This window comes from Pholcus phalangioides, unplaced genomic scaffold (assembly GCF_987345545.1).
Source record: "Pholcus phalangioides strain wild (caught in Gottingen) unplaced genomic scaffold, Ppha-v1.0 ptg000008l_1, whole genome shotgun sequence".
Taxonomy (NCBI): domain Eukaryota; kingdom Metazoa; phylum Arthropoda; class Arachnida; order Araneae; family Pholcidae; genus Pholcus; species Pholcus phalangioides.
Genome location: NW_028301601.1, coordinates 45,169,799 through 45,397,967, shown reverse-complemented (window position 1 = coordinate 45,397,967; position 228,169 = coordinate 45,169,799). Strand labels below are relative to the sequence as shown.

The following is a 228,169-nucleotide window of genomic DNA, read 5'->3' as shown; positions in this document are numbered from 1 at the left end:
GCAGTCGATTGGCGGTGTACTAAAAGTTCATGGTTCATCCTATCTATCCCAATGAAAATTTTGAACACTTCGATCATATCTCCTCGACACCCGCGTTCATCCAATGTAAATATATTCAAAAAATGAAGTCTCTCTTCATAACTCAAGCCCCGTGTAGCTAAGGACACGTGTAGCTCTTCTCTGCACCCCTTCAACCAAATCTATGTCCCTCTGTAGGTATGGTCTCCAAAACCTTATAGCATACTCCAGTCCAGGACGAACTAAGCCTCAAAAAAGTGGAAGAATGACTTTAGGAGAACGCGAAGAGACCTTTTTTTAAGAGTGAAACTGAGCATTCTATCCGATTTTTTGACCACCGCTGAACAGTGTTAAGAAAGCCTAAGCCGCTTGGCAACGAGAATTTCCAAATGATAATAATACCATTTAACTCATAAGTGAATCGTGGGTTATTCGAACCAAAATGGGTGATCATGCACTCCCTTATTTTGTCGGTCCGCAAATTATTTTTTCCAGTTTATTCAGTTTTCACCGGTCTGGAGTTGTAGAAAGATTGAATAGCATTGGTCTGTGGGAGTCGAATGAAGACTCTTCCCTGACTGCAAAACGAGGACTAACTGTTGAGTGTCCAAATGGTCAAAAATACATCAATATGACCACAAAACTCCATCTTTGTTTAGGGTAACTGAATGCATTCATTAAAAGACCACCATGATGACTGTCGCATTCCTTACACACTCGTGTTATTTTGTACAGGCTGATTTCAGCAGATACCGATAGAGATAATCGAGACGAACATTTTAATGCGTAGCAGGAGGGGAGGGTGAACACAGCTTCAAATTATCCTCCCCCTTTCCATGTATTATATCAAAATGCTCATTTCACAATGATCTCTTGTAGAATCCGCAGAACTCTGATGTGGGACACCCTGCGTATTCGGCCACTCGAGGCACGTGTAGGATTTCAAAATTGAAACCACATGCTAAAGAACAGGTTTCCCCCTACCTACTTGCATTTTGAATTTCCCTTAAAAGGCAATTGACTACGTTCAAATGACGATTTTTTCCGAAAATTGTCGAAAATGATTTTATAAATCCATTTGTAGGGGGGGGGGGAATGTTTCACGCAGAATTCAAAACTATTTTATTTTTGTACATGCAATAAGTAACAACGAAGTTATGGCTGATTTAAATCATCCGCAACAATGGTTTCGAATGCAACAAACAATTTACAAACGCGGTTTTTTGAAGATTCATTTTTTCGTTACTTTATTTCGCGCGAAACCAAATTTCTTGAAAACTATGAAAGATATTTTCATGAAATTTTGCGACATCGTTCCAGATAACATTAGTTGTGCGATAAACTAGAATCTTGGCTATATGTTTAGAATTTGATATTTTACAGCTGTTTGAATAAAAAAAAATTTAATTTTTTGTGCAAATTCACGTATTGTTTCCCGAAAACTGCCATATCTCAGAGAATGTTTTATGTATCACAAAACTTTCAGTTGATTTGCACAGATAAAAGTCATAGAAACACACAGTATCAAAAATATTCAAATAAATTGTGTGGTTTTTCCTTGTACAAGTACTGAAAATGAGCCAATTTTGAGGATGTAATTTAGAATGTTTCAAAAAATTTTAGAGTTATTTCAGAAATTTCATTGGATTTATTTATTTCATGCAGTATTTTGATTCAAACCGTACTTGTTTTGTGAAAATCACAGTTTTTTCAATAAAAGTGCCCCGTACGTAGTCAGTTGCCTTAATATTACGGTGTCGGTTTTTCTTTTCTTTATGAGGTAGTGTATTTTAATACATTAAAAATTTTGTGGTAATTTTAAATAAAATTTTGGTGCTGAAGGGTGGGAAGAGAAGCGAGCAAGAATAGAATGTCAAGCAATCCAATTTCGAGTGTATGAACGATGTCCTCTAACCTAAAAACTTGAATAAATACCGACTGGGAAACGTACACAATTATCATTTCGATCGGATGGGTCTCGTCGACGAACTGCGACCCCCTTAAGCACTGAGGAAATCAAATCACGGGATTGATGCGATTTCACAATAAGGCGGTAGTGTTTACTCCCACAGTCGTTATAGATCACTGCGAGACGTTTGGCGGCAAACAATCACAGATCGTTAGGCAATAAGGCCGTCCGTCAGCCAGTGGCCATCAGTGAACATACCCTCCCGATTCATCGACGTCGCGTGATACATTTATATTAGCTCGGTATCTCGAAGCTGTCAAAGCAACGGCCCATTTCAATGGCGGTCAAAATTAGTTCTGTCTCTACTGGGTGTGTAGGAAGGAATCTCCATGGCCGCGTATTATCTCAGATGCTTCCCTACGATGCTACCCTCATACTTCAAACTGAACATTTGTGCCAAAACGACCACACGAAAAATTACACACGCACCTCATAAGCACACAAAGGTTGTCGACACACTCTTTCATAGGCTTTTTGATATATTCTACCAATGCCTCCCTCCCTGACAGGGCTCAAGCCCTAGAACAAGGGATGACCTTCTGTTGCCGGGAATTCCCTCACGATAGGCACCTTCAAGAGGAAATATGAAAAGCTGGGTATTAGTATCGTATAAAATCGTGTTTTTTAGCCGAACCTCCAACTTGAGGACCACCAAAACTACAGAAAATTGGTAACCCGTGCATAAACCGCTCCTAAAACATTAGAAGCATTTTGGAGGAAAAAATGTATATTGCTAATATAAAAAAGCGTAAAAACCGCATTTAACGCTGTTACAGGATACCCTATATACAGTATATATCAGGGGTGGGCAACAGCTGGCCCGCGGACCGCATGTGGCCCGTGAAGTGATTTTGTGTGGCTAGCGACAAAATAAAAGTACCGCGAAAAATATGATTTGTGGTCATTATTTGAACTACCGGTTACAACAGCAGATTTCTTGATTAAAAAACTGCTTACAAACTTGTTATTTCTAGTGACGAAATTAATTTAAAATAACTAACTAACTAACTAACTAATTAAAATTAAATTAATAATGGAGAGGCTTATACACCACTGATGCGGCCCGCGACACTATACCTGACCCAGGGCAGCCTTAAGAGCATCATGGGCCCCCGGGCCAAGTGATTTTTCTGAGGCCCTACAAGGCAAATTCTCCAAAATTTCAACTAGATCTCATTTTTGTGAGGGTCCCTCTTATCTTGAGGTCCCCGGGCCGTGCCCGGGTGGGCACATGCCTTAAGACGCCACTGAGCTGACCATTATCTTGGCCCACGAACAGAAAGAAGTTGGCCATCCTTGGTATACATAATCGAGAAGCTCTATCCACGCTAACCTTATTTTCACACATGGGCAGTTTATTTTAGTTTTTTCCCCCTGATTTATTTGCTGTTGGGTTGCTGTATTTAGGCTATGACTATATACCATATTTTTATGGACTTTTTCCTCAATTATTTCTTTTCACCTATGATGATTATTTTTTTAAAATCTTTTATTACAGCCACCTTGTTGGGCGATTCACCTGTTGTGGCTTCTGATTTCGTATTTGAACTAACCCTTTAAATCTTATAAGTTTTCAATCCAGTTCTCTCTGTGTTTTCTTTCCTCTCTCCTCACCATCACGAAGCTTTATTGTATATACCCTATGAACCGAAATAGTTTCTCCCCCTCCCTATATGTTCTATATTCCTGTTTGTGAATTTTCCCCACATATAGTGCATCTCTCCATGTAAGAGCGAAAGAGGGCGTAGGCAGCACCTCCTAGAGAGAGAAGGCCTCTGCAGTCTGCTTGTGACGTCAGTAAGTAGTCTATTTTCCCTCAGAATATTTAGGGGAAAAAAATTCCCTGCTCGTGCCAGTATCATCATTGTGAGGAAAAGAAATGACCAGCCTCAGAATTGGCGATTTCTATGCCCCACATCCAATCACTATGCGGTATTTGTGAGCCAATCAGGAAGATTCTACGCCAAAATAAGAAGAAACGAAATAGGATGCTGTGTTTGAAAATGTGGCAAACTTGCTAGGTAGTCTGAATGATGTTTATGGCAAACACAGTGCAGAGGACTTCTATCTCTAGGTGGTGCTGGCGTAGGGCGAGGGTGAAAAGGGAAATCGACTGTATACTCTCTTATAAGTTTCTTTCCCTGTCATTTATTTATCTTTTCCACTTTTCTTCCTTCCCCTTCTTCCTTTTTTCTATCGTGTGGTTAGGTTAGGACCAGATTAGGTTACCAGATTTATCGCTGAATTCGTCAAATAAAGAACATTCAAATTGTTGACAAAAGCTTATACATGAAGGGGTTAATAATGTCGGAAATGCTTGGGTGAAAACATCAAGTCACCTTTCGCTTTTCCGGGGGATTAGTTCTTCTGGCACAGCAGAGAGCACTAAACGCCCTTTAAAATCTTTTTGATGAAGTAGAATTATTTTCCGATTTTCAGTAGGTGCAAAGGGGGGGGGGGAAGTGTTCCATATCGAGAAATCAACTCTACAAAATATCTGAGCTTACCAATGCTAAAATAAGAGGTTTTTGTAGAGTGGTTAGGGAGCTAGCTTCTTACTGTACAGGTCTGGGTTCGAATCTCGGTTCGAGCATGGATGTCTACTAACCCTAACAAATTCCCTGGGCAGATCGATCAAGAGAAAGATCTCTTGATGATCACATTTAAGGAGGTGAGATATTCCGTCAATGCCACTCGAAGGGTTACAATCTGAATCTATTATCGTGACATGATTGAGATCAAGATACTCACCAAGGCACACTGGATGCAATCATAACGTACGGTAACAATAGTAGTTATCATTATTAGCACCATCAGAAATGGGTTTATTCAGCAAAGTTGTGTTTTTCCCCCCCGTAGAATCTTACGAGACTACCCGCAAATGTTGAAATACTTTCACGTGCACAACTCATGTGATTCTTTCATGTAGTTGCTCAAGTATTTTTTCAGGGTTACACCATAACGGTATAGTATGTCCCGCAATCTACAGTAGTATACCATCACTAATGAAGAAAAAAAAATATTGATGCGTTCGTCACATTGCCATATAGGAAGTTATATTATTTGGTATAGTTTTATATAATAGACTCCTGGTTGTTATCGTCCGGGCTGGGGATGCTGGATGAAGTTGTCGTGGCGCCACCGGTGGCAAGCTGGAGCTCTATCTCGGCCAGCCTGCTTTCGACGTCCCACTGCTGTTGGCTCAGCTTGAGGTTCATGGTCGCGTTCTCGGCCTCGAGCCCCACGAGCCGCTCGCGTAACCTCTTCACTTCCGCGAGGAGCACCTCCCTGCCGGGATAGTTCTGCGACAATATGCCGCTTCCGGAATGCGCGGAGGCGGCCGCGACCAGAGCCTGGTGGTACCTGGATGGTTCGCCACCGCCGCCGTACTCGTGCAGGAGGGGCGATCTCGACCGGTACGGTGACGACGGCATAGGCGACAACATGTTCGAGTGACACGTCGAGGTCCCTCCCGGATCGGCGTTCGTCGAGTCCGAGTTGCAGGACTGGACGCTGCACACCGAGTGACCGGCGTAACTCACCGGCGGGGAAAGGTAGTTCGGGTGGCTGTCCCTCCTGAGAGGTTTGCCGCTGCCCATGCTGTCCGGATCGTAGCATATGCTGTGCCGGTGGCATTCGTCGCGGCCGTTCCTGATGCTTGAACGTCTGTCTTCGGTTATTTGCATGTCTTCCAAGGGTATTTTACCCCTCGACTCGACCAGACCAGGCGTGCTCCTGCTCCTGCCTATGGACGTCGACGGTGGAACTAGAGAGTTGTTACCGGCGGAAGCTGGAAAAAAAAAGCAACAACATAATTATGTAATTAATCCATATTTTAAATGTACATGAAGTCAAACTCGGTTATGAACGACGCTGAAGATTCGGTGAAATTTTGTCGTTATAACCGAAGTGTTGTTACAACCAAGGTTGACATTTTCAAGATTATTAAATATAAACAATATGATCAGATGCAATGGTACATAAAATTGAAGTTTTATTGTGATAAGGTTGAACATATCTAATGGAGAAAAATGAAGGCATAAAATTATACAGGGTGTCCCGAAAGTCCTAATGTAGCCTTTATCTCATCGACCATTCGTCGAAGCGGTACCATTCCAATTTAAAAAATGCTCAAAATGTATTCGAATGACCTTGTACCAGTGTTTAGAGTGAAAATAGTGTGTCACAAAATGAGGGAAAGAAGCGTTGTATCCGTTAGTTTATGCAGTTCTTCCCCAACTTTTCTCATTTTTGTCGAATTAATATATCTCAGTATATATTGCAGATGGAAATGCGGATTTTTTTTGCTGTTGATAACCTCAGGAGAGGCAGGGCAACATCTTTCTAACTGGAAGTTAGAGGACAGAGGCACGGTATAAAAATTTATTTGTTTTTGACACACTGTATTTTAAATATAAAACTGGCACAGGGTAATTTTTGAATACAATTTCAGCATTTTTTTAAAAAAAATGGAACCGTACTTCTTCGACGAATTGTTGATGAGATGAAGGCTTCATTAGGACTTACCGGACACCCTGTATAGAAAGACACGCAGAAGATCGAAACTATTAACACAGGACATCGCCAGTGCTCGTCAAAAATATCGCCAGTGGCAGGCGAAATTGCTAATTATTGATTGCAAACAGCCCTTAGTGGGGAGAAAAAGTGCCTGCCTTAAGTCCCCCTACTACTGCAGCGACACCGAAATTTCAGTAGTTGAGGACCACCATTCATTCCTTAAGGAAAGAATGGTAGTGTCTCCTGTGATGTACATGAATAGCGCGCTTGTCCGGTTTGCAAGACGATTGGGTTCCATTCCCGGCGGAGATTAGTAGAGTTTTCTTTCCGAGTTCATCTCGCGCGTGGCATAATATTGTTATGGATAACGTCTAAGTGTTATTATAACAATATAACGATATTGTTATAATAACACTAGCATTCGAAATGCCAAAGCACGAAGCAGTTTTAAGGACAACACAGATTTATTTTACAGAACAGCTATTTACACGTATAGAGAGCAGATTCCTCTCAGTACAAGAGATCTCGTATTGTAAAAACTCAACAAAACTGTTCATAGTTCTGTTTTGGCGGCGCTGTTATATAGGCAGATGAAAGCATCGAGAGAGTTCTACCATAATCTCGCGAGATCGCACTTTTTTCTTTAGAGTCATGACGTCGCCAATTTATCAGAGCTTTCACCAAAACGTTTGTAACGTTAAACGCCTAATTTGCCGTCAATTTGGCGAGATTTACAGAGAAACGCGTTAATGGCTATTTACAGGTGAAAGGTGACAAAATAAATAAATAATAACTATTTATGTAATTTTTGCAACAACATCTAGAAAAAAAGTCTTTCATTGGGTTTTTTCAAGTCATGCATTGGGCTGAGGAAAAAAAATAATTCAGAGACGTGAATTCAACGTGTTGTTGCGAGTGATGCCACCTGTGTTTCACATTTTAAGTGAAGACGGCGTTTCCCTGAATTTGCATGTTATGTAAATATCGTGTTGAAGGTCTACTTGTTTTTCAAAACAATACTTACACGAAATTAAGCTTCCGATTGGATTACCTTCTCTCAGATTTTCAATTATAAATTACATTTTCTTTTAAGATAAGTAAATATTGAGGGAAGAGAGATGACAGCACCACACACACAGCAAGAAAATCTGACAAGCACAACTCTGACAACCAGTGCTGTCTTAACGCATGGACCCACCCGGGCCTCAAGAGAAGGGCCTCACAAAAGTTATAACTGGTTGAAATTCTCGAGAGTTTACCAGATAGGGCCCCCGATGCTTTTAATACGGCCCTGCTGACAACATCGATATGTATACACGGCATGTATCGATTAGGTAGAAATTCCGTAGAGGAATGTCTACAAATTGCATGTACGGTCAAGTAGTAGTACACAATCGACCAAACGTCTTACCCTTCTTGCCATCCTCTTCCTTCTTATACTTCTCGAGTCTCTTGACGGCGATGGCTTCGAGCCTCACCCTGGCGGCCGGATAATCCTTGAGCACGTCCCACATGTCTTGCTTGTACAGGCAGAACAGGTCCGAGTAACCGACCGACCTCACGGACGCCGTCCTCCGGTTGCCCGCCGTTCCCATGTTCAGGACGCTGATCTCACCGAAGTAGCTTCCGGCCCGTAGCGTCGCGAGCACCGTCTTACCGTTGTCGGTGACGACCTGTAGGCGACCGCGGTTCACTATGTACATCTCCTTGCCGACTTCTCCTGGCGGGGAAAAAAACAAAAGGGAAATGAAGAAGTTTTAATCAATTTCGTCGCAAAAATGAATTGTACAATATCTTTTACTTCATCTATCAGAATAAGGAGGAGTGTCGTGCAATGACGTACTCTCGAGACTTTGCGAACCATGCACATACACAGCTTTGGTGTACCACCACAGAGAAAATTCACTACCATTTTTTCTCCGAAAAGGTGACTGTCTCCGGTCACCCGAAACCGACCATGACCCCCGCTCTGTCCCCCCATAGGGGATATAAGCTGTCTCCGGTCACCAACTTATATCGCCATTTACAGCCGATCCGTTTGTGGGAAATTCTCACTGACCTTACAATTCACGGCTTGGAAAATTCACCGAAAAACAATTCATCAACTAATGTGACATGGTGAGTGAGTAGGTTAGCTAGTGAGTGATTAATCAAGTGAATCGGGAAGTTAGTGAGCAGGTGAGTAAGTGAATGAGCAGGGTAGTACATGAGCAAGTGAGTGAGTGGGTAAATGAGTCACTCATACGGTTACTCACCAAGTGGCTCGCTCACTCGGTTACTCAATCACTCGTTCACTCGGTTACTCAATCACTTACTCACTCACTTTGTTACTCACCCACTCACTTGTTCAGTTATACAGTCATTGTTTCACTTTATCACCCACTCACTCAGCCACTTACTTGATCATTCATACAGTCACTCACTCGGTCATTCATACAGTCACTCACTCGGTCATTCATATGATTATATACTCAACCACTCATTTGGTTACTCACTCTCTCAGTCACTCACTCAATCGCTCACTCATTCGGTCATTCATACGGTCAATGATACAGTTGATCACAATCACTCAATCACAAGATTGACCAAGTGAGCCAATCACTACGGGCACTCACTTACCCATCAGCTTATTAACTAGCTCACTGGGTCACCCAATCGCTCACACATTAACTCATTTACTCAATCACTGACTCACTGGTGTCGGTGATTTTTCTCAGCGGTGGATTGCTTGGAGGGGAATTTTTGTCGGTGAATTTTCCTTAAATCAGTGTTGTGTGCGTAAGTTTTTAGTGCTGCCATCTTTTTTTCAAACTATGAGTGTACAAGGGTAATTATTGAATATTTGTACCGTGGTAACAGATCTGTCGCTTGCTGCTGCGCGACTTTGGAATGGGAAACTTTTTACGGGTTCGATTTTGAACTCACATCATCGCTCTTATATAGGGTGCATAGGTAACAGAGCGTATGGCATTTTACTGGAAAATCGTTGATCCTAGAGGCATACTTCAGCCTGAAAAAGTTTCCAAACAACGTGTAGTACTCAAATATGCCATTCATGTTGCAAGGGGTTGTATAGTTATTGAAATAAAAAAAAAGTAACTTTTTTTTAAATTTCTGTTTATACGAACACCCTGTTGGCTGTACCTGATCTTGTGTTGTTTGAATGACGTCGCTCTAGGGTTGTAGGATTTTCAAATTCATTCTTGGCCTCTATTGGCGTTCAAAATATTGATATATTTAAATATTTCTTTTTCGAAAGACTCATAACAATTCCACCTGATTTTTTTTTGTATTTCTGTGCATATTTAAATGAGTGGAATTAGCGGTAACGTTTTTGCGAAACTTTTCGAAGGGTTCACCTTGGGGGCCCTTTCCTGGTAAGAAACGTGGAATTTTTCTAGTTGGCATCAGGAGAGAGACAGGGCAGCAACTCTCTAACTGGGTTTTCGGGCACACGGGGACTGTATAGTTAATTTTTTCATTTCCATTACTATACCACCCATTACAACATGGATGACATATCTGAGTGCTACATGTTATTTGGAAACTTTTCTAATTGGAAGTATGCCTCTAGGACCAATGGTTCACCAGTAAAATGCCATGCGCCCTATTACCCATAAGCGCCGGAACCTAGGGGCTGAGGCCATTTGAAGGCCCCCCCCCCAATTAATTTTGTAAGAGGGCTGAGCCACCCCAATAATTGAAAAACAATGCATTGCACCCTCCCTCTCGTACGCACTTGAGTCCCATATATACGGTATGACCAGCAACTTTCAACACCCCCTTTTAAATGTTGTCTTCATGTCAGCGTCTCCGCTGTTACCTACGCACCCTGTATATTCTGAAATCATCGTGTAGGTACACAGGAACACTTTCTGAGAAAAATTTGACAGCTCAAAACAATCCGAAGGCAGAATCCGTAGCAGAACTCCAAGGGAATCGTTGAATATTTATATGATTGGCTCTCCCGAAACGAATCGATTTAAAATTCGCCGAATCTTCAAATTCCACCAAATTCCGTAAAAGCCTCTTGATGTGCAACCCATTAACATATTTGTTTTAGTTCGTATGAGGTGGTCTCGTTGCTTTTTCGGAAATATTTGGAATCGCTTCTTTTTTTTTTGTGTGGAATTTCCTCTACTCTACAAAAATGAGCTGCGGTTTCATTATTTCGTTCGCGTGAATTCTGGCTTTTTTTGCACAGAAGAGATCAGAATCAAATTTTTTGCCCTCCGCCCGCCCCCCCGTCCAGCCCTGTGCAGATGCGTATTTACAAGGGAAGGAGGGGGGAGAATGTTGCTTAGCTGGCTATAGCCCAGGGAGGCAAGTTCGGAGGGCGCGGAATGTGGGAAGGGTGGCAAAAAATTTCATAGCTTGCAAGCGGTAAAACCATAAACCTGCCTCTGCCTAGAAAGTGAGGGGACTAGGTAAGTGAGTGAACAAACGAGTGACCTACAGGGTTTGCTAACATGTGAAAGTAAACGTGTGTGCAAGCACATGAGAGATCAAAAGAGCGACCCAGATAGCAAAGAACCGGTCATGGAAGGAGAGTCCGAGTGGCGTTGTGATAAGATGTTCGCCTTTTGCTATGAAGATTACGGTCAAGGTCCACGGGTTCGAATACGGGCATGAACATTAGAAACAAGTTTTTTAGCTACCCAGCCCGACGTGATCCTCGATAGATGGCGCCTTCATTTTCCATCCAACTCCATTGGTTGGAAATCGCCCCCCATGGCGATGGGATTTGGTGTGCGGTAAAAGTCATTGAGTGACCAAAACAGTGTGTAATTATGTGAATGACCGAAAGAATGACCTAGAGAGAGCAAGGCCGGAAATAGTGAGCGGCAAAGGGGGCAAATTCCTCAAAGCACACTAAATTTGTGGGGGTGGGGGTGTGAAAAATTTCGGGAGGGAAGAGAAATACCATTATAAAAATAATAATTGAGTATCCAAGTATGTGACCATGTGAATGACCAAATGAATGAGTGTTGCATGAGTGACTAAGCGAATGCATGAATGACCATATGAGTGAAAAAGTGAATGATTGACCATATGATTTACCAAGTGAGTGACTGAAAAAGTGATGATGTTAGTGATTGTATGAGTTACCAAGTGAGTGAAAAATCGAAGGGTATGGGTGACCGTATGAGTGAACAAGTGAATGAGTGACCATATAACTTACTAAGTCAGCGACCGAAAGAAAGTGATGAAGTTAGTGATCCTATGAGTGACCAAGTGAATGGTCATATGAGTGATCAAGTGAGTGGTCATATGAGTGATCAAGTTAGTGACCATATCAGTGACAAAGTGCGTGACTGTGTGAGGGAACAAGTGAGTGGCCATATGAGGACTAAGTGAGTGGGACATTTCCTCCGTGCATTTCCAAAAAAGCCTCATCGACCAAAGAAAGTAGTCAAGTTGGTCCAAAGGGTAAGAAGACTTCATCTACTTGGCACAAATGTTCCATTGATTTCATCTAATTGGCACAAATGTTCCATTGATTTCATCTAATTGGCACAAATGTTCCATTGATTTCATCTAATTGGCACAAATGTTCCATTGATTTCATCTAATTGGCACAAATGTTCCATTGATTTCATCTAATTGGCACAAATGTTCCATTGATTTCATCTAATTGGCACAAATGTTCCATTGATTTCATCTAATTGGCACAAATGTTCCATTGATTTCATCTAATTGGCACAAATGTTCCATTGATTTCATCTACTTGGCACAAATGTTCCATTGATTTCATCTAATTGGCTTAAGGGGTTTATTTAATTGACGTAAAGGATAAACGTTTATGGACTTAATCACATTCGCGCAAAGGATCAGCAAATTTCATCTAGTTGGCCCAAAGGATTCATTGATTTCATCACATTGGCACACAGGGACGGCTCTTGAGCCGTATGACACGTGTGTGGGAACACGGGGAACAACTCTAAGAAGGACGCAAAATCCAAGTTGAAAGAACAAAAAAACAAAAAAAAAAAAAAAAAAAAACTTCGACGACCAAAAACAAAAAAAAAGGACCAGAGCTACCAAAAATAAGTACCGCACGGGTAAGGGATTTTGTCCTGGAGCTGCTTCTGCGGGTAAATAAATATTGGATACCAATATTTTGAAACCATAAGTATATATACTGTTCATTTTGTTTTGCTAAACGCCAGTCCGTGTTTACCATGATAAGAAAATATCTCGCTCTGCGGGATATAAATAAACCACACGGTAAAACTCCTCGGAGGAAAAACATGAATATTAAAACGAACACAGCGTATCTCTTTTTTTTTTTACATTTAAAAGGGCAAAAAAATGTATTCGTTGCGAAATCCATGAACATATAATTCAAAAAAAGGAATGTGTGGGGCCATTTTTTTCTCCTTTTTTTTCCACACAAATGATGTACGCGGTAGAAAAATGGAGCTTCCTCTCTACACGTTGCTTGAAATAATCCGAGAAAAATGCAGTTGCCATGCCTCGTGGCTGTAGATTTATTGTCCTGTTATACGTCCTTCTATGTATGTATGAGTCTGTCCGGAGGCGCAATGAATTTTTACTCTCCTTGCGGTTTTTCTCCGAGGCGTTTCCTCCGAATTTCTTTCTTACCCCCTCCCCCACCCCAAAAAAATCCTAATTTTTCATTTCAATTTACATAAATTAAGATGATTTTTCTTTGCGGCCACGGAAATGTTGATATTGATAATATTTGTTGAGAGGAAGCAATGGTATAAATAGGAATAAGATCAGAAGGCAACATTGAGAGAAAAAAGAAATTGGCGTATTTGTGGACTATGAGTGCTTTTCAGAATAATACTGAATTCGATATGATGAATTGATATTCTTCGGTGTTGATCAAACCTAACTAGGAAGATGTGTGTCTCTCTAAGGCCCTCTTCACATGGGGATAACCAAATCGATCTCGAGTAGCCCGGGGACAAAGAGAATGATCAACTGAACGACTCAAATCACCCGGATACCTAGAAACTGGTCACCTGAACGACTCTAATCCGGATACTAAGAAAATGCTCAATTGACCGACTCGAGTTGACCGGAAATTAAGAAACTACAACCCGAATCATCCAGAGACCAAGGAACCGGTCAACTGACACACGCAAGAGTTGCCTGGAGACCAAGTGACTGGTCAACTAAACGACTCGAGTTGCTGAGAGACCAAGAAACGGATCAAAAAACTCTTAAGTTGCCCGAAGACCAAGAAATGGGTCAACTGAACTACTTAAGTTTCCCAGAGATCAAGAGAATGGCTGAACGAATGATTCACGTAACCGAGAGGGCAAGAGACTAGTCAAAACCGTTCGAATTTCCTAGAAACCAAGAAACAGTTCAACGAAACGACTCGAACTTCACAGAAAACATTCGTCTGAATGACGTAATGATAGTATACTTCGGCTTCCACCCAAATGACGTGGGCCTGCTGTAAAAATAATATTTTATACAATGTACTTGAAATCACCGTTTAGAGCCCCCCCCCCCCAAAGAACTCCACTCATTGCTCCCTTTGGCACATAGAGCACATAGAGCCAATAAGCCATTGTCTCACACACAATGATGAGGTATAGAGAGGTCCTACCTTTCCTGCAGATGTAGTCTCCGGGACTGAAGAGTACGGGCCTCAACCTGAGCACAAGTTCGCAGAGGAATCCGGCCTCCGTGTTCTGGAAGATCTCGACCCGCTTTAGGGTGTCCAGGTGGACGTGGATGGCTATTTCGGCCTTGAGCTTGTCCGGGAGGCAACCGACGGACCTCTCCTCGTCGGAGGACTTCTGCGTCATCCACAGGTAATCGAACCACTTGATGACTTTGTTCGTCAAATGTTCAGGCACTCTGCGCATTCTCATGTACGTCTTCACCGCGTCCAGCTTCGCTGTATATGAAAGAATAAAAATTAATAGAAATTACTTCAACATACATACAAGTACTTCTATTCAAAATAGACAACTACACTGAAATCAAAATCAAACCAAAAAAAAAAAACAAAAAACCTAGGACAAACAGTCTAAACGGGACGTATGGTCATCAAGGATGATGTCACAAGCTGATCATATGTCATCCTGCCGATTTGATTGTGGAGCGGCTAAAGCATCAAGTTAGTGGTTTTCAAGGAGGCCATTTTGTCTTTTTCTTGCCGAAATGAACGACAAGTCTTTGCGCATGCTACGTCATTTAGATGTGGGGGGGGGGGGGGGAGATCATTAACCTTTTCCACCTACGACCCAAAATCAACAACAAGATCAACTTCACGGTCCACGGGACTGTTTTTTTTCTTTTTCGAAACTAGTAATGCAATAAGTACAAATATAACCGGAGTGTAAGTGGATTTGTATGGTCTGCAGCCACTGGATAAATCCAGGCCGACTTATCATCCGCAATTCATGAGTAGTGTGACACATGTATTATCACTACAGCTATTGGTTGTATACAATGCTGTTTTTTTCAACGTCTTTAACGGTTAGACGTCTCTTTGACGTCACTGAACGGAAAACTGGTTTATCCACCATCGATGAGCCCGATAGGTACTTTCCAAGGCGTCTTAGTACGACCAACACCTCCTAGAGATAGAAGGATTCTGCTGTCTGCTTGTGACATCAGTAAGTAGTTCATTTTTCCTCAGAATATTCACGGAAAACAAATTCCCTCTGACCGTGCTAGTATCATCGTTGTGAGGAAAAGAAATGATCGGGCTCAGAATAGGCGATTTCTATGCCCCACATCCAATCACTATGCCGTATTTGTGAGTCAATCAGGAAGATTCTACGCCAAAATAAGAAGAGACGAAATAGGATGCTGTGTTTCAAAATGTGGTAAACTTGCTAGGTAGTGTGAGTGACATTTATGGCAAACAGTGCAGAGGCCTTCTATCTCTAGGAGGTGCTGGTACGACCCCTCTCGGAAGTCTCTGCGAATCGAGTTTCAAACGGCACCCATAGCTCGAAAACCCTTGGCTGTGAACGGATTCGTATGACCCTTCCTGGAATCCCCTGCGAATTAAATTTGGATCGGGTCCCATAGCTGAGGAGTCCCTGGCTGTTAGTGGGTTTGAACGACGAGTCTCTTTCTCTCTCCCCCCCCCCCTCGTGATCCAAGCTTGGGTGCTTGGACCCCTTGAATGCCGCAATCTAACTTCTGAATAGGCAATGCTTGCGTATTTTGTGAGTGAATTCTGTAATCTCCCGTAACTTTGGCGAGACTTTATCAAATGGTGTGTTCACATGGATAACGCGATGGCTTTGGTATTCTGAAGCCTCGGATTCGATTCCGTAGCAGTACAGTGATGAAGAAGAAGTGGTTGGGGGGGGGGGGGTGTTTTCAACTAAAGTCCCGTATTTCGAGGGAGTTTCGCCTGAGTGTGACAGCATATCCAGAACATAAATACTTATTAATTATGTATTCCATCGATGACAATTGATCATTTTGAGCTCGTGAGGCAGCACCGTGCTTACTTATTTACCGCCCTAACAGTCTGAGTGCGTGTCCAGTGTTGTGCGTGAAATTCAGGGTGCTGCCATCTATTTCTCAAACTGTGAGTGAAGAGTAATGATTGAATATTTGTACCGTTGTATTGGTCCCTTGCTCTCTGCGGCGAGACTTTTTAACGGTCCTGAAAGTGAAAACAAACCCCCACTGTCCCTCCTGTTGGAATCAAAACCGGGTCCACGCAATGCGAGCCCGCCACCATGAAGCGGCCTGCGCGGTAGACCGAGGTTGAAGACAATGGAAATGAGTGAGTGTAATGTGGAAATGGAAGAACACTTTTGGAGAGTTTAGGACAGGGGTGCTCAACATTTTGGAAAATGCGGGCCACTTCATTGATATCAAAACGTGCCACGGGCCACTTAAAGGATCTGGAACAGCACCGTCGCAGGTCACTTAAAAGGTCTGGAAAGTGCCACGGGCCACTTAAAGGATCTGGAACAGCACCGTCGCAGGTCACTTAAAAGGTCTGGAAAGTGCCACGGGCCTCTTGAATGATTTGGAATTGTGCCGTGAATTAGTCAAGTGATATGAAAATATGCTACGGGTTACGTTATCTAGGAATATGTCGCGGGCAGCTTGAGTGCTCTAAAAACTGAGCATCAGGTCACTTAAGTAATCCGAAAATGTGCCGAGGACCACTGAAATGATGTTTGACTGCACCTCGAGTCACTTCAATAATCTGGAAATATGCCGCGAGCAGTGAGCAGATCACCGCAATTCACTTAAGTGACCTGTGAATGTGCAGTGGTTCACTTAAGTGATCTGGGTATATATCGTGCCCCCCCCTCCCCCAATTGATGGGGGAACTGCACCGCGGATCACTTAAGTGATCTGAAAATGCGCCACTGGTTGGTTAAGTGATCTGTAACCGCACTCAAGAGATACGGCAATGTAACACTTCATTAACTTTTAAAAAAATTAGGCTTGAGGTCACGGGCCACATCAGATGACTCCGAGGGCCCCATTTGGCCTGCGGACTGTTTTGGCCATGCTTGAGCATGCGTGGTTTAGGACTTTGGCGAGCATTTTTTCAACAAGGTGAAACGATTTCTTGTGATTTGCAACTTGAGATGGGAACGATCTTCTTTCTCTCAATTGGAAGGTTCCCAATAAGGAAGGGGGAAAGGACCCTTAATTTCACGTACTGCGGAATTCCGCCCAGGAAGGAAGCAGCAGTAAAAGGCGAATGAATCTCAATTGCGCCCTTTTCTGGTAGCAGATGAATTCGTTATTCGCCGCCTCCAGCCCAAAACCTTTTTCCCCAACTGTCAGCCGCATCTGGCCGTCATCTCGCCCCCTTCCCCTAAATAATGTTATTTCTCCTCTCGCAAGAGAATATTTCGCCATTCATTTCGAAAAATCCGACCGGAAAAATCATTATTAGCATGACGCAGAATGGCTCTCTGATGGCTGAACGTTTTAGCGCTCTACGAGAACATTCCGTTTAATTAAACGAATACGAACTCATTTCGGAGGAACCGGAATTTCGTATTTTCATCGTCACTGGGCTTATATTGTGAATACAACGGGAGGGGGGGGGGGGTTCTTAACCTGAGGGGCATCTTGGAGAGGTTTCAGGGGGATTGATGACTTGGATGAGGCAACAATTATCTCTCATTGATTTCAAATTGTTGTTATGTACTCAGATGCGTATTTACAGAGGAAAGGGGAGGGGGGTGGGGCGGGCTTAGTAAACTATAGCCAGGACGGCAAGATCGGAAGGCGGTAAATTTGACGGATGAGTGATAAAGAAAATTTTTTAGAATGTTGGGAAAGGGCGGAAAATTTTTTTTATTCTCCCAAGCGGTAAAACCGTGAACCTGCCTCTGTCTAGAAAGCGAGATTCGAGTGTCCAAACGAGTGACCTACAAGGTTTGCTATAATGTAAGTGAACATGTGTGTGTGTGTGTAAGCACATTAGGGATCAAAAGAGTGACCAAGAGAGCAAAGAACCAGTCATTGTGTGACCAAAACAAAACAGCGTGCATGTATGTGAATAATTGTGAATAATAGAAAGAGTGACCTAAAGATCCAGGAAGACAGGTCAGCGAGCGACCAAAACAACGTGTAAGCATGTGAATGACCTAGAGCAGAGCCGGAACTAGTGGGAGGGAAAGGGAGCAATTGCCCCCAAACCTCGTCAAACTTTTTTGGGGAGGAGTGAAAAATATTTCAGGAGGGAACAGAAATACCACTGCCAAAACATAGTATTTTACAGTGAAAGGGGATGGGGGTTTCATATCATGTTCTTCCCCCCCCCATAAAAGTCTTTGTTACTGCCCTGCCTAGAGAATGTCTGAGCGTGGGAGGGACCTAGAGATCAAGCGATCAAGTCAGTGCGCGACGAAAAGAGGGTGAACGCATGTGAGTGACCAAAAGAGTGACCTAGAGAGCGAGGACCAGGTCAGTGAACGACCAAAAGGAAACCTCTAGTGGACCTAGAGCTATAATGGTGACCAAAACAGTAAGCATTTAAGCGACCAAAAGAGTTACAGACCGAGGCTTATTTATAGAAGCGGTGGCCAAGCGGGTAATGGCGCAGGGCGCAAATTTAAGGAATGAGTGGTCAAGAAAATTAGACTAGATTGGGAGATGGGCGTCAAAATCTGTATAGCCCAGAAGAGGCAAAACCATAAATCCGCCTCTGTATGTGCTGGATATTAATTTTTAAAATGGGTCCACTTCATAGCTTTCATTTTATCGGCACAGGGATCATCATTTATATAATTGGCACAAATGGTATGTGGATTAAATCTAGTTAGTACAAAGGGTCAGGGGCAAAGACTGATATTGCCATTATGTGATGTAGCGTGGAGTTTTCTCGGTTGGTATGACACAAAGAGTTCGTGGACTTGACTAATTGGCAGTGAGGGTTTGTAGACTTCATCTACTTGGCAAAAAGTGCCCGTGAATTTCATCTAGTTGACACAGATGGTCCGTTAATTTCATCTGTCACAAAACGTTCGCGGACCTTATCTAATTGTCGCAAAGGGTCAGCAGAAGCCATCTAATCTTCATAAAGAGTCCGTGGACTTCATCTAATTGGCACAAATGGTCAGTAGATTTAATCTAAGTGGCAAAAATAGGCCTTGGATTTCATCTAATTTTCATGAAGGGTCCGTGGACTTCAAATTGGCATGAAAGGTGCGCGAACTTCATAAAATTGTCACAAAGGTTACGCGGAGTTCATAAAATTGTCTTCAAGTGTCCGGGGACTTCCCCAAATTGGCACAAAGTGTTTGTGGTCTTCGTTTGATAGGCAAAAAAAGGTCGACAAATTTACTCGACAAAAATGTCGGACGACAAAAAATTAACGGACGGAACCGAGAGAAATCCAGGCTCTGTCGCACTCGGTGATATAAGTACATTGTTCCTGTGGACTCGGGCGCCTCCGGGGGACCTAACTATTTATTCAGCTTGAAACATATAAAACATATACTGGGTGTTTCAAAAAGAATGACCGATTTGAAATGCGTATATTACGAAAAATATTGAACACATAGACACTTAAGATTCATTTTATATTACATGGCTAATCATCAAGTTTTTTTGGAAACTAAATTAAAGGTGCTCAATATGTCTACCTTGTGTTGCACGGCATATGTCTATATACGGTAGTCAAATTCGTCCCAAACTTTTGCGAGCATGTTTGTATCCACTGCCGCTGTTATATCTTCAGTTCGGCTAATGTAGCTGGAAGGGGAGACACGTAAACGTAACCTTTTATAAATCCCCACAAGAAGAAATCGCACACTGTGAGGTCCGACGATCTTGGATGCCAGTGATGTTTAACTGAATCGTCAGTACGGCCTATCCATCGTTTAGGAATGCGATTGATTGTTCAAAAATTCTCGAACGTACAAGCTCCAGTGTGGTTGTGCCCCGTCCTGTTAGAAAATGGTCGTTCGAATCGGTTTCCTAACTGTGGGGAAAAGCCGATCTTGCCAAGCACTGAAGTGGCGGCCGAAAGAAGAGCGTTAGCGCTACCTGTCAGCAACTGCGTGAAACTCGCGAGTATTCCCCTTTTTCTACCTATACATTATTCGATCAAAACGCTTTAAAAGCTGAATAGTTACGATTTTTTTTAAATCGGATGATTCTTTTCAGAATACCCTGTATATACATGGGCTGGTGCCATTATGCACATCGCCAGTAAATAATTATAAAATTTATGATCGAAATATGGTGATTGAGGTAAATAAGTAACAAAACTGTCATAATCTAAAATAGTTCTTGATAAAATTTGATCTGCTTCTCTTCGGGATTTAATCACCGGTGAAAAAGTGGCGCTTTTTTTTTTTTTAGAATTTTCCCTTTTCCCATGGTTCATATAGCGTATATGCCAAGTTTCAAGGGCATACGTCCTCCAGAACGGGCGCTGTATAGGTCGGAATAGTGTCAGTATACTGATACTACTCGGAAATATAAGGATATATAGCGCCCGTTCTGGTAGACGCATTCCATTGAAACTTGGTATAGACGTATATGGACCATGGGAAAATGTAAAATGAAATAAAGATGTGCCACTTTTTCAACTTGGCGATAGAAAATTGTACTGTTTTTTATTTCATAAATCTCTCCGCCATGGTGTCATTAAGATATCCTAAAAATTTGTCTCTATTCGGATAATATCTCTAATGTAATATAAAATCCATGTAATATAAAATTAATCTTAAGTGTCTATGTGTTCAATATTTTTCGCAATATACGCATTTCAAATCGGGGGGGGGGGGGCATTCTTCATAATATCTCTATTCGGACTACTCAGAGTACGGAAACTTTAATTATAATCGCTTTGTACGTATATGTAAGCGCGAAGGAGAACACGTACAGTGGCGGTAAAAAGAGAAATCTACTCTATATACTCTCTTATCTACTGAAATGTTTTTCTATTTATTTATTTCCCCCCCCCCCCTTCTTTCCTTCTATTTTCTTCTTTTCCCTTTTTCTCCCTTTCCCTGACGTGCGGTCAGGTTAGAATAAGGTTACCAGGTTCGTCACCGATTTGTCAAATAGAGATCATCCAAATTTGTTTGCTAAAAGCTGGTACGTGAAAGGGTTAAATACAGACGGAATAGTGCTTTTCTTAGTGAATTTGGCGCAGATCGGTGACAGTCGCCAAGTCGTTCCCGTTTCATCACTGTTTAAAAGTTCTGCCATTCCAAAATATGGATGTTTGGAAACTGATTTTCCAAACATCCTGTACGCACACCATAGAGTAAAGATTCGAAATAGAGATCGATCCCCGGTGGCTACCACACAAGCAAAACTTCCTTAAAATTCTAAACACAAATCTCTTAAGAAACAACTGGTAATGATAAACGATCCCATAAATCAACCGATCAATTATTTTAATGAAAAATATATTAATTATTCAGACCATCCAAACGCGAAAACATCTCTAAGGAGATAAATACGAGACGATTTATTTATTGACCCCGCACTTTTTAATGTCATTTCATTCATTTTACGTGACTCATTACAAAAAATTATGAATTTTTCAAGAAAAATAATTAAAAAAAAATTATTGTTTTTTTTTTGGTCTCAGTAGAAATCGATTTCCATTTTCTTTGAAATGATAAGTGGCTTTAATGAAAATAAAAAATATCTGTGATAAGAAAAACACACGCGGGGGATTAAAAGTTATCATCTCTGTTATCATTGCATTTTTTGCACTTTAAAATTTCTAGGAAAGGAAAAGCAATATCGGAATTTTTCTTTAAAAAAAAATTACAAAAAAAACAACAATATTTCAAAAGATTTTAGAATTTTTAGTCGCGGAGATAGTAATTACCGATTTTTGAGGTAGAGTAAATTACTCGGCCCGTTTTTTTCTCCTTTAACTAATTTTTTACAATTTTAACAATTATTAAAAAAAATAGATTTTTTTAAAAATATTAAATGGAAAAAAGATAATTAACAATTTATAAAAAGCTAACGTCAGAGAAATAAGGGGTCACTTTGAAAATGCCTCCGGTTCTATGTTTCAAAAAGTCGTTTCCATTGAAAGTTTAATTAATCAGTGGGGGGGGGGGGGATGATGACATCGATGTCGATTTCATTCAGGTGAAATACTAAGATTTCAAGTAGCCTGTATCGGGCCGTTGCCGTAGGTTTTATTTTGAATGGAACTTGAAGATTTTTGAAAAGTAAATATGAATTATAAAAAGTGTTTCTAATCAAAAATGTTTGATAATATTCTCTCAAGTCCTATTACAATTTTGCGCATTCAGCAGGGTTCTCAGCAAAGATTGCTGTATCATTTTCTTGATATTCCCTGATCAAAACTCAAAAAATTTCCCTAATTATTTCCAACAAAAAGTTGAAAATTTCCCTGATTTTTCCCAAACAAAACTCACGAATGTCCCTGGCTTCAACCCGGCTAAAAACTCAAAAATTTTACCTACTTCCCCCGACTAAAACTCAAAAATTGCCGTGACCGGAAATAAAAAATTTCCCTGATTTTTCCCGATCAAAAGTAAAAAATTCTCCTGATTTCTCCCCCACTTTCTAAAACTCAAAAATTTCCCCGATCAAAGCTTAAAAATTTCCCACACATTCCCTTTTTAAAACTCAAAAATTCCCTTTTCAAAACTCAAAAATTTCCCCGGTAAGGTTAAAAAATTTCCTGCCTTTCCCTTTTCAAAACTCAAAAATTTCCCCGACCAAGGTTAAAAAATTTCCCTCACTTTCCCTTTTCAAAACTCAAAAATTTCCCCGACCAAGGTTAAAAAATTTCCCTCACTTTCCCTTTTAAAAACTCAAAAATTTCCCCGACCAAGGTTAAAAAATTTCCCTCACTTTCCCTTTTAAAAACTCAAAAATTTCCCCGACCAAGGTTAAAAAATTTCCCCTCACTTTCCCTTTTCAAAACTCAAAAATATCCCCGACCAAGATTAAAAAATTTCCTGACTTTCCCTTTTCAAAACTCAAAAATTTCCCCGGTAAGGTTAAAAAATTTCCTGCCTTTCCCTTTTCAAAACTCAAAAATTTCCCCGACCAAGGTTATAAAATTTCCCCTCACTTTCCCTTTCCAAAACTCAAAAATTTCCCCGACCAAGGTTAAAAAATTTCCCTCACTTTCCCTTTTAAAAACTCAAAAATTTCCCCGACCAAGGTTAAAAAATTTCCCTCACTTTCCCTTTTAAAAACTCAAAAATTTCCCCGACCAAGGTTAAAAAATTTCCCTCACTTTCCCTTTTAAAAACTCAAAAATTTCCCCGACCAAGGTTAAAAAATTTCCCTCACTTTCCCTTTTCAAAACTCAAAAATTTCCCCGACCAAGGTTAAAAAATTTCCCTCACTTTCCCTTTTAAAAACTCAAAAATTTCCCCGACCAAGGTTAAAAAATTTCCCTCACTTTCCCTTTTAAAAACTCAAAAATTTCCCCGACCAAGGTTAAAAAATTTCCCCTCACTTTCCCTTTTCAAAACTCAAAAATATCCCCGACCAAGATTAAAAAATTTCCTGACTTTCCCTTTTCAAAACTCAAAAATTTCCCCGGTAAGGTTAAAAAATTTCCTGCCTTTCCCTTTTCAAAACTCAAAAATTTCCCCGACCAAGGTTATAAAATTTCCCCTCACTTTCCCTTTCCAAAACTCAAAAATTTCCCCGACCAAGGTTAAAAAATTTCCCTCACTTTCCCTTTTAAAAACTCAAAAATTTCCCCGACCAAGGTTAAAAAATTTCCCTCACTTTCCCTTTTAAAAACTCAAAAATTTCCCCGACCAAGGTTAAAAAATTTCCCCTCACTTTCCCTTTTCAAAACTCAAAAATATCCCCGACCAAGATTAAAAAATTTCCTGACTTTCCCTTTTCAAAACTCAAAAATTTCCCCGGTAAGGTTAAAAAATTTCCTGACTAAAACTCAAAAATTTCCCAGTGAAGAAGGTCCTTGAGGGTGAATGAACCCATCCCAGTCAACCAATTCCTTAAATGACACAAACGACGAAACAACCGAAAAAATTCACTGGTTAATTGTCGGGAGTGAGCTCATATGTCATCGCTCCTAGATGGCTCCACTAGCAAAAAAAGCAATTTCAATCACCGTTTCTCTCTTTCTCTATGATAGGTTGCACCAAAAATCATATCGTAGTAGCAATCTAGATGAACCGTGTTAAACCTTTTTCCGATGCCATACTCTTAATGAAATTGATGTCTCGAAATTTTAAGGATAATAGTGAATGCTAAAAAAAAAAAAATTAGGAGCGAGAGATTTTTGAAAAATGGAAGTTTTATTTGCCTCCATTGTCTCGTCGTCCATCATTACCAACACCCACTCCATCTCTTTTTGGGAAATAGTCACATCAAAGTTCCATTAGGTCTAAGTTCGTGCTCGTAGTATGTGTTCATACGTATCCCTCTCTCTCTCTCTCTCTACGGATGATTGATGACACCCGACTACAGACAGAATTCTGAACGCTCTCCTCCGTCTCTGAACTGCACAGCATGCACAAACCCGAACCGACTGTTCCCAATTCGTCCATTCTGGCTGGAATCGAACTGCTATTAGTTGAATGGATGTCTTCAACAGCACCTGAATGGCGCCCTGCGCTCTCACATACACACACACACACGCTCTCACAAACAAATAAGACTCACAGAGCTAAGCCAAACGGGAATCCTTAGGGATGCCCCCCCCCCCCAATCCTGTAGAATGGGTTACAATTTGCTAGTGCTTCTTTGGTGTGTGTTGAAACAAATCGCAGCAGGGAGCTTGTAGTTCGTTCAAGTGTTTTTCGATCAATTTGTTGTTTTTATTGGAACCTGGAATCGATTCGGTCAACGGAATACATGCGATCCTTGATATCTTCGGGGGAGCGACCGTTTTCTTCGGCATTCTGACGAAAATCTTAAACTGCTAGATTTGATAAGGTTCAATTCATATTCTTTTAATTGATGCTGATGCCAACCAATCATTGAAATATATCGACGCATATAAATATTCATACTAATAATATTTAGTTATACTCAACTTATGGCCGCGGGAAAAATGTGGCCCTCGGAGCCATCTGATATGGCACGCGATCTCAATCCCAATTTCGTAAAAATGAACTGCAGATCACTTAAGAGACCCGCGGAACTTTTCCAAATCACTTAACACATTCGCTGCAATCTCGCACCAGCGCGTGATGTGGGTGTCTCAGGCGCCAGTGTCAGCATCTGCGATTATGCATAATACCCTATTGTAATTGGTGAGTTTGATAAATATGAAAAAAATTCTAAATGGGTCAAGTATGTGTGACGAATATAGACGGACTCCGATATTATAATGATAACAAATTTTACGATCGTACCCCGACATAATGATACAATACATGCATAAATTATCATTTACAGCATATAGAACGATTCATCCATGTTTGCCAGCGAAGCGCGAAGATTGGGTATTATTATGCATAATTGCCGTTAAAAGTGATAAATAAGTAAAGAGAGTAAATATAAATGTAGGTCACGCACAGCGCACACGTGCGTGTGGGAGTATCCCGTACGCCCTCCAAGATAATCACAGTTATACTTTCTTCTCTTGGTATGGTGGCCAGCTCTCTCAAAAAGAAAATAAGGTTTTTTTTCTTGATACAGAACTACAACTCCCTCCAAATATTGGATATTTACAACGTGATTTTCCCTTATCTTGATTAAGGAATATTAGCAGTCACTCTCTCATCAGGGCTGACAGTTAATCAGTGGATTTATTAATTCCAGAGGTAAGTCTCTTTTCTAATTCCGTATAATGCAAGGAATCCGATTCCCCTTGGCCGTAACGAATAGAGTCCGATGAATGTTATTTCAAATTATTGGATATACCCATAACTTTCGTCTCTATTTATCCTTTTTTTTTGCGGAAATAATAATGCAGGATGATAATTATTTATAATTCTAATAAAATATCAATTTCACATCACTGCTAGAATCACTAAAAATGTGATTTATTCTCCTATCCCGGGTTAATAATGTACAGGGAAATAAGGAGGGAGGACAAACAGGACAGGATATAACAAACACTGCGTCGTTTTTACTCATTTTCGGGGTCTTTGAGATTTTTTTCAGTAAAGCGCCGTGTGAGAGAGAACGTGAAACTGGACTCGTTCACGTCAACTCAACTCTCAAGTTGAGGCTACTCGAGTTCGATTGGAGCATGGGTTCCCAATCTTTTTTTGGAATTAGTAACCCCCCCTTTGTCAGTGCATGTTTCCATGCCCCCCCCACCCTCCCGGTAAACTATGTTATACATAATATATATTGAAAACAAGGAGAAATTTTTAAATTCAAATTGGCCCTTGCGCCAATAAATCCAAAGTCCAATCCAAATTTTTAAATTAATTTATTGATTTGATTGGTATTTATAAAATACCGACCTCTAACACAACATGCATAGATAGACTTGGTACACTGCACAGTTGCACGCGCCCAGGAAATGCGTGCGCATCTGCTGCATCTTGTCCTCAACGCCAACTCAATAGCCCCGTTTGTATGAAAGATGGAAAAATAAAGCCAGGTTTTCCTAGGATCAGGTTTCTACAGCGCGCGCAGCGTGAAAACGCTGATTGGTCAAATAAACCTGCATTTTAGGTTTTTAACCAATCAGCGTTTTCACGCTACACGTGGCACAGAAATTCTACTTCTAGAAAAACCCGGCTTAAGAGAGAGAACCTCCATCCGCTAAAGCCAAAAAATTTTCGCCGAACCTTTTTGAAACAAATCGAATTTGGCGAGAAAACTGGCAACTCTGTTTGCGAAAAATCGCAAAGGATTATGGTTAAGAGGCATAAACCGCGAAAATCCGCAAGACGATGTATAAATATAGTATTTCTTCCTCTTTCTTTGATCTTCTCCCTACGAGGGGAAAAAATCCTCAAGCCGATGCCGGAACTTCCAATGCTTCCGCGATATTGCACAAACCGGGCAAATATGACTTGAACACAAAACGCCTCTCTCATACTTCTGAACGCCCCCCTCAATATGACTTGAACACAAAAATCTCCCCCACCCCCAGACTTCTCAGCGCCCATGTTGGGAACCACTGGATTAGAGTATTTCCGTGTGAAGAGGCCCTAAAGAATCGCCAAAAGGATTTTCACTTCGGAAGTGTATTTCGTACGGGTTTATCGCCACACGTCTCTCCCAGAATGGTCTCACAAGGATATGGATTATTGAAGAGAAAGGGACTTGGTTTATTCGAATAGAAAACGGAAGAGGAACCATATTTAACTCGTTCCACCAATTTACCAGGAACCAGAGAATGAGAGAACGCAGTAATTACTTACAACGCGTGCAGACCCGGAGATCGAAATGAAGAGCAAAAATATGATTTAATATCACTTTTACGAGAGAGAGCGAGAATTTTGTGGGGGAATCTTCAAAAAGCCCAACACGGAAGCGGACTGTAATTGCTCCGCACCATAAGCTCTTCCAGTATGTACGTATGTTTCTCTCTCTCTTGACTTACGCGACACATGGAAATCCGAGACCTGTAGCGCTGTCTCGCTCTCTCTCTCTCCTGTAGAGAAGAGAGCTAGAGCTGAAGCTCTACTCACGACGTTATCCAATGCTCAACGATGTGCGGCCAACCAGCCGTAAACAGTTATAACGAGCAGCATTTAATAGTCCGAGGTTGGTTCACTTACAAACACAGACGGTGAGAGAGAGAGCAATGCTCAATTTCTCGTAGGAAAGGTTTTGCGCCATTTAATACTTGGAATTCCGAGTCGAAATGGCAACAGGCAGTCCTTTTTTTAATGCTACTGGTAAAATTGCTGCCGTTATTGCCCTTTCTAGAGCCCATTAAATATAATTTACAACTGAAACTCACTGGTTCCAGGCGGGCCCTATATTCTATCGATAAATATTATTTTACAAAACATTATTTGTCGTAAAACGTTAAGGCAGGGGTCTTCAACGAAAAAAGCCCTCGGAGCTTTTCGTAGTGGCCCGCACTCCTGCGATTTTTAGAAAAGGGTTGAAAGCATTGAAGAAACGGTTAATTCTAGTAATAAATTAAAAAAAAGAATTTAGAATTTCAGAATTGGTGAAATAAATAATTCCAGAATAAATGAAACAAACAATTTCGGAGTTGATAAAAGAAATAATTTTAGAACTGATGAACTCAGAATTCATGAAACAAATAATTTCATCAATTAATTGTTTATTAGTTTTTTCACGAATTCTGAAATTATGTGTCGTGAATTCATAATTTCAGAATTCATGGAACACATAATTTCAAAATGCATGCAACAAATAATTTCAGAATTCATGAAACAATAAATCTCAGAATAAATGAAACAATAAATCTCAGAATAAATAAAATAATAAATCTCAGAATAAACGAAACAAATAATTTCAGAATTTATGAAACAATTGATTTCAGAATTATGAAACAATTAATTAAAGAATTAAGAAAGAAATAATTTTGGAATAAATGAAACAAAAAAATTCGGAGTTGATGAAAGAAAAAGTTCTAGATTAAATGAAAAAAAATAATTCCGGAACAAATTGATGAAAATTCAAAATTACCGAAAGAAGTAATTTTACAATTTTTGAAACAAAAAACTTCAGAATAAGTGAAAAAAAACAACTTACAAATCAGTTTGAGAGAAACAATTTCGTAATTTCTGATAGAAATTATTTCGCAATCAATAAAAGAACAAATGCATAATTATTCAAAGAAATGATTTTAAAGATATATTGAGCAGGAAAATGATGTCAGAATTACGGAAAGAATCAAACAATCGTTTAACTTGATTTCAGATTAAAATTAATCCCAGAATTAAATAATTTAATTTCTTCTTTCAGAATTAGTAAAAAAAAATGATTTAAGGACTGATGGAAATGCATAAGTAATACAAGAAAGCAATCCAGAATAAATGAAAGTCTTCAATTATTTTTGTCCCTGTTTAACTCGGGGTTCCATCGGTCCCTTCTATTAAAGATCTCACTAAGTTACATGAGTTAGTGGCCCGCGGGATTTGCGGGGAGTTTAAATTTGGCCCGCCGTGTTTGAAAGGTTGGAGACCCCTGCGTTAAGGCAACGAGTGTTGAATAAAAATGCGCAGCACATTTTGCAGAAACCGAATGTTCACAGTAACATGTGGGTGTTGCCATGTGTGGATTACATTTCAATATGACTTAACTAAATCCCGGTCAAAAAAACTAACACATCAACCAAGAAGAAACTTTGAAAAAAAGAAAACTTCAGTCATGTCTACGGTAATTTTTGCCGGTCCGTAAATTCTTTCTATCGTCTAGGGCAGTGGTTCTCAACCTTTGGAAGCCCACGGCCCGGTTGATTTCTTCTATGTGAGTGGGAGGCCCAGTCATACGCCTACCTAATGGGGCATAAATGGGTAAAAATGAATCGGTGAGCTATTCACGGCCCGGCGGTTGAGAAACACTGGTCTAGGGTACTTTTCTACCGGTCCGCAAATTATTTCTATCATCTGCGATATTTATTGCCGGTCCGCAAATGATTTTTATCGTCTACGATAGTTTTTTGCTGACCCGAAAATTATTTCCATCCTATGCGACACCTTTTTGCCGGTCCACAAATTAGTTATATCATCTACGATACATTTTTTGCCGGTCCGCAAATTTGTTATATCATCAACGATACATTTTTGCCGGTCCGCAAATTATTTACATCATTTACGATACGTCATTGCCGGTCTATTAAATAAATAATGGTGTAGTGTGAAGGAGGGGGGGGGGGGTAATCCTATAATCCAGGGTGCACAAACGTCGGCCCGCGGGTCAAATACGTGAAATATGATCTGGAAGAAAAAGTATCAATAAACACAACACGACAAATGTCTAGGTTGACCATATTTCCTTTATAAAAATACGGAAAGTCGCAATCCATAAGGTTTTTTTTATTACCGATTACCACCAAAAAACTGTCAAATGCAAGTAAAGTTGCTAATTGCAGCCAAAAACTTTTCAAATAGCAATAATTTGTGAATCATGAAAATGATCTTAATTCCTTATCTAATAATCTAAATAAAAAATTCAAGTAAGCCTCGTTCAAAATAAGCGGAAAAAATAGGACATTTTATGAAAAAGTTGGGATGACCAAAATGACGGGAATGTCACCCTACACAAGTTTCTGGCCCACGAGTGGCGGAATTACCTCATATCTGGTCCGCGAACTGAAAATGCTGTGCGCTCCCTTCTATAACCTAAAAACGGAGGAAACGTAATATCCGAGCAGATTTTAATCTATAGGATAAATCCAATGACCCCGAAATACTTGTCCAATGAACTCGCATTAGAACAGATACGGATAGTGCGGATGAAATACGAGAAGTCAACTAATGGCAAACGAACAGAGCGTATGCGATAATTGGCTTTGATCGTTTCCGTAAAAGCCACAGAGACAATCGAAAAATTGAAGCAATTAACTCTGCCGCAGACAGACAGAGAGCGGTAATGGCAAGCATCGGATTTCTTTGGATTATAACCACATTTCGCAATAGACTTGAATTCATGCACATCGCAACGTGATAAGACTGAAATAATTTTAAAAGCTGAATTCATTTTCAAATACGTAATATACAGGCTGTCTCCCAGCTTGTTTGCACAGTGTAATACAACGCTATCTGATCATCTAGAACAGGGAAGCACAATCTCCACATAGCGAAAGGTGTTCCGGTAGAAAAGTATTAATACACACATAGGCTGACCATTTTTCTGTCATTAAATACGGGAAATCGCTAATTATCGCAGAAAAAAAGCAAATGCGAGTGAAGTTACCAAATACAGCCAACAAAACTGTCTAAGCCAAATAATAATAATAAAACAACTGCCTAAGCCAGTTGTCAGAAATAGACAAAAAAAATTACAAGCCAAATAAAGTTGCCAGTGTCAGCCAAAACATCGTCTAAGGCAAGTGAGGTTACCAATTACAGCCAAAAAATGGTCAAATGCAAATAAGGTTGATAATTTCAGACAAAAAAAATAGTGAAGTTGTCAATAACAGCCAAAAAATTGTCTAAGGCAAGTATGGTTGCTAATTAAAGCCGAAAAATTGAATTGTCAATGGCAAGTAGGGTTTCCCATTACAGCCAAAAAAATTCTCAAATGCAAGTAAGGTTTCCAATTACAGTCAAAACAGTGTGTAAGGTAAATAAGGTTTTCAATCAAAGTTGCTGATAGCAGCCAGAGAAAAAAGTATTAATATATGTCATGACAATAATCTCAAAATTCTTGATTTCAAAAATTCAAATAATCATCGTAGAAAATTAGGGAAAAAATGGGATATTTTACAACAAAGTTGGGACGATGGAAAATTACGGGGATGTCCTGTAAAATATGGGTCATACGGTCACCCTATATGTACAAGTTTCTGGCCCGCGAGCGGCAGAATTGCCGCATATCTGGTCCGCGGACCGAAAAGCTTGCGAATCCCTGTTGTAGAATGTTTTGAATTGCATCTATTAAATTAGGCAAGTCCACCAAATTGGTCGAGGCGGGATTTTTCTTTCCCATCCCCCGTTTCCTCTTCCTTAATTTATAGAAAGTTCTTCATCGAGAAAAACTTTCCTTTTTCGAAAACAAAAACAATTCACACATACAACAACAACAACAACAACAACTAGTTTTTAGGTGGCTTAACGCAATTACGTAACGAGCGTATACATTAAACAGACGCTTCTCTGAGGATATTCTTGCAACGTATCATTTCCTCTCTTTGTTTCCGAAATTAACGACTGGCTCCCTTTCTTGTCCCTCTTTTTTTCTCTCGTTCTTTTATTTACGGCATTGGCTCGATTCTGGCGGCCCAGAAAATTTGCATATGTGTTACGTTTACTCCCCTCCCACACATACGTTATTAACTCTCCAACGTCTATTGCTTTTGATTCCCGTAAACGGCCGAATCGATTTTGGATGCCACCTTATCTTCTTAGGAATCTTCTAGAAGTGTTTGTAGCTGTATCAGCGAATTCTTGTTTTGAAAATGTTTCAGTGCTCGGATACTTACGGTTTTGTTTCCTCTCTGCTTTTTGTCGACGCTAATAAAACTGATTAGTCTAACTTCTAACACAATGAACGGTATCCATAACAGAATAATTATTCTGAAACTATATCAACATCAATGGATGTTTTCCTTTTTGTTTCTTTTGAAACATGAAAGAGTGCAAAATAAAGTACTTGTAGAAGCACGTTTTGAATCAGAAAAGGAATTCAAATATATAATGTGTAGATATCATTTTCAAGGGACTGTATATGTACTAAAACAGGGAGTCTGCACAACCTGTGGCCCTCGGTCCAAATGCGGCTCACTAACATGTTCCATCCGGCCTGCAAAATGTGTTCAGGTAAAAAAAGTATCAATACACACACCACGATAAATGCCTACGCGCTGACTATATTTCCTTCATAAATATACGGGAAATCGATATCCATATGTGATATCACCAACTAACACAAAAAAATTGTCTAAGGCAAGTACAGTTGTCAATAAATTGTCGAAGACAAATAAAGTTGCCAGTTACAGGAAAATTAATTTAATTTATTCCGCCTAGATTCTAAGATAACACCGAAAAGTTCCTGAATTAGTCCTGAGATGGCGTTTTACCTGATATAGTCACGTATCATATTGCTATACCATTATATAAGTTTCATGAATGTGACAAGGTGATTTTCATTTATGTTGCTTAGATAGCCCAGAAAAGTTCAGGAATTAATCCCCAGGTGGCGTTTTAACTAGTATAGTAAGTATACAACAGTACGTTCCCATATCACTGTACGTCGTATCATTGCGTCGCTTTTATGACTGTGACAAGATAATTTTCATTTATCTTCCTTAGATTCTAAGAAAACATAAAAATTCAGGAATTGGTCCCCAGGTGGCGTTTTAACTAAGAGAATAATGTTGCACGTTCCCATATTACTATATAATTTTTCGCTTTTGTGTGTGTGACTGTAACAACATAATTTTAATTTATCTCGCTTAGATTCGAAGATAACAGAAAAGTTCAGGAATTAGTCACCAGGTGGCGTTTTAACCAGTACAATCACGTTCCACGTACCCATATTACTATACCATTACATCACTTCCATGATTGTGCGAGCATTACTTCAAGAGTTACGAAAGAGTTTTTGGAATTTCCCGTGTTCTACATTCCTCTTGAATATCGATCATTTTTTGCTCCCGGGCATCCCAAAATGATTCCAAGAAGTAGAAAATGATTGTAAGAGGAATGCATATGTCCTAAATGTTCACGTGCTCATAACTCGTGAACGGATAAAGATAGAACTACGGAATAAAGTTCCAGGTATACTAAATGGGATATGCGCTGCAAGATGGTAGCAACAGGAACGCCTCCTGGTGAGAAATTGATGAATTGTTTTGTGATATATCTCAACAAAGTGAGCGAACTTCAAACAAAATAAAACAGCTTACTAAGAAGATACACAGAATCTCTACAAGATGTAAGAACAGAAACAACCCTGTGAAAAATTAATGAACTTTTTTTTTGCATTATCAATAAGTAAGCATACTTTCAACAAAATAACAGCTTAATAAGAGGATACACCGAATCCGCCAGGCGCAACAGGAACTCCCCCTGGTAGGAAATTGATGGACTTTTCTGTGATATATCTCAAGAAGTAAGCAAACTTCAAACAAAACCATGGCTTAGTAAGAGGATGCATTGAATCTTCCAAGCGCTGTAAGTCGATCGATAGCAACGCTCCCTGGTGAGAATAACCGTATTAAATGCTCCTCAACCTCTTCTCTTAAAAGAGCGAGATATCCCGGCCTGGATTAAATGGAAGAAATACATTCGAGCTCTCTTTCTCTCTCCCCCTCTTTTATTTTTTCTTATATAGACTTTTCAGCGGTAATCCCATGAAGGGTGGCTCAGGGGGAAGGGATGGGAAACAGCATGCTACGGTAATTTTACTCTGTTTACGTCGTAAATGTTAACAAACATACAAGTTTCTGAGATATATTGCTGGTACTTCAAGTATATATCGTTCAAACTTGTTGCCTAAAACGTGTACGTACGGGGCCGTTCAAGTATTACGTAAGAGAATTTTTAGCTATTTTGGACCCCCCCTCCCCCCCTTGTCAGCAAAAATAAGCAAAACGCTGACACCCCCACCCCCCCGTCAGCAAAATTTCTTCATAAGCTCTGCCTCCCTGAAACCTAACGCATATTGGTGGGATCAGAGACGTACACGGGGGGGGGCATAGGGGAGTTCTCTCGTGCCCCCTTTCCACAATCAAAAATTTATTTTTTTAATGCAAAAAAAGTATTTTTTTTAATTGAAATTTCGGAAGAAAATACCTTTATATGTTATTATAACCAATTTCTGTGAATTTCAATGTTATTTGAAGGCTATGTGAACGCAAAATTTATCTTTAATAAATTCATTGCGACCCACCCACTAAGCCATATAATGATAAATCACATAAAGTTCCTTGACCCGCGGACCAAATATGGCCCTGGGGGCTACTTGATGTCTCCCGCCCTCTTCAAACCTAATTTTGAGAAATGAACTAAACGGCACATTTACAGATCGCTTAAGTGTCCCGTGGTACAATTCCAGAACATTTAAGCGGCCCGTGGCATATTTTCAGATCACTTAAATGACCCGAGACACAGTTCCAGAACACTTAAGCGATCCGCGACACATTTAGAGATCCCTTGAGTGAAATGTGACGTAGTTTTAGAGCACTTAAGTGGCCCCCAGTGCGGTTCTACATCACTAAAATTACCCGCGGCACATTCTCAGATTATTTAAGTGATGCGCGGCACAATTCCAGAGCATTTTAGCGGCCCCGAACACATTTCCAGATCACTTGGATCCGCGAAACATCTGGATATCACTAAAGTGGCTCTGTAGGGCACTTATCAATAGGAGGGATGTTATTTAAATTGCCCACAAACTATCGAAAAGTTTTTCTCGTTTTTGGCGAACCGAGTAAGATGCCATTAAAAATATTTCATATTTTCATAAAAGGTGGTTGATGACGTACGCATTACCTAACCCCCCCCCCATCGATGATGACGTAATACTTGAACGGCCCCTACAGGATTTAACCCATTATTTTCCAAAAACTCCATTATTTAACTTTTTCAAAAAAAAAAAAGTTACATAAAACAACATGAATGAAATATGAAAGAGCTATCTGAAAAAAGAAGTGTTATTAAATTAAAGTTATTAATTAATTAATTAATCGTTTTTTATTGTAAATTTTAGAATATTTTCATTGTTTTTGCAACGTTTCTTGCAGTGAGTTCAAAATTTGGGTACAACAATTTAAAACTAAAAATTCTACTGATTAATTGGAAATGCAAAACCATCGGTCCCGAAATGGCACGATGGTAAACAACGGGTTAAACGGCCGAATTCGTTATGTCGATATTTTGCATTAAATACAACTTGCCATGATCTAAAATCTAATACTATTAGTAGCGTTCGAAATCATTGGTGGCACACGACCACGGATTAAACAATCATGCTACCAAATTGTGGTGGTCCGTGGGACCAATAGAAAACTTTGCACCTCACTCCCTGCGGTGATACATTGATCGCGGAAGAATCCTCCTACGGTAGAATCACTGATCCGCAGTGAATTTTTTATGGCTCTTTGCACCACCCCTTCCCGGTGCTATCTCTTCTATATGCTTCAAACGGGGGGGGGGGAATATTCAACCGGAAATAGCGAGGCATGGATGAATTTCATAGCTTCGATGCCTGATATGTGTGTTTTTTCCCTTACCCGGAAAACTGAAATAGGATAAAATTCTGTGAAATATTCTATAGTTGGCACCCAGCATGTGATAGGTGCTAAGAATTCTCAACCCATATAAAAGAAACATATGCCTCTCAAGTCCCCGCTCTGTCCCTTTTAGGATATAAGCAGGCTACCTTGCGGCTGGGCCATGCTGGAAAAAAGAAAAAGCCCCGCTAGCCACCAAGACCACGGGTCGACCTCCGATCCACGCAAAGGACTACAGGCACTAACACCAAACATGGCCTAGCTCTGAATCAGATTACCTAGTGGCTGGGCCATGCTGGAAAAACTCTCTTGATGTCCGGGCCCGGCAGGCATCCCCGGCCAGTAAGCCACTGGACCCAACCCCACCGGGGCTCCCATCGCCTCCGACTCACGGCAATCACACCCCCAAAGTCCCCGGAAACCCATCATATTATATATGAATACTATCATATCCGGAAAATAACTGTTTCCTTGATATCTTGGGCTGAGAAAAAGCTATATATCTCTCCCTAAACCGTTCCACCCGAGGGCCAATTCCTGAAGTTAAGAGAGGCTACTAATGTCTCTACTTCAGCGCCTCACGCCACAGTGCATGAAATAAGGAAGGCAGGGTCATGTCTCCAGTGGTGTAGATGGTAACATGCTCGCCCGGTATGCAAGAGGGCATGCGTTCGTGTCCCGGCGGAGACGTGATAACTTTTCATTCCGAGTTCACCTCAGCATAATATCCGGAAAATAACTGTTTCCTTGAAAATTAATTATTATTATTATTTAGAACAGATTTCTCTCGTTTCGGACCAGTAGATTCTCTCGTATTCACTGGTTCGTGGGACCAGTGACTTCTATTCTCCAATTCTGACAGTGCTATTAGGCTGTTATAAATGTCTTCAATCGAAAACAACAGAGAGCAAACGGGACAGAGGAAATATTAAACAGAAATCGCTTACAGAAGTTTTCCGAAGAAGAAAACTAAAATTGTGAAATTGATATTTGTTTCTTTCAAGGTCCATGTGTTTCGTCTGCAACAGAATAAACGGTCAATTAAATCGAGTTCGTTCCTCCAGTCGAAGACAGATAACGCCAGAGGATTTAGAATCGGATTTTCCAACCGGAACTGACTCGAGACGGTCTCTCTTTTTTTTCAGTTTTATGACAGCCGCGAGAATTTACACGTCCCGCTTGTGGGCTCTGCAACCGAGAGATAACACGGCGACGCTCTTAACGTTTCGATATCTCTTTCACACCTTCTACTTAAGGTTTAACCAATAAACGTACGCCGTATGTGGGATTGTTGCGGAATAGAACTTCATCAAAGTACCGCGAATTCAACGTGAGATCAAATTGGTGGGTTATACGGAGCGTTTCGCGAAGAGTGTCCGGAAGGAATAAAAATTTCACGGCTGATTCTGAAACATGCAAAATGACCCGCAAGAAAGATAAGAGTATTTAGGTTATATAGGTGGCATCACACCGTTGAATCATAATCATGGGGATTATAAAAATTTTTAATACTTCTCCAATCGAAAAAAAATGTCCATAAGCCGAATGTGCGGCTTCTTTTAAAGAAATTCACTGCGTGATATTTTTGAATTAAAATTTTTTCTGAAATATCGAGGATTGAAATTCTTGGTTTTTTGCGACTTTTCGAGACTTCGTTACTTTAGCAGGCGAAAAAGTGGCAAAAATCAAAATTTTCAATCTCCCCAATAATTTCAGCAAATTCTCACCCAATCGATTCAGGGTTTCATTCGGTGAAATAAAGCGCGATGCGCAAATTTTTACTAACCTCCATTTGAGAGCCATATTTTTCTTTTATATGGGTTGAGAATTATTAAGCACTCATAACATGCTGAGTGCGATCTATAGAATTATTTACAGAATTTTATCCCATTTCAGTTTTCGGGTAAAGGGGAAAACACTAATATCAGACATTGGAGGCGCGAAATTCGTCAAGCCTTATTATTTCCGGTTGAATATTCATCCCCCCCTCCCTCCCTCCCTCCCTTGATGATTCAAACCCAGCCATCTTTTCACCGAAAAAACTAGTAAATTTCCCCAGGTGATGACCAGGGTTGTAAAAAACGAAAAAAATCCCACATATATTAACCCCTTGTTGCTAAAAAATAGTTGCCGATTTCCTTAATTTTGCTGAAGCTTGAAGCTTCTAGGAGGAAATAGGGCTAGGTCAACCGATATCGGAGTACACACAGGGAATTATAGCTTTGCCATATGATGTTTTGCTTTTCAACTCTTAACCACTTTACGATCAACTACGTAATATTGCGTCCAGATGCCAGTGGAATAAATTCAAACAAGTTCTCTCCAGTGTTTTCCCCTCTCCTCATCACCGCGAAGCTTTGTTGCAACCCCATAATTTTTTTTCCTCTTGGTTTTTTGTATACCCTGATAGTGATTCCCTATCTTCACATATGACGTATCTTTATTATAAGGGTGAAAGAGAAAACAGGTAGAGTGAGGGGTTGCAGAAGACATATTTACTTTATATCTACACACGCTTATCAACTTATCTATTATACTGTTTTACTCTTTCATTTGTGTTTTCTTCTTTTTCTCTTCTACTTTTCCCCCTTTTCCAACGTGTGGTTAGGTTAGCACAAGCTTACCTTATTTATCACCGATTCGTCAAATAGAGAGCATCCAAATTGCTTGCGAATCGCTTGTGAGCAAAGGGGTTAAACAACTTTCGTGGCTGATAGACGCGATGGGCCCATTTCAACCTCCTTACTCATCAATTCTCCGTTCAAATTAACATCGATGCTTAAGTTCTTTAAGTTCTTATAATGTCGTATAGATGACGTTAGTACATGGACGGTTTAGAAAAACCGGTTTGTTTTCAGATTAAAGTCTCAGCAACCACTTGTTTTTTGTTGTTGTAATCCTTATTGATCTTCTTTAAAAAAATACAGTCGACCCTCGTTATAACGACCCCACGTTACAGCGACTATTCCATTAAAAAGACCATTAGGCCAAGTCCTAAATGTTTTTATATAGTGACTACATATATGTTTTCCTTTCGCTTTTACAACGGGGCAACGGGTGTCGTTACGAAGAGCGTCGACTATAGAAACACCGGCTTCTAACCATTTAAAAGGTTTTTTTCCTGGTGGGGTAAACTTTCGCAGTTAAAGGGTTAAAACCCGAATTTATTTCCACGAAATTCAATTTGTCTGCTCCGTATAGTGCATTGACTCGGACTCATTTCCGCGACTCTTAAGCCACCACAAACACAGTGTCTTACCGTAGCAAAGTGTGTAGAAAAACAAAAAAAGAAAACCCATCAAAAAACACTATCCACAGGAGTATTCATCGGGGCATTTATGTCTGGGTATTTAATTAAGGATCCCTAATTAGAAAATTAAGGAATTCGGCTTCGAAGGATTTATTCTCTTCCATGGATCATGTATATAGTGATGGACGGAAAAGGAAGGACCATAAGAAGTGTGTGGGGGTGGGACAATGAAGATCCCAGCCACATACACATCAGAAGAGACAGACGGTCTGGCGTCTGGCTCTCGATCCTTAAAGATTGCTGCTGCTGTTCGTTTCTATGTATTTCGACGACATTCAATGCTCTCTTTTGCCAAAGTTGATCATCACCAGCATGTTATGACACTTGTAGACTTGTGCGCGGAAAGGATTTTTACCCTAAAGAGGAGGACAAAATACAGGAAAAGGGGGGGGGGAAAGTGTGATTAATGACTTTAACTTTCCCTACATTCAAAGATTCCGGAGTTTCTAACGGAGAAAAAAACTTTTCGCTGTTAACAACCCCGTGACACAAGATTCTTTTTCCATAATTTTTCCCCCCCTCCCCCTCCTGTGCCACCCATCATATGCATAAATTTTTCTGCGCGATCTTTCCCCAAACATATGCCTCAGTAAACATTTCAAAATGTTGCTCAAAGAAAGATTGATCACTATTCATATTGCTCGCTTGCTGCGTGACTTGGCGATGGAAATGAATTATCACGAGAATCCCCTTTCCCCTCCATCCGTCCCTACCAGAAATATAACCATGAAGAATTCCAGTAATGGTGAAAGGAATGTAAGCGGAAGATGAAAACGGCATTAGTGGCCCAACGTATTTGATATCTTTGAATACATTTGTGTTGAATTATTTTGTCTAAGTATTTAAATAAGGAACTTTGTGTTCAGCATTCGATACATCGCCGACATCATTTGTCGATTTCTGTGGGTGATGATTCTTGCCAAGAGGTCCATTTCGGAGGCAACGGGTGGGACTCCGAAGCTCTTCCAGAGAAAATGAAGTAGGCTTCCTCCAAATTGCCCACCTGGAGCGCAGTCGAGCAGCACCTCCTATAACCTTCAAATGGCGTTTCGGTCGCGTTGGGTGTTGCAGAGAGGACTGAAATGATTTTTCAGCGACGTTACTTGGAAACAGTGATAGAATAGATGGAAAGATACAACCAAATACATGTAGTTCGTTTAATTTCAGACGAGCCAGTTAGAGGAATTAGTTACGAATTTCGCTAATAGATGGCGCCACAGACATTTAAACAATTTGTGATACTGACTTTCGCAAATATGGGTCAAATCAAATTGCGATGGATTAGTAATGGTCACCTACATGACAAAAATGAAGAATGGAGTTCAAAGCCACTTTTCTGAAATGTCACTACTGCTACTACTTGACCGTACAAGTACCACGTGCACATTCCTCTGCATAATTTCTATCGAATCGGTACATGATGGAGTGTGTGTTCTGAGTGTGTGCGGCCCTAACGTATTTATGTTGTCAGAGTTGTGCTTGTTTCGTGTTATTCCTGGTGCCGCCATCTGCCCTCTATATTTTGAAGGTAAGATGGCAGATGCTTGAATTTTCATGTTATGTAAGTATCATGTTCTAGGTCTGGCTGCTCTCTGCGGAGAGATTTTTTTTTTAATGCGAGACCCCGGCTCGCATTCGTGACTTTAAATAGGAAAGTCGTGGAAAACCAACTCATGTGACTGAACAGTGGCTAATGTTTCTATTGAAATTTATGAATTTATGCGTGTGCCTCACAGTTGAACTGTTCAAGCCGTTGCACCGTTTGAGGCACCATTGTTGCGAACAATGTCCTTAAAATTGCCCGCCACAAAAAAGAAGCCGGAGACAAAAACAGCAGTGGCACCATCTGTTTATTGAAAGTGAAATTCATTTTCCATACCGGGTCATTTAAAATTTCCGGCGTGCCCATCAAACATACAACTTATTAAATTTTTTATCTATCACTGTTTCCAAGTTATGTCATTTCAAAGTTGGAGAGCACTTTCTGAAACACGCCGCGGGGGAAATATTTAATCTAACATCACAAAACACATTGTGCTGAACTCACGAAATCAATTTACATTAATGTTTCTTGACTTGCATAACCATTGTTACAAGATAATAAGTTGTTTTTGTTTTTTATAATTCACTAGCTATAATACCCGCGTTTTCTTCAATTATTGGGAGGATTGAAAAATAGACAAAAACCATCATACGTGAATAAACTTTAATACTGGCAGCATTGAAGAGGTAACAAACCATTCTAAAGGCATATGCATGTCTGAAACGCATTGCTTAGGAACCACAGTAATCAAAGTAAACATTACGAAAGAGATTGTTCAGGCTTAGAAAGCATTGTTGCCCGACAGTTTTTTGCCCATTCAGGCATTTGCCCTGGTCTGACGCACTTATAAAGTAGCCTATCATTCAAGACGGGTTCTGTTTGATATACAGTCAAACCTCTCTATCTCCAAACTAACGGGACCGAGAAAAATTTCGAGACAGAGTTTTCGAGAAATAGATTTTTTTCCAGTAAGAAAGGAAAAATCCGCCCAAAAAGGTGAAAAATTCGATTGGTAAAGGCTAAAAATGACCGTACTACATTTTACTACATACTAATGAAATTATTCGTTAAGTTACACAATCAAAAATGTTTAATAATAGGCCTACTGTATGCAAATACACTAAAATGATTTTTTTTGTTCAATTCAATTTTATTTACATACCCTCCAGAAAGTAACACAGCGTTTTTATACAGCATTTTTCACTGTTACTTTTTTCTAATTTATCTGGAGCATTTTCTGCTGTATTTTCGTCATCCGAGTCGGCCATACATTGAACAACAATTTCGGAATCAGCCAAGGTGCTGCAAGTTTGTAGTGAACTGTCCATTTCCATAAAATCGGAAAATGAAATTTCTACCCTTAAGTGTTTTTAGTAATGCCGTAAGGTTCTGAAATTTCATCTTCAACACTGTTCTGAGATTCACTGAAATTCGAGTGAACCACTAGATCTTATCTGATTCATCACTGAGATGACTGGTTCCAAACCCGCAGCTTTCTTAAAGCAATTTCGAATTGTCTGCCATGCTCAACATGGCATCCACCCCCATCCCGTCAATCATAGTATCCGTCCACGATTGACGAGACCTATCACAATCCTTTCTTATGTTTCTTTTTCACCTCCGTAGAAAAACCAGATTTGCGCAAAAGAGAAAAGGAAATCTAGTATTTTCCTTTCGCTATCACTTGGGCTAGGCCTTCGAGATAAAGAGTTTTTTCGAAAATCACTTCGAGACAGAGAGGTGAAAATGCATTGATTCAGTACAGTAATAGCAAGGATTTTATTAGTTTTCGAGAAAGAGAGGTTTGAATGTATATGCTAAATTTGACGACGATCGATCTAAAATTGTAGATTTGTATAGACAACATACACAGACAGACAGGCAGAAAATCAATTTTATATATATAGATAATTATTTCGTCGATATTTTCACAATTCTAAAAATAAAAATTGGATAGCCCCAAGTGTGAATAATTTAGAAATTGAAAGATTTTCGATCCTACAGAGGCAACCCCGTGTAGCCGGCTGGTATGGTATCAAGTTAATATCTAGATGTTTTACTCAACAATCACTTTCCTCACGTTGTGTTATTCAAAGTAGTGTATGGCCAGGTAACTCTATAGCAGAAGAAGGGAGTGGTCACGAAATTTCTCATTTAAAACCAGTCGAAATTCACCGTCGGCAACATTGCAGACGATTGCGACTGTAGTATGTCCACTAGGGTTTGAATAAGTTATCGTTAAATCCTTAAATCCCTCGAGAATGACTCTCCCAGAGGTTATCCCAGCCTCTTTCACGTAAGCTTATAGCAACTATGGTTTTTAGAACGAGGTTTCATACGTCGTTGTTTTTGAAAGAGAGAGAGAGACTACACTTACTGATTTCCACTTCACGTTGCTTTGTAATGAAGATCGGAAGACCAGTCACGACAATCATACAGAAACACTGTAACACTCATCTGTAACACTCTATACAACCACACTTTTGACCGGTTTTTAGGAGATACTGCCACACTTGACCTCAGTATTTTCGCTACTCTGAGAAAACCATTATAAACTACCATAAGAACATTAATAACCACCTTGAAATGCATCTTCGATCCTGTGCTACAATTTAGTGGAGCGAAGAGCGTACGAGCTACAAGAGTTGCGACTAAGAAGAAAAAACGCATAGGGGAGGGAGGAAGAGATTTCCGCACATAGTAAAGGAGGAGAACGATAGAGAAAATGACCGGGGAGATTTTGAAATGTAAGGGTGTGGGGATGACAATCTTTCCACAGAAGAGGGGAAGAAAAAAAAAGAGAGAAACAGACCAATCAGAAGATGGCAAAAATCAGCAGATCGAGGTGAAAACAGGTTTGTTCAAATCTCGCACCTCTCGTTCAATGGCCTCTTTCTGCACAAAACTATACAATTGCTAGTCTTAGATTGCTAGTCTCTATTATACACTCCCGTACCTCTCGGTCACCGCACTACTCTTGCGCGACGTAAGAAAAAATATTTTTCCGTTCGAGTAAAGATAGGGAAAAGGTTCCTCCACAAGATAAAAGCTTTTTCTCCACCCACGTTTAGCTCAGAAAAAAGTCCTCTCAGGCAAATGCTTTTTCTCTCTCTCGGTCGATATTTTTCAGAAGTTCTTTAAACATAGCTGGAGATTTACATGAGCGACTGGCGGCGAGGGGGGGGGGGAAGAGGGTATGATGATGACGATGATGTAATTTTTTTTATAAAACTTGATAATGCAACCAATAAACTTATCTGTTACATTTGAGTAAATGTAACCCATTTACTCAATGAAACCATAAGTTTATTGGTTGCATTTGTAAAATTTTAGAAAATAATTTTTATGAAACTTTTAATATCGGCTTTAGAAAAAAATCTTTGTCAAGGTTAAGCAACGCAAAAAAGTCCTCTGAGGCCGGAATTACACTATAAAAGTTTGACAAAAGACAATACTTGAAAAAAAAAACCACAAACAACCAATACGCCTGTTGGTTACATTCGTTCGAATGTAAGTGATGCATTTATTTGTATTTTTGAAGTTTTATAAAAGAACTTTTCTAAAACTTTTACAGTGTAATCCTTTTCTTAGACAAAAAACTTTTCGATCAACGTTAAGCTGAGAGGAAGTCCTCCAAGACAAAACATTTGTCTGTTCCATGTTAGTTCAGAAATGTCCTCTATAAGACGAAATCTTTTCCCGTTCGCGTTTAGATAAGGAAAAGACCTCTCATAGACGAAAGCTTTGTCTACTCAAGTTTAGCTAAGGAAAAAGCCTTTCAAGTCAAAAACCATCGTACGAATGACAGAGAAATTTAAACAACTCTCTCCCCCCCCCCCCCCCCTGATGCCAAAGAATCAGTCACAGATTCCAGCGACATCACCAAAATACAGCGTGTCTCAAAAAGAATCACTCGATTTGAAATGAGTATATTACGGAAAATATTGAACACATAGACACTCAAGATTAATTTTATATTACATGGCTAATCATAAAGTTTTTTGCAAACCAAATTAAAGGTGCTCAATATGTCCACATTGGGCAACAATTTGTTGCCCAAGGTGGCAACTTCAAATTTGTCCCAAACTTTTGCGAGCATGTTTGAATCCACTGCGAGTGGATTTCTGTGGACTACACACGTGCGAAACTCTGTCGGATGCACCCCACATTTTCGTCTGACATGCGGGGGATGGCCAGGGGATTTCCCTTCACACAGACAAGCCGTGTCTCGCAATTGTTTGTACCATCGCGTAATGCTTTGAGCGGTAGGAAGTTCAACACCAGGGTACTGTAGACGAAAAACACGATGAACAGTTGTTACGAACTCACACTTCGCGAAGCTTAGAACACAAAACGATTTCTGTTGTGCAGTCGCCATCTTGACAAACACTGAAGTGGATGCCGAAGGAAGAGCGTTAGCGCTACCTGTCGGCAACTGCGTGAAACTCGAGATTTCCCTCTTTCTACCTATACATTATTCGATCAAAAACGGATTAAAAGCTGAATAGTTATGGTTTTTTTTTTAAAAATCGGATGGTTCTTTTTGAAACACTCTGCACATTATTTTGTCGCCAGATGGGAGAAATTCGTCGATGTGACATAAAAATATGTCGGAAAAATAAATAATAGTAAAGATAATTTCAATTCATCCCTCATAATTATCTTGGAATCAAACCATATTGGGATTGACTGCACACCCCTTGTAATACTATTGTGTCCGAGATTCTTAAATCATATATACGCATTTCGTTCGGTCGACAATGAAGAAGAAGAGGAAGAGCAAGATGGAAACAAATTCAAAAGAGAGAGGAGAGAGACTTGTTGCAGAGGCCTCAAGTCGGGAATTCTCGAAGCCCGGAAGAGATCAATCAGTCTGGGCTTACAAAATGGAGGAAGAGCTTGATGGTTCTACTCTCCGTGGACAGCGGAAAAGACATTTTGATAACTTTTATTTCTTGGGCATGATGGCTCGTGTCCAAATAAAACTGAGTGACACTTTAACCTTTTTTATTTTCGGAGACCGATTTTCCATCCCCTCACGTGGCTTCCAGGCACTTTTGGTGGAAAATAAAACTCTTGGGCTTATCACATAAGCCAAATTTTTTCGATAGACTACCTTCTACGAAATCCGATGTGGTATCGAATAATTGCATACAGTTGACGCGGATTAATATGGTTCTGAGATGATGGAGCTGATTTTAGGTTCACGTGCCAACTGAGGTTGGTTTTCTGTGGCTTCACTCCTTATTTAACCGGGAGCAATTCAAGGGGCTAAAGTACCCCTAAAAATGATAATAAATAGGCACGAAGGTTTTTTTTATGAACCTGGATCTACGTGTGAGATGATCGTAATACTTCAACAATTGCAGCCTGTGGAAGAAGTTGGATTTTAAGGTGGTGAATGGTTGATTAGTAGGTGTTTTTTTTTCTTTAGAGCATCTATCCATTGTTATCAAAAAATTTCATACCTTTGTACCGCCGAAATGAGGTTGAGTGGGACAACTTTCATGAATAAACCAAACTGCACTCATGAGTAAGTGTCTGGAGCTGTGTGTGTAATAAACGTTCAGCAGGTGCTACCATTGAACCCACCCCTCCGTTGCCACAGTGACGGTCGGCTGAAGTTGGTTTTCTGTTTTCCCAACTTCGAGGCGCAAATGGGAGCCGATCTTCCCGTCAAAATGCCCCGCCACCGAAAGCAGCAACAAGCCTACAACGCTGCAATTAATCAATCATCGCACTTCACTTAATATAAAAATTGACGTTATAAAAATTGACGGCAGATGGCAGCACTACACACAACAAACATTACACAGAAACAAACTTCACGTCAGGTACCACCTGATACCATGGTACCAGGTACCACACACCTATTCTGGCATTTACCAATTCTTCAGAAATTCCGTAGAGGAATGTGTACGAGGAGGCATGTACGTGCTAGTAGTAATAGGTGCTTCCACCTACTTTTTGATTGGACATTAAGTGACTGCGCTATTAATGTAACAACCTCGCTATAATGATACTCGATACAATTATAAATCCCTCTACAACAATATTTTTCCAAGTTTTCTTTGGAAATGTCTATACTCTAATGTAAAACCTGCCTCTCGATATAACAATAATCCCTCCACAACAGTATATTTCCTTGGTCCACAGAGTATCGTTACACTTTTTTTCAGATTCTGTTAAATGTCCAAAAAATGAGCTTAAATACTGTACAGACAAAGCTCTTGTCTTAGAGGATTTTTCTTGGCTAAACGCGGACAAACAAAGGGAATTTGCCTCAGAGGACTTTTTCAGACCTAAACATGGTCTGGCAAGTTCTCGTCATAAGGAACTTATTCTGAGCTTATCATATACGGAAGAAACTTTGGTTTTAGAGGATTTCTTAACTAAACATGGACAGACAAAGTTTGTCTTAGAGGTCTTTTTCTTGGCTAAACACTAAGAGGCAAAGCTCTTATCTGAGAGAACGTTTTTCACACTAAACTTGAACAGAGATGAAGCTTTTTGTGTTGAAGGATTTTTTCTTATGCAAACTCCAAACAGACAAAGCTTTTGTTTTAGAAAACATTTTCTTAGCTAAACATATACAGATAAAGTTTCTGTCTTAGAGAACGTCAGCTATAAATTAAGACAAAGCTGTTGTCTTGGACATTTTCTGAGCTAAACTTTGGTAGGTAACCGCCTGGTAGTCCAGTGGTTAGGAAGCTAGCCTCTGACTGCGCAGGTCTGGGTTTGAATTCCGGTTCGGATATGGATGTCTACTAACACGAACTGATTCCCTGGACAGATCGTAAAGATCTCTTGGGAATACGTGCTGAACACATTCAAAAATTGTTAAAATTAAGATAATGCTTTTTTACCTTAAAAGGCTTTTTCGCAGCTAAATTCGGACAGACAAAGCTTTTGTTTTGAAGGACTTTTTCTAAGCTGAACATGGGCAGGCAAAGTTTTTTTAGAAGATTTTTTCTCAGCTAAACAAGTAAAGACAATTTTTTTGTCTTTTCGGACTTTTCCTAAGTAAAACGGGAACAAACTTTTGTCTTGGGAGAATTTTTCTCAGCTGGACATTATAGACAATGCTTTTGCCTTGAAGGACCCTTTTTTTTTTTGCTAAACTTCAACAGACGCGGGTTTTTTTTTGTTAGAGAATTTTCCATTAGTTAAACCTGGATACAGGATGCGGCTGTGTCAGCCTCTTCCATGTTGAACGACAACGTACAACGCTATTCAGTCAAATTCGGTTGTCCTTCGTTTTACGCGATTAATTGGTTCCAGAAAATGATCGCGTACGACCAAATCGCATAAAGTGAGTAGAATTTTACATGTGCAAGATAGGGATAGGAGTTTTCCTAAGAGGACGAAAAATGTCACACAAATTTCTAGCAGCAAAATAATTTTTTTTGAATAAACGAATTCAAACTTATAAATAAAAAATCTCGTTAATTTAAAAAGTGCACGAATAAATATCATGCATACTTTTTCGTCTCAACTACTTCTGATTGATTCCAGTGAATGTAGATGTTTTCTTTTCTGAAGAGAGTAGTATGATAAGCTGATAACTTTTTTAATGAAAGCAGTTGATGTTCAGCTGACAATCAGCATTCTTTGTCTCTTTCTAAAACCTTTAATAGCAAAGCTAGAGAATTCTCAATATTCTTTGCAAATATGAAAATTCTAGATTAATTAGGATCGTTTTCTTTGAGAAAAATTCTGATGGCATTGTCGATAATGTTACCACAAGATGCTCATTAGTGAGATGTGGAGAAATGGATTTGAGCCTTTCTTCCATATATGCTTTCACGTGCATCAACAAATCCAACGGATTTTGCCATTTTAATTAAGACATACCTCTAATTTGCAAGCCCATTTTCAAGACTAAAATCAAACTACAGACCAAATTTTGTGGGTCGCAATTTCTAAAATCAACTTTCCAATGTCGCGTTATAGCGACATCGCATAAAGCGAGGGATACCTGTATTCATTCAACAAAAACGACAAAAGAAAAGTTCAGTTGCTTTTCTGAACGTCCATAACAATCACGTATCACCTATACAGGGTGACTCAGAAAAGATGGGGAAAACTTTATGAGGTGATAGTGCACACCGATACAAACAATAACCATCAAAGAATGCATGGTCTAACATGAAACGCTAACGCGCTAGAGTGTTTCGAAACGGCCTCTCCGCAAACGTTAGAACGGCAGTCTTGTTGAAGTTTATCTGGAGAAAACGTGCACTATGCATGCAAATGTAACCTGGGGAAGAAGAAGGAAACGTATGGAAATCTGTGTGACAGTGAATAAAAGGAGCGGACTCAGTATTACTAAAATACGCCATTATCCCATACGTTACAACTGTTAGAACGGTTGCACGCTGGGATAACTTCACAAGGCTGGCGTCCGCACCTTTTATTCACTGTGACCGCAGATTTGATTTGCATACGGTTTCTTCTTCTTCCCCAGGTTACATTTGCATGCATAGTGTTCTTTTTCTCCTGATAAATTTGAACAAGAATGCCATTTTAACGTTTGAGGAGCGGTCGTTTCGAAACGCGTTAGTGCGTTTGCGTTTCATGTTAGACCATGTATTCTTTGATGGCAATTGTTTGTATTGGTGTGTACGTCTTAAAGTTTTTCCCATTCTGAATCATCCTGTATACAAGAATGCATAGCAAACACCGGGCATGGAATTTTACTGGTGAACCGTTGATCCTAGAGGTATACTTTCAATTAGAAAAAAATTTCAAATAACGTGCAGTACTCAGATATGTCATTCATGTTTCAAAGGGTTGTGTAATTACCGAAATAAAGAAATTCATTTTTCATACAGTCCCCGTGTATCCCGAAACCCAATTAGAAAGTTGTTGCCCTGTCTGTCCTGATGCTAACAAAAAAAATTACGCTTTTCTAAGCGCAATATTCACTGAGTAGGTAAATCGGGTTTTCCACATTTTTAGAGCTGTTTTTTCTCAACTTTCCTACGTTTTTCGAGAATTCAAATATCTCAGTGAATATTGCACGTAGAAACATGGAATTTTTTTTGTTGGCATCAAGAGAGACAGGGCAGTAACTTTTTTAATTGGGTGTTTGAGGACAGGGGAACCATATAAAATACTTTTTTTTTTGTATTTTAATAACTATACAGCCCCTTGAAACATGAATGACATATTTGAGTGTTACACGTTATTTGGAAACTTTTTTTAATTGGAAGTATACCTCTAGGATCAATGGTTCACCAGTAAAATGAAATACACTCTGTTTGTTATGCAGTCTTTATATACAGGGTGGGCAAAAAGTCCGTAGAAACTTTAAAAATGAATAAAAACCGGAAAAATAACCGAAACAAAAAACGGTTTGCAGGGTTAGCATCGCCAGGTCACGGGAATTTTTTTGATACGAAAAAAAGTAACTAAAAACAACCGATAGGTGGCGCTGGTATGAGCGACTTCGGTGGAAATAAGCAAATGAGACGGTTATAAGAACTTGCGCTCCTAATTTACAATCAGTTCACCGTTGTAAACCGTGTATGTGGACCTGCTGCATTCTGCCCTTACTGGATTTGTGACTCTCCTGCAATGTGTTACTCCCTGTGGTGGTGGTGGTCATGAGGAACACATGCTGCTGTAATAAACGATTTGGAGGCATTCTGTTCGTTACTTGCGTATCTTTTCTTTGATGTATGTACGCGAGTGCCACCTATCGGCTGTTTTTTGAGTTATTTTCTTTTCCTGTCTTAAAAACAATTCCCGTGACCTAGCGATGCTAACCCTGCAAACCGTTTTTAATTTCGGTTATTTTTCCCGTTTTTATGAATTTTAAAAGTTTCTACACGGACTTTTGCCCACCCTGTACAGCAAAACCTCTTTTTTTTTTGCAGACACCAGTGAAACAGAAGAAAAAAATTCTTCCGTAAAACAGGGGTGAGACCGTTAATCAGGTGTTTGAAATGCATACTTTTCTTATACAAGGCGAAATTATTATTTGACCGGAAAAGAGGGGTAACCGTATCTCAAGAGTATCCGTTCTCAGGGAGGGGTTTCACTGCAATTCTTATAAACTATACCACGATCTTTACCTCTTTCTTATTCTGTAATTGCGTACAAAAACAGAAAAAAAATCATGTCACCCAATGATTTCATTAAAGTGGGCGAAGAAAATCTTATTCCACCTTATACTTTTTGTTTTACGACATCACGAACTCCGTTGACCGAAACCAACCATAAAAACATCTCGAAGGGGGAAAAATAATAGAAGAAAAAAAATGCCACCGAGAGAGAGAGAGAGAGAGATGGGTAAAGAAAAAGACAAGAGAAGGCAAAGGATTGACTAAAGGGACGGACGTATCTATTATTTTCTTCTTTCCCGGAACAGGATCTCTCTCTGTTCGGGTCCCGGATGAAAACATTCGGAAATCTTCATCAATAACCTCGGAATGTTTCTGCTGACAGTTCTTGTCCGATATCCTCATATATATATATATTTCGTTTCCAGTCAACGGACTCGTTTCTAGTCAGTTATAGGAAAAGGAAAATAAAAATGGCGGGGGGTGGGGGAAGAGAACGATATCTGAGCACATCTCTGACGGACAGCAAGCAGCGGTGTCGGCATTCTTTCACTTTCGTCTTCATTCGACGGACAGTAAAACTATTACGATTTTTTTTTTCTTTCCCATTTTGTCAGTTGATACAAATCTCGAACGTAAAGAAATGCTCAATAAGAAATATTGGCCTTATATAATCTGTCAAGAATGTGACGCGCCATATGTGACTCGTCAGTAATGGCTACGAAACTCCGAATAATATGAAATGATATCTTCATAAAAGATGCAACGCGTTCTGCAATGCGTATGTTACGATAAATGTGATTAAAAAAAGATTCCGTTATTATACACATACTTATCAAGCATTTTGGTAAGTTTGATAAATTTCCCTGAATTTAGCACTTTTGTCATTTACCTGCGATTCTGTATAGTATCCTAGCGTCATTGATGAATTTAATAAATACTAAAAGATTATCACTTTTACCGGTGATTATGCATAATACCCAAGCATCGCTTCGTTGGTAAACATGATAAATCGTACTATATACGATAATTTATACATTTGTTATACCATTATATCGGGGTACGACAGTAAATTGGGGTACGATTATATTCATCACATATACATGTACTAGACTCATTTGGATTTTTTTTTTCATATTTATCAGATTCACGAATTAGGTTAGAGCATTATGTATAATCACAGATAAAGGCAATTTCAAATATTTATCCAAATTTACCAACGACACTTTGTTATCATGCATAATCGCCATAATAAAAGTGCTAATGTTTTAGTATTTAAATACTAAATATCAAATTCGTCATAGGTAAATATCAGATTTACCAACTCAGGTTATGAATGCATCCTGTGGATTTCTAGGTTTATGAATGCATCCTGTGGATTTCTAGGGTTATGAATGCATCCTATGCATTTCTAGGGTTATGAACACATCCTGTGCATTTCTAAGGGTAAGCAAACCTCCTACGCATTTTTATGAATAGGCGAACCTCTCACGTGTTTCTATAGGTGCATACAACCCTCAAATATTTCTAGGGATACGAAAATCTCGTCCACAAAAATTTTATGTTACGCACGCATTATTCGCATGTATTTCATGTACTGAAGTTGAGTTTTTAAACCATAAGCGTCGCACTTGTCTTATTTCTCGATTAACATTGTTATATAAAATTTTCCATGGCCAGTTCAACATAAATACTTCTGGCATCTTAGCCAAACCATCCTAAATCTCTAGAAGACTCTTCCCTTAAAATAAAACATATTTTTCCTTCCACTCGACTGCTTTAAATACAGCTTCTTTCCCCATACCATTGCTGAATGGAACAAACTACCAAGCTCTATTGTCGAATTATCACTAGTTTTTGTCCAATATCAAACAATATCTTTGTCATTTTCAATCGCATCCTCTTGTATAGGCCCTAGGGCCAACAATATTGTATAAATAAATAAATTTCGAGATATTCATAGATGTTAAAAATTTCATTTAACAATTTAAATTCTTAGAGATGGCTTTTTCTCAGCTCGAGATATCAAGGAAACAGTTAATTTCCGAATATTACGCTGATGTTAACTCGGAAAGAAAAGTCATCACCTCTCCGCCGGGACTCGAATCCAGGCCCTCTTCCATACCACGCTGCCATCTACATCACTGGAGACATGACCCTGCCTTCCTTATTTCACGCACTGTGGCTGTGACGTCAGCATTATATCCGGAAAATAACTGTTTCCTTGATTTCTCGGGCTGAGAAAAAGCCATCTATCTCTCTCTCTAAACCGTCCCACCCGGGGGAAATTTCCTGAAGTTAGGTTACTGATGCCTCTACTTTAGCGCCTCACGCCACAGTGCGTGAAATAAGGAAGGCAGGGTCATGTCTCCAGTGGTGTAGATGTTAGCATGCTTGCCCGGTATGCAAGAGGGTCTAGGTTCGAGTCCCGGCGGAGACGCGATGACTTTTCTCTCCGAGTTCACCTCAGCATAATATCCGGAAAATAACTGTTTCCTTGAATTTCAATTTTTGTTGAAAATACCGAATATTTTATGAATGTTGATTTTTGAAAACCATAATTTTCATTAAAGAAACCCGGAAATAACTAGTCCGAAATTCTCAAAGCTATAACCCTCACCCCCCAAAACAAGAAACAAAATCCCTTTATTTCACAGATATTTCCTGTATTAAAAATTCATCATATCAATTTATTTTTTAACATTCCATCGAATAGAGGATTTCAATGTATCACAGGAAGTCGTACAAAAAGTACCGAGCCCGGGACTTAAAAATTACCCCCTATATTCCGTACAAGAATATTCCCCCCTTGAGAGCATTTAATATTAAATTTTACTTTTATGTCACGTGCTTGCATGATTGATGACCACTGACTTTTCTATCAAATGATGAACATAATATTAAATCTAAGCTCTCTCTCCTCTGGAAGATACTTCTCTAGGCACCATCTTGAACTTGAAAATAAAATAAAAAAATAGGTATTTCATTGAACTCGTCACTTTCTCCGAGGAAAAATTTCCCTTGGAAATTTTTTTTGTTATCTTCTATCCCTCATAAATCTCTATTCTTGTCATTCCAAAGAAATTTTGAAAAATGAGGAATAAAAATCTAGTTTTTTTCCCCCCCCCGAATATGTAATTTCTAGTATGCCGTATATATATTTGGAATATTCCCTGTTCTTTATTCCTCTCCACGGGAAGTATCTTTGTGCACTATTCAAGATGATTTCCACGTTCAGGATTCCATTATTCGATTCCACCGGATACGAATCCGAGGACAGGAAATTGGCAATAGAATCATATCCACAAAACCGGCCAAGTTGCGTTTCTAGATGATATATGTACAAATATCAGATGGATTTCTATCTTTTATTTATATAGATATCGACTTTGGAAAAGAATGCATCTCCCTGGGAAATTGCGCATATCTTTTACAGTACTAAATACAAGAATATTTGTGGATTCTTATTGTTATCTTTCGGGAATTGAATACGTGCTGAATGAAAAATCGGATTTGTTTTTTGTTTTTCTTGGCAAATTTTCTAATATTTTGTGTATTTTTGTGCAAGATGTGACGTCTGTAATGCAAGTTATACTTCAAAGTACAATGATGCATCGGCTGACGGGGATAATTCGTTCCGGAATCACGTTCGTTACCGAAACGCGATTTCCCATAGGTTTCTATGGGTAATAAAAAGTTTAATTCTTCAAAGGTACTGCCAAAAATTCAGACATAAGTTTTTCTTTAAAACACCAATGAGAACTCTAAAAAAGAACAAAACTAACCGAAAATGAACAGCTCAAAATTGGATACATGAGAATTTACAGGAAGATGGGATACCGGAGATATTTTTTTTGTTTACACCAGCGTTTCTCAATGTATGGTCCGTGGACCAGTGTTGGTCAAAAGTGACCGAGTCAGTGAGGAAATGACCAAGTAAATGGGTGAGTGAATTAGTGAGCATGACGCTTAATTGCTCATTAACTTTTTCGCTCGTTCAATTGCTTACTCACTGCTCACTCACTTGCTGACTGAATAACGGCGAGATGAGTTATCCGTACAGTAGACGGATGTGTTATCGACTTAAGGTACCAGCGCTCATAAAGAACCGGAAATGTTATACGGGAAGATTCTAAATTCATGGAACAAACTTGAAGATGTGACAAAAGACAGCTGAACAAGCATTTTTTGGTCATAAAATGTGTGATCGAATCGCAATAGTAAAGATGGTGTTTTTAGAGAGCGTGTAACAGAATTTCACCAAAAAATGAAATATATTTTTCCGACGTATTTGCTGCGATATGTGCTATTAACCATTCGAGGGTGTGCAGGGGGGCTTGTAACGTGGTAGACGTGCTCATGGTGCAACTGGTAACACAAAATCTACCACCAGTCATTCTACTGCTTGTCACAGCAAGGATCCAGAGAGAAGGGCGATGATGGCGATCACTACTCTCCAAAAATGTGTCCCGTATTTCACAGAGGAATCAAATGAACCTGCACAACAAATCGCAAAATAAAAACCAAACTATGATTTAAAAAAAGTTTGGTTTTTATACAGGTGTACTAGCTATAATACCCGGCGCTGCCCGGGGTTTCTTTAATGAGGCTTTTTGGATCACGTGATATCTCCGTTTCTTTGAGGGACATGCAAACCGTGTCTAAGTTAATAAGCGATGCTGCTGATGATGATTATGACGTCTATTCAAAACGCCTCATTAGGGGTAATTCAAGTATTACATAAGAAGATTTTCAGCCATTTTTGACCCCCTCCCACCTTGTCAGCAAAAGTCATCAAAACACTGTTCCCTCGCCTCCCCTGTCAGAAATAATTACAGAAGGGGCCCGTGAAAAGTATGACCGGGGGACCCGCAAAAGATCCCAGCCTAGAGTCCCGCTCCAGGATGTGGGGGCCATGCATCCGCCAGTGGTTGATAGCACACATCGCTCCAAATACGTTGGAAAACACGATATTTTCTTTTGATGAATAGCTGTTGTGGAAGGCCAACACATGAAGAAATCCTAGGAGAGATTCAAAATTTGCTACAGAACTATGCAATCAGTTCGTCGCCACTATCGACAGCTTTGCAAAAACAAATAATAGCATTAAGGGCTGGCATAATTCGTTCTGTAGCACAATTGAATCATCGGCGCTAAACTTTCTCGCGCTAGACTGTCGTGACCCCCCTAAAAACAAACACCCTCTACCGTGTTAGCTATTGCGATTCCATTACGTATTCTATGACCGAAAATACTTGTTTAGGTGTCTTGTTCCATTAATTAAGCTTGTTCCATTAATTTAGAATCACCCTGTACAACCATTATTTTGGATTCTTTCCAAAATATATCGGTAAAAAAAATCACGCATGGTTGAAATTATACATTAAATACATATACAGGGTGATTCAGAAAAGGTGGGAAAAACTCGCGCGCGATTAGGTTTTACACACCAATACAAAACAATTAAGTATGCAAGGTCTAACATGAAACGCAAACACGCTAGCGCGTCTCGAAGCAGCCGCTCCGCAAACGTTAAAACGGCATTCCTGTTGAAACTCATCGGGAGAAAAAGTACACCATACATGCAAATGTAACCTGGGGAAGAAGAAGAAGAAACCGTACGCAAATCTGCGTCACAGTGAAAAAAAGACGCGGACTCAGTATTACTAAAGTGCGCCATTATCCCGTACGTTACAACTGTTAGAACGGTTGCACGCTGGATTAACTTCACAGGGCTTGCGTCGCCACCTTTTATTCACTGTGATCGCAGTACATACGGTTTGTATATTTGAATACGGTTTCTTCTTCTTCCCCAGGTTGCATTTGCATGCATAGTGCTCTGTTTCTCCCGATAAATTTCGAAAGGAATGCCGTTTTAACGTTTGCCGAGCGGCCGCTTCGAAACGCGCTTGCGCGTTGGCATTTCATGTTAAATCATGCATTTTTTAACGACAATTGTTTGTATCGGTGTGTAATATCACCTCTTATAAAGCTTTTCCCCCATCTTTTCTGAATCACCCTGTATGTCACGGTTCAGAAAGAGAGAGAAACACATTCGAGAGAAAAAGAAGTGTTGCTATAGATCATTTAGCTTGAACCACATCTGTTTGAAGTCGATAAACGGCTCACAATGGGGAGCTCTTTCATATCACTCTCAATGAAAGAAACTCGATGTTCGGAGATGCTATTCATACATATGTATTTATGACAAGACGAAACAAAAGATTCCACTCGTAAAAAACACCTGCGTTTGTTCCTACGGAGACAAGTGTTCTTAAAACACTTAATGTATTCCCGAATCATAGTTGAATACACATCGCAAGAACTCTAGCTTTTCAATGAATGGTGTCCTTAGATCTTTACACCTGCAACCATAAAGAAGACAGGCTTTCGGTTGCTGAATGCATCTCTGCACGGTTTCTATTCATCATGATTAAACGTTGCATTCACAAAATAAAGAAGAGAGATTCGTTTTCTACATTATTTAAGGAGTATCCGACTACGCGCACGTTCAAAACGTCATTTTGGAAGGAAATATACAGGGCGATTACTTATCGTATTTTAACGTGTGTAAGAAACTCCTTTTTGCCAAAAATTGGGTCTCAAATATGGGGGGGGGGGGGCGGAGAGAGGTTTCTTATACACGGATAGTGTCATAGACGTATATTTTTCAACATTCTTTCAAAATTTCAAGCCCTAAATAATCAGAGGATTCCTCATACATGAAGGTTCTTTACACACGTTAAAATATAGCAATTGCCCTTGCCGAATTTTACTCTTTACTTATGTATTAATTTGAGAGATATGTAGAACCACACTGGGGGCCGCTTAAGTGCTCTAAAACTGTGCCAAATGTCACTCAAGGGATTTCTAAATGCACCACGGATCGTTTAAGTGTTCTGTAACTGTGTCGCGAATTACATAAGTGATCTTTGAATGTGAAAGTGATCTTTGAATGTGAAAGTGATCTTTGAATGTGAAAGAGATCTTTGAGTCCTACCTCAGTGATCTGAAAATGTGCCACGAGCCACGTAAATGCTCTGGAATTGTGCCACTGGTGATTTAAGCGATTTGTAAATGTGCCGCTTAGTTCGTTTTTACAAAATTAGGTTTGAGGGGAGCAAGCCAGATCAGATAGCTTTCAGGACCACATTTGGTCTGCGGTCAAGGGCTTACCATATATGGCTCGAAGGGTGGGTTGCAATAAATTTCTTAAAGAAAAATTTTGAGTTGTTACCCTTCAAATAGCATTGAAATTAACAGAAATCGATTATAATTTCATATAGAAGGTATTTTCTTTCGAAATTTTAATTTTTAAAAAAATATTTTTTGCATTAAAAAAATAAATTTTTTCGTCTGGGGGAGGCACACGAACCCCCTATGTCCCCCTTCCTCCCGCGTCGTACGTTTCTGATCCCACCAATATACGTTAGGAGGTAGGTGGCAGTGCTGACGGAGGGGGGGGTGAAAAATAGCTAAAAATTTGCTGACGTAATACTTGAACGGCCCCCCTCATCGCCCCTTCCTCCAATTCACCCAGATCTCTTCAGCGCCGACCCCCCCCCTTTCCCGACGGGTGAAATCACTCACTTAAGAGGAAATAAATACTACATTGACGATAACGACAGCCAGTGCCGGATTTCACAGATAAATTAGCGTTTATAACGACGCAAACAGATAAATCAATAAAAAGATAAAAGTTTTGAAATCAAGGGGGGAAAGCGATAAACACAATCATATGCACTCAATTATCACGGGATCGAATAACGAGTTGAAATTAATGCGACCGCCAATAGAAATTCGACGGAAATCATATCGACGGATTGTTCAGGAAATTAAATCTCGATGTGAAAACACACACACCATGTATAAATGTACGGTATAGAACGGAATGAATAACACATACACACACGTGGTTATGAAGCTGAATTTATCTAAAAGTTATTCGGTGGGTTTTAGGGGGAAAATAATTCCGCGTCGACAAATTTATCCCCACGGAAACTGACTGTTTTAGATGAATGTACATATTAGATTTCGCGAATTGACTTGCTAATATATACGTCGAAATTAGAATATTTGGGGAATAGCGCGAGATGTTTATTTCTAGGAATAAGTTATGGCGTTTATAAAGGGGAAAAACGGCGATATATAGGATATATTGCGCTATTAACACACACAGCTTGACTTACAAAAAAGCCTTTAAACTACCCTCGAAATTTTTAGAGAGACAACTTCAAGCTCTCTTTTGTATGGTTGAAAGTACAAATGTATTTTATCCTTTCTCTGAGAAATGAATTGCCCTATTACGTATTGTTTATATATATATAATTGGGTTGCTGTATTTTTGAAATATCTGACATAGGCATCTTTTTCTCAGCCACCGAGTTGGCTGTTGTGGCGTTGTATTTGTATGTGTGTATGTTACGGGCAAAGCCCAAAATCGGCTGGGCTGACCAGTGTCCAGATTCTCAATCTATTTGAAGTTCACTACCGCACTTTAAAGTTTGTACCTTCATTTACGGGACACCCTGTATAAGGAGTCATTCAAGTATTATGCAGCATCGGGGGGGGGGGGTTCGGATTTGCTGACTTTTGATGACAAGGGGGGGGGTTTGAAGGTTGCTTACGTCATCAACCACCCCTTTTTGAAGATATGAAATATTCTAAGCTGCTGACGAAATTTTGCTGACAGTGGAGGAGAGGGATCATTGTTCTGCTGACTTTTGCTGACAAGGGGGGGGGGGAGGGGTCAAAAATGTCTGAAAATCTGCTTACGCAATACTTGAATGGCCCCTAACAATAAGTATGGTGGAGTTTGTGGAAACAATTATCCGTGAGAAAACGATAGATTTGTTTGTTTTAATGGTTGTGGCGATTCCAGCAAAGGTAGTTGACCGTATGGGCACGTTGTTCTCTGGACGACGAAATGGGTCAAATCGATACCAGTGGGGAAAAGTTCACTCGTGGCATGAGATTTTGAAACCCCACCTCGTGTATAACATGACATAGAGAGAGAGAGAGAGAAATAATAATAATTTCGGTTACTAAGTGAATCGAATGGAAAACAAAGGTTACTGCGGACATGCATTGCATGCGTTGGCGGGTAACTGTCAGCGTCCTTTCGCCCGTACAATAGAGTTTTTCCGAGAACTGGACGCTATACGTAAATCGATCTGTTTTTGTTATTAACGAGCTTATTTACGCACCAAAAATTAATAGCGTTATGAAATATCCTTACAAAAACCTTCAATTTTTCATGCGATATTCCTAGAGAACTTGGAGGGTGTGCACTATCTTTCTCACACGTATCCCCTAGACTTACAATGAATGATATGATATTGCGGTCTATTCGTAATGCAGTGCACGCCGAATAATGTGATCACACAGGGACTAGAGGTTTCCGATAACAATAACCGATTAATAATTATATCCGAAAGAGTCTCAGTAGTGAGTGCGATGACCATATATCCAGTTTGTTGAAACTGGATACCTCCGTTTTTCTTTCCAACATAACTCGTTACAAAATGGTCAACCATGCTCATATCGCAGAAAGTACGCAAAGCAAATCAAAATCAATCATATCGTCAGAGGAGCATTGGAAATTCCAATCTGATGACAACCCCCCACCGGTCTTAATACCATTTCCCGACGAGGCAGCGCGTAATTGTAATCCATATATTCTTAGTAACACAAGAGGGGCATTAGCCAACACCTTCTATAGCAGAAAGCCTACGTGACGTCACTGAAGTCGTCCATTTAACCCAGTGTTTCCCAAAGTGGGCAATATCGCCCCCCGGTGGGCGATGGAATGGTCCAGGGGGCGATAAAAGCCACAGGTTTAACATAGGATACTATGGGTTCGCTTGAGTACGGGGGGCGATGGGAGAGAAAAAAATTCTGAAGAAGGGGGCGATGGAACAAAAAGTTTGGAAAGTCATTGGATGTACTGCAAAAAAAAAGGTAAAAATTTCGCATAGGTCATTCTGCTATATCCAATGGCTACAAGTGAAATAGACGACTTCACTGACGTCATAGCTTCTTTCTGCTATAGAAGGTGTGGTGTAGTTACTACGAGCAAGAAAGATAGCAAAACGTCACGAAAGGGGGAGCTTTTGGTGAACCCGAATTTCGCCACACTATATATATATATATATATATATAGGCGAATACTTTTTATATTACAGTTTCCTACAACACGAAACTTACAAAAAAGGAAAATTCAAGCATTTTTTTCCATCTTTACTTCAGAAAATGGAAGTCAGATGGCAGCATGGACACAAACAAGCGCAACTCGCCAACATAAATACGTTAGAGCCACATATACACTCAGAACATACATTAAGGCATGCGCCGATTCGTTAGAAATTCCGTAGAGGAATGTGTACGAGGTGCATGTATACGTTCCTCCGTATTCGCGGGGGTTACGTTTCAGGAGTGACCGTGAATACGGAAAATCTGCGAATAATAAAATTCCTAAAATTTTGTTCTTTCGCCATCTCATTTTAACAGTATCTGCTTTGTGTGAAAAAAGTAAAAGAGAGGGAGGATCCAGTAAGAGTGATTCAGTCGCTGATCTGTTAACCTGAGAACACACATTCTCATTCTTATCAGTAGCCCAGAGACGATACTGGTCGACTGAACTACTCTCGAGTTGTCCGTCTGCTACTAAAGCTCATCGAAACCCAAGAGACTGAGGTAAAATGCCGCAATTTTTAGTTCTTTACGTTCAGAGGTTCGCGTAAATATTTGAGGAATATTTGCCAATGTCACGTAATGAGAAGATAGACGAGTATATATACTGTATATAGGAGAAGACGACTAAGCAATCATTTATTAGGGTGAGTATTGTCACTACAATTATTAGTGTAATTACAATCATTTATTAGTATAATCAAATAAAGGCGCGAGAAAGCACAAGGACAGTGTACGATCAACTGAAAATCGGCAGTGGCGTACATTAAAATAAGCACTAGAGAGGGTGGAGAGGGTGAGGGAAGGGGGGTGTTGCTTATAGGTGAAAGAACGCACTGCAAATAGTGTCCCATAAATTCGTAAATAGTTTAAAAATTCATAAAAATTGAAGTTCTATAATTGAATACGGTTTGTAAAAATGTTATTTTCACGAAGGGGTGTTTTTTGGGTATAGAGAAAAAGAATAGTTCAAATTTTTTAATAGATGGCGCTGCTAGAAATGAACCTGAACCTTCCTTCAATCTTTTCTGTGTCCAAAATGTAGGAGAATATGTTAACGAACTGTACAAAACGTAGGAGGATATGTTAACGAACTGTACAAAACGTAGGAGGATATGTTAACGAACTGTACAAAACGTAGGAGGATATGTTAACGAACTGTACAAAACGTAGGAGGATATGTTAACGAACTGTACAAAACGTAGGAGGATATGTTAACGAACTGTCCAAAACGTAGGAGGATATGTTAACGAACTGTACAAAACGTAGGAGGATATGTTAACGAACTGTACAAAACGTAGGAGGATATGTTAACGAACTGTCCAAAACGTTCGTAAAGCTTCAGCCGGCGAGTTGGGGGCTGAGGTAGAACAACCTCACCAACAGCGCTGTATCCACCAATGAAGACCTTATGCAAGCGCTAGTGCCAGGAAAATTCAGAAAACCCCGCATTTTACAGGACTCTGACTTGCATATATCCAGTGATTTGCTTTCGTGGTGCTTTCGTCGATCACCCTCCATCGACAAAACAATTGAACGAAATATATTTTTTCTGAACCAAAAATTTTCTTTCGCGAAAATAACTTTTTTGAAAACCGCATTGAAATATACTAATTTCTTCAATTTTTTTAATGATTTTTAAACTATTTACGAATTTTTAATATGGGACAACCTATATAAAGAACGATTTCGAAGGGGGGGGGGAAATCACCATTGAAGGACCAGACACACCCTGCTTCCTACCTTAAGGATATATCGAAATGAAGGGGGGGGGGGAGGGAATCACCGTACTAGAATAACGTAGAGACAACTTTGCCAAATTATCAGTCAACCAGTCGCGTAGGTATTCTAGTCCCCAATACCTTCCTCTGACTACTTCACCGGACACCAATTTCGGTCATTTCGACGTACACTAATTTGCTAACGATCAAGTAATGTCGCAAACAAAGGTGCCTTCAACTGGTCGGGAAACAACTTGTTGTCTATGTTCTTTCCTGGGATCGAATCCGCGGACCTGACTGTAGCTTTCGTGATGGTAAACGCGCTTCGTACCAATCGCACCACTCGGACGCTTCCTCCTCTGACTGATGCCATAGGCATGCAAAAGTTTGGGTCGCCTGGATACTGAGTCTTCTAGTATCGAGGCAACAAACCCCGTTGACAGCGCAATGGTCGTCGTCGGCTGAATTTGTTTTCTGCGAATCGGGGTGCGAATATTCGAGCTAATTTCCCATTTGAAAAAGTCTCTCCTCAGAGATCATGCAGCATCCCCATGTTGAGTCACGTGCATGAGGCATCGCCGTGTTAGAAATTCCACAGAGCGATGCGTATTTGAGGTGCATGTTCGGATTAGTGGTAGTAGTATCCCCGTGTGAGGTGGGACTAAGTGAACAAATAGATCGAGGTTGTGGATTGTCATGAAACATTTCACGTATATTACGTATTTATATTGCGTATGGGTTTTTATATGGAATTTCGTAATGAAAAAACGGCCGTAAAAAAAAGGCTGCATTATTTTATTTCCCAGATTTTTCCCACAGCATGGTCACTTTTTAATCCTAGGAAGGCCAATTACGACGGGAACCATGAGAAATCGGTCCAAGCGGGTTACTCGAGCTTAAAACTCACGTCAACCCTCAAAATCCGCTTAGTCCTCAATGCATCGATGCAGTACAAGCAACATAATTTAGAATAATAAGAATCACTCGGGAATTCCAATCAGCAATTGCCCACGTGTATAGAGACTTATGGACTGCTCATAATCGAGTAGGCAATCGGAGCAATTCGGAAGTCGAACCCTAATAGCCTTTCACGTCCCGTCCTTAAAACACGAACTGATTGCGCAGAACCGTGTGTTGTCGTCTCATTAAACCTAATTAACATCAGTTTGTTCAACTTCAGCTGCTCCTTTAAAGGTAGGGGAAGTCGGTCCTCCCCTTAATGGATATCCCTCAGCAAATTGAAGGTTCGTTATCGAGAATTTATGTATTATTGAGCACACAATTCTCTTTAGTGGATGTCGCTCATGTTTATAATCTTCTGGGAATGCACACATGCCATCCTATTCTCTGTCTTTCTCTCTCTCTGTGTATACACAGTACGTACTACGCTAACGGGCAGTTCCTTTTCCTCTTGCGCAAACACTCCGCACTTGCACGTAAATATCTGCTTTCAATAACAACGTATGTCAAATACCTAGTGATTATTCATTCGGTCACCACCCAATAATTCTCTGTGGCCGGGGTTCCCAAACTGTGCTCCAGCTCCGCGGAAAGATTGGAGGATAAATAGAAATAAACCATTTTTCAAAAACACTCAGAAATTCACAAATTCAAAAAAAAAAAAAAAAAAACAAATTCAGAAATTTATTCCAAGTTAAAGCTTAATAATATATTATGAATATATATGTATCGACACAAACAAAATAATGCTATTTTTAATAAATAAAATGTATCGGATCCAATGTCGGAGGTTTCGTTTTTGCACTAAACTGCATTTATCCAACCAGCGGATGAAAAATTCCGAGGGCATTTTTCTTTCCACTCGCAGGCCTAACGTGGCCCTCCGACCAATTTTTCGAAAATGACTACTTTACATAGAAAAACTATTAAATTCCAAAAAAAAAAAAATATCGTTGAAGAGAAGAACAGTACAAAGCCTGCAACCTGTACTATTGGGGGGTATTTACAACTATAAGATATTTTCCACATTCAATAGTACAGGGCCGTTCAAGTCAGCAGATTTTTAGCCATTTTTGAACCCCGCCCCCTTTTGTCCACAAAAGTTACCAAAACTCTGATCCCTCTCCTTCTCAGCAAAATTTCGTCAGCTCTGCCCCCTACCTCTTAACGCATATTGGGATGAGGGGTGGGCATGAGGGTCAGTGCCCCCTCAGACGATCAAAAATTTATTTTCTGATGCAAAAAATATTTAAAAAAATTTCGAAAGAAAATACCATTATATGTTATTATAATCAATTTCTGTTAACTTCAATGCTATTTAAAGAACCCAAAATTTCTTTTTTAACAGCGATAGCTCTCGCAGGGCGGATGAACCTCACTGGCAGGCCGCATTTAGCCCGCGGGCAGAAGATTATGCACCACTGGGCTAAACGATTGAACTGAATGGGTCCAGACGGAACCACGGAAATAAAACTGGATTATGGTGTTCGTTATCTCATCTTAATAGCTTCGCTCACAAGTGATTTGCAAGAAATTCGGATGCTCTCTATTTGACGAATCGAAGATAAATATGGTAACCTTATCCTAACCTAACCGCGCGAAAGGAGAAGGGGAAAAAAGTAGCAGAGAAAGGAAGGAAAAAAAAAAAACAACGCAAAACAAATGAAAGACTAAAACAACATGTACAAGTTGATAACAATGGGGTAGGTACAAAGTAGATTTCTCTTTTGACCCTCACCCTACTTGTTCTCTTTCACTCTTATAAGAAAGATACTTCATATTATATAAATGGAAAAAAGTCACTATATCAGAGTATACAAAAAATCAAGAGGGAGAAAAAAATATAGGGTTTCAACAAAGCTTCGCGATGATGAGGAGAGAGGAAACAAAACAGAGAGAACTTTTTTTGAATTTATTCCACCGACGTTTGGACGCAATATTACGTCCTTGATTGTAAAGTCGTTACCGGGACATTTACACCATTTCAATAACCACAAAAGATCCATGATTCCCATGTTGTGTTACATTGGATTTGTTGAGCAAATTTTTAATCTCAACAGTGTTCTTCTTTGTTTTCTAAAGGCCTCTCTCATCAGTGTGTTCCTTTGCGTCTCACTGTCGGAACTTGACTCGAGACATTGCTGCCTTTTATAAGACGTGTGACTTTTTCATTACTACCGCTCTTGGCAATCGGAAAGAACGACGACGTACCTCTATAATGACTGGTATGCTGGATAAGACCATTTAAAATAGGTATCTGAGCACTGGCTTATACATAGGAATGAAGACTTTTAGAGCACTGAAGAGAAGTGTAGTAGCAGACGGTGCTAATCAGCTGCGCATCTTACAATCTTCAATGATGTCGTTAGTAGGGGACAATAGGGGTACTGCAGATCAGACAGAGCAGATGGATATAGGAGCTTTGACACTGTCCAAGACAGATTACGAAGGCGTCTTCTCTAATGAGCATGTGCGAAGAATATGGGAATGGCTAACTGCTCCCCGCAAAAACTCGGTAGGAAAGCACAAGCAATTTGTGCCTTTACACGCCCAGGAAGAATTGCGTATACAATTTCACCAATTGGAACAATCACTCAGCTGCCAGGAGCAGCATATGAATATCGTCTTACCGAGGGAAGAGCATACTGTGGTATCACCTGTGGCTTCTAAGAAGACCCCGGAAGGACTTGCAACGATGGATCTTGGAATAGTTGATGAGGAGATAAACCAGGTTGATCACAAATTAGAAACGGAAGAGGCATCTGCAACATCGATTCAGGAAAATGGTGTGGCAATCACTGGTGCTGATTCTCTGAAGAATACACATGTGTTCCTTTCGTTGGAGAACCCAAAGCCGCCCTTAGGATCACAAAGTGGTACTTCTGGGATACAAATGTTAGAGGTGGTCGAAACAGCAGAGTTTTCTTCTGAGGATTCAGCGCTGGCTCAGAAAAACACCAATCAACCCTCCGCCACAACTGACGAAGTAAAGGCAGTGCATGACAGGAACAAGAAAAGATCATCGACGAAAATAACACCAAGAAATTGTCATTCGATTGAAAATTATGGGCCTCCAGCTGATATCTTTTCTACAGGGAACTCTGGAAAGAATGCCCCACCATCCTGTGACGCATTTAACTGTGCCTCAAAAAGCGTCAAAAGTGAAGACAACAGTCCAAAATGTAATGATATCAGGAAAATTGCACGAAAAAAGCTAAGGTTCTCAGAAAAGATAAATCCGGTTGTCCTGATGGGAGCAAAGGTGTCTTTACAGCTTCCAGAAACTGGAGGGAAATTTGAGGAGGAGCTGAATGAGGAAACCCAGCCAGATCAGCAACGCCAAAAGAAGCTCGCATCTCCAGGCCCATCCTTTCTAATAATTGACACGTGCACAAGGAAGAGCAACACGAACTCTACCAAAGACCAACATAGTGATCAGCTCTTGAATAGTCCATATGGTAAGTTCGACCATGTAACAGAAGTATCGAAGCACAGTACACCCATATCGGACTGGTATGAAAGATCTACCAAAGAGGAGGACCTAGAGGTACGTACCTTGGACTCGTGGCCACCCCAGATAACACAAAAGCAGATTAGAGCCCAGAAAAGTGGAAATAAAATTCCACGGCAATGTAATTCTGAATGGCCGGTTCATCTTCAGGACATTGGAAGGGACAACAACGGTGAGCCAAGTGCAAACTCAACATATAAGAGCTGCCCCCGAAATACTAAAAAAGTGCAGTGGAGAACGCCTTTGGAAGAACGCCAGTGGCAAGCTAATCCTGAACCGCTGAAGGGTATCGAAGAGATACCTAACGAAAACACTATCTCGAGATACACAGTCCTTGACACTTGGTCACCTTCGAATGATACGTGTGAGTCGAGGGGAAACTCGCACCAAAAGCTCATTGACTCTCCGAGGCCTCAACGATTGCGAAAGATAAAAAGTGAATCCCGATGCTCGAAATTTATTTCGGCCAACCCGCTTCACCCAACATTTCTATTGACAAATCACAAATCCGGTAGCACCGGCGGCTTATTTATGAAGCAGCAAGATTGTGGTAGATGGCGACATCACTTTGACTCAGATCGTCAGCGACGCACGGGAAATATGAAGCATCTTAATGGAAATAGCTATAGTAGTGGCAAAAACTATAGACGGCAGGCAAATTATGATAATGGCAGATCTTGCCAAGAAGCTGATCGTTTCCGATTCGGTGCTCAACTCTATCAATATAACTTCCCGTCGATCCCCGATTTCAGGAGAGAAGGAAAGGACCGATGTGTGGAGTGCTGTTTCCAAAACCTAGCACATGGCACAAATCTCGATGTCTATCACCGTGCCAATGATCGTATGTGCACTAGTTTTCTTCTTATCAAGGGTAGACGAAATATCATGAAATAGATTTTGTAATGGCCAATAATAATTTACTGAGTAAAGAGCAGGGAATTAGATTACTTCAGATTAACTTAGATCACTCTAAAGCAGCTACTTACCAATTAGAAAAAACTGCCAACGAAATGAACGTGGACATAGTACTGGCCCAAGAGCCCTGGGTCTGGTCCACAGCGCAAGGTCCGGAACTCAAGGGTCTCCCCTTGACTTGGTCACGCTGGACATCAAATAATGGGAAGGCTGCGATCTTGATCCGCAACAGAGCACTTCATGGAGCTGTGCTGTCGGTTATGAATAACTCGGTGGCGGTGCAACTGCACGTGGACGGAAGGGAGCTGATCGTGGCTAGCTCATATTCCTCTCCATACAAGGACATAAAAGAAGCCATCCAGGAGATTGAGGAGATCGTGGTAAAGAATGGAAGGCACTGGATCATTATTGCCGTAGACTGGAATGGACACAACTCTCCATGGGGTTATTCCGATAATAATAAAAGAGGTGAAGACATCCTAGACTTCCTTATGTCCAAAGACCTCTTCCTTTTGAATGGCGACAACAGCACACCGACCTATGGACACACTGGATCCTTCGGCTGGCCGGATCTATCTATATGCAATCACGTGTCTCTAGCAAACGCCATACAATGGTCTGTGGGAGAGGAATATTCGGCAAGTAGTCACTCCTATATTCACATGGTGATATGTGACTCATCTCCATCAACTAAAACCCCTTGTTTCAAAACAACGCAGCGTAAGCTCTTCAATTTTATTCGTATCCTCAGAAGTACGACACCAGTCCTGATAAGGCAGATTCGTGAGTGCCGAACGTGTGATCAACTTCAGCATATTACAAACACTGTGCATCAAGTAATAGAAGAGGCAGGCAATAGGTCGTTAGTCCCTGGGAGCAACGGATCGCAGATGCCAGTTAAATCCAAAAGCACATGGTGGACAACTGAAGTGGAAGAGTCACGCAAGAAGCTCAGGGCTCTGAAAAGACGATATATACGAGCAAAAGATCAGGGGGACAAAATTCGCCTGCGCATCGTATTTAATAAATATCAGGCTCAGTACCGTAAAGAGATTTGTAAAACAAAATTATCTGCCTGGCGTGCACTGTGTGAACAAACGGCCTCTGAATTTGGTACCGTATATCGTGCTTCTATGTCCCGCAAAACGAAACCGCAGCTGACTATGAGCCAATTTGGTGACGAAAAAATTTTGCAGGCGGGGGAAAGACACCTTAATGACATTTACCCCGATGTTGATTCCGATGATTATGGTCCTCCTTGTATGAGCTCTAGTATGTACTTCGACCCGGATTTGAATATGAGAGCAATATCTAAGCAAGAGATAAAAAGAATCGTTGACCAGCTTAATATGCGGAAAGCCCCGGGTCTAGATCGGGTGAACAACAGGATGGTCAAGGCGATAAATAAAGCATTTCCAGATCTTTTACACTCCCTATACAATAAGTGCCTGCAACTGGGATGTTTTCCAAATCATTTCAAAGAAGGTAAGTTACTCCTTTTATTGAAGAAAGGAAGACGTCCAGGAGACCCAAAAGCTTACCGCCCTATCTCTTTACTCTCTGGCTTCGGGAAGGTACTGGAAAAAATTTTGGTACAACGAGTCATGTTTTACACGGAGAGGCAAGGATTCTGGCATGCCAACCAGTATGGATTCCGATAAGGTCGTTCAGCGGAAATGGCGCTTGCAGACATGATGGAAGAGGTTAAGACGCAAAGAAATCGAGGTAATGAGGTAGCCATCATATCCCTGGATATAGAAGGGGCGTTCGATAACCTCAGACACTCGTCTATACGCCACCGTCTGGCAATAGCGCCCACACCACAACAGCTCAAGGTAATCTTATCGGACCTTCTGAACCACCGCCGAGCGGTGTTGGTCACGGATGCGGGAAAAGCTGTGAAAGAGCTTCAAAAGGGTGCACCTCAGGGCTCATGTTCCGGCCCCTTGTTATGGAATCTTGTTCTGGATGAGTTGTTGAAAATTAATTGGCCCTCAAACGTCAAAGTTCAGGCTTATGCTGATGACCTTTTGATAATTGCATCTGCCCCTACTGTCAAGGGATCAGGTGATATAGCAGTAGAAGCCCTTAGAACAGTGTCAAATTGGCTGCACATGCATAAGCTCACTCTCTCTATGGCTAAGACAAAATTCTTGTGGATATCAAAGAAAAGACCTCCCACCATCTGGTTCCAAGGGAAAACCATCAAGAAAACGGACGTGCTATGTTATTTAGGCGTGTTTATCGATAAGCAACTTAGCTGGGAACATCACATCAAAGAACAGAAGAGAAAGGCGTCACGTGTTCTTCAGAAGATGCGTCTGATGGCTGGACCACAGTGGGGACTGACACGGGCTCTGAGGAGATCCCCTCTACTTGACAGTGGTTGAGCCTATGATAGCTTATGGAGCTTCAATATGGCATTCTCCCAAGGTCCAGATGTTCAGACGGCTCGATTCTATACAAAGACCCTTCCTTCTATATATCTCTGGTGCGTATAGAACTACACCTACGAATGCTCTTCAGGTGATCTTGGGGCTCCCGCCATTATCCCTCAAGATAGAATTCCTGGCAAGAGTCACACGTCTTCTAAAGCTTCACAAGCCATGTCCATTGTTAGAGGAAACATTAGTCCCGGACGCCTTCGAGCAAAAAACTATAGGCTGGACCTCGCATCCTGCAGAATCTCTGCAGGTCAATCAAGTATTAATAGAATCTTCGGAGGATGATACACCTGAGGAGAAATCCGTCGTATATTACACGGATGGCTCTAAACTGGAATCAGGTACAGGAGCTGCCTGTATAAAAACCGTGGGAACGGAGATCGTGCATAAATGGGCTGCTAAACGAAAAGAAAATAATTCAGTATATCAAGCTGAGATGCTCGCTATATTTACAGCAGCTCTGGATGCAGCTACAAACAGGAAGCAGACTGTAATAAGATCCGATAGCCGTTCGAGTATCCAGGCCATTCTAAACCCGCTCTCTGAAAACGCAATGGCGAGAAAGATAAGGAGCATACTTGTATCTCACCCATCAATACGCATCTCCTGGGTAAAAGCCCACAACGGCCAGTGGGGAAACGAGCTTGCGGATGCGGCGGCCAAAGAAGCGACCAATACCGGAGTCTTTTACGACGAACTCTTATATCCAGCTTCTCACGCAAAATCACTCCTCTGGAGGGACATGATAGCAAATTGGCAATTGCATTGGGATATGCCGGAGGCGTCAGGAAGATCAACTCATGAAGTTATGAAGAAAGTAGATACTAGGAGCAGGGGCTGGTCACGAGAGCTCATCTTATTTGTCACCGGTCATGGGCCTTTCCCGGCAACCTTACATCGCTTTAAAGTGATTGCCAGCGATAAATGCTCTTGTCTTGAGCCTGGCACGCCCCTGCACTACGCCACATGCTGTCCAGAAATGACACCCTATCACTTCCGTTCGCCGACTGCCCATCTACACAGACCATGGATGCTTGGCATACTACGTCGAGAGGAATCAAAGGAAAAGATAAGAAAAATGGTGAAATTCCTTGAGGAACATCCCGAGAAGATAAGGGACCCGTCTCCTCCAGCTCCTGCAACTCCGGTACCAGCGCAGTTAAGGAGATCGCCGCGTCTTCACCCTGACAGTGCGCTGGTGGCACTGTTTGCGAGCGAGGAGCAGGATGAATCCCAAACCTAATTAATGACGTCTCGGAGAAATTAGACTGACTGTATTGAACTGCCGGAGTGCAATGAGGAGCTCTGCCCTTCTTGTCATTTAATACAATCTTTGATCAGTCAAATTTCTGATTGCGCCTTTTGCGATACGATTTTTATACAACTTTCCATGATTATTTATTATCCGTGCCCGTTGCACTTTACTTTAACTTGATTAATTTGATTCTTCGATTTACATAATTTTTGATTTCTTTGCACTATATGTAATCTTTGACGTATCAATAAATTTTGGTTTTACCGGAGATGCCCTGTTTCCCCTTCCCCCCCGGGGGGGGGGGCGAAGTGCTTACGTTGCTTCTTGCGACAGAGCCTGGGTGTCTCGCGGTTTCTCCAGTGGATAGAGAGGACTGCCGGATGGTAACCTGCGTGAAACTCTAAATCCAGGCTTAAAGGCAATCTAAATATATTAATAATTATGGTAACCGAGTATGTACTCCGAACTTCGGATTTGCTTCCCGGTGGACTGATCCGAACACGACGCCATTAGAAGGCCGAGGGTTGACGAAGGTGCTCGGATAACACGATTTCGCTGTCCTTTTGTGCAGATCTCGAACTTCGAATGAATCTGAGTAGCTCCATGGATGGTGTACCACGGAGTATTACCGTGTTCAATACCGCTCGGTACCGTGTTCAATAGTAAATAATTTCACAATTTAGAGGCAAACTATTGAAGCTTGACTTGGTTCATTTTTTATTTCAAAAGTTTAGCACTTCTAGATTGAATTTCTGCACTTGGAATTGTTGAAAATGTGACTTACACCACTGCAAATTCAATCCGTCCACACGATGTATTTGAATGATACGGATTTGTTTGGCCGAAGACGGCTTTGCAGTGAAGTCGAAACTTTACTGTCGGATGCGATTACATTCTAAGGTTCGATCTCTCTCTCTGTCTGTCTTACATGTAAAACTAGGGTCATATTGGGTCCACCCTGGCCCAATACTTTCTGAGGCTAGTCATGGCAGAGTAGTGTGGCTGCTCCACCATTGGCAATGACCCTCAGAAGCTAGAGGTTGTAAAGTATTGTAAGGCTAACTACTACTACTAGTAGTGCAGACATCAACCCAGGTCTATCACTTTTGCGACTTACTGCCTGTTACCCCCCTTACCCCCCTAAAGTTTCCACTTCAACACCACTGGGGGGGGGGGGTTGAAGTGGAAATTTTGTCAACATCCGCTTTCCGGCTGCCACAAGAGCGACCCGATACTAAGCCTCCCGACCCATCATATCCCAGTGACTCATCCAAGGCCGCCCTGGTGGTCGAGTTGTCATAGTGAAGGACTCGCATCGCGAGAACCTGAAATTGACCATGACCTCCTTCAGTCTTCATAGGGGATATTAGCTGTTCACCCAGAGGGTTTGGGTCATCGTGGAAGAGCGATGCGACGCCCGGAGCACTAAGCACCGAAAGACCTACCAGCGGGCAAGAAGACACAAAATCGAGCTTACATCAGGCAAGTGCTTACAAAGATGCCGGGTTCGAACCCCCACCTTCACCACAGTGGTGGTCGGCTGAAGTTTGTTTTCTGGTGTTTCCAACAATCGAGGCGCGAATGAGAGCCGATCTCTCCGTTGAAAAGTCTCGCCACAAAGAGCAACAGGCACACGCAACAATACAATTATGGAATCATTACACTTCAGTCATAGTTGATGGCAGATGGCAGCACACTACACACAACAAGCATTACACAGGACTTCGCGTTAGGTTCACACGTGTAAAAATGTGTAATGTGTTCCAATGTGTAAAAATCTGTTAGAAGTTCCGCAGAGGAATATGGATGAGGTGCATGTACGGTTTAGTAGTAGTGACTCAGCCACTTACTTGCTCACTCATACAGTCACTCACGCACTCCCTTGGTCACTGATATAGTCACTGACCCACTCAATTGTTTGCTCACCCACTCATTTGGTCACTCACACTGTCACTTATTTTGTTTCTCATTCTGGTCACTCAAGGCCGTCATTTCAACTTTTTGTAGGGGGACAAAGAACATGTACTCAACGTATGTATGTATGTATGTATGTATGTATGTATGTATGTATGTATGTATGTATGTATATATATATAGATATATATATATACTATTTTAGTGTATTTTCAAAAGCCGGGGGACCCCCCCCCAAGTGACGGGCATATGGTCACTCATACGATAACTCACTCATTCACCCAATCCCCCACTCACTCGGTCGGGGCGAAATGTCCAGGGGGTGGGAGAATTGTCAGGACTGAAACGTCCAGGGGCAAAAAGGGCTAAGGATCTTGGAACGCAATGTCGGAGTCGAAATTTCCTGATCCCCTATTAGATCAGCGGGCTCCGTTATTGACACTGGCGTATGTCCGTCCACACATGTGCAGACGTTTAGCGTATTCTCCATGCGAATATGGCTCATTCTGATTTTTTGTCCACGTCAAAAATAAATAATTAAATGTTTTGCTATAAATTTATGGCAACGCATCGCCGAGAAAGAGCCATTGAAGAAATCAAAGAAAAAAATAGGAAAAAAAAAATATATATTTGCATATTCATCTCTGCATATGAATAAGGTAATTATTCATCCAAAATTTGCATTGAGGAAACTTTATTGTCAAGGCCGCGACACAAATTTAAATTGTTTCGTACGTAATACCGATAATTTAGGAAAACGTCAAATTCCTTTTTCTTACGCCAAGAAGATTTTGGCGTAACAAAATATGTAAAACGGCGTAAAAATGATTACCGGGTTTCTGCGAACGAAACATTTTCGGTTTTTTCTTTGGGAGGAAAATAATATGAATGTATCATTCCGCCATGTTGTGCCGTTGACAGCTCAGAGACACCCATTTTGACATTTAATCCCACGACTAGTGTCTTCCCCCCCCCACCGCCATCTTTTTCTTATTTTTCAGCAAGAAGGGAAAAAAAGGAAATTAATTTAAATATTTTTCATTATTATTCAAAAAGTGGCGTTTCATCGGGATTATGCTAATCAGAGAGGAAATAAATTCAAAAGGAAATGCAAATACTCAAATAAATGAATGTTTTCTTAACACGTAATGGTAATATATATGGAAATGTCTCTCCGGAGCCATAATAAACATCTTAATTTTATTGGATTGAATAATTTGCTTTCTTTGAAATGGAAAATAGTATATTTATACAATATTGTTTTTTGAAATATACTAATCAGAATAATTTCAAATTTTTTTTTATCAAGCTGTCGAAAGTGAATGTTGAAAAATATCATTAAGAGATTGAATTGGTGATAACTTGAATCTTGTTAGGTGCAATTTATTGAAAAATAGCGGAAATTAGTATTTCAAATTGTATATAAGAGAGAGAGTCAACATTTCTCTTGGTTATTTTCTTTTTCCTTATATAATTTTTACTTTGGTGTTTTTAAATGAATTTGTTTATTCTTGTTTACATCATTCGGATACGAAGATGATAATAGTGTGGGGGCGGGGTTAAGGTTGTCAGACGTCCCGTGCATACGGGATTCAAGGACGTTTCCTAGATAACCATCGAGCTTATATTACTGGAGGGAGGAGCACCCAGCCGCCGCGATGGCAGCGACATCGAATGCGAGGAAGTCACGTGACTCGGTGAAAACAAAGTTCGTGCCTGGCAATTTCCCCCCCGTTGAAATGTGTGCAGAGTTCGGTCTCTAAATGTTTCTAAATATTGCGTTTTTAAAGATAGGGGAAAAAGTATAAATTATTTATTTCATTAATACACTGGAATAATTTCTATCGTTAATGCTGAAAAATTTTTTTTTCCTTCATTAACTTTGGAATTTTCTTTCATTAATATTGAATTATCACTTATTTTATCAATGCTGCAATTATCACTTATTTTATCAATGCTGCAATTATCTCTTTCATTAATTCTGGAATTATCTTTCACTAATGCTGAAATTATCTTTCACTAATGCTGAAATTATCTTTCATTAATTCTGGAATTATCTTTCATTAATTCTGGAATTATCTTTCACTAATGCTGAAATTATCTTTCACTAATGCTGAAATTATCTTTCATTATTTCTGGAATTATCTCTTTATTAATTCTGGAATTATCTGTTTATTAATTCTGGAATTATCTTTCATTAACTCCGTAATTCTCTTTCATTATCACTTTTCACGCTGGAATTATCACTTCCATTAACTTTGAATTATCACTTTCATCAATGCTGAAATTATCTCTCTCATTAATTTTGCAATTATCTTTCATTAATTCTGGAATTATTTTTAATTAATTCTGGAATTACCTTTCATTAATTCTGGAATTATCTTCTATTAATTCTGGAATAATCTTTCATTAATGCTGAAATTATCTCTTTATTATTTCTGGAATTATCTTTCATTAATGCTGGAATTATCTGTTTATTAATTGTGGAATTATCTTTCATTAATTCCGTAATTCTCTTTCATTATCACTTTTCACGCTGGAATTATCACTTCCATAAACTTTGAATTATCACTTCCATAAACTTTGAATTATCACTTCCATAAACTTTGAATTATCACTTCCATAAACTTTGAATTATCACTTCCATAAACTTTGAATTATCACTTCCATTAACTTTGAATTATCACTTTCATCAATGTTGAAATTATCTCTTTCATCAATGTTGAAATTATCTCTTTCATTAATTTTGCAATTATCTTTCATTAATTATGGAATTATCTTTTATTAATTCTGGAATTATCCTTCATTAATGCTGAAATTATCTCTTTCATTAATTTTATGCGGGCAAGGGGAGCCACCGCTTTAAATCTTTGCTAACTTTTTCCGACAGAACCCTGCCTCTTTTAAGGTAACGGAAGTAAGTTGCTTTGCATCAGTCCGGGGTTGCGAGGGGTTCTATATAGATAGAATGCAATATTCTAATATGATGTTTTTTAAATCAAAATCACTTTTTAACTAGAAATCCCCGACTGCACAAAAGGATTAAAACTACAATAATATTTTAACGTGTAATGCATTTAATACTCTAACTATAATACCCGGCGCTGCCCGGGTTTTCTTAAATGAAGCTTTTCGGATCACGTGATATCTCCCTCTTTCTTTGAGGGACATAGAAACCGTGTCCAAGTTAACCAATATGGCGACTTCCTGCGCGATTCATGAAATAAACAAATCTAGATTTAAAGAAACGTAGAAATGAATATATATTTTTTCCTTGTTGTAAGGGGCGCTAGGTATTCCCCCTCCTTGAACTTCAAGTTATCCATCTACCTATTTCTGCTTCCAAAAATGCGTAGTTAAAGCTGTGGAATTTCTTCGATTAACTTTATGGGCCCATAATTAATTTTAAAACGTTCTAAAGTATATGTGTGTGAATTTATGCAGTTGAATATTAAAAGACAATACGGAGACATTAAAATAAAAAGTTGAAATCAATGTTATTGCATGAATATCCAACTCAAGAGTAGGTTCGGCTAATTACTTCATATTTGATTTTCTGGGCTTCGTATCTCTAAGAGAACTCAATATTTCAAAAATCGAGAATTCAATATAATTTTTAAAGTTATCGATGTGGCGGAAAACCCCACTAAATTTCCGTATTTATACAGTAAAATCGGCAATTTTAACACTGATTTCTATAGGGATTATTCTTAGCCTCACCCATTTGGGGCATTTGCTCTACTCTGACGAAAAAAAAGATTAGATCGGATAGTGGAATTAAAACCTGCCCCAAAATGACCAAGCCACTCAAAAAATCTATTCAGTTTATGTTTTCAAATTGCAATAAATTTTCTATTGCTCTTTATATTTGTCAAACACTTGTCTAGCCATCGATTCAACAAGTTTTTGGAAATGCTGCATAGAATTATTTTGCCACCCTTCGAAGATCGCCTGTTAAAGTTCTGAAACACGGTTGTAGTAGCAGAAGACAAGGCCTCCGCGCGAAGCTCGTGACGTCACTGAAGAAGGTCATCTCACCTGTAGTTATTGAATATAGCAGGCCGATCTGCTTTGCGCCATCTTTACCCTTTCTTGTAGTATACCCAAGAATAAGCGTGCACCACTGACTCGCAGATGCCATATACGCGTCTTACTGAATCACGGGGTGTCGCTTACGCATTACTGAATCGCAGATGTTGCTGATGCATCACTGTTTTTTTGGGTATTAAGCGTGGATAACTGTATCGCAGATGTTGCGCATGCATCACTGTATCACGGAATGTTAAATACAAATACAACGCCACAACAGGCAAATTGCCTAACGAGGTGGCTGACTTAAGAACATCATGGATCCCCGAGCCATTTTTTGGAGGCCCTACCTACTACTGCTACACCACACATGCACCCCCCCCGTCACTATAACCACTCGACCACCACACCGGCATGCATCACTGTATCGCGGAATGTTAAGCATGCATTACTGTATCACGGAATGTTAAGCATGCGTACTGTATCACGAAATGTTAAGCATGCATCACTACCTCATAGATAACGTGCACACGTCATTGAATCGCAGTAGACACGCACACATCACTGCGGCATATTAAACATGCGCTACTGTATCATGGGGATGGTTAAGCATGCACGACTGAGTCACAGATGTCACCACATGAATCACTGAATCGCAGATGTCACCACATGAATCACTGAATCGCAGATGTCACTCATAGTATCGCGGGATATGTTACGCATGGATCACTGCGTCGTGGATGTTACTGACGCATCACAGTATCATAGGATGTCACGCGTGGTAAAACTGCATAGCGGTATGAAGGAAGAAGCTTAAATTTCCCGCCGGACCCAGTGTTAATGAAATTTATGTTATTTGGAAAGAAAATTCTTAAAAAAAACCCCTAAATTGTTTCGAAGGCCTCCTCCCACTTTTTTTTTCTTTTTGCACGTCAATTCAGGTTAAACTGCCACGATGTCAACTTACGAACAATTCGACATACAGACGATGCTCGGAAAGGAGCCTGTTCATAAGTCGGAGATTGCTGTATTAGAGTTTTATTTTCCTTAATATTTTACTTTACGGAAAATTTAATTACATTCCTTTTTTTTTCATCATTTTTAACAGTCCTTCTAAACATTTCCTATAGGGAAAAAAATGCGAATACATTACCATTTCAATAGATTCGTACAAGCATAATTACAAATTTCAATATACTTTAATTTTTCTCGTTATTGTGATTACGCTTATTACAAGAAGAAACATTAAAACATTCATGAAACGTCTCGATTGCATCGTTACAACAACAATAAGATATTCCAGCAAAATTATTTGTTGTTAGAGAAACGCCATCATGTGTGGGTCACGGCATTAACTTTCGTAATGTTCAGACATTAGTGGAAATTTAATTAACTCTATTTCATAATATATATCTGCGTATCCGAGTAACATTTAAAAACAGCTGCTTAATGCCAGAAATTATCCAGTCTCGCATACTAAGCATTCTAGTGGTACTCACAGTACTCTGTAATTGAATAAAATTTGATTTATTCACGACTGTTTCGCGGCATTTGTGATGCAGTGATTATGCGGCACTGGTGTGTGACACTTACGCTGCAGTCAAGCATGCGTAACACCTTTCAATGCAATGATGCATTCTTGTGACAACCCTCTACAATACACACTCTTGATACCGGTGTCTCAGTGGTGCATGTTTGACACCTGTAATGAGGTGACATATGCTATGGTGAGATACATGTACGGCATCTGCGATGTAATTAAGCATGCGTGACACCTGGTGGTGATGCATGCATGTCACCAGCACCACCGTAATGCATGCGTGGCACCAGCAGCACTATGATGCGTGCTTGACATCGGTGACGCTTTAATGCGTGCTTGACACATAGGCGGAGATAGACTTGAAAGTGTGGGTGGCATGATGATGAAGATGATGTCAATTCATATATACGCAAATATATCACTAGGCTTTACCTTTGACGCTGAGGGGGCATTGCTCCCATGATTCCCCCCGCCCAGTATGGCTTGAGACCAGCGACGCTTCAGTGCGTGCTTGATACCAGCGTCACTATGATAGATGCTTGATATCTCGGATGCAGTGCTGCGTGCATGATACATGTGCGATATAGTGCAGATAAGAATAGACTGTGGTAAAGTGATTCATGCTCAACACCCCACGATAATGAGCGCACGACATATGCAATGCAATTGTGCATGCGTGATGCCAATGCTGCAGTGAAGCATGCGCGACACCTAAGATGCAATAATGTGTGCTCGACATGTCGCGATAATGCATACGTGACACCAGTGACCCTGTGATTCATGCTTGGCACTTCATGATACAGTGATGTGTGATTGACACTGGCGACGCTGTGATGTGTGCTTGATACCAGAGACGCTGTGATGCGTGCTTGATACCAGAGACGCTGTGATGCGTGCTTGATATCAGCGATGCTGTGATACGTGCTTGACACCAGTAACCCGTAGATACGTGCTTGACATGAGTGACCCCTAGATACGTGCTTGATAAATAGCGATCATACCTCTCGATGATGCGTGCGTAATACCAACTACGTACATTTTAGGAAATTTCCGGTTTCATGGATATCAGCAGAGGTAATGATTGTCACCACAAGAACCATTCAAGAGGCAGGTGTACCAGACCTGACAGACCCCGTTTGTACCGTTACAGTGAACATTTGATATACAGGGTTTTGCACAAATGAATGACATGATTTTGAAAATTTATATTTCAAAACTACGTATTACACATGATATAATCTGTGATACATAAAAAAAAATTCACGGTTTTTTCCAACATCTCTCAATAGATGGCAACACTTCCGTAGAACGCAGTGTCTGAAATTAAAAATGTGTACAATGAGGGAAAAAAGTTTTTTTGTATTAGAATATAAATATGAAAGGGGGTTTCCGTTAGTTCTGTGCTGCGCGCATTTAGAAACATGCAACTGAAAGGAAAAAAAAGAATGGTTCATTCAATTTCAATAACTGTGTTCTACGGAAGTGTTGCCACCTATTGAGCGATGTTGAAAGAAAAAACTCTGAATGTTTTTCTTTATTTTTATGTATCACAGATTACATCATGTGTAATAGTATTAAAAATATAAATGTTCAAAATCTTCTCATTTGTGCAAAACCCTGTATCACACCTACACCCCCGCGCACTTTTATATCAAGTTTTGACAAGGACCGTCTTAAGAGCATCTTGGAACCAAGTGATCTTTTTGAGGCCTTTACCCGGCAAATTCTCGGAAATTTCAACCCATTCAGCTCTCATTTTTGTGAGGCCTCTTTTCTCTTGAGGTCCCTTCCCGGACCGTGTCTTAAGATACCACTGGTTTTGACCCACCATGTATAACTTCTTTTTTGGGAATATTTTCACTGAAGTAATTGCACTATAAATAAAAATTACAATCAAGCCCATATGGGGCTTATATACTTTTTAATACACTAAGTTGAATTATAAATGCAATTGAATCTTCGAAAATTTTTTCGATATGCTAAGGGAAATTGAACGGATACTTACTAAATAAAGGGGCGTTCAAGTATTACGTCTGCAGTTTTTGGCAATTTTTGACTCCCTCTACCCCCCCTCCCCCTCCGTATCAGCAAAAGTCAACAAACCTCTCTCTCTGATCCCCCCCCCCCACTCCTACTCAGCAAAATTTCATCAGCTCTGCCCCTACCTCCTAAAGCATATTGAGATCATTGACGTACGTGGAGAGGCAGTAGGAGCCCACCTATGCCTTTCTCCCAGACAATGGAAGATTAATTTTTTTAGATTCAGAAAATATTTAAAAAACATTGAGATATCGGAACAAAATACCTTTTGTAATTATGTGATTACAATAGATTTCTGTTAATTTCAGTGCTATTTGAAGGCCAGGAACTCAAAATTTCTCTTTAAGAAATTCATTGCCACCCACCGTCGATGCCATATATATGTTAAACTCGTGGCCCTCGGGGATATCTGATGTGGCCCGCCACCTCAAACCTAATTTTGTAAAAATTAACTAAGCAGTACATTTACTGACCGTTTAAGTGACACGTGGCACAATTCCAGAGCATTTAAGCGGCCCGTGGCACATTTTGAGGCCACTCAAGCAAGCCCGTGGTACATTCACAAATCTTTTGAGTGGCCCGCATCACATCCACAGATCATTTGACTGACCCTCGGCACAGTCCCAGAACACTTAAGCAGTTCGTGGCACATTTAGAAATTCTTTAAGTGACATGTGTCACATTTTTATAGCATTCAAGCTTCCCAAAGTGCACAGTTACTTAATTACTCGTCAAGTTATACCCGCGGCATATTTCCAGATTACTTAAGTGATCCGCGGCACATTTACGGATCACTTGAGTGACGTGCGGCACAGTTCCAGAGCACTTAAGTGGCCCGCGACTCATTTCTAGAGCATTTGAAGGATCCGCGGAACATTTAGAGATCATTACAGTGGCTCTATATAGCGGACTTATAAATAGAAAGAATGTTAGTTCAGGTGCCCCCACGAACTAGGGAAAGGTTTTTCCTCTCGTTTTTGGCACACCCAGTAAAATGCCAATAAGAATATTTCATATTTTTATAAAGGGTGGTTGATGACGTAAGCATCACTCAAACCCCTTCCTCCTCCCCCACTTGTCATCAAAAGTAAGCAAAACCCGAAACTCCCTCCCCACCTCATCGATGCTGACGTAATACTTGAATGATCCCTAATCAATGAAATAAATTTGGTTTCTTTGAAAAACTCCGGGATAATCCTATCCCGGATCAACTAGGATTATATCGATTCTCCCGGAAAAAGTATTCGATACTTTCATCAGTGAAAAAAAAACGCCATTATTTTAAAATTTTTCTACATTTTTTTCGTCGAGACACAATATTGATTTTTTTTTCCATTCAATTTCACATTTTCCATTAATTATAAGGAGATTGTTTTACGATTAATTAAGAAATTAATTAAGAAACTCATTACCAATGAGTGTATTTAATCCGTTCCTTAGGAGCTTCGAGTCGAAAATAGCCTTCTAATAACTGCTTTATACATAATTATTAAAATTTTCCCGTAATTAATAATTTAGTTATTATCTATGATTATGGAATGTAATTAAAAAAATAATTGCATAATTTAGTATATTAATTAATATTTTTTCGGTTACTAATAGAGTTATATTCGGTTACATAAATAGAGTTCAGATTTATGCTAATTGAAAAATTCTGATTCTCTTGAATATTTGTGAGTATTTTCTCATTAATAATGATTAGTAATTTATTTGATATTTTTGGCATTGAAATGTACACTGTGTGGTCTGAAGTATCTGAGCACCTGCGAGTTTCGGTCTCGGTGTAAATGAGTGAAAATACAGTAGAACCTCTTACAAATACAAATACAACGCCACAACAGACAAAATTCTCAACGAGGTGGCTGAGAAAAAGATGCCCATAAAAATATGGATGTCATTTTTTTTCAAAAATATAGCAACCCAATTAAAAATGCAATTAACAAAAATTATAAACAATATATACACATGATAAAATATTATACAATGCCCATAAAGAATACTTATGGTTGTCTTATTTTAAGTATGGATAGCTTCTCGATTTACCCCTACATGTTTATCGTATTTCTTTTTAAACGTGTCAATTGTGTTACAATTTACTACCTCCGGGGGTAAGCTGTTCCTTTTATTAACAACCCTATTAGAGAAAAATTCCCTGCGACACCATAACCTTGCATTGTCCCTCACCAATCGATACGGGTGTCCCCTTGTAAAAGCAGTCGATTGGTTGTACTGGACCATGATGTTCATGGTCCATCCTATCCTCTTTGAGAGTTCAACTCGGCAAAAAGAGCCACATTCCTTCTGGAGCTTATTGTTGTTTACTTGTCGAAATACAGTGGTTCATCTCCATTGTTGTGAAGGGGTTTACCTCTCAAAAGGGACAGTTTTTCTATAAATAGGAGAAAAAAAAAATTATTTTCATCGTCGGGTAAAACGGTTTTTCCGCATTTAACGCGGTTATTTTTTCCTCTTTTTTCTCGAATATCTCTGTTAATTATTCGAATATCTCCACTTAATGGATTTTTTTTTGTTGGCATCAAGAGAGACAGGGCAACAACTTTCTAACTAGATCTCGGGGCACACGGGGACTGTATAAAAAATTAATTATTTCACTTTATTCGCTATACAACCCCTTGAAACATGAATGACATAGTACACGTGATTTGGAAACTTTTTCCAACTGGAAGTATACCTCTAGGATCAACGGTTGGTCAATAAAATGTCATAACCCCCTGTTCGCTATGCACCCTGTATATAGAACTGCAGTTTCTTTATTGAATCTAAAATTACGTAGCGGCTACATAAATTGGGAGAAATTTTTCGGCCGGTCCGCGGACCAGCTGTTAAAGAACACTTGGGATAGGCATAGTTTAAAAAAAAAAACTTCACGTAGACAATTCGAGAACTTTCTATAAAATGGCAAAGCTAAACAACATTCTTAGAATAGAGCAAAACTACAATAAGGCGATAAAACAAGTATGTGTAAACTCTAGAACAAAACTTCTCTGCGCCTCTCGTGTTATACACGCACTCATCATGATACTTTCCTATGTGTAACACGAATCTTCAGTTTAGGTTTATTACAGCACGTGCGAGACGTGACTTCCGTTCATCCGGGAAAATTTCGCTTTTTTCCTTCTCTCTCTAAACCTCATCGCTCTAGGGAATACTTTGTCCCGGAAAAAATTCTTTATTTATGTGTGTCTCATTTCTTTTTTTCTTTCGCGTATAACCAATAGAAATGATAAATTTGAGACTTTTTCTTCTCTTTTCCTCTTCAGAGGAGAAAAACCAACATATAAATACGCGTCATCATCTCTTCCACAACACTCTGAGTTTCGTGATTTTATTTCCCGGAGAAGTAAACAACTCTTCGCAAGGAAGTCGAGTCGTGCCCGGATGGAAGTGTTTATATGTTATTCATATACGTACATATAAGTGAAATTCACTCCATGTCTCTTTAGTCACGTACGTGTGTCGCACAACACAGGGATGCAATTTAGAGTCCCCCCAATACACTCACCAATAACTTTGGAACCATTTATCATGCAGAGATGCTTGTAATTAAAAAAATTTATTCAAATAACGTGCGGATCTGCCACTTATTTCCGAGGGGCTGTAGCTGTGTTATCTGAAAAAGTAAGGGGTAATTTCACTTCTCTCTTTAACAGTATAGTATAGTATAGAACCGAGCAAGCCCAGGCTCTGTCGCTTTTGCGATATAAGCTCATTGATCGTGAGATCGTGCCGGAAAAAAAGTCAAACCGGCAAGCCGGCCAGGACAGCACCGCGGTCGCGACAAGGTCCCTTCCGGCGCGGTCCACAGCGCTCCAACACGCCTCGCGAAGAGAGACCCCCCCGACCATCCTCACGGACCTCCACCGCGGACACGAGAGAGAACCCGCCACAGGACGGGGGACACCACCCCCATCAAGAAAAACACGGAACGCCTCGCGACAAGGGCCCCAACCGACCACGCACGAAGCCACTCGACCCGCCGACACCCATTCCCGCCCTCCCTGCCACCCCCCGCACCCCCGAACGGTCCGGCCCGCCCCTTTAATATTTCAAGTTTTTTTTTTGCAATCGGTTAAGTTAACTTCAAATTACCATGCGTTTTATGATCCCTATACAGTTGAATCCCGTTATAACGAACGTCAAGAGACCGGAGAAATCACTTTGTTATAACAAAATTTCGTTATAAAGGAATTCGAGGTATTTGCATTTCTCCTACGCTAACTTATTTTAGGGGATTAGGAAAGTGTTCGTTAAAACGAGATTTTCGTTAACGGTATTCGTTAAAACGGAATTCGACTGTGTATACAAGGTGTCCTGTAAGTATTAATGAAGCCTTTATCTCATCAACCGTGCCATCGTAGACGTATAATTCCAATTTAAGAAATGCTCAAAAGGCGTTCAAAAATTACCCTGTATCAGTTTTTGAAAGTACAGTGTCTCAAAATAACAAATCTAAATTTTTAATACGGTCCCCATGCCCTTTAATTGTGAAAGTTGTCGCCCTGTCTCTCCTGAGTTCAACAGGAAAAACTTCACGTTTCTAAGTGCAATATTCACTGAGATATTTTTGAATTCAAAAATTGGAGAAAAGTTATGAAAGAACAATAAAAACTGACGGGTAACGCTCCTTTTCCCCTCATTTATGCTGTCCTTTCACAAGTCTTCTCCGATTTTTAAATTTGAACATCACAGTGACTATTCCACTAAGAAACATAACATTTTCCCCTGTTGGTCTCAGGAGAGACAGGGCGAAAACATTCGCGGTTAGAGCACAGGCGAATCATATAAAATGCATTTTCATTCTCAAAACTGGTACAGGGTAAGTTTTGAACGCCTTTTGGGCACTGCAGGTGCAACAGGTGTACCCGCACAGCGCCCAGTTGGAAGGAGGAGGGGGCCCAGAATGGGCCTAAATGGGCCAGAAGTGTGGGGGGGGGGGCTAAATTCAAATTCTTGCACAGGGCACAGGAATGTCTAGCTACGACCCTGCCTCTAGAGTAGACGGACTGTTGATGAAATAAAGGCGGAACTAGGACTTACAGGACACTCTGTATATTTGAATCACCATTTGCTTTTTTGAAGTATCATCATTGTCTTATATTTTCTTAGGGCCATCTCTCTCTTTGACATCACACCCAAAGTTTTGAACACAATCACCCTTTCGTTCAGTATTGAAATACAATTTCTTGGTGGGAAACACTGTATACTGGGTGCTGCATAGTCCCTTTACTCGGGAACCGTTAACTCAAGAACAGTTGATCATAGAAGCGTACTTCCAGTTGGAAAATGCATCCAAATAACGCGTAGACCTCGGATATACATAAGCATATTGCAAGAGGTTGTATAATTACTCTAAAAGAAGGTAATTTTTAATATAACAACACTTTAATAAATAAACCAATATAATAACTTTTCATCGGGTCACCCTGAACTAAAAGCCGCAATTAGAAAGTTGTTGCCCTGTCTCTCTCTCTCAAAAAAAAAAAAAATAATAATCCATGTTTTTAAATGTAATATTGACTGAGGTATTGTAATTCGAAAATAGCTAAAACTGAGTTAATGAACAGCGTATGAAGCGTAGAATGAGCTTGTCCGTTATTTCCTTTGGGGTCAGTGGTTCCCGATTTCAAATATGTCAGCAAATATTGCATTGAAAACATGTTCTTTTTTTATTGGAGAGACAGGGCACAACTTTCTCTAATTCGGCGACCAAATAAAATAATATTTAATTACATATATATATATATATTAGCTATAATACCCGGCGTTGCCCGGGTTTTCTTCAATGAGGCTTTTTTGGATCACGTGATATCTCCCTCTTTCTTTAAGGGATTCACATACAAGCCGTGTCTAAGTTCACCAATATGGCGACTCATGAAATAAACAAATTTAGATTTAAGGGAACGTAAAAAAATAAATAAATAAATAAATAAATAAATAAATATATATATATATATATTTTAAAAGGTGCTAGGTATTTCGATTTTCCCCTTTGAACTTCAAGTTATCCATCTCTGCTTGTTTCTGCTTCAAAAAATCCTTGATAAAAGCTGTGGAATTTTTTCTTTTTACTTTTTACGGGCCCATAATTAATTTTAAAACCACCTAAACTATATGTGAATTTATGCAGTTGAATATGAAAAGACAATACGGAGACATTAATTTTCATGCTTGAGAAGATATAAATAAAAAGTTGAAATCAATGTTATTGCATGGATATCCATGCTGATCCATAGATCCTACTAATTACTTCATATTTAATATCTCCTGGGCTTCGTATATCTCTCAAAGCGAACTCAATATTTCAAAAATCGAGTATTTAATACAATTTTTTAAATTATTGATGTGACAGAAAACCCCACCCAATTTCCGCATTTATACATTAAAATCGGCAATTTTAACACTGACTTCTATGAGGATCACCCTTTTCCTGATCTTCAAAGCAATACTGTAATGATTATGACATCATTAAAAAAACCTCATTACTGGGAGTATTGAAAATATGGCAAACCATTATGAAGGCATAAATATTATACATACATTGGCAGCGTTGAAGAAATGACAAACCATTCTAAAGGCATATACACGTCTGAAGCACATTGCTAGGGAACCACGGTAACCAAAGTAATCGTTCGGAAAGTTATTGTTGAGGTCCAAAAATCATTGTTGCCCGACAGTTTTTTTGCCCATTTGGGGCGTTTGCCCGGCTCTGACGTAGTAGCCTATCGTTCAAGTCGGGCCCCATTTGGTATATAGGATTTGTATAGAGAACACACACACACACACACACACACACACACACACACACACACACACACACACACACACACACACACACACACACACACACACACACACACACAGAAAATAAATTTTATATATATATAGATTAATAAACCCTTTGCAATATGAATGACGTATCCGAGACCTACGCGTTATTTGGGTAGTTTTCCAATTGGAAGTATGCATCTAGAGTCAACGGTTCGCGAGTTATTCCAGTATAAAAGGACTTCTCTATGCACCCTGTATGCTATGAAGCCCTCGATTTCCGTGAAGAATAAAAACTCAAGAGGAAGTTTCATTGAAAATACGGGGTATTTTTCGTTTGAAAAAATCGTAATAAGCAAAAATTACTTGAATGTGCGGGTCATATGGTCTTTAGGGGGATGTTTAGAGGTGTCGCGAGTTCGATACCCGGTTCGTCCTTGTCAGAAAACTTTCTTGACACAGGGGTACAACAAAAAACGGCAGTAAAAAATTGCTACCGCAGGGAGTGATACCGCAGTGAGGATTCCCCATCGAGGGGTTAGCGCACCAACCTCTCGATGAGTATAAAAAACAAGCCTGCCGTTCGGAATATGCAATAAATTGTAGGTCCCGGTCTAATTAGCCCTCGTGTGCAGAAAATGACCGTGGTGCGACAAAAATGAGATCAAATGGTCATATGGTCTCCATAGCCCCCAATATTTCAGGATAAGGAACATAAAATAAAGATCAAGGACCGATTTTTTGTACTCTCTCTCTCTCTCAGGGATCATGTCACGTATTCAGATTTTTTAAGGAGAAAAGTAAATAACCGGAATATAAAAAACCGTTTGCAGGTCACGGGAATTTTTTTTGACAGGGAAAAAAAATAGCCGATAGGCGGCGCTGGTACGAGTGACTTCGGTGGAAATATGCAAATGAGACGGTTATAAGAACTTGCGCTCCTAATCCACAACCGGTTCACCGTTGTAAACCGTGTATGTGGACCTGCTGCACTGGATTTGTGACTCGCCCTGCAATGTGTTATCCCCTGTGGTGGTGGTCATCATGTGGAACACATACTGCTGTAATAAACGATTTGGAGGCATTCTGTTCGATATTTGCGTATTTTTCCCTTTGACTTGTGTATGGCAGTGTCACCTATCGGCTGCTTTTCGAGTTATTTTTTCCTGCCTTTAAAACCTTTCCATGACCTAGCGATGTTCAATCCTGCAAAACCTTTTTTTTTATTTCGGTTATTTTTCTGATTTTTATGAATTTTTAAAGTTTCTACTTACTTTTTGCCGGCTCTGCATATTTCTTATGTTATTTTTATTTATTATTTTTATTTTATATATTTTTGTTATTGATCCGCTGTACATACGGCTCTGGAAAGTTGTCAACTAGAGACTAATATTGAACTTTATCGCGTCTGGAAGTTTCAGTTGCTGCCATTTGATTCCATGTGATGTCCAACGTCGAATTCAACCTCGTTTACGAAATCATATCGGTGTATTTTCATGAATCTGGACGCTTTAACTCAAAGGTGCTCAATCTTTAAGAGTTAGGGCCAGTGTCCGGAAAATTCACCGCCCGAAAAGTTACCGCTAGGAAAATTCACCGACCAACAATTTACCGCCATGCAATTCACCGCTAGGAAAATTCATCGCCGGAAAATTCACCGCTAGGAAAATTCATCGACGGAAAATTCCCCGACAACAATTCACCGCGAGGAAAATTCACCGCTAGGAAAATTCACCGACAACATTTCGATGCGAGTCAGAAAGCGAGGAAGTGAGCGATTGAGTTACTGAGTCAGTGAGTGAGGGATTCAGCGAGGGAGTGAATGAGTGAGTGAGCTACAGAGTCCATGAGCGAGTAAGTGAGAAAGTGAATCAATCATTTGTGACACTCACTCACATACTCACTAGGTCCTCATTCACATACTCACTAGGTCCTCACTCACATACTCACTAGGTCACTCACTCACATACTCACTAGGTCCTCACTCATATACTTACTAGGTCACTCACTCACATACTCACTAGGTCACTTACTCACTCACATACTCACTAGGTCACTCACTCACATACTAGGTCACTTACTCACTCACATACTCATTAGGTCACTCACTCACTCCTCTCTCACTGACTCAGTAACTAAATTGCTTACTCCCGTGCTAACTGACTCGCATCGAATTGTTGTCGGTGAATTTTCCTAGCGGTGAATTGTTGTCGGTGAATTTTCCGGACACGCTCTGACACATGACAACGCTCGAAACATTTTTTCGGTTTAGAGATTAGCTATTTGATACATTGTTGTTCATATCTGAAAATACTTATATGTATATATCGAGCTCCAGAGTGTGTTTCTAAATATATTTGGACAACAGAGTCGTCGTATTACAAGGATGGTTTCGGTATCACTTCCGCTATTTTAGGGAGAGGGTGTGGGAAAAGGTTCCATCGGATTATTGGGAGATTTGTGTGATGCATTATGACTCTGTGAAGCAGAAAAGGCGGTACCGAATTATTGGGTTTTTCTTTCCCCCCTCCCCCCATGTTACTCCCCTTTCCGGTTTTTCCTGTTTCTGGACAAGACACACGGGGTAAAAAAGAAAACCGATGATGGAACCAGAAACTGGAAGATAGAAGAAGAAAAAAATGTTCCAGAGAACACATTCCATAAAATAAAGAAAAACTTTTTGTGATTAACCGAAAAACTGTTCAGTTCAGTTGATACAAACCGGAAGATATACCATACTGTAATATAATTGAGTTTTGTCCTTATCTATTTCGTTCGCGATATGGTATGGACGGTTATTTTTTTGTTCTTTCGGAATTAAATATGATCAGAGATTAAAAAGTATTCACGGCTTTTTCGAGTCATTTTCCGATCCGAGAAGGCCTGATAAAAGAAAAACCTGTTTGCTGAGATAAATGCTGTGAATGCGCCAAATCAATGTTAATTTAAAATAGACTTGTCATTAGGGCTGGAACGAAACTCTGTTTTCATTTCCGATGGGATGCACGTGTCATGTGCTATCTATATACCTGAACAAAATACTATATTTTCATTTTGGAAACTAGATTCGATCACCAATGATTGAGTGATAATGTCTTCATGCACATATTTCGTCGAAAAGTAAATACATTAACGTGGAGCTCCTGGTCTCATGTCTTCATGCCTCATGTCATGTCTTCATGTACATATTTCGTCGAAAAGTAAAGACATTAACGTGGAGCTCCTAGAAACCCCAGGCTGGCTCATCTGCCATATTCCTGTGGTATCGCTACATCCAGTGTCCCTTCAACGATTAGACTTCACTTTGAACAAAAAACTGGGTTTGCCACTCCAACAAGGAAAGGGTCCCATAGTGTCGCCACAAAAGTTAATAAAAATGGCAGGAGTTGGCTGCTCATCGCATCTTGTGCTCCCTTCGGCGAGATCTATAAAAAAATTATTTTCACACTTTTTCACACTCTAACTCTAATTTTTCTGTTTCTCCTCTAGCTTTTTTCTTCAAGAAACTGTTTTTTCCCCCTCTTCCTTTCTAGGCGCCGTACATGATCATATGCTGTTTGAATGACGTCACTCACGACTGTAGGGGGTTGCGGGATTTTTAAATTCATTCTTGGCCTGTATTGGCGTTCAAAATATTATTATTAAAAAGACGTTTTGAAAGACCCGTAATAATTCCGTCGGACTTTTTTATATTTTTGGGCATATTCAAATAAGTTCAACAAAGCTATTCTGAGGAAAGAAGTAGAAGACTTTTATGAAGAATTAAACGAGATGAATAGTATAGTATCATCACATCAAAATAGTAAGGGGTGACTTCAATGCTAGAATTGAAGAGAGAGGAAATAGTGAAAGTTCAGTTGGAAGTCATGGGTACGGTGTACGGAACGACAGAGGAAACAGACTCGTAGAATTTGCAGAAAGCGAACGGTTATTCATCATGAAATCGTTTTTTAAGAAGAAACCCCAAAGAAAGAGGATTTGGAGAAGCCCAACTGAAACAACAAGCGAGAACGACTACATCCTATCTAATAAGAAGCATATGATCCAAGACTGCAATGTTCTCAATAAATTTAATACAGGAAGTGATTATTGGCTCGTGAGATGTAGAATAATGCTTAACACTAGAGCGGAAAGAGCAAAAGTTATCACAAATACAAAAACTGTCATCGATATGTTCTTCAAGAACATCGATATAAATTCCAGTTTGAGCTGAAGAACCGATTTGATTTGTTATAATACCACTGAAGATGGACAAGATGTCACCGCGATGAACAGAAACTTAAACACTACCTTAAAAGAAGTAGCAAAAGAAGTCGTTGGAGAAAAAGGAATCGAACAGATGAAGAAAATAACAGAAGAAACAAAGAAACTGATGGAAGACCGGAGAGAATTTCAGATTTAGAAGAATGACTATAAATCAAAAGTGGAATAATATGCAGAACTTTGTAAGACAGTACGAAAGCGGATTACAGAAGATGTCAGGAAGTTTAATTGCGATATTGTAAAGAAAGCGCTGGAAGATAATAGGAGCTTAAAATTAGGAGAACGAAAACAGTGTGTAGGGAGGAAGGAAATTTTTGCGCTAAAAAGGAAAGATGGGACCATCACAAAAGATGGAAATGAAGTTATTAGTATTGTTGAGGAATTTTATAATACCCTATACAAACATTAAGAAAGGGATCGGAACAGAGGAAAGGGAGCAGAAAAAAAATGGATCAGAATTTGTACAAGACGCTCCTGTGCTGAAGAAGTCTAGAAGGTTATAAGATGGATGCAAAAAGGGAAATGTGCAGGTGAAGATGAGATTTCAAAAGACATTGTTGAAAAAGGAAGAGAAGAATTTGCCAGTATGCTGGCTGCTTTGTTCACAAATTATCTCACAAAATCAGATGTGCCTGAAGACTGGAATAACGCAATGATGGTTCTTCTTTATAAAAAGGGCGAGAAAGAGGATATCAATAATTATCGACCGATCAGCCACTTATCAGTAATTTATAAAATCTTCACCACAATGCGGACACATAGGCTTGAATCCACATTGTACGAAGCCCAACCAAAAGAACAAGCAAGCTTTCGAAGTGGATTTAGTACAATGGATTACATCCAAGCAATCAGGGAACTTATAGAGAGACACAAGGAAAACGAATAACCATTGTGTATGGCCTTCATTGATTTTGAGAAAGCGTTTGACTGTCTTCACATCTGCTGTTGTTAAGGCTCTAGGTGTAATTGGGGTAAAGGAGACATACATCACATTATCATTAAGAAAATATATGACAAAGAAACTGCAACCATTCATTTGGATAAAGGAAAAGCAAAGATTAAACTTGGGAAAGGTGCTCGACAGGGTGATATATTATCTTACCAAAACTCTTTACTTCTGTTTAAAAGAAGTATGCAGGAAATTGGATTGGGGTGAGAAAGGGATTAAAATAAATGGAGAATTTCTCACCCATTTGCCTTTTGCCGACGACATTGCTATTATCAGCAGTAATCCATACAAAATAGAAGAAATGGTACAAGAACTGCTGGCGAAAGCAAGTATCCAGGTAAGTTTGAAAATGAATCTGCAAAAGACTAAAAGTATGTTCAACTTCTTTGCTCTGAAGAAGAAGATCATACTTAACAAGACCGAAATAGGAGTAGAAAGCTATGTATATCTGGGACAAGAAGTTACGATGAAGAACGGAATCATTGAAGATTCCGTTATCCATGGTTCCTTAATGAACACCAACTCTGGCCATATCCCTATATTGCAATTTGCTGCCATTAGTGAGATGGGTTGGAAGTGAAGGCGCTGTCTATCGGTGGTCGCCTCGAGTTCGTTAGGGACAATATCTCATCTATATCCTCCCTTGGGTTCGAACCCGGGACCCTGACAACAACCTTCACGATGGTAGACGAACATCTTACCACCATGCCACTCGGGCACCGGTGTGTGCTACCAGCACTGACTTATGGAGCTGAAACATGAACACTCACAGGCAAGACGATACAAAGGCTACGGACAACACAAAGGAGCATGGAAAGATGTATGTTAAGCATCATAAGAAAAGACAAAAAAAACGAATCACTTGGATAAGAAGCCACACAAAGATATATGATATCAAGGAAAGAATTGAACGTTTAAAATGGAAATGGGCTGGACATAATTAGTTTCACATACATCGCATGTCAGTGCGATCTATCCGAAAATTTCTAGAACTTTTTCTTATCAAAAATATCGATCTCTCTTTGATCCCGTTTTCATGCAAACCACTTTTTTTTGTCTATCATAGTTTGTTGCAAAGGCTTTTGGCCTTTTTTAGCATTAATGCATATAAATGCATAAAATCAAATAATTTTCAGTATAAGTGCATATTTTTGAAGGTTTATTTAAGCTCACTCAATTTTTTTTTTATAATTTTCCAAATAAATATTGTTCGTAATATTTTCATAACATCGGTTTTTTCCTCCGCAGGTGAAATTTAGTGAATTAATACATATTTATAAAGTATTTTACGAATATTAACCATTTTATTGTACGGCTATTTCTAGAGATGTCTGAGTGTTGAATGTTTTTTTTAAAAATAGTGTCGAAATTGTTTTGTTATTAGTATTTCCGTTATTGAGCAGCTACAACAAACTGAAAAGTAAAAAGTACTTGAATAAAAAATATGTAGAAGTTATTTGCATAAGCGCTATATATTTTTTGTAAATGAATACATATGCACGAAGAAATAGAAAAGATTCATTTAAAAAAAAACGCATCTGCTTTTCTTTTTGCATGGAGATTTTTTTTTAATGCATATTTTCTCATTTTTTATACAAATTTCGGTATTTTTGACATTTTCAAGATTTCTGATGCATATTCTGGGGTGTTTAATGCATATTTTGGAATTTTCAGTGTGCATTTTGACCTTTTAATAGTACATTTTGTCCTTTTAATTGTACATTTTGGTATTTCAAGTGCACATTTTGTATTTTAAGTGTTTATTTTTGCATTTGTAAGTGCATATTTTTGCATTTGTAAGTGTATATTTTTGCATTTGTATGTGCATATTTTTGCATTTGTAAGTGCATATTTTTGCATTTGTAAGTGCATATTTTTGCATTTGTAAGTGCATATTTTTGCATTTGTAAGTGCATATTTTTGCATTTGTAAGTGCATATTTTTGCATTTTAAAGTGCACATTTGCATATTCTTAGAGCATATTTTGCCACTTTTTTAGTGCATATAATCCGGGCTCTAATAATAATTATTGAGAGCGTTTTGGGAATGGGTTCCTAGAAAACGAATATCATCAATCACCTTGAACTTTGTTAATATACTATAGAATGCCTCACTTGATGGACTGAAACTTTTAACTTTTTTGAAGAGCAATGCAACTTTTAGCTAGTGTTTCACAATATTTTGTTCCCCCTCGGCTTCCTTGTTCAATTCATGATTCATTTGCGGCTCCCCAAAATGATTTAGTAGCTATTATCACTTACAAAAAAAAAAGAAAGAAAAAACCTTTAAGCCATAAATAGGCACAAAAATCAATATCTCGAGCTCACCGCGACGTCCCTAGGAGCCGTGGTGACGCACATTCTGAGATATACTGGGTTAGCCTATACTATTTCACCATACTACTTCGAGATGCGAATGTTGATTGAGAGGCGCATTTGAAAAAAATCTCTCAGCAGTGTAACACTTTCAGCACATGGAACTTCAGACATGGAAGACAGACAGCAGCACCAGTATAAGGCTGCGTTCAGCGAAGAGTTACGAGTGGCAAGAATTGCAACCATGAAGAAAAAAAATGCATAGGATGGAGGAAGAGATAACTGCACATAGTAAAAGAGAAGGAGGATGGAGAAAATATATAATATGTGTGGCCGGAGGGGTTCTGCAATGTGATGACGACGATAATCCGTCCGCAGAAGAGTGGAAAGAAAAAAAATGGAAGAAACGGACCAATATCAGCAGATCGAGGTGAAAAGAAACCGGTTTGTCCAAATCACGCACCTCGTTGAGTGGCCTATTTATCTCTTTTGTCTCGTTTCTCTAGTGCGCATATAACATCGATAAGCTAAAAAGTGGATTAAATCCATGAAATAGTTGGTAAAGATAAAACAATAATGACTTTTGGTATTTAACGTCCAAAATGCTAATAATAATAATTTTAAATATTTAATACTCTAAGATTTTTTACATATGCTTCCAATGTTTTTATGTTGTAGTTGGATTAGCAATAACGAAATCCAAGCCTCTTAAAAGCTACACCTAATTCAAATAAAAACAAAAAGATTATCAAAACTTATCAGAAAGTTCAAAAGATTATCGGAATTATTAGGCTCGAGTTGGCTTTTAATCAACTAATAAAAAATATACTAACATACGTGATTCAGCTGAAATGGGGTTATCCGAGAAAAATATTCTCAGTGGAAGTTACCGCATAAGCAAATGCAAAGTTTCTTAATCTAAAACCAGTGAATAGGCAGATACTAATGACAATAATAGAAAAGATAATTTTGGAAATAATTCAGTGGAATGAGCAGTACAGTGATTGGAAACTATCATAATTGACAATGTAGCAAAGCGGGCACACTCTGTTCTGTTTGAGCAGTGACGTCACGAATGACGTCAACTGGTACTTACTCCGGCGCGTCATTAAACAGCCCTTATTATATAGCCCTGGGTTTAAACGGGCTATAAAACTAGTTTTGAAGTGAAACTTCTTTAGTATAGTTAAAGAGAGCGACATAAGAAGGAATTTTTGTGAGCTAAAGGAAATTCATCACAAAATGTGTAAAACGCTTTCTTTTTCCTCTAACTGATTGTGCGATGAAGGTCCAAGAGCAGATAGGTTGTGGTGGTGGGGGGATTTCAATAACGATTCGGCAGTGCAAGAAAATAAAGTTGGTTGTGGGCAGAGGGGGGGGGGGGGGGGGAGGTTGGTTTGGACGTTTTGTGTCGGACAAAGACAGTTTATTACATTTCCCTACCCTCCGTGACTATGAGAGTATATTTCGCACGCGAACGCAGATTTTGTGACGGCACGGTGACAGCTCCTAATTGTCATAACGCAATTCCTTTTATTTTGAATAATTTTAAATTCAATTACATTGATTTATTTTATCATACGTGCAAGCTATTTTTAATGCATTTTTGAACTTTATTTGACATGATTTATATTATATTGTATATTTCTGTGCTCAGATGGCAAAATGTTACAAGTCACTTTTTCAAAATTTCACGATGGCAAATTTGTGAACAATACTTTGCCGAAATGTGAAACTGTGGCTTTTCAAGTTATTGCAATTTGCCTCCGTTGATTTCTCATAAACTGAAAGAGATGGACGAAGTTTTGTCACCTTCCAAAATTTTAGTGAACGAGACACTCCAGAATGCGAACAACTCAATTTTTTTGGTAAAAGTGACTTGTGGCATTTTGCCATGTGACCTCAGATTTACAAATACAAATACAAATACAAATACAACGCCACAACAGGCAAAATGCCCAACGAGGTGGCTGATAAAAAGATGCCCATAAAAATATGGTTGTCATATGTTTCAAAAATACAGCAACCCAATTAAAAATGCAATTAACACAAATTACAAACAATATATACACATGATAAAATATTATACAATGCCCATAAAGAATACTTATGGTTGTCTTATTCTAAGAATGGATAGAGCTTCTCGATTTACCCCAACATGTTTATCGTATTTCTTTTTAAACGTGTCAATTGTGTTACAATTTACTACCTCCGGGGGTAAGCTATTCCATTTATTAACAACCCTATTGGAGAAAAATTCCCTGCGACACCATAACCTTGCATTGTCCCTCACCAATCGATACTGGTGTCCCCTTGTAAAAGCAGTCGATTGGCGGTGTACTAAAAGTTCATGATCCATCCTATTCATCCCATTGAAAATTTTGAACACTTCGATCGTATCTCCTCGACACCTGCGTTCATCCAATGTAAACATATTCAAAAAATGAAGTCTTTCTTCATAACTCAAGCCCTGTGTGCCAATAAGGACACGCGTAGCTCTTCTCTGCACCCCTTCAACCAAGTCTATGTCCCTCTGTAGGTATGGTCTCCAAAACCTTACAGCATACTCCAGTCCAGGACGAACTAAGCCTCGAAAAAGCGGAAGAATGACTTTAGGAGAACGCGAAGAGACCTTTTTGAAAATGAGACCAAGCATTCTATTCGCTTTTTTGACAACCGCTGAACAATGTTCAGAAAACTTAAGTCGCTCGTCAATGAGAATTCCCAAATCGGTGACTCTAGTTGCATCCGGGATAGTGACACCATTCAACTCGTAAGAGAACCGTGGGTTGTTCGAACCAAAATGAGCGACCATGCACTTATCTACGCTAAACGTCATGCTCCATTCATTTGCCCATGCTGCAATCTTGTTTAAGTTGGTCTGGAGCAACTCCCTATCGCTTTCATTTACTACTAAACATATTTATACTGTAATACAGTATATATATATGAATATTCGAAAATTCGTGAAATCTAGTCTAGTCTAAGCAACAAACCTACAAGTTTCACTTCTGTCGCGCGAGACACTCACGTAGAATTTTTATTTTGCGAACCTGCAAACTCACTGAAGGCAATAAAAAGCAAGGATGATCAAACCATATGCACCATATCAAGATCTTTAAACTGTCAATATTAGTAAAATTTCATACATGATTAAGCAACTTTTTTTTTACAAGAGTTGAATATAAGAAATTTTTAGGTATCTCATAAAATACTAAATATTTCAAATATTATCTTTCGCCTTTCCTTGAAAAAATTCCAGGAGAAATTCACACGGTTTTTTTTCCACCTTTCTTAAAGGCCATGAAATGTTATAGACAACATGAGCTTTAGTTTTTGTTCACTTGAGAAAACTCCAAGTGTCATGAAATGTTTTTGAAAACACATTTTTTTCCTCTCACGAACAATACTTACACACATTTTTATTCGATGTCATCTTGTTTTCTCTTCCCTTTTCACTTGTATATTATCAAAGAAAAGCTCTTATCCTCTCAGGAAAAGAAATTTATAAAAGGAAAATGTTCTTCAACAATGAAATCCAACACGTGAAAAAGAAATGCATTTTTTTTTTATGGTTATCATTGTTATTACGGATTCGAATTCGGAGCTTGTTTCAAAGATTTGGTTTTCTCCTTTTGTGGAGCAGTTTGTTTTTCACTGGCGCCAAAAATGACCAAAACGTTTCAAGAGTAAACAATTGTAAAATTTCAGTGCACTTTTGGCTAGCAAAAAGACGTTATCTTTTCTTTTATGGATGGAAATATTTTATATGAAAGACTCTTTTATCCTCAACGGATTCCTGAACATACGGAGTTCAAAGCTCTTTGTGAAAACACTGAAGGCCAATAGAGAGTATTGAAATAAATCATTCAATTTAGGGAGAATGACTGTTCCGAATGCAAATGCAAATACAAATGCCACAACAGGCTAATTGCCCAACGAGGTGGATGAAAAAGCAAATGCGTGAATGTGACCTTTTTTTAGCCGGAGACGTTCCAAACCATTATCGCTGCTAATATCTGCAAAATCCCATATATTTTTGAAAATGTACGCAATCGGTGCACAGTGTAAGTGTCACGTATGCACCACCGCATCACCAGTGTGTCACTACTCCCGACTTCGTGGCAACAAACACGCATCTTGAACGTTGCATATGCGTCGTTGCACGCATCACCGGTATCATGAATGCATAACTGGTGTCACGTATGCATATCTGTATCGTCGATGTTAATCTTGCATGATAGGTATCAAGCATGCTTCACTGCATCACCGCTGTCAAGCACGCTTCACTGCATCACCGCTGTCAAGCACGATTCACTGCATCACCGATGTCAAGCACGCTTCACTGCATCGCAGGTGTTAATCACTGCAGCGCTGGCGTCAATAGTACATCACTGCATCGCCGATTTCATTCATTCGCCGCAGCAGGTGTTGTGCATCGCTGCATCATGGAAATCAATTATGCATCACTGCCCCGTCGGTTTCAATCATGCATCACTGCCCCGTCGGTTTCAATCATGCATCACTGCCCCGTCGGTTTCAATCATGCATCACTGCATCGCAGTTGTTAATTATGCAACACTGGTATTAAGCACGCTTCACTGTACCATCGGTGTCAATCATGCATAACCTCTCATCGCCAGTTTCAATCATATATCATTGCATCCATCGTTGATATCAATCATGCATCACTGCATCGCAGCAGGTGTTCATCATTGCATCACTGGTTTCAATCATGCATCACACTGGTTTCAATCATGCATCACACTGGTTTCAATCATGCATCACTGCCCCGTCGGTTTCAATCATGCATCACTGCATCGCAGTTGTTAATTATGCAACACTGGTATTAAGCACGCTTCACTGTACCATCGGTGTCAATCATGCATAACCTCTCATCGCCAGTTTCAATCATATATCATTGCATCCATCGTTGATATCAATCATGCATCACTGCATCGCAGCAGGTGTTCATCATTGCATCACTGGTTTCAATCATGCATCACACTGGTTTCAATCATGCATCACACTGGTTTCAATCATGCATTACACTGGTTTCAATCATGCATCACTGCATCGCAGCAGGTGTTCATCATTGCATCGCAGCAGGTGTTCATCATTGCATCACTGGTTTCAATCATGCATCACACTGGTTTCAATCATGCATCACTGCATCGCAGCAGGTGTTCATCATTGCATCACTGGTTTCAATCATGCATCACTGCATCGCAGCAGGTGTTCATCATTGCATCACTGGTTTCAATCATGCATCACACTGGTTTCAATCATGCATCACTACATCACCGGTTTCAATCATGTATCACTGCATCACAGGATTCAATCATGCATCATAGCATCACAGGATTCAATCATGCATCATAGCATCACAGGATTCAATCATGTATCATTGCATCACAGGATTCAATCATGTATCACTGCATCACAGGATTCAATCATGTATCACTGCATCACAGGATTCAATCATGCATCACTGTATCATCGGTGTCAATCATGCATAACTTCATCACCAGTTTCAATCATCCATAACTTCATCGCCAGTTTCAATCATGCATCACAGGATTCAATCATGTATCACAGGATTCAATCATGCATTACAGGATTCAATCATGCATCACAGGATTCAATCATGCATCACTGTATCATGGGTGTCAATAATGCATAACTTCATTGCCAGTTTCAATCATGTATCATTGCATCCATCGCTGGTATCAATCATGTATCATTGCATCCATCGCTGATATCAATCATGTATCATTTCATAAATCGCTGATATCAATCATTATCACTTCATCGCAACATGTGTTCATCATGCATCACTGCATCGCAATAGGTATGCATCACTGCATCACTTTTGTTTCAATCATGCATCACAGCAGGTGTTCATCATGCATCACTTCATCACCGGTTTCAAATCATGCATCATTACAACGTCGTTTTCAATCGTGCATCACTGTATCGCAGCAGGTGTTGTTAATGTATCGCTGCATCACAGAAATCAATCGTACATCACTGCATTGCCGGCACCAAATATACACACTGTACCGCATGCTTCATTCACTCAAGCCTCAATGGCGACAATGGCAGTTCATGACACGATGTCATCTCTGGTGTCACGGATGCAACGGCGCATAGAACTTTTCTCACGTCATATCACTCTCAATGACGCGGCAAGATGAATTAGTCAAAATTGCTCGATAGTGTGAACAGAACCGAAAAAAAGTACAGATAAACCTTCTTTTTAACAGTAAAAAAAAATCTACCTCTTATAATAGTATTGTTTTGAATCTTATCAAGGAAAAATAGTTAAAAAAGTAACTTATATATATGTCGATGCTTACAGTATTACGCCAATCATGGCCCCCACATCCTGAAGCAGGGCCCCTAGGCTGGGATCTTTTACGGGGTCCCCGACCAGACTTTCACGGGGCCCCCTTTATGATGAATTTATAGTGTGAAAAAACAAAAAATGATTAAAATCCTTCCGGGCCCCAGGGCTGGAACCTTGTCAGCCCACCCTTTGGGGGGGCCATGACGCCAATCACTTATACAGAGTGTCCCGTAAGTCTCATCAACCGCTCTTCGTAGAGGTATGATTCCAATGTATAAAATGCTCAACAGGCGTTCAAAAATTACCTTGTATGCAGTGTGTAACAAAGTAAAAAAAATTTAATTTTTAGACCGTCGATCCCTTCGGGAAAGAACGCAAACCATTCCAAAATGGTCTTTCTCTGGGCAGCCAGCGGTCGTGTCTGTCTTTCCTGATGCCATCAAAAAAAACATTCCATGTTTCTAAGTGCAATATTCACCGAGATATTCGGAAAACGGAGGAAATTTGGGAAAGAACAGCGTTAAATGCGGTTAAAACGGTTTTACCCGCATTTAACGCTGTTCTTTCCCAAATTTCCTTCGTTTTCCGAATTCGAATACCTTAGCGAATATTGCACTTAGAAACATTGATTTTTCTTGTTGGCATCGCGAGAGACAGAGCAACAACTTTTTAATTGGAAATTAGAGCACGGAGAGAGGGAGAACCTTATAAAAATTTGAATCTTTCACCTTGTTATACATTGTATTTTCACTCTCAAAACTAGTACAGGGTCATTTTTGAACGCCTGTTGAACATTTTTTAAATTGGAATCATACCTCTACGACTAACGGTTGATGACTTACAGGACGCCCTGTATGTAAATGATAACAAAAGTTAATTCGTGAAAATCTCCATCCACGTTTATTTTAAAATAAATCTTCTCAACACGATTAGATTCTACGTAGGACATCACATGGAATCTAATGACAGCAACAAAAACTTCCAGACGCGATGGAAGTTCAATATTAATCCCCGATTGAGAACTGTCCAAAGCCGAAATCGAATCCGGCATCGAGGCGTCACGTTCGGCGCCTTCATTTAAAGTCGATCAATCAGTTTTAGAAACAAAAAAAAAAACCCCCAAACCCCCCTTTTTTTTCCTTAAAAGGTCTTTGAATACGTGACATGATCCCTGAGAAGAAAAAAAAAAGAGAAATCAGTTCTTGATCCTTATTTCATATTCCTTATCCTAAATGCTTCTGGAAAAAATAAAAAAAAAACTGGACGGGAGGGTACTTTTACGATTTTTCTGGGAAGTCCGGAGGCTTCAAGGAAATCGAATTCTTTTCTATTTTTCGCAGTTTGTTTTTCCTTTGGTTATTATTTGTTTGCTATCGATAACAAAGCAAATGTTAAAGATTTTCTGGAGAGGAAATTCCCCGAAAGCATAAAAAATGGTGAGTCAACATTTGTGTTAAAACAAAGCAAAAGAATATATTTATCCTAAAATAAATATCCTTCATGAATTTTTTCCGTAAATCCTAGTCTTTTTTTCTGCAAAAAATCTATAATTTTTTTTTTTTGATTTTTGTAATTTTTAGGGCATTTATTTTTCGGATAATTTTTCTTAAGAAAATGACTTCTTTTGTGAATAAATGTTAAATTTAACAGCGATTGAGAAAAAGTCGAATAAGAAAAAGTTATTGAGATTGATGGTTTTGATAATTACAAAATTTTTTTTTAAATTTATCAAATCTTATAAAATTGAAAATTTATCACATTTCATAGTATTGAAAATTTATCACATTTCATAGTATTGAAAATTTATCACATTTCATAGTATTGAAAATTTATCACATTTCATAGTATTGAAAATTTATCACATTTCATAGTATTGAAAATTTATCACATTTCATAGTATTGAAAATTTATCATATTTTATAGCAGTTTCCCAAAGTGGGTAATGTCATCCCCCGGTGGGCGATGGAATGGCCTAAAGGGGGGTAGAAGCTGCGGTTTTAACACAGGATTCCATGGGTTCACTTGAGTTAGGGGAAAAAATTTCTGCAGAAGGGGGGCGATGGAATGAAAAGTTTGGGAAACTATGTTTTATAGTATTGAAACTTCATTATATTTTATAGTATTGAAACTTCATTATATTTTATAGTATTGAAACTTCATTATATTTTATAGTATTGAAACTTCATTATATTTTATAGTATTGAAACTTCATTATATTTTATAGTATTGAAACTTCATTATATTTTATAGTATTGAAACTTCATTATATTTTATAGTATTGAAACTTCATTATATTTTATAGTATTGAAACTTCATTATATTTTATAGTATTGAAACTTCATTATATTTTATAGTATTGAAACTTCATTATATTTTATAGTATTGAAACTTCATTATATTTTATAGTATTGAAACTTCATTATATTTTATTGAAACTTCATTATATTTTATTGAAACTTCATCATATTTTATTGAAACTTCATCATATTTTATTGAAACTTCATCATATTTTATAGTATTGAAACTTCATCATATTTTATTGAAACTTCATCATATTTTATTGAAACTTCATCATATTTTATTGAAACTTCATCATATTTTATAGTATTGAAACTTCATCATATTTTATTTGATTGAAACTTCATCATATTTTATTTGATAGAAAATTTATCATATTTTATTTGATAGGAAATTTATCATATTTTATTTGATAGAAAATTTATCACATTTTATAGTATCAAAAAAATTTCTATTAATTATTTTTTTAATTATTTAATAATTAAAATTTTGTAAATTTAAAAGAATCGACAGTTTTGAAAATTTATGAAGAAATTAAAATTTGACTTGAAATTAAAATTTTATGAAATTTTAGAATTAGAATTTTGAATTTTTAAATTTACAAAAAAACTAGTTTGAAAAAGTTAAAATTTATCAAATTTTACGGAATTAAAAATTCGGAAATTTATAAAAAGTTGAGATTTATTACATTTTATAAGAAAGAAAATTTTAAATTTCACGAAAAATCGGATGCTTTTCGAATTCTATGGAATAAAATTTTGAAATTGCCTAATATTTAAGAATTTGAAATTGACAAATATGAAACACAAAAATTCGAAATTTTGAATTTGGCAGAAATTCGGGATTTTGAATTTGGCAGAAATTATAAATTTGAAATTGACGAGAATTCGGAATTTTGAATTTGACAGGAATTTTAAAATTTAAAATTGACAAAAAATTTAAAAATTTGAAATTTACATGAATTTAAAATCATATGAAATGTGATTTTAATATTTTATCAAAATTTATGGAAATTAATTACACTATTCTATAATCAATAGGAAAACTCAAACTCATAATTACAAACACTGTCAAGTCAAATTATTGCACCCAACTCCTGATTTGGACAAGAGCGACTGTAGCTCATAAAATAAGGCGTGAATATTTAAGCCATTTTGAGTCGTCTCCAAACCCTTTGGCAATACCATCTCGACCTCCCAGCCATTAAAAAGCTCCACCCCATCTTTCACATCCATTAATTCAATATTTAATCATAAAACCAATAAAAAAGACTCCAATCTAGATGGTCTTTTAGTTGGAATTACAAAAGATAAATAATTATTAAAATATGCAAATTAATGCTCTTTTCCCGTATTCAAATATTCACGGAAGTTTCACGATGCAGATGCGCCTGAAATCTAGGATTAATTGACAAAATGATCTTTAGTATCTTCAAGAAAACATTACGAAAAGAGAAGAATGAAGGAGGATGAAAAATATGAAATAAAAATGGCTTTCGAAACATAAATCGTCAGACAGAACAGAACAGAAACGCAATTATTTGATTTCCAACACCTGCCAGAAACAGCACACAGCTTCCCTCCTTTTCTTCCTCATCGAATACATTTAATAGATGCCATTTTTTTCTCCTGTATACAGCGGTAAGGAGCAAGATCCGGGAATTCTGTGTTCGACAGAAATGGGTCAGGATTATCGAAAATCAAAGGAAAAAAAAAAGAATAAGAACTTATGGGAATTCTTTCCGACTGCTGCGAATGTCATTCATTTTTCTCCCAATCTTCTTTCTTTTTATCTGATTACCATTTCGTGTGTGAAGGCAGATATCCTTAGCGCAGGGGTTGCACAATCTCAGACCCACGCACACACGTGGAACAAATGTATCTCACCAAGTGGTTCCATCGGGTCCGCGAAAGGTGTTCCGGTAGAAAAGTATGAATTCACACACATCACGATAAAAGCCCAGACTGATCATATTTCCTTTATAAAAAATACAGGAAATCGGGATATTGCCAATTATCAAAAAAAATTGTCAAAGGCAAATAAAGTTACAGCCAAAAAATATTGTCAAAGGCAAGCAAGTTTACAGGCAAAAAATATTCTCGAATGCAAGTAAAGTTACAGCCAAAAAATATTGTCAAAGGCAAGCAAGTTTACAGGCAAAAAATATTCTCGAATGCAAGTAAAGTTACAGCCAAAAAATATTGTCAAAAGCAAATAAAGTTACAGCCAAAAAATATTGTCAAAAGCAAATAAAGTTACAGCCGAAAAATATTGTCAAAGGCAAGTAAGGTTACAGACAAAAACATATTGTCAAAGGTAAGTAGTTTCCATTTGAGGCCGAAAAAAATTGTCCACGGCAAGAAAAATTGCCAATTAGAGCCAAAAAATTGTTGAAAGCCAAAGTAACAGCCTGAAGTAACAGCCAAAAAATGTTTTCAGAGACAAGTAAAATTGCCAATTAGGGGTCATTCAAGTATTACGTTAGCATCGAGGGGGGGGGGGGAGTTTCCGGAATTGCTGACTTTTGATGATCAGGGGAGGGGGGGGGGTTTGAAGGTTGCTTACGTCCTCAGCCACCCCTTTTTGAAGATATGAAATATTCTAAACTGCTGACAAAATTTTGCTGACAAGTGGAGGGGGGGGGGGTCAAAAATGGCTGAAAATCTGCTTACGTAATACTTGAATGGCCCCTTACATCCAAAAAAGTTGTCAAAGGTAAAAAAAAGTGACATCCAAAAAATATTGTCAGAGGCAAGTAAAGTTGCCGAATACTGCCAAAAAATTGTCAAAGGCAAGTAAAATTACTAATTACAACCAAAAATGTTGTCAAAGGCATTTAATTCATAAGTTATGAGAATAATCTTGATTCTTTATTTCAAAAATTCAAGTGTGCCACGTTGAAAATACGAGAAAAAACGGGAAACTTTATGAAAAAAATTGGGACGGCAAAAATAACGGGAATGTCCAGTAAAATAAGGCTCATATGGCCATTTTATATATACAAATTTCTGGCAGAATTACCGCATATCTGGTCATTGGACTGCAAAGGTTATGCACCTCTGAATTAGCGTAAATGTGGACTGACAGCAACCGCAACCCAGGATTTGTCGAAGGAGAGTTTCTGGGACCAAAAAAAAAAAAAAAAAACACAACACAATCGTCGGTTTCCGTTTCTCCAACGCTAGTGGTTGCCATCACCAAGATGTGTTCATTTTGGGGGGGGGGGGGGCTGCTGAATGTAGTGTCAAGTTGTTTCACAAGAGAACGACGTTTTAATTTCCGTTTCTAATGGGACTAGTGGTTTGTAGTCGGAAAACCCACTAACATTTCCTGCGTTGGCTATCATCCGAGGAGACATTTACAGCCCGTTATGTTGTTTATATGTGAAATATCACATGTAGTCAAATCTCGATAAGTCGAATGTGTAGCGGCCGACAAAAAACTTCGAGTTATCGTTAGTTCGACTCATCGAAAAATACGTTTTCGAAGTGGGGGAAAAAAAGAAAGGTGTTCTCTAAAATGTGTATGAAGTGCATGCAAGATTATATTTGCTGTCAAAAAATGCAGTGATTTTTGACGGACTCTTTCCCTTTTATGACTTTCTTACGTGAGAAAGCCATTAACTTTCTGCAAGGAGACAAATGAATCCGCTGAATGAATCTGCTATTGCTAAATGCTGAATTCTATCTCTAAATGCTCTATTCTGTTGCTAAATGTTCGATTCTGTTGCTAAATGTTCGATTCTGTTGCTCAATGTTCGATTCTGTTGCTAAATGTTCGATTCTGTTGCTCAATGTTCGATTCTGTTGCTCAATGTTCGATTCTGTTGCTAAATTCTAAATTCTGTTGCTAAATTCTAAATTCTGTTGCTAAATTCTAAATTCTGTTGCTAAATTCTAAATTCTGTTGCTAAATTCTAAATTCTGTTGCTAAATTCTAAATTCTGTTGCTAAATGTTCGATTCTGTTGCTAAATGTTCGATTCTGTTGCTAAATGTTCGATTCTGTTGCTAAATGTTCGATTCTGTTGCTAAATGTTCGATTCTGTTGCTAAATTCTGTTGCTAAATTCTGTTGCTAAATTCTGTTGCTAAATTCTATTGCTAAATACGAAATTTTATTGCTAAATGCTATTTTTTTTAAAGTCATTCTTTCATTCTCGAAAACATCGACTTAAGAAAACTTCGAGAAACTTCTTTAAGAAACATCAAGGAAGAAAACTTCTAGTTAAGGGTTTGTGTTTATTTTACCACTAAAATGTAGAAAAACTTCTGGAACCGATTGAAACTTCGACTTAAACATATATTCGAGTTATCGGAGTTTGACTTATTGCGAATTGACTGTATCTGGCCAGCGGACAGAAAAAGGTTGAGCACCTCTGGTATAAAAAGAGCGGAATCCCAATAAATAATTGATATATTGAATAATATATTTATAGCAAAAAAAATATTGCAAGAGTATTAATTGATCAATATTTGCATGCATTAAATATAAAACAATCCAATTTAAGGTTTCGATTTACCGATCAAAACAAGCGCATCAGTTTTATTCAAAGTATTTCTTTTGTTCCCTAAACAAATAGGATTAGCATCTTACGAATCATTAGTCAAAAGCTAATTAATTCCGTTTGAATAATTCAACTTCCATCAGGCTTTCTAAAAGATTTCGTAAATTTAAACCAAACTTAACGTAAATAAGACTGTTTTCGTACATTCATGACTAATGGAGATATATACGAGGTTTTTTTTTTGTAAATTTGTAACAAACTCACTTCGTTAAATTTATTTTCGGAAACCTTTACGATAAATTTTAAGTAGATAACAACATTTTTATATATATTTTTAGAGATTAATTAAAAATTTGATTGGGATTAGTTATTAATTAATTTCATAATATTGTTTTGTACATTCACGGGAAACTAATAATAACAAAACACTATTTTTGAAATTTTTGAGAAATATTACTGTACGATTATTTTCGTATAATTATGATTAATCAAAATTTGAAAACTGAAAAAGTTTTACGTTTTAAGATTATTTCCATGCGTTCACATGATGAGATTTTTTTTATCGTAAGCCTACATTTCGCTAAATTTTAACAAGATAATTTTGTTTTCGCATATTTTTGTGAATAAAAATTTTACGTAAAGAGGATTATTTTTGTTGTGAAACAATAAATCAAAAATGTAAAATGAAATAATATAATAATTAATGAGAAATGTGGAATATGTAATAATATGATCAAAAATATAAAATAAAATGATGAAATAATAAATATGTAAAATTATTATTTATAAAATACTAAATATGTAAGATTGTATTTGTAAATGTACGGTAAATACCAAATTTGTAAGATCATTTCCGCAAACGTAGCAGAAATACCAAGTACTTAACCTCATTTCCGTAAATGTAGAAAAATATAAATTATGCGAGATTATATTTTGGTAAATATAGGAAAAATACCAAATGTGTAAGATTGTTTCTGTGAATTTAATAAAAATATCAAATACATAAGATTATTTCCATAAATGTAGGATAAATATCAAAATTTGTGAGATTATTTTTGTAAATATAAGAGAAATACGAAATAAGATTTTTTTCGGAAATGTGGGAGAAATGCTAAATATATAAATATATATACAAGATTATTTTTTCGTAAATGTGTGAGTATAATCAAATATGTAAGATTATTTCCTTAACAGTAAGATAAATATCAAATATATGAGATTATTTTCGTAAATGTGGTAAAATATCAAATATATGAGATTATTTTCGTAAATGTGGGAGAATATCAAATATGTAAGATTATTTCCATGTATGTAAAAAAAATACGAAATAAAGATTATATTCGTAAATGTAGGAGAAATACTAAATGTAAGATAATTACCGTAAATGTAGGAGAAATACTAAATGTAAGATAATTACAGTAAATGTAGGAGAAATACTAAATGTAAGATAATTACAGTAAATGTAGGAGAAATACTAAATGTAAGATAATTACCGTAAATGTAAGGGAAATACTAAATGTAAGATAATTACCGTAAATGTAGGAGAAATATTAAATGTATAAGATCATTTTCGTGAATGTAGGAAAAATACCAAAGGTATATGGAATTGTGAATATTCTTTTACCCCACAGTGACCTTACCTTACGAATAAAGTTTTCAATTTAATTGAATCGGATATGCGATTTTTTTTATAGTTTAACGAACAATAACACGGATATATAATTTTTTTCGCAACTGAACAATATATTCGTAATGTAAAATTCTCTACTGAATGAAAGTATAAGTTTTTGATGAAAATTTTTTTTTCCCCAGCAATTTATTGAAGATTTGATTGGATTTGATGTCGACGTTTTTATACTTCATATCAAGTTAATCAATTTTTTTTACCGGTAGAATATTTTCAATTGTTTTTTTCCAAGTTTTTATCAATAAATAATGGATTCATTGAAGGTTTTTTTCACTGCATTATGGAATTCTTCATCGTAATAAATAAATAACTCTTATCATGTTTCACTTTCCAATAAGTTTCCTTTTTTTGTGAACTATTTGGTATGGATTCATGTTGAAATATTTATGAACACAGCTATATATATACGAGTAGGAAAAAAACCAAAAAAAAATCCGGGTATAATAAAAAATGACAGCTTACGGAATTGAATGCAATTTTCAGAGATGAATTTCTAAACATGGACGCGAATCAATGTATAAGTTATTTGATTATTTGGGAGCGATCCCGGGATTTCTGAGGAAGTGGATTTTAATGTAAGAGGCGAAATTGCGAAGTAATTTTTGCGCGGAATTATTTAGGAGGACTTCGAGGAAGATCCGTAACTCAATATACACGGGATTTGAGTGCTCTTTAAATCTTGATGACTTTTCTCCGAAAATGTCTCTGCTGTCCCAGCTGGTAAGTGTGAAGTGCTCTTCATTTCCCTCCAGCTTTACTGATGCGGATTGATTCTCCAATCCTGTATTGGATCCTCTGATACGCGTTTTCCGCGATTTTCTAATTTTCCGAGATCGAAAATTCGTGTCGATTTCCCCTTCGAAAAGTTATCTTCTGGAGACTTGCAACTTAAATTTGCTTTCATTCCCAATTTTTCACCTCTAATTCGGAAGATAGATGGTGGTAGCAGCTAGACGAACATGCTAATTTTTTTTTTTTTGGTCTCAGCAATGCTATAACCTTCTCATAATTAGGCTGATCATGTTTCCTCTAGAAAGAAACGGAAAATTGGGATCCTAAATAGGAAAGAATACGGTGCATTGCCAGTTTTGAGCTAAAAAGTGCCAAAGATGGGCAAAATTGCCAGTTATCTACAAGAAAGATGCCAATTATCAGCAAAAAAAAGGAGTTTTAAAGTGAGCAAAGTTGCCAGTTATCACTAAATTATTGCGATTTATTTTATTATTTTTATTGCCAAAGGTGAGCAAAGTCACAATTTCCTAGATTTTATAGGAGGTCATGGAAAGTTATCGCCAAAAATGTTTCCAAAAAGCTGAGCGAACTAAGTTTAAAATTATCAGCCAAAAAAATTTCCAAAAGTGACCAAAGTTGTCAATTATCAGAAATACTAAAAATTGAGCCATGTTGTCAAATTATTGCCAAAAATCTTAAAATTGCCGCCAAAAACATCGTCAAAGATGAGCAAAGGTGCCAGTTATTCAAAGAAAGAGACTTTCTGGATATTTTTGAAATATATGACATCCATATTTTTATGGGCATCTTTTTCTGAGCCACCTTTGGGCATTTTGCTTGTTGTGGCGTTGTATTTGTATAATGCTGAGATGAACTTTGGAAAGAAAAGTTTGTTGCGCACATTGCAAGAGGACCAGGGTTCGATTCTAGGTGGAGACAACAAACTTCACTTTTCGAAATTCGTCTCAGCATTAATATCGAGAAAGTGTCATTTATGTGTTGTGGGATACAAATTATCACCAAACATTTTCCAAATATGATCGCAAAAAGTTGCTAAATATGAGCAAAGATGCTAGCTATTGCTAAATATGAGCAAAGATGCTAGTTATTGCTAAATATGAGCAAAGATGCTAGTTATTGCTAAAAAAGAGCCAAATATAGGCAAAGATGCTAGTTATTGCTAAAAAAGAGCCAAATATAGGCAAAGATGCTAGTTCTTGCTAAAAAAGAGCCAAATATAGGCAAAGATGCTAGTTATTGCTAAAAAAGAGCCAAATATAGGCAAAGATGCTAGTTCTTGCTAAAAAAGAGCCAAATATAGGCAAAGATGCTAGTCATTGACAAAAAAGTTAGAAAAGTCAAGCGTGGGTCATCACTTTCATAACGTGCTTCCATCTATCACAAAAATCAGGAGCTCGGAGAAAGCAACAGCGTGAAGATTTTACTGACTGCAATTTCAATGTGAGCTTGCTAGGAGGATCTTTTCGAAGCCCCTTATCAGCCCATGTTTATGCTCCGTGCAGATTATTCTCGAAGCCGAAGTATATTTGTTATTTCAAGACCAAATCCAGTTTTTTCCCAGGAATTCTCTCTCTCTCTCTCCCACGATATCCGAAAACCCCTTATTGCGGTCGTGACTTGAAAAAAAAAAACATTACGCGTGTGCTGAAAGTCTTTATTGATCGCCGACCGATAAACAAAATTATCGGAATTCCATCAATATATCATACACATCATATCTTCCGCTTTTCCTCTTCTGTTTATCCCTCCCAAAAAAAAAAGGTGAATTCTTCCAAATATCTCCCAAAAAATTATAATAAAACGCAAATTTCCAGATCAATATTTACTGAAGAATGAGGAAATTTTCTTATCTTTCGTGTAGAAAAGACTTTTTTCCCTTCTTTTTGAACTGCAAACACAGATGAATAAATTAGATAAATAAAAATAAATAACAGTGACAAGTCGATAAAGTCAAAGTATTTTTTGCAGTATCCCCGAACAGAGAAGCTAATTAAGTTTGAGTTAGACTTTAAGCCCGTTAACAGTACCCATGGGTCTAGGCATGTCCCCGGGGGAAATCCCGTGCGGCCTCATGCAAATAAGATAGGATTTTCTGAAACAAGTATGTAATTTGGTAGGCAGGCGCTGCAAAACAGGGCCCCCCCGGAACATTTGTCCGAAGCCCAGTCCAGGTCCTGCGTACTGATCGCCCATCTGCATTTGTACTCCCTCCAATTGAGATTGACTTGTTAAAATGGTGCCAGGTGGTGCCGCCTGTGGCACCCGAGTGTCGTGGTGGTAAGATGCTCGTCTACTACCACCGTGAAGGTTGCTGTTACGGTCCTGGATTCGAATCCGAGGGAGGATATAGATCAGATGTTTTCCTTAACGAACTTGAGGCGACCACCGATAGACAGCGCCTTCCTTTCTAACCCATCTCATTAATGGCAGTAAATTGCAATATAACGATATGGCCGAGTCTTATTGTGAAGACGATACAGTACCCACTGACAGTTGCTATGAGTGGCAATCGTCAGGGGCAGAATATTTTATGAGAAACAAAAAATACCGTTATATAACCAACGACTTCTATAGAGGAGGAGACGCCACAATTACGTTGACTGTTCTCCTGGTAAAAATGACCTTGGCTTCTAGTTACGGTCCTGGTCATACCGAGAGCATTTCATCATGATTGGCTTGGTGTGATCACGACTCCTAGTTACGACCCTGGTCATACCGAGACTATATTATCTTGAGTGGCTTTTGGTGTGATAATGATTTCTAGTTACAGTCCGGTCATACCGAAACTACATTATAGTGTTAGGTTTAGTGTGATCACGACTCCCAGAAATAACACTGGTCCTACCGCGAATATACATCGTGATTGGCGTGTTGTGATCACCACCCATAGTTACGGCGCTCATCGTAACGAGACCATTACCTTAATTGAATCGATATGTGACCACAATTCCCAGTTACAGCCCTGGGTGTTTAAGCATTATACTTCACTCATAGTTCGAAAAATGGATGATAGATGGCAGCACTATATCAAGCATTACATAGGAACAAAACTTCACATTAGGTTCACAACACGTACTCTCCCATTCCAACATGTACAAATTCGTTAGAAGTTTCACAGAGGACTATCGACGAGGTGCATGTATGGTTTTAGTAGTAGTAGTAGTTACAGCCCTGGTCATACCGAGACTGTATTATCTTGACTTGCTTGGTATGATCATGACTCTTACTTACGGCACTGGCTCTGAAACAAAATTACCGCGATTCGCTTGGTGTGATCACGACTATTATATTCGATACTGGTCATATAAAGTTCTGGTTAGCAATAAAGTTTATTTACTTGCGGTAAAGTTACACAGAGAAATGTAGACAAGGTGCACACACACACATGTGTGATTAAGTACTAGTTACAGCCTTGGTCATACCAAGACTATATCATCTTGATTGGCTTTATGTGATCACGACTACTAGTTACGGCCCTTGTCATGTGGAAACTATTATCGTGACTGAGTTGGTGCGATCACGACTCCCAGTTATGGCCCTGGTCATGCCGAAACTATATTATCTTGATCGGCTTGGTGTGATAGCGACTCCTGTTACAGCCTTGGTGATATCGAAACTATATTATCTTGATCGGCTTGGTGTGATCACGACTCCTAGTTACGGCCCTCGTCAAACCGAAACCATGTGTGAGCGGGAATTCTTATTTGATCGTCGGCCGACAGTTACTCATATAAAAAAAAAATCTATCAAAACAAAATTATTGAAATCCTATCACCCCACAATATGTCATATACATAATATCTCCCCCGCGACTTCTGTTTATTTCCCCCAAAAGACGGCGAATTCTTCCAAATATCTACCTAAAAATGGTAATAAAACGAAACGGAAACTTGAAGATCAATATTTAGGAAAGAATAAGAGAATTTCTTTAGCTTTCAAACAAAAAAAAAAAAAACACTTTTCTCTTCTCCAAACAGCAGACATGGATAAATAGGTAAATAAATAAATAACAGTGACAAGTCGATAAAGTCGAAGTCTTTTGCAGTATCCGAGAAGAAGGTAATAAAATTCGAGTGAGCGAGACTTAGAGCCCGTTAACGACCCGAAATCCCAAGTCGCCATCTATTTTTTTTGTGTCGCAGACACACGCACGCACACCAGAGAGAGAACTGGATACACAATATACCACGTCTTCAATTTCCCAAACGTTTTCTAAAATACAAAAGGACTTATTCCATGTGTAATGCGACTCGAGGACTGGAATCACTTCATGGCTTTGAGAGAAAGAGACGCTATTACGCGATTTATTTATCTCCTCGGTTATCTCGTGAGAATTTGTTCGATAGTGAGACTATCCGAAACATCTCTTTTAAGAGTTTTAATGGTCGGTGATACGAACGAGATTTATTCTGTAAAATAATCTCCTATTTCGTGACAAATTTATTGAAAGTTACAGCAATATATCCACATTCATTCAACAATATTTCAAGCACTTTCGAAGGGAGTCCTCGTCAGTATGGACTGTGCCGAAACCCCAGACGTCATGGAAAAGACCTTACTGAGTTGTGAAGAAACTGAACGACGTCTTGGTGCCTATTCAAAGGACACCGTCGTCGAAGTGTAAGGTGGTCCATTTCAGTAGCCTAGATCATTGTCATAGTGATCAAGTATCGCTTACCGATTTGAGGATTGCATTTCGCTGGACGTGCAATTCTAAAGGGGGAGGGCAATGTTACGAAATTTGTGTAAATAGTCATTACTTATCATTAATTATGCTAATTTTTCGCAATAAAATATTTCAAATAGCGTTTGTATATGCGATGTGAAATAAATAATTTGGGACAAAATACGCATTTCCCTGTAAATCGTACCAAGGACTTAGAAATCTTGGAGACAACGCCGATGTTTTGATGACGTCATGACGTAAGAGGAAGATTATTGGTGATTATTATCTTCTGGGAATCGATGCGTTAAAAGTCGAGGCCACACTCGTGTCCGTTGGCTCGCTCACTCATCTATTCACCGGTTCACTTATACGTTCACTAAATCACTAACTCACCAAATCACTTGGTCACTCACTCGGTTACTCATGCAGTCACTCTTTCATCTACTCATTCGATCACTCACTCACTGGTGACGAACTGTTGTCGATGAATTGTTCGTCGGCGAATTTTCTCAGTGGAGATTTCTCCTTCGGTTAATTGTTTGTCGATCTAATCTCCTGTTTCGTAAATCCCTTGGGTCCGCGCCTGTGAAAGGAAAAGCATCGAGCCCTGCATCCGCGGCATGGAGACCCTGTGTGTGTGAAAAATCACCCTTTATCTTTGCCTGTAGAAAAAAAGGCATCCAACTCTGCATTTACGGCATGAAAAGCCTGCGGAAAATCATCCTGGATCCGCACCCGTGAAAGAAAATGCATCGAACGCTGCATCCGCGGCATGAAAAACCTGTGACAAATCACCCTATATCTGTGCCTGTGCAAAAAAGGCATTAAATTCTGCATCGGTGGCATGGAAAGCCTTCGACAAATCCTCCCGGATACGTGTCTGTGAAAGAAAATGCATCGAACGCTGCATCCACGGTATGGAAAGCTTGCGACAAATCACCATGGATCCGTACCCGTGAAGAAAGACATGTAACCATGGTTCCCACATGGGGGGGGGGGGAGCTGACAGCTGACAGGGCTCTAGCGCTGGGGCCCGGGACGGTTATCATAATTTTTTTTGCTTTTTAACGTTATAAATTAACTGCAGAAGGGGCCCGTTAAAAGTCTGACCGAGCAGCCCGCAGAAGATCCCAGCCTAGGGGCCCCGCTACAGGATGTGGGGGCCATGCATGTAACCCTGCATCAATGGTGTGCAAAGCCTTCGCAATAGCCTTTGCCGGCCATTTTGTCACAATTGCCTTTCCATTAATCATCAAAAAGTATTCAGTCAACCTATTGACTTCAATTCTGATGAGTCGTGAAAAAAAATGAATTGTCAAAAGTTTTGTTTCAAAGAAATGGGGAGCAGTTCCACAATGGCGCAATCGCGTCACGCAGTTTTCTCGATCGCCATTATCATTATAGTAATTATTTTAGTTTCGAGTAGCCTAGTGTGTGGAACAGAAAGCCATGGGCTTTTGAAGAAACGCGTCCTACGGATGTCTCCGTTTGATTTTGATTACAGAGTCTGGATCAATTATTATTACTGCCAACCATTATAATTAGGGAAAAATCCTTCCAGTTCTGGTTATAATTACCATGCATTATAGGGAGCATTTTATTTTTTTCGGCGTCGGATAACAATAATCAAAACGTCTCGATCCTAACTATAATGAGGAAGTCGAGAATTTCTTCTCTGTCGTATAATTAATACATTGCGCTTGGTTGAGAATTTGGTCTCGACAGACGCTCGAAACTGACAAGCGCCATTAATCAAAAAGATGTCACCGAAAAATGTCTCGATGGACATCACGAGTCCAAAAGTTTACGATACTCCGTGTGTGTGATAATAAATTATGGCTAATAACTCATTCTTCCGATATACCGATGTTGCCGTTGTGTAGTTGCGTGAGTATTGTAATGGTCACACCTACAGAAACCAGCAGAAGGTTCGGGTTCGATCCAGCTGACGCCTATTTCCCATGATTTTCAAGCCTCCCAAGCATTTCTAGAGAATCACAAACCTCCTACACATTTCTAGAATCACGCAAATTCCTTCGCGTTTTTAGAGCCATGCAAACTTTCAACGTATTTCTAGAGGCATACAAACCTCCTACTCTTTTCTGGAACCTCCAAAATCTCTTACGTATTTCAATGGGCACGCAAACCTCTTACACTCTTTTAGAGGTACGGAAAGATTCTACGCATTTGTAGTGAAAAAATAGCCACGAACGCATTACTGGAGATATACAAGTGTCGTATTCATGTTTAGTGAGCCTCCTACGCATTTATAGGACGTACGCAATCCTCTTAGCATTTACCTGGCGTACGCAATCCTAGCATTTATCCGGCGTATGCAAGCCTCCTACGCAATTCTGGTGTTATGTTAGTTCAACGCATTTGTAGGGATATATACGAGAAGTCTTCCTACGCATTTCTAGGGATACACAATCTTCCTACGCATTTTTAAAGATACGCAATCTTCTCCTACGAATTTTTAAAGATACGCAATATTCCTACGCATTTCTAGGGATACATAATCTTCCTGCGCATTTTTAAAGATACGCAATCTTCCTACGCATTTGTAGGAATACGAATCTTCCTTCGCCTTTATTACTGTACGCAAGCCTTATACGCACTTCTAGAGGTTTCGATCGCATGACCATACGTGATAAAAAAAACCCACGGTTCCCATTCGTGTCTCTGGTCCGATATAGTTTCCTCGAAAATTTGCATCAAGTGACATCACAGTTCAAAAAATAGTGTAACTCTCCTTGAAATTTCGTGCTGGATCCTCGTTAGCCGAGAGGAATTGAACTCTGACGTTCGATCGTAATGTAGCAGTTGTTTTCTTCCGTTTTCTCTCCTTTAATGATAAAGTTCCGTGTGCTCCCCCCTTTATTTTATTTTTCTATAGAATCTTCCAGTGTGTAGGAAACTCATTACGTGTTACGAAGGGGCTTCATTTTCCTCTCGACTCAATCTACTTTTCAAACACACGCACGCACATACAACAAACTGTGACATTCCTGTGACTGTCCTGGATCAAGAAAGAAAGAAAGAATGAATGAAGAGAGTATATAGTAAATTTTTCTCTCTCTCGAGGCTCTTTTTTCCTCTTAAGATGTCGAGATTAGAATAAGAATGGTTATTCTCATCCTCTTTGGCGGATCGAAGATTTCGAGACAAACTCTAGCCTCTTTCCACCCGGAAAATTTTCCAATAATGAAACATTATGATGCTCGAGAGCAAATGTGACCCCAGAAAAAACAACCCCCCCCTCCGACGTCCGGATCATCTGGATTTCTCACTCACTAATTGAGTTTGACTTGACAAAATGACACCAGATGGTGTCGCTTCTGAGTCTTGTTGTGAGGATAATACAGTCACACACATTCCAGGGCCGAAACTCGAGGGGGGGGGGGGGAGAAGCAAGTGAGGCATTTTTACCCCATGTGGGAATCTCAAGGAACCGGGAAACTTAAGGAGGAAGAAAAAAAAAACAGAATGAACAACTTTTACAGAGTGGTTGAGGGATTATATTTTCCCTGACAAAAAACACTTGAACATGAAATTGCGTCCGGCATGAGAATATACAATACCAAATGGTTTGATTTGTTCGTGTAGCCATCTATATTTTAAATCATGAGTGAAGTGCAATGATAGAATATTTGTGTCTCTGTGACTTATTAAAACGGGGCGATCCACAGAAAACTTCAGCTGAGAGAGAGAGACCCGACAAACCAGTCACGGCCCAGGCTCTGTCCCTCCAGGGATATAAGCCTTTTACCCTTGCGGGTTGGGTCGCGCTGGGGAGAAGAGAGAGAGACCCCGCACTGTGTGCCGACCAACGGGGGAGGAAGTTCGAACCCGGGTCACTATGGTTGCACGACCGCCTTACTACAGAAGTCGTGCTCCACCTTCTAACTACTGCGCGGTCTTGTGGGCAAATTAGCTGGACTCGTATTATAAGCCCAGTTCACATGTGCAATAAAACATCCCGGGAAGTTCCCGGTAAACGGGGAGATTTTCGCTACAAACCATTCACATGGCGTTTAGTTTATGTCGATAATCCCACCTCTTCTTTTCCGGAGTCGTCACTTGTTACGTGGGTTGAACGGAAGTGCTTGATTCAAGATGGCTGACGAAGGAGCTTACAATAGTTTTCGCGGCGCAAAGGATTATGGGAGAGATGGTCGGTGTCGACCACCAATCCACCCCAAGAAAAGATGGGCTTTTTTTGATGAGCGTCTCTCCCACCTTTTTATTCCCTACGACGGGGAAAACAAGTTGACATGCCAGTAATTATCACCAAAGCGACCCCCAATCTTGCACATGTGAACGGGGCTTACGAGTATTCAGGTTGAAACCCCGAATGGCGGAAGAGTGGTTTGGCTGAAATTGGTTCACTCGATTTTTCCGACTTCAAGGTTTTCCAACGAATGCGGACTTGTGAATACTTTGGTCGTGAATACTTTAAGAGCGCACACATTCTAGCACGCACCGATTCGATAGAAATTCCCCGGAGGGATGTGTACGAGGTCCATGTGTTACTGCCAAAGTCCGAAGTGCGGAAAATTCATGACGGGGCGATCATTTCACGATGTGGCCGGAGATCCCTGGCAAAAGAACGATGCACTTATGTAGTACGGCCCGGTAGGAGATAAATCTATTTTTTCAATCTCAAACGTGTGATGCATGTCTATATACAGTCGAATCCCGTTATAACGAACTCCAAGAGACCGGAGAAATTACTTCGCTGTAAAGAAATTTTGTTATAAAGGAATTCGAGGTATTTGCATTTCTCCTACGTAAACTTATTTGGGGATTAGAAAAGTGTTCGTTAAAACGAGATTTTCGCTATAACGGTATTCGTTAAAACAGGATTCAACTGTATATATAGCAAATGTATTGGATTAGCTTCATATGACGAGAGGGGGGGAAGTGAAATTTGAGAGAAGAAACTATAAAAATAATTATTTAAACATATAGTTTTTGTCAAATATTTTGGGGGTGGAATAATTACAGCATCGTGATTGTGGTTTGCCATGACTAACTGGATATGATTATCATGAAAAAAATACGCCAACTCAACGATGATCCGGAATCGTGTCTTTTGTTATATCGGACTTTGGCCAGGTGGGATCACCGGCCACTTCGCGAACTGCTCGGGGTCAATATTTAACGAAACTGATCAATTTCTGGCTTTGGCAGTAACACGTGTACAGTCAAGTCGTAGTAGCAGAGTCTCGCCGCTGTGGTGGTCGAGTGGTCTTAGTGACGAGCGGGGGGTGACCCGGGACCTCGGCACTGAAGTTGGTTTTCTGTGGTTCTCAACTTCAAGAAGCGAATGGGAGCCGGTCTCCCCCTTTAAAAAGTCTCGCCACAGGGAGCAACAGACCTACAAACAGCACAAATGTGATTCAATCATAACGCATCACTCACTTCACTTCTGAAATATAGATGGCAGCAGGGACGTGGGGACCGCTTTCATTTCGAGGTGGGGGGGGAACCGAAGTGATAGAACAATAGATTTGGCCATCTTTTTCCTTTTTTTCGGTCATTTTCTCACATTGGGGACCAGACCCCCCCCCCACGCCCTTGGAAGGCAGCACTGAAAAACCAAACGCAACACTACATACGCGCTCAGACTGTTAGGTACACGCACAGTTACACTCCCGGTGCAAACTCACTAGGTAGTAAATCGCCCGTAGATGGTGTTTACTGAGTACTGAGTTGTACTCGGTTTGAAAGAAAGAAAGAAGTAGTTTCCCAGGAGTGCGCGACTCTCTTCCAGCATGACAGCAGCTTGGAAGTATTTGTCTAATGAACTAGCCGCCATCATTCACGCAATTTTCACTTCTCTTTCAATTAAAATCTTCAGAACCCGTTTAAATACGTTCTCGATCGTGTTGAAGCTTCCGCTTCGGGCTCCTCCATGTATTAAAAAAAGAAAGAAAAGGCCGCACATTTCGATACGAAAACTTGGAATCGTTTTCTTTCCAGGGTTCATAGGAAAACGTTTTACAGAGTAAAAAAAATCGAGCCAAAATACTTTATTTACTCCCATCGGTTCCTTTATACTATATATACCAATTTCTTTCTTTCTTTCTTCTCCAGAATTTCATAAATAATCCTATATTTGAATCCGATGGTGGAACCTCCCTCTCTTCCTCCTTCGCACACACATTCACGTTTCAAAATATTTATTGATTCCTCTTCAAACGCAGGAATAAAAGGAGATTCCAGCTTTATTCTCACGAACATCTAACGGGATATATTATAGGATGCAGTTTTTTTTATACAGTATTTATATATTTTTCATTTATGTGAATACACAAAATGTAAACCGGATCAAAATTATGGAACTTGAAATACTCCGATCTATAGACTGGGATGATTTTGCTTCGAAGGTATGGGATATTTATCATGCGTTGATATGATTCAAGTAGTACGTCAGCATCGGGGGGGGGGGGTTTCGAATTTGCTGACTTTTGATGACAAGGGGGGAGGGGGGTTTGAAGGTTGCTTACGTCATCAAACACCCCTTTTGAAGATATGAAATATTCTTAGCTGCTGATAGGGGGGGGGGGAGGAGGAGAGAAAGGGGGGTCAGTGTTTTGCTGACTTTTAATGACAAGGGGGGTGGTCAAAAATGGCTAAAAATCTGCTTACGTAATACTTGAATTGCCCCTATGATGAGTGTGTGTGCTATAGTAGGCGTTCTTATCTACTTTGCAATCGAACGTACAGAAAGCATTTGGTGACGAACGGCATTGAAAAGGCAAAGTAATGAATATCTTACGCAATTATTTAATGTAACCTTCGAAATATACTGTAAAAACATTAAAAAGGCCGCTACACGCATTCAGATATACGCGACGAGTATTATAATTGTTGGGCCATACATTTCAGGTACACCGGAATTATAAATAGCATATACAGCATACTATATATCAATAGCATATACAGCATACTATATATCAATAGCATATACAGCATACTATATATCAATAGCATATACAGCATACTATATATCAATAGCATATACAGCATACTATATATCAATAGCATATACAGCATACTATATATCAATAGCATATACAGCATACTATATATCAATAGCATATACAGCATACTATATATCAATAGCATATACAGCATACTATATATCAATAGCATATATGCCGGTGCATAATGTAAGCGCTGCAATAGTAGTAGTAATTGTTTGTTCTATTATAATTGTAGTACAATGTAAATTGTTAACCTCGGCAGACAATAATGCTCCCGGGGGTAGAATGTATATGTATTTATATAAGGTGTGTTTTTTTTAATTGATAAAATAAAGGCTCCCTCCGGGGAACCCCCGGGTCGGGGTGAGTAATTTAAGATATTTGGGCATTATGCATAATCTCAAGCGAAAACGATAAATGTGGTAACATTTCAAATCAAACTTTCTTTATCGAGACAATTGGTAATTATGCATAACCACCGCACCATATATATATAATTTGTTGCATGCATTTGATATGGAATACTTTGTGGGGGTTTAGTATACAAAAGTATGATGCGGTAAATGCGAGGAAAGTATGGAAACTCCTGGAAATAACCATCTCAAGTGAATGCCGCTTCAAAATCATAACCTTCTTCTCAACCTATTGTTCGAATACCCATTCCACGAAGAATATTCTGGATGATCTCTCCAAAAATTAATTTCTAGATGCTCACCGTTTATATGATGAAATCCCACGAACGACGTGTTTCAAACCTCTTTCCCCACAAGACGAAGAAGAAGAAGAAGAACATTTCAACGCGCCATTCATCATCCGAAGATACGATTTTATCAGATTTTCGGAAGAAGGAGTTCATCAAACTCCTTTGAGAGCTGTTCGATGGGAAATAGCCTCTCGAAAGTGCCATCGTCGAATCCTTCCAAAGAGATACATTATAAACTCACAGAGGTAAATTCCGGGAATATGTGGTGCTCAGTTAATGATCATTCGAAAGACAGAAGCGATGGCTCCTTACATTTCCCCACACCCCATCCTACCCACAAAAGTAAATTCAATGTCTCGCGTGAATCAGCACCAACATCTCCTAAAAGCCTCTTCTCCACCAAATTTGGTGAATCTCTCTCTCCTTATACAATTGAAGCAAATATTTCGTAGTATAATACTACACGCAGGTGCTTTGGATATAAAGGACATCAAAGTTTGTTGATAGCTTAGGCTCTCGAAAGGTAAAATCAATGCTCCCCCTAAAAGGTTTTTCAATACATCATACCATCGACGACACGGAATGGTAATAATAATATGACATTATTACTTCTTACTCACAATGCACATCAAATCAGGATCCGGCGTCACATCAGTGGAAGGATTTGTTTTGGTTCCAGGGTTTCTTTCTTCAACAACAGCTATCGATTGGATAGGACAGGGCCACCCTTATCAGATGCAGCAGCCGGTATATAATAATAGCATGGGTCAAAGGCGTCCTTATAGTATCGGAGCCCCCCTCTCACCAACGTAATATAGAGGGTGTTTCAAAAAAGAATCATCCGATTTAAAAAAAATCATAACTATTCAGCTTTTAATCCGTTTTGATCGAATGATGTATAGGTAGAAAGAGGGAAATCTCGAGTTTCACGCAGTCGCCGACAGGTAGTGCTAACGTTCTTCTTTCGGCCACCACTTCAGTGTTTATCAAGATGACGACTGCACAACATTTCAACGTTTTGTGTTGATCGTTTTCTTGTGTGAAATCGTTTTGTGCTGTAAGGTTCGCGAAGTGTGAGTCCGTAACGACTGTTTATCGTGCTTTTCGTCGACAATACCCTGGTGTTGAACTTCCTACCGCTCATTAGGCGATGGTATAAACACTTCCGAGACACTTCCGGGTTGTCTGTGTAAAGAGAAATCCCCTGGCCGTCCCCGTATGTCAGACGAAAATATGGAGCGCATCCACAGAAATTCATCCGCAGTGGATGCAAACATGCTCGCAAAAGTTTGGGATGAATTTGACTACCGTATAGACATATGCCGTGGAGTTTTTCTGAGCAGAGGAAGCTTTTATAACGGGGTTTGTAATTCCCTGGAAAGAATTGCGTGAATTACGTGGGATAATGGATTGCTAAGGCTATTTTTCAAGTAAAGACGGTTTTGCAAGAACTTTTTGGAACCCGCGCTTTGGTAGTAATATTTTCGAGGGGGGGGGGGGACAACATCTTCGCCGATACGGTCTCCCATGTGAACAAGGTCTCGCCGCAGAGAGCAGCAGACTTGCAGCACGGTACTTACATAACACGAAAACTCAGGCATTCAGCATTTTTTTTTTTAATAATCTGGGAGGCGATTGGCATCACCGAGACTACAAGAAACACACCCCTTTCTCACCATTTTGGAGAGTGCGGCCCACTCCGTTGGTTTTGAAACGTGGCGCGTGCCACTTGAGTTATCTGAAAATTTGTCACGAGTCACTCAGGTGATTTTAAAGTGTCCCGCGGGATGCCTGAGTGATCCGGAAATGTTCCTCGAGCCACTCAAAGATCTGGAAATGTGTCTCGAGTAATGTGAGTGATCTGGAAATGTATTAAGAGTGACTTAAATGATCCATAAAAATGCCGCGGCCAGCTCAAGCGAAGTGTATATGAGTGGCGGACCGCTTTTGCGATGTGTAAGTGCGCTGCAAAGTACTCGAATGTCGTCGAAGTGTGCTGCTGGGCTGGCCACTCGAGTGAACTGCAAATGTGCCAGCCAGCCACTTAAGTACTTACTCTGCAAATGTACCACGTGTAACCACCCCTTTTGTGAACTGGAGATGTGCCGCGAGCCACCGAATAGATTTTATAATCTATCGTGGACCATCCGAGTGGCTTGTTTATTTGTTGCGGACCACATCAGATGATTCTAAGGGCCACATTTAAGCCGCGGGCCCATAGGTTGAGCACATGTGACGTAACATAAGTACCAACGTATTTTCTTTCCTTAGAGCAAATGCTAGCTATACGCTGAACGGGCCTGAGCAAAAAATGGACAGCCTATGTCAGCTGATAGCTCATGACGACAATAGCCTTCAGATGGCGACGTATCTACTGTTCTGTACTTTGTATTAAGGCACCTATAGAGGAAAGCGGACTCGTTGCTCTCCATCACTGAATAAAAAACTGGTTTGCCCCACTCCATGTAACGTCTAATCAATGCAAACCAAAGCAGGCTGGGGAATAGCAATTGGCTAATACCGACTGTGATAATACCGACGTCGCACTTGTGGTCAAAGTTTGTGGATGAGTCAGCCTAGGGTTCCAAGGAGTTCTACTTTGTATCAATAATGGAGAGAGAGTGACATTATCTCTTTCTCTCCTCTGAACACGGTTCTCCTACCTTCTAATTTCAAAATAAATAGTTCTGATTTGCTTCTACTGGGCCCAACTTCATTTTTTCTAAGTGCAATATACGCCGAGATATTGCTGATTAAAAGTTAAGGGGCATCTGAGAATTTAGAAGCTTTAAGAAATTCCATCTTTAAAGGAGTTTCCTACCTTTTAACACGGTAAAAAACTTTCTTATGTAGACATTATTATAAAAATAATCCATTGATATTTATCCATTTATCCTCTCAGCCACCTCGTTGGGCTTTTTGCCTATAGTGGAATTATATTTATATTTATTTCAAATTTTCCTCATATATCTTTGATTGTGTATGCTATCATATGATAGTAAAAAAAAATTTAAATATCCCAAATACTTGGATTTTTTTACGAATTTTATTAAAAAAATGTCTTGAAAACAGCTCGAGTGCTTGATAAAATTGCATGAAATCAGTGTAATTGAATAAAAAATGATTCAAAATAAAGAAAACTAAATGTTTTCTTGAAATGATGGAAAAGATTGAGAGAGATTTTATATATTGATTCAATCTTATTAAAAATTAAATTTGAAATTAAAAAAATTAAATTTGTGTTCTTATAACCCAAGTATTTATATAAATGAATCTCAAACATTTTTCGTCATTTTAATAAATTGAACACTTTCCTTCATTTCAAATTAGTTTTTATTCAATTTCATTGATGTCATGTTATTTTATCATGAGCGCAAGATGTTTCTAATGTGTTTTTTTGAAAATTTATAAAACATTAACTATCAGACATATGTAAACTTTTGTACTGGCTTAGGATAGCATATACAATCAAATATATGTGGTGAAAATTTGAAATAAATCAATGGATAAAATAATTTTATATTTACAATAATATTCCTTCATAAGAAATCGTGTTAAAGGAAAGAGACCCCCCTTAAAGGATCTTTAGAATTTTCGAGCTGTTCTTTCTCAAGTTTTTCCTTTAACACATGCTGTTCTTCACCTCACTGCGTGTGTGTTTTCGTGTTTTTTAATTCAAATATCTCAATAAATACTGAACTTAAAAATGTGGATTTTTTTTTCTCAGTGGAGACAGAGCATCAGTTTTTAATTGAAAGGGCAAGTTGAATGGCGGGAGGAACGTCTAAAAAATTTAAATTTTGTATTTCGGTAAATATACGACTCAGTAAAATAAGTGACGTCTTTAATGACGTCTTAAGTTGTTTGAATGCTTTTTCTGATTTAATGTATGATTATATATCCGTTACTGCCAAAGCTCGAAATTGGCCAATTGGGTTGAATATTGACCCGGACAATGCCCGAATTTCGGGTTTTGGCCAGCCTTTTCATGAAGTGGCTGTGAATCTCCTGACCAAAATCCGATAACAAAAGACATGATTTGGGGAAATCGACAAGTTGGCGTATTTTTTTCGTGTTAATTACTTTCAAGTTAGCTATGGTAACCCATCAAATCCCACTCACGATGCGATATTTTTTACTTCTTCAAAATTTGACAGATAAAACTATGTCTATATTATTTTTAAATAGTTTTTCTTTCAATTTTTTTTCTCTCGTCACAGGGAGCTAATCAACTACAGCACCGAATCATTTCTGCAAATAGGAGTTTGGACAAAACGTTTGGCCATTTCGCGAATTAGCCGCACTTCGGGCTTTGGCAGTAGCATATCCAACTATTCGAAAGATAAATGATGTATAAACACTTAGCTTTACACTTCTTATAACGACAGTTATTGCACACTCCAATTGCATTTGTGCATTGTAAATTTGCTTATTTTTAGACTATATATAAACAACTCAAGATAATTTTCTATCGACCACAAGGCATTGTTTTAGACACTTTAGCTGTTTGAAAGCAACCCTTCCTTTAAATACGCAATCTTATTTCGAAATGCTTCGAGCACGAACTCGACAAAAGCGAGAGGAACAAAGAACAAAACAATTCACCGCGTAAGGAATAAAGTAATATACATTCGACGAGAGGGAACTTCGTGAGAAGAGATTAATTCGATAACCGAAATTAGCTATTGTGAAATTTAACATTTCTCGCTTTCCGTGTTCGAAAACGTGAGAAGGAAAATCGCGAAAAAAATAAAAATACAAATTTTTCTCCATTGGTTCCTGCACGTGCGTGTGAGGAAATACTTAATTCTAGATACTTAATGAAATTTAATTAACCACGTATACATATGCGTGTACTCTGGTATCGCCACGAGCAATTAATTTCCCCCAGTGATAATAATGATGGTTATTGTCTTCTTTACACGCTGATGGTTTGAACACACGGATATGAACACTCGAACCATTATCGCTTTACAAAGACGTGATTCAAATTCTCCCGAAAAATAATTAACGAATATTTTGTAACTATGAATTGGCGCAAGTGCTATCAGTGAAATGAATGTTTAGATATTGATACTTCACGAATTCTGATATTTCATAATAGTCCTTATCATATGTATACAGCCTGTAACAACTGGGTATATTTTGAAATATTCATTCAGACACATTATGTGTTTATTGTCTTTGTGTGAGGTTGTGTCAATAAGAATGACTGAATCTGATTTCCTTCGAAGATAAGGAATTGAAATAACACACACATTAATATGGATGAAGAAACGTTTTAGGTCTCTGTTTAGTTTAAGAGATGTCTACCGATGTTCTTGAAAAACCAGAACCAAATGAAGGGGATACTTTTTTGAAGTTGTCTGCGAATCTTGTGGAACAATGACAAAAAGGTGAAGTGGCAAAGTTACCAGTTGTCTTTCCCATCAAAAAATTTTAATACGAGTAAAGTATTTGTGATTTGTTGAGAAACTATTTTTGAACAAACTATCTTCCTTAGCGTTAAAGTCTTTCGCACGGAATCAATAGAAATTAAATAAAAATAGAAATGCGAAAAAAACGAGATACAAGAAACACTACAAAATAAAGATGAAAAAGACAGAAAGACAGTACATGCAAATAAAACAAGGGGGAACAGAAATGTGAATTAAATTGGAATAGAAAAATAGAGTGAAACTAAAAAAAGTAAAAAATAAAAAATATTAAAAGTAAAAAATATCAATGAAAAAGTAAACATATAAAGTAAAAACAGGTGACAAAAGAGAAAAGGGAAACAAAAAGAAGCAATATGGGGGGGGGGGAAAAGAAAATGAAAAATAAACGTAAAAACGAAGGAAACAAAGAGGAGGATAAACAAGATTGAAAGAGTAGGAAGGAAAAAATACGGGATAGTGGGAAAAAAGAAGAGGAAAAGGTCAACGAAAACAAGGAAAACAGAAAGAATATACCTGTATAACAACCAACAACAAAAGGAGAGAGAGAAAGAATCTAGATGTAAAAAACGAAATAAATAGAAAGAAAATATAAGACGAAAGTTGATAAACAGTGAAATGAAAAAAGAAGAAAAGAAAAAGGGGATGAAACAGGAGAAAAAATCAAGAAAGCAAAAACAGTAAAAAAGGGAAGGAAACAAAAGTAATTGAAGAGAAAGAAAGAAAACAAAAACAATAAAAGAAAAAATATCTACAGCTAATACAACGCAAAAAAATGAATAAATAAACGAATGAAAACAAAAATGAGAAAAAAAAAGTATAAATCAGAAAAAAAAAATAGCAAACTGGAAAAGAAATGGAAACAAGAAAGAAAATTAAACAGAGAAAGAATTGAAACAAAACAAACGAAAAAGAAAGAAAAACAAGAAATTAAAAAATAACGAAAGTAATAGAATAGCCCAAAAAATTTCATCATTAAAACGAGGAATAAATGAATTGAATAAGCAAAAACGAGAAATAATATTCAAATCCAAAAATATATAATGTTTAATTATGAAAAAGTAGATGACTTTTGCTTTCTCTTTCCATCACCTCCAAGGAACTGTGTGCGTGTCCCTTGTATGTGCATATAATAAAATTATCGTAGAGTATAAAATTGCATCAAATATTTCATTTTCAAAATTTCAAAGAGAACCATGAAAATACAGTATAACTCTTTTCTATTAATGCCATTACGAGTATTGTACTGAATTGATAATGAATTTTCTCAACGTTTCCCGACAAAGTTCATGGTCCATCGATAATTTTTATTAATATTATTATATCGACTGTGCCAAGGTGATCCAGTTGGATACGGCTCTAATCTCGTAAAGCTGGATTAAAACCAGGAAATCGCATTACTTTGTATATTGACAATGAAGAAGGCATACGTGCCAAATATCTTATTTCCAACTGTTCTTTCGGCACTAAATAAATCAATTTTTCGAAATGCTGTTGCTTCTAAAAGAATAAGCGCACAAAGAGAAATCCTTTTAAGGATGGATTATTGAACTAGCAGCTTAAAATAATCAGTTAATTTAATAACCTTTTTAATAACCAGAATAATTAGTTGCTGCCGAATAAATTCGGAATGTTGCTGCCTGGCAGTCGAGGGGCTAGCGTGCTAGTCTTCTGTGTCCGAATCCCGACTCGGGCATAGATGTCCCCATAACACTAACGAACTCTTTGGACAGATCATACGGATCTCTTGCGCAAACGTGAAAAGCATGTCATAATTAAAAAAAAAGAAAAAAAAAAGTGATTTAAAGACACAGATGTTCTGGCAAGAGTCACATTTTTAAGATGATAGTGAATGGTTTTACATGGGTACAGAACAGTGATTCTTTATGTACATCCACTAGTGTTCGAAATCAGGGAAACTGATTGCAAGGAAACTAAATTGCTCAAGAAATATCGAATAGGTTGTTAAATTCGATATGGATGCAGAGTATTGTGGGGCAAACAGCAATGAAATTATCCAGCTTTCTTTTATTTTGTTTCATAACTTTTAATTTCTTATTTTTGTTTACGTTCTGGATTATTATCTATGTATATAAAATTGATTTTCTGTCTGTCTGTCTGTCTCTCTCTTTCTCTGTGTGTGTATGTTCTCTATACAAATCTACAATTTTAGATCGATCATCACCAAATTTTGCATATATACCAAATGGGACCCGACTTAAACGATAGGCTACTTTAAAATTTCGTCAGAGCAGGGCAAATGCCCCAAATGGGCAAAAAACGGTCGGGCAACAATGGTTTTTGGGCCTCAACAATCACTTTCCGAACGTTTACTTTGGTTACCGTGGTTCCCTAGCAATGCGTTTCGGATGTGTTTTATGCCTTTACAATGGTTTGTCACTTCTCTAATCCTGTTAGCATATGTATATGTATAACAGTTTATGCCTTTTCGTATAATGGTTGGCTACATTTTCAATACTCCCAGTAATAAGGTTTTTTGAATAGACGTCATAATCATCATCAGCATCAGTTTGAGGGTCAGGCAAATTATGATTCCCATAGAAATCAGCGTTAAAATTGCCGATTTTACTGTAGAAATGCGGAAATTTGATGGGGTTTTCCGCTCCATCAATAATTCTAAAAATTGTATTGAATTCTCGATTTTTGAAATATTCAGTTCGCTTAGAGATATACAAAGCCCAGGAGATTAAATATGATCCATGCAATAACATTGATTTCAACTTTTTATTTATATCTTCAACCATGAAAATTAATGTCTCCGTATTGTCTTTTGATATTTATTTGCATAAATTCATGTGGGTTAGGATATTTTAAAATTAGTTATGAACCCGTAAAAAGTGCATCGAAAAAATTCCACAGCTTTAACTAAGCATTTTTGGAAGCTGGGACAGGCAGATGGATAACTTGAAGTTCAGGGGGGGGGGGGGTTATCGAAATACCTAGCGTTCCTGAAAAAAACAAAAAATACTACGTTTCTGTAAATCTAAATTTGTTTATTTCATGAATCGCGCAGGAAGTCGCCATATTGGTTAACTTGGACACGGTTTGTATGTCCCTCAAGAAAAAGAGAGAGAGAGAGATATATATATATATATATCACGTGATCCAAAAAAGCCTCATTGAAGGAAACCCGAGCAGCGCCGGGTATTATAGCTAGTATTATATAATATTTATGGGCATCTTTTTCTTTCTCAGCCAATTTTATTTTGGGCATTTTGCCTGTTGGGGCCTTGTATTTGCATTTATTTGTTTTGTTTTTCCTTCCCATTAGCTTTACATACAGTATTTTGTTTCTACTATTGCTTTGAGTTTCATGCTTTTCGTTTTTATCCCTGCTTTATCCAACTTTCCCTTGTACCTCCCTCTTTTTTATGTTTCCTCTCTCTTTTTCTTTTATCGTTTGTCTACCTTTCTTTTTTTCCTTTTACTCTTTTCGTTTTCTTTCTCTCTTTTTTTCATTATTTTTGTTTTCTTACCTCTTGAGTTCTTGTTTTCTTTACTTTCTCTTCTTTTCTTCCTCTTTTTCTTTCATTATTTTTGTTTTTCTCTTTTATTGTTTTTGCTGGTTTTCTTTCATTTATTTTTGCACTTTTTCTTTCATTTATTTTTGCACTTTTTCTTTCATTTATTTTTGCACTTTTTCTTTTATCGTCTTTCTTTGCTTTCTTTTTAATTTATTGTCTTTCCCGTTCCTTTTTCCTTTTATTGTTTTTGTATTTTGCACGGCCTGCTTGTTTTGTAGAATTAAACGATAATGTCCTCCCATCGAATAATTTGCGATAATATAAAATTGCTTCATAGGAATTTATAGATATCTATATATATATCTATATCTATCTATCTATATATATATATATATAGCTTAAAATCTTTAAAGTAAAGTTAATATGCTCGATTGGCCGTGTGAAACTAATCCCATAAAACTAACCAAATCCCAAGACATAAAGTACAACGATCTCCAGTCCGAAACAAATGACCAATATAGGAATCTTCATTATAGGCGATAGTAAATTTTTGATCAGCAATTAGTGGGGCATACTAATCAGGGAACATGCCAATTCAATTTTGTTCCAAGTTGCAAACGGTCCGGCGTGCAGATTGCTCTATTGGTCGATGATATTCCGCAAACGCGATTTCTGATGTCCGGCTTGTGGGCTCCACGGTAGAATGGCCGTAATAAGAACATAACATTAAAGGGTACGGGACAATATCGACAATATCCTTACGAATAGTGTTACGCTAAGGAAATCCATAACGAAACTTTGAATATAATACAAATATACAAATACAAATACAACGCCACAACAGGCAAAATGCCCAACGAGGTGGCTGATAAAAAGATGCCCATAAAAATATGGTTGTCATATGTTTCAAAAATACAGCAACCCAATTAAAAATGCAATTAACACAAATTACAAACAATATATACACATGATAAAATATTATACGATGCCCATAAAGATTACTTATGGTTGTCTTATTCTAAGAATGGATAGCTTCTCGATTTACCCCAACATGTTTATCGTATTTCTTTTTAAACGTGTCAATTGTGTTACAATTTACTACCTCCGGGGGTAAGCTATTCCATTTATTAACAACCCTATTGGAGAAAAATTCCCTGCGACACCATAACCTTGCATTGTCCCTCACCAATCGATACTGGTGTCCCCTTGTAAAAGCAGTCGATTGGCGGTGTACTAAAAGTTCATGGTCCATCCTATCCATCCCATTGAAAATTTTGAACACTTCGATCATATCTCCTCGACACCTGCGTTCATCCAATGTAAACATATTCAAAAAATGAAGTCTTTCTTCATAACTCAAGCCCTGTGTGCCAATAAGGACACGCGTAGCTCTTCTCTGCACCCCTTCAACCAAGTCTATGTCCCTCTGTAGGTATGGTCTCCAAAACCTTACAGCATACTCCAGTCCAGGACGAACTAAGCCTCGAAAAAGAGGAAGAATGACTTTAGGAGAACGCGAAGAGACCTTTTTGAAAATGAGACCAAGCATTCTATTCGATTTTTTGACAACCGCTGAACAATGTTCAGAAAACTTAAGTCGCTCGTCAATGAGAATTCCCAAATCGGTGACTCTAGTTGCATCCGGGATAGTGACACCATTCAACTCGTAAGAGAACCGTGGGTTGTTCGAACCAAAATGAGCGACCATGCACTTATCTACGCTAAACGTCATGCTCCATTCATTTGCCCATGCTGCAATCTTGTTTAAGTTGGTCTGGAGCAACTCCCTATCGCTTTCATTCCCGATTACCCCCATTAGCTTCACATCATCTGCGAATTTGCTAGTAATTCCATCGATACCCTGATCGAGTTTATCGATAAAAAGTGAAAAAAGTATGGGGCCAAGGACACTTCCCTGAGGAACTCCACTTGAACTAACCTAAACTATATCTAGATGCATTCAGAGATACCGTTTTCTTATTATTACAGTGCAGTGATTTCGAAACCCTTTCGTGGTTTAGAAGGTGATGTGAGATCGGTTAAATGTGCTGTGTGACATCTTGAGGATGCGATTACGTATATAGATAAAACATCCAATCAGTGATTTATAACCGTTATGTCAACATCGTTTGAGGTGCTCCGTAAATGATTCGAAATAAATGTTTGGCAAACCCTACATTAGTGAGTTATCAGTAAAATCACAAGCCATCGTGCGGTCATGTGGACATCGAGAGGAACCAGGTTCGAACTCTGCTGGGGTACAGTGGGGACCGCCTGAAGTTGGTGTTTCAACTTCAAGGCACAGAAACGATCTGGTCTCATTTTTGAAGGAAAAGTCTCTCCACAGAGAGCAGGCAGACCATGAACACTCATCGTGAGGATCAAACGCCGTTGGTGGTACGGTGGTGGACCGCTGAAGTTTGTTTTCTACGGTTTACCAGCTGTGAGGCACGAATGTGCTGTAGTCTCCCAAAGTGGGCAGACCTCCAACACGGTACTTATATGACATGAAAATGGGGCCACGCATTCATACACACAAAAAGGGACGCAACACGTTCCTGCATGTGCTGATTCCTTAGAAATTTCCCAGATGGATGCTTACGAGGTGTGCGTACGGGCTGTGGTGCTTGAGTGGTCATAGTGACGTACTCGAATAGCAAGGACCTGGGGTCGAACTCCCACCGGCGGGCGTCACTGTGATGGTCGGCTGAAGCTGGTTTTTCCGTGATTCCGAATTTTGAGGCGCGAATGCAAGCCGATCTCCCAGTCAAAAAAAGTCTCGCCACAGAGTGCAACAGGACTACAATAACAAATCTCGAATCATTACACTTCACTCATTCTTCGAAACATAGATTGCAGATGGTAGCACTATAGCAAGCCTTACACAGAAACAAACTTCACCTTAGGTTCAAAACACGCACAACCACATACCAACATATACCAATTCATTAGAGGTTCCGTAGAGGAATGTGTACGTACGAGGGGCATGTGTGGCTTAGTAGCAGTAGGTGTATGCGCGGAGGCATACATTAATCCCTGCTTACAAAAACGCAAAAAACACTAGAACTCAGGCATTTGCTTTCACTTTCAATAAGTCAGATAGAGATGGCACACAGTACTTCTGAATACAAAACATGCGTAAGATCCACGTAACAACTAAGATCAACGTACGTACACGGAACGTACATTCCAGCATGCACTAATTTACCAAAGAAATATTTACGAATTGCATGTACGGTGTATTAGTAGAACGATAATCAGTGATCGGTCCCAGATTGACTTCATTAAGATTCCATTTATGAATTTTTCCCTCATTAAAAATGGACCAAAAAGACGTAAAAAAAAACCAAGTTTGAATTCATAGAAAGTCAGCCAGTCTCATGAAATATTAATTTCCAGCAGAAATTGGATCAATTTTTTTTGGTAATGAATGACACGAAAATGCAATATCATTTTTTTTAACGTCGATATAATCCTGACTTTCAGTGAATTAACGAGTTCATTAGATAGAAGTTCATAAAATAATAGTTATGGATATAAAGAATGTTGTTTTTGTTTTCGTATCGACGTCACCGACCATAATTGGCGGATACAGCTCATTAATATTCGACCCAGTTTGCAAATGACCGTCTCGGAGAGTTCACTGAATAATGAAAAAAAAAAGTGTCAATTAATTTCCATTGACTCTGAGAATCGAGCCGGGAAATACTGCATGTCTGCTGACACTATGGTGAGACTTCATAGCAGGGGGTCCTGATCCGTCTGTGGACCCTTTGCCACAATTAGACGAGGGCCACGAACCTCCGCTGTGTCAGTAAGATAAAGGCCATGAATCCCCTTTATAGAATAATATTAAGCACATAATAATATAAAAACAATAAGTGAAAATTCCTATCTCATCCAAGCTCACCAACCACCTATCCGAGGAGCCCTGGACAAGGACCACGACTTTTGAATGACTATAGGTGGCGATACTTTGCCTCAGTCCAAGAATCAATTCTATATAATTCTCAGCTTTTCGAAAAAAGGGTACATAGGTGCCAACTCCCAAACTTCGAAAAATATGTAGTTTGTTTATCACGTGATGAAATATAATTCCACACAGGAGAAAACATGCCATGCAACAAAGAGGAAAAATTGGAATTTTATAGGATTGTATCGGGTGACCATATGACCCCGTTTTTCCGGAAAATTCCGGTATTTTTAGCCCTCCCGATTTTTTTCCATAAAAAATGGCCCGTTTTTTCAACAAAGCTGACTTGAAATTTTCATACTCCATTGAAATCAAGGATTAAAATTATTTTGTCTACTTATAAAAGGAAATTAGGACGATAAATACGAATATTTTACCCCACATACTTGTCATATACAGGGTGGATACTATCGATCACCCAATAATTATACACGCGATTTCTTGTGAAAAACATGGAAAAGTGTCTTCAGTTTTTTTTGATTTGACCAATAATTATGGAGTTATAACGCATTGAAAATTGATGACGTCACTTTCGAATCCTGCCAAATTCACCGAACGTACACCAAGCATCTAACTCGGCGTTTTTTTTAACTGATAGCAATGTGCTACAACCTGATAGTAATCAAGAAAGCTAAATCTGTGTAAACTAGTTTTGTTTCTTGCCCTTTCTCTCAAAAAATTTCACTTAACAGTGAAGAAAAAGAAATTACCATATGCCCGCCCCCCCGGAAAAAGTTGAAATGACGGCCCTGAGAGAAAAAAGTGTTGATTTCGAGAAAACAATTTTTCCAATGCATCTCGTTTGGTTAACGCTTTACAAATCCGGTGATAAATTTGCTAATATAGTGGGGAGAATTCAACAAGTAATAACAAGGTTAACATCATTCTATACGAAGAGGGAAAAAGTGCCAATCGCGTGAAAGAAAGTAACAGAACTTGGCTTCTAAAGGGGTTGAATATTTCAGTTCATTTTCAGTTAGCGGCAACCCACTGCATGGGGAAAATTTTTTTTCGTTGGGTGTTTGGCGCGTAATTGACAGTTAGAAAACTGACACGTCAAAAAATTTCAAAATGTTTTATACAAGTTCCTTAATATTCGTCTGATCCTAAAACGCGGAAATCACTTTTTCATATTAGATCAGACGCTGATTATATGGCGGTCGATAGTATCCACCTTGTATAATAATTAACATTTTTCTTTCATAGATATTATTTTAATCCACTGTGATTTACGGTAGCACTTCATTTCCCGTTTTCGTTGATTTGAGCAGTAATTGGCAACCTTGGCATCATCTTTGGTGTCAATTGCCAATTTTCCGTACCCGTACTCGAAAAACCCTAATTTCCCACACTTTTCCTGAGGAAACAAACTAGGATTTCAAAGACTGTTCAAGATTCTTTTCTCTCTTCAAGGATTTTATATTCAAGAAAAGCACAAGTTTTGAGGTCATTTTATGAATTTTTCTTTAAGGTATCCGACTACGTTGAAAATGTCATTTTGGAAGAAAATATGGATTTTCATTTTTTTATTTTTTATAAAAGCCCTATTTGTTGTGATTCCAAAACGGGCCTTGTTTTGTTTATATAATACTTAGAATCAAAGTTACGTTCACTTTAGTGTTGCGTTTTTACATAGAAGTAATACGCAAAGACTTTAAACGTGTTTTACGAAGAATGCTATTTTTGACATTTTACTTGACTTTGTGATATGGTTTTTAAAAATTGGTGCATTGCATCCTTACGAAATTTTAATGTGATATTTTTCTATATATTGTTGAGGTTATGAACCAAAATCTAAGGTCTATCACATATATTTTTTGAATTACAGTGTTTTAAAGACAAAATGTAGGATGAAATTTCAAAAAATTCACACGTACTCAAACATATTTTGGTGTAACTTATGAACATATCATGCAATCCTTTAAATTTTGGTTCATAACCTGCAACATTACTAGCTAAATGCACTGTGAAAATCACAAAGCGTTTCATTAATAAAATTTTTTGCAATCGTGTTTCGAATATCACATGCATTTTGCCTAAAATCTGACATAAAAACGATTTTTTCATAGAAAATATAACAGATAGACCAAAATTTGTCCCCGTTTTCACCATTTCGAGACACTTTTTATCAGAAAATGTATTTGAAGTTCACTCCAGAACGATTTTAAAGAAAAGTGACAAGAAAGATAGTCGGATACCTTAAATAGAAAAAAAAAAAAAAAACATCTGAAGAATTTGGTTTTTAGGATCGGAAGATTTGAATAAGGCTAAAAAATCGAAAACATTTTCGGGTAAAATCGGAAGCATTGGCACCTATGAGGGCAAAATGCTTTCCATAAAAGCCAGGAATTTATTCATCTGAAAGGAAGACAGTGAAATCGAATGACGTCCAAAAAACAAGAAGATAATTTTCTTCCGAGGAACCATCATCTCGATCATTCTCGAAAGTAATTCGATAATACAACAAGCACTGAAAAATAAGAAATCGAATGAATAGCGCGGGTGAAACATCTTAAAGAGAGGTGTTCGGATTGATTTACTTCACGTCGAGGTCATTACTTTCGAGAAGACGGGGGCCAATAAATGATTCAAACGGCGCGCATCACGGGAAGAGCAAAAAAAAAAAAAAAAAAAACCTACAGCGTCGAGTAAACAATACAATTTTTCACGTTTCGTCTCCAATAAAAGAAGAGAGAGAGAATTCCCGGGGTGTGTTTCTAAACGGATGTCCATAGTTTGTGCGGACGTTTACTGGGATTTACTTCAAGTGTCTTTGGAATCGATCCAAAGATTGGCGAAATACGTTACTTTTCTTTTCGAATCGGGACCATAGAAAGATTTTCCAGCGTGGCCCAGGTCTTTGACCACCTGCTACGTTGAGACAGAGCGGCGGGCCACGTTTTGGTTACAAGGAGTTGGAAGACCGCACAAAGCTCGGGGGGAAAAAAGTGAATCTACCCACTTTCACTGTTGTTATAAATACAGTCAAACTCGGTTATAAGGGGTCATTCAAGTATTACGTCAGCATCGAGGTTGGGGGGAAAAAAGTAATGAAACGATCAAAAATGCACACCAGATTTCATATTTGATAGGAAATGATTAAAAAAAAAAAACTCCCACCTTCGTTCTCTCATATGTTTAATCAATATTTTACATTGGGACTAATGCGTTCCCTTGGTCCTCAAAGGGTTAAATACCAGAAATATATGTCGCCAAAACAACGCTAAAATCCCTGAAAAATCGTCAATGGCGTAGATTGAAGTGCTACTGCAAATTAAAATACAATTCACTGTATTTTAATTTGCAGTAGCTTAAAATACAGTGTATTTCTCACGAAGTAAACGTTGAGTAAGACAAATATTTGAGATGAGTATTCAGACTTGTGATAATAATTATCATAAAATAATTCTCAAGTTGAGAAAACAATCTTTGATTTCAGTAAAGAATAGAAATTCAAGTGGCTTCGTTGAAAATACGGGAAAAGGACCATTTCTATGGAAAGAATCAGGATGGTCTGAATTTTGGGAAAAAATGGGGATTTCGCGGAAAATATGAGTTTTATAGTCCCCTCAAATCAACATTGCGGTGACCAAATTTTAACAAGGAAAATGCAGGAAATCGTGATCAGTAATCACAAATACCGATTCTCGCAAAACATGCTACAAATCGTCGGAGAAATAGCCAATTATTGAGAATAAATGTCACGATAAAGTGATAGATTGGTTATTACGCATACTTAACAATCGTCTTGGCAAGTTTGGTAAATTTATCACTTTTACCCGTGAATACGCATAATGCCTACAAGCGTCGTTGGCAAATTTGATAAATACTGAAAACATTATCACTTTTACCGGAGATTATACATAATAACCACACAAGTGTCGTTCGTAAATTTGATAAATACCTGAAATTTATCACCTTTGTGATTATGCATATTAACCTAGTGTAATTGGTGAATTTGATAAATATGAAAAAAATTCCAAATTAATGTAGTATGTGTGATGAATACATACATAGTCGTACTCCGATATAATGATACAATACATGCATGAATTATCATGTACAGAAACCTCATATAGTACAATATAGGCTATCATGTTTAACAACGACGCGACGCTTGGGTATTATGTATAATCGCCTTTAAAAGTGATTGATTTAGGGAAATTTATAAAATTTACCAACAACGTTTGAGTACTGTGCATAATCACCGGTGAAAGTGATAATTTTTTTTAGTACTCATTAAATTTACCAACGATGCTCTCTTGCTTACTACGCGTAATCACCGGTAAAAATTATTAATTCAGGGAAATTTATAAAATTTACTATCGACGCTTGAGTACTGCGCATAATCGCCGGTAAAAGTGATAAGTTTAGGGAAATTTATCAAACTTACCAAAATGCTCGGTGATTATGCATAATATCCGGATATTTATCACATTTACCGTAACATAAATAACGATTGGTGGAGAATGAAGCGCCACAGTTTTTCTGCAGTAAATTGAAATGTATTTCACGGGGAAAACAAAATTGACATGACGAATATATACTATTAACCAAGGGTGCCGTAATAATATGATTGACCATAAATCATTTATATTTACGGTCATTTTCAGCAACGCCATCTATTACCTACGAACGCAATAAAATTTTCGATGAATAAATTTTTTATAGTCTACACATGGTTATTTATGCTAGAATCCCTCGTCCTAGTAACCGTCAAGTCTAGGGTGGAACATGTATGTATAAGTCACACATGCTCAACCCATAGTCCGCGGACAAAGCGCGGCCCTCGAAGTAATCTGATGTGGTCCGTGATCTCAACTTTAATTTTATAAAAAAAAAATTAACTGAGTGGCACATTACCAAATCCATTATTTACCCGCGGTGCAGTTCCACATCACCGAAGTGGTCCACGGCACATTTCTAGATGACGTAAGTGACCTGAGGCGCACTCTCACTTCATCTCAGCGGTCTGTGGCACATTTTCACGTCACTTTAGTGGCCCGCGGTACATTTCTAGATGACTTAAGTGACCTGAGGCGCACTCTCACTTCATCTCAGTGGTCTGTGGCACATTTCACGTCACTTTAGTGGCCCGCTACACATTTAGAGATTACTTATTGCCCACGACACATTTTAAAACGAATGAAGTGGCCCGCGGCACATTCTTATTTCAATTAAGTCGTCTGCGGCATGTTTCCATATTACTTCAATGACCCGCGACACATTTCTAGATCACTTGAATGGCACAGCGGCGCATTTACATATCACTTGAGTTTCCCGCGACACGTTTTCAAATTCAGTGAAGTAGCGCGGTGCATTTACAGATGATTTAATTGTTTCCCACTATCCAAAAGGTTGAGCACTCTTGGTAGGAGTTAAAGAGAAAACCAGCCATCTAACTTCCAAAATTAGAATTAAAAAAATTAACAAATGATTGGATTTTCATTTTCGCGCCAAAATTGAGGGCAATACATATTGCCCTCAATGTGGTATTGTGGATTTGGTGTCTGATTCATGATGATGATGATCCTGTGGCTATCTTCCATGATGCGATGTATGGAAACGGCGTTGTGGAAGAACATCATGAAGGCGTTTCTGAACGTATCGTAAGAAATATAGAGTAAAATCTCTGTTCCGAATAGACTCGAGAAAAATTTAAGAGAAAAAAAAATGGCCATTGGATGCTCGTTAAGGCGTTTTTGTGCTCGTCATCGTGAAAAATGTATTCTGGGAGAGGGAAAAATAAGCCTATGACAAATCACGTGATCATCAGCAGCAGCAGCAGAAAGTGAAGGAAAGAGATATCCATTCCGATCGAGTAAGAGAAAGAGCCTTAATGAACGCCGAATTCTTCGCTTTCTGGTCAAAAATGACGAGGAAAAAGAAAAGATTTTTTTCATTTCAAGAAATTTCTTCCATTTCTGAACTTTGAGTCTCAAGAATGATACGAATATATATTTTTATGGTTTTATTTAGTATTCGATTAGATATGACATTATATAAATCAACTTGCGAAGATTTTTTAATCATCAATAGTTGGAATGGCCGAACAACTTATTCACATTTTAGTGCTATAACACTGTTAAATCCCTTAACCCATTTTTGACCACTTCTCGAATTCATGACCAAATTGCACAATTTTTATCTATATATCTATATATATAAAATTGATTTTCTGTGTGTCTGTGTGTGTGTATGTTCTCTATACAAATCTACAATTTTAGATCGATCGTCACCAAATTTTGCATATATACCAAATGGGACCCGACTTGAACGATAGGCTACTTTAAAATTTCGTCAGACCAGGGCAAATGCCCCAAATGGGCAAAAAACTGTCCGGCAACAATGGTTTTTGGGCCTCAACAATCACTTTCCGAACGTTTACTTTGGTTACCGTGGTTCCCTAGCGATGAGTTTCAGACGTGTATATGCCTTTACAACGGTTTGTCACTTCTTTAATACTGCCAGTTATGTATAATAGTTTATGCCTTTATAATGGTTTGCCACATTTTCAATACTCTTAGTAATGAGGCTTTTTGAATAGACGCCATAATCATCACCATCATCGCTTCGAGGGTCAGGAAAAGGGTGATCCTCGTAGAAATCAGTATTAAAATTGCCGATTTAACTGCATAAATACGGAAATTTAGTGTGGGGGGGGGGGGTTTCCTGCCACATCAATAATTTTAAAAATTAAATTGAATTCACGATTTTTGAAATATTGAATTCACTTGGAGATACGAAGCCCAGAAAATTAAAAATATGAGTAATTTGCCGGATCTACTTTTGAGTTGGATATCCATGTAATAACATTGATTTCAACTTTTTATTTACATCTTCTCAATCATGAAAATTAATGTCTCCGTATTGTCTTTTGATTTTTATTTGCGTAAATTCATATAGTTTAGGATGTTTTTAAAATTAGTTATGGGCCCCGTAAAGTGCATCGAAAAAATTCCACAGCTTTAATTAAGCATTTTTGGAAGCTGAAACAGGCAGAGACGGGCTAACTTGAAGTTCAGGGGTAGGGAATCGAAATACCTAGCACCCATCAAAAAAAAAAAGGGGAGGGGACTATTCATTTCTATGTTTCTTTAAATTTAGATTTGTTTATTTCATGAATCGCGCAGGTCGCCATATTGGTTATCTTTAGACACGGTTTGCATGTCCCTCAAAGAAAGAGGGAGATATCGCATGATCCAAAAAGCCTCATTGAAGAAAACCCGGGCAGCGCCGGGTATTGTAGCTAGTACAGTATATAAATGTGAAAGTATGTCTGTCTGTATGTATGTATGTATGTCTGTTCTTTATACAAATCTACAGTTTTAGACCGATCGTCGCCAGATTTTGCATATATACCAAACAGGACCGGGATTGAACCGTAGGCTACTTTAAAAGTTCGTCAGACCTGGGCAAATGCCCGAAATGGGCGAAAAACTGTGTGGCAACAATGGTTTTGGGGCCTCAACAATTACTTTCGGAGCGTTTACTTTGATTACCGTGGTTTCCAACAATGCGTTTCAAACGTGTTTTATGCCTTTACAATGGTTTGCCATTTCTTTAACGCTGCCAGTGTATGTATAATAGTTTATGCCTTTGAGAGTTTGCCACTTTTTCAATCTTCACAGTAATGAGAGCTTTTTGAATAGACGTCATAATCATCACCAGCATCACTTTGAGGGTCAGGCAAAGGATGATACCCATAGAAATCAGTGTTAAAATAGCCGATTTTACTGTAGAAATGCAAAATTTAGTGGGGTTTTCTGACAAATCAGTAATTTTAAAAATTGTATTGAATTCTCGATTTTTGAAATATATATTGAGTTCGCTTAGGGATATACGAAGCCCAGGAGATTAAATGTGAAGTAATTAGCCAGACCTACTTTTGAGTTTGATATCCATGCAATAACATTGATTGCAACTTTTTATTTGTATCTTCTCAAGCATGAAAATTAATATCTCCGTATTGTCTTTTGATATTGAACTGCACAATTTCATGTAGTTTAGGATGTTTTAAAATTAATTATGGTTCCATAAAGTGCATCGAAGAAATTCCGGAGCTTTAACTAAGCATTTTTGGAGGCTGAAACAGGCAGATGTGGATAACTTGAAGTTCAAGGGGGGAATCGAAATACCTAGCGCCCCTTAAAAAAAGGGGAAAAAATATTTTAATTTTTACGTTTCTTTTAAAACTAGATTCGTTTCTTTCATGAGTCCCGCAGGAAGTCGCCATATTGGTTCAACTTGGATACGGTTTGTATGTCCCTCAAAGAAAGAGGGAGATATCACGTGATCCAAAAAGCCTCATTAAAGAAAACGCGGGATGCGCCGGGTATTATAGCTAGTATATATATAATAACTGGTTAGTTCAATAACGTATTTGAAAAGTTTCATAAAATTGGACATTAATTTAGCATGTTTTTCTTTGTGATTAATGTAAATTTTCAGTTAATAAACTTTTTAATTAATATGAATAAATTAACTTAATTTAATTTTAAAAATAGTGATTATGATGTTGGAAAACTTCATGCATCATGTGTCAAAAAAAAATTAAAGAAAAAATATTTTTTTTTCTCTTTTTTTGAAAAATTTATTTCCGTTCATGGTCATGGGAAAAAAAAATTCCAGTTCGAAAATCAGGATAAAATTTAAAAAAAATTTCATTTTTGTAAAGTCACAAAAAATTAACTTTCTTTGTAAACAAATATTGAAAAAATACTATGGCCCTAATTGGACCTTTTAGTTTCCAAAAATGTTGATTTCATACAAAATTTTGAATAGAAATTATTATTATTTTTTTTTAATTTTAAACAAAGCGTCGAGCAAATGCAACATCAGTCAAAAAAATGCTCTCAGGGTGAAAAATTATTTTCAAATAATTCAAGTTCGTGTTAATGAGTTGGAAAAATATCTTTTCGCATCAATACTTTAATGAAAGAGATAACTTTTCAGCAATGACTGATTCGCGAAAATATCCTCTGAACAGTTTCTGAATAAAATATAACTTCTTAACAATGTGTGAAGAGGCAAGATAACTTCTTAAATGTGTGGAGAGGTAAGATAACTTCTTAACAATATGTGGAGAAGTAAGATAACTTTTAACAATGCTTGATCTCAACAATTTCTGAATGAAAGATAACTTCTCAGCTATGATTGAATGTGGGGGGAACATTTTAACAACGATTGTCTGAAAATAACTTCTCAACAATTTCTGAATGCAAGATTACGTCCTAACGACATCTGAATATAAGATAACTTCTTGGTATCTGAATGAAAGATAACTTCTCTTGGTATCTGAATGAAAGATAACTTCTTGGTATCTGAATGAAAGATAACTTCTTGGTATCTGAATGAAAGATAACTTCTTGGTATCTGAATGAAAGATAACTTCTCTTGGTATCTGAATGAAAGATAACTTCTTGGTATCTGAATGAAAGATAACTTCTTGGTATCTGAATGAAAGATAACTTCTTGACAATTTCTGAATAACTTCTGGAAACTAGAAAAATTCAGATAACTTCTCAAAAAATTCTGAATAAAAGATAACTTCTCAAAAAATTCTGAATAAAAGATAACTTCTCAAAAAATTCTGAATAAAAGATAACTTCTCAACAATTTCAAGACAGAAAGGCAACTTGTTAGCCACTTTAATTTTTAAACGAACAATCTAGTTTTTTTCATTTAAGAAATCCAAGGAAAACTGATTTTGTATTCAAAATAAGTGTGAAAGTGAAAATTTCTAAATTGAAAAAAAGAAATTTTTAGCATTTCATCAATACTAGGATCAAAAACTAGTTTCTAAATAATAATTTGAGATTTAAAAAAAATTACTTCTTATAACAATATTTCAAAAACAATTTCTTCTTAATAACACTTGAGTTTAAAATATATTATTTGAGTTAGTGAATATATTATATAATTCATTGAATATGTCATATATTCACTAAAATGGTTATCAAAACAATTTTCGCTAAAAACCATTTTGCACTCGGTGTCAGTCGAGAAAACGACCGCCAAACAACGGGTTTAGAAAAACATTTTACGGAGCGATTATTAAATCACCAAAGAAAATATAATTATTAATTATTATATACATTTTAGGGGAGAAAAAGATTTTTTTTAAGGAAAAAAGTATTTAAAAAAGTGGATAATTTGCAAACTAGACGACGTACTCGGGTATGAATATGGGAGAGACATTTGACGGCCTTAATACGAGGCCGTCACGACGCAGGCACAGAGAGTAAATTATACGCAGGGAATCTGTTAACGTAGATTAGGCAGGCAGGAGTAATTTCACGCTGGAGATGATAACTGATGCCACATCCCGAAGACAGGAGGCTTTTCGCCGAGGATGTTAATTACGGATGTGACGTTAAAGGCAAGTGACAACCTGTTTCAGCAGCGGTTACGCAGTTAATACCTCCCTTTTCTACTGATTAATACCGAGTCAGTGGCGTAAACTAACGATACACCCAGCCGTTGTGGGTGTTTGCGAGAAATGTCACCGGGAAATGAACCGCTTCTCATATAAAAGGCCGGCTGAACCTCGAACTAAGATACATTCAATTTCGTCTTTGGATAATCTGTGTTTTGGGAGTACAGACAGCATCCCGCTAATGATTATACATAGATATTGACGTACAAACAGGATTCGGACTTCAACGATTGCTATATATACCAGTGTTTCTCAACCTCTCTCTGAATCTGGGGACCAGTAAAATGTCTGAGACAATTCGACGGACCACAAACTTAGAGCATGATGGTGTCCCGTATTTTACGGGACTGTCAGAATGGCTAGATATTTGGCTGTTCCGAATATTTTATACACTTGTCCCGTTTTATTTTCAACGAAGCTTATTTCGATTTGTAATGCGCATTAAACTCGTGAATGATAATTTAATGATATTATATTATATGATAATTTCATATCTTATAAATCATATTATAATAGTTATGGCTACATTTAAATTAACAGCGATTTGCAGTAGTCTTTTATTTCCTAAGCATTTGTAAGAACCTAGGTTTGAACCCACAATGATCGACAAAATATTGGCTGTGGGAGAAGGCAGACACTTCACCATTACTCAACAATGTACACCAGTCTTCTATGGTACAAGTAAACGTGTTAGAGAACAGATGAAAATAATATTAAAAAACCTAGAAAATATCTATGCGTACGCCATCTATACGTTATTTCGAGGACTTCTTGTTAAAAAAAAAATTCAGTTCATCACAGGATGATTGAACAGGGGCTACTACGCTCACCATCTGTTGATGATGGGAGCACACTCTAAGGATTAAAATATGTAAGGGTTAAACATAAGAGTGACCAAAGAGCAAGCATTTCAATTACCTAGAAAGTGTGTGAACATATGAGGTGATCGAAAGACTACGGAAGCATGTGAGTGGCCAAAAGGGAATGCAGGCATGTGAGTGACCAAAAGAGAACGCTTGCGCATGTTAATGACCAAAAGAATGCCTTAGCAAGGGTTCTCAACCTTAGCGGTACGGAAGTGAGTGATCTAGGGATGTACCGCGTTCTGTAATATTGCTGCGGGTCACTCAAGTGGTCTGTAAATGTGCCGCGGAGTGCTTTAGTCATCTGGAACTGTGACGCAGATCACTTAAATGATCTGGTAACGTACGGCGGGCCGCTTGAGTGATCTGGAACTGCGCCGTGGGTCACTTGATTGATCTGGAACTGCGCCGTGGGTCACTTGATTGATGTGGACCAGCACAGCGGACCGCTTAAGTGCTGTGGAGCTGTGTCGTAGGTCACTTAAATGATAAATATGTAATATGTCACGCCTCAATTGAGTGGCATGTAAATGTGCCACGGGCCGCTTCAGTTATATGGAACTGGGTCGCAGATTGCTCAATCAATCTGTAAATATGTCGCGGGTCACTTAAGTGATCTGCGGGGATGTACTGCGTATCAGATAAGCGATAAGTAAAAATGTGTCACTTGGTTAATTTTAAAAAATTAGGTTTACAGTCGCGGGCTGCATCGGATGACTTCGGGGGCCACATTCGGCCCGCAGGCCATTGGTTGAGCACATACGGGTTGGAGACTTAGGCGTATTTACAGGCTATTGCCCAGGGCCGTTAATTCGAGGAATGAGCGGTCAACAAAACTGGACTAGAAGGGGGGGGGGGAGGGAAGGGCGTCACAATATTCGAACGTAAATCCGAATCTGGATAAATCGAACCGAATTTCCGATCCCTTGAATTTCGTGGTAATGGGATTTATTACTGTTATCACGAGCTTTATTCAATGAAACCGTGGCCCAAAGAGAGGAACGCGATACTGGAATGAATCATTCAATTAATGGTATATTCCACTGGAATAATTCAATAAACATACGATGTTCCCGAATCTCTGAGGAGTGGACGTTGCAATGTAGCCGCTTTCCACAGGATGCGTCAAGAGCTTCGTTTGATCTATTGTATAGTAGCTATGCCTATAATATATCTCTATACATTCGGAATACCCAGTTCGAGAACATGAGTAAAGCTTTTTTTGTCAGTCGCGAGCACCGTTCGTGTTCATCAACAGAAGAAGAGCACCCGTATGACAGCTCTGACGTGTACGCTCAGACTGAAAGAAGCATAGCGTTGCTACTTGAATGCTACTTATATGTGGTGTAAAATGATAATGTCCTGGAAAGGTAAACTTTAGATCACTAACGCAATAGGGCATAAAAAAATCAAGCAATGGTGGATGATGAGTTGAGCCCTGATTATATGCAATAAAAAAGTGACGCGCGAAATATGCTCTAAAATTATGCAAATATGCACTAAAAAAATGCCAAAATATGCACTAAAAATGAATGCCAAAATATGCACTAAAAATGAATGCCAAAATATGCACTAAAAATGCCAAAATATGTAAACTTAAAAATGCCAAAATATGTAAACTTAAAAATGCCAAAATATGTAAACTTAAAAATGCCAAAATACCTAAACTTAAAAATGCCGAAATATCTAAACTTAAAAATGCCAAAATATGTAAACTTAAAAATGCCAAAATATCTAAACTTAAAAATGCCAAAATATGTAAACTTAAAAATGCCAAAATATGCACTTACTGCCAAATATGCCCTTAAAATGCCGTTATGTGCTTTTAAATTGCCAAAATATGCGATAACCCCCCCCCCCCAGAATATGCACTAAAAATCCTGAAAATGTTAAAAATTCCAAAATATACATAAAAAATGAGAAAATAGGCCACCATGCATAAAAAAAAAAGCAGATGTGTTTTTAAAATGCATCTCTCTTTCTATTTCTCAGTGCATACGCATTCATTCACAGAAACAAAATAGCCCCACGTATGTATACACAGCATATGCAAAAATAACTTTTACATATTTTTTATTTACACAATTTCCAGTTTGTTGCAGCTGCTCAGTAACGAAAATACCTCCTCCTCCTAACCAGATAATGGACCGCCGCTCTGTCTCTATGAAGAGATTTTGACGGTGGTCGAAGACCTGGGCAATGCTGCAAGCTGTGCATGTATGTGTTGTAGACCTAAAGTGAACTCTGTTTCTGTGTAATGATTGTTATGTATAGTGCTGCCATGTGCCGTCAATTTTTCTAACTATGAGGGAAGTGTATTGCTCGAATAATTCCTATCGTTGTAGGCCTATTGCTCTCTGTGCCGAGGCTTTTAACGGAGGGGGGGGGGGGGGGGGAGTTCGGCTCGCATTCGCTCCTTGAAGTTGACAACTACAGAAAACCCAACTTCAGCCGACCGGTTTCGAACCCGGCATCTTTGTAAGCACCTGCCTGTTGTAACCTCGATTTTGTGTCTCCTTGCCCACTCTTTCGGTGCTTGGTGATCCGAGCGTCGCATCGCTCTTCCACCATGGCCCAAACCCTCTGAGTGACCAGCTTATATCCCCTAAGGAGACAGAGTGTGGGGGGGGGGGTGTCATGATAAGTTTCGGGTTCTCGCGATGCGAGTCCTTCACTATCACCACTCGACCGCCACAGCGGCCTTGGATGAGTCTCAAGGATATGGGTCGGGAGGCTTAGTATCGGGTCGCTCTTGCGGCGGCCGGAAGGTTGCGAAAGTTTCCGCTTCAACCCATCCCTTCCGGTTGTTACAGGCAGTAAGTCGCAAAAGTGATAAGACCTGGGTTGATGTCGGCACTAGTAGTAGCTAGTAGTAATCCTTACAATACTTTACAACCTCTAGCTTCTGACGGTCATTGCCATTGGTGGAGCGGCCACACTACTCTCCCATGACTAACCTCAGAAAGTATTGGGCCAGGGTGGACCGAATATGACACTAGTTTTGCGTGTGAGAGAGACAGAGAGAGAGATCGAACCTTAGAATGATATCGTATCCGACAGTAAAGTTTCGACTTCACTGCAAAGCCGTCTTCGGCCAAACAAATCCGTATCATTCAAATACATCGTGTGTTATTTGGACGGATTAAAGTTGCAATGGTGTGTGTAAGTCACATTTTCTGTGGCAACGTAACAAAACTACCAGTAAAAAAATAATTCTGACACTTTCTAAAAAAAATGCAACGTTTTGACAATATCTCTAGAAATGGCCTTTCAATAAAACGATTAATATTCGTAAAGTACTTTACAAATATCAATTAATTCACTAAATCCCACCTTCGTAACAAAAAAACCCGATGTTGGGGGCCATTCAAGTATTACATCAGCAGATTTTTAGCCATTTTTGACCCCCCCTCCTCCCTTTGTCAGCAAAATTTCGTCAGCAGCTTATAATATTTCATATCTTCAAAAAAGGATAGTTGGTGACGTAAGCAAACTTCAAAAACCCCTCCCCCTTGGGGGCCGTTCAAGTATTACATAAGCAAATTTTTTGCCATTTTTGACCCCCCCCCCCGTCATCAAAAGTCAGCAAATCGGAAACCCCCTCCCACCACACCGATGATGACGTAACACTTGAACGGCCCCTTGTCATCAAAAATCAACAGATCCAAAAAAAACCCTTCCCCCATCGATACTGACGTAATACTTGAATGACCCCTTATAAAAATATTATGCACAGTATATTTATTCGATAAATTATAAAAAGAAAAATAGAGCGAGCCTAAATAAATCTTCAAAAATATGCACTTATTCTAAAAATTTTTTGATTTTACGCTTTTATATGCATGCTCTATATGCTCTTTTTTTAGCATTAAATGCATTTAATGCTAAAAAAAGAGCCAAAATATATAAATGCATATGCACTTGCATGTAATCCGGGCTCTAGACTAACGAGTTTGTCCGGATTTGTGTTTTAGTAAGCGCCGTGGTGCTCACGTGGAACACGTTGAAGATAATTAGGGTAACTATATCTACAAGGGAAAGGGCAAAGCTATAAGGTGTCGTCCTTGGAAAAAAATTGAGTACTTCCATCTAACCCAGAAACTCATAAAAACAAAAACCTTAGTGGAGGAATGCAATTATTAAAGCCACAAAAAATTACTAAAATGGCAACAGTTGGCTGCTCATCGCGCCCCTCTCGCCCTTCTTAGCGACATCTACAGAAAAAAACTTTTTTCACTAGTAAATTGTAACACAATTGACACGTTTAAAAAGAAACGCGTTGGGGATATAAATCGAGAAAGTAACTCACTTTTTTATATAGAATAAGACAACCATAAGTATTCTTTATGGACATTGCATAATATTTTATCATGTATATATATTGTTTGCAATTGCATTTTCAATTGGGTTGCTGTATTTTTGAAATATATGGCATCCATACTTGTTATGGGCATCTTTTTCCTCTTCCACCTCGTTGGGCATTTTGCCTGTTGTGGTCTTGTATTTGTATTATTTAAACTCTCTAGCTCTATTTTTTTCTTTTCCCTTCAAACAGAGCTGCTCTGTTCCAGAAACTAACAACACCGAACGACGATGCCCACGCACCGGCTGTGCTCTCGTGCTGGACCCTCATCGTGAGGATCTACAGGGGTTGGACAAAATAATGTGAACACCTGTGCAAAAAAACAACACTCGAGGGAACCTGTCGTATACGCCCGCCCTCTAGTGTGAAAGTGTTCTACTTAGTGGGCGATAATGTGCACACATCAGTCTAGTAGCAGTGATAGTGTTCGGATGCCATGTATATTGGGACGTTTAAAACTTTGTTATGGCTGACCTCACAGATTTCGAAAGAGGCATGATTGTTGGAGCCCGTCTTGCCGGTGCCACAGTAATGAAAACGGCCACCCTTGTTGGTGTCGGGAGAAGTGTTGTGTCGATGGTAATGACAGCCTATAGCAAACAGGGAAAGACATCCATCTACCAACCAGCATAACAATGGCCGAAAGTCGAAGATGGCTGATAGACCCAGAAGGGTTTTAAAGCGGATTGTGGCCAGAAAGCACAAGATAACAGCATCCCAGATAACATCTGAGATGAACACACATCTACAGGAAGGGGTATCTACAAAAACTATGCATGCAGCAAACATACAAGGTAGAGCGACTATTCCAAAATCATTGGTGACACCACGCAATGCCTTGAAACGACGAACATGGTGTCACGAACATAAGAATTGGACACAACAACAATGGGGGAATGCCATCTGGTCAGACGAATCGTCATTCACATTATTCCAGATTAACGGACGTGTTTACGTTTGGAGAACGCCAGCACAAGCCTATGGCGTTGATTGTCTCCTTCCTACTGTTAAGCATGGAGGGGGGGGATCGGTGATTGCTGAATTGGGCACGATGTCTCACCGTGGTCTCGGCCCACTTGTTGTCCTGGATGGGAGGGTTAATGCATCGGTTATGTCATTATTATGTTCTGGCCGACCATCTTCATCCAATGGTGCAATATTAGTTCCCTGATTCTCGACCTGTGTTCCGAGAAGATAATTCGCCAGTTCACACTGCTGGAATTGACGGAGACTGACTTGATGAACACCATGATGAACCGCAACACCTCGTGAGGCCCGCTCGATCCCCGTTATATTAATATAATTGAACCTTTGTGGGGTATTTGGCAGGCCAAAATGTGCAGTACATTTCTACCTCCAAAGACACGTTCTGAATTAGTGGCCTTTTTGCAGGAGGAGGCTACGTATCCCTGTGCATTGACGCGTGGGATGGCGGGTACAAGCTGTAATTAATGAAAAAGGAGGACCAACAGCCTATTAATAAAAATTTTGTCTCATTTCACAGGTGTCCACATAATTTTGTCCAATCCCTGTAGGTTAGATCTCCGTTGACGACGCACAGTGTTGGTCGGCCGAAGTTGTTTTTCTGCGGTTTTCCAACTTCGAGGCACGAATGCAAGCAGGTCTCCCATTTGAAATAGTCTCTCCGAAGACCTGGTGGGTCTCAGAGAGCAGACAGACCTACCACGCGGTACTTACATAACACGGCAGTTAGAGCATTTACCATCTTTACTTCGAAATATGGGACACGGGTGGCAGCACCAGCAAGAACACGAGACAAGCACAACTCTAACAACATAAATAGGTTAGGATCACACATATACATACACTCACACAACATGTCCCGACGTGTACCGATTTGTCAGAAATTCCGCGGAGAAATGTGTACGAGGTCCATGTTCGGTTGAAAAGTGGTAGCCTCCGGGCAAACTCATCATCCGCCATTACCACCCACTCTACGGCGAATAGCTGTTCCCTATGCTGGTTTTTTATTCAACGATTAGACGCCACTTTGACGTCACATTGAGTAGAAAACTGGTTTTTCCACCCTTGAGTAGCCCGCTGCTACTACTACTAGGCCATACATGCACCCGCTTATATGTATTCTTCTATAGCAGTGTTTCTCAACCGCCGGGCCCTGGCATCAGTCAAACTGGGCCGTGAATGATTCATCTATTAATCCTTCCCCCATTTATTTCCCATAGCCGTGTTTATGACCGAGCCTTCCACTCAAAAAAAAAAAAAGAATACTCAATCGGGCCCGGGCTTCCAAAGGTTGAGAGCCACTGCTCTATAGAACCTGTAACGTATTGGTACATGCTGGCATGTGCACGTATTTGTTGTGAATCTAACGTGAAGTTTGATTTTGTGTAATGTTCATTATAGTATACTGCCATCTATTTTTCGAACTGTGAGTGAAGTGCAATGATTGTAAAGGCCTGTTGCTCTCGATGGCGAGTGTTTTTAACGGGGAGATCGAATCGCATTCGTGCCTCGAAGTTGGGAACTACAGAAAACCAACTTCTTTCATGAGCCCAGTGATGTGTTTTCGAGTCTTTTTTTTTTCCTACTAGAAACTAGTGATTTCTTTTTCTTTGACCGTGCTGTTATTGATCACGTGTTCTTTAAATGACGTCATTCTAAGACTAGGTTTTCTGGGTTTTTGAAGACATAATGACGTTCAAAATATTAATATACAGTCGAATCTCATTTTAACGAACTCGTTTCTAATCCCCCAGATAAGTTTACATAGGAACAATGCTTGAATTCCTTTATAACGCAATTTCATTATAACGAAGTGACTTCTCCGGTCTCTTGGAGTTCGTCATAACGGGATTCGACTGTATTTAAATTTTTCTAGTGATACATAATAATTATTCCGCAGTGTTGCTTAAAAATGTTTTTGTGTATATTTTTAAATGAGTAGAATCACACAGCGGCAATTCTTTTCAAAAATTTCCGAAGACGTCAACCTTGTAAGTACAGTCGACCCCGCTTAATCGGATATCAATGATTCCAGCACACAATACAAGATTAATTCGATTGCCATTTTACAACGTCAGTATAGTTTGTACATTGAAAACTGACGGACGATCAATGTCAATAAAGCTCCTAAGATTTTTACTTCCTCGTTTGAAAAGTTAGCGCTCTCTATTGGCTCAACAGCGAACAAGATTTAAATTTACATACTGAAGACAACTCGAATACTTGGAGGCTAGAACCTGCCTCAAATGTATTTATCTTAACCTAGTAACATATCTTTTATTAATTCCAAATGTTTTATTGAATAAAAAAATTTATGTGTATAGTGGTTGATATGTATTAACAGATAATGTGTTGAAGATAATATTCGATTACAAATGTAATGAAATCCAAGCGCCATTAAATCAAAATTAAGGAAAAGCTATCTTCGATTCAGTTAGGTAGTTGGTTCAAGTGTACACATACGGCATCACAGCCTATTGTGTGCGTGTTTCACTTGGTTCTATTTAAATATAAAGATCCCACCTCTTTTTCAATAGCTCAGATGTCGGTATATCTTGAAAATGGCGCTTGGTTCCTTTTATATAAAAGCCGTACATATAAAGCGGAGGACTTAAGGTTCTGGAGGATCTTATCCGTTTTTACACATTCCGATAAAATGAGGCCGACTGTCAGGGGCGGGCTTCAGTATTTTGCGGCCCTCTAAAGCGAAGTTTCGCAACTCCTCAGTAACCGTGAACCCTCCCCGGTGCACGCCCAGCTCCAAATTTGCACCCAATAATTAATATCAAACTGCTATTTCATGGTCATAAAAAAAATTTGAGAAAGCCACTTGACAATAAATTTGAACAATAGTGCCCGCTGCCCAGCGAAAAAATTTCAAGTGTGCCCCGAGACATTTAAAGGTTGGGGGGGGGGGGCGGTGCTGTCAAGCTAGAGAACCGATTATCTACCCACAGCCACAACTAGATAGTTTTTTAGCCGGTCAATCATGAATAATGCCTCCCTCTTGTAATTTTGAATAAATTTAAAAGAAGAATTTAGGACCTGGGATATAAGCTGGTTCGTCTCAGGAGACGTAGGCCAACGCGATGGAAAATCCAACGACATTCAAGACCGGCAAACCCCGCACCAGGCCAGACAGCTCTAAGCCAACCAACAGCAGGACTCCTCCCACAATTAATGACATAGGGGTATATATAAAATTGAATGCATAGATATGGGGGAACATGTTCAGGTGCGCAAAAACACATAGCCTGCAGGCCACGAATAAGGCCCACGGATCTCTACCTGGTCCAGCACCCCCGGGTTACTAGACCTATCTGCATCCTTGGCTTGGTGGGGGGGGGGGGAGTTCTGTGGAAACCCTATGCCAGAGGGCTCGATGTCTGAATTTTAGAGCTCTTGGACGGAATTTTAAGCTATTTGTTTTGTTAAAAGCGTTCAGGTCAAAATGTAATCAAAGTATCTTTCTCCCGTTTTGCGGCCCTGAAATTTAGCGGCCCGGTGCACCCGCTACCTTCGCACCAGCCCAAGTCCTGTCCTGCCGAATGTAACTTGTCCCTGTTCTTGTAATTGTGGAAAAATACAGTGGGTATTACGATCCGTGTTTTAACCAGCCTCGATGATAGGAAATTCATACTCCCCTTTCACATAGCGGTATTCCGCTGGAATAATTAAATGAGTGGAGCTCAATGGATGCTTCCGAATTTCTGAGGGGGGGGAGAGACCCTTGACGCATATATATTCGGTTTCAAACCCACTCGTCAAAAGCTTCATTAGACCATTTGTACTACGGCGATGCCTGTGGCTTTGTCGTCTCTATCCATTCGGAAGATCCAATTACATCATAAGTATGCACAAGGTAATAATGCACTTTATATGCACCACGTAAACATTACTCTTTTATGAGAATAAAGGAATAAAATTCAAAATTATAAAACATTTGTAATGAATTGAGGCACGCTAGGAAAATTTTGTGTGTGTGTGTGTGTATTAGGGCCACCCTTCTCTCTCCCAGACGTGGGGCCCGGTTAGAAATTAATAGCGAAGCAGAGGTGTCATAATAATTTCAGTGCTCCTAAGCGCCAATTTATATATTCTGTGGGGAGAAGAATAGAAAATTCACACAAAGTGAAAGAAATAATTCTAGCATCCACACCCATGAAAATGCAGAATACATGAGAAAAGTATTTCACTGCACCCATGAAAATCCAGAATACATGAAAAAATTACTCCAGCTCCAATGATGTAAATTCAGAATACACATGAAAATTCTAAACATATGAAAGAAATAATTTCAGAATTGACAAAAATTCAAAGTGAAAGAAATAATTTCTTCACTGCTGGAAAAATTAAGAATTACTAAAACAAATAATCCAGAATTATTTCTTTCTATGTGTATGGAAGTACAGAATCCCAGAGTTGATGGATTTAAGCCAACTAACTAAGCCATTTGATGAAAATTCAGAATTTATGGAAGAAATGATCGTTTCCGTAAGTGTGGGGTGTGGTGTCTCCAAAACACGGATCCGTGTAAGAATGTCGCACACCCCTAAGGTTGGCTCTGGTGTTTATATGTGCGTGGCTTTAACGTTTTATGATGTCATACTTATAGGCTACGTGTTTCGCGTTGTGCTTCCACACCTGTGTTACACAGTATAAGTGAGAGTAACAGATGCGCCTATTTATAAAGTATTGATCATTATCCGCGTAGTGTAATCGTATATTTAATTAATATTTTTGCTGAACGGATCCGCACCAGTACTATTTGATACGGATATCAGGCGTGAAAAAGTCAACATATCAGTGTATCGTAATTTCTGAACATCACGGCGTTATATAAGGTGTTCAAAAGCTCTACTTTATGGCATGCGTTGCTTCTGCCCGACGTATCCTCTAATTTTTATTTTGCACACGTGGACCTGTTTTTTTTGTGTGCGTGGTATGACAATGTGGTGCGTACATCTTTGGTGTCCAGGGTAATTTTGCGTGAGCAGAAACATTTTGGCCGTCTGCGACCAAAAAGTAAGCAGCGTGTCGTTGAGACAGAGCGGCGGGCCATGTTCTGGTTAGGGAGAAATAGGGCAAGCATCGTAGCTGAGACGCACCACTGCTGCTGTCAATAAGGCATTCATCACTGAACTGACGAATGCTTTAGATTTTGATAAAGAAATTTTTCACAGGTGCGGTGCTTACGTGACACGAGACGTTCTTGACAAATTTCATATTTTTTCAAGAAATCTTTCCCCGTTTCGGCGTTTCTGGCCACGATTCTATCAAGAAATTTTTCGAATGCGCGACGCGTACGTGACATTTGACGTTTTTGACCAATTTTAGATTCCATCAAAAACTCGCGTGAAGGTCACGACGTTCCTGACTAATCTCGGATTTTATCAAGAAATCTTTCACAGGTGCAACGCTTACGCGGAACTTAGAGTTATACAGTTACCCCCCTCCCCGTATTCGCGGGGGTTACGTTCCGGGGGTGACCGCGAATACGGAAAATTCGCGAATAACCGAAACCATAGTTTTTTTCCTGTATGTCTCGTTTATTGAATAGCATGAGAACAGCAGCGTGACGCAGAAGTATGAGGGTATGTAAAAAGACGATGCAGCGATTGTTGGCGATGTTTTCTGAAAGAACATTGCGATTTTCTGTTTGCCGTTTCTTCTTCATATCAAACAAGTATGTTGGAATATGATGACAAGGCTTCCTCCAGCTATTTCTCTACATATGAAGAGCTACCATAGAGAGATCTATGTCATGAAAACAATCTATTGCTGATTTGAACGTGCAAAACCCTTCCGCTATTTTATTCATGGTGAATTTGTCTTTCACTTCTTTATTTTGATCTTCTTCGTCTAGTACCGCTTGTTTCAAGAGCAATCAGCTGCATTAATTCCTCCTCGGCCAATGCCTCTCAATTGCTATTAATTAGCTGTTCGCCTTCTCTTCTATACCCATATCACTGAACCTTTCTCCACCCACCTGTTTCGCGAACGTGACAATCTCTTTTATAATCTCTTCAGTTGGCTCTGAAGAAATGGTTGTGTCTTTTAGCGCTCATTGTGGTCAAAGGTTATTCCAACCTGAGGTGACTGTTTCTCTCTTGGTAGCTGACGGCTCTAGTGATGACAGTAATGTCATTAGCGAGCCATCCTAAAAATGCACAACTCAAATTTTGTAAACAAAACACATGAATGAGTGTGAAATTCACTATTTCTGAGTGTTGCAAAAAAATAATAATTCCAGTAAAGGAAAAAAAACTGCGAATACGGAAACCGCGAATATGGAAACGGCGAATACGGGGGGCAAACTGTACTAATCAATCTCAGATTCCATCAAGAAATCTTTCGCAGGTGCGACTCTTATATGACCTGAGACGTTCCCAACCAAAAAAAATCAAGATTCTACCAAGAAATCGTTCACAGATGCGGTGTTTCAGCTGCTGCGCTTACGTAGCTTACGGCGTTTCTGACCAAAGTTTCAGACGCTACCGAGCAATATTCGCAAGTGCACAGCGGTTACAATTTCGTCGTTTTCAGAAATTACGATAACTAAATTACAGGTAATTTACCTCACACATGCACAGCACGTGTTTTGGCCAGGTTACAAAAAACGCGAGCCCCACCGATCAATAGGGCCTTTTATTTTAGCTCGCCAAAGCATCAGTTTCAAACTTTCACCTGATCAATATTGTCACTAGGAGTGTGTTTGAATAGTATGATTTCGATTAAGTGTAAATATATGTGTGGATAAATAGATAGATGGCTCTTTCGGAGTAAGTGTTCATAATTACGTCAAAAAATCGTGGTTCGATAAGGACAAGAAAAGGAAAAAAAAAATGGCGATAACCAGCTGAGTAAATATACGCGATGAGAGTTAATGGCCTGGATGGTTTTTTTCCGAGGAGAACGAGATGAGAATAATAAGAGAGGGAGGCGGCAAAAAAAGACAAATTACGAGATCGAAAGAACTGTCGTGAATGTCTCATATTTGACACGAAACGCAGACACACACTCTAACGACTACGTGACACCACCGCACCTGATGGTTTCACACATAAGACTGAACAGAATAATGACAAAGGGTGGCGTCTACCACATGGGTAAAAAAAAAAATTTTGAATTTACTTAATGAATATGACCGACATTTGATCCGAAGGATGAATCAATTTCAATTTTATTCAGATGATATGCAAGAATGTTATTGGTATATAACCCTCACCTCCTTTGACAAAACCTTTACTGGCAACCTCCTCTTGCTTGACCAGAATTTTATCGGTGAGTTCCCTTTCTTCACAAGAATTTTATCAGTGATCCCCCTTTTTTTTTTTGCAAAGGATTTTATCGCGGACTCCATCAGCACCCGTCTTTGACGAAAATTTAATCAACGACCCCCCCCCCCTTTTCACTTTTACCTACCCCCTTAACAAGAATTTTCTCGGTGACCTTCACCCCCCCCCCCAGACCAAACCTTTATCTGCAACACCCTCTTTTTTTACCAGAATTTTATCGGTGACGACTCTCTTCTTTATCACTGACCTCTCTCCCTTTCTGCAAGAATTTTATGTATCGGAGATTAACACACTACCCTTTAGAGGAGAGTTTCATCAACGCCCACGTTTTTGACATGAATTTCATCTTTGACCTCCCCTTGACAAGAATTCCATCGATGACCACCTTTTCATTTGACGAGACTTCTATCGGCAACCCCCCCCCTTTTTTTTACAAGAATTCCATCGATGACATCTCCTTTCTTGACAAGAACTTCATCTGTGACCTTCTTCCTGCTTCGGCTTCCGTCGTAATCAACTTCATTCAAAACAAAACAACAAAACAGTCACTGTTCAGTCGGTCGTGCGGTCATGTGACGGACTGAAATAGCGAGAACCCGGATTCAACCCTCACCGACAGCACAGTGGTTGGTCGGCTCAAGGTTGTTTTCTGCGGTTCTCATCTTCGAGGCGTGAATGCGGGCCGGCTTCCCATTTGAAAAAGTATATCCGAAGAGAGCAGGCAGACCTTCAACACGATACTTACGTAACATGAAATTTCAAGGCATTTACTCTCATTGCCAGAAATTTCCACAAGCCCTTCTATATTAAATTTAGAGTGTACAAAAATTAATAAAATTCATAGGGGCCCCAGAGATATAAGAACCCTTTTCAGCCTCCCTTATAAAGTGGCCATACATTGGTCTTGGCAGATATAATCTTAATAAACTAAACCAGTGGTTCCGAAAGTGTGGGTCGTGGCTCCTAGGGGAGTCGTGTAGTGCAGGGGTCTTCAACCGCTGACAAACTGCTAGCAACATTTGACTTTTCTCCCTGTCCCGTTGATTAATAAGCTATAGCTATACTACACGAGTGTCCCGCGGGCCACGTGCTGAAGACTCCTGGTGTATATGTTACGGGAAAAGCCCGTAGAGTGGTTGGTTTTACCGGTAAGACCTAGGTTTTACCAAGGTGAGTTGGTAAAAGCCCGAAAAACGCTTGTAAACCTTTACATTTCGGACTTTTACCAAGCACTTCGGTAAATCTATCAACTTTCGTGAAAATTAGTAAAAATGTAAATTTTCTGAAAATTCGAATTTTTACCAATTTTCGCGAATTTGAATAACTAATTAGTTAATTAATTATGGTTTTATTTAGCATCGGGATCGTTGTGATTAATAAATGACAAGTTTTTAAATTTATGAAAACAAAAAAATTCGTATCAAAAGGAACAAAAATTGCCATAGAGCATGGTATCGCAAACAACGTTTAGTCGGTGAAAATCGCAAAAATACGTATGATGCGTTGGACAAAAATGCCAATAATAAGTAGAAAAAACGTTTTAATTGACAGCATGATTACGATACAGTTCAATGTCAGAAAGTGGACGAAGAGAGATTATTACAGGAGTTGTTCGAAGTTGCACGAAGACCATTGCACAGCCGACCGCGACGCGACGGAGTAAGCGATCAGACGCACTCAAAAACACCGGGTGAGCTGGCGCGATGTCTGCCCCTTTCATAAGTATTTTTGAGATTTTTACCGCCTATAAACGCGGTTTGCGATACTATGTTCAACGATAAGTTTTGTTCCTCTTGATGCCTAGTATCACCCCTCTGAGTTTGCCGCCACTTCAAGGAAACCCCTGCATATATATCGTCCGGTTCAGCACTTTGAAGCGATTCTTTTTCTAGACTTTCCTGGGGAGCCACGGATAAACAAGTACAAGGCCAAGGGAACCACGGGTAAAAAAGGTCGGGAACCTTCGAAAAGTTCGAACTATTGAATTAAGAACAAAATAAATGAGAGTAAAGAGCAAATACGAACACTTAAGTCTAAGACCCCCCCCCCCCCTCCCCTCCCCTGTAAAAGCCGATTTATAGTGTTTGTTTTTCTCTGGATAATCTGAGTTTTCAGAAATCAGAGTTGCCTTCGGACCCATTCAACTCGGATTATCCAGACTCTACTGTACTTCGGCAATCAATTGTGTCGTGGAGCAAAGGAAGAACGATACCGAGAAAGAGAAATCAGTAATAACTAATTATGGCAAGACTTTTTTTTATGAAGTTCGCTACTCGAAGATGGGGGGTGGGAAAACCACAGAAAACCCACTTTTGTGTAAAATGAATGGGGGAATGTGTGGAATCGAGCCCGAATCCGCGCGATACGAAAAAAAAAAATCAAAATACACACATAGTAACTATGAATATGCAACGCTTTTGGGGAGAATGTAGGGACAGACACACACGTATGAATAAATTTCGTTCTTCATGTCGATGGTGGGTCAAGCGTTTTCTGAATTTCCCTAGCGGGGAAACGAAATCTTTTTGACGGTTCCATTTCGTGTTAGGATTTCCTTTTCCAGGCTTCTTTTCCAGTTCATTCGTTTTGACGTCCGTAGCCCGTCTCAATTGCATTATATAGACTATATAAAAACAGGATCTTGGATTTCTTTCTTCCAGAAAGAGCACGAGATTATTTTTTCAGGATATTTCTCAAACACAAATCGAAGGGGTTTTTTATAGCGAAAGTTAGAAGAAAAGTCCTTTGGCGTAGTATTCTATATATTTCAAGGGACCGTTTTTGAATGACCCTTGGATTGGGAGTATCAGTTTTTACGACCGTTCTGTATGTATAGACTAAGAGGAATAAAAGAAAGGGATTTTTCTGTTGTTGTGTGGAGAATGGCATGCAGCAAGGGTCACAAACTGAAATGGAACAAAAAAAGCCAGTCAAATGGATTTACGTCAGACGCAATGCTGCAGTCACTAAAATTTCCCTGCGTTCGACTAAAGGCCGAAACACACTACGCTGACGTGACGCGATTATCACGTCTCGTCAGAGACGTTGCGAATTCTGATTCGCGGAAATTCTGTAACGTTGAAATTATATGACGTGAAATACCCACGTCACAGAATTTCCACGAATCAGAATTTACAAAGTCCCTGACATGACGAGAAAACACGTCAGTGTAGTGTGTTTCAGCCTTTACTCTTTTGATAAGAATTTCATTGGTAAGCCCCCCCCCCCCTCACCTCCTCTTTTTTTAACAAGAGTTCTACCGTTGACGTCTTCCCCTCGACAAAAATTTTATCAACGATCCCCCCCCCCTTATTTTCACAAGAATTTTATCGGTGGCTTTCTCCCTTTTTTACAAATAATTTTATCTTCGATTTCCCTCTGTGACAAGAATTTTAAAAACGATCCCCTCCCTATTTTAACAAAAATGCTATCGGTGACATCGCTTTTTTGACAAGTTTTTTATCAGTTAACCCACCCCCTCCACTTTTTTTAATAAGAATTTTATCGGACACAACCACCACAACCCGTTTGACAAAACTTTTATCGGTGTGACATCTCCTTTCTTGACAATAACTTCATTGATAACCAGCCTTTCTTGATAAGAATTTTATCGGTGACCTTCCCTCTTTTTGACAAGATTTTTATCAGTTAACCCCCCCCCCCTCACCACTCCACTTTTTTAACATGAATTTCACGGATATTGTTGACGTCTTCCCCTTTACAAAAATTTTATCAACGACCCCCCCCCCCTCCTATTTTCACAAGAATTTTATCGGTGGCTTTCCCTGTTTTTCTGCCAAGAATTTTATCTTTCATCTCCCTCTGTGACGAGAATTTTATCAACGGCCCCCCCCCCCATTTTCACAATAATTTTATCAGCGACATTCCCCCCGCATTTTTGACAAGTTTTTTTTATCAGTTAACCCCCTCCACTTGTTTTTAACAAATTTTGTCGAACACAACGACCACAACCCCTTTGATAAGAATTGTATCGGTGACCTCCCCTTTCTTGACAAGAACTTCATTGATGACCTCACCTTTCTTGACAATAATTTTGTCCGTGACATTCCCTTTTTTGACAAAAACTTTATCGTTGATGACCAACCCCCCTATTTTTACAAGAAAAATTTGTAGGTGACATACACTTTGTTGACCTGAGTTTTATTAGTGACCCCCTCTCCATTTTTTAATTATTTTATCGGTGCCCACCTCCTTGTGCTCCGGCTCTTCTCGTAATCAACTTCACTCAAAATAAAACAGCCACTAAACTGCACTTTGCTATCGAATAGTCTGTTAATTTTTGATTTTGTACTAGTGAGCGGTAGCCCAGGTCGATAAGATACTCTACTGAAGGATGTTTAGAGGTATTGCGAGTTCGATGCTCGATTTTTCATGACGCGGTAGTACAACTGATACGTCGGCAATAGGACTACAGAGACTGCTACCGCAGGTAGTCCCAAACAGAGGGGTTAGCACACCAACCCTTCCGCCCCCACTCGGTGATTACAAAAAGATGCAAAATGTCGTATGTTGCCATTCGGAATCGGCAATAAATTGTAGATCCCGGAATAATTAGCCTTCGTGCGCAGAAAAATGACCGCGCTACGATAAAAGTGATGAAATTATTTGCTCTAAATATACATTGATTTTATCGTGGTTGTAAAATTTCAATTGGCACATTTTTTAAATAGCTCAATATTAAGAGTTAAGGCATTTTATTGGTTTCATATGCGTTGCGAGAAATGAAATAAATTTATTCTCCAGAGATTTTTATCTGGGAAATTTTTCGCGATCTCCCCCAAATCTAGTTTACCAACACTACACCCCCCCCTAAAATATGAATATTTAAATGTAGATAAATAAGGAATATGTAAATGTGTATGTGTGGATAAATTAGTCCTACCTTGGAACTCCTTCCTCGCTGCACTGACGTTGGTGACGATGTTGGCCACGTGTCCCAGGACAGCCGAGAACAAAAACAAACCGACCACCAATTCCAGGACGATGAACAGATATTCACCCCGAGTCCTGGGCCTCGGCAGGTCACCGATGGTCGTCAGGGCCAGGGTACTCCAGTAGAATCCGTGCAAGTACTCGCACAGCACGTCACTACACCTCTCGTCCTTGGGACTGAACCAGTCCCTGGAACCGAAACCCCCGTTCTTTGATATAATGTGGAAAAGGCAGGCGTTCCAGTGGAAAATCACCAGAACGTAGTGCGTCAGCGACAAAGCTCGGAAAACGTTCGGGTAGTTCGTGTGGCGTTCCGTGCGGTCGAGGAACGCCCAGAACCTGTAGATCTTGACGAGCCTGAAGCACCTGAGGATCGAGTTGAAACCGATCGACAGGTACAGGAAATCCAGAGGAAGGAGACACAGGCAGTCTATGTAGAACATCGTCGAGTTGATGTAGTGCTGCCGGAGTTTCACCGAATCTGTCTGAAGAACCCCTTCCTCGAGATACCCGGTCCTGAAGTGAACGGCGATGTCCAACACGTATATCAGATCCGCTAGGTAGTCCAGAGTGAACCAGGCTTCGAGGGTGTCCATGGTTATTTCCTGGAACGCGAACCTGTATATGATGACCCAGAAGTTGTACAGGAAAGCCACGCTGACTACGACAGACCAGTAGTAACATAACCGGCCCGAGGGATCGAAAACGAACGTCCACTTGCACACGGCCCTGTCGGAACTTGACGTGGACGTCTCCCACCTCTCGAGTTCCTTCCGGATCTCCCGCCTCCTGATCTCTCGGTGCCTCCTGGGTATTTCCATGTCGGATCCAATGTGCGCCCTGTTTATGAACGCGTAGGACTCACTCCCGGACCTCCCGTGGTTGACGACCCTCTTGGCCATGTTGTCGATCAGTGACTGTCCAGATCCCGTTTGAGGCTTCTCCGTGGAACTCGAAGTGGTCGCAGTGGCGTACTGAGGACTCGGTGACGTGACCATCCTGCGGTCGCTTATCAGGCACGTCATCTCTCCACCCGAAGACGTTATTATCCCCGGTATCACCCTAGGTCCGTTAGCCGTCGTGCTTCCGGCGGTTCCGTACTTGACGTTCTCCGGAACGGCACTGCTAAGGACCGCCACGTCCTCCAAGTCATCGTCGGGATTTGCAGTTTTCGAGCACCTCGCGTATTTCACAATTCTCGAACCGTCCCTGAAGGCCGTAATTTTACGCATCCCGCTCTGCATCGTGCTCAAATCAACACGACCCCAGACCTACACATTTCATATAAAAGAAACCACAACTTCATAATAATAATTCAAGTGATATCCGTGATGACTAGCTAATGTCCATCAGAAATCGCCGATCACGTCATGATCGCATAGCGGATCTCCCTCGGGTCCGAAGCAAATCTGAGTAAAGTTCTACAGTAGGACGATACCTTGGCGTATATCTTCTTGGCACATTTCCACAGCATGAAAAATATGAACATGTAGACGAACAAGAAAATCATTTCGGCGCCAATTACTTCAGAACTCAAACTTCATGGGACTTGTGACTAAAAATCCACAGGGAAAAAAAAGTTCATGTCCCCTCCCCGGTCACATGGAGAAGGAAGAGACACATCGACTTTTTTCATCAACACTGATTTCTCACATTTTCTTGCTACAAATCCATCACGTAATAATAAGACAACACTCGAGTCCAAAAGCCGTAACAAAACAGTGGAACGAGAGCACGTTTCCGACGTAACACGGGATGGTTACGAGCAAAAACAACAACAGAAGAGAGCCGGAGAGAGTTATTGCAACGTTCCCCCTGAAGAACGTCTTCACCTCGCGGCTGTTACACTCATCACTGACACAGGGAAGGCCTCTTGCTCCTGTTTAAGCTGATAGAGGGAGCGAAGAAGGGGGAATGAAGTCGATGCGCATGCGCCCAAGACCACTCGCGCATGAGCTTTAGAGTGCGAAAGGAGAGCTCAGTTTTATTATTGTTATTAACATTTTACTTTCATTGGGAAGTAATTTTTTTTCGCACTTTGTGTGTGTGTTATTGTATCTTATTTCCTCTGCGCAATTGTTCGTTGTTGACTGAGATAAAATTAATTAATTGACTACATGAAGTTGAAAGTATTGACGAACGAAACATTACATTTTGTTGCTTGTTGTGTGTAACAATTGAATCCTTAGAAACCTTTTATTATTGCTTTTTTGAAAACCATTTCTTTTTCCACCTTTTGTATATACGAATGAATACGAGTAGTAAGTTTCTAAATTACATTATTGGTGTTATGAATGAATTGAATAATAAGAAAACAATTTTGCTTCAACAATATATATAATGACAATAAATATCTCTCAATGTTTTACTGGAAATGCCTCTTCTACTTTGTCTTATGTAACAATGTTTTCCAGCGATGACTTTTCAGACGACGTTCACATAAATCATAAACAATGGCTTTGCTTACACCGTTTATACTAACGATGACTTTACTTTATTAATGTTTCCACCAACAATATATATATATATATATATTATATATAAAATTTTACTAACAACGTTTTTGCAAGCGATGATTTTTCTAACAATGTTTCCATTAAAAACAACTTTGTCATTGACGTTTCTCTTAACAAAGTTTCTATTGAGAAGGGTACTTTGCTAACAACGAGCGTTTCTCTGAACAATAACTTTGTCACTAACGTTTCTCTTAAAAATTACTTTACTAACAAAGTTTCTATTAAGAAGGATTTGCTAACAACGGCTCTCTTAAAAATAACTTCGCTAATGACGTTTCTGTGAAAAAGGACTTCGTCTTTTCTCTCTCTAAAAATTATCTTACCATCAAAGGCTGTCCAGCAAGTACTTTAGTTGACAAAGTCTCTCAAATACACTATTTCTAACAATAATCGTCTTGCGGTCAGTGAGGATTTCCACAGCAGTGCCTTTTAAAAAGTTATGTTATCAACAATGAGTAACTAAACAGCACGTATGAAAATGACAGTATTGTTTACACTTCTCAACAATCACTATGCTGAAAAAATATCGTAAACAAACTCTCTTACTAAAGACAACAATGACCAAGCCAACAACTTCTCTCCAACAATAAATTTGTTAACAAAGTGCATTCATAAATCGTTTTAGTACTATCAGTGGTCGTTTAACAGTGTGGCCTTGCTTACAACTTCTCTCAAAAAATTATCTAACAACACAACAAACACACGCAAGAATATCCAACAGTAACCTAGCCGATGTCTTTCCAACAATGACCTAGCTTAGCTGACAACGTCTTTCCAACAATGACCGAGACGACAACGCCTTTCCAACAATGACCTAGATGACAACGCCTTTCCAACAATGACCTAGATGACAACGCCTTTCCAACAATGACCTAGATGACAACGCCTTTCCAACAATCACTTAGCAACAAGTATTTCTAACAATCACTTTGCGAAAAATATTTCTAAAAATCACTTTGCAAACAACGTCGTTTCATCAACCACTTCGCAAAAACAACGCGTCGTTCTTTTCAATAACCACTTCGCAAAACTTTACAACCATTTTGCAAACAACTTCTCTCCAGAAAAATAACCCAATGAGTGACCGATATAGTGACCTAGCTAATAACATCTCTCCAACAATCACTTTATGATGTAGCCAATAACGTGTGCTGCTGTGGTGGTCGAGTGGTCGTAGTGACGGACTCGCATCGCGGGGATCTGGGTTCGAGCAGCACCTCCTACAGATAGAAGGCCTCTGCAGTGTTTGCCATAAACGTCATTAAGACTACCTAGCAAGTTTGCCACATTCTGAAACACAGTATCCTGTTTCGTTTCTTCTTACTTTGGCGTAGAATCTTCCTGATTGGCTCACAAATACCGCATAGTGATTGGACGTGGGGAATAGAAATCGCCAATTCTGAGCCCGATCATTTCTTTTGATCACAACGATGATACTGGCGCGAGCAGGGAATTTTCTCCCTGAATATTCTGAAGGAAAATGGACTACTTACTGACGTCACAAGTAGACTGCGGAGGCCTTCCATCTCCAGGAGGTGCTGGTTCGAGCCCCACAGTGGTAGTTGGCTGGAGTTGGTTTTCTGTCTTTCCCAACTTCAAGGCGCAAATGCGAGCCGATCTCCCCGTTAAAAACTCTCGCCATGGAGAGCAACAGACCTACAAACAGTACAATTAGTCAATCATTACACTTAACTTACTTCTCTTCTGAAATACAGATGGCAGCACCGAAAAATCATACACAACCCTAGATACGCATTCAGACTGTCAGTACACACACTTACACTTCCGGCACAACTCACTTTTCAGTAAATTGCCCACAGATGGCGATAAATCGGAGTTGTGCTCGGTTTGAAAGAAAGAATGCCAATAACGTCTCTAGAAAAAACACTGTGCAAATAGTTTCCATCCAAAAATTACCTTACAACACAAGGACTATCCAACAATGATCGAGCCAAAAATGACTATCCAACAATGATCAAATGAGCCAACAATGACTATTCAAAAATGATCCAAATGATTCCCCAACAATCTTTTTGCCTACATATCTTCGGTAATCCTCTTACTAACGATTACATCTCTTCAACGATGAATTCCGGCTATCTCGATAATAACAATCCAAAATAATGGTCTTGTTTACAATACCTATTTGATATGGCGATATCTCAAAATCCAACAGTAATCTCGCCAACACTGGGTCCTTCAAAAACAACGACGTTACTTAAATCCCATCTTCAAGAACGATCTCAGTAAGAGAAAACGCAATTCACACGCACAATATTAGTAAAAATAATTCATTAAGTTAGTTTTCACTGAAGGTTTTAATAACTTTCTCGAACAATTCAGAACAATGTATCAATAGTAATCGCCATGAAATATTATTCTATTTGTCGCCATCGTTAATATTTTAGGAGTCTCTCCCCATACTGTCGATATTATGAATTTTCGGAAAGAATTAATATTAATATGTAACGATATTGATTTCAATGGAATTCGCTTGGTGATAAAAGGGGCGCCTTATATCGAAATGGTTGCCCCTAAATTTGGTTATCTCGCGGATAGCGTATAAAGTGGAGGATTTTTACGACAGGGCATTCATTTATCGACCAACTTGTTCGTCCAATAAGATCAATAAAAATAGCTGCCGACAAACTGACGACGTCGCTTTTCATCTGATGTACACCAACCCAAAAATGTGTGTGTGCGATACGATAAAAGTTTAGATCGATAACAACTTATACGTGTCATACGTCCTATACAGGCTGTCCCGTATTGTTTGCGGAAATCTCTGTCACCGGGACTTTAAGACATATGCTTTCAGTTACAAAAGTTTTCAAACGACGTGCGCTAACTCAGAATGTCTTTAATTTTCCAAAGGGTGGCACGGTAAATGTGATAAATCATTTACCTTAATAACATCAATATTATTATTATTCATACTTACCAATCGTCTTGGTAAGTTTGATAAGTACTAAAAAAATTATCATTTTTTTACTGGAGATTATTCATGATACCCAATCATTGTTGGTAAATTTGAGAAATACTGAAAACTGTGTAATTTTATCACTTTTACCGACGATTATGCGTAATAACCAAGTGTCGTTGGTAAATTTAATAAATACTAAAAGATTTATCTCTCTTTACCAAAAATTATTCATAATACCCAAGAGTCGTTGGTAAATTTGATAAATACTGAAAACATTATCAGTTTTACCTTTATTATTATACATAATAATCAAGTGTCATTGGTAAATACGTGAAATTTTTGGCCTTTATCTGCGATTATGCATAACACCCTTGTATAATTGGTGAATTCGATAAATATATATACAAAAAAAATTATTTATACAAATATGCAAAATATTTCGAATTAGACTGGTATGTATATCGAATATAGTCGTATGATGATAAATTTTACGATTGCACTCCGATATAATGATACAATATAGGTTTGAATTATCATGCATTATCATATAGTAGGATTTATCATGTTTACGAACAATGTGACGCTTGAGTACCATGCATAATCGCCGGTAAAATTTATCGAACAAAAATTTATAATAACCGGTTACTATGTAAAATTACCGCATTTATCACATGTGCATGAAAAAATAGAAATTAACTTTTTATGGGGGAGTACTACCAGGGGAGTACAACCTCCTGCCCGCGAAAGGTGTTCCGACAGAAAGTATGAATGCACCCAATACGATAAAAGCCTAGACTGGGACCACGTCTAGGCATAAAAGTACAGGAAATCGGGACCCATACGGGATATCGCCGAATATTGCAAAAAAAAAAAATTGTCAAAGGCAAGTTAAATTGCCAATTTTAGCTGAAAGAAATTGTCTAATGAAAGTAAGGTTGCGAATTACCGCCAAAAGTAAATGTCTGAGGCATGTAACGTTGACAATTATTGCCCAAACAAAATCATCGATCGCCAGTGAAATTGCCAATAACAGCCCAAAACATTGTCAAAGGCAAGTGAAGTTGCTAATTAGCCCAAAAAACGTTGTTAAAGTTAAGTTGCCAATTACAGTCAAAAAAACATTGTCAAAGACAAGCGAAGTTGTCATACGCAACCTAAAATGCTGTCAAAGGCATTAATTTATGTCATGAGAATATACTCGAATCTTAATTTGAAAAATTCAAGTTAGCCACGTTGAAAATAAGAGACAGAACTATGTTCTGTTTGTGTAGTCTCTGAAAATGGCAACTGTTGAGATAATGAAAACTTGCCAACGAAATGATGTATCCAAATCATATAGTGATTTTATGTGTATTTAATACATCCATATAGGTACTGCATTTAAAAATACGATATTTTTGGCAAATTGATTTTCAGAGCGGGATCAACATTTCAATAATTGGAAGTTTTAGAACACGGGAATTGACAAAAAGTTTATTTTTATTTATTTTTTTATGTATACGACCCCATAGAATAAATTTCGAGATCTCAAGTAACTGCACGCCATTTGAAAACTTTTTGCAATTAAAAGTACGTGTCTCAAGTCAACGGGCGCAAAGATTTCTGCTGTGCAAACAGTTTGAGACAGCCTGTGTTTGCTTTTTTGTTTTGCTTTCTTTCACCATACCTCTAGACCACGGGTTTCCAACTCGAGTTCCACGGGAGATCCTGGGGTTCCGTGATGGCTTTTTGGAGAACTCTTAAAAATCTCGGAATAAAGGAGAGCTTTCGAAGAAGAAGTATTTCTTGTTACTGATACTCGCCAAGCTGTTCGTTGTTTTGAGTTTTAACGGGGTAGTGTCGTTATCGTTAAAAAGAATCTAGACCACTTGGAGGACTAACCTAGAGACTGTACAAGCATGTGAATGCCCAAAGCTGTGTGCAGTTATGTAAGTGACCAAAAGAATGACCTGGTGAGCGAGGAATGAAAACAATGACCCACAGGGTGTGAAAACATGTGAACGACGAAGAGTTACTTAGACACGGAGGCATATTCACGGTCTGAGAGGAGGACAAAGCAGACAGTACAGTCCAGGGCGGTTAATATTCGAAGGAATGAGTAATCGAGAAAACTAGACTTGAATGGGTGAAGGGTGGTAGAATTGGTTGATCCCATAGGTTAGAAAACTAGAATTCCGCCTCCAGAGGGGGGGACCCCCCCCCCGGGAAAAGCCCTCATCGGAGGGCCCTAAAATTATGTGGCTCTCGTCAATTGCTCGAATTTCTGCGTGTGACATGTAATGATCACCTACTATTTGTCATAGCACCTGATCCAATTATCGCAGAGTGCCCCTATGCACCTGAGAAATTCCTCCTAGGCGAACCCATGCGACTGTCCTTGGGTAGTTTATTAAAGAATCAGGCAATATCTCTTCCTCCTTCAATTCAGCAACAAATGTAATGGGTAAAACGACACTCAATGCCTGATAATAAATAAATATACTCCGTTGAAAAGCACCGTTATAAAAATGTATGCATATTAAGAGTGGTTTCTGTTTTGGTTAGAAAACAATTGTTGTTCGTTTTTGGTGCAGTCATCTAATGTAAACATTTGTTTGGAACATAGACAAAGATACGTGCGCACGCGTCCTCAATTTTCATCATTCATATTTTTTTTTTATTACAATTAGAAGAATTTTTTCTTCACAAGTTTTATTAACGTATTTTACAGCAAGCAAACATCAACTGTTAAAGTTTTACAGCAAACTTGATAATTTATTTTATATTATTGCTCAAAAATTATTTGTTATACAGTATATTATATTGACATGCGACAGATTAATTGAAAACTGGTCACTGATTTCAATCGAAAAATTATAACTGTTGTGTTTTTTATTCGATAGGTGACGGTAGAAGTTTCAGTTCAGTGATTGTTTTTACATGTAATATAATGCCTATAATACCGTACTGTACAGTTATTTTTCATATTTTCTACACTGCTCAATACAATTAGGGTATGTAGTGGTTTCGGCTATAAACAGCAGATTAGGGAAAATTTCAGAAGCTGAAATGTGTATGTGATCCATAGATGTAGTACAATATGATTAGAGGCGATGCAACATGGAATAAATAAAATTTTTATTCGAGTTTTATGCTGAAGATCAGAAAATTCACATTTTATGCATAAAAAAATGGGAAAAATATGATTTTTTTTTTCGGATGAAAATCATTTCTATTACGCAGTATGGCTTCCCCGGACGAAAAGCAATATTTAATGCCTGTGAGGCATGGACTCATAGATTGGATTGAGGTATTCTGCCCCTGTCCTGCAGAAGTGCGGTTTCCAGCTGTTGATCAGTCTGTGGGGTGATGGATGACACAGCAACTCTTCTTCCTATAGAATGTCCTAAACATGTTCAATGAGATTCATGTCAGCAGAACACGATGGCCAGTCCCTTTGAAGGATTCCTTTGTCAAAATGGAAGTCATCCACAATAGTCGAGAACGATGTGGGGTAGTCCATTATCCATGAAAAGAAATTCATTTCCAACTGCTACAGCGTAGAGGATCACAAAAGGTCTTGGAATCTCATCTCATAGCGCTGAGTCGTCAGTGAACGATTACTGGTGATGTACAGGTCGGTACGGTCATTTATGGAGATATCCGCCCAGACCATCAATCTGTCTACTCCATATCGGGTACTTCCACGCACGAATGCGGGATTGTTTGCCACGTTCTTTCCAGATCAGCAGTCGCCCATTCTCTAGTTGAAAAGTGATCGCTTCTCGGCCTTTTGGCTAAGATCAAAGTATAGTTGAAAAATGAAACTGGACTAATTCGAGAACAGAAAATTGAACCCTCCATTTCGACAAGTGACATGTTCTTGCAGCCATCGTCTGTGGGCAGCACGGTGGCATCTGGTCAAAGCTTGACCATAGGTCCACGAGTATAAAGACCAACAGAGTAAAGTCGAATTCTCACAGTTTCAGTTGAAATACTTGTTCCAGTAACTGTCCTAAGTTGTTGTAGATGTGTGGCATTCATCCTGCAGTTTATCTTGGCCGTCAGTTTCAAATGCCGATCTTCATTTTGTAATGTTGAAGGCCTACAACTTCGCCCTGATGTTTGGCTTAACATCCCTAGTTTCCAAAAATCGATTCCACAGACGGGAAATCACACTTTGAGAAATGCTAATAACTTCGGCTACAACGCGTATTGTCTTTCATCTGCTTCTAGACGACCAATTGCTCTCCAGGCTCCCGAATTCAGCTAAATCAAGCTGTTCAGACATCGCATTCATGCGTTGAAACAATCAAGAAGCATTCGATCGTTTCTTTCGACCACCTTCATTAAGTTCGTTGTGAGCCACGTTCCATTGGCTGCCGGTGACATGTGGTTTTCGACTTCACAAAAAAGAAAAAAAATCTGCATACTCTGAAGTTTGCGAATGTTATAAATTTGCAGTTTGACACTTTTTCTTTCACCATGGATAAAAAAAGAGGTAGTTATGTCTAATTATGACCAAATTCGCAATATTCCCCCATCAGTGTTTTGAGCAGTGTAGAAGGCATATATTTGCTGATAAAACTTTATTTTTACCCGTTTATTGGTTGTGAACAAAAGCAACTAAGAAAGGCAACATTTTTTTTTTCTTGGGAATACATTTACAGAATATGGACGTTTAAAGTCTGAGAATGACTGAGAATGTTTCTGTATGCGTAGTTTTTTTTTTTCGCTGAGCAGAAAAAAAAAATTCTCCGTATCGTATAAGGTAGCATGTGATTTCGTCATTCCGCATAGATATCGAAATTCTGTGCGGAGAAGCGAATCCTTGCGATGAGAGTCCATCCATGAAGTCCACACATCTGCAGCCATTCGAGACCGACGACTTTGACAGTGTTGCATGCAACCATATCGATTTTAATTCATTAGAAACAATTTTGGCGAGATTTTCCGTGGAAAGAAGCCCTCTAGTAGCAAAAAATTCAATTAATCGTTCTTTAGTTAGGGGTATGACGTCATATCTCAAACGCATTCCACCTTAATAACCTAGAAGTGAAACATTTTTCAAAGTTAATCCTGGACATCGTTCTATCAGCAAAGCATGAGTATGTGAAAAAGTGAACGCAGATGAAATAAAAGACGATGCGCCCCCTATTCTGTAAAAAAAATTATATATTATATTAAAAATGTTGGAATAAACTTTTTCCCTTTGTCCGCGAGCATCTCGGTGCTCATCATGTGTCCCCCCCCCCTTCCATTCCATCCTGCAGCTAGGCCCTAGACTGAGATATTTGTTGGGCCTCCTCTATATTGAATTTATAGTGTAAAAATAACAAGAATAATGAGATTTGTTCCGAGCCGCCCCCCCCCCCCCGAGATGGATCCCTGCCAACGATACTCTTGGGGGGAATACATGCTACTATTGAGAATATATGCTTGATTTCGTACTCAGGAGATATTCACCGAGAACTCACATTAACACATTATGATTAAATGATTAGCGTCATGATTATTTCAGTTAAGGCGTATGCCAGAGTTCACGTACGGAGCTTTCCTTCTGGCTCCGACGGCCACATTTAGCCCACGGTCCATGGGTTGAGCATGTTGTTGTAGAGTAGTATTTCCAATTAAGAAAGGTAGGTAGTAAATTTTCTGTGAGGCGAAAGACCGGAGGTGTGAAGAGTTGCTAAATTGAAGTCACGGGGGGTGGTGGAAAATGTATGTGATTGGTACGTGCTTGCGTGATAGCTTCACGAAGCTCCGCGGATCGAATTTGATGTTGTAAGAAACAAAGGGATGGAGGGTGTTTTTGGTCCAAGCAAAAGAATTAATGGACGGCATTGCATTATTGATATCTTTTTCGGCCCGTTACGCTTTAGAGCCTCGGCTCTGATTTCGCTACGCCATCATCCACCTCTGCCCGAATGAGCTTCAAAAATAAATGGTTCTTCTCGTTGTTGTTTTTCCCAGTTAGACTTCTCTCTCTGTACACCGGATGATGCCATTATGACCATACTCATGCTTCGATGATAGGACGATGTCCAAGGGATCACTTTGAAAAATGTTTCACTTCTAGGTTATTAAGGTGGAATGTGTTTCATTTATGACGTCATAACCCTAGCTCAAGAATGATTAATTATATTTTTTGGCACTAGAAGCCATAATTAACTTGTTTAATACATTCCTACCACGGAAAATCTAACCGGAATTGTTTCGAATGAATTAAAATCATTATGGTTGCATGCAGCGCGATCAAAGTCGTCGTTCTCGAGTTGCTGCAGATGTGTGGTCTTCTGCACATAGCGTTGGAATCTCATCACGAGGATTCATGTTCGAGCCCTGCTGGCGGCACAGTGGTGATCGGCTGGATGTTGTTGACCCTCTTTAAGGCGCGAACGTGAGCCGGTTTTTCAGTTGCGAAAATAGTCAATGCACAGAAACGCAGACGGAAATTCAGAATTATACTTACAAAAACTTGAGAATTTTTCCGCTTTCACTTCCAGTATGGAAGACAGATGGCGGCACTTCTTCAACGCGAAACACGAATACCTCTGGCATCATGAATACGTTGGGAGCGTTCGCAGAACTTTCTGGCATTCACCGAATTCCTTAGAATTTCCTTATGTTTATACTCCTCACTGTGTTTTGCAAAGGATAACCTTTTCTGACTCGGTATATTGGGTAAAATAACATTTCTTGACTCACTGAAACGCTGTGCGAGATGAAAAGAATTGACTCACTATATGTATAGGACATTTTTTTACTCACTTTATTGTGCAGGACAACGTTTTTCGACTAACATGCTGTATAGGACAACATGTTTGACTCCCTATACTATGATAGAATTTTTTGACTAGATAGACTGTATAAGATAAAATTTTTTGACTCAATATGATAAAACATTTTTTGACCTACTAGAGGATAACATTTTTGACTATATAGACTGTATAGGATATAGGATAACATTTTTGACTATATAGACTGTATAGGATATAGGATAACATTTTTGACTTACTAAAACTATATACGATAACATTCTTTGACGCATTAAAATACTGTACATTCTATCCCTTTTTCTTTCTTGTGAATATTCGTGCTGTCTTACAATTATGTCCCACACTGTAGGATAAAATGTTTTGACCAGCATACTGTATAGGACGACATGTTTGACTCAGTATATTATGAAAAACTTTTTTTGACTCAATAGACTGTATAGATAATATTCTTTGATTCAGCATAATACTGTATAGGGGTAACATTTATTGACTCATTATACTGTATAGAACAACACTTTTTTTCACTCGATAGATTTTATAGGATAACGTGTTTTTACCGTGTATAGGATAACGTAGCCTAACGTGTATAGGATAACGTTGGAAGTATGCCTATAGGATCAATGGTTCGCCAGTAAAATGCCATGCTCCCTGTCTGCTATGCACCCTGTATAGTGCAACTTACTTGAAAATCCGAGTCGAATGTAATAATAATTGAGAAAGATATCAGAGATACGGTGAGCAGCAATTTCATTTACTTGCTGAAAGCAGCTGGATGATAATGAATTTTCATAAAATAGGCATTTAGATTATTTTCTGTCATTTGATTATTTCCTTAGGTTTTTTTTTGTTTTTTTTTACATTTTGACATCATACACGTATGTTATGTCCAAGCATTTCACTTATACAGCATTAGACACGCGTCTCCACTCATTCGCATAATGTTGGGGATATGTTTCCCAAATAATCAAATGACAGAAAATAATCGATATATCGATTTATGGAAAATCCCTTATCGTCCAGCTACTTTCAGCAAGTACCTGGAATTAATGCTCACTGTACCGCTGATATCTTTCTGAATTTTTGCGAATATAGTTGCACTGTATACGTATCTAGTAACCAAATTATGAAAATACATAATTTATATTTCCTGCTCATGCGTAATTAAACATCATTTACTTGAAATACTTATATATATCATCGAATACTGAACTGTTGCATTTTTAAATTGTTGCATATTATGTCTCACGTGTAGTGTCAAATTATCTGTAAGTTTCGCAAAAATTGGCTGTTAACTCCGCATTTTATAAGCGAAAACCTGTGGTGTTTGGTCAGAATATAACTCCAAAATCACATTTTTGAAATATAATCATTTTCATTGTGATTTAAAAATGGAAAATAAAGCATATATATATATATATATATATATATATATATATATATATATCATACATCAGCATGTTGCTTGACCGTGCGCACATATTTGCACATTTATCTCTCATCTAATTAGTTTTAATTAGTAAGACTTACTTTTAGATCAAAAAGCCATTTTTTGGAGATATTATCATGTTCTGACCAAACACCACATTGTGATGAAAATTGGAATTTTGGTAAGAAGCATTCACATCTTCCTGAATATACGTGCTATTTTCACGAAAATGCACACAAGTATTGCACAAAGCAACTAAAATAGTCGGCGAGAGTTACAAGTCATCTAAACCTTTTTTATGATACCAGGCTGATCCAATCCATTATTATTTTTTTCTTCTTCATTTTTTGGTCGGTCCCCTGAAAACATTCGTGACCAAATCTGCGCTGGAAACTGAGTTCAAGTACGATGTTCACATGCCCGAAATTAGTGACGCCATAGCTCATTTGCTTAAAACTGTCGGGTGGACATAATAAACTGGCCGCGCAGTGTATTTTCCCATCTTTGACAGAGAATCTCGATTTCAGAGTACCGTAATTATTTGGCGTCCTGGGAGATAATTACATTCATCCAAGTTTTCAGAAGCCTCACAGCGACCACGAAATGAATAATTTCCAATGATGACGTTCAACAGCGACATTCCGAGCAACGCATTGTGCTGTGTGTGCTCTCTCTCTCTCACACAATGACCATTCATAATAAATGCGCCACAAATGCCGAGAAGTTCTTTGAATGTCCGAGTTATCGAGAGCTCGAAACTCCTCGTTGCTAATTAGACCACAATGGCGTTTTGTACGCAACACAGTTTCGTTACGGCGAGTGTCAGTTCGTTAACGACTTGAACTGTATCGATAATAATTCACCATTGTTCTCTCTTCCAATTGTCGTTCTCGATGACGTCATTACATAAACCAATACCATTGGTCCATGCAGGCTATAGAGGTTCGTCCAAATATTTTAGTTTTGCTTTCTGAGAATTAAAGTTTCAAATGTGTGTGGAGAACTTGATTTCAGTTTAAGGTTATGAAGTTAAATAATGACGGGTTTCACAGAGGATTGTGTGTGTGGAAGCAAGTTTCGACTGTTGGTAACAGCTGCAGAGAGTGCTCTAAACAGGCAAACTTATTTGATGCTCCCCCGGCTCAGTTGATACCAGTTGAAACTTTAGGGTGAAGTTGATTACGGAAAAATATCCAGTCAGCATTTTTTTTTTCAAGATTCATTGTTGTGATTTATATTTTGCAAAGTTCATTGTTGTGATGAGTATTGTTTCAAAATTCATTGTTGTGATGGGCATTGTTTAAAAATTCTTTGTTGTGACAGGTATTGTTTTGAAACTCATTATTGTGATGGGTATTACTTCGGAATTTATTTTTAGGTTTCCCAAAACTGATTGTTATGGTGGGCATTTTTCATAATTTTTTAATGCGATGGGTATTGTTTCAAAATCATTTTTGTGACGGGCATTGTTTTGAAATCATTATTGTGGTGAGTATTGTTTCAAAATTCATTGTTGTGATGAAATTGATTTTCAATTTTCAATTTTGTTTTGAGTTTTGAAATTTAGATATTTTTCTGTTTTCCAAACTCATTCTTGTGATATGGATAGCGTTTCAAATTCATTCTTGTGATATGGATAGTTTTTCAAATTCATTCTGAATACTATTTCAAAATTCATTCTGAATACTATTTCAAAATTCATTTTCATGAAAAGGCATTGTTCTAAATTCATTTTCATGAAAAGGCATTGTTCTAAATTCATTTTCATGAAAAGGCATTGTTCTAAATTCATTTTCATGAAAAGGCATTGTTCTAAATTCATTTTCATGCAGGCACATTGTTCTAAATTCATTTTCATGAAGGCATTGTTCTAAATTCATTTTCATGAAGGCATTGTTCTAAATTCATTTTCATGAAGGCGTTGTTCTAAATTCATTGTTGTGATAGATATTGTTTCAATATTTATCATTCGTTTTCTTACATTGTTGCGATGGTTATTGTTCCAAAACGTGTTTTTCGTGTTTCTTTCGAAAATAATTCTTGCGATGGGTATTGTTTCCAAATTTATTATTCGGTTTTTCAAAACTCATTTTTATGATGGGCATTGTTTTAAAATCATTATCGTGGTGGGCATTGTTTTAAAATCATTATCGTGGTGGGCATTGTTTTAAAATCATTATCATGGTGAGCATTGTTTCAAAATTCATTGTTGTGATGAAACTAATTTTTCAATTTTATTTTGAGTTTTGAAATTTATTTTTTTGTTTTCAAAACTCATTTTTGTGGCATGAGTATTGTTTCAAAATTCATTCTTGAGATGGGTATTGCTTCAAAATTCATTGTTGTCATATTTATTGTTTCAAAATTTATCATTCGTTTTCTCACATTACTGTGTGTGATGGTTATCGTTACAAAATTTTTTTTTCGTTTCTTTCGAAACTGATTCTTGTGATGGGTATTGTTTCAAAATTTATTATTCGGTTTTTCAAAACTCATCGTTGTTGTGGGTATTGTTTCAATTTATTTTTTCTGATAGGTATTGTTCAAAATTCATTGTTGTGATAAGTATTATTCGAAATTCATTGTGTTGTGATATGTATTGTTCGAAATTCATTGTTGTGATAGGTATTGTTCGAAATTCATTGTTGTGATAAATATTGTTCGAAATTCATTGTTGTGATAAATATTGTTCGAAATTCATTGTTGTGATAGGTGTTGTTCGAAATTCATTGTTGTGATTAAGTATCGTTCCATATTTTATTAGTCCCATTCTTGTGATGGGTAAATGTTCAAAAAAATTTTATAATAGTTTATTCAAAACTTATACTTGTGGTGGATATTGTTTTGAAATCCATTGTTGTGACGGGTGTAGTTTCAAAAATCATTCTTGTGATGAGTATTGTTAAAAAATTTAGTATTTGGTTTTTTTAAAACTCATTGTGTTGTTCTGGGTATTGTTTTAAAATCCATTGTTCTGATGGGTGATGTTTTGAAATGCATTGTTGTGACCGTACTATTGTAAAATTTAGTGTTGTGATGCGTATTGTTTAAAATTCATGGTTGTGACAGTACTGTTGTAAAATTAAGTGTTGTGATGTGCACTGTTTCAAAATTCAGTTTTGTGATGTGCACTGTTCCAAAATTCAGTTTTGTGATGTGTGTTGTTTCGAAATTCTATGTTGTGATCAAATTCTTTGATTTTGGAACAATTGATGCTCAAAAATTTCAAAATCTATTATCGGTTCTTTCAAAAAACACTGTTTGCGTTTGGTGTTGCTTTGAAATCTCATTTATTTCACCAATTCGAAAAAATTGATTGATTGCTTGTTTGTTTCCTTCTTTCTCCATTAACTGTTGTCATGGGTATTGCTGCGAAATTCATTGTTGTGATTGATGACGTTTGAAGATTTTTTTTTGGTTGTTACGAAAACAATTCATCTAATTGGTTGCCGTGCTTCAAAATTTACTTGGATTGTTTCAAAACCGCGGACCAGCGGTCGAGAGCATGAGAATGAGTGAATGAGCAAATCAATAAGGGGGTAGTGAGCATAGAAGTGGAAATTAAGCAAATAAGTTGGCAAGTGAGCACAAAATTAGTGAATGAGCAAGTGAGCATAGTAATGAGTGAATGAACAAATCAGTGAAAAAGTGAGCATAGGAATGAGTTAATGAGTAAATCAGTGAGCATAGGAATGAGCGAATGAGTAAATCAGTGAGCAAGTGAGCATAGGAATGAGCGAATGAGTAAATTAGTGAGCAAGTGAGCATAGGAATGAGCGAATGAGTAAATCAGTGAGCAAGTGAGCAGTGAAGTGGGGAATGGGCAAATTAGAGTGAGTATAGGAATAAGTGAATTAGAAAATTAGTGAGCAAGTGAGCATAGGGATGAGCGATTGAGTAAATCAGTGAGCATAAGAATGAGCGAATGAGTAAATCAGTGAACAAGTGAGCATAGGGATGAGCGATTGAGTAAATCAGTGAGCATAAGAATGAGCGAATGAGTAAATCAGTGAACAAGTGAGCACAGGAATGTTCGAATGAGTAAATCAGTGAGCATAGAAATGAACGATTGAGAAAATTAGTGCTCACTGACTTGCTCATGATTTCACTCGCTAGCTGTAGTCGTTGAATTACTCGTTGGTAAATTGCGTGGTGGGGACTGTACCCTGAAATGATGTGCGTGAATAGCCCACACTGTAACGTGAACAAAGACGGCACGACGCCCGCAGTGAATAGACCTTAAGGTGGGTTTTCCTAGGAGCAGGTTATCTGCGCCGTGTGCAGCGTGAAAACGCTGATTGGTTAAAAAAACCTGAATTTCAGGTTTTTAACCAATCCCCTCCTTCACGCTGCATACGGCGCAGAAATTCTCCTCCTAGGAAAATCCGGCTTTAATGCGGCATGTGCACAAAGTTCGATGCGAGTGCAACAGTTACACCTTCAGAATACTCTCAACACAACTGTATTATAATTGCATATATTACCCGGAGCAATAAAATAATACTTCCAAACGATCAAGCTAATTATTAAAACAATCTTAACGAATTTCTCCACATTATAAATTTATAATCAAACTCTAGTTAATTAACCACGCAATTCCCTAAAAACATCGATTATTTTTTATTGAGGCTTATATTGTCTCGATTGGTCGTTCGTCATAAATCGAATTATATCCCGGAGGAACAGAAATTCAATATTTATTTTAACTAATTAATCTTTAAATTAGTTTAAAGACTGGAGAAGTCAACAAAGGAACTTCCAAATTAACTATAGTTAAAAATTTCGAGCTCCATTGAATATTCTTCTGATAATAATTACAGCCTGAAAGGAACTATTTTTAATGTTATATGAAGTATCGTGTAAATAATTATCACATTCTTGTTTCTAAAATAAATTTAATTATTTATTGAGAAAAACATTGTTAAAAAAAGAATACAGAACCAGGGAGTTTGTAACAATAGTCCTTGCAACAAAAACTTTAATGAAATATTTTTTCACCCTGATGTGTTACTAAGGGTTTCTAACACAAAGGATTTTTGAATACTGTTGAAAAATATTACCAACCAGCTCTAATGCTTAGTTAAAGTTGTGAAGTTTCTTTGATGTACTTTACCTAAATAACCCAAAGTACATGAATTTATGCAGTTGAATATTAAAAGACAATACGGAGATATTAATTTTCATGCTTGAGAAGATACAAATAAGCAGTTGAAATCAATGTTATTGCATGAAAATCCAACTCCAAAGTAGGTCCGGCTAATTACTTCATATTTAATATCGCCTGGGCTTCGTATATCTCTGAGAGGAACTCAATATATTTCAAAAATCGAGAATTCAATACAATTTTTAAAATTACTGATGTGTCAGAAAACCCTACCAAATTTCAGCATTTCTACAGTAAAATCGGCAATTTTAACACTGATTTCTATGAGGATCACCCTTTTCCTGACCCTCTAAGCGATGCTGATTATGACATCTTTTCGAAAAGCCTCATTACTGAGAGTATTGAAAATGTGGCAAACCGTTATAAAGGCATAAACTATTATACATATAATACTGGCAGCGGTGAAGAAATGGCAAACCATTGTAAAGGCATATACAGACGTCTGAAACGCATTGGTAGGGAACCACGGTAACCAAAGTAAACGTTCGTAAAGTGATTGTTGAGGCCCAAAAACAATTGTTGCCCGACAGTTTTTTGCCCATTTGGGGAATTTGCCTCGTTCTGTCGAAATTTTAAAGTAGCCTATCATTTAAGTCGGGTCCCATTTGGTATATATGCAAAATTTGGTGACGATCGATCTAAAACTGTAGATTTGTATAGAGAACACACACATAGACACACAGGAAATCAATTTTATAGATATAGATAATAATGATTTTGAAACAACAATATCGACATTAATATGCATTGATGGCTATGGTCCATTGCTTTTAACAGTGTGCACTTCTGCTGAAAAACATGTTTTCGTGTATATTGTTCCTCATGATGAAGATTTTTCAGAATACTCAACAATAGTTTAAAATGTTATAAATGTTAAAATGTTATGTCACATGGTGTGCAGCCCTCTATAATTATATAACTGATAACTAAAGATATCAAGAGAGTCTGACAACGATGGAAACTTAGATAATGCTTGTGACAAGAATGTGTTTCGAAACATTCATCGTAACAGTGATTGGTCTTTACATTACTGCTGCGATAGCAATACATTCTATATAGTCCGTGATTGCAATGGGTATAAAACGAGAGATCTCAGAACAAAATTTATGAAAACAACTGCTTTGACCACTCACAACAATGCGTTTTCAAACGACAGCGATGATAACAATGGAATTTCCAACAACGGAATTAATAATTTTGAAAATACACTCGTAGTGACAAGGAATTTTGAAACTCCCTAAATACTGATGTATTTTCAAACACCCCAAGTAATCATTGCACACACACAACACCGTGACTAATAATCAATTTTGAAAACAGCCGAGTAATTAATATTAAAACAACCGGGTAATTAATTTTGGAACAGTAGCCATGACAACCATAAATTTCGACGCAATCAAACACTTCATTCTAAAATAAAAGCGATATCAGCATTGCATTTCCACCCAATTAAATAGTTGGATTTGAAACAAAAGCCATGACAATCATATAGTGAGTTTGAAAAGAAAAGGCCTTGCAAACATTGAATTTCAACACAATGAAATAGTGGGTTTAGAAACAAAAGCTGGTAAAACAATGGATTTCGACACAATCAAACAGCGAATTTTAATGCAATTACAATGAAATAGTTGGTTTAGTACAGTCCCTAACATCAAGAGATCCGTTGAATATTCTCGTAATAATAAAAGGATCGGTGGAACAGTACCACAAAGAATTCCGCAGCAGAACAGGCTCATAGCCTTCAAAGGGTTCTGTGGAGCAGTACCGTCAAGAGGTCCGTAGCGCAGTTCCGTAATCTTCAGGAGCTTCCATGGAACAGTAGCGCTAAAGGTTCGATATAGCAGTCTCTTAACTCTCAAGAATTCTCTAGAGCAGTCACGTTAACCTTCAATGGTCACATGAAACAGTACCGCCAAGCGTTCCGTAAAATGGTCCTGTACCCTTCAACGGTTCCGTGGAACAGTACCATCAAGGGTTCCGTAGAGGAGCCTAGTAACCATCAAGGGTTCCGTAGAGGAGCCTAGTAACCATCAAGGGTTCCGTAGAGGAGCCTAGTAACCATCAAGGGTTCCGTAGAGGAGCCTAGTAACCATCAAGGGTTCCGTAGAGGAGCCTAGTAACCATCAAGGGTTCCGTAGAGGAGCCTAGTAACCATCAAGGGTTCCGTAGAGGAGCCTAGTAACCATCAAGGGTTCCACGGAATAGTCTCGTAACCATCAAGAAGTGATCCGTGGAAAGTCTCGTAGCCATCAAGAAGTGATCCGTGGAAAGTCTCGTAACCTTCAAGGGATCCGTGGAAAAATTTCGCAACCATCAAGGGATCAGTGGAAAAGCCTCGTAGCAATCAAGAGTTCCGTGGAGCACTACCATCACCATGGTTTCTGTATAAACAGTCTCGTAACCATTAAAAGTTAAAAGACAAGATTTTTACAAACTCTAAACCTTCTGATCTACCCTATATTTGATCACGTAATATCACGAATACGAAGCTATTAAAAAAAAAGTTGGTCCAGTGCCATATGGCACCAAATTCCACCTCTTATCAAAATGTAGGAAACCCAAGATACGCATTTCAGGTCCGATTCTGTGTGTTCGTATAACCTTGCAATAATTTCCCATCCGGAAAAGTCCAGCTGCGCAATAGCATGCTCCATACTTCCGATGAAGAACATCAAACGGTTTTCAGAGCACGTCCCTTATGGCAATACAGAGGAAAATAACATTTGGAAGAGATTCAAAGGTACACTCTTCCCCCTTCCCACACTTTGCTTGACCACTTCAAGCCCCTTATTTTCGGTTCGTGCAATCAAAAAAAAAAGAGAGAGAAAATTTGCTGGGATCGCGTGTCCGAAACGATTATGGAAAGAGATCCACTGGTCAATACCGCCACAGCGACCCAACAACACACGTACATACGACGTGGTGTATGCACTTCTTACTCTGCCGATGAGATATTTGGGTCACTAGGGGTGAGTTCGAAATAACTCTCATGATGACAGTAGAGTGGTCAGAAAATGAGTCTTAATGCCAGATGCCTCAAGAATGCAATGCTCGTGTTTGGCGCAGATACTGTAGACCCGCTTTCACTTCATCTATCTATTTGACGACATTGATATTTAAGGCAGTGTGTCCGAATAGCGACCCAGAGCTGGGAGTGGGATACAAGGTCAGTGAGCGACCAAATCAGTGACCCAGAGAGTGTGTGAGCATGGAAGTGATCTAGAGCTGGGAGTAGGATACAAGGTCTGTATGTGACCAAAAGAGTGATTTAGAGAGTGCGCGAGCATTGGAGTGACTAAGAGAATATGAGCATGGTAGTACCATGAAAATGTATCATCATGGTAGTGACGTGGAAATGTGCATGAGCATGGGAGTGACCTAGAGAGTGTGTGAGCATGGTAGTAACGTGGAAATGTATGAACATGGGAGTGACCTAGAGAGTGTGTGAGTATTGAAGTGACCAAGAGAATGTGAACATGGTAGTAACGTGGAAATGTATTATCATGGTAGTGACGTGGAAATGTGTGTATGAGCATGGGAGTGACCTAGAGAGTGTGTGAGCATTGCAGTGACCTAGAGCGTGTGTGAGCATTGCAGTGACCTAGAGCGTGTGTGAGCATTGCAGTGACCTAGAGCGTGTGTGAGCATTGCAGTGACCTAGAGAGAGTGTGAGCATGGTGATATAGAGATGGGAGTGGGGTGCAAGGTCAGTGCGTGACCAAAAGAGTGACACCTAGAGAATGTGTGAGCATGAAAGGGACGAAATCAAGCAAGAAGGACGAAGCAAGCAAGAGAATGTCCAGAAGAGTGACCTAGAGAGCGGGAGACTAGGTCAGTAAACGACCGAAAGAGTGACCAAGAAAGTGTGCAAGCATGCGAGAGACGAAATGAGTGGCTTAGAGACGGAGGTGGCGGGCGGCTGGGCGGACTATAACACCCCAACAAATTTTAGGAATGTGTGCTCAAGTAAATTAGACTATTAAGAAGTCACCAACGAATGAAGCAAATGCACGAAAAATATAAAAAATCCTAATGATTTCGACATCACAATGGCGTGTCGTCTTCAGAGGAAAAACATATTTAACCATTAATCACACGCTGGCCGAGTATCCCACTTGGGTTGAATACCAAATCTTAATTCTTGGTTGTTCTGCGGGAAAAGTACGTCTGTTCACTTCAAACATCGTGGTCAGAATGAAGCTGGGAACCTGCATGTGATACTAATGCAGCGTCCTCATTAGACGCTTGCAGAATGGGGTTACCCGATTGGTCTATTCGAATTTTCTTAGAATTCTCGCTCGAAATGAATTTAAGCCATGGCGTTGCGATCGGGGGTATAGATTTATTATCATTTACTAGTGTATTTTTGAAGGTCCGAATATATGTGCCTTCGTAGGAATCTAAATCAACTGAGGACTTGACTTTGTGAAAAACTCGCGCTTCTTGAAATTTAAACCTATGGCCCTCTCTTGCCAACAGTGAGCGGCGATGGTAGATTTTTCACATTCCTGATTCTTAACACAGCGAGCGTGTTCATTTAATCTTGCTTTTATGGGTCTCCTTGTCTGTCCTGTATAACCAAGAGAGCAATCACCACATGGAATGTAATAAATGCTCCACATTGTTTATTTTGTGGTATAAGCATCTTTAGGGGGCATGAAATCAAAGTTTTTAGTGAGCACATCTATGGTTGTTAAACTTTTTAAGAATCGGTTTGATCTTCAGTGAGAGTATTGGATCGTAGGGTATGACTACACTTTGAGTGGCCCTCTCTGTAATGTTGTATAAAGTTGTTTCTCGTGTCAGTTTCAGAATTTTCTATTTATTTCGTCAACGATCTTGGTGTTGAACCCCTGTATTTCGAAATTGCTTTGATGGTTTCAAGTTCATGGTCTAATGTGTTCCGATGTGAACAGATGTTAAATCTCTCTCGCTACATAAGTACGAAACGCTGAAAGTTTCTGTTGCATCGGATGACGAGATCTGAAATGAGGTGGTAGTGAGATCGAGGAAAAAAAAAAGGCTTAGGATTGACCGAGGTTTGAAAATGCAATGGGGCTTTTATTACATTCCATGGGGTGATTGCTTTGTTGGTTATATAGGACAAACAAGGAGACTCATAAAAGCAAGATTAAATGTGCACGCTCGCTGTGTTAAGAATCAGGAATGTGAAAAATCAATCATCGCCGTTCACTGTTGGCAAGAGAGGGCCATAGATTTGAATTTCAGAGTTTTTCACAAAGTCAAATCCACAGTTTATTTAGATTTTTACGAAGGCACATATATTCGGACCACCAACGCCGTGGCTTAAATTCATTTCGAGCGAGAATTCTAAGAAAATTCGAATAGATCAATTGGGCAGCACCATTCCGCAAGCGTCCAATCAGAACGCTGCATTAGTATCACACGCAAGCTCTCAGCTTCATTCTGACCACGTCGTTTGAAGTGAAAAGGCGTACTTTTCCCGCTGAGCAAGTAAGAATTAAGATTTGGTATTCAACCCAAGTGAGATACTCGGTCAGCGTGTGATTAATGGTTAAATATTTTTTTCCTCTGAAAACGACACCCATTGGTGCCGGAAATGCATTAGAATTTTTTGTATTTTTCATGTATTTACCTTATTCATTGGTGACTTGTTAATATTCTTGGGTAAAGTTGATTAACTCTTTCATAAATTAGACTAGTACAAACGAAAGGCGGCTAAATTTGCATCTCCCACAGACGGCAAAGCCATAAATCTGCCTCTGGAAAGGGGGGGGGTGAGGACACGCTACAGAATTCAGAGCCGTACGTCCTCTTCTGAAAGAAAACAAATTTTTATAGCAGCACACACACATTATAAGCATGGAAGAATATATATACAGAGGGTCTTGAGAAATTCCTTTATTTGGACCATTTCTGCCATCAATGGGATTACTAAAGAGAAATCCCATGGTCACGGGGAACGGAGTCATCTATCACGGCCACTGAGGATTTTCTTTTTTTCCTGGTTGAAGGTGACCCTTGAGGGTCGAGGCCGGAACTTCTTCGGCCTTTCATTGATGCTATTAATAAAAAATAAAATTAATTGATCAATACGAATGTAATGATAAGAAGAAAATAAATTGCCGATCCTTGAGGTGATCGATCGAATAATATTGGCTTCCCCCCCCCCCCCCGTGTTATTACAGCTACGTGTCTTTAGTTCGGTTCTTCTGTTGTGGCGGTGGCCTCAGGCAGTGATATATGAGATGAGCTGTCGTCGTATGATGGCTAACCAAGGGGAAATTATCATTTATTAGGTGTATTGATGTCTATCTTATAAGAATAAAGAACTGGCACAGAATAAAAGGATTGGCTACTGGTTGAACCAATTGGTCCCAGCTGTGGTGGATGTTCTCAAAAAACGCGCCTGTAAATCAATTGAATTATGAACCGTTCCTGAAACTGACGGGTGGTTTTTAGTTACAATTTCAGGAAGTAAAAATCTCAGGCAAACGAGATAAATAAGTCTGGGCGCAGATTTGTGGGACAGGCCGCAAATTTTAGGGGAAGCTGCACCATTATTTTTACAAAAGCTTAACGACAGATGGCGCTGTGGCATCAGCAAAATATATATGGTAGGATAAATTAAAATTGCACAGAAATAATTTTTGGAGATCGATCAAACGAAGTTGACCGATATTCTACTTAATGTGGTTACTGTTATGGCTAATTACTGAAGAGGAGAGGTGTATCGGTATTTTCACTGTTTGATTGTGTCGAATTCCGTTGTTGTCTCACAACTTTTGTTTCAAATTTCCCTATTTTTATAGCATCGAAATTCATTGTAGTCACGGGATTTGTTTCAAAATCTACTGGTTTTTTTTTTAATTGTGTCGAAATTCTTTGGTGGGTGAGAGGTTTGTTTCAGAACTCACTGTTTGATTGTGTCGAAATCTATTGTTTTTAGGGCTTTTGTTTCAAAATCCACTACTGTATTTGATTGAGTTGAAATCCATTGGTTTCATTGCTTTTGTTTCAAAATCCATTGTTTAATTGTATCGAAATCCATTGCTTTCATTGCGTTTGCTTCACAATCCACAGTTTGATTGTGTTGAAATCAAATGTTGCCACAGGGTATGTTTCAAAACCCACAATTTGATTGTGTCCAACCGATTATTGCCACAGCTTTTGTTTCGAAACTCATTGCTTAATTTTGTTGAAATTCACTATATAAATGGCTTTAAAAACCCAGTGTTTGATTGTGTCAAAATCCATTTTTTCAACGATTCTGTTTCGTAATCCACTGTTTGATTGTGTCAAATATCATCGTTGTCACGACTTTGTTTTAAACCTTACTATTGGTTGTGTCGAAATCCACTGTTGTCATACGGCAACAATGTTATCATTGTTGCGAAATCCCTTTTTGATTTTATCGGAATCCATTGTTGACACAAGGTTTGTTTCAAAATTATTTGTTTATTATGTCAAAACCCATTGTTATCACGGCTTTTGTTTCAAAAGTAATTATTCACTTGTTTCCAAACTCATTGTTATCATAGGGATGTAATTTCACAACATTGTCAATTGTCATCATCTGGGTGTAAATTTAAAATTCGTTGTTATCATAGGTTATCTCATTACTCGTGGTGGTTTTAAAATAATCGCAGCTGAATAATCACGCTGAATTTCCAAAGTATAGCGGGTTTGTGTGTTCGGAATCTTCTGAAGTTTTATTAGAAAATTTCCGCATCACACAAAGGTACTGCGTCCACCCATGGAAATCGGATGGTGCAAAGACGACAGCAGAAGTCTAATGAGAAAAGAATCTGGAAGTGACTATAAATTATTGGCCTCTAATATAACTAGCCCTCGAGTACGTAAAATGACGCTGGTGCAACGGAAACGAACAAATAATTAAATTAGCATTATGGTCATTTTCGACTAGAATAATGGACATCAATGCCATGAAAATACCATATGTTTACTACCATCAACTAGACGACTCTTACCGGCTCAGTATCTAATATATATAATGAATATTCTCACGAATGTCCAAACGGGATTCAGCCATGTAAGGAATATCATATCCCAGAGATAATTCACTGCAACAACTTTCAATTACATTTACAACCGCAGCATAACCGGTGATTCTGTATGAAGCCGCGTAATTTGCATATTAGTTCCACGTATACTCGTACACACGCTCGAGTGCTCATTTCCCTAAATGCGTGTTTGAATGTTATTTGCATACGTGACATATTCGGCTTTTAATATGATACATCCATACGAAAACGATAAAAACAGATAAGATCAAAAAAAGAAAATATGCAAATGGGCTAATACCTATTTCATTGGTATTTATTGGGGAAAATTCCTGATATGTTTTCTTCCCTAGGGAAATTAGTTTTCAATATTTCCTGCTGAATATTCATGAATTTATATTGATACAAGATCGATATAGGCATACGTTGCTAAAATACGTTGCTAGGAGAAGATTAATGTGTAACGATTTCTTTTACGTGAGATATTTTAAGGTTTCCCCAACTTCCAGACAAAAAGCAATTCGAAGAATATTGTGAGAAGAAGTTCAATATAATAATCAACTTATAAAACATAAATTAAACCATATTCAAACACTGGGAACACATAAAGTACAGTCACGTCAAAACTATGACGCTAAAAAATTTCACCCATGAGAAAGTTCAAGAAGCACAAACTGAACTATAATCAAGTTCTAGAGCTAAAATTCTGCCATTGTCGAGTGATGAGAAAAAAAATGAAACTACTCAAGTTCTGTAAAGCAATCATGAAATCCTGTTTTAATGAAGGATAAAAACATTTTCGATTTTGGAAATAAATCCCACGTTTAGAAGAAAAACTCAACCATAATCAACTTATAAAACGTAAATGTGAAACCACGTTTGAATTCTGTAATTAAAATACAATCGCGTCAAAACTCCAAAGCTAGCATTTTGAACAGTTTAGGTTCCAAAGCAGAAATTTTTAATCACGATCAACTTCGGATGAAAAATCCGGGGAATTTTGATATTAAAATACAACCACACTGAAGACAGGATTTCAGTCCTGTGAAAGCCGAAATTCGACAATGGCAAAGTCGAACTTGGCAAGTCTGGCGATGTCATAGTGCCAAAATACGTATAAAGATAGTTGAGTTTTCTTGAAGAGCCGAGATATATACCGTATATATGGTTACTTGTGTTTCTCGCTCTCCATGTTTAGCGTGTTTCATCGAAACCGTTGCTTGTGGATACGTGTATAATAGTTGTTCTGTAAAGTAAATTTGTGTTGTCCGTGAAATTGCTCCGTACTTTGCCATCTAGAGTGCTTGTGAGAGACATTATTCGGAACACTGTGAACTAGAAAATGTACAGAATGGACAAAAATGTCCCGGAGACATTTTAAAAATTAATAACAAATCAACTAACTGGCATAAAAAGGTGCGGTTTGCACTAAAACACTTTTCATGTGCTAAATTTTTTTTTCTTGGTTTTTATTTATTTATTTTTTGTTAAATTTAAAAAGTTCAATTTTTTCACTCACAGGTGGCACTGTAAACAAAAAAAACTCGATATAAAACAAAATGTAGCACAAACAGCCCATCTTTTAGCTCGGGCTAAATCTAATTGGGTGAAAGGGTATTCTCATATTGAAATATGGTAGTTTCAATCAATGCAAATCGTAATAAACATCAATTCTGCACTGTTTGTGTTGCATTTTATGTTATGTCGAGTTTTCAGTTTTTCAGTGTCACCTGTGAATGAAATTTAAACTTTTTTTTGATTCATTTAAAAAAAAAGTTGGTCATGATAAGTATTTCAGTACAAACCGCACTTTCTTATGTCGATTGTTTGATTTGTTATTAATTTTTAAAATGTGACGAAATTTTTCATCCGGAAAATTTCAGTTTCTCTTTCTTTCGGAATTACTTTTCCAAGTAAATATCGTCAATCTTCCATCCATCCATTGTCTCAGTTCTCTAGGGGCCATTCAAGTATTACGTCAGCAGATTTTTAGCCATTTTTGACCCTCTCCCCACTTGTCAGCAAAAGTCAGCAAAACACTGACCACTTCCCCCTTCCCCCCTGTCAGCAAAATTTCGTCAGCAGCTTAGAATATTTTATATCTTCAAAAAGGGGTGGTTGATGACGTAGGCAACCTTCAACCCCCCCCCCCTCCCCCGTCATCAAAAGTCTGCAAATCCGAAACCCCGCCCCCTCGATGCTGACGGTATGGTTGTTGGTACGCCACCTGGGTGCGGATTCTTCTCTCCGAAACGTACGTAAGAAAAAACAGACACACAATTTAGAATGCCGGAAATAGCATTGAACACGCCAAATGCTATTCCTCATTTGGCTTTGAAGTGAAATTGGAAACCAATAAAAACTCACATTGTGTAGATCATAAACTTTTAAAAAATACCCTTTGAAATTTGCAATAATATGTCTCTTTTGATATTCAAGGTTAAAAATTGCGCATATTTGGGGGAATGAGAATTTCAAAAGCTCCCAGATTTGAGAAGAGTTTATAACGTAATTTGGTGGTCGTTGAGAGAAGCAATAACTCACCCCGTTCCAACTTCCATTCCAATTGAGTGGCGGCTCAAATTCAACCTTATTTGAGAAAACCTACAAAAGAGTGGATTTTCCAGTTGAAAGATTTGAATACTTTATGACGAGATATTTTCGTTCGTCTCTAATACTTCATTACACCTCTCTTTCATTTTGTCACTGAATATAGCTGAATAATTTAATATAATACCCTCAAAAGTATTCTTCCTCTACTTCACTTTACGATTTGTGTGTGTGTGTGGGTGTCGTGGGAGCTCTTTTGAAGCATTTTTACGTGCATGTCGGGAAATTTCGCTTCGCAAGAATAAGCAACTTTTCCGTATCTATACGAATTTCAAAATTTTCATATGCAGGATGGTTCGAAACTCTACCTGAGTTTTTATGCAGAAGGGAAGATTGAAATGAACCATGTTCATATTTTTAACCAGAGACGGCAACTGACTTTGATTGGAAGTGCTGTTCACCAGCGCCTTAAAAGAAAGGTCCTGCGAAGTCTTGATGCAAGAAACGCATCACACAGCAGACCAATAATCTGAAAATGCATTCACATTATTTTCCGATTAATAAATGTCTGATTTGAATGACAGATAGCAACACTTTACTGAGAATACACTATTAAGGTGGGTATATACAGGGTCATTAAAATTGTTTGTCCTCAGGGCTATCTTCGCATCCGTTGACTTGAGAAGAAGTAACCTATACCTCTAATTATACAAAAAGTTTTCAAATGACATGAGGTTTTTTGAAATGGATTTTTTTTGGGGCCGTTCGTATACATCATACATGGTCAACCCATGACCCTTGGAATCATCTAATGTGACCCGCGACCTCAAATCTAATCTTGTAAAAATTAACCAAGCGCATTTCCACATCATTCAAGTGACTCGCGACGTATGTACAGATCACTTAAGTGATTTTCGGCGAATTTCCAGAGAAATTAAGCGGCCCTCGGTGCATTTCCACATTACTTATGTTACCCGTGACACATTTCCATATAGTTTAAATTAAATGATCCGTGACGCAGTCACAGATAAATGTAAATGATCTACGGTGCTGTTATGATCTGAAGTGAAACGAGACACGTTTTCAAAGCAATGAAGTGGCCCAGACGCTCCTAAATGTTGGACTCCTAAATGTTGGAAAATGGACTACTTATTGACGTCACAAGTAGACTGCGGATGCAGGTTCTATCTCTAGGAGGTACAGGCTCGTGCCAGTATCATCGTTGTGCGGAAAAGAAACGGTCGGGCTCAAAATTGGCGATTTCTATGCCCCCACATCCAATCACCATGCGGTATTTGTGAGCCAACCAGGAAGATTCTACGCCAAAATAAGAAGAAACGAAATAGGATGCTTTCGTTCAAAATGTGGCAAATTTGCTATGTAGTTCTTAATTACGTAACAGATGAACTTGACAACCCGTGCGCAGGCCTTCTGTCTCTAGGAGGTACTGCCCGATTGCGATATGTTAATTTTCAAAGTGTGTTTAGGACTTCTCGTCCACCCTGAATAGTAGTAACTTTTTACAATCCCGGGTTTCTAAAACTTCCACTTGGCGAGATGTATTGTTATCCGAAAATGTAATTTTGAAGAGTAGTTTCACTCCTCTCTCTCCAAAATTTTAAGGGACATTTTCATTTTTTAGAGGGTTATTTTTTTCCTAAGTGAGAAATATATAGCTCTAATGAAAAAGTAATCACCTAAAAATTTGAAGAAGTATTTTCACTCCTTAACGAAATTTGGAGGAGCAAAATTGAATTTTGATGCGTATTGGCGGACACTGGTGAGATGCGTGAATTGTTTCGAGAAGTCCATTGCAAAAAAAAAATTCCAGATTTTAAATTCAATATTTATCGAGACATTAAAGATGAAAAGTTACTATTGTTTTGGCGACTTAGGGGTGTTTGAATTATTACGTCAGCATCGATGGGGGGGGGGGTGTTTCCGTGTTTCCAACTTTTGATGGGATCAACCACTCTTTATGAAGATATGAAATATTCTTAATGGCATCTTATTCGGTGCGCTAAAAACGGAAAAACTTTCGATAGTTATTGGGCACCTGAACTAACATTCTTCCTATTGATAAGTCCACTTTAGTGATCTCTAAATGTTTCACGGATCCTTCAAGTGCTCTGGAAATGTGCCACGGGTCATGTAAGCGATTTGTAAATGTGCCGGTTAGTAATTTTTTACAGTTTGAGGGGGGTGGGAGGGGGAGCAAGCCACATCAGATAACCTACGGGGCAATATTTGGTCTGCGAGTGAAGGGTTTACCTTACCATATGTGGCTTAAATTGTGGGTCGCAATGAATTTCTTAAAGAGAAATTTTGAGTTCTTACCCTTCAAATGGCATTGGAATTAACAGAAATTGATTATAATAACATATAAAGGTATTTTCGTTCGAAATTTTAATTTTGAAAAAGAAATTTTGCATTAAAAACATATTTCTTTTTTCCTCTGGGTGGGGAGGCGCATGAGCCCCCATATCCCCTCCCGCGTACATTTCTGATCCCACCAATATGCGTAAGGAGGTAGGGGGCAGTTCTGAAGAAATTTTACTGACGGGGAGAGGGGGGGGCCGAGTTGTGCTGACTTTTGCTGACAAGTGGTGGGGGGGGTCAGAAATGGCTAAAAATTTGCTGACGTAATACTTGAACGGCCCCTTATCGCTGTGTGGGGAAGTTATGTATATCGACTTTAAAACTTTCTTTTCAAAGGTTTTACACAAGTGAAATGACCTCGAATATCGATTATTTAATTTTGATTACTTTTTTAAATGTCTCTTGTCACAGTAACTCTACGTGTTATTAAACCTCCGAAGATGAATGCCACAGATGTGAGCGGAATATCAGGAAGTAAATTTCTTGGCCTTTTAACAACCCGGAAAAACTACATGTATTTCGTATTGGCTTGAGGATTTTGCCTCTAAAAATATTAATTTTTAGAAATGAAATACAGTTGGCTCCGCTTAATCGGAAAACGGATACCCGCTTTAATGGACAAACAATCCTCCGGCACCAAAATTTCTCCCATAGAAACAATGTTAGAGGCAAGTTGTCCGCTTAATCGAAGATTTCGCTACGAACGTCTACTGTCAATACACATCAACCACTATACACATAATGTTTTCATTGAATCGAACAATTAATGGAAAATATGTTACTAAGTGTTAAGATAAATACATTTTTGAGAGTAGGTGCCGGCCTGTATATTCAAGTTGTCTTCAATACGTACATTCAATTATTTTATTTTTGTTTTCTGTTGAGCCAATAGAGAGCGCTAACTTTCCTACTGAAAAGTAAAAATCTTGTGTATTATGATCAATGGTCCGCTTAATCGGATATTGTGCGCTGGAATCGTTGATAATCTGATTAAGCGGCGCCGGCTGTGCCTCACCCATTGATATTATTTAATTTTGAATTTTTTTTAATTGTTTGTTTCTTGTCACAAAGACCTACCTGTTAATAAACCTCTGAAGATGCCTGCCATATAGATATCACCAAAACGTCAGGAAGTGAATCTTTTGGCCTAACAAGCCGGTAACCACACGTAATTCATAGACTTTCTTATAGGATGCTTGTTTTTAGACTTCAAAATCTTTATATTCAAAAATAGTTCAAAATACTTGGAAATGTGTGACGACAAACACACACACAAAGAATCAATTTAGAAGGAAATTCAGTTGTTTACGTCTCTTGGTTTCGAAAGAAGAAGCCAATAAGCAGAAAACCAAAAAAAGCGAAGCTCAAAAACAAACCTTAATGCTCCCGAAATATCTCGCATGTCGAACAACAACAACGCACGTATTTAAATAAGCCAGAGGCAATGGGGAGTCCGAAAACCCCTATACAATATCTTAATACTTATATTTTCTTCCTAATGACAACAAAGATCATTAAAGGACAGCGCAAGAAATTGTTTTTCTTGCGCACACGCACACACGAATGAAGCCCTATGACGTCACGAGCCTATTTCGAGCGAAATTTCACAGGCTCGTCCCCCCCCCTCTTCTACCACCTGATAACAATACGGTGTATATTTAGATACGAGAAGTGTAAAGTGGGGGTAATTTTGTTGTTCCTGCGTCACACAAACTCCGATAAATTTCCATTCATTTTGATGGAAGAAATTTGATGACTCGCGCACACACACACTTTATTTCTTTGATGATATTACTACCAAAACACCATTTCGAGTCCAAAAATAAGTCTACTGTATTATTATCATCATCGTTATTACCGGTAAACCCTCTCTTAAGGAAGTTTTGGTTACTATATATATCCCCAGGAACGTGACGTCACGGAATGAAAATGTCCATTGATAGTAATGAGGGGGAAGGAAGAAAACGGTAAATGGCCTTTAGGTTATTGAAAAACATCTGCACCAACAGTCTTGAAAATTCCAACTTGCGTGAAACGTTTTACAAAACGTACTCTTCCCACACCCTATCATCCTTCCCTGGAGACTAACGTGCGTTGTTTAACAGGATCCCATCACACAATATGTGAATCTATTGTTATTTTCACATCAAGGCAAATAGTCAAGCCTCTGCTCTAGCAGATATTATGCCCCCTTTTGAGCCGCGGCCCAAAATAAACAGCATGATCGACTTGCGATCCATCGATCTATTTTGATTGGAAAAATCTTAGTAAATATTTATTAATGTAGTAAAATATTTATTCCTTTTTTTACTTGATGAAACTAGGCTGTAGCATCTTTGCCCTCGGTTCAGCCTAAGGTTATGAAGAAGAAAGGAAATACCTTTTGAGCACAGTGCAGTCCAATGTTGAAGTCCAAAATAACAAAGATTTAAACACCAAACAGCTGTTTCGAGGCTAAAATAGCCTCTTTTTAAGTGGAAAATATCTGAACCTCTATCTCAGTTTCTCCATCAGATTTTTTCCACTGAAGAAGAGGCTATTTTAGCCCCGAAACAGCTGTTTGGTGTTGAAATCTTTGTTATTTTGAGCTTCAACGTTGGAGTGTCACTTATATTATCGTAACGCTATGAATTTGAATTCATAACAAAAACTGCTAGAGGAAAAAAAAAACAGTAATGGTACCACTCTCGAACCTGGCCTCGATGGTACTCGATTCCGAAATTTATACCATCTCGCTCCTCCAGATCTTATGCTGAGGATTGCGACGTCAGATTTACTGTTGATGCTTGTATAACTTTTGGGCTGTGTCAGGGGTGTGACAATTGTTGTAGTCCATGGCATCTTAACAGGAGGCCGAACAGGGCCTGAGCCCAGGGTCCCGAATCAAGCAGAGCGGCCCTAAAAATTGTTGAAACTTTTCACCGATTCTGAAATTATTTCGTTCATATAAATTCTGAATTTCCATTAATGCTTGAATTATTTCTTTAATGAATACAGAATTCATTGCGTTTTATATATTATATTGCTACATATAAGGCATTGTACAATAAAATTTTGATTCTTTCTGAGATATGTTTCAATTTATTCTTCCCGTTTTTACCCGTGAACACTCTCTTTCGTAACCTACATTATCATATTTACATATACAACTTAAATTTCTTCATTAAAACTTACGTTTACTGAAACTTCCATTATACAGGGTGTCCTGTAAGTGCTAATGTGGCATTTATCTCGTCAAACGTTTGTCGTAGAGGTATGATTTCAGTTAAAATAATGCTCAAAATGCGTTCAAAAATTACCCCGCACAAATTTTGAGAGTGAAAATACATTGTGTCACAAAATTTAAATTTAAAATCTAAATTTTTATATGGCCCTCCCTTGTCTTTTAACTCCTAATTCGAAAGTTGTTGTCCCGTATCTCCTGAGGCCAACAAAAGAGACCCTATGTTTTAACCGCAATATTTGCAGAGATATTCGAATTCAAAAATTGGAGGAAAGTTGAGAAAGGGTAGTATAAGTAAGAGAAAGGAGCGTTGTTCATTAGCTATTTCCAAACCTTTCTTCGATTTTTGAATTAAAATATCTCAATGAATATTTCAGTTAAAAACATGGGATTTTTTCCATTGCGCTTAGAAAAGACAGGGCAAAAAACTTTCTAATTGGAAGTTAGAAGACGGGAGACCGTATACAAATTTAGATTTTTTTTGTATTTTGTGACACTGTAATTCTCGCTCTTAAAACTGGCACAGAGTAATTTTTGAATATATTTTGAGCATTTATTTCAAATTGGAACCATGCCTCTACGACAGGAGGTTGATGAGATGGGGACCGCATTAGCACTTACAGGACACCTAGTATATAGATATGCATCAACACACCCATGCCCCAGCCCTAAGGCCATAAATATGCTATTTTTTCCTTTGTGATGATAAATAAATTAAAAAAAAATTATTCATTCTGGAACTATTTCTTTTGTCATGATCGCACTCACACTCTTTCTCTCTTCCCCCATAGCGAAACCACAAACCACACGCTTCATACATAAACACATTGGAAGCAACGCGTTTGAGTTTTTTTTCCCTCGCAGGAATTGTAGGACGTATTTTTCTTGTACTGAGATACGTGTAAGATTGCGCAACATGATCACATCACCCGAGACAGACAGTAGGCAAAGTCACGTTTTTCAAAACGTGCCTCTGAGCCAACCAGCGCCCTTCTTGGTTGTCACGCGATGGTACTCAACTAATCAGGAGAGTTTTAAATCGATATAAAGTTATTACTGACCACGTTTTCCGGCAGAGTGTGATGAGTGTTCCATGGGGTAAGTCGCGTGTTGAAATTCACTTCTCTCGGAAAACTGAAAATAAACCCTGACCATGTCTTCCAGGGTTACCTTAAGCTCCAGGGCTGTTCACCAGTGAAAGGTGATGGCCGCTGTGGTGGTCGAGTGGTCATAGCGACAAACTCGCATCGCGAGGTCCCGGGTTCGAACCCCAACAGTCACCGCAGTGGTGGTCAGTTGAAGTTGGTTTTTTATGGTTCCCAACTTCAAGGTGCGAATGCAAGTTGATCTCCCCATTATAAAGTCTCGCCGTATATAGCAACGGGCCTACAACTGTAAAATCATCAAACATTACACTTCACTCATAGTTCGAAAAATATGTGGTGGATGGCAGCACTATAACAAGCCTTACACAGAAACAAGCTTTACGTTAGGTTCACAACACGAACACACACATTCCAACGTGTACCAATTTGTTAGAAGTTACGCAGAAGAATATGGGTGAGGTACATGTGTGGTTTAGTAGTAGTGAAAGGTGATGATGGGTGAGTTGATCAAAATTTCGTTATTGATTATTATGAGCGATCTTTTTCTGTATAAATCCTTGTGTACTGTGAAATTGTCCTCATTCGTTTATATTCTACATTGAGTTATTTGTGTAATGTACCACGATTATAGGGATAACCATGAATAAAATTAACTTGCAATTCCCTAAATGAAGGTGAAGTATCATGATTATTTTCGCAATGTCCTTTCAATATTTCAGTATCATATATGTCGCTTGTAACTCTATGATGAACCCATGCAAGCACGTAACATAGAGTACTGATATTTCATTATTATTAATATATAACGTGATAAACGAGCGACTATATTTCATAAATTTTCAATTATTTTTTATTAATTATAGAATAATTTTTCATCTATTACGTATGTATGGAATTATGTTATTCATTCGTCAGTTTTTAATGATCAATTATGTTCGAATTTTCATGGTTTAATGTGGAGAAAATTTTCAGCGGTTCGAGAGAAAGAGAGAAAATAATCCGCTCTCTCATTTTTAATTTGTTTCTCTCTCTAATGCAAGTCATATTCTGATATGAATGCATTCCTTAAAAGTGGTTTCTTTGCAGTTTGTCTAATATTGCAGTGATCTAACCTCTAAGGGTTTTACAGGCGTTTTGAGACCCGGTTACTCGAATGTGTCTCACCACACATTAGCACCAACCAGAAGCGTATTTGCAGGCGGAGGGGGCTTCCCAGAGCGGCAAGTTCTGAAGGGCCGCAAATTTCAGAAATCATTGGTTAAGAAAAATAGTAGAAAAATCGAAAGGTGGCGACATTTTGTAGCCACAATCGACAAAACAACGAATCCGCCTCTGCCTTGGTCAGTGAGGCTTTAGAATTCAGGAGTGGTGTCATTTCATATGGTTACGTTCTGAAGTTGCAGTTGGAGAAAACAGTTTAATCTCAATTTATTAGGGGGACACATGCATTTTCAAATGAAAGTTTCCTATTACTCTATATTTCTTGCTAAAAATGCTTTAATAACATTTCAGTATCAATATAATAATAATTTCAGGTCTTTTAATTTAAAATTATGCGTTTCAACAAGCTTGGCGCCTTATTTATACACCAAAAGGTGCCAAATTGCAACTGTCACTGTTTATTTATTTTTTTGTCCCCTGTGTCTGAAATTTCATTGAAAAGCACAATTTTTTTTTTATTTTGCTCTGTAGTCATATATCAATGAATTGTAGCATGCATTTTACTGTGTGATTTCATTTTTATGATAACTTTTGGCAAAAAAAGTTGAAATAAAGAAAAATTCGCAAATTTGTGGCGAAAATTTCCACTTTGTTTATTTATTTTGACGTTATCACAACTGAACTGAATGCTTTTTGATTGCTTTCACCCACACACGTGTTATGGAATTTTGGTAATATTCTCCCCTACAGTCTCCGGTAAGCGTGCCTCACTGGGGAAATTAACACAAGTGCGAATGTGAATATTTACGATACGAAAATAGGTGTAGCAGCATTGCAGCCATGCGTGTGTGCGCTTGAAGTTTACATTAATTTTTTTTTTAATTCTGGAGCAAACTGTGGGCTGATTGCAATATTGAACGTGACTTTTAGGGACTAGCTGATGAACAGGAGCCACTACTTGTAGAAGAGATTGTGTGTTTGGGTGCTTGAGGAAAACCATGGACTGGAGGTGCATGAGGATGGCATTCAAGACACTAGTGGTGTGACGGTAGATGAAGTTATGGATCCCTTTTGCACGCACCAGCAAGAGTTTATGGAGGCATCTCGTCTTAGGAAAAAAGAAGTCAGGAGAAGTCTCTCTGTCTCTCTCTCGTAAAATTCATAAAATGCGATTAGAGAGATGTGTAGAATGTGGGAATATGTGCAAAACTCTGTAGAAAAGAACCACACAAATATAGCTGTAGCAGTGTGCGAGCAATGAAATTGTCCAACGAACACTTCCCAGAAGTCCTAAAAAGGAGGAAAAAGCAAGTGCTATTGGATAAGGTTCTTTTTGAAATTCACGTAAAAAGAATAAGTTTGCAAACAACAGCCAGTCTGTAAATCGTTCTAAACGATAGTCCACCTCTCTTTCGTTGTTTAGATTAAGTTAATTTGGAAACATCATCGTATTGTGTGTTTAATTATGGATATTATGTTTATTTATTTTTATATTATGGTTATTTTTGTTATTGTGTAATGTATTATTATTGTGTTTAATTATTGATTGAATGCCGTTTTTATTAATCATTTTTATGTGAATGAATGATTATACGAGTTACCATTATTTCCTATGGGGGAAGTTTGATTCGAATAACGAGCTATTCGGATAACGAGCACGATGGCGGAACGAATTAAGCTCGTTAACCGACTATATATTGATACTGAAATGTCATTAAAACATTTTTAGCAAGAAATATGGAGTAATAAGAAATTTTCATTTGAACGTCATTTGTCCCCTTAAATACAAAAGGCATTATTATAAAAATGTAATTATAAGAAAGAGTGCATTTTTACAAAATGAAATGAAATAATATTTGAAAATTATGTTTATAGAAGATTTACTTAAGTTACACTGGTGAAATAAATTAAGAGAATTTGCATATTTTATCAAATTTCATGAAAAGAACTGAACTGAATGTAAAACCACTGCCTCTAGACAAAAATGCAAATCTTGTACGTGAAATACGTAAGCGCACACGTGTGTGTAGGCGGAGCCAATAGAGAAACAGGCTTTATAAGCGCGCGTAAGTTAAGACGCATTTCGTTCGCTAGCACACCTCGGCGAATTTCTTGGTGTTATTTTGCAGCAATCGGTTAATTTCAAATTAAAGTAAAAATGAGTAACCACTAACGTTTAGATGATGGAATGAGGTGGCGAATTGTGGGGAGGCTAGAAGCAGTCCAATCTCAAGTCCAGATTCGTAGAGAGTTTAATTTAACGCCCAGCGTCGTGTGTAACTTATGGAAACAGTTCCAGGATACCGGATCCATCGAGAGAAAGCCTGGGCAAGGTTGTCCAAGAGCCACGATGGCCAGAGAACATCGCCATTTGTCGATTATAGCGAGGCGTAACAGGAGTGTCTTGTAGTGACTTGTATGCAGCCACAGGAACCCGTGTATCAAGGGTGACTGTTTCCAAAAGACTTCATGAGAGAGGGTTGTTTGCGAGACCTGCTGTTTGCGTCCCGCTCACTTCTACGGACAGGAGAATCCGTTTAGCATGGTGCAGAGAGCATAGAGATTGGAGTATGGATCAATGAGCGACCGTTCTCTTCATTAATGAGTCCCGGTTCAGACTAAGCACCGATTCTCGCCGTACATTCATATGGAGAGAACCAGGGACCCGCTACCTACCCTCCAATGTCCGCGAAATCGACAATTATGGCGGAGGAGGTTTAGTGGTCTGGGCAGGCATCATGTTGGATGGCCGCACACCTCTCCATGTCTTTGAAAGAGGCACTGTGACTGGTGTGAGGTATAGGGATGAGGTCTTGGAGTCCTATGTTCGCCTTTTCAGGGGTGCAGTTGGCCCAGAGTTCATTCTAATGGACGATAATGCAAGGCCACATGTAGCTCTTCTGCTCGACGTCTTTCTAGAGAGTGAGGATATTCGCCGGATGGATCGGCCAGCCAGATCTCCAGACCTTAACCCTATAGAGCATGTCTGGGGAGGGCAATTACAACTCGCAACCCCCCTCCGGGAACCATCCAGGGAATGAAAACAGCGTTGCTGAACGAGTGGGACCAATTGCCACAGGAAATGATAAACTGCCTTATTTGAAGTATGAAATCACACTGCGAGACCTGTATATCTGTAAGAGGGGACCATACCCCCTATTAACCCATTTTTTTGTTTATTCTGCAACCGCTGTTTCATACCTTCCGACTCCAACGAGTGTTACGCATGATCATGCGTGTGTATTATAATTATTGAACGGTTATTTGTTTTGTATTGTATCAATGTATTATACATATCGAATTTCATTAAAATCGATACAGCAGTTCTAGAGATAATCGACCAAGTCTGCAAATTCTCTTAATTTCTTACACCAGTGTAAATTACTCAATTTCATCGAATTAATTACTCAATTTAAGTTCTTATAACTGCTTTTAAGGATTTAGTAATTCAAGAAAGTTTAAGAAATTCGCTCATTTATTATTGTCTATTTGAATGACAGAATTTTTAAATTAATTTAATGGAATTTTCTACAATTGAATGTGAACGAAACAAAAGTTTTTCTCTTAAATTGTTAAAAACCCATGGAGGACAGATCCTTGGAGTTTGCAGAAAATCCATTACCTTAATTTTCAATTACCATCTCAATTAGCATGCATAATTATAACAATGATCAATAAAAATTGTGATCACGATTATTATTCCCCATTGGGATTTATCTAATTGAAAATGAATCTTGTCCCAATTAGTGAGCTAATGTATAATTTTTTCACGCTGTTTATTATAACAGTTTTGGTAATACGAGCTTTGTTCCATTACTAATTGGCCCATACTCATAAATGCTAATTATAATCCCTTTTAGTTTGTTTTACATAAAAATTTGGGAATCGCAATTCGTAAGTTCTCTCTATGTCAAGTTATACGTTTTCCTAAGTATATTAAGGTTTTTCTTTACCGTAAATGAAGTAATTATGTATGATAATCCTCATTGATGCAGTAAATAGATTGTCCCTGTAATTAGTATCAATTAAGTAATGGTTGCATAATTGTACAGAAACAAAAATATTTTGACTAACTTTAAGATAAGAACATTATTTACTAAAGCTATATCTAGTTTTGCATATCAATACTGTGGAACCTCCATAACGGATGCTCCCGGTTGGCAGGCACCTCTTGTTAGTGGGCATTTTTGAAGTCTACGGGACAAGACCGCAATGTATTAATTTTTTTTTCAATATATTTCTTTTTTTCTCTTTTCTCATGTATTTCTTTCTTCTTTTTTCTCAATGTATCCCTTCCTTTATTATTTTCAATGTACTTCTTTCCTTCCAATGTGTTATTTTATTTATTTCTCCTTTCTACATGTATTACTTTCTTTCTTTTTGGCCAATGTATTTCTTTCGTTCTTCTTTATTAATTTATATCAATGTATAACTTTCTTTCTTTCTCTTTTATCGATGTATTTCTTTCTTTCTTTCTTCTTCCTCACTGTTTTCTTTCTTTCTCTCTTCTTTCTCAATGTATCTTTTCTTGCTTTTTTCTTACTCAATGTACTTCATTCTTCTTTTCTCAATGTGTTTTTTCTGTTATCCTTTCTCAATGCATTATCTTCTTTTTTATTCCTTCCTTCCTCCTCCCCCTTATTTACATCCTTTCTTTCTCTTTTTCATTATTTCACTTTCTTTTTGTTCGTGTTCCATTTTTCCTTTTTCGCCCGTTTCTCTGTTCTAAACACTTTTTTTTTACTATTTTTTTCTCCTTTAATTTTTCCTTTGGCCCTTTTTTTTCAAATAATTTCTTTTCTCTTTCACTTGCTTTTTTTTTATTTCTTCCTCTTCTACTTTTTTCTTTTCTGTCCCATTTGTGTCTTGTTTTTCTCTTTTTAATCCCGTTTGCAACGAATTTATTTTATTCAGTATAGACATTTTTACTAACTCTCTGTGGTTTTACACCACATAATGTACTTTGTCTGTTTAAACGTTGCTAAAAGAAGGTGAGAAGAGAAAATCTATCTCCCAAGAGAAGAGAGCGTGAGTTGGAATGTGATTTCCGTCCTCGAAGGTTGTGTGTTTTGAGTGCGCTTTGAAATAGTCTTCTTTAATTTCCGTAGTTTCGTGCGTTAATTGGAAACCACTCCAATATCAATTGTCCAGGAATATTCCGCCACCGCACGGAAAAAAGACGCACCTCCATCCGACGTCATTCACACGCGTTTACAATATTCTCTCTTCTCTATATTTTCTTCACTATCACTCGATCTATGATCTACATGTATGTTATTTTGAAGAACATAAGTGCAAGGCTAGATTTTGATTTGAGTGTACACTTGGCGAAACAGGCATTCGAAAATCCTTGGCTAGGTTAAAAACATGTTTAATTGGTCAGCGGAGATATGTTGCTTAAATTTTGAGCCCTCAAATCAGTAGGAGCCCGCCTATCAGTGGGAAAACGCCCTATTTTCCCTCCCATGCAGAAATCATACCCATCTATTTATCAAGTTTAGGTATTCAGAATAAATAATCCACTCATATTAATTATTATCGATATATTTTCAATTTTCAATTGTGCTAATGTTTTGATATTTTTGATAATGCATCTATTAGACCCAAATTTGAAGGATCTCATTAGGTTATGACATAGAACATTCTATTCGGTACAGTGATTACCTTCCTCTCAGATTAGATCTTGTAAATCATCGTTAATCGATCAGTTGAGATCGTTCTTCTATGTCTAAGGAACTGCAATTAGAAAGCATATATAAATATTTGATTACGTGAACATTTCCGAGATTCCTGTGATTAAATATATAGATGGCATTCTCCGATATTATTTGATGACCAAAGGAAATCCCGCGATAGATGAAGTGCTAGGTTCGTCATGTTTGAGCAATTTCTATTTATAAACCACGCAAACATCAATAAAGCTATCGTAAACAACTGATGACACACGTTTGGTGCTTCGTGTTTATTTTTCTGCTTTCTTCCCAAAACGTTTACTTCGGAACCTAAGAAAAAAAAAGAAATAGTATTCTGACTAAAATATATCCAAGGACACGACATCATTTTATACTAATGATATGACGGACAGGTGAAACACACTGCTCAAGTTTGAATACCTGTACACTCATTACCCTTACAACGAAAAAAAGAACGCACATTATGGTATAAGTTCATAGAAACTTCAATCATGAACGAAATCAATTTAATGTTTCCTTCCACGCACTGAAAGCAAGGGGGAAAAAAAAGGTGAATGGAGGTGAAGAAAGGGGAGATGTTTCCATTTATTTCCATCTACAAGCATCCGGGGGTAGCTTCGTCGAAATCCCTCCGGGGAGAAGAGAAGCTAAACTTCCATTAGCAAAAACTAAAGGTAGAGATCAGGGAATACAAAGTCACCGTACACAAGAGTGTGAGAGGAGGTCAGAGGAAAGTAGCCGCACGTGAGGGGCGGCGAAAACCCATTAAAAGAGAACAACATAAGGTCACATTGAACGTTAAAAACGTGGGCTGTAAAGCTTCATATTACGTCAGTAGAGGTTCCATAACCTGAAACTGCCAGGAGGCATCGCAGCACCAAAAATGGCGGAAGAGGCGAAAGGAAAAAAAGGAAAGAAACAGTAGCGGAACGGAAACTAAACGCGCTGATGAAGACTTCAATAAAATACGAGCCGCAACATGGAAGAAGGGAAAGTGTGTGCTGTTAAATGACTACGAGAGTCACGAACATTACTTCCAATATTAGGGAGAAAGAGCTGGGAAAAAATACACTCACGTACACATACAGGAAAGAACATTGTGGTCATTTAGAACAGCGATGAGAGTGCATTATGCTTGAACGTTATGTCCAGGTACTTTGCTGAGTGAAATTCTGCTCTATTTTTTTTTTTACCCCGTCTTCCCAGAAGCCAAGTTTTCCCTCAGAAACGGGATCATTTTTCTTGACGTTGATAGCAGAAGAAAAACACCTCAGAGAAAATATATCTATAGGACTTCTTGGCAATTTTCGCTCAGTTATGCAATCAGAGTTGGCATTTGTTGCAAAAAATAAAGTTTGCCCACGTTTTAAAAGATGAGAAACGCTATATGAACATTATCTAGAAGGAATGTTATGATCATCGAAAAGTTATACACGTGCATCAATAGCCTTCGTCCTTCGCCACTCGCAGAGCATTTAGACGGAAAAATTCTTTAGCTTCTGAGCACATGAAAAGCATTTAGACGCATATGAACAGTCTTTTGACGCACGTGAATAGCTTTTTGATCATACATGCTCAACCTATGACCCCTGAACATAATGTGGATCTCGGAGTCATCTGATGTGGCCCGCGACCCCAGCCTTAATTTTGTAAAAATGAACTATAACTGGCACATAAACAGATCACTCAAGTGACCCACTACTGGAGCTCAGTTCCCGCTCTACTGGAATAGCCAGTGAACACTCAGCTCTATAGCACTTTAGTGGTACGCAGTGCATTCATAGATCACTTAAACGATCTGCAGTGCAACTCAACATCACTTAAAAGACCCGCAGCACATTAACATGGCACTAGTGCGGCACCATTCCAGAATACATAAGTAGTCCTCTGTGCATCTATAGATAACATAAGTGATCTGCGGCACATTTACAGATCACCCAAGTGAATCGCGTCTTATCAACAGATCACTAAAGTGACTTGCAGCACAGTTCCATATCACTTAGTCTCTCCGCACCACATTTACAAATCGCTTAAGTGACTCATGATGCTGTTTCACATCTCTAAATGTATCTACGGCACGCTTACAGATAATTTAGGCGGACTGCGGCACATTTACATATAATTTAAGTGGATTGCAGCACGCACATTTACAGATCATTTAAGCGGACTGCGGTGCATTAACAGATTACATAAGTGACCTGGGGTGCTTTTCCAGATCACTGAATTAAGTGGCCCGCGACACGTTTTTAAACCAATGAACTACGCCGTTACACTTTGACTTTGCGCACATGAGTAGCCTTTAGAATTTACGCACAGGAGTAACTTTTAGATGCATATGAACAGCCTTAAAGCTAGTACCACATCAGAACTCTGCAGAATTCTAGGGCTATATAGTAAGAGTTGTCTCATCCATTTGAAGTTGCTCTTGTCGCCTTGGCTCATTGAGCGTGGTCTTGGATCGAGTGAGCGACGTCAATGCTCAAAAATTTTTTTTAATTAAAGCTCGACCTCGAAACACCAGGGTAGCCAATGTCAATCAAACGGTCTGTCAGAGCGATGACGTCAGCTGGTACCGACTCCAGCACGTCATGAGGCAGCCATTATTATATGACCCTGGTACAATTCACCAGCGCAAAAACCGGTTTTGTGGTGTGGCTACGCACAATCAAACATATAAATTGCCCGAGCTGCTCCAGCCACACCCCAAAACCGGTTTTTGGGCTGCAGAGTTCTGCTGGTGTGTATCTGGCTTTAGACGCACGTGAATAGCCTTCAATTACTATAAAACAACAACTGTGTATAAGATTAAGACTGATCTTATTAAGACAAATCCCTGAATACCACATACCAATGAAAAATTCTTCAGTTTCAGTGACTAGACCAAATATCAGTTCATGAACCAAATGCACCATTGTAACGAGGTTTAGAGGACGTATTCATGTTTGACATGCGGTCGTGTCGATGACACAGCCCTCAAACACTACCTCTCTCTCTAATTTTGTTTTTTTATTTACCTTCTTTTCAAACCTTTTTCCTACTTTCTTTTTTTTATATACGTTTTTTCTTTTCTTCTTTCGTTTTCTTTTCCTATCCTTTCCCATTCATTATCTTTCCATATCGTTATTCCCCATGCCATTTTATATCATTCTTTTCTCCCTTTTTCCCCATATTTTCTTTCTAAATTTTTATTCTCTATTTTATTTTTCTATTTATTCTCTATTTTATTTTTCTATTTATTCTATATTTTATTTTTCTATTTATTCTATATTTTATTTTTCTATTTATTCTATATTTTATTTTTCTATTTATTCTATATTTTATTTTTCTATTTATTCTATATTTTATTTTTCTATTTATTCTATATTTTATTTTTATATTTATTCTATATTTTATTTTTATATTTATTCTATATTTTATTTTTCTATTTATTCTTCATTTTATTTTATTTTGTATTTATTCTTCATTTTATTTTATTTTTCTATTTATTCTTCATTTTATTTTATTTTGTATTTATTCTTCATTTTATTTTATTTTTCTATTTATTCTTCATTTTATTTTATTTTGTATTTATTCTTCATTTTATTTTATTTTTCTATTTATTCTTCATTTTATTTTATTTTGTATTTATTCTTCATTTTATTTTATTTTTCTATTTATTCTTCATTTTATTATATTTTTCTTTTCTCTTTTGCTTTCTACAATTCCGTTCCATATTTCATGGCGTTTCGCTATATTATTCTTCCTAAATTTTATTATTTTATATTTTATTCCTAAAATTATTCTATATTTTATTTTATTTTACTTTCCTCTTTTGCTTTCCACATTTTTTCTTTGTTTTATTTTTTCTTTCCTCCTTTTCTTTCTATATTTTTATGTTCTGCTCAATTTTTTCCCTTCCACTTTTCTTTCTACATTTTTTCTTAATACTACTTTTTGTATTTATTATTTTCTGTTTCTTCTATTTTTTTTTTTTGCTCATTTTTCTTTGTTGTTTCCTATTTATTTTTCCTCACATTTTTCTGTCACCTAATTATTTTTCTTTCCTGTATTTATTTTAATTTATTTGTTTGTCTTCCTTTTTATTCAGTTACCAATTAACTTACCATTATTCCTTCATCATTTATCTTTATTTTTGTTTTTTACACGCTTCCTATTTCATCTGTTTCTATATATATAGAAAGACACATAAAATATATATATATATATATATTTTTATCCTGCTCCCATGTTTCTTCAAATGTTTTATGTGTCTTTCTTCTTTTGCATATTTATCTATTTTCTCAACGTTTTCTTTCTTGTTTTCTTTTATTCTTATCTTTTCCAAGTACCATGTCTGTATTCAACATCTACTGCATTCTGTTATTTTTCTAGATCGTCATTTTTCCTTCACATGTTCTCATAACTTATATCTCAGCATTTACTTTTTTCTTTTTCATTTATATGTTTATTTTTTTTATTTTTTTTTTTTTTTGCCTTCTCTTTTCCTTTTTTTGCCTTTAACTTTCTTGCAATTATTTATCATTTTCTCGTGCAGAAATACTTCTGCGTTCAATGCTTTATCAGTCATAACTTGATTGTGTTTCTTTCTTTGTGACTAAAATTTTAGGAGAGGAATTCGAGAAACTAAGTTAATAAAAATTCTAGAAACATTAATTATGGTGAGTTTAAACTGCAAAATTCTCACAATACAGTTACGCCTTACAAGAATAACTTTTTTTTTCTTTGCTGCGTAATTTTATCACCCAAGGGTTAATATCTGAGTAGATGTTTGACTCCTTTGTGGTTCCATCAATGAGCAAGCAGATCTCAAACTTCCGAACTTTCCAAGAAAGCCTTGCGGTGATACCTTAATTACCCTCGTTTTATTTCGAATTCTCAAACTTTATGGTCTTGAGAGAGCTTTCTTAAACGTTATGAGCAAAATATGATAAGTTATCATTACTCTGTGTGTATAGTTTCTTTCAGATTACTTTAATGAGTAATAGCGACAATAGAAAGGTATAAAAATGATTGATGCGGAACCATAAAACACAAGATAATGAAGTAAATTGTGCTTTAATCTGAAACTTTTAAAGTACTTTCACAATTCATTTCTATTAATTTTGCTTATTCTAGAAACTTTTTTGTATGTGTGGTTTTTTATTCGAAAAATTTTATACGCTTCTGAGAAAACATATAAAAAAACCAGTTTTTTCATGAACTTTTGCGAATTGTGTGAGTAAAGGATGAATATTATTTGAATAAGTTTCCAGGAAAATGCATTCACGTTGTTTCCTCCAGGATATCTTTCTGTGACGGGGAAAAATAGAAACAACAAATTCACTTATTTTTGGTCATTTGGAACCATAAAAAGCGGAAATTTTGCCAGGATTCTGAATACATAGTTTCTTGTTACTTTACTGGAAGAAATAATAGAAAATATTTGTATTAATATATAATATTCTCATTTGAATAAAAACACAGAAGCTTTCCCAGAAAACGTTGTTATTTCTCTGGAGAAATCATTTATTCCTCTTGTATGAAATATTTTCAGAATATGCTATTACTGGACAAGATGGTGAAATACGATTTTCTGAACAAAGTATAAATATATAAATAACTCTCTTAATTAAAAACCAAGATTTCGTATTACTTTCGAGTTTTTTTTTTTTGGAAAAGATAACAACCCGCATTTAAATTTAATGGTTGTTTGCATATTTCTTACCCTTCATATCATCTCTTCAATCATTCATATGATTTTTATTTTTATGGGCATCTTTTTATCAGCCACCTCGTTGGGCATTTTGCCTGTTGTGACGTTGTATTTGTATTTATGCAATCGTCTCACCATAAAGAGAATGCCACTGAGGATATACGTTGTTTGAAGCTACATGAAGGAACTCTTTATTGTGCTTCGTTATTCAGACAAGAAATAACAACAAATGATTACTTTGAATGTTCTTTTGAGAATCATTAATGAGCACATGATTAACAATATCACTCAGAAGGAAAGTTCCAATGTGAAATACGAGCAGAAAAAGTTGGCAAAGTTATATATTAAGAGTGTCATTATTGAATTATTATAGCTTTTATTCGCGAAAAGTAGATAATTTTTCTGTCGTTATACGTGTCAATGAAACTTAATTTAGTAAACTTAGCTTTAGATACGATTACTTAGTTATAACGAATGATCGAATTAGGTGGAATAGAAGTATGGAATAATCGATGAACAACAAAACAAGCAAAACGGAACAGCGTATCAAAAGTGCTGTGTACTTCATCAAAACATTATAACAGGATAAAGTTTTTAATGCGTTTTGAAAATCAATCACATTTTTCTTTTCTTTTTTCCTTTCTTTTTCTTTCTATTAATTCCTTGCTTTTTTCTCCTTTTGCTTTTTATTTATTTTCATTCTTTTCACAATTTATTTTTCTTCTTTCTATTCATTTTTGTTTCTTTATTTTTATTTGTGTTTCTTTTATCATTCATTTTATTCCTTCCTCTTCCATCTTTTTCAACTGCTTCTTCTTCTGTTTTATCTATATTTTTATTTTTATTTTACCCTTCTTTCTATCTTTTTCATTTCTTTCCTCTTTCTACGATATACACTTCTATTCTTTCTGCTTCTCTCTGAAATTTTCATTTTCTCTTTTCCCCTCGTCTCTGCTTATTTCTTTAAATTTTTTTTCTCTTTCGTTTTCTGCTTCGTTCGATAATTCTCATTTCTTTTTTTTGTTTCAGCTTCTTCCCATAATTACATTTCTTTTCTACTTCGTTGTATGGCTTTTATTTTTTTCCCTCCTACTTCTTTCTATAATTTTCATTTCTTTTTCCTTTCTTCTTCGTTCTATATTTCTCGTTTTTCTTTTATTTCTGCTTGATTTTATAATCTTTATTTCCTTTCTTCTTTCTGCCTCTCGCTTCTCATACTTTTCCCTTTCTTTTCTTTTCCCCCCTTTCTTATTTTTTCATTTATTTCCGTCCATCTTCTCTTCATTTCTTCATCCGATTATTTTTTACCCTCTAGAATTCTCTCCCCCTTATATTCGTTTTCATTGCATTTCCTTTTTTTGTATGATTTGATTTATTTCCATTTGGTATCATCGTCTACTCCTTTTTTCTTGTCTGCATGATCCCTTTTTCTTCCTTTGTTCATTCTATTTTTTTTTCATGTACCTAACTCAGGGGTTCTCAAACTGTGTGCCTCCAACCTTTATCAGCGCGCCCTGACAAATGTTTTTCGAAATTTTTTGTTAAACAGCTCTGGGTCTGGGGGAGCCGGCGGAGCTCAAGCATAAGCAATGAATGGGGAAAGGGACGCCACCGGTTAATAAACTTTGAGAACCCTTGACCTAACTGATACCTTTTTCCTCTTTAGTCAATTTATATCTTTCCCGTATTCACTTTTATTGTCTACATCGCTTTCTTAAACATAACTAATGCAACAATAAAGTAGAAAGAATTGCTCAAAAATTATTACAAAAAGCCTTCATTTGCACAGCTCCCATTTTTCTTTCGAAAACTTGAATTTTCCTTATATACTCTTCATTTAGAATGATCATCCTTGGCTGTGACGAACTTCAACGATACCAGTTCAGTTTTCCAATCACCTCAATAACATCACTCACTCACTCAGCCACCATCTTAATCAAACATTGCCTGAGGGTTAACATCCAAACAAATATTATTTTCCTTTGAGATTCACCATCAAAACATTGAAATTTCGCTGTTTTTCGTAAAATACTTTCAAAGGATAATGACTTGTTGAAATTTAGATCTAATTTATCCATTCGTGAAAAATAACCAAATAACCTCTTAATATATCTTTTAAAGTCAATTTTTCTAAAAATTATAATTAATCAAAATTTATTTTTATTAATAATCTAATCTTAAATAATTAAATTTATCCATATAAACGTAATAGTTAAGCGTATACTCTCATAACTATATCTTTCGAAATTTCTCTTTCATTAAAAAAATTGTTTTACTTCTAATAATGCCACTTAAGTTAATTAAATTAAAGGCGAAACATGGGAGAAAAAATATTTTTCTGAACGAATAATACGAATTGCTTGAAGCGAAAATAAAATTATTTTAAAATAATTTCATATTTTTAAACAATTCTTTTATTGCATAGTGTTTCAGATTCAGCTTATCTTTCCCCATTATTGAAGAACAATAAAAAGGAAAAAAATTCAGAGAAGTTTCAGTTTCCTCGATGGCATAAAAGCGTTAACTTACTTCCAAATTATTATCTCACTTAAGATAAGAACAAAATGTAGCCATTTTTTTTTATCATTCCTATGAATTTCACTTATTCTAGAAAATTCTTTTACCTGTAAAGATGTCATGCTCAAATTATTTTGAATCTCTACGCTGAGGAAAAAAACAGAGGTTTTTCACGAATTTTTTCGAGAAAGTGTGAATATAGTTTATGAAATTTCATATTCCTTGAATACGTTCCAAGAAATATGCACTAGGGTGTTTTTTTTTCAGAAAAAATGCATTTCTCCGGGTCGTTTGGAATCATAAAAACCGGAAATTTTTGCTTGGATTTTGGATGCAATTTTTTTAGGGAGAAATATTCTCATTTAAATGAAAAATACAGGCATTTACTAGGAAAAAAGTTTCATTTCCTCTGAGAAATCGTTTTTCCCCAAAAGTTACGGCTTTAAATTTTTTTATAGCTCAGAAAAATTATGAAAGTTCCTAAGAAATTGTATGTTAATGTGTTCGAAAAGAATATCTTAATTGCGTATTCGATTATTGTGAATTTACCTAATGTGACTTAATTCATGTAATTCAGCTAAAATAGTAATAAAGTCCTGAAGTCTTGTGATACAAAAGATTCTCTTACAGTTTTCTTCTATCGTCATGAATAATATAATTTACATAATTTGTTTCAGTTTATGGTAACGGCTTTTTGAGGGAGCAAACTTTAAAAATTTTACGTTTTAACTAGTTTTTCCAACCGCGATGGTCCCAATTTGTAGCTGAAAAACTGTCAAGGATATGGTTAATAGAAAATATTTAAGATACCCGCAGTACGTAATTTTCATAGTAGAATTACAATCACTGAAATGTGTGTTATGGAAATCATCATCGTATCACGAGTGCAACTAATAGCGTTATAAATTAAATAAAGTGATTTTGTCTGTTGATGTGATGAACGTCATTTAAAATATTGTCATTAAGTTAGTAACACAGATATCAAAATTGTTACTGCGAATGTTATCGTAGATGTTAGTTTTCAACGTAATTATCATTAATTATGATGTACGCAGATGTTGCCATGAACGCTATGATTGGAGTCTTAACGGTTGCTATCGAGAATGTTATCGCAAAGTAGTACATGAATGTAAGCACAAAAGATATCGCAAGTAAATTTTATCACAAACGCTACCATACGTGGATGTGATCGCAAATGCTACCTCCGTGAATGCTTCCGTAAACGTTACCGCATGTTAATGTAATTGCGTATATAAGTTTATATGTGTCATCACGTACGGTGATGTTACCATCAATGAAGCAAAGTCATTTGTGGTAACATCACGGATGTCATCGGGGATGGGCTCGCAATACTATCAAGCAATAATAATCATAAAGAAATCGGGGTTTTTATAACACTATCATCACCCGCAGCAGTGTTGAAAGCATTATTTACAATGAGGGAGAGATTGCAAATTGGGTAATGAATACTGACTAAGAATGTTACTTAGTTCATCACATCACACAACGTATTCCAATGCATGCGAATGTCATCAAGTTATTAAATAAAATGTTAATATGACATGAATGTCGCTCTCCACTTGTTAATACGAGATATACAGAAGACTGGATGTTGTGAAGATATTTATTATTTGAGATGTTAATTTTTTAAGGAAGGAAAAAACTCATCTCTGCCTCTACCGGGAATCGAACCCGGGTCCCTCGATTGCCGGACGAGTGCTCTGACCACTAAGCTACAGAGGAGATAGAGATTTTCCTTCGCTAGAGCGTATATATGCCGAACGGAACCGTGCAATGGACGGTGAAACCGATCAGCTAATAGCTCACGAACGACGAGCCACCAGAGGGCTATATATATGACATGAATGTCGCTCTCCACTTGTTAATACGAGATATACAGAAGACTGGATGTTGTGAAGATATTTATTATTTAAGATGTTAATTTTTTAAGGAAGGAAAAAACTCATCTCTGCCTCTACCGGGAATCGAACCCGGGTCCCTCGATTGCCGGACGAGTGCTCTGACCACTAAGCTACAGAGGAGATAGAGATTTTCCTTCGCTAGAGCGTATATATGAATATCATTATAAGAATTATAAGAATATCATTAACAAATGTTAATGATATTCTTCCATAGAGAGAGAGAGAGAGAGATGTTGCAAGCGCTATCGTGAATGTTATCGCAGACGTTATTATGCGTTATATGTTATAGTTAATGCTATATATCACAAACCTTAACATTAATGATATCATGAGTGTTAGAGGAAACGCGCGCGCGCGTTACAGTGCGTAAATTACTACCGTAAATGTTGTCACAAATGTCACTGTACTTAAACGTTATCGCGCGTTACAGTGCGTAAATTACTACCGTAAATGTTGTCACAAATGTCACTGTACTTAAACGTTATCATGCGTAAACGTTATAGCGAACGTTATTGTAGGTGTCATCACGTGTGACATCGCAGGTCAGGGCTGGAACTAGGGGGCCGGGGGGGGGGGGGAGGGCAACTGCCCGGGTGGCAAAATTTAGGGGGGGGTGGCAGTTTTAGGTGGAAACAAAGAACACCGTTATAAAATTATCGAGTTTTAAAATTGTGGGGGGCAGCAAAAATCCTAGTTACAACCTTGTCACATTTACTCATGAATGTTATCGTAGATGTGGCAACAAACACCGTCTTATATTTTATTATGATCGACACCGTTGACGTTATCACAAACACTATCGAAGGTGACGTCATTTAACGTTGCTATGCATTTCATACGAACTTGTAGACTTTATCAATAACATTTTCGTTTCTTTTTTAAGCAAAAATACTATCAAATTATATCGGATGAGAAATACTCGTTATAATCATGAGTAATCTTTGTTATAGAAAGAGATTCGTAGAAGATGGTCAAGAATAACGACAACAAACAGCGATCGATGTTTACTTACTTATATCAACACGTTCTATTGCTCGTGAATAGACCCATCCACTCTATAAGTAAGAATCTCCAAAATAAACTGCCAAAATTTTGTTTTTCTTCCAAAAGGTTCTGAAATTTCTTTTCCCATCACAAGCTATGACTTCAATTTACGCACAAAAGCCTTTCCTTTTCATTAAACACGAGGCTAAGGGAGCTCTCAACTCAAAAATTGCTTTCGTAACCTGCGCTTCCGTTTTATATAATAACGTTCTACACCAAAGCATTTAATGTTTGTGTAATGCAAATTTGCTTTTTCCATTTAAAAATTCTGCAAACAAGATTTCCTTTTACATAATGAAGAGGGTGCCACGATCTTTTTTTACTCATTCCCCAGCGCAACATCGTTTTGCACTTCGGACTCTTTTGTTCGAATAAAGGAGAACTTATAACACTCGCATTTATAAGCATATACAGGAGTAAAGTTCAAATATTTGTGGGACTGAATCAAAATATACTTTGGTAAAAAACTCAAATAAAGACACTGTTTTTCTTTCATTAAAGTTATGTTTGCTTTGGACTTAAGACATTAAAAAAGTATTTAATGCCGAGAAATACTCAATATATTGATATCCATGTTTTTTTTAATCTATTTTTAATGATTTCCATCCGTTGATTCTCTTTGTCAGTTAGAAGATTCAGTCATTTTCTTTTTGTGGTATTGATGTTACTTATTATTCTTTTTTTTTTTCAAAAATCTCCTACATTTTTATAGAAATATATTGGTAGAGTGTTTCCTCACCAAACAGGTAGCATTCAGAGCTATTGTTGAGACTTCCTTGGCTCATCAAAGCTGGGAAATAATGCACTTGCTCAGTTCCAATAACATTTGTACTCAAATTCCAGCTGGCTTTCCTGTATGTTGTAAGATGGTAGAAGCGCCGTTGTGCGGTCATGTGGGTATCGTGCAGGACACGCCTGCGGGACACATATCAGGATCCAGGCTCGAAACTCGTTGGCATCACAGTGATGGTCAATTCTGTGCTGAAATGGCAAAATTTTATGTCACTTTTCCGAAATAATTGAGTTTTTTTCCGTTTTCTAGGGATTTTTAGAAGGTGGTAAAATGTTGTCTCTTTTAGTTTATGAGAAAACGACGGAGGTAAATTATAAGCCAAAAAGTCACAGAATCGCATGTTGGCTTGGCAAAATGTTATTCACAATTTGACATTTTGAAATTTTTCAAAAGTGACTTATAACATTTTGCTATTTGAGCACAAAATTGAAGTTGGTTCGTGGATTTTCTGCAGTTTTCCAATTTCGTGGTGCGAATACGAACCGGTATCCCATTTGAGAGAAAAGGTCTCTCCCCGTAGATCTCTATAAATAAAAGTCCCTCACACAGGCAGACCTTCCACATGATAATTACATGACATTGAAATTCAGGCACTTGCAGTTTTCACTTCAAAATATGGGAAAGCAGGTGGCAGCACTAGTATAACACGAAACAAGAGCTCTTTTGTTTTGAGCCGATCACCAATACATGGAACCTTCTCAAAATGGTGGAAAGTCCCTCCGAGCTCAGATTGAGTACGAAAGTATGACATGACTTTCTTGGAAGGGAAAAATTTCCGACCCCATATCGATCGGTAGCAGATCGCTGTATGACGATATAGCCAGAGTTGGTGTCCTGTTAAAAGAATGTATTACACTATGAACAAAGCATAGCTCTGACAACATACATACGTTATAAAGGCCACACACATGTAAATATCCACACTCACACTGCACATCCCTGCACGTACCAATTCATTAGAAGTTCCCCAGAATTAATGTTTACGAATAATGTTTGAATGTTTTTAATTTAATATTTACAGATAATGTTTGAATGCGTTTCTGGTTCAACGTTTACCAATAATGTTTGAATGTCTTTCTGGTTCAATGTTTATGAATAATGCTTGAATGGCTTTTTATAATACTAATGAATATGATAATTACAATTTATCATAAAAAACAGAGAATAAATTAAACAAATAATTTTGACAATAATTAGCGTTTCCAAGCAGATGAATTGACACCAATGTAATATATTACAGTGTTTCTCAACCTTTCTGAAAACAAGGACCAGTAAAATGTCTGAAACAATTTGACGGACCACTTGTGCCCCGAATTACAGGACATCCCTGTAATTTTCATTGTCCCGATTTATTTTTTCATACATTTGTCCCGTTTTTTGTCAACGACACTTATTTGATTATTCATTATTTGTAATATTTAATAAAGTCGTGAACACACACACACACACACACATAGCGTTTTTAATTATGTAAATTATATTATGATAATTATGGAAAAAATATAAATATTCATCTGATGTATTTATCAGGTTTAATGCAGGTTTAATTTCTTATCTGTAGCTTATTTATTTATTTTGAATTTTATTTACGATTGGTGATTTTGCCTACATCTGACAGTGGACAATGTTTTTGATGACAAATGACGATGTCCCGTATTTTACAGATTATTATTTAAGATCCCAGTTTACCGTATTTTTTTTCAATGAAATAGGGTCAATAAATCATCTGAATATTTTTTTTCGTGAAATTCACTTTGGTTTACTGTGATTTGTAGCAGCCCTTTATCTCCACGTCCTTCAGTAATTTTTGCAAAAATTACAAATTGCATTCAAGAAATAAATTGCAAATTTCAGCAAAACAATCCGCGTTTACGATTGCAATTTTCTGCATTTTCTTCGATACTGCATGATGAACCTAATCTAAGTATGAAGAGGCAATTTTATTTGAATCCCTACGTATATAATTAACGTCAATTACAACGAGTGAATAATTTTATCAAGTCCGCCTGCGGATAACCTATGCCATAGGTTGAGAAAACGCTGATATATTACATATCAGTATAAGTAGCATCATAGAATAATATAAGATTGGAAAACAATAATTCAGGAAACCTATCAAGTTCAAATAAAACGTTCAAATGATAAACAAAGTTCAAGTTCAAATGATAAACAAAATGATAGTCAATAATTGTAAATACGAGAAAGGTAGATCTGACTTCGAAAACAACATGTTGGCAATGAGCATTACTTTCAAATGGATCATGAAAACGATAACATTCAAATTAAATAGCGCAGGAAAACTGATCGTTAGTTCCTTCAAAAGAAACTCAAAAAACCATAAAATCGTATTCACTGGATTCGTTAGCCGAAAAATAACCTTTAATTTGCTTTCCTGGAAGTTTGAAAAAAGAATTTAGTTCTGAGGATTTGATTTTAACGAAGTAAATTTGTTTTTAATCATTAATTTTTCGTTCTGAAAAAAAAATAAATCTCATGAACTTAAAATATTTTGCAATACACATATATATATATATAAAATTTTATAAGGAAGTATAATAATATTTATTCGAACATGAATGAGTTTGTGTCGTATTAGTTTGCGTTTAAAATTTCATATAGAAATATTTTTTCTCCTGTTTTCCATCTCTCTCTTCTCTATTCCTTTTTTTCCTTTTTCAACAGTTACATTTTTTCTTTACTTATCTTAAATATTCATTTGGTCTTCTCTTTCCTTCTGTTTTTTTAATTCCTTTATTTTCCCTTTCGCTAATATATAAACTTTTTTTATCCTTTCCTCAGTTCATTTATTTTCTGTTCCTTTTCCTCCTCTATCCGTGTTCTTTCTCTTCTTGGCCGGTTTTCCCCCTCGTGTTTTCTTAAGCTTAAGAAAGAAGCAGAAAGGGAAAAGACGAAAAGAAAAAGGATAAATAGTAAATAAAAACCGTTAGGAAAGAAGGAAAAGTGAGGGAGAAAGATGAAATGGGGAGTGAGAAAAATAGACACAAGAGAAATAAATAAATACAATAATTAAAAAGAGAAAATGAAAAATAATAAAAGGGGGGGGGAAGAATGAAAAGAAATAGATAAGAAAAGAAGATGAAATTATAAGGAAGAAAATAGAAAAGAAACTGAAGAGCAGGAAAAAAATTGAGAAAAAGAAAAAAGAAGAATATGATAGATTGAGTAGAAAGCAAAAAGTAGGGAAAGATGAGAAAAAAATAAAGATATATAAGATCAAAAAGCATAAATTAAATGCAAAAGAAAAAAAGAGAAAGAGGTATTATTCTTTTACCTTACATTTTCTTCCCTCTTTATTCATTTCTCTTTTTTTTTTCATCTTATTTTTTCTGTTTTTTTTTCAATTCCCATCTTCTTCTACTCCTATCTTTTCTGTTATTACTTACTTTTTCTTCTTATTATTTCCTTTTTCTTCTTATTATTTCCTTTTTCTTCTTATTATTTCCTTTTTCTTCTCATTATTTCCTTTTTCTTCTTATTATTTCCTTTTTCTTCTTATTATTTCCTTTTTCTTCTCATTATTTCCTTTTTCTTCTTATTATTTCCTTTTTCTTCTTTCTCTCCTTGTTACTTTCATTTTCTTCCAAATGATTCTAATTTTCTTTTCTCCTTTTTTTTATTATTTACGTCTGAAATTTTTTGTTTTCCTCTGTTTCTAGTTTTTTCTTTTCTTTTTTTTCAGTCCCATCTGAAGCTTCAATTTCAAAGTTCGAAGTCCCTTTTAAAGTTCGCATTTCTTCTCTTACCTTTCTTTTTCTTTGTCTTAAATTCATTATTTTTATTTCTACCTATCTTCTCTTAAATTACCTCTTTCTCTTTTTTTCTTTTTCATTTCATTTATGCTTTTTTATCTTATATATCTTTACTTTTTCTCATCTTTCTCTCCTTTTTTCTTTCTACTCACTCTTTTCACTCTCTCACATTCTTCTTTTTCTCAATTTTTTTCCTGCTCTTCAGTTTTTTACCTATTTTCTTCCTTATGATTTAATCTTCTTTTCATTCTTCTCCCACCCTTTTATTATTTTCCATTTTTCTTTTTTTAATTATTGTATTTTTTTATTTCTCTTGTGTCTATTTTTCTCACTCCCCATTTTATCTTTCTCCCTCACTTTTCCTTCTTTCCTAACGGTTTTTATTTACTATTTATCCTTTTTGTTTTCTTCTTTTCCCTTTCTTTTTCTTTCTTCTTACATTTTACGTTACATTTTTCTGTCATCCTTCCTTTCTTCTTTTTCTTATACTATTATTTATTCAGAATTGCTTACATAAATTTATAAGAATAGTTTTAGTTATCATTCGTTGAAAATACATATATGTGCGTAGGAACTTTTTCATAAATTTTCCTCTAAAACATATTTCAATTTTGAAATGAAAATTTGATTGAGTCGTCAAGTAACTACGTGATAATGTGTAACCACATAAAATGACTCAGAAATTTAGACTTTTTTTGATGCATGAATATGGTTTTTTTCTCTTTGGAATCAAATTGTATTCATGTCGAAACCAAGTATTGAGTACAAAAATGGAGGGGGGGGGGGAAGTACGGCTAAGGAGAATGATATTCCCATACTGGTTGTTTCAACAATATATATATATATATATATATATGCCATGGTAAAAGCCCGAAGACCAGTGAAACCTAGGTTTTACCAAGACGAGTTGGTAAAAGCTCGAAATACGATTAGGAACGTTTTTATTTCGGACTTTTACTAAATCAAAACGTCTGTTTTTAATGAAGCGATAAACCATCATGATCTTATTCGTTCCTGACTCTTATAATTGATAATACTTATAATTATTTAACAATTAAAACTAATTAATAATGAACAGTTTAACTGCCTTTCCTGGAATAATTACTTTCCCTAACACAAATTAAGCTGTTATTAATTAGAATTATTTTACTTCTGACACTCAACAAGCGATTATTAATTAATTTTAACTAACTACTCTGATTATCAATAATCATCATAACTATCAATTCATGGCCAATTGATTCATTAAAAACAGGTTTTAACTGTTTGGCGTAAATTAACTAATTTACTGTGAACAGTATGAACTTTGAATCAATCACAGTAATTTGACATTATTTAGTTAGCGTCGGGAACTTAGGTTCAGTCCTACGTAGTTGCTAATTCAGCAGTTAATTATAAATTATTTTTAATTATTAAGTAATCGATAAGAAATTGTCAACTAATTGTGATTATTAAATAATTATGATTAATATTTATAAATCAATACCAGTTGGGAACTAATAAGTTCATGATGGTTAATCAAGCTTCATTAAAAATGGTTATCGACGCGGTAAAACTCGAAATAGAAACGATTACAGGCGTATTTTTACTTTTTACTAACTCGTCTTGATAAAACCTAGATCTTACCGGTAAAAACTAGGCTTTACCGACCTTCGGGCTTTTACCGTAACTTTTACATAACTTTCAGTATAAATAAGTTACAAGAAGTTCAAGAATTTATTAATGGGGTAAGTCGTTAACAAAAATCTAAATTATATTCGTAACAATTGTTTGCTAGCGAAACAAAGGTTATAAAATAGGGAAAATAAATGAAAAGCGAAAACCTAAAAAAGAGAGGAACATTGACCAGAAAAGTTTTCATCAGAATTAAATAACGGGGAATGATTAGATTATTTGATGCGAGTCTGCAGAAGCCCGAATGTGAACTGACAAAAATTGATGTTTTCAACTCTTTAGCAGAAGGAAAAATGTTTCAGCATCGAGATATTTTTCAAGTTTCAGACGAGCACAAGTTGCATCAACACCATAAATAAACTCGCGGGAAAAGTTTACGACATTATGGCAGTATATCAAAATAAGAGTATATCCAATTAAGTAATACTGAGCAACAACTCTGTTACGTCATATGGATGAAAAACAAAAAAAAAACCATAACGCCGCATGTTGCACATTCGGTTATGAAACACATATTGCAATTTTTTTTCCTACATTTCATGTCAAAATACCATGAAATATGAACATTCGGGATGTTGTTTCGTTACTCCGTTTATATTGAGTTATTTTCGTAGTGAGAGTGGCTCCTCGTTAGCCGAATTTTCATCAATTGACTCATTGAATAGCCGTTGCTTGCGCCATTTCCAATTCCAGCAACAACATGATAAATGATCCAATTCGTTAATAGCCCTCCCTTCACTTCCTAAATAATCCTTTAGTAGCCATTTTTTTTTTCGAATGATAAATGTGAAAGAGCGGAGAAATTTCTAATTTTGGTTCAATCCAATATGTTTTCCCCTGATCGATATTTTTCTTATAGTGAAGGATTCCACCTTCCCACGTGCATAAACAAAGACTAATTCCCTCATATATCTGCCAATAATAGTTAAAAGTAATCAATATTTTCGGTAAACGTTTTAAATCGGTAATTCAAATTCTTAAAGGGATGCAATTTTTTAATTTGTATATTCGTTTTCGAAAATGCAAAAACTACTTCATAAACAATGCACAATGTTTTGAAAATATGTAGAATTCTTTTTTCAGCAAGGTCATGCAACAATATATTTTGAAAATTTATAGATTAATTAGTTATTCGGCAAACTCATTCAACAATGTATTCCCGACAAGTTATAGAGCAATTAGTTTTTCAGCAAGTTCACATATGACTTTTAAACCGTACACCACTCAGGCTCTGTCGACATTCGTCAATTTCAGCCCTTGTCCCGGTTAAAGGGCTGGGTGATGTAAATTCGTATGACTATGTATTTTCTAAAATTTATAGAACACGCGCAGTATGGGGTTTTCTTTAGTAAGCTCATCTCTCCAACGATATATTTCCAAAAAGCCATAGAGCAAATGGTTTTTCGGGAAAATTTATGTAACAATGCATTCCCGACAAGTTATAGAGCAGTTGATTTTTCAGCAAACTCATATAACTATGTATTTTATATTAACAACAAGCTCAAGTGGTAAGATATGCAAGCAAATATATGCAACAATATATTTTCAAAAAATTATGGAACAGTATTGGTTTTTTTAGCAAGATCAACAATTTTTTTTCCGAAAAGCCATAGAGCAATTGATTTTCCGTTAAGCTCATAACTATGTATTTTCAAAAAGTTATAGAACAGTGTATTGGTTTTTCCGCAAGCTCATGCAACAATATATTTCCGAAAAGCAGTAGAAAATTTTGTTTTTCGGGAAAATTAGTGTAACAATGTATTCCCGAGAAGTTATAGAGCAATTGCATTTTCAGCAATCTCATATAACTGTGTATTTTCGAAAAATTATAAATCAACTGGATTTTTGTGAAACTCATGTAAAAAATTATTTTCGAAAAGTAATAGAGCATTTAGTTTTTATTGGTTTTATTTCAGTGAATAACAGCTTTTTTGTGACAATTGTTCTTTGCAAAAGAAATATTTTTTTTTTGGAAAGTTCGGGTAATTATGTATTTTTAAAAGGTTGAGGAGCAATTTTTTGTTTTTTGGCAAGCTCACGTATATGTCACATATACAGCGTGAACATGACTTGTTCTGCCAAGAAAGTATGTTTCTAAAGTTGCAGATATATCTGCGGTGCAGACAATTCTTGTCAGCCTGTATAGAAAATATTGATGGCCATAGGTGTCGAAATGGCCACCGAAATAACACATGTATTCCTTAAGTAATCTGTGACCGTTACAATCATATAAAAGGAAATAAATGTTGATACGCATCTCACGCGAGGTACCGTCAATGACATGCTCACGTTACAGATGTAATAATCTGTAATGGAATCTATCCTTTCAATGGACGAGGAGGATCCACGACATAAGAATGATCTCAAGATACTACACGAGAAGAAATAATGACGCGATGCTATTTTTCTGTCCCTTGACATGATCTCAGACCATTTTCTGATGCGCGCGTCCATGTTATTTATCATCTCAAACTATACTACATACCGTTCCATTAATTGTATGGCAACGTCTATTTTTCTGTTTTAAATAAAGAAATAATAATTTGAAGCTTTGAAAACATATTTTTTAATAGAAACGAGATCATCTTACAAGTTCTTTAAGGGAGAAACATGGGTTCAAATGAAAACTTC

At 38.1% G+C, this 228,169-nt stretch overlaps 1 protein-coding gene and 2 non-coding genes across 3 annotated transcripts; all 3 read right to left on the bottom strand.

The window, feature by feature from the left end:
• Window positions 1-4,180: 4,180 nt before the first annotated feature.
• On the bottom strand, window positions 4,181-167,077 carry LOC149084377 (cyclic nucleotide-gated channel alpha-3-like). The gene is made up of 4 exons (XM_089234765.1): window positions 165,172-167,077; window positions 14,094-14,387; window positions 7,917-8,225; window positions 4,181-5,777 (listed from the first exon to the last, which is right to left on the bottom strand). The coding sequence occupies exons 1-4, from the start codon at window positions 166,463-166,465 to the stop codon at window positions 5,062-5,064; spliced, it is 2,613 nt and encodes an 870-aa protein (XP_089090891.1). The 5' UTR covers window positions 166,466-167,077; the 3' UTR covers window positions 4,181-5,061.
• Window positions 167,078-218,006: 50,929 nt separating this feature from the next.
• TRNAA-GGC (transfer RNA alanine (anticodon GGC)) lies at window positions 218,007-218,078 on the bottom strand. The gene has a single exon. It is a non-coding gene; the product is annotated as a tRNA-Ala (tRNA).
• A 227-nt stretch (window positions 218,079-218,305) lies between these two features.
• TRNAA-GGC (transfer RNA alanine (anticodon GGC)) lies at window positions 218,306-218,377 on the bottom strand. The gene has a single exon. It is a non-coding gene; the product is annotated as a tRNA-Ala (tRNA).
• Between the last annotated feature and the right edge of the window lie 9,792 nt (window positions 218,378-228,169).

Coding starts and splice junctions, on each gene's coding strand:
- LOC149084377 (XM_089234765.1), bottom strand. CDS start 166,465: ATGCAGAGCGGGATGCGTAAAATTACGGCCTTCAGGGACGGTTCGAGA. Junction 14,388..165,171: donor AGCGAGGAAGGAGTTCCAAG/GTAGGACTAATT, acceptor TTTCATATACAG/CGAAGCTGGACGCGGTGAAG. Junction 5,778..7,916: donor GGAAGAGGATGGCAAGAAGG/GTAAGACGTTTG, acceptor TTTTTTTTCCAG/CTTCCGCCGGTAACAACTCT.